Raw genomic sequence first — 287827 nt, 5'->3', positions numbered from 1 at the left:
TGTATACATACATACATACATATGTGTATACATACATACATATGTGTATACATACATACATATGTGTATACATACATACATACGTGTATACATACATACATACATATGTGTATACATACATACATATGTGTATACATACATACATATGTGTATACATACATACATACATACATATGTGTATACATACATACATACATACATATGTGTATACATACATACATACATACATACATACATACATACATACATACATACATATGTGTATACATACATACATACATACATACATACATACATATCCAGCATCTCATTATTTTTCAGAGATAAATTGTACTGATGAATATTAGGGCCAATAATAAGGAAAAAATATGAGAGGAGGAAGGTTTTTGTTATGTTGCATTTTGAGAATAAAGTTGAACTTCTGCAGGCATATGAAGACATAAAGATGTTTTTTTTTTGCATTTTATTTTAACTTTTGACATTTTGACTTATTCCCAAAATGTATGAAGAGGACAAATCTTCCCTCTCTCTTTTTCCCCTTAATGTGGCTCTAATAAAAGTCAAAATTGTGATGAGCTGTTGACCATTTCTAAAATATATTGATGTTGGTTGATGAGGTCTCTTGTATGACCATCTAAAACTGACTGAGTGAGTGCATGAAAAACAGCTTATACACAACTAAAATAACACTGAAATCCTGAACTTATTTTCAGATTCGCACAAACTAGAAAAGATGAAAAAACACACACATTTGCATGATCAGTAAACACAGTCACATGATCAATAAATAACTCAAAAGAACTAACTACAACTGCCATTTCAAGACACCTTCAACTCCATGTCCAATGAAGAAGAAACTGATTTCTTATAGTTTGAAAATCAATATGATCAAACTGATCTACAGTACCACATCATTTGTCATTTCAATATATGCCAGCACATCTTTTGAAATAACTGACTTTGTGTTTATTTTTTTCTATTATAATTTGCTGTTGTATAGGGTTTACTCTGTCAAATCAATTGATTTATATCAAAATTATTTATCAGAGAAAAAATAATAATGCTACAGTAGTCTGTCCTAAAACTGTTTAACTTATTGGGATTGTATGTTTGCGAGTGTTGAAGCACAAACAATACTTCCATGTGTACCTAATATGTACTAAGGCTGTCTAATAAATTGGCTTCCATTATGTTAAAGACTCAGCTCTCCTTCTTAATGCTCTCTATAATCTTTTCTTTTTAGTGGTTTCTCAAAAGTCAATCAAAAGCCAAATGTTCCAGTTGTTCATCATTTTCATCTTTATTTGGCTCTTTCGGGACAACCGAAAAGATTCCTTCAAAATGTTAAAAAAGACCTACAGTTTAAGAAACAATGGTACAAAAGTAAAAATGATACATACATACATACATATGTGTATACATACATATGTGTATACATACATACATACATACATATGTGTATATATACATACATACATACATACATACATACATACATACATATGTGTATACATACATACATACATACATACATATGTGTATACATACATACATACATACCTACATATGTGTATACATACATACATACATACATACATACATACATACATACATACATGTATACATACATACATACATACATACATACATACATACATACATACATATGTGTATACATACATACATACATACATATGTGTATACATATATACATAAATACATACATACATATGTGTATACATATATACATACATACATACATACATATGTGTATACATACATACATACATACATACATACATACATACATACATACATACATGTATACATACATACATACATGCATACATACATACATACATATGTGTATACATACATACATACATACATATGTGTATACATATATACATAAATACATACATACATATGTGTATACATATATACATACATACATACATACATACATGTGTATACATACATACATATGTGTATACATACATACATACATACGTGTATACATACATACATACATACATATGTGTATACATACATACATACATACATATGTGTATACATACATACATACATATGTGTATACATGCATACATACATACATACATACATACATACATACATGTATACATACATACATACATGTATACATACATACATACATACATACATACATACATGTATACATACATACATACATACATACATACATATGTGTATACATACATACATACATAAATATGTGTATACATACATACATACATGTGTATACATACATACATATGTGTATACATACATACATACATATGTGTAAACATACATACATATGTGTATACATACATACATACATACATACTTATGTGTATACATACATACATACAATTGTCCCTGTCCCCAAGTGCCCCACAGTGACAGGCCTAAACGACTACCGACCCATAGCTCTCAACCCGGTCGTCATGAAGTGCTTCGAGAGGCTGGTCATGCCCCACATCAAGAACGCCATCGACGTCACTGTGGACCCCCATCAGTACGCATACCGGAAAAACCGCTCCACTGACGATGCCATCTCATCGGTGGTCCACACAGCCCTAACCCATCTGGAGAGCAAGAACTCCTACGCCCGCCTGCTCTTCTTGGACTTCTCCTCAGCATTCAACACCATCATCCCACAAACCCTGGTGCAGAAGCTCACCTCTCTGGGATTGAGTCCCACACTGGGGAACTGGGTCCTGGACTTCCTGACTGACAGACCCCAGACTGTCAGGATCCACAACACCGTCTCCTCCTCCATCACCCTCAGCACTGGCTCGCCCCAGGGCTGTGTGCTGAGCCCCCTCCTGTTCACTCTGCTGACGTATGACTGCTCGGCGAGACACCCCAGCTGTCATATAGTGAAGTTCGCGGACGACACAGCAGTGGTGGGACGCATCACGAACAACGATGAGTCCAAATACAGAGAGGAGGTGGAACACCTGGTGCAGTGGTGCAGAGAAAACAACCTCTGCATCAACGTCAAGAAGACCAAGGAGATGGTGGTGGACTTCAGGAAGGACAAGCACCCCCCCGCTCCCCTGTACATCGGAGGAGCAGCTGTGGAGGTGGTCTCCAGCTTCAGGTACCTGGGTGTGCATATATCTAACGACCTCACCTGGAGAACCAATACCTCCTGTCTGGTCAGGAAGGCCCACCAGCGTCTCTACTTCCTCAGGAAGCTGAGGAGAGCTGGACTTGGTAACTCAGTCCTGAGGAGCTTCTACCACTGTGCGGTGGAGAGCGTCCTCTGCACCTGCATCACTGTGTGGCATGGCAGCTGCACCGCTGCCGAGAGGAAGAACCTGCAGAGGGTGGTGAAGGCAGCACAGAGGACAGTGGGGAGCAGCCTTCCTACCACCCTGGACCTCTATACATCACGATGCAGGGGGAGGGCCCTTCGCATCATGAAGGACCCCACCCACCCCGCCCACCAACTGTTCCAGCCCCTCCCCTCAGGCAGGCGGCTGAGGAGCATCCAGAGCAGAACCACCAGGCTCAGGAACAGCTTCTTTCCCGAAGCTGTCAGACTGCTGAACTCGAGCCATGCTCTATAGACCCCACCCCCCCCAACTCTCTCCATCCCTCCCCACCACATACCTGCACCACACACACTTTACCGCACTAACTCACTTTACTAAACATGTGCTCTTAAAATACTTGCTCATGCGTGTTTCTCTTAGACCTAGCATTAGCAGTGCTGATCTCAGCCTCTTTATCCTTGTATCTATTAGTCTTACTTGTATATTTGCCTTACCGTATATTGTCTTGTGTATATTCTTCTCTTGCCTTATTTGCGCTCTTTAAATACTTTGTTTTTAATTATTTATGGCTCAATCCTGGACCCGAGTACCAATTTCGTACCATAAACTGTAAAGGTGAGCTGGTATGACAATAAAGTACCTTGAATCCCTTGAATCCCTTGAATCCCATATGTGTATACATACATACATACATACATACATACATACATATGTGTATACATACATACATACATACATACATACATACATACGTGTATACATACATACATACATACATACATACGTGTATACATACGTACATACATACATACATACATATGTGTATACATACATACATACATATGTGTATGCATACATACATACATACATATATACATACCTACATATGTGTATAAATACATACATACATATGTGTATACATACATACATATGTGTATACATACATACAGATGTGTATACATACATACATACGTGTATACATACATACATACATACATATGTGTATACATACATACATATGTGTATACATACATACATATGTGTATAGATACATACATACATACATACATACATATGTGTATACATACATACATACATACATACATATGTGTATACATACATACATATATACATACATACATACATACATACATACGTGTATACATACATACATATATACATACATACATACATACATACATACATACATACATACGTGTATATATACATATGTGTATACATACATACGTGTATACATACATACATACATACATACATACATACATACGTGTATACATACATACATACATACGTGTATACATACATACATGTATACATACATACATACATACATACCTACATATGTGTATACATACATACATACATACATACATGTATACATACATACATATATACATACGTGTATACATACATACATACATACATATGTGTATACATACATACATACATACATATGTGTATACATACGTACATACATACATACATACATACATACATATGTGTATACATACATACATACATACATACATATGTGTATACATACATACATACATGTGTATACATACATACATACATATGTGTATACATACATACATACATATGTGTATACATACATACATATGTGTATACATACATACATACATATGTGTATACATACATACATACATATGTGTATACATACATACATACATACATACATACATATGTGTATACATACATACATACATACATATGTGTATACCTACATACATACATACATATGTGTATACATACATACATACATACATATGTGTATACATACATACATACATACATACATGTATACATACATACATACATACATACATGTATACATACATACATGTATACATACATACATATATGTATACATACATACATACATACATACGTGTATACATACATACATACGTGTATACATACATACATACATACATATGTGTATACATACATATGTGTATACATACATACATATGTGTATACATACATACATACATATGTGTATACATACATACATATGTGTATACATACATACATATGTGTATACATACATACATACATACATACATATGTGTATACACACATACATACATACATACATACATACATAAAAATGTCTCAAAAATCAATCAAAAGCCAAATGTTCCAATTGTTCATCATTTTCATCTTTATTTGGCTCTTTCGGGACAACCGAAAAGATTCCTTCAAAATGTTAAAAAAGACCTACAGTTTAAGAAACAATGGTACAAAAGTAAAAATGATACATACATACATACATATGTGTATACATACATACATACATACATACATATGTGTATACATACATATGTGTATACATACATACATACATACATATGTGTATACATACATACATACATACATATGTGTATACCTACATACATACATACATATGTGTATACATACATACATACATACATATGTGTATACATACATACATACATACATACATACATACATACATGTATACATACATACATGTATACATGCATACATATATGTATACATACATACATACATACATACGTGTATACATACATACATACGTGTATACATACATACATACATACATATGTGTATACATACATATGTGTATACATACATACATATGTGTATACATACATACATACATATGTGTATACATACATACATATGTGTATACATACATACATATGTGTATACATACATACATACATATGTGTATACATACATACATACATATGTGTATACATACATACATACATATGTGTGTATACATACATACATACATATGTGTGTATACATACATACATACATACATACATACATATGTGTATACATACATACATACATACATACATACATACATACATACATACGTGTATACATACATACTTACATACATACATACATACATACATATGTGTATACATACATACATACATACGTGTTTACATACATACATACATATGTGTATACATACATACATACATACATATGTGTATACATACATACATACATACATAAATACATATGTGTATACATACATACATACATATATACATACATACATACGTGTATACATACATACATACATATGTGTATACATACATACATATGTGTATACATACATATGTGTATACATACATACATACGTTTATACATACATACATACATATGTGTATACATACATACATATGTGTATACATACATACATACATACATACATATGTGTATACATACATACATACATACATACATACATACATACATACATACATACATAAATACATACATACATGTATACATACATACATACATATGTGCATACATACATACATACATACATACATATGTATATACATACATACATACATACATGTATACATACATACATACATGTATACATACATACATACATACATATGTGTATACATACATACATACATACATACATATGTGTATACATACATACATACATACATACATATGTGTATACATACATACATACATACATACATATGTGTATACATACATACATACATACATATATACATATGTGTATACATACATACATATGTGTGTATACATACACACATACATACATACATATGTGTATACATACATACATACATACATACATACATACATACGTGTATACATACATACATACATACATACATACATACATACATACATACGTGTATACATACATACATACGTGTATACATACATACGTGTATACATACATACATACATACATATATACATACATACGTGTATACATACATACATACATACATACATACATACGTACATACATACATACATACATATGTGTATACATACATACATACATACATACATATGTGTATACATACATACATACATGTGTGTATACATACATACATATGTGTATACATACATACATATGTGTATACATACATACATACATATGTGTATACATACATACGTGTATACATACATACATACATACATACATACATATGTGTATACATACATACATACATACATACATATGTGTATACATACATACATACATACATATGTGTATACATACATACATACATACATACATACATACGTGTATACATACATACATACGTGTATATATACATACATACGTGTATACATACATATGTGTATACATACATACATACATACATATGTGTATACATACATACATACATATATGTATACATACATACATACATACATACATATGTGTATACATACATATGTGTAAACATACATACGTGTATACATACATACATATGTGTATACATACATACATACATACATACATATGTGTATACATACATACATATGTGTATACATACATACATATGTGTATACATACATACATATGTGTATACATACATACATACATACATACATACATACATACATATGTGTATACACACATACATACATACATACATACATACATAAAAATGTCTCAAAAATCAATCAAAAGCCAAATGTTCCAATTGTTCATCATTTTCATCTTTATTTGGCTCTTTCGGGACAACCGAAAAGATTCCTTCAAAATGTTAAAAAAGACCTACAGTTTAAGAAACAATGGTACAAAAGTAAAAATGATACATACTGTACATACATACATATGTGTATACATACATATGTGTATACATACATACATACATACATATGTGTATACATACATACATACATACATACATATGTGTATACATACATATGTGTATACATACATGTATACATACATATGTGTATACATACATACATACATACATATGTGTATACATACATACATACATACATATGTGTATACATACATACATACATACATATGTGTATACATACATACATACATACATACATACATACATACATATATGTATACATACATACATACATACATACATGTATACATACATACATACATACATGTATACATACATACATACGTGTATACATACATACATACGTGTATACATACATACATACGTGTATACATACATACATACGTGTATACATATGTGTATACATACATACATACATACATATGTGTATACATACATACATACATATGTGTATACATACATACATACATATGTGTATACATACATACATACATACATATGTGTGTATACATACATACATATGTGTGTATACATACATACATACATATGTGTGTATACATACATACATACATATGTGTGTATACATACATACATACATACATACATACATATGTGTATACATACATACATACATACATACATACATACATACATACATACGTGTATACATACATACTTACATACATACATACATATGTGTATACATAGATACATACATACATAAATACATATGTGTATACATACATACATACATATATACATACATACATACGTGTATACATACATACATATGTGTATACATACATACATATGTGTATACATACATATGTGTATACATACATACATACGTGTATACATACATACATACATACATATGTGTATACATACATACATATGTGTATACATACATACATACATACATATGTGTATACATACATACATACATATGTGTATACATACATACATATGTGTATACATACATACATACATACATACATACATGTATACATACATACATAAATACATACATACATGTATACATACATACATACATATGTGTATACATATATACATACATACATATGTATATACATACATACATACATACATGTATACATACATACATACATACATGTATACATACATACATACATATGTGTATACATACATACATACATATGTGTATACATACATACATACATACATGTGTATACATACATACATACATGTGTATACATACATACATACATACATATGTGTATACATACATACATACATACATATGTGTATACATACATACATACATATGTGTATACATACATACATATGTGTATACATACATACATATGTGTATACATACATACATACATACATACATACGTGTATACATACATACATACATACATACATACATACATACATACATACATACATATGTGTATACATACATACATACATACATATGTGTATACATACATACATACATATGTGTATACATACATACATACATATGTGTATACATACATACATACATACATACATACATACATACATACATACATACATATGTGTATACATACATACATATGTGTATACATATGTGTATACATACATACATATGTGTATACACACATACATACATACATACATACATACATACATACATACATACGTGTATACATACATACATACTTACATACATACATACATACATACATACATACATACATACATACATATGGGTATACATACATACATACATACATACATACATACATACATACATACATACATACATACATATATACATATCCAGCATCTCATTATTTTAGAGATAAATTGTACTGATGAATATTAGTGCCAATAATAAGGAAAAAATATGAGAGGAGGAAGGTTTTTGTTATGTTGCATTTTGAGAATAAAGTTGAACTTCTGCAGGCATATGAAGACATAAGGATGGTTTTTTTTTTGCATTTTACTTTAACTTTTGACATTTTGACTTATTCCCAAAATGTATGAAGAGGACAAATCTTCCCTCTCTCTTTTTCCCCTTAATGTGGCTCTAATAAAAGTCAAAATTGTGATGAGCTGTTGACCATTTCTAAAATATATTGATGTTGGTTGATGAGGTCTCTTGTATGACCATCTAAAACTGACTGAGTGAGTGCATGAAAAACAGCTTATACACAACTAAAATAACACTGAAATCCTGAACTTATTTTCAGATTCGCACAAACTAGAAAAGATGAAAAAACACACACATTTGCATGATCAGTAAACACAGTCACATGATCAATAAATAACTCAAAAGAACTAACTACAACTGCCATTTCAAGACACCTTCAACTCCATGTCCAATGAAGAAGAAGAAACTGATTTCTTATAGTTTGAAAATCAATATGATCAAACTGATCTACAGTACCACATCATTTGTCATTTCAATATATGCCAGCACATCTTTTGAAATAATAATATGCCTGCTAAAAGAAAAACACAATAATTGATGTTTGGCCTCCTGAGACTTAAATGTTGCCATAAAAATACACAATTCTATATTAAAAAGCATATTCAGCAACATTGTTTTCACCAAATATGGGAACCAAAGAAAAGTTACAAAAAAAAGAGGGATTTTAGATTTTTTTTTTTTTTTATTCACTTGGTCCTGCACTTACTGCTGGTGTTAAGTTCACGTCGCAGCCTGTGGAGTGAGTTCAGGTCTAGTAGCTGCAGGACTGAGTGAGCAGCTCCTGGTAGTGCAGTCCAGCAGCCAGAGAGCGAGCCATGTGTCCGGAGGTGTGCTTCATGTCCTGAGCTGCTCTGATGGCTCTGTCCAGAGAGCCGTCCACAGAGCGCTGCTTGTCCACCGACAGGGAGCGTCTTGTCCTCCCCCTCACCTCCCTGCGACCTCTGACCCCTGATGATGTGCCAGCGCTGTTGCTAGGAGACATGTAGATGGTTGATGGGTACAACCTGAACAGAGGGTAGAGATGATGACAAAATTTAGCATAACGGTTCAGATGACACTTTGAATAAAAAACAGATTGTAATATTTATTTTTATAGTAACCGTTTAGCTTGCATATTAACAGACATGTGCTAGCCTAGACTTGTACAAAAATAATCCCTCTCAATCACCCACTACCCACCAGCAGTGTGTGGCAGCTGACAAATCTTAGCCATTCTACCTTGTTTGTCAACTGCAGGTGATACTCTGCAAAAAGCAAGTGCTGTACTCAGAATCACTCATGGTCTCGAGGCCGTGACAATCCATTCAATAGTCGAGGCAGTACTTCAGTCTGATTGCTAATCTTAAACACCTTGTATTGACTATGATTTGGCTTGTAATTAAATTAACTACACTAAAATATGGAGGCACTTTTTCCGTCTTATTTTAAGAACTCGTATCAAGTGAAAATAACTTACTGCACTGGTACCCAGGTTTGCTTGTTTCAAGCAGAAGAATGTGCATATCTATAATGTTTTCACTTTAATTTGAATTATAAACACTGTAAAAAATGCCCTATTTGTGAAAGCTGACACAACTGTGATATGGCTCAATGAAATAAAGTGATGCTTGTGATGCTGAAGATCACTGGTTCAAGTCACTGTTCCCCTTAGAATGGTTTTCTCAGCAATGTCAACATGAGTAAATGTGAAAGGATTAATTTGTTTGTCCTTGTTAAGCGACAACATTATTGTGACCAGAATGTGCATGTATTTAAAAAGACCATCAAAGTATAGCAGCATACATTAACAGCTGTTTTGTAGGCTAATTTCATAGAGAGTGAATCAGTGTCTTTGACAAAATAAGCCACAGAGGACACTGTGGAAGTTGAGGGTTTGAGCCTCAGAAACTATGAATGTTGAAGTCCAGCACCCAGAGAAAAGCCTGAAAATCTGTTGCTGACTATGTAGCTCAGTGTGTTAGAAGCAGCTTCAGAAAGTTTAAGGCCACAGGTTCAGTCCTCACTGTATCTTACTGACTTACGAAGGCTGATATTGAAAGAAGAGAGAAAACAAAGCATTTGATTGTCTCCGTTTGAATGACTCTGTCAGTAAAAGGATTGCTGTGAAGTTTTGAAGTCCAGGGTTCAATTCTCAGGCATGAAGGTGCTTTTTGAAGTCTCACACCCAGGAGAAAGAGTTAAGAGCTGTAGGAGATAGAGTCTCAGTGTCTGACCAAACAGCTCCAGCTGTAAAAGGCCTGCTCAGGAGTTTTCAGCTGAGGGTTTCATCCTCATGTGAAGAAAGTGAATTTTGATGGTTGAAATATAAAGAAAAGACTAAAAAGCTTGAAAAGGGAGCTGGAGTGTGTTGGACTGAATGGCTCAATGAGTAAGATAACTGTTCAGGAGTTGTGAGGTCGTGGGTTTGATCCTTAGGGTTGCCTCTTGAAGGGCAAAGGAAATGGTAAAGAACGCTGTAAGAAAGAGCATTTCATTGTCTTTATCTTTAAGTCCAGAGTTTGATCTTCAGGCAAGATTGTGCTTCACAAAGTCCCACACCCAGAGGAAAGAGTCGAGAGCTCTAATAGATTAAGTTCAGGTGTCTGACCAATTAGCTCTGGCAGTTAAAGGCCTGCTCATGAGATTTTGGTTGTGGGTTCAATACTCATGAGACCCAGTAAATTTGTTTGACAGCTAAAGAAGACTAAAAAGCTTGAAAAGTTGAGCGTGTGTGAGTAAGAGACTGGTTCAGTTTTGGGGTCATGGGCTTGTTCCTCAAGCTTTGTGATGAGTTTTGAAATCCAACACCCAGAGGAGGACTCAAAACCCCTAAGAAAGAAAGTTCCAACTGTCTGATCAAGTAGGTCAGGATGATAGAGGGCTGTGTTGCATCTCTGAGGTTGTGGGTTCAATCCTTGTGAGACTCAGTGAATTTTGTGGGCCAACACCCAAACTGAAGACTTAAAAGTGCTCAGAGAGCTTGTTTAAATGCGAAGGGGACTTGGTGGCATGGTGGGTTCTTTCACGACCATAAACGGTTGTAGCCGTGCAGCGCCCGGTTCGACTCCTGTCTGGTGCCAGTTCCTGGAGCATCAAGCCCACTGCAGTGGGAAAGGGAGGGGGCTGTGTCCCCTCCTGATGTTCCAGCACCATAGAAGCAGGGGGTTATGGAAATGCACAAGCAGCTGAAATTTTATTGAAAGCAGTAACAACATCACCGCCGCAGTGAACACACAACAGATCTCTGCAGTCAGTGTATGTTTTGGCCATCAGATTTCCCTTTCAGAAACAGAAAAGTGGTGATTTTCACTTTTGTAATACAAGGCATTCTTTTTCAAGTTCACAAATGGATTAGCTAAGTTTGATTTTAATTCTCTATTGTGTATAACACAAAACTCAATCACAAGACCAAAAATATTCATATTCTGAGACTGGATGTGTCAGTATTGCTGTAGTTCAGGCTAAAAAAGCTTTAGAAGTGGCAAAACAAGGCCTGTCATCTGCAGAAATCTCACTACACTCAAGGGAGCAGTCTAGCCACTGACTCAGAATATGAAAAAAAAAAAACAGGCCTCCTTTTCTAGTGATTTTATGTTTTGTTACACAAAAATGAAAACCATTTTTTAAATTTTGATCATCTGCTTTTGATGGTCATGTCTAGATGGTAACCCCTTCTTTCCCTTAACCACAGTGTTGTCACATTATAAAACGTAAGTCTGTACAATGTGTACAAATCTTGAGTTTCACAAATCTAGGATTACCAACTAGACACTACCTTGTTTGACCATGACAAAGAAAAAATGCCTTGTATTTTAAAATGAAAATCAAAGAAGCAACTTGTTTTTTTGTTTCCTAAAACATGTTTCTGAAAGTAAAATCCAATGACTAAAAGATACACTGACCTTGTTCCATGTGCTCTGGTTGTTATGCTGACTGCCCAAGGACACTGAAAAAGAAGGAAGGGTCATTACATGATAAACAAACGCTCTAATGTGCTGCTTGGTGCCTGACTTTGTTGCCAGTTATATTGAAACATAAGGAGATACATGGAGAGGCACAATAAAACGCAACATATTTACGCTGTATGACATTTGATGAAGATATTTCTCTACCAAATAAAAGAACACACATCAGAGAATAACATACTGACTGATTTTTCCATGTGATGTGCACATGTGTTTATTTGCTACTGGTCTCCAAATATTATGTAAAGATAATCACAGGCATAATTACAGGCCTCATAGTGAGTACAATTAAAATAAATATTGCTAACAAAATCTGTAGTCTTTCTTTTTTGTATTTCTTCCAATTTACCATGATTAACTAATGCTTAAAACAACAGCCATAGTGTATACTTTATATAACATGAGCTATTATTAGCCCCGTCAATCATGGTACAGCAGCCTCCAGATCGATATAATGGGAAGAGCAAAGGAATGAAGACAGATTTTGTTAATGATGTAGTAATTTGCCATGGTGAACATATTAATTTGATTTGCCATTGCCCCTGTAAAGTATAATCTTATACTATAAACTATAATCATTTTTAATAGGAGTGTGGATCTTTCAGATCAGTTTCATAAGTGTGTCATGAAGTGTGTGACTCCAGCACTGTTTTGGTTTTGGTCTTGACTTGGTCTCAACCCCTAAAGTCTTGTCTTTCTCCACCTTGATACACTCTTGTCTTGGTCATAATTTGGTCTTGCTCTTGACTACAACACTTGGTCTTGACTAGACACTCATTCTCTTGTAAAAGTAAGCATCCATTTTTTGTTTTTCCATATCAGATGTTTTTACAAAGAATTAATGTTTGATGTATGCCATGCTAACGTGTTTCCTGAAATTTCTTTTACAGTTTTCTGGATGAGAAATAATTCTGCCTATGACAATTAGAGGGTAGTACATAGTAAGGGTTGCTCAGTGTCCCCCCCACAGAAAAATCTGATTGCTTACACATCATGAGTAAAAGCAACGACATAGCAACATATATGCATCTATAATAATACATAATAATTCATTAATTGAGTTACAATAAAACAATACAATATTTGCCTCCAAAATTATAAAGTATAAAGTAGCAGAAAAAATAAATTCTACCCTGACTATACTATACTAAGTAAGTACAGTACTAGTATATATCGATACACATACTACATGTGCATGGTGAACAGGCAGGTTACTTACAGGAGTGGTGGTTGACACACTGGCATGCACTGCAGCACTGTAGGTGGAGCTGCAGCTGCAAAGTGTCTGCTCCTCGCTGCTCTGTCAGGGGACTCAGCAGGTTGGCGGCTCGAGTGTGAGACTCTGGGACAGTCTGTGAATCACAGAGCAGGTCAGGAGCTCCATTAACACTTGAAATAATTAAACTCATTTCATTTACTGTAGACTGAACTGATTCAAGCTGAACACGTTGACTCTACAGAACCTGGTGCTGCTGACGCTGAACAACAAACACAGATTTTGGGAAATCATGGATGACCTCACCAGCCGCACACAGAACAAAGACAACTGTTCACACCTCTCTACTGCATCAGTGAACATTCAGACCACAGTGTGCCTAAGCAGAGTAACAGCTTTGATCATATGGTCTCTAACCTGGCTCAGTGCTTCTGTATGGTTCAGGGCATCCACAGAGAGGACAGTGACGGCAGCGAGAGGAGTGAGTCGGCTCTCTGTTGCCACCAACTGGCACTGACAGAAAAAAACAAACAGAGTAAAACTGCAACACTGGTTTCAATGTATTAAGACCAAAAGTGAATTGTAGCTGAACGCAAAGGAAGTCAAGCAAGAAAAAAAAAAACACAGAATGAAAGACAAAATACAGATTGTATTACCTTCAGGTCGCCCTCTGTGACGAGACGCACACTGAGGACAAAGAGGAGCTTGACGACTTCTGTTGTCAGGTTCATCTGCTGTTTCAATCACTTGTACAGACACACCAGGACGCTGTCCTGCAAAACACGCACAAACACACTCACTGGCAGGGTGGATGCAATTTGTCCTGGCAGATTTGCATCTACATCGAGCTAAGTGCAGTGTGTGCTAGGATAGGTGATTCTTGAGAAAGATAGTTGATTTTTCAGTCTCGTTCCTCAACAATCAACTATCTCACTGACCTGTGATCGTCCCCTGTTACAGGCTACATCTAAGTCTTATTTTTTTCAGACCACTTAATGTAACTTTTGCTCGGTGACATGAAAAAATACCCTGCCTAACCCAGCTTCAATAAATTTTGCAAGCATTTACACAACAAAAAACACTGTATTACAATAAGATACAATTAATTTAACTATACTTTGTCAAATAACTGCCTTACTACAGTCTCAGTGATTTAGTGCTCAATCACATGTATTTGTGTTCTGAATCAACAAAACACTGGGTTGGTCCTGGGATGGGTGGTCTTACTGGTTTGTGTTCTGGTGTGGACAGTATTTGTGTGGGAACAGCTGCCGTCTGTTGCTGGAGTGACTGTTTGAGTACATCTGGACACCAGAGGTGAAAGCTGGGGTGGAGAGGGCTCTGAAGCTGTCACTGAAAATAAAAACATGACACGTATTAAATGACACGCTACGTTGCACAAATCACATGCTTTGCGGGGGTGAGTGCGCTTGCTTATGTGTCTATGTACAATCTATATAAAAATCAAAGTGTATTCTTTGTATCTTTATCATTATACGCACAACATTTAGTTGATTTTAAGTGCTATTATCTTTGAACCAATTTTTCAGTATGGCAGTGTGCAATACATTACAATTAAGGGCCCACATTCTGTATGTTTGTTAAAGAGATAGTTCAGATTTTTTGAGGTGGTGTTTTACTAGGTACTTATCAATAGTCAGTGTAGTACCTACAGTAAATGGCCGTTGACATGCCCCCATTTTGGAGAAGCAGAGAGGAGTACCACCATGGAAGCTAAGCAATGAACTGCATTGGGCAGGGTCCACTGCAAAACCACTCAATATCAGTTTAAGTGTACACTACATATAAAATATTTTCACAACTTAATCTTCAGCCATCAGACAGCCTTTTCCAAACAAAAAAAAACGATATATAAGAAAAAAAACAAAAACCAGACTCCTAAAAACAGTAATTTTACCTCACAAAAACACGGGAGTTGCTGGTCTACTGCTGCTTCAATTGATTTGTTTGTGTCTCTGTCTGATTTCAATATTTTAAAGGGTGAGTTCTGATTTATTTAAGTCACACAATAACAGTAACTAAAGTAACTGATCGATTGAGGTAGCTGTAGACCAGCAAATCTGTGTGTTCTGTGAGGTAGAATTACTGTGTTTGCCAATGGAGTCTGGTGGGTTTGGAGAGAGTGATATGTGGCTTATATAACAGCGATCTGAAATCAGAAAAGGCTGTCTGACAGCAAGGTAAAGCAGTGAAAATACACACATTTCAACTGATACAATGTTTTTAGGCAACTAAAATACATTTTGCTGTTGACCTTGTCCACAACAGTACATAGCTGAGCTTCCCACACCAGTGCACCTGTTACCTCTCCAAACTGGGGGTGTGGCAACTGCCATCTACTGTAGTGTATACCAATTATGGATTAGTACCTCATACAGCCCCATTTAAAAAAAATGCATACAAATGTGCATGAAAAAAAAAAAAATATTATGCAAGACCTTTCAAGCAAAGGTCTGAGTTAAGTGCATCTTCAGATCAACTTACAGATTTCAGGTTGTGGTTGTTGTCTATGTGCAGAAGGTGATCTCTTCATGGCTGTCCGTCTCATTGTAGAATCCTCAGCCTCATCAACTGTCCTCCTTTCTCTCCTTCGCTCCCTAGACCTAAGCAATGGACAAAGATGAAGTTACATACAAGCTGATGCAAAAAAGTGAATAACTAGTTAGCTTGGTCCTGTAGCGTCACTCTGCTCCGTGTTGCTGTAGGAACACTGGACTGTATGGTTACACCCAGAAGATAAAAACCAACCTGACGTGTGGTGTAGAGGTGTTGGGGTGAGTGTAGCTCTCCTGAGCTGAAGGAGCTGCTCTGACAGAGCTCGGAGGCTTCTTATTTCTCAGACAGATTTCTAGTCTCTCCTTCAGTCTGGTCACCTCGGCCTGCAGCGTCTGGATTGCATCACTACAAAAACATACACAAAAAAAGTCACATGAAACAATCCAGTTGGAGGTCATGTCTGCATTTAGTTCATATGTTTCAGTTTTCACCACACATATCCAAGGTCAAACAGTAGTAAAGTCTGGTAAATATGACCACTAAAGTGACCCACTGTGAAAATATTTAAGTGACCAAATTGCCAGGTGACTTGCCAAGTGTCTGTGCATGAGTCAGTCCAAATGTAAATACACACACTCTTAAAGAGTCATGCTACACCACACCATGCATGAAACAATACCTCCTAATATGCAACCACATTCAATAGCAGCCGACTCTGTAAAAGAATTAAGAAGTTGAAGACAGAAAAAGTAAGAACAGTTCAGCTTGTCATGAGATGTGTGGCTTGATGCTGCAAGGTAAACTTAAAGGAGTTAACAAATGGAATTCAGTTTAAAATATCTGAAAATGTTGTTTTCATCTGTCAGATGAATATACATATTTCCATTCTTGAGTCTTTGCTGGGAGACATAAACCAGGCCTTGTTTGCTCAACTATCAGCACTGCAGCTGCTGCTACACACTCACTTGCGATTGGCCACCTGACTGGAGCTCAGTGCTCTGAAAGGATTGCCATGGTGATGCTGTGCAGTGGGGGAGGAGCTTGTGCTGGAGCTGCGGAGGGAGGAATTGATAGAATCTGTGTACGGGTCAATCTGTCTGTCTTCAGACCCAGTGTGAGCTGCAGGGACAGATGAGGACAGCAGGTTAAATACAGAATGACGGAAATATCTAATTAGTTATTTTAGTTAATAAAAAAGTAACATTTCGTAGATTAAAAAAAGTATGTGTATATTTCAAATGACTTAAAAAAAGATTTAATTTGATGGACAGAATTAAGAGACTCACTGCTGTCACTTTCCAACCCCAGCTCACTGGTCCCACTGTCAGCCCTGCTTCTTTCTGACTGAGTGACCCAGCGCTGTGGAGAGCAGGAGAAGGTGCGTCTCCTCTGGCTCTGTCTGGTTCTCCTTGGCTGGTCGGGGGTTAGCTGGGTGCCTTCGCTGGGCTCCACAGCCGTGGGACTGTGTGACGGTGAAGAGGCAGGAGAAGGTGCTGAAACTGCGCCTGTCTGAAGCTTCCCCTCCTGAGGCACCGTAACACTGTCACACAGTGGAGGAATATTCAAACATACAAAAGCTGATCAGAAATAGTGTGTGTCTGTTTGTAACAGGGGTGGGGGTTGGCACAGAGAGTAAAATTTATGGTGCTGTAAATTAGTGTGGAGCCACAGAAGCAGTGTTGGACTTGCTCACCTCTCTGAGGCCCTCTGGTGGAGAGGACTTGGAGCTGCTGCAGGAGTCAGACGGCTGCTCTCTGAACCAACAAACCCGCTGTCAGTCTCTGGAGAGATGATCCCATCCTGTTCAACACAACACAGAACAAACATTACGCAACATATATCTGTACACATTCTATATGTAGATGCACATAGTTTCTCATACAGACAGCTTTCTCTGTCGTATCAATAACACATGTGTTTTATTGCAAAAATTAGGTTTTATTAATCACCAGTCACCTTTTCTTTAATACACTGGTAGTTTAAGTTATAAAAAATAGAAGCTGTTACACTACTTCCAAGAAGGGATTGCTAAGAATACATCACTGCTTCATCAGATCATGAGATAATACATGTTTACACAACTGTTGCCCCCTTAATTAATCAAAAACAGATATCAGGGGGAACAGGGTTTTGCAATTTTAATGATGATTTTTGCACAAGCTAATACAGAGTCAACAGTATTATGGTGCATTCACATTGGATTCAGGCAGAAGACAGATGGACAACACCTTGTGGACAACACAGGAAAACCAGACAGTCCAACCAGAAAATGAACACACATAACAATATATTGCTATGATGATGTTATATCATTTACAAAGAATGGAATAAAACACAAAAGACAAACAGTTTTAATATTATTTAATTTACTTTGTGTCTTTTATTTTATAGAATTAAATCTAGAAATTTAAGTGGCTATAAACGCCACTTTATTATTTAGTATTAACACACTTGCACACTTAAAATTAATGTTAAGTTCTCTCTAAAACATTGATTCAGGTCGTTCATTCATTTCCAATGCCCATATTTTCTTCTTGTGTGAGGGACCTATGTAAGATTCGTTTGTAAATGTCCTTGAGGAGGACAGCAAAAAGTTCAAATATTTTAACTCTCTTTCTCTTCTACCATTACCAGTATTCCCTGCCAGTCTCACCTAATTTTACCATCCTGCTCTTGTCCACTAAAGTGCTATCTGGTTTGTCGCCTGCCTGAATCTATGTGAATACTGCATTCATTTAAATTTTCTTACACATCAAGCTCAAAACTGGCAAAATTATAATGCAGGAATAGTTGTGTGTTGGACTTTGCACATGAACAAATGTTAGGCTACTGTTAATTATGGATAATTTGTAGCTGATATCAACATAGAACACTGACAGACTGTTATTTCACAAAATGAACTGACCTGAGAAAGCACTCTGCTCCCAGTTTGGAGTTTGGAGTTCCTCCTCTCTGATGTAATTTCTCCCAGACTGCTCAGACTGCTGCTGTGGGACTTTCCCACCTCTAATTTCCTTCTGCTGCTGGGAGGATCAATGGGGAGTGTGGTGAACTGGCTGGAGGCCCTGCGTGAAGGAGCAGTGGACATGCTGGTCCGCTGTTTGGCGCGAACAGGAGGAGATTCATGATGGTCTGATTTCCTGTCAAGAGAGAAGTACAGAGAATTTAGTCCAGAGGAGCAACTGAAATTAGCCTCTGAAAATACCTTTGTAAGTATGTGTTTGTTTTTTGATTTTATTTATTTATGTCAAATGTGTTACTTATGAGAAAGATGGTTGAGGTAGCAGTATTATTTTACTATTCAAGATAAAAGAAATTATATTTAGATGATAAAATCTGCTTCTCTGAAGACTAACCTCTGTGGAAGACTCTTTTGGACTTCCAGGTTTCCAGTTCTTTGACTCTGTCGCTCTTTCTCCTTGTCCACAGATTGCACATTGGTTCTTACAGAAGAAGGAAGGGGAGCTCCTTCCCTCTGACTATAGTCTAAAAGTTTGGGAAGCTCCTTGAAGCTTTGGTAGCTAAACAGAAAAATATTCAGTGTGAAATAATTTGAGTGAGTGAGGAAAACAGTATCTCCTAACAGTAATAAAACTCCCTCCACAAAAAAGATACTGATGGTCAGATGGTCACTCTTCACATTTGTTTTCAAAATGAGCAATTTAAAAATCAAACATCATCACTCACTGGTCTGTTAGTGTAGCAAACTCTTGTTCAACATGTCTGTATTTGTCATTCAGAGGTTCGAGGTAGAGAGAATTAAGAGTTGCTTCATCCTCCGTCTCTTCATCATTCTCCTCACTGGCTGAACTCACTTCCACCGCTGCTACCTCTCCTGGATCAACCAGCAAAGGTACAGGTGGGCTCTGGAAGGAGATGACATTATATCATACCATTTCAAAGCCAGAGTGTAAAATGTCCATTATAATTATTTTCAAGGTGACATCTTCAACAAACAAAAAAGTTTTCAGATACTGAGAACCAAAAGATATTCAGATTACTGCGATGCAAAACAAAGGACAGCATAAACTCCTTTCGTTCAAGGACCTGGAACCAGCATATGTTTGGCATTTTTGCTTGATGGTTGATGAAATGATCAGTTGCACAAATGTTAGTGATTAATTTTCTGTTGATTAACTAATGGTTTCAGCATTCATTTCTTAAGACTGAGCTTGTAAGTAAGAGGTCCATAACACTGGAGTAGAACAAATACACAATGCACCCTCCCTCCTCTATCAATGGTTTAAATTATATTAAGGCATGAAATTATGCAAAATTAAGGGCTCAGCCACTTTGAGTGACAGGTGGCTAGCCTCTTAGTAGCCACTTGGCCTGCATCAGCTCTACTTTTTTGCACATTTTTGTATTTAGTCAGGAATAAGATTGAGTCAGGCGCTGCCAAGATAGGTCAACGTTGCCGCTGAACTGGCCTGGTCAAGACTGGCCTGAAAACAAAGACATGGAGAGCTGTGTTTTTTCTGGATAAAAAGCTCTAAAACATTTACATTTTTTAACTGACTTCAGTGAGTTGTTGTTATATTCAAGGGTTGTGGATAAAATGCACTATAAGGTTTATGTCACTCCACCAACTTCAGGAACTTGTGTCACATTCAAGGGTTTATGATCCACATGGAAAATAAAAGTTTATTTTTTCAAATTTACTGCTCATAGATCATGAACCCTTGAATATAAAAACAAGTCACTGAAACTGGTTGATAAATTGGTAACACTGACATATCACAACAACGGGCTGAAGTAGTCAACGCGGCGTCTATGTCTATATATCTACAGCAGCTATCGCTGTTGCCATCTTGGCAGTGCCTGACTCCACCTCACTCCTGGCTAATCATAAAATTGCCTGCCACCCAAAGCAGGCACACCTTAATTATGCTATTATATCTTTAAGCCTTAATATAATTTAAACAGGTAATTTATATATGAATTAATCTCCCGTACAATTGTCATAAAACTCTTTTTTGTACAAGGCTGTAAACATGTTTATGTCTGCTGTAAAGTTGTTGTTTTAATATGTATATTTCTGTTCAGACAACCTACAGATTTTCACACTACATGCACTGGGACAGAGATTAAATAGATTTTCTGTACAGTTCAAGAGGGATTGCATGAACACAGACAGCTGTTTGATGGTACCTGTGGATGAGCCAGAGTTTCTCCCCTCTCGGAGGAGACAGATGAAGGGGTGGGGTGAGGAGATGGAGAGGGAGGAGCCTCACAGGTGGGTTGCTCCTGTCGCATCTGTTCCACCCGCTCCTTCAGTTCGTCCATGCACAGCCCACACTGAAATATCAGCCCTTCCAGCTCCCTGATACACACAGATAAACATCATACAAACAATAGTACAGAATCTAAAAAAATCTATGGCGTATTTATCTTGGACATCATTCTCACCGTTCAGGGTCAAAGTGGCTGATTTCAGCCCCTCGCTGCAGCAGGAGTTTGTGCTCATCCCTTGCTAACAGGTAGCCCCTTTCTAAAGAATCGAGCCCCTCAGCAAGCTGGGAGATACCCTGAAGAATAGTGTCATATGGATATGAGGTGGTCATTAGAAGTAAATCCTCTCAACAGTTACAGATTTCACCCACCAGTTGTTGTTCTTACCTTCACCTGTTCAAAGGGTTTGACTTTCTTGCCCTTTAGAAGATCCTCAAAAGCCTGCAGCTGTATGAAGAACACCAAAACCTTTATCTCTGATTACTGTCCTACAGGTAAGTCACATCATATTACAAATCTGTGAGGATTTCCATTCCTGTTGATAGTTTTAATTTGCTGCTTTACCTGCTGCAGGAACTTGTCAGCCTGGTTGTAGAGGATCTGGGCCAGCTGCTGTCCCACCTGAGGACCTGGGCTTCTCGTGGAAGGACAAGCAGATGAACTTCCTGTTCATTTGACAGACAGGCACAAAGGACAGAACAGTCACATGAAGCAACATTAGCATCAGCTGAATGATAGATGAAAGACAGGTGATGTGTTTGCATGTGCACATTTATAACAATTTTAAGAGACAATACTTAATCACAGAACGATAAATCAGGAGAGCAGTGTGACTCAGGCAGCTGAAGGAAAGCTAATTCATTGATTTAGATGATATATGATCCATGAAATGATGAATTTGACAGCTAAGTGGTAAATACTGAATAGGATGAATGTACTCTGAGGAGTGTTGCATCCATTTGGATGAGAAGAGGCTGAGTTGGTCTCTGCTCTCTGAGCCTGAGGAAAATCCAGCATCATAACCCTTGAGGCCTCCTGGTTTGGTCCTGACTGCACCAAGTACCCGGGTTTTGGAGGGTCAGAGTACAGGTTCACCTGGTGGAGAGATGAAAAATAATCATCAATAAATATCTGTGACTTCAACCACTGTCCCATTTCAAGACTTTTGGAAATTGGACTGAATTGAACAATTTTGGATCACTAGTGAATTCAGCTGGGTACTTAACTAAGACTTAAATTCACGCCAGCTAAAAGTACAGCACATCTGGTCCAGGTGACAAGAATAGGTCATTTGAATTTTAGTCTACAGAACAACTTTCTCACTCTGCAGAAAAACTAATTTGTAACACTTTATCTGAAAAAGTGTGCGTAAGACTGACATGTCACCATCATAACCATGACTGACTATTGTCATTAAGTGTCATTTGGTCAATTATGTCATTTTTAGTACAAAATTGACATTGTATGAGATGTCTTTGTTATGGCAATTTGACATTAACCAATACATGTCATGAACAACTTGTACCACTGTTGCTGAGGTCTTCCTTTGACCTTGATAATTAGACCTACTATGGGATGTTAATGACAGGTTATGTTGTCTTGGAGTTAACATAACAAAGATATCACATGCATCAATATTGAATTAAAAATTACATAACAAAATACCACTCAGTGACAAGTCATAAACATTCATAAAGACTCCTTCATGATCATGACAGGTGTCATATCATAGTTACGATGGTCTCATGTCAGTTTTATGCACACCCCTTCAAACAGTTTTACTAAATAATCTAATCAGATCATGTGTAAAAAATAGAGATCAGATTCTGTTGGATTTGTTAAACATACAGAGAGCCCACATCCCCATCTAGTGTCCTAAAACAGTATGTTTTCCCTTTCTGTCTGGCTGTTTAGTGTCTATGAAGCAGCAAATTGTGAAGCCACAACATCAAACAGTTCAATTCAGTGCAGGAATGACTGACTGAAGTTGAACTGGACTGTGTGATAATGGAGTTGAACATACACTGAAACACTGGCTGGTCTCCCCTCCTCTTCTTGTCAACACACATACAGAATTAATGAAAACCAGAATGAATGGACGTCCCTCCATGATGAGCCCTCAGAGCAGTAAATCATTATGACCTCAAACTGACCTTAACAGTCCCTTTAAAACACACACACACACACACACTCACACACACACACACACACACACACACATACACACATACACACATACACACACACACACACACACACACACACACACACACACACACACACACATACACACACACACACACACACAGAGGGTGGAACATAGATGAAAGCTGAGCTCTATTTTACCCAGTGAGCCGCTTACTGCTTTGGTTTTTATTGACTACTATTACTTTCAGGTTGTTTCACATTTATTGTACAGATAATCAAGACACTGAAGACATGATTCAGAAAGATAGGAAGAATGAAACTACTATCATAAATCAGACTAGAACATATTATAAAATGGATGAAAGCTGAACCACAAAAACAAACTGAAGGACTGAAGACCAAATCTACTAAGATGTGTATCTGATTATAGAAAATAAAATGTTTGAGTAAAAAGATTTTAATTCAAAAGATAAAGAAAATTGCAGTTTTGTAGCTTGTAAAGAATAAAATAATGTCATTCCTTGATTCAAGTCCAGGAAGATGATACATCTCCTGCTGTATTGAAAAATAATGTGACATTACATTTCAGTGTAAAGCCACTCCTCCCACCCAGCCTGTGTGATGTTCTGTGAGCAGAGGGAGGGGGAGACAGATGGTGCTTCAGTGTTGTGGTGAAGGAGATGGAGGAGAGGCGGAGAGCTCAGTAAGCTGATTTTAATTGGTGCTGATTGTGGAGCACTGCTGCTCCAACAGAAATGGGCCAATAATGCTTTAAAGGAGCTACTTCACAACACTTCTGTCTCCTCCTCCCTCATTCCTTTGTTATCCCACTTTTCTGTGATTTCTAATCATTCGTTCTGACACACTGCTCCTCTGTTTGTGCCGTGCTGACAGTGTCTGGGCTGTTGGATCACAGCAAGCTAATAAATATTTTAATATAGAACTGAAATAAACAAGGTATCATCTGTAGCTATCTTTTATAAACTTCCCATTTAAATATGCCTTGGTAAATTCTTCTTTGCACTTTCTATATATTTATTCTATTGTTGCCCAGTTGATCTTATTTTGGCTTCTACTGCACAACTTGAATTTTTTTATATACAAGTACATCCTTACCATTATCAGTAGTGGAATGTAACTTCCTCTAACAAACCCTTTAAAAAGACATATATCTTGGTGAAGGTATCTTAACACTACACATAGAGGGCACAGAATATTGTTGGGTAATGCCTGTTAAATTATACGGCCATAAAAATACCAAAGCAGAGATGTCCAAAAGTGAAAAAATGGTCTATGGGCCATTTAAAAGCCCTGGAACAAAGAAAACACAACAATAGTCTGTTTGTTCTATCAATGGAAAATGTCTGAACTTAATGTTACAAACCTATAAAAAAAACCAGAAGGATGTTACCGAATGCTGAAATAGTACCACCCACATAAAATAAGCAAACATAAAGGGTCAACTGTCATCTGCTGAAAGAGTTTGGTCACAAGAGGACCTTCTGTAAAATTGACTGCTTTTTTTCATCCACTTCATGTGGCCTGAGGCCTTGATTTATATTAGAGGAGCCTTTGTCTTGGTTCCTCTCTGTACAACCCTGGATTTTATTCTAGCCTTGATTAGACTTTTGTGTGTGTACTGTGCAGGGTGTACAGAGACACCCTGAGTTCCTTTTGTTTTCTAATGTTACTGTACAGACTATAGACGAGCCTCCACTTCTCCACACGGTATCCCTCACTGTTCTTTTTGTGAGTCCTGTGTTTACACAGAAAACAGTAGCTGTGTATGATGTCTCTCACAGAAATATTAGGAATCAAATAGCTGATCAAACTCACATTTCAAACACTTCTGGTTTAGATGACTCATAATATTAAGTTCTTTTTTTTTCTTTATTAAAATAATAGTGCTCTTACTGCTGTTTGTCTTTTTAATGACAGCATCATTGTTATTAGGTCTGGTATTTCTGTTTCACGTTTATATATGCCATATTTGTTTCAAAAATTTACTGAACAACTTAAATGTTTGAGAAAAATAAACTGCCCATCATTTTGAAGCTTCTTCATAATTTCTAGATGTTCTTGTGACTTAAAATTGGGACCAAAGATAACTCTGTATGCCAGTGATATTTACTGTTTTTTAAAAGCACTACTGTGGACCATTAAATAGTGATAAATTACAGCCTGATTTCTAGATTAATTACCTTGGCTTCCAGACGCAGACGATCAATGGTGTTCTCTGCTTCGGCGTACTTAGTCAGCAGTGTGTTATAGTCCTCCTGGAGCAAGAGGAGAAGAAAGGAAAGAAAAGAGAAGAAAAAGAGTTGGGCAAAGTTGGGGAAAGGGGGGGGGGGGGGGGCAAGGGACGAGAGGACAGGAAGAATAGAGGAGTTAGGTATTGTAAGGTCAGATAGATAAGCTGGTCTAAAAATATATTCACACCATGGCACAGTATTTCATTGGTTGGGCCTTTTAGTTCAAATGAAGTAAACTCTTAATGCTACTGGAAACAACTGTATATCAGACAATAGTGTGATTCTAAATTTGTGTCAACAGTTTTGGCAAATAAGCCTGCATTGAGTTAGTCTGGCATTGCCAGCAGGGCTTGGTATCAGTACTCACTACCTTTCAGGTATTGTTCGAAATAACCCAGGATAGCCCTACAACCAAGCAGCAGAGCAATGAAACCTGTTACATAGCGTTGTGAGTGACACATGCTTGTTGCTTGGTCTGTTTTCCAGCAGGAAGAAATGGCAGTCTGGTCACAAAATTACAGCTAAACAGCACACCCAAATGTGTTTCTGAAAACATGCGAAGCAAGAAATAGACAAAGTATTAACAGAATCTTGATTAATATTTGATCAACAGTGCCTAATTGGACAGTGTTATCTAAGTTTTGTGAGCCTGGTGACTTTTCAAATATGGACGAGTGGAAATCTCTCTCAAGAGGAGCAAATGAAACATGAGGTAACAGTTTCATCTGGTTCTGGTTCAGGTTAGCAGCAAAGTAAAGACAACAGTAACTAGTATTTGGATTAGGGATGTAACAACATAAAAAAAACTCAAGGTATAATAATACAACAATAAAAAGTTCACAATACAATATTTATCACAACATTAAAAAACAAAGAAAAATGGCAGCTTTAAAAAAATCCTTTATCAAATATAATAAACCTGATGTGCACAAATTCCTATTTCATTTTAACTTGAACTGTCTCTGCTTAGCCAGCTATGACCTAAGCATATGCAAAAAATATACATGAATTGTTTTTGGCAATTAGTGGTTGAAAAATGTTTGTATAACTGCAAAACAATGCAGCAGTCACTTGGTAGCAGTCCTTCCTCCATCCTGCAAGACAATTTAAACCTTTGAAAACCATTGAGTTTTAAAGGGACAGTTCACCCCAACATCAAAATGACATATTTTTCCCCTGGCTTGTAGTGCTGTTTATCCATCCAGATTTTTTTTTTTTCTGTGTGAATTGCAGACTTTTGGAGATACCGGTTGTAGAAATGTCTGCCTTCTCTCCAATATAACAGGACTAAATGGCATTCAGCTTGTGGTGTCCAAAGCACAAAGAAAGCATATCTGAAAAATTCAAAACCAGTGTCTCTCTCCAGATCATGACCCAATTACTCAAAATAATTCATAGATCTTGTTGTGAGTCTAAGTCTACTGGAACTACTTTCTTTCCATCAGAAAGAAACTGAAATTATTTCCTACACGAAATTACTCACAACAAGGGCTGTGGATTATTTGTATTTTTTTTTTTTTTTTGGCACTTTGAGCACTACAGGACTAGTGCCATCCAGTTCCATTATATTGGAGAGAAGGCAGAGAGCTCTAATATGTCCTAAACTAGGCAACTCACACCAAAACAATATAGATGGATGAAGAGCACTACAGGCCAGAGGAAAAATATGTATTTTTGATTTTGGGGTGAACTGTCCCTTTAAGGGCTTATTCGTCCCCTATTAGACAAGTCCAGTGTTCTTCTACAGCCACAATAAGCTGACTTATTTTGAAAATGCAGTTTACACATGGAAACAACATACATCAACACTAGTACTTTCTGTCTGTCTTCCAGCCTTTAGACCATTTGGAAAAATCGCTAGTGTAGATGCATTCTCAGTCTCTACCTGTAGCTGTTCAAGCAGTGTGGTGGCATGTCGGGGGCATCTGAACTCCTGAGGCACAGTGAAGTCAGGGGCATTGGCTGGTGGACTGTGAGAGTCTGATGGGGCAGGAGATCCATCAGTGATGTTCAGCAGGACTTCTTTCACAATGTCAGCAGGGGATTTAAACACTAAGGGGGGCTCAGGAGACAAGGAATCCCTCTTAAAAGACCGTCTGCTCTTTGGGGGCTTGTAACCATCTTTGGGGATACGGACCCTGGGCTCCACCTTGGAGAAGTCTGGTTTGCTGTAACTCAGAGGCCCTTTTCTGAAAATACAACAGAATTCATGGTTAGGATGCATGAAAAAGCCACAATAAGAGACGTGGTAAAAATAATGTAGATGTGGCTCACCTGGATTCATCCACTTGAGCAGCATTACTGTCAGCTCTGGGTGTCCTTTGCTCCCTGTTAGGACTTGCGGTCTCATGTTTGCATTTTAAGGGGTCCGCTTTGACTTTTTTGAGGGAGCAAGCTGAATACATAGTTTCTTCAGGAGGGCACTGCCTCATCGTCCTTGGTAAGGGAGTGGGCTGTTTATGTTGCTTATCTGACTTATCTGATCCCTTTAAAGCCCCACTACTTACTCTGCTGTAATGATTTGACATAACCTTTTCAGAAAACATGGCTGCTGGCTGAAGAGAAGCCCTGGGCTTTATCTCAGGACGAGGACTGGAATTGAAGCTTATGTGGCTCTTGTGTGATTCTGAAAGACTCTCTATGAAGCTCATCTCTGGAAATGTTTCAGCCTCAATCCCCGGAGCAGCAGCCATTTCCTCATCGGTGAAGTGGAGGAGGTGGGGGAAAGTGGGGGCAGGTGAAGAAGGCTGGGATTTTTGGCAGTGATGATTGGAAACTGCAGCAGGTTCCTTGGCTAACAGGTGAGCACTACAAGATGGTGTAGAGTTCATCTTCTCAGTATCTCCTTTGGAAATATAGCTCTCAGTCATGCCATTCGGAGTTCTAAGCTCTCTTGATGTCTTTCTCTTCCTGTCACTCCTCTTCCCCACTTTCTTTCCATCTTTCTCCTCCTCTGTCATGTCCAAGTATTTGTCCGTCTCAGGGAGGCATCCTATTCCCTGCCTCACCTCCACATCCACTGCTGATGCTGTTAAGCTGCCAATGAAGTCATCATCTGCCAAAGACACAGAGAGATGGGGAAATGGGAAGAAAGAGAACATGGTGCCGGCAAAATCATCTCACACAACAAAGCAGTCACCTCGTCTAGCTTTTAAGGTCAAGGTCAAGGTCAAGTTTATTTATGTAGCACATTTAAAACAACTGAGGTTTGCCAAAGTGCTGTACAATCTAGAAAGCACTTAAGTATTAGAATACAACTATAGAAATAGAAAAGTACAATATTAGAGCACACAGTACACAAAAAATATTAAAGTGTAACAATAGAAAACAAATTGAGGACTATACCAGTGTGTTTACAAGTTATACACACAAATTAAAAGGTCTTTACTAGTATGGCTCTATTGTCCAAGCTTATTTTGCTTATTGTTACCTGACTTGGATGTTTGAGTTTCACTGTGTAGAGTTCGTCCTGAGAAGGATGTCTTTATATTCATCTGCTGAAGAAGTAAAGTTTTGCTGTGCTAGCCCTAAACAAACAGTATGTAACTTCTGCCACTGTGGGGTCTCTTAATCAAAACATTAACAAAAGGTGTTTAACGATGTCATGAATAGCATGGGATCATGGGAATGGTTGTTTTCATTGTTGAACAGAACTAGCAGCAACAGCAATAAATAATTGCGCTCCATCAAAAGTGAGAAATACAAATAATAGTAAGGAACAGAGTGGCTGACTACATAGGTTGCTAACTTCCTTCCTCACTCTGATATATCATCTCATGTTTCCCCCAGAAGTTACAGCAACTAGAGGGGATAAAGGAGATGGGACGCCATTTACAGACAACCAAATGAAATGCACTGTTACCTTGAACAGAACCAAAGATTTCTTCAAGTTTGAACATTGATGGAAACATCTGGGATACTGTTAGTTAACAACTCAACTAAATATGTGTTGTTTTTAGACATTTTAATATGAAATGGTTACACCAATACCCTTAATTTTCTCGTGTACTAGCAGAATTCATGACATTGCAACTAGTCTGGAATCATCATGGTCCAGAGTGCAACATACACGTGTGACTGGGAAACAGCCAGCACATACACTGAGAATTTCAGTGATGCAGAGGATGTCTTGCATCTAGCATTCAACTGAAATGAATATTTTCATATTTATAGATTTTGGCTTTTTCAGTGAGGGAGGACAATGTGATGACATCACTTTGGGCTTAAGGAAATTCTAGTGGTCATTTTTGCACTATTTTTTGGTATTTTATAGTCATGAATAATTCATTCAGAAAATGTTATTAGAACTGATGGCAAGCTGGACCTGTAGAGAAAATATATTTAAACTGTCCTGGTTTGCATTTGGATTTGTACACATACTAGAACATTAAAATTTGCTGAGAAATGGGCTACTTCAGTCAAGATTAAAGAAATTAAATAATAGATAATCAAAGACTTACATGGTGACGGCATTTGTACATCCTGTCCTGGTGATTCATTGTGGGACAGATGTTCAGTCAAGTTGTAATTCCGCTCCTCAGGTGTTGTGTCCCTCTCATGATCACTAATGTCTGCCTCCTCTAGGGTGAGCGGTCCGGGGTGCAAGTTTAGACTACATCCTGGATTTGCATCACCACAAGTTTCCCCAAACTCCACACCCTCCAGTGCTTCAGACAGTCCAATGATGCCATTCTCATCCATCTGGCTGACAAAGTCATCGTCTTTCTCTGCCTGTTCTTCATCCTCATCGTCCCACACATCCTCAGATACGACAGAGCTGGTGGATGAGGTGCGGACTGGGGCAGGGGTCCAGAAAACGATCCCTGCTGTGGTGCTCTTTCTTGCCTCCATTCACCTTTTTAAGTCAATTTTTGCCTACTACAGGCCTCTGCTCTGACCTCAGTTGCTGTCTCAGCCAGGCACAGGGACCGTCTGCATCTTTTCTAGTTGATCTGGCTCTGTAGTGAGGTCCACTTTCAAAGCCATGGCTACAGATGCTTACAGATTGCAGGTCATGTCAGTAAGCTGCTGCTAACAGTCCAGAGGTACAGCTACGGAGGGCTCATCAGTCCTTGAGGAAGAGGCAATCTCTTTATATGCAGTTTCTGAAAAACAAAATAGTATCAGCTGTTTAGTGTCTATAAAAACATCCAACTTTCAGACAGTGGTCAACAAAGGAAATTAATTACACATGAAAAAAAACAAAAAGAAAATACTCATAATGCATTAGGAAATGTATCATCATACAACAGGCTGCCAGATTATTGTATTTATTATTGTATTATTTATATTGTAATACTATGTTGACTGCTCATGGACCAAATGATTTATAGCAATCAAGAAACCTATTGGTAGCCTCAGTCCTACAGAAGAGAGAAAAAATACTGCAGAATTTGCACATTTATGACAATCACAATCTCTGGCACTACTTCTATTTGAAAGTCAGAAATGACAGGAGCCCAGCAGTAAAAACTATGCTGCTCATAAACTAATGGAGTGATTTAAGGGTCAAGGAAGTCATCTGTCTGTCTGTTTGATGACACACAGCTGTTCTTCTCTGCAAACAAACATCTACACTCAATACATGAGTTCTTAACTATGTGTCCCACTGCATTTCTCATAAATATTGTGTGCATCATCCTCCAACAGGAGGAGCTAGTGCTGAATGAAGTCCTAAGGGGACAATAAATAGGATTAAATGCTATTACAAGAAAAGACAATCATTTCAAACAAAAAGTCAATTCCATGCATAGCCATCAAAGCACAAAATATCCACTTACTCATCTTGCAGTCATAAAAACTAAAAATAATTTACAGAAAATCACGTTAGTCCTTTTATTTTTCATGACAGGTTGAAGTCTGGCCTATGAAACACACAAGTGACTTACATTTAGAACCATTTATGTCAGCTGTACCCTTCAAACATTACGCTTCCATTTCATTTATAGAAAAGTATTCGTCAGAGCACAGGTTTGTGCATCTGAGTATTTATAATGTACACAAATTAATATAACGTTTTGTCAAGACAAAACTGCTGAGTGGTTGAGTGGTCATACCCTGATACAATGCTCTAAATTCAACACAAACCACTTTCATTGTTTAAACTTGACACTGTATACTGGGAACTGTTTTACTTGTGCTGTTCAAGGATCTATTATAAATGACAGAATGCTGTGGAAAAGCACAAACAAGCTGCCAGCTAGATGTTTTTTTAAAAAAAAACAAAACAAAAAAACATTGGGTTACTGATTCATTAAAACCTTTTGGTTGTGTTATTTTTTTATTTCTATCACTGCTGTCATATGCAGTTGTCTCTTGGTGGTAGTGCCTGTGTGTCATCATTTGAGTCAGTTTTTGATTTTTCGATTAATTGTTAAGTCAATTGTGTAAAACAAAATCCAAAGATTTGCTTGTTTGCACTACAAACTGATTTTTGGGGGAGGGGTTCTTCAACATCTTCAATAGCTGCCTGGACAAGGCAAGCAATTTCAAGTTGCCAACTTGGGATCTGGGAAATTGTAAAGTGCATTTTTCATTTTGTGAGAATAATTGACCATGAATGCAAATGCATTAGTTCCGGCCTTTAAAAAAATACTTCAGGTAATGTGTGAGCACTTGTAACAAGCTTTAACAAATATAATTCCTCTGAAAAAAGTGCACTACAAATGTCAACTAATGTATTTTAATGTCATCTGTGTATGTCCGTGTGGGTCATTTGTTTCATCATGCACTTGGACATGGGAGTGGAGTTGAGGTTACATTTTGTCTGACATCTTGTGTGAGCAGCAGCAATTTAGGACTCGTTTCCAAGGTGACATGAACTCTGTGTTAGTCTACAGAACAGATAAGCATTCATTTTATTGCCCCCTGCTCAGATTTATTCCCCCCTGCTCAACTCCTGCGCTATCAGGTCTCACCACGCATTTATGTCCCTTGTTATAGTCAAACATATCATACATGTAACAGAGCTCGGATTAGACCTCTAGCACATCAAATTAAGTCCCCCACGTATTTGCCCAGAACTGCACCGCTCACTATGGCAACTCCACAACAGTGTCTGCAATAAAACACCTCTGACAAGTCTTAACATACTGTGTTACACGCAACACTGCCAGTGCCTCACTCAACCCAAAAACAGTGTTACACAATGCCACAATGAGAAACATCATTTAGACTAATTCATAAATTAATATATACGCTCTAAACCAAAACCACATAACAAAAGTCTAATCTCTATATGCACTTTGATTAAGGAGTTTTAGCATGCTTCAGTACTAATGTCTTGTAATGTAACTACTTAGCATCTTATAGTTTTTAAACACAGTATATTTCCCTGAAGTGTGCACACATGATGATGGTGGACATACAGCGTGTTGCAGGGGTCACACATGAACAAGTTATTTAACAAGTTGTCATGTATTTAAACTCTGCATTACACTGTTCACTATCAGCAGCAAGCAGGTAAAAAAGGGCACATGTTTGATGTACCAAGGGAACATTAAGAAGGCTGTACAAAGAAGAGATAGATATCTGGCAAACATTCTGCTTATATCCAGCAAAAACTATAACAAGAAACTGGTAGCTTATAAAGCAGAGCCTCCAGGCACAGAACAATGGTTTGAGATTGTCCGTGATATCTACTCAGTGGAAAAGGTGACTTAACTAAAAATTAAAGGCAATGTCCACAATAAGAACTGGGAAAAGTGGATCATTTATATGACACATGATGTCAACAAATAACTGAACTGTTAAGTTATGAAATAACTGTAAAGAATAATGTATACATGTTTTTTTATATATATATTTTTCCCATGGTGTATTGTTCAGTGATGATAAATTGATGCTCATGCTGTTCTGTCCAGAGCTGAAAACCTAAATAAAAACTAAAGTAACAAATAAGACCACATACCAAGTCACAGACGTAGAGTCATTCTCAGAGAACCTTTCTGTCAACGTCATGCAGGGAAATGGGCATTTGAAGTGAGGAGAAAGTGAAGTACATTCTGTACAGTAGCACTCAGATTCTCATTAGGAAAAGTGGCCACTGTGCCTGTTTGCGTCTTTTATCAATATCCCAGATTACTGCAAGAAGATTATTAGCCTGTTGCTTCTTACAGCATCAGTGTCTCTCATCTGACACACAAACATCACACACACGCCTATCATGAGAGTATGTTTTTTTTGCTCACAAATCGAGACACACTTGTGCATCCACAAACACTTGTTTTGACTGTGTTAGAGACAAACACAGGGCTCAGTGTGGGTCTAACAGACTCACGTCTCGCGCTCTCTACAACTCTTTCATACACAAATGAGCAGCAAGTCTCTCCACGCTGGCCAACATGGCAAACTCAACATGCATTTAAAGTAGACCACAAGGAATGAGAGCACATAGCTCCCTCAGTGGGTAAACAACTTGAGAGGTACGTTTAGGAAAACAATAACTCCAGAATAGAGAGAGTTAGAACTCATAGTAAAACTATGACTTTATTCATTCATTTCTGTCTTCCTTCTCTAACACACAAGAATCTCCAGGGACTCGAGATGAGGACTAAACCCCTGCCAGGAGACAAGAACAACGATATGTGACACTGTTTGATTAAAATTGGAAAGGAAATGATGTGTTCTTCAAGGTCAGGTGACCTTACACCCTGACAAATCAGAGTGCCTTAGACATATCTAGACTGCCAAACAATAGCCATGGACTTCCATTAATTTTCTGCTAAAATTAGAAGAGGCTTGTACTTAAATATCTTGAGTTTATACAAAATTGTACTCTCTTATATTTTAGTATTTAGTACTTAAATATTGGGTTTAGTATTTCACCACATTTAACTGATACCTGTAGTTGCTGGTTACTTTGCAAATTCAGATCTTACACAGAATTTAAGAAATTAAGGTTTAAGAAAAGTATGGTGAAGTGTTCAAGTGCAGTAAGATGTATCTGAGATTCAAACACACACGGAAAAAGAAATGATGGATGCCAATAATAATGATAAATAAATAAATGTGTGTGTGTACATATATACATACCTGTTTGATTACATGTACATTCATAAGTAAAAAGAGAAAAGAAAAAGAAAGAAAGAAGGAAAAAGAAAAAAATTAAAATAATAGAGATAAATAGAGTGAATTTAAAAATACAAGGGTGGGGAAGAGGATATGGATTTGAGAGTTCCCTTATTGCATTAACAAACTCATTACAGGACTCTAGCTTTTTTTTTTAAATTTTGGTCTTTGCAACCTTAATGCAACTGTGATTTGTTCCATCTCATACAGCTGTATATTTTTTAATCCAGATGTTGTACGTTGAAGGTTCAGGAATCAGCCATCTAATTGTGCTACTTTTAATTGCAGCCACCAGGAGGATTTGTAATAGATACATTTTCGCCCTCCCCTCAAAGCCTTCAGGGATTGTTCCGAGGAGAATCACCCTTGGATCTTTGGGGATATTTTGATGGAACACTGCTTTTTCCCTCTCTTAAACAACTAAGCTGTAAGACATCTGTATAGATGTATTTACTTAAGCTGCCAGAAAACATCATGCTCAGACTATGAAACATGAAGGAAGAAATACACAGTCTACATCGGGACTCAGTTATTAATACTGCTGTTTCTTACGTTTCTTAAAATAAATGTCATCCAAGTTACTTGTGACACATCTCTCTCTCTCTCTCTATGGCATGTCACTTAAAGTTTATCAGACCAATACTCATACTGAGCATCACTTTGGCGTCATACCTAGTTTGTACCTACACAAGGTATCCAAACATTTCAGACAAATTACGTGTCTTTTCAAAGCAGACATTTTGACTTGTCATAGCAGGAAAAGCACAGGTGTTACTAATAACACTAACAATGGCTCTGTTCTATTCAAGTCTGCCAGTAAATCATGACAGTAAGCCAGCGTGCACAATACAAGGACCCTGAAACTGAAGCAGCTAAACAGACCTTTTTTCACAGCATATTGATATAAAATAGTAGGGTAAACACAGGTGTTACCAGTGACACTAATTAAGGTTCCATTTAGTGCAGCAGAGCCTTTGTAGTAAGCCAACATGCACAAAGGCAGCACCTTGACTCTGTTTGACCTGAATGGAACAGAGCCTTAATTAGTATAATTGGGAACACCTGTGTTTAGTCTACTATTTCATGTCAAAATGGCTGCTGTGAAAAGGGTCTACTGAATTCAACCATCATTGATTTACAGTTGCGCTTTTCCTACTGTGAAATGTTAAATGTTTTCTGACAATAGGTGTTCACCCAGCCCTACTGCTTATATATCATATTAAATATTATGCTGGTAAAAAAAATGCAGGCAGACAATTGGGTATGTCTGCATTGTGGTAAGTAAAGATTCTCAATACTTCTTACAAAACTATTTCAGTTTTGGGTGTTATTCTGTCTGACAGACAGAGATGTGTCGGGCATAAACACTGTGTCGCCAACAGTCAGCCAATTTAGAGCAAATGCAGAAGAGAAGCAGATAGCGACAAACTTCAAGTGAAATTTAAGCTTTTTCCAAATTCAAAAACTTTCTATAATTACTTTTTCATAAGTTGTGGATTTCTGAGCTTCTCTTGGGTAAGAATAAAGCAAAGAAACAACTCACCTGTTGCTCTGCTCATGCTTCCTCTTAATTCCTGAAGGAACTATGGATTTATCTCAGCTACCAGATGGGGGGAATTAAGCGGCTCTAAAGCCCTTACAGGGGGCTTCACCATTTGTAAACAGACAATGATCATCAGTATACATCCAGGACAGGAGGCTAGCTTAGCTCCTCTCTGCCAGACAGACAGTCAGTAGGACAGCAGCAGGGCTGTAATCACCTGACTGTCAGGCGAGCTAAGGCTGCATCCAGGATGGACAGGTGGGGCGGAGGTGTAGGAACAGATGAGATAGAGAGAGAAAGCACAAGACAAAAGAGAGCGAGAGCAGAGAATTTCTGCCAAGCTCTACTGTCATTCCTCATCCCACCAAAGCTGTCAGGCCCGCCAACAGGGGAACTACATGGATCTTCACAGAGTGACACCAGCTGAATTTTGAGCACACGGAACAGAAGTGTAGCTGGAGCTACAGTGAGCTGTTCAGGATGGCCTAGTGACTAAGATATGACAGCTAATCTGCTTAGGAGGCACAGAAAGCGCTGAGGACACAGTATATGCTGTACAGAGAGTGTACTGGTGAGGAGAGTTACTGAATAAAGCTATTTGAAATTTTTAAATTGTGCTGAAATGATTAGTTGACCGATTAATTTCTCTATAGGAAGAAAATCAACAATGTTAATAATCAATAAGTCATTTATCAAGCAAAAATGCCAAATATTCTCTGGTTCCAGGTTCTCAAAAGTGACAACTTGTTGGACAAAACAAGCAACCTGAGCCATCATATGGGCTTTGGGAAATTGTAATGGGTGTTTTCAATATTTTAGATTATTTTATAGACAAAGCAATTATGTTAGTTGCAGCCCCGATTAAAAAAAATTAAAGATCTAAATATTACAGCACTGATGTTGTCTGCTATTTTTAATTGTTTTCACCTGCATTCTGTTTATTAAAGATACCACATAAATTAAGTTTAATTACAAGAGGCTGCATTTCTTTCTGAGTTTCTTGAACTCAGACATCCAGAGACACACATTAAAAATTTCACTTTATTGAAAATGACCTCGACTCATTTTCTAAAAGGTTCTGAAAATCAATTTCCTTAAAATTTCCAGTTCCATTTCCATTCACACAGTTTATCAAATACAATTTACTTAACAAGTTATGAATCTCTGCTTAATTTTTGTCAAGAAACAGCAGCTATAAGTGCAGCAACAACAGAAATACAAACATAATACAAACTCCAATACCTTTGAAGTAAAGACAGAAATGTGTGTGATAAGTGCAGCAAACTGAAAACTATCAAGTACTGAAAGCTGATGTTGAGTTCTAGTCAGCTACTGTTTATTTATTCTTAGATAAGATACTTCCTGATTCAAATAATAACTTTAGGGCTGTAACTCATGCTTATTTTCATCATTGATTAATCTGCAAATTATCGACTGATTTATTAATTGATATTATTAATTGATTAATCATTTAGTCTATAACAATGTCCAAAAATTGTCAAAAAAATGCTCATTACAATTTACCAGAGAACAAAATTATGTCTTCAAATTGCCTCTTTTGTCCAACCAACAGTCCAAAACCGAAAGACGCTTCATTTACTATCATAAGTGACAAAGAAAAGCATCTGATCCTCAAGTTGAACAAGCTAGACTTACCAAATATGTATGACATTTGTGCTTAAATGTTATAGTTTTAAATAATTTTGATGACTTTAGACTTTGCTTATAGTTAAATTAAGGATAAATAAAATAAATACAACTGCTTTTACTTTTGCTGGCAATTACATATCCATCAAAGGTCAACATCATATTGTGCAAATCTGTGCAGCCAGCTGGAGTGGAGCTGCTGTCTACTTTACAAAAAAAACAAAAAACAAAACAAAAAAAAACTGTTTCCTGCACAGACCATGTGAAAACACATTCGCTTGCCATGAGAGCCATGTGGGCTTTGCACTGAAGCCAACAGCCTCTTCTGATCCACAGTTTCAAGCAAGCAGTGATTAGATTAGTGGAGAAGCTACAGCAACAACACACTTGATGTAGAAAAGTATATGCTGCATTCAAGCACATACCCAGTGCTTTGCAACAGGCAGAAGCTCCAGTCATTTTTCAGACAGACTCGCTCAACAGCATCTAAGAACCAAGTCCAACCAGTCATGTTGGTGGGCTGAGCAACGAGGAGCAAAACGACACTTTTGAGTTTGTCAGGACAACGTACACAGAAAAAACTAAAGCCTACTGTGGAGAGAAAGTAACGTTGTATTAATCATACTGCATTGCAAACTTACCTCATATACATTTATTTGGTCGATTCAGTAGGAAAGGTTTTATGTAGAGATTTCACTGGCAGACTTCACAACAACGGGGGTCGGTTGCCTTGCAAACCGCAAAACTTAACACACAGAAGACCCACCCCTGTGTCACCATGGCACACACACCACAACAAACCACCACCAGCAGACTGCAACAGGTTGCTGAGGTTTCCTTAAAACACTTTAAAGACTACACATTCGTTAAACAACGAAATTTTGCAACTTATTCGTTTGTTATGAGCTGCGGAGTAACGTTAGAAACAACGGTTGGTAACTGTAACATTAAGCTAGCTAACACACAGTGTCAGTCTCAAAAGTTGGTTATCGTTACCATCACTTAGCGAAACTACTTCCAATTTAGACACCGAAAGAAAACGCAAACAGTTCACATTAATACAACTTTCAACTACATTGTGTTGGTACCTTAATTCTGAAGGAGCTGCATGAGCAAATTTCTTCCAAGACAGCTGTGTTTTCTGATATTTATGAAGCTAATTATCAGTCTTGTGAAGTGTGGCACAGATTTGAGCAGGCTGAGTAGGTACTCGAGACAGACTTTGGTAAATTGGGTCCTGAGTTTAGTATTTCAGGCATTTTTTTCAGTCTAAATGACAGCCTACAAATCATGTATTTTTCAAACAATGCCCTTGACCATAACGTTGACCTTCTCTCACCTTAGTGTGAACATAACTATTTAATTTGTGGAGTTTGCGGCGATTGTGTTACCTGACAGGCGAGGCTCAGGACAAAATGTAACCCATAAACATTGAGCCCAAACTCTGAGTGGTGATTGGTTTTATGGTTGCTCAGGGGCGGGACTGTTTCTAGATTGAGTTTTTGGAATACAACAATGGGCAGTTGTAGTTCAAAGAAGTAACCAGAAGAGGGCATCATTTCCTAATTTTTCTATGTCATTGCTATTGATACCGTTCATCCCATTCCTCCCTAATCCCTCCCTAATTAATTAATCCCTTTTAATGTTCATTTTTATTGATGAAAAAAAAGTGTAGGATTTTTGTTTTTTTTTAGAAAAGTAAAAATATTATAATATTAATTAAGAAAGGAGCTTTGAAGACATTGTACAGGGGGTTATAGCCAAGAAAATACAGGACATTTTTAAAGTGTTCAAATAGTTTTTAAAAAATGATTCTGGCTTTTATCACAAGTTCTAAAATCGTTATTGGAAAAAAATAGCTCAGATTACTTACACCCCGTTTGGTGTGGAAGAACTTGCCTGGTCAGACCTCAGAAGAGTGCAGGCTATTATAGCAGCAGAATGCCCATGATTAAAGAATCCTTCAAAAATATGACAATAGTGATGTTTTAATTAACACAGATGATCATGCTCAGTATTTAAGTGGTAAATTAAATGTGCTGCCAAACTTTAAATCATTTGGAGAGAAGTGAACTTAGGTACATATATTTTGCAAAGTCACCCTGAGAAGTACAGCTTACACCTCCTGACAAACTAATTCATATAATATTGCTCTATTATAGTGAGAGTACAAGTGAGAGCAAAGTAATTGGTGTCATCTGAAGGTCAATGACCAGCAGAAATGATTACATTTCCCACCACATTGTACATGGCCAAACAAAATCTTTGTAGTATAAGTCCCATGTAGAAACTTTGTCATGGCTCATTGCAGTAGACTAATTAAAAATAAAGCAACAAATTTACATGTGGGTGCAATATAAGGTGACCACATATCATGTTAACACAGTTTGGGTTGTGCTTGTGCAGATTTAATCAGGATTTTTCATAGCCTCGTAATTATTTTCAAAAAAATGTTATTATATGCACATTTAAAAATACATTTTAACTACATATCAGACAGTAATAAAAGTAAAGCTGGTGGAAACTGAACTGAAACAGTCACACAGAGACAGATGGCTAACACTGATCAGCCCTCTTATCTCAGGACATCCCTGAAATAATTTTAAACTTTACCTTCACTAAAGGAAAACAGTAGATTACTATTTGGCAGTATAATATGGTCACTGGCACTGACCCAAAGCCTTGTCCTCATGTCTCAGAGATCACTGCTGAGGGCAGAATCAGCCTGTCGTAGGCAGTTCTGGTTGGCACAGGCCTGTTCACCGCTTTTGTATAATACAAAGACAGAGCTGGAGACCCTGCTGCACCAGGAAAATACATGTCAGAGCTGTTTTCTCGTTACAAAAGAAAAAAAAAGAAACATACCAAACAAATTCAACACAAAGTCGGTGCTGTAACCTATAATCATCTTGCGTGCAGCCATCAAAAAGACAAGCTCGTGACATGCTGATATTTAATATTTCAGAGCCAGCTCAGTGGACCAGTTGGACCACATGCAGGTTAAAGTGAATTTGAAATTAGGGCTGCAACCAATTCATGTTTTCATTGTGCAGTTTCCCACATCCCAAGTGTTTTGTCCAATCAGATTTCAAAAATAAAAAAAATGTGAAATTTATAATGATTAAAAATAGAGAATACTCACATTTGAGAAGCTGGAACCTAAAGATGTTTGGCAACTTTTCTCCATAAATAGATGAAGTCAATCCAGACTTATTTGTATAGACCAAACTCCTCACTGGTGGACTCAAGGCAGGGAGGGGGACAATCGCACCTCCTGGTGTCCCCATATTTGAAAAAACAACACAAAAGAGCCCTCTTGGATGCTCCCTATGATAGATAAAATATGATATAGTGCCCTCTACAGTGCCCTTCTAGTACACAATATGTGGTAAAGTGCCCTCGTACTGGACAAAATATGACAAAGTGTCCTCTAAAGTGCTCATCCAGTGGACAAAATGTTGTCAAGTGACCTCTACAATAAAACAAATAATCTAAACCAGGAATTAGAACTGTTTCACCTTGAATGCATACCAATTTTGCTGTGCTATTGACTTTTTTTTTTTTATTGTTTTTGCTCCTGCTCCTCAGACAGCCAGCCCTTCAGTTCAACACTGAAAATCATAGACGATAATTTGCCTTAAAAGGCTTTGCATTGCTCAAAACACGGAGTAAACACAACACAAAGATTGTAACAATAAGACAAAACTATACATTATTTTTAAGAGAGGAACAAGATATCTCCGTTGTCAGTTGCCTCTAAACTCCTGAGTCCCATTATGAGACAGGATGGGACAGTGACCTGTCCAGCAGACCCTCCCTCTCGTCCTGTGCATGGTAGAATAGCTTCCTTCAGCTGCAGTACGACACTGAACAAGATAAGCGGTTTAGAAAATACAACAGCTCAGAACAGTATTTTCCACTTACAATATGAAAGCTGCAGTGCTCTTGTTGAACTTGATAGCATCTGCTGTATTCTGGGTAAGTGTGTTTTGTTGCTGCTTCTGTATCTTTGCTTTGGCAAGGGCAGAAAATTGACAGCCAGCAATAATAAATGATTTTGAGCTGAAATGAATCTAGGCTGAGAATTGTGTGGGTCGTCGTGCCATACATGGCAGGAAACTAGTTGATTATGCAGTTTCTGCAGTTTGTGGCCAAAAGTATGTGGACAGTTGAACAACGTTAGTGCTGAACATTTCATTCCAAAACTCTGGGCATTAATCTGTTGCTATAACAGCCTGCACTCTTCTGGAAAAAAAAAACAGGGATTTGGTCCCACTCAGCCACAAGAGTACTGAGGTGCAGCACTGATGTTGGCTGATAAGGTCTGGCTCACAGCTGAAGTTCCAGTTCATGCCAAAGGTATGTGGATGGGGTTAAGGTCTGGGCTTTGTGCAGACCAGTCAAGCTCTTAATTCTGGTGATCCATTTTCTAAGTTTGATCTAAATTGTTTCCTCTGCCGTGTTTATCACATAAAAATAGATGAAAAAAGGTTTTGCCAGAATCTTTCTAAGTTCCTTAAAGGTCCAGTGGTTAAGATTTATGGGGATCTATTGGCAGACTATGACAGAAATGGAAATCAAAGGCATAAAATTGGGTAGGGATGATAGGGACATGTCCTTACCAACATCCAGTCTGCACAATAATTCTGATGAAAAAAAACATATATATATAATCACTAGTCAGATTTGGTATTGTGACAGAGCACCTGTGCTAATTATAGACGCAAAACAATCCCTCTGGTTTACCTGTTTATAGAGAACTGAAGTGCCTCCCCTTCTGGTGGACAACCATGGGACCTTACTTCACAAAAAAATATAAATTATAGTCAATGCCCAGAGACAAATCATTTTCTGACCCCTTTGAATTATGCCACAAATTCAACATATGATGTTTTACAAGTCAAAAAAGTTGATTTTTGTCATAACTGAACTATAAGACTGTGAAGATATGTAATTAGAAAGACTACACACACATACACACACAATAGTTGTGGAAGTGACATCATGATTTTCTCCATCCAAAAGCTAACGTTAGCCACTGAAGTTACATGCCCGTGTGCTTTTGTATCAGAACGTGGTCATGCGAGCAGCGGGTCCTTGTTCTTTCACTTCCCAGGTGATAAAAGGACCAGGAGTCGCTGGATTAAAAAACACCTCAGGTAAGATGACGATGACGACGACGATGACATTTGTGAGACCAGGGATGTAGTTCACTGAGCGGTTTCATACAAAATTACACTACAACAAACCTACCACAAACTGTGATGTTCAATTCAACCATGGGTCTCTTTTTACTGCCAAAATATTTTAATGTATGAATTAAATGACTAGCAACACATTTAGTGAGTTATTCAGATCATCAGTGGGAAAATGAAAACTACACACAAATCAGTTATTTTGTAATTTATTCCCATACTTGCTGTAATCTCGGTTAGCACTCCTCTGGCAGCAGCACAGCATCTGTCTCCCACTGCACCATGATGACTGACAGCTTTTGCTATGTTTGTTGGGACACTCTGTGAAGAAGAATGTCGGGTGGAGAACAATGCTGCAGTAGTAATATTTTTTAAACAAACTTAAGGTTATCCTGGCTAAACTTTTTTCACATGTTCTTAAGTCAAACACAAAAGAGAAAACAATTTTAATTTGACTTAATCACAAGATTTTTTTTCTCACTTGCCTATTAGGGCTTCTGTATTGTCACTGGGGCATTATCAGGTTGAAACAGGAGAGGGACAAACACAAACTGCTGCCATAAAGCTGGAGACACTCTGATTATATCATATATCAGTTGACAGGGGTGTCCACATACCTTTTAAGTGATCAGTAACAGCACCTCTACAATGTCATGTTTCCTGCTTCAAACTAAAAACTTCAAAATAAAATCACACAGCTTGCTAGTTTTTTGTGCAGTTATCTTTATTGAAAAATTAAACACACTTTCTGTATAAATAGCATGTCATTGTACAACACTCCTCGTTAAAATGTGCAGGGAGCAGGCAAAAAGATGGACTGACTGACTGACAGGAAAACAAAAGCAAAAGGAGGCAGCTGAAATTAACGCCAACAAAATCAACAGCTAATGTGCAGCTAATAAAGCAGGAGGCACGCTCAGTGAAAAAAAATAAACATCATCAGCAGAGTCAACAGGTGCCATTGGGTGTTTTATGAGTCTGACCTTTGTGGGGAAGCAGTGGTTAAGGGGTGGTGGTGGGGGTGTTTGCTGGGGATGCAAACCGAAGCACCTTGCTACAGCGCGAGCAACAAGTCAATGTCGGAGCTGTCATGTCTCATGTCAGAGGCAAGGCCGGCACCCCTCTGTCTCGGCGTCTGATTAATGAGGCTGTCAGCTGCTTCCATCGCTTCCCTCCATCATCCCTCCCTCCTGGATGGCCCTTTAATATCAGGTCAAAGAGAAGGCCGAGCTGCTATCGACATGTGACGACGAGACGGGGTCATCATGGAGTTAACTCATGAAAAGTTTCTGTGATGAGGAGGTGTGAACGAGTCGTGAAGGTCTAAATTAATAAATATAGGGTTAATATAGTGATGGCTGTTGCTTTATTCATCAGCGTTCACACTGAGTGTCTCTGAGACATGTTTGCATTTATCTACATTTCACCTGAGCACAGTACAGCCAGCAGCAGGGAGGGTTCAGCGTCTCGCTCAAGGGAACTTTGGCATTAATGGACACAGGGAGGTGATAGAGATTGAAATGTTTACCTCAGCTGAAGTGACTTCAATAAAACGATAAAATCAGTAAAATTCTAACTTGATTAATCTAATATTTTGTTGCAGTGTTGCAAAAACCATGTATCTCCAAAATCCAAACTTTTTCCAGTCTTGTGTAAAATAAATCCTTAGCACGATGAAAACTGGTTGGTAATGTATTCTTCTTCAGTTATTCTACAATGAGAAGATTTGGAAAAGTAATCATAATTCTTCAAAATTTTTATTTAGGCAAAGTTCTTGTGTGGCTGCTTACGTTTATTAGGAATGTCTGGCTTCTGTTGTCAAAGGATATGGTTATTATATATTTTATTGCCATGAAACATCATGAAAAGATAAAATTCAACGGCAAATTCATCCCACTAACAAGAACTGTGTATGTATTCAAAGGCTGATATATCTGATTTGAGTGTTTATTTCCACCCCAGTGAGAATAGTTGCACAGCAGCTATTTGGCTATTTACACCCGACCCCTAGGTTAGAGAGCTACAAAGTCTCTGTAGAGAGGAGGTCGTGGTGGATGAATTGGTTAAAGATTTTTAGACTAAGTTGACTTATTATTTTCCTTAAACAAAACAGAAGAAAAGAAAAGAAAAACGTTTTCAGTCATAGTTTAGTTAGATTTGGTTTAGGTAACAAAACTACTTGGTCAGGTTTAGGAAAAGATCATGGTTGTTGTCTCTTTAAATAGCCACGTTAGTTTTTTTATAACCTGGGTGCAAATAGTATTGTTGGCCACAGAAACATGGGTGCTAACAGCATCTGTCTCACTTTATCATTTCATTCCTCTGTGCCATAGAGCTCTATTATTGTCTGAAAATTACTAAACACATCAGTGAGCCACTCTGCTCTGGATGACATGTTCCTTCATTACCATGAACACACACTCACACGAGTTTATTTTGACTCAATCTCACATACAACATCCTGCTGCCAGAAATACTCACTAGAGAACCAAATGTGTGTTAATCCACACCTGAAAATAGTCCCCAACAAACGCACTGTTTATCCCTGTTTGAGTTAACATTTGCTAAAAACTACAGTGCCCAGCTGTTTTAGGAAATTACTGAGCCATTTGTTTTAAAAAGAAATTATATGCTATACTATATATTTGGAATTCTTTTTTTTTTTAACATTTACATCTTCAGTAGGAACCAATGGGCTCAAGGCTGTTGTCAGAGAAAATTCACATTCAAGTCACTGTCAAGTATTAAGAGACAAGAGAGTCTTTTCATGGGATCTGATGACCATAACAATATATCTGCTTTATCCTTTAAATGAAAAACATTTTATTCCTTAGGTAAGGTAGTAAGTATTGTGGAAACTATGTTATTATATTGGTACAATAACTTGTTTATGGCAAAGCATTTTTGAGTTAGTCCTAAAGGCCTTTTGGTAAAAAAGAGGTTTATGAGCTCCCTCAACTCCTAAAAGAAAATTTTATCCTTCCGTTTACTAGAAAGACTAAACAAATCTAAATCAACGCAAAAGTAAAGATTTACTATGTGGTTACCATTTTCCTCTAAAATGTTGCACCCTGCAATGTTTAACAATGGACATACTTTTTTTTTTGTTCCCCTCCTCCTTTTCTCATCTCCTCTCTAAAGGGAGGTGTCGCGTTTGATGCTCAACTCGGAAAACAAAAGCTCTCATCTGTGCGGCTGCGATTCCTTCCAGATTAGATTGTTTTAACGGAGAGTAATTCCACTGAGAGGACGCACTCCAGCTCGCATCTGTCTGAATGTCTTTCTATCTCCTTCTGTCTTGTTATCTGGCTCTTTCTGCCTCACACACACACACACACAAACACACACACACACACTGACACAGATGCATCCTGAATTTTAAGTCTGTTAGTGGTTGAAGTGAGAGCATTATTTTCCAGATACTGTTTGCATCATGTCCTGAATATGCATAGGTCTACGTTAACATTTTTCCAAACTAGATTAATGGATGCACTCAAAAGCCTCAGTTATCTTAGAGACTGAAACTATTTGTATATATAAATGACAGTTCTCACTGATACAGTGGCTTTACATCAAGCCTGGTGTCTTATCAGTGGATAAAATCACAGACAAACATGTTATATAAATCTGCAACAGGACTGGAGTTACTGTTAAAGCCTTAACTGGTGAAATTCTATTTGATTTACAGGCTGTGCTTTGAAAATCTACAAAACACCAGTCACACAGTGGACTTATCTCATCTCGATTCACTTTTTCAGCTGTATCATGTCACTACTTTTATGTTCACTGTCTTTTAAGTCCTCGTTCTGTGAGGCAGAAGGAAATTTAAACATTTATGAAACTCTGTCTGTTTTTGAAGGCAGCTGCATGGTCCTTTGATATAGATACATTATTTGTCTCCTGACCCTGGACCCAAAATGCATTTGAAATCAACTGTACCTGTTGAAGTCGGAAAAGTTAATAAAAAAGTGCTAATAACCCAGTAACTCAAATGTGCCTAATTTTAGATATTTGAGAGGAATAAACACATCATTTCCATATTCAGAGAATGAGAGTGGAGTGGGCGGATTCAAAAGTTTGGACCCAGGCTAAGGCTTTACAAAAGTCTACTTTAGATAATTGCTAGGGATGCACTGAAACTGTAAAAAATGTGGTGTTCTTGCTGAGCTCCAGAGATTGAATTTCTCTCCTTGCTCTAATAATGATGCACACATGTACCTCAGGACATAACAGGTGCAACAAAGCACGTCTCTGGCCAGGTCAAAGGTGAAGGAGCCTTGACACTTTCAACCAGAGAGGGCAGCAACACACTGCTTTTCAGCCTGGTGTTACATTGATCTTTAAAGCTGCATGGAGTGATATGTTTGATCTGAAAGGGAGAATATGCAGGATTTGTCAGTTGCTGTTTGTGGCCATGTTTGTGCCTCCACCCTGGCATTTTTAAATAGACCACACACGGGTCGAACTCGGGCTCATTAAAGTTGTCTCCTTTCATTGTGCCCATACATGCGCAGAACACTTGTAGGGCACTGTGAAATATTCTTAGAGAGTATATTATAAATATTACACATATCACTGTCGGGCAGAAACTTTGTAGGCCCTAAACTGCTAACTTTCAGGAAATTTAATACTTTTTCTCTTTAAATACTTTTGGGCTTTCATACCTTTAATTTATAGGAAAGCTTAAGTTAGGACAGGAAAGAGGGAATGACAGGCAGCAGGGACTGTAGGCAGGAGTCGAAACAACGGCCACTGCAGAGGACTCGGTTCTGCCAACTGAGCTACCAGGTTCCAGGTTGAGCTACACCGATCAACACTGGTTTAACATTTGTAAAACTCACAGACAGACATAAAGGGTGATAAATTGCACTTATACAAGAAGAAAAATAAAATTGTCATAGTATGAGATATTGAGTTTGTGCCCGACAGCAACATTACATACCATTTTATTCATGTGCATTACACGTGACATTTAACTGTTGTGAAAGTTGACTGTCCATGCAGAGCATCAGGGAGAAGTTGGAGCATCGGGATTTCCTAAAAGTTGATTTGGCTGTATTTTGGAAGTGTTTTGATTTGATTGCCACTACAAACATCGAGCCAACTGGTCATGTGCAGTGCAAAGAAAGGCATTTATTTATTTGCTGCTGGATTATGTTGCTTCACTTGTATCAGAAAGAGCACGCACAACAGAGGGAGTGTGCATCAGAGAGAGGCATATCAGAGAGGAGCGCACGCCAGCTGCGCATTATCATAGGAAAACAATGTTTTTTTTTCTAATGACGCCTTTCTAATGGCGAATCAGTGTGATTACTCCTACAGAGAGAGCTTACAGGAATATTGGTGTCATTCTTGGGCCAGGCTTCTGCTGAAAAATTGCAGATTTTGGGCTTGAGCTCTTTAGCTACAGGAGACAGATATTTTTTGTCCTGCTGGTAAGAAAGATGGAGACCAAGGAGGGTGAATATTGGACTGGTTGACAGAAACATGATTCTAAATTAATCAAACTTAATCAGAAAAAAACGTGAGAACTCTGTACAGGTCAGCCTCTTGAGGAGTCTTTCAGCCTTCATGATTGTGAAGAACATATATTTATATGTACTGTCACGGTTAAGGAAGCTGACGGGCCTCAGGGACCTTCAAACTTGGCATACTTTGAGTAAGAAGGCTTGGGCTGCCTGGTAGATAAGCTTAAAGAACCTTGAACCTTAGAAATGCTATATCTACATAATAAGCATGGATGTGAAATGGTCTCTCCAGTCTTGGGAGTTAGTCATGGACACTGTGTCTACCCTCCCTTATAGTGTGAATATATGTATTATTCAAAGTGTAGACGTGTGAAGAACTTGCTCTCCATACTAAAATCTTCTTTGCTATCAGATTTGTGTCGGTGAAATAAACATATATTGCACAAGTTATTTTTCTTTGTTTATGAAATTGAAGACTGCCCAGGCAGGCCTGGTCTTTAGAGGGATAAATAGACTGAAAAGCCTATTCGCCTGTCAAGAAATGATAGATCCTTTTAAAAAACATATCTTGGGATCATTATTGGGCATTACGTGTGCAAACATACTGGATATGGCTATGACCTTTAAAAAAGCCTACCAGTGCATCCCTAACATTTGTTTTTTATTCATTAAAGCATGACATTTTGAAGATAGACAGCGGGGCTATGACGTAAAAACAAAGCATGAATGTGTTGTTCTCTCCTCTCAGTTGTCACCAGAATGATTCAGGAGTGTTTGATAGCAATTTCTCACAGTGCTGCTCTGTTGGCATTCTTCAAAAAGAACCAGACTACCAGTTCACTTCCTTGTGTGTCTTATACAGCAACTCCCCTGGTGACATTTACATTTGTCTTTATTTGCCGTCTCCTTGTTCTGAGCAGATTTTTATTTTTCTCTTTTCATCCATTAAGCACCGACAGGCACACATCACTCACATTAAGCATGTACTTTATGTAACACACATCCACGCACACAACAATTGGATTAATTACTCCAATTACTTCATATTTCTACCTGCGGTCTAATGTGAGTCTCTGGAGTGACACATGGGGGATGTTTGGTGTACATCCTCTCCATGCCTGCGCTCTTCCTGAGAGGAAGCAAATCATCCTCACAGCAACCATCACCTCTCATTCGTTAGTAGAGTCACACTCTCATTCTCATTCTTCCTTTCACTCTACCTGATTGCTTATCTCCTAATTGCTTTTCTATAAATGGATGAATTATGTGTGTGTGTGTGTGTGTGTGAGTGCTCATACGTTCCATGTGTGAGCATGTGCGGAGAAGTGTTTCTAAAATCTTTGGCAGTGTCGTCCTCTAAATGTCTCATTACTCCCCTCTTGGGCGTAATTGCTGCACTGAGCATGGCTTCAGCAAGACCCCCAGGGTGAATATAATTAAAACTATGAAATTACAAAATAAAATCATCAATTGTTATGCAGCGGGGGGAGTAGCAGGAGAAAAGCTGAGCACTCTGAGGGAAAAATTGAGGGCTTTTATGCCCTTTTGAGAGTACCTCCACACTAAGCTGGCCAAATCTGAAAACGTATCTTTGATTCATCATTTTCAATGCATAAAAACTGAGCTTTTCAAAATTGCTCTCTTGAGTGAATGAATCTGAAGACGTATTAGTGTGTAGTAAGAATCTTTGCTACAGTGAAGGTGTTATTAGAGTTACATTTTTTTAAACAGCTGACATTCACTGTATAGTAAGTAAACACTAATAAGAACTACAGGGTGTCAGACTGCAGGCCTGTTTAACGGCCACATCCAGGCCTTGAGCGCAGATCCCAGATTGGACAACCACCTCCAAAAAACATTAAGTTGTCCCCTCCAATAAATTACGTCTAAATGAATTATGTAACTGAAAAGATATGTTTACAGCGCGTTTTTATTCCAGAGCTGTCAAATATTAACGTATTGTCACAGCGCGACTCTGACTGATACAGATGCACAAGGTTATTTTTTTGTGGCTGTATGTAACACACTGCACAGTCATCATAGTATAAAGAGTGAGAAAGTCTTATATAGAGGAAGTGGGGTGGACGGACGGCTCAGACAAACACAAGAGATTAGGTTCTCATCCCACGTGTTAAGGTACATAACATAACTTGCAGTACATGACCTGCATCATGCGACTTTCGTATTGTGACGTTCTTTACATCACATGCATGACATGACAGACATAATGCAATGTGATGTGACGTGACATATCTTTCATGTGACATTATGTCCATCATGTGATGTTATGTCCGTAAAGCAAGTCGCAGGTTTTCTGGCAGCGTCTTATGCAGTCGCCAAAGGGTACCTTGTGCATCAGTATGAGTGAAAACAAGCGTTGTAAAAGTCAATCGGTCATCGGTGGCAAACATTTCATCACAGTTTAGTTAATGATGTTAATGAGTAAATGACGTATACTGATTGTGCCTGTAGATTGAAGCGAATCAGAAAGAGTCTCAGTGATGGTGTAACTAAAGCCCCAGCACAAAACACCTGGAGTTTGGTTTAACAGTCTGTCTACTCCAAAGACCACTGAAATCAGACGGTATTTTAATGAAAATAATTCACATTAATTTGAGCTGACCTACCTTCTAATAATGAATCTCATAAATAGCTTAAGTAACATAGGAAGTGGCTGAAACCAACCTGTTTTCTACTTCTCCTAGTTTGAAGTAAAAGGTTGCATAATGAGCTTATTATGCAACCCTTTAAGTAATTTTTTTAACGTAATGAGATCTGTGCCCTTGGTCTGGCTCATGTATTTTGAAACTGAAGACCATCTAATAAATCATATTGTAGGTTACCATTTACTTTCCTGTAATGACCTCCCTGTATAGCTGTCGGGTCCGCCTGGATTCAGATTGCCTCTATGCACATTGGGATTTGGAGGAAACGATGCAGGATGTTGTTTTCATACGTAAACAGTATTTTCAAATTTAGCTGACTAAGTGTGGACATATTCTCAAACAATACAGATACACAAGGAGCAGTGGAAAGGAAACAGGAAATGATGCGCATTTGTGTGGTACCCATATGAAGATTTCCATCTTTCACATGTACAGTCCTTTTTGATGTCTGATCAAAAAAATATTAGCATGTAATGTATATTTTTGTTAACCTGACATGATTTTGTCCATACGTAGACAGGCCTCTAGCATCACTGTAAAATTTGTGGCCTGAATTATCATCATCTTTGAAATATATATATATATATTATATGTTGATGATGCAACAGAGGTTACGGGTTTTATAATTCATATAGGAGTATCTTTATGTATACAGTATATATGCATCTGTATCTACATTTGTTCATTTTTACATATATAAATCCAAGCTTGTAAAGTCGAGCATGAATCAGTTTTACATGTGCAGTCGTCTCTCAGATAGAAGCAAAAAATAAAATAAATAAACTGACCATTGGACGTGGGAGTGCTACGAGACGTTCCAGTGGGTTTCAAACGGTTGTAAATCCACGTTTCAACACTGAGAACAAACAAAAGGTAGGCTATAGGTTTCACTACTTTCCATTTTAGTGCATTAGGTCTCACAGTGGGGAGGTAACACGTTGAGGAGAATCCTGAACGAAGTCCACAGCAGAAGACTCGAGGGTGGGACGTATGAGAAAGGAGAAGGGCTCAGAGATCAGTTGGTGGTTTTAAGTCTATCTAAATGAGTTGTGCCATTTAATTCAATAGACGCTTGAATTTCTTCCTCCCACGTTGTCCATGAAGTCCTCTTCTCTTGGTGCTGCCCTCTTCATCGTCCTCTCTCCCCATCCGCTCAGCTATAGCGCCACATTGAACTCGGTCACCAGGAAGTCCACGTAGTCCCTCTCTTTGGTCTTAAAGGCCTCAGCGATGAGGCGTGCGGCGTCTCTGTGCTCGCGGCCCCTCAGGGAAATCCCGTTCACCTCCAGGATCACCTGACCCACCTTCAGCTGGCCGCAGTTGTGAGCTGAACCACCCCTCTGTAAGAGAGAGAGCGAGACAAAGACAGAGAAAATGTGAGTTTTACGATTTCAATTCGGAACAAGAACTGATGAAAATCACAATAAACAGGCATCAGATCAGAACCACTCATACAAACAGATTTGTTAATTAGCTGCACGTACCACTGCTTTACTTGCCACATTCACCAATTTTCTCTAATTAGAAACTTCACTCAGGCACAAACAAGATTCATGGGTGGTTCAACCCTGCACAAGTCATGTACAAACAATCTGCAAAGGGCATCAGAACGCCTTCATCTGAATACATTTGGATAACTTTGGGTTTATGGCTGCTCTCACACCTGTAGTTTGGTTCATTTGGTCTGGAACAAGACAGACCAGACAAGACCTGTCACTGACAAGTAAGTCATTGACTGACAGTTTTGGTGATATCCTGTTTTGTCAGCGTTAGATGGACCACAGACGGAATCAAATTTTGGTGACTGACAGCGGGTCGTGTTGCACTTAACTCCACCTCATGTGTTTATTTATCTTCTTTGGTGTCACAAAGAGCTCAAGAAGAAATAACTTATTAGGCTACAACTCACGAACAGACAGGAGCAGGACAGAAGTGGCAGGTATTTCCCTCTTTTCACTCACTTTTATTGGGAAACAGCCAAAATGCGCGAAGCAGGAGCACAGCTTAACACACCTCTGCTTTTACTGCCTTTCACTTTCTGATGTATCAGGAAAAATCCTGGTTCTGATGTGAAGACACACATGTTACAATGGTTTCCAAAAGATCTTGTGTAAATGTAGGCCATACATCAGGGCTATTCAACTTCAATAGCAAGTGGGCCAAATATGTAAATCTCTGGGGTTTTATGGGCCACACATAATACTTTGTCAATTAATGGCTAAAAGAACTCTTACATTTCCCTTTCTCTGCTTTTGATTTCCCCCGCTGTCATCATCCATTTTGTTCAACCCCAGTGGGGATACATGTTCCCTGCGTTCCAATACCTATACTAAAATACTATTTAGTATACCAGAAAGATTTAGTACGTCCCACTAAGTATGTCAGATACAGTATGCCAAAAAATACCAGGATGTCCTACAGCATCTGGTCTAATTTTGCAGTATACAAACCAGCATGTTTTTCTTGCTATTTTGACCCACAATCCTTTGTGATAGGTGTATGAGCAAGAAGGTCAAAGTTCCAGGTGACATACAAGGAAGTAGTATGTCCCAAGTATATGCATATTACATGCAACAGTATGTCCTTTATATGAGAAGCTGCAGTACATACTATTAGCAAAAAGAAAAAGTATGTGATTTGGAAGGGAAGGTTCCCTGCTTCAGGTGAAACTGAATACATGAAATGCATTTCCTATGCCCACCAGTAGATGGGCCAAGTCGATAAACCACACTACACCACAAACTAAACACCACTACTATAATGACTACGCTTTACTTACAATGACACAATACAACCAGTTCCATAGTTTGTTACTGCCTTTACCACTGAAAACTAGCATGGTACTGTAGTTCACTAGCTTCTGAAAGTGAAGAGTGGTATAAAAAAGCCACAAAGTATTTGTTTCAAAACAATTTTTGACATTTATGTCAGAAAATGCAAAAGAAAGTCATGATATGCCAATACAATAACAATTTAAATTTTATTTAGGAATAAATAGGAGTGATGAGTGGTTCACTGGATATAATCCTCTGAGCCCTCTGGCAGAAAACAAGCCATGATTTGACTTGTAGCACCTCTTCACTTTAGATTCTTTCAATACATTTCATTTATTCATTTCTTTTAATGTTCATCTGATACAGTATACATATAGAGTGGAACAGCAATTATCCAATGTAATGCATCATAAGATTTTTAGCTACTGCTGATTTCCAATACCTGTCCCTAGAAGGCATTTAAAATAACACATATTTAATACATTTACCTGACCTTATAAAACTGCAGAATAACTTGCCAGAATACAAATATATAAATACATTTACATACAAATATACACAGCACACACATTTGTGTATCTCTTCAACCCTTCAACTACATGATTGATTAGCTTTTCAAAATTCTTTCAGTTTCATTTTAAAATGTTGATGTTTTGAGTTCAGCCCATTCCATGTATCAGTTCCCTCTATAGGAAAAGACAGTGTACAATAAGAACAACAAACACACCAGTTTATGACTTGTTGTGTCTGGTAAAGTAAATAAACAGTTTTCAGTCCATTCACTCTGGAACTGGTGATTTTCAAAATCAACTTCATGTCTCTTTAGCTTAGAGAGACATTTTCTCTGTGGCCCACCAACCCAGACTGCAACACAAGGCTTGACTGAGCAAACAGCAGGTGCAGGGTGGGTGTAATCCTACTGCAGCTCATAGGTGCTTTAAAAGACATAACCTATACCATATTGATTCCGATCATACATACATGGTTCAGATGTCTCAAAGTAGTTTTATTTATCAAATCACAAACATGACAGCCTAATTTGCAGGCAGCATCTTGACGGCCACAGAAATATTCCAAAGGGTCATATCTGTCCCAGCAGCTGCTGGGAGAACAGGCCTGCCATACATTGTTTTATACAGAAGATTAGCAGTCTTCATCTGGTTGTTTAGTCTGCACCAGGGTTTGATTTAACTAAACCAAACTGGTTAGGTGTGACAGCAGCCTAAATTTGTTATGCTTTTATGACTGTTGTTTATATAGCAAATTGAGGGCGTTGTAAATATTAATGATCAGATCTCCCCAAATATGTATCTACTCATTCATTAATTTGAAATGAGCAATTTGTTAAATATGACATGGAACACTTGTATGATCAAGGCTAACAGAAAAAATCTACAGTAATGACTGTTATTCATGAATTTCATGCTCAGTATGACATGAAGAACAACACAAAACATATCCTTCCTCATTTTGTGCAGTACCAGGAATATATTAACACAATATCATATGTGAAACTATAAAAGAAAATCAACACTGATTCATTTTACTTGATGAATTTCAGTGCTGTGTCATAAAAAGGAACCAGGACATATGTCTTTTCTAGCTGCTATCACTGTTTCATTGAGGAAATATCGTCCGTTTGTGCAAACAGTTGAAAATCTACTTTACTTTTCAGCAGACAGAATATTTTTCATACCAGCAGAAGTCAGAGTTTAATCAAAAAAGCAGTGAAGTCAACTGGCTTCTGTAGCTCTGAGGCCCTACAAAGAGTTTTTACGAGAGTCTGAGCTCCTTACTTTTGTTCTATTACACCCAAATAAACAAGGTCCTCTCAGTGCCCGGGCTAAAATTTAAACATCCACCCATAAATGTGACAGGTACTTCATTAGCATACAGAAAGAGTCGCCCTGTCACAGAAAAACACATTCACAACCGCACGGGCACATAAATACACACACACACACACACACACCCCTGCAGTGCAGTTTGGCCCTCAGAGCACACAGTAACGGCTCAGCAGTAAATGTATGCAGCCTCACGCTTTCGGAGAGAAGTGTGTGATCAACAAAATGAAATGTTTTCTCCTGACCGCCAACCTTTTGTAGTTACGTCATCACACATTTCAAATGTGATTAGAAAAATGTCTGGTATTGACTCACTGAGACATGCTCAGGATGAAATTCACTCAACACACAAGGACTCAGGTGTTGTGTCTTGAGTAAGTCTCAGCTCTTTGGCAGTGAAATCAGGAGACTATGAAAGAACCAGCAGATCGCTGCCCAACAAGTCCCACAAGTATCCATCAATTTCACTATTCTTGCCCACAGTCTGAACTGCTGAACAGAGCTGGTTAGCTTCTATTTGAAGCGAGCATCTGAGGCCGCTCTGCTCTGGAGAGACCTCACTCAGCAAAGTGGATACTCTCACACTTTATGCCACTATTGCTTCTCTGAGGCAAATATAAGTATAAAAGCATATTTGTTCACCTTATCTGCTTCTCTAAGGTCACATAATGTTATTTAGAGGACAGATAGAAGTGATCAAGTCATGCCTGCTGCTCTTTCCCTCTTTCCAGTCCTTTCTCTCACAGACAAGACTGCTCAGAACAGTTTTAATGCCTTTCATTATATATTCAATTTTGACGTCTCTGCCCTGGATAATTTACAAAAAGTAGTGTGGGTTTTTTTTATTTTGAGAGGCAAAATGTTGTGGTATTACATTATTGCAGCTTGGGCAAAGATCTGGCACTCAAAAATTGAATCACCACATTTTGCTGGTGAGCTGATGAGAATGGCTGCTTGTTGATGGCTCATGAATTTCCTGTGCTGCCAATGAGCCAATCGGTTTTTCATATGCCTTCTTCCAAAACACACAAGCAACAAAAGAGGCCACTATATTTCCAAAACATGAAAAAAGAATGTGGATGGTTTCAGCTATTTCCCAGTCGACTTTCTGATGCGCTTGAACCAAACTTAAAACATACTACAGCTGCCAAGAGCCAAAGAGTAGGCAGATAAAGTTAGCAACTAGCTGATGAAGAAAGTGAAACATTCAGCAGCTACAAGCCTGATATTTGCTCAGTGATGACCAGCCTGTTCTCATTCCCAGGTAATATTGATGTATTGTCATACTCAAAACCTATCTGAGTCAGGTGACGTATACATGTAATGGTTTTGGGTTTTGGTGTAGTTTTCTCCTGTCTTTATGTTTATTTTAATTTTATTCTTGTTGAAAAAGACTTTCCTCGTGTGTTTTGGTTGGGTTTATTTCCTTTCTTTGTCTTTTTCCTGCCTGTATTCTGTATCACTTGTGTTTCATTAGTTAATTAGCGCCTTGTGTATTTAGTCTCTGCGTTTCCCTTACTTCATAGGCAGTTTGTCTTTGTCTGCATGTCGAATGTTCCAGCTTTCCCTTGGGCATATTGCCTCAGTGTTTTTGACTGTTACTTTGTTTTCCTGGACCCTGCCTGTTGGATTTGTTAGCCTGTTTCGGCTGCTTAATGTGGTTTTGAGCCTTGCCTGCCTCACCATACTGTAAGCCCTTTGTTTATAGACTTTTATGTGAATAAAATCATTGAAGTGCTACAGCCCTGCCTCTACTTGTCTGCATTTGCATCCACCTCTTCCTTGGTAGCCTGTATGCAGAGTGATAAAGGAGGAGTGGGAAAGGATGGACGAGGTGGTGTGGATGGATGGGCCAAACAAAGACAGGACTTTCATCCAAGAGCCAGTATCTGGTGTGAAACCACAAGTTAATGTAATTTAGTTTTAAGTTAAATAACATTATGTGTGTCACATCACTTGCCTCACTTATGTAATGTAGCATACTTATTTTAACACAAACCATGATGTTTTCCTAACGTAACCAAGTAGTATTTGGTGCCTAACAAAACTGCAACTGTACTGTCTCATAGAGATGCTAAAGAGCACCTTGTGCATCAGTATGAGATGCTCGGGGTGTGAAAAATATTTTGATATTTTTATTTCTTGGTAGCATGTTAGCAACAGCAAATTTATAAGGAAATTAACATCACATCTAACAGGTTCTACATTTTTGTGATCTTATCACCAAGTAAGCCACAGAGCCATGTTTTCCTTTGGGTCAGTTCCTTGTCCTCTTCCTCCTTCTGACTCTGACAGCTGACCACATTATGTGCAACTCTGATGGCTAAAAACACCAGCAGCACCTTCCACACCGGGACTGCATCGTCACATCTCCTGTTTACTGAGCCCACAACAATTACCCTGAGCGGGTGGAACAATTACCCTGTCGCTCGTCAGGATGGGAAGATGGCAGTGATAGGGGGCTGTCGCTTCAGGAAGGGTGATGGAGACTGATAACGGCCGGCCGGCTGGCAGCTTACTCATCTGTACTTCATCCTCAGCAGGCGTGATTGAGGCGATTTGAGGCCAGAGGTTTCATGACTCCACCGTGCTTACTTCCAGCACTGCAGAGAAGCGATATTATACAGAGAAATGGCTTTGATCGGACGCCATCATGTCAGAACCGATGCCCATCGGAAAGCCAGAAACAAAATTACAGTTTTTTTTTCTTGCTTTTTTCCCCACAAAGTAAATGTATCATTCTGATGCTTGGTCCTGACCGGGGAAAGTACTGAGGTTGTGTGCCTTGCTCAAGGGCCTAATAACATTGAGTTAGCTTTCCCCTGATGACAGAGCAAAGTTTCCACAAGCTCACTTTTGCACCTTGAAAACTGAACGTGCAGACAGTCTCCCTACATTTCTGTAACAAGTGACCTCAAGGCTGCCACGTTATTAATGTCTCTAAATTACTGTGAAGCTACACAGTGTTATTGTTCAGGGATGTAGCAGTGGTGTTGTGTAGCTCATGACTGTCTCACTTGTGATCGATGGAGTTTGCACCTCAGCAAACCAAAGTTAAAGAATCTATCCAATTCAAAAACAGTGGAGCAGTAAACGGAGGCCCAGCAATGATTTTAACCTGCTTAAAATATCTACTTACCTGAATGGTTTGAATTAACTTGAACACTGATAAACTGAGCTTGTGCAATGAATTTTAACTTTATTTCAGGCAGCTGCACTGGATCCCCTCACGTCTTTGTCATGCCACAGTGAGAGAGCACCAATTTCCTCTGCTATTATCCATTGCAATCAGCTGCCTTTATATTTTGATTAGTCTCTCAGCCAAGTGTCTGTGAGGTTGAGAGGGATTGGTCAGGGATCGAATCATTTCAATGGTTTCATTTTTAAGTGTATCTTACTTGCACTGTGTGCTATGGCAGAGACAATCCTGAAATACATAAAAAGCATGGCAATCGGGTGGCCAGGTAGCTCAGTAGGTAGTACGGAGGCTATGAGTCCTCTGCAGTGGCCATGGGTTTGACTCCTGCCTTCTGCCCTTTGCTGCATGTCACCCCCCTCTTCCTGTGCAAAAAGCTTGGGCCTGTTATCTCTTTAACTGATGTATTCTCCTGGAAACATTGCCCGTACCACCTGGTGGGAAAAATCCACTCAAGTGAAAAACAGGTGCTATAATACCAGGAATTCACCGATCACATTTTTATGCTGCTGATATGATTGTCACTCATCTATGAACCATATTGGCTGGAAGAGGGCTGATACCAATTTTATTAAAGCAGCAAGTATAGCAGTATAATAGGTCAGTTAAATATTAAGCCAAACCTGTGATTACCACTAAGTGTCATAGGTGACTGAGCTGCTCCCGTGTGGAACATAATAAGAGCCCAGGAATGAGAAACCTGTTTTCCATACATGTGTGCTGGCTTGGCTTGACTTGATTTGACTCAGCATGTCAGCCCAGCACGGTAGAGATTTGCATCTCTATTACAACAGTGCTACCCACTTGATGGTGTGTCTTTTACCGGAGGATGAGCTTAGCTTGGGTTGAGCAGCTGTACCATGGTGGTTTTCTATAAATTCTTCAAACTAAAAGCCCACCATTATTTTGCTTTTTAAAAGTTTTTCTTATGAAGTAACATTACCACTAAATGCTGTCATCAGCAGTTAAGTAAACACGATCCCTATCAGCTGAAAATGAATGAAACAGTAAAACAAGGCAGATATCTGAAAGTACAAACAGCAACACAGGAGAGAAACTAAACATCAAACCACAGAGATTCAGTTAGAAGCTACAAAGTACTGAGAGCTGAACACAGAGACTTTTAAAACATCTCCTTCTCTCTGCTCTCCTGCACACAAGAGTTGAGTCTTGCAATGCATACTTGTTTTGGTGGAGGTGGGGTCATCCAAGGCTGGACACGGTGGACAAGACGTCACCACAACCCACTGGGAGGCAGGCCGGGTGAGCTTTGACCCTACTCCAGAGATGGTCCATCTTGGGCGTTACTTGGCACAGCTTTGTGGCGTTATAAGTGGTAATGAAATAGTAAATCAGTGTGGCACAGTTTGACTTGGCACAGACAAAAGTGCCAATGGAAAATCTCCAGGAGTGGAGTTGCAAGTCAGCAAGTTTTCCACAACACACTCCTTCAAATGTGCCATGTTAAGAAATTATTTTAATTTGAAACACATACAAGGAGTGTTGAGTTTTTATTAATGGTGGAATCCAGACACTCTAAAGGGACAGTTCACCCCCAAATAAAAAATACATATTTTGTAGTGTAGCCTGTAGTGCTATTTACCCATGTCTTTTGGTGTGAGTTTCAGACTTTTGGGGTTATAAACCCTAGAGATGTCTGTCTTCTCTCCAATATAATGGGACTAAATGGCATTTGAAAAATTCAAAACCAGTGTCTCTTTCCAAAACTCAGTGTGAGTGCCATTTACTCCCATCATATTGGAGAGAAGGCAGACATCTCTATGGCTGATATCTCCAAAACTCTGCAATTCACACTAAAACAATCTAGATGGAAGAATATCACTATGTACCAGGGAGAAAATTAGGTGGGTTTGATTTTGGGGTGAACTGTCCCTTTAAGTGGGCAAACTGATGGGATCAAAACAAGGCTTTGCATTTCAGTTATGTTACTGCCCTGTATTGCGTCCCTACATAATACCACTGATGTTTTTATGTTTTTTTATATTCCATTGTTAAATTTCTATTTCATATTCGTGCTTCTTGCCTGGCAGTACTTGCTTTTTTTATCTTTTAATCATTATTTTCCCATACTAGGTTTATTGTTATGCACCCAAACACCAGGATAAATTCTTTGTATGTGAAAATCTACTTGGCAATAAATCAGATTCAGACGGTTTCTGTTTGGATCTTTATGTTTGTGATTTTCCACTATTTACCTCCCTTTCTGAGGAAAATATAATAATTTAGCAAAGAAGCAGCTCTGATATAAAATTATGCAGGCTGTCTCCTCGCCTCGGGAGACAAAACAGAAACACATACATCAGATAAAAAACTTTAAATGGAAGAGAACCTGATAACCCATCTTCCTGCTTTTGTTTGGGGATTTGTATCATGAGCGAGGATGGGAGCAACTCCAGGAATTAAAACATATTTGTCTGCTTGGTCCCGATGCAACCTTTCCCACAATGTTCTTCTTATTACCTACATAGCCACCAAACACCCAAACACCAGACCTCTACTTCCTCATCTGTACAAATCCTCCTTAGTCCTCCTCTCCTTATTAACACCACTCTCACTTCTTTTGCATCCTTCACTCACACTTGCCATCCTTTCTTCCAGTCCTTGATTTTGAATGTGCTGATTTCCAATCCTTTTATCCCTCCCCTCGCAATCAGCAGCCCTTTTTTTATTTCAATCACCACCTCTGTGGAGTGGGAGGCTGACAGACAGCTTTGAATGGGGTGTGGACTGTAGCCTGTCGCTGCTCACTGTTCTGATCTTTAAATTGTAATGCTCTGCTCCTCTGTGTTTAGGAAATGATTAGTGCTACAGATAGTCCTGAGCTAATACAAGGCTTTGTTGACTTGCAAATTACCATGGCAGACAGACATATGCACACCCAGTCGCAGTAATAGCTTTCTTCAGAGGTGTCTAACCTGTCACATTGAGCTAAGCTGTCAATATTTGAATTTCAGTCCGCGTAGCCAGTAGATCTGAATTTCCAGTATTTTTGGCTGTACCGCAACAAAGAACATCCAGCCCTATAAATGCAAAAGTCTGTTTCTGAGTGACTAAGTGATGAATTTATACCATTAGTGCTCTTTCGAAATGAACAGGCACACACGGTCCTCTATTACATCCTCAGAGGACTTTTACAATGGTTCCACACATTGACTGCTGCTCATTACAAATAAATTGCATGCTAAGAACAGAATATTCTGCTGTCTTGGATACCACTATCTGAAGGCTTCATTATAATTCATTCATTATAATTCAGTCTCTTTCAAATTAAACATTTCAAGATATAAGTGGAAGGTATTGTACTCGCAATTACATTTATAATTTTTTTTACTCAAACGTAGCTTAATCATATCATGCAATGCTTTTCTACACTTTAAAGGCATAATATACAACACTTCCTAAAAATGCAATGTATAGACTCATATAAACATAATCCCTTCCAATCATCATTTATGACTGACTAGAAGTGTGTGGTGGTGGCTGTATCTGCAGAGGCCCTGCCCTCTGCCTGGGTTTCTCATTATTTTTGCTGTGCTCAGGATGCTTTACCAACCGAAAAGGTCGGTATTTCACTTCCTGTGAATGAGACTCTTTCTGGTACACTTGCAGACAGCAACAAATATCGCTGAGACCACTATAGAAAACTGCAGATGATCATTTATCCAAGAATTCACATTAGAGATACTACCACTGATTATCTGTGACTATTTGGCCCCAGTATAGCACACTGACCATGCATGGTCTAGCCATGGTCTATACTAGGTTTTCAACTAGTCTTGTTAAATGCAGTAAGATTTGTTGATTGCTGTTTGTAAACCATTCAAAGTTCCTCCTCAGGACAACACGATAGCAGTGCTGATCGAGAGAGCTGGAGAGTGAATGAAGAGAGGGAGCAGCGATAGCAAGATCAAAGAGAGAATCAGAGGAATAAAACGCTATTTTCTGTTTCACAGTGGTTCTGTACAATTCTGCAGGAGGGATTCTGTGTGAATGCAGCCAAAGTGCACACTCCATCCTGTCTGCAGCCTCTCTGCTCTGGGTGTGCATAACTCAGCCAGGAGAGATATGGAGACAGCGATGAAACCGTTAGTCGCTATGTTTTATAGAGTCCCGACACCCTGCATGCTGTTACTGAGCCACTGCTCAAAGGTTGACACCCAGACACGTCACAAACACAACAAATTAAGACAGTACAGGTGAAGGGTAGGGGCTCTGCAGATACATACATCAACGTACACTAGTGGGTCAGAAGTGATAACTGAGAGGAATTATCTTTTGCATTTTTATCTACCAAAAATGCTATTTGCACCAGGTTGGAATAGCCTGTGGCTATGTACACACAAGTGAATAGCCTAGCACACAGGTACCCACATGTCCATAGCCAGCAATGCTATTTGCATACATGGCAGAGATCTTTTCCCAAAATTAACCAAACAGTAATGTTGTTAAAATGTAACCAAACTGCGACTGAAAATTGAAGAAAGGCAGATGCTGTTTGCACCCAGGGTGGAATAGCCAGCATGGCTCATCTCAAGCCTTCATGTCAAGGACGACAAAATACTCATATTTCACTTATTTATTTCACATTGAGAACAGATTCATAAACAAACACTTATGCATTTTGGCACAAAGCTGTCATTAGAGTGTTGTTGCGCGTTTTGTGGTCTAGCATTTCACTAAGAACCCCATTGTTGAAGTGCAAACTCCTTTTCCACATTCAGCCAATGTGGCTATTTACACTTGAGTGTATATAGCCTATATGGAAGAGACAAGCATCCAGATGTCCATAGCCAACATCGCTATTTGCACCCAGGTTGCAAATAGGCAATGTGGGTATTTACACCTGCATGGCAGAGGCAAACCATTACCTTTTCCTGAAACTACCCAAGTACTTTTGTTGCCTAAATAAAAAATAATGAAACTGTGACTTGAAACTAAACACGATAATTTAAAAAAGTGTGAATATAAGTCAACTAAGTCTAAAAATAGCTATCACTGACTGCTAATTTCACACTAGACTAAACTCCTACTTCAATTGGTCAGGTCTCAAACCACACCATCCTGTGGGAGAGTCCTTTGCTTAAACCATACAACCTACGCCTGTGTAGTCTCTTGTTTATAGCGAATTTGATTCTATTTATTAAGGTAGACTAAAGGGGGGCGGGTGTGAATAGCCAGAGTCCTGTGGGAGAGGACATCATCCTCTCTGCAGAGACTTTGTCGCTCTTCATAGTTAAACTAGGGCACTGGGTGTAAATAGCTGTGGTGTAACTATTTTCATCCAGGTGTAAATAGAGACTACATCACAGGTCAACACATTGTAGAAACCAACCCATTGTCTTTAAATGCAAGTATGCTCTAACTACTTGAGATGTGACACATGTAACTCTGTTTAGCCTCATTAAACTAAACATTAGCATATCTGAATCTTTAGCTTTTATGTAAAAGGTGCTATATAATCTCCCTTAGGTGTTGCTGCTGATTCTGCCTTTATTCCCTTACACCAACATTATATTAACTGCCTGAAAGTATTGCAGAGAATTACCAGTCTCCAGGCAGTCACTAATGTTGTAATCATCTTTTTGAGGGTTTCAACAAGGACAAAATTAGCAGGAATCTCAGTGAGAGTTCAACTGCAGTGTTAAACCATATAAAGCCTTAAAGGACATCAAATCCCACCTGAAAAGTAGGTGCATGATACCATCGCAGAGAATCAAAGAAGGCACCCAGAATATAATAAACACAGTCAGAAATATGAAGAGAATATTGTACTGAGAATATGGAGCTGACTGCATGTCAACAAGCATACAGGGTTAGGTAGAGGTGAGCCTAGTGGGGGGTATTATTTTAAACATTATTTTGTTTTCTTCGTGACTCACCTGTATTGTGACAATTCGTGGCAGTGGCTGGCGAGTGTTGGCTCCACCTTCAATGGCAATACCCAGGGTGCTGGCACTCTTTGCCACCCTCACTAGTGTAGAGGTGGGCTCCAGCAGCCCCGGCTAAAGTGCGCGGGAGAGAGAGGAGCACAAGTTATAATCTAAAAAACATTATCTATGCATATTTATTAGCCTGAATATATTCATAACATTACACAACCTCCCTGTGTCTGCTTTGCATTTGTGCCACTATGAATACTTATATATTTTTTTGCCTTTGTTTATCCAAAGAAGAGCTTTGTTTTTTCTGAGCAAACATGTTCAAGAGTCATCCCAAAGGATTTACACATTCGTAAAGGCCACGACTCCGTATTAACATGTACATATTCAATCCTGGTGACATATTCGCGAATGAGAAATCATGTTTACCAGCTTCACAAGTCAGAGGACAAAAGAAATAACACATTTTAAATCTGTTTTGCTATTTTTCTTACTGTTTTTCACTCTACTTTTATAAAGATATCAATGTTTTTGTTTTCTTTTTCTATTTATTCACCTTCATGTGAGTAAAGTTTCTCAGGGTTTTTGGTCAGCATGCTAATCTGAATGTTCCAGGGGCTTTATGTCCATATTTTAAGACAAATACTAATGTTGGAACAGTGGATGCACACCATATAACTGCAGCAGCCCAACTTCAAATCTGTCTGAGGACATTTATTGTTGCATCCCACAGCTCCCTCTCTCTGTGCCCCATGTTGAAAAAAAAATCAAATAAAGGCAAAATAGTCACTAAAAATAATTTCAAAAGACTATCCTCAGCTTCTTTTTGGCCACTAAGCCACAAAAACAGACAGACACATATACACATGTTGACACCCTGTAGAGTCGCTATAGCCAACCAAACATTAGCATTCATTAGAACGTGTGTTTGCGTCTGTATTCATGCTACTTTTAGCTTTGATTTAATCTCCTTCAAGTCCTGTGAAAAATATCTGGCTCTTCAGCTGTTAGATGTCCCACTTGACCAGCTATTCCCTAACTTTCTATCTGGTGAGAGCTTTGCAAAATAAAAGGCTGCATGCGGTGTTGCCAGAACATCATTATTTGTTTGGCTTTTTCTCTTCTGCTTTCTCTTTCTCCCTCTTCGTGTGTGTGTGGAAGATGTACAATTTAAGTTTGCGTATTTTAAAGGCTTGTTAGACTTAATCAAGTTAGATGAAACCCACTGTTTCGTCATTTGAGCTGTTCATCTATGCGTTCTTTATTTTTAAGGCAGAAGGGCAGAAAGGGAAGCAAAAATGTTGTTGAAACCTCCTGTCTGGGTTCTAGTGCACTTGTCAACACTTGAATTATTGTTTTTTGCTATGTTTATGAATTCATTTGTATTGTATTATTGTTTTAGATAACATTTGATCATCTTCTAAATCTTTTTTGGCAGATTTTGAGTAATTATTGGGCTGGAAAACATCAAACCAATCTGGCAGCACTGGTTGCAAGGCAGACGCCAAGCTGGGCTTCTAGCTGTTGGACTAGTCAGTAATATTAGCTGGCTCGCTAAGTTTCGTGTTGTTATGCTCGCTTGGTGTTTGGCTGTGTTAGTGAAGTTGTTGACTCACTAGTTTTTGATCAAAAGTAATGTCATCATAACAACATAAAGGTTTGGCATGCTGGTTAAGCCTGATGTTAGCTAGAGTTGCTGAGTACGAACAAAAAAGTCATTCCAAGTTTCCTATGGAGCAATCACAGACAGCTGTTTATCTCAGAATATGGACAGAAAACCCTGGGACACATGTTTATGCTTTTCAGAAAAGGCCAATTAAATGAAACCCTGTCATGAGAAAACTTACTCAACTACTAGTTACATAGTGGAACAGCAAGCAAAAGCGGCTGAACTGAGGTTTTTTATAAAACACCCAGGATGTTTAGCTCACCTTCATCTAAGCCTTCTCTAAAACATGATGTTAGGTTTTTATGAGCACATAATTTTCCTCTTTTCAGCACAGTCTTGCTTGACACTCAGGAGCAAAAAGAGAATAAATGCAGCAAGTTGATTCAACCTTCACATTTATGGCCTAATAATTTCAATCTAAAACAGACATTGAACGAAACAGCCCTCTCATCATAAACAATCAGGCTACTCCCATCCTTACTTGTTACTCTTTCCATCAATCAGTAAGAACCACAGACAGATTTGAGAGTTTCATTATGCTACACTGCAGTGACTGATGGAATAAATGATGGAGCATGTGAGTGAATGAATGACATGAGGGAAAAATAAACAAATGAGTGAAACAAAGGAAACAGTCTGTGTGAGCAAACAGAGGGAGGAGAGAAGAGATCACAGTTAGGATTGAGAACAGATTCTGGAGGAGAAATAGCAATAAAGAACATCAATTTATCAACTCGTACGTTTTTCAGCTGACACACACCCATACATGTTCATATTTCTATACTTGTGAGGACCCATGCTGACATAATAATGCATTCTCTACCCCCAGCTCAGTGGTTCTCAAACAGGCATCCTGGGACCTCCAGGGGTCCGTGGCACTCTGCCAGGTGGTCTGTGAAAAGTTTTCAGATGCGTTCTTTTAAATTATCGTGAAAGATTTTTACAAAAGGCTTCACCCAAATGCCTCACCCACAGGTCTCCATGTGTCATGTGGGTCACATGTCTACATGGGCACTCTGTGTTGACATGGTGCAAACATTTTTAATATGTCTAATATCATTTTCATACATATATCTTGTGTAGTTCTTTCACATGAGGAGAAATGTAAAATTCTTAGTCTTCAGATTATTCCAGGGACATACATGTGGGGCTCCCTGGTATATTGTCTATCTTATAAGGGATCCTTGGCTGAGAAAAAAAATTGAGATCCTCTGCTCTAACTAACCTGAACTTACAAGTAAAACCTACTCTAATATAGTGTAATGTAACTCTCCAGCAGTCCATCAAAGAAGTAAGGATCTGACACACTTTAAAAAATATGTAATTTCCACAAATGTCCCCCTTTCCTAAAGTATCTTTTGCTTCCAAAATGTCTGCATTTAATTTTTTTTGTCATCTTCCAATTTCCAAAAAGCTCTCCAATTCCTAAAAATGTTTGCTTGTTTGTGCCACTGATTGTACTGGCTGTGGTGATTCTATCTGAAAATGGCTGGCATTAATGGAAACACAAGAATTTCAGTTTTCTATTAGTATGCTGCATGTTTCCATAGTAGATGTGTGTTTTCATGGATTTAAGTGAAAAAGTAAACATCTTCCAATTTTTTGTACAGTGTGAGTGACTGAATATGTTACTGGATAGGACTGACTGGACCTTACAAATAAAATAAATATATTACAGGTCGTAGGCTTACTTTTGAGTCAAATGTTACTGTTCTGAATTTTGCATTGGTGTTCATTTATTTGTGATCGTACCTGCACCAGTGACTGTATCTGGGAATGACTGGCATGGACTGAAACATCAGAATCACAACAATGGTATGCTGCATGAGCACACACGTTTTCATAGTAGTTTACACAGTAGTTGGGTACTGTGAATCCACCAATACTTAACAAAAACTCAGACAGTACTTTCCAAAAAGGTTGTCAAATTCCAAAAATGGTCTCTAATTCCTCCCAAATTCTTCCAGAGATTATACTTCATTTCCAGAACTTTCAAACAATGCCCAAACCATGTAAAATGTTCTCGCTTTCCAAACCTCCAAAAATCTCACTCTAATTGGTCCTCACAAAATAGAAATACTCTACTACTGACACACACAACTAAATTACTTGAATACATTTCTCATTCCTCTGAACTTAACAATAACTCCACTCATCCACCCATGTTTGTCTCACAGCTGTTCTGAATCACCCCCTCACCGGTTTGGAGGGGTTGTCCCCCCCGCCCCCTTGGGTGTCTCGGGGGTGGCGTGTGCGTGAGGAATGGGGGCTGCTGTCTTTGCTGATGTGTCCTGACTCAGCTATGTCCACCCCGCTGTCCTCGCTGAGGGTCTGGCCGCCGTCTGACAGCTGAGACAGGGCGCCACCTGAGAGTAAACAAGGCACACATGACACGATGAGGGGAATCCTAATGTTACTGCATGAAAGCAGTCTGATTTTATTGATTTTACTTCAACTTTAAGAGCCGTCTTGAGTTTAGCCATAATTGAAACAAATAAAGATTTTCCTTAGTTTTAGATGTGGTGTTAAAAAAACAGATTTTTAGATTTGCTCTGATAAAGATTTGATTTTTAGGATTAAAAGCTTTAAGATTAGTGATGTTTTGCATGCAGTGGCAGTCGTACACGGTGTTCTGGGTAATTGCTCATTTACGCACATTACACCCAAGTAAAAGCATATTTGAAAAGATAATACATGTGATATTTATAAACATCTGCTTCATAACAGAAACTGCAAATATCTTTCTTTTCTTTTTTTTTGGCAAACAGTGATAATTAACAAACATTAGAATCTGTCCAGTATCAGTAAGTGAATGTCAGCATCTAATCTGAATGTTTCACAATCATTTACAAAGTTAATTAAAGGAAGAATTAATTGAAAAATACTACAATTTTTATTCCAAAACTTCTATGTGCATCTATAGTCAATGAACATGTTTAAAATATATGCAGCTCCAATAAAAAGCCATAAAAAGTGAGCATGCCTCTTTCATTGGAGTAGTAGTGGTTGATGATACATGTATTAGGTGTAAAATTACTGAGAAAAAAAAAGAAAAAACATATTTTTTGTGCCGAAAATAAATAAAAAATTTTTGGTAACACGTTATTTGAGTGTGTGCATAAGACTGTAGGGACACTGTCAGAGCCATGTCACGACACTTGTCATCAACATGGAGTCTTTATGAATGTTTATGACTGTTGTATTTAAGTGTCATTCAGTCTATTATGCCATTTTTAATGCAGAGTTGAAATCTACTGTCATAAAAACAGCCACATAACATTTAATGACATCCATATGAGAAGCCCAAATGGTACCACTTTACCTGGGGTTAAAGGAATCATTCATGACACCATTATAAAAGCATTTTATAACTTATGAATGTTTATAACTGTTGTCATTGAGTGACATTTGGTCAATTGTCACTTTTAATGCATAACTGATATTGTTTGAGATGCCATTCTTATGACCTTTTGACATTAACCAAGACAAAAATGTATTTGCTATGACAACTTGACATAATCAAACTTAAAGAAATGGTTTAGATTTATGTTTTATACATTATATTAAACTTCAATATGTGCTGGTTTTCACTTCAGTAAATATCAACTTTGTCAACTTTGCATTAAAACTGAAAATTGACCGAATCACAACTGAGTGTCAATCATGTTCATGACAGGTGTCATGTAATGATTATGACAGTGTCACGATGGTCTTATGCACAACCTGTCAACATTATGTTATGATTTTTTTTGTGACATATTCATTTGAAAACTATTTTACAGGTTGATCAACAACTTAAAATAATAATTAGTTACAGCCTTACACGCGCATGTTATTAATTTGACAAAAATGCAATCCTTGATATGTGTCAGGTCTGTATGTTTTACCTCCAGCGCTCTATGTTCCTCACCTCGTGCTTGGGGCAGCGGTCGCACCTCGTTGACATCAGGCTCTGCGTTGGGCCTGTGAACCTCCACTGTTACAAACTGCTGTTTAGAGCCAGAAGGGGAGGCAGGGGAAGCTTTGGACATGGATGCTGGCTTAAGGGGCAGAGAAGGGGGTGGTGGCGGGGGAGCAGGGAGTGGAGGTGGAGGTGGAGGCGAAGGGGACGGCGCAGCTGGTTTGGCGCCTCTGCTGGGGGACTGGACCCTGGGGAAAGGGCCAATGTTGTGCTGGGTGACCATGGACAACTGAGCAGATGTCATTTGTTCTTTCTTGGAGGGTACCGGGGGATCTCTCTTTCTGACAGCCGCATAATCCCGAGACGGGTCCCTGGGATGGTCTCCTTTGTGGTGCAGTGAGGGTGAAGCAGAGCCCTGTCCTGGCTCTTTGCTGTGGCTGTGAGAGGTTGGGGCTGTGAAGTACAGGCCTGAGTGGGAGGATTCGGACGAGGGGCATTTGTTGAGCTGCTCTCGCCTACTCGGGCGCCTCTGCACCCCGGGTGGGGGCGGAGGCTTGAAGGAGGGGGGAGACTCAGCTGTGGTGGACTGTACATCGTCCTGAAGTGAGAGGATATATTCATCATTGATTAGGGGTGTAACACTGTATTATGGCACAATATAACCCAATATAAACTGTCGCTGCATCAGTTCTGACTTTTGTTTTTTGCATAAATAAAATGCTAGTGGGCGAAATTTTATTACACTGACAACTGTCAGAGCTTTCAACTACTGTGTAAAATTTTTCACTAAAGTCCTCAAAAAATGTGGCACCTCATAAATGTAATTTCGTTTTGTGCTGCAGATGTTTAAAAGTGGATTTGTGGCAAAGTGAGGAGTTTTACTTCTCATTTACATTTACACTACATGAGTACACTGAGGTATTACTAATTCTTTGTTTAGCTGGGTCGCTTCACATCTTTTCTCACATGCCTCTAGTTTTACTGCACCTACAGAGGTTTTGGTTTTATTTTTATTGGCTTTATCTGCTTATAAGTGTTCTGCTGCCACCCCGCCAGTACAGTGGAAGTGAATGTGGTTTGTGTTGTGGCGGTCACAGCATGGAAAAATTACATTTTAATAATTCAGTAGCTACATGTTTTCCAAAACAGTGCCCAAATTACTCTGCAAAATCCAAAGAATACCAGCCTCATGTCTACCTCTGCCTCACGTCGCCAGACTGGCTTCCCATATTATCATTCTGCTTTTGGGGGAAAACACTCCCGCTCGTTTGTATGTTTTAGACAATCACAATCATCTTATTAAGCACAAAGCCCAGGATCCAGGGACACTGCTCTTGCAAAACAACTTGCTTTGGTGGAACATTTGCACACTGCTTCTTGATGCAAGTTAGCCTTGTCTCTATACTTTACCTCCGCCCTGTTCATAACTTATTACCCACTGTAGACACTTGTGGGAGGCATCACTGGACTCAGCTTTCCATTGATGTGACTTGTGTCCTCATACTTTAGCCATGGACGTCAAGTGTGTGAATGTGTGCACAGGTGGATAGATGTGTGAATGTACATAGCAATAGATGGTCACAGCTATTGCAAATTTTGTACTTGTTTAAATGCCATTTATGAATGCTGTGAGTGCCACAATTAAATTATGCTATTAGACGGAGGTAACAAAATATTACATTTATTTACATCTAAAGGTGAATAAATAATTTTGAACCCTGTATCATGTACTGTACTGACAAGTGACTGCAGAGCTAGACTCCTAATTTGTAACATGCAGAGGAAATACATTTAAAAGCAAAGTTCAGACCCACTGCTTGCATCCTTTCTTTATGATTCTCACCATTTTTCATTCACACAAACACATTTAACACCTGTGTAGCTACTCCACCAGTTTTACTGACAATAACAGCCGACTTGGAGACGTTTAATGCATTCAAACCTGGTTGAACACGTCGCTGCTTGTTGGTGTGATTCCGTCGGCATCCTGTTCAAGGTAAGAGTGTTCAAACACAAACTGAATGGTGGAATGAACAACACTGAGACATGAGTGGCTCACCGGTGAAAGAAACATAAAATGAGCAGAAAAGGAAGTTTCCAAAAGAAAAATAAGGTATGATTTGAGTTGCAGGTAGCCTTGGACGATGGGGGACTAAAAGCTTTCTCCATGACCTCCCACCTTTCTCCTGCTGTTCAAGATAAACATGTGAGACCTTTTGATATCTCTTGTTGCGTTTGAAACTGCAATATATATTTCTTTTAAGCCCAAGGAGCAACCATAAGTTCTTCTTTCTTGCAGAGAGGGAAAGGCAGGAGGAGAACTGGACACATTGTGACCAACAAAGAAAAGCTGAAGAAAGGCTTAAGCAGCACTTACTTTCACAAAGCTTTACTTCTCTTTCGTTCTTGTTCTAATTTGGTGCAAACACTTGTTTCACTCCAACTCAGTTTACGATACAAAGCCTGCAGGTCAGCAACATCTCCGTCCCAACATTTTCTCTCCTCTCCTTCCCATTTTTTTCTTTTCTTTCTTTCTTTTTTTTTTTTTTTACCATTTTCTTCCCACCCCTCCTCACTTCTCCCCTGTGTCGCATCCATCTTTATCAGGCTGAAGCAGGGCTCGTGCCTGCCTGCCTGCCAGGCTCACCAGAGAGATGTCGGTCAGCAGCGTGTTCAGACTCTCCGGAGGAACATCCTCATTACTCTCCACCACGCTGTCGTTCTGAGAGATGCAGGAAAGAAATGAGAGGGACACGAGGTGGGTGTAGGGGAAGGTAATGGAAAAGAGGAAAGACAGAAAAATAGAGCAGAGGAAGGAGGAGGAAGAGAGTGATTAAAGTGACAGAGAGAAGGCTTGTGAGCAGATGTTAAACACAGATGTGTGTTTGTCCCAGAACATATGCCGAATTAGATTCGGTGGATGTTCCACGTCCCCTAGAAAAAAAGGAACGACGTCAATAGCTGTTTGTGTTTGCTTGCCAACCTCAGCGTTTAAAAGGAAGGCAAGCAAATAAAGCATGCACACACACAGTCACACACACTCACACACAGCTATCATGTCTTCTTCCACAAGCTAAACACACATGCTGTGAAATCGATAAAGAACCATCAGCTCAGTTCAAAGCAGGATTTGGCAGCTCAATCCCACCGCCATGGTGGAGAGAGGAGGTAATTTGTGGCAGATCTGTGAGTGATTTCGGAGCAGAGGAGCCGAGTTCAGAGAAACGTTGCCCTTCATTTAACTCTGCCACTAAACCAAAACAAAAGCCTCATCAATTCAGCTTAATTACCCCTCGCTGCTGCACGGGGAGCACTTAGAGACAATTTATTTATCACAAGAGTCAATCGACTTTCTACATGCGGAGACGCTGCTCTGCACTGTAAGCACTCAGAGCATGCCAGGTCTGCGCGAACGTATGATGGTGTTCATCCACAGTCAGCATCCAGGGTTTATGTGTGTAACTCAGTCTACCCAGGAATCATTTTAGGTGATTCTGCAGAACACCAGAGCATGTATGACTGCAGCGATCAGTTAAAACAGTATCAGATCATTAATTTCTAGATCTGACAGGTGTGGTACATCATGAAGGACAACCCGCCCTGAGCAGTTTGGTATTGTGGGAAGCAACCAATTCTGCATCTGTGACACCTCACAACAAAAAGATAAGTGTATCACAATTCTGGCCCCCTGCGTCAAACTCAAGACTCATGTGCCAAATTCAGCCTGGCACCTCATTTCCTGTGGCCCACGAGAGCTTGCAATGAATATGATTTGTGCAATAGAATTCCATGCTGTGTTACAGAAGTACGGTGTCCATAAATTGCATGTCCCAGAACGCATCCTAGTTTTGTTATCTACACATAGTGTCTTAATAACATATAGCCATTTCCAGCGGTGGCACTCAAAGTAATTGTAGCAGCCTGGCAAAATGCTGTCATTTCATTTCTAAGCAAATATATATTTTGGATTTGAAAGGTTTCTTGAATAGTACAGTCAACAGACTCAACCATGATCCTTATTTGATTTTATTAATTATTACTACTTTGTGTATTTGATTTTTTTAAATAAGTTGTAGGCTATGATAGTTGTACATTTAAATGTCTGCTTGCCACTATTTTTCCTAGCTGGACGCCTACGACATGCTCCGTGACACGTCAGATGCCATTGTCAATGACTCTGTTATGCCTGTTGACAGACTGCAAGCTATAACTGGCTCTACATGTAGTCTGACACGTCTCTCGGTTACTTCACAGCAGGAATTTAAGGTGCCATGATCGCCTGAATTGGCATGGTGAGCAACGTTAAAGACAAATGTTGTACAATCCAGACCAAACACGCTGAGCTAGGCAGCTCTGATTCATTCTGTATGAGTGCAATTTATTGGCACATCCTCAAGTCTGAAGAAAAGCAGTAGCTCGTAACGTTATGGATGTGCCAATAAATTGCACTTAAGGGAGCTACAGTGTGCAGACCTTTTTTCCATGTTTTCATTGCTGTCTTCCATTGTTCCAGCGCCTGCCTTAAATGGTATTTCATTGTGCAAGAATACTAGGGCTGGGTATTGTTTAAAAAAATATTATCAATACCAGTACCCCCAAAGTGAGTATTTCATTTGATACCTTTTTTAACATGAAGCCTTCAGGAGTCTTGGTGGCATCTCACACACCACAGACTATATGGGTTGTAGCTGCTGTGGTAGTGGCCCCATCACACATTGAAATGATAAATGCTTTTTCCAATTGGTTGTGACAAACCCATTCAAATAGTCATTTCTTTCTACATACATTGTTCCTGGGTACAAAAATGATTGTTTTCAGGTATGGTTTGACTGGGTTATTTCAATAAATAACCAATATCCAGCCCTAATTACCATAAATTGTTTGGCATTTTCTGTGAATTGAGTAGAGAGAAACAAATGACTTGAGGGGAGCATGACAGGATGCAACAGACAAACTGCAACAACAGTGGAAGCAATTGTGATTACTGATCTCCCTACAGATGGTTGTCGATGGTGTTTCATGGCTGCTGTGGCTGTGCAGTGTTTGATCTGAGCCAGGCTGCAGTCAGACCCAAAATAGTGAAGAAAAACACAATGCGCTGCATTGGTGTTAGCATTTGGCTCCAGGTATGGATAAGAAGTAGGGATGCACCCAAATCTGAATATGTTATTATTGTTCTATCTGAAGTTTCTCATTAGCATTTGGAAAAAGTCAGCTCCATGATTACCTTGGCATTGTTAAAGGTTGCATCTACCTTAATCAGACACTGAATTAATGCACCAAGATTATTCCCTTCAACAGAAGGATATTTTTATATTGCTGTAAGTCTTTATAGTAAAGCAAAACAGAATCCTTTTATTTATTAAATATTTTTTTCAGATCTATAATTAATGCTGGATATTTCTTTAGAGTTGTTTTAAACCTAAACTAAAACATATATCAACCACACTGTAAATTGATATCGAAAGATATTACTCCAAATAATGTGATATATAAAAAAAACAACATTGTCATTTAATGTAATCTGAGGTTCTGCAGAATCATCCAACACCAACATTGTGTTTGGCCAGCAAGTGAGTATCCAAGCTGCAACTGTGTGTGTATGTTTATTTCTATAACGTGTGTACGATATGTGTGTGTGCACGTGTGTGTGCACAAGCATTGGTATGCAGTTGACTATGTACCTGTGGCCCAGAAATTCAGTGTTGTTATCCTCCCAAACCCACCCAGCTCTCTAATCTGCTTAACACAGCAGTGGTAGCAGTCACCCATGGGTCCAAAACAGCACAAACAGACAGACGGGAAGAATGCAGACAAATACACACACACACACACACACACACACACACACACACACACACACATGCTCACATGCACAGACAAACGTAAATGTCGCTTCTCTGAGGGGAAAGCAAAAAGGCAGAGAAACCCATCTGAGGCATCTGAATGAGGAGGACTGTTTGGTGGAAAAATCTGCAGACAGTCAACAGCTTATCTCCGCTGTCCGCTTAGACACTGCATGTGTGTTAGATTGTGGACAAGCAATCACTCATCTTTATCCAAAACCAAACACTTGCGTGCTGACAAATTTACCACATACAAAGACGTTTGGTTTTGAATTGTTGGCCCCTGTGTAAAGTGATGTGAACAAAAACTTTTCCAGTAAACAACAGATATTGTTAAACACTTAACCAGAACATATGGGGACGGGGGACGGGTCAGGGTAGTTGTCTCCCAATTTTAAATAAATGTAAAAGTAAATCATATAAAATGTAAAGTGAGAAACTGATATACCTAATTTCAGAGTGTTTCTCTCAAGAATTAAATCCAAGTTAATGTGCTTTTCTGTGGTGAAGAAGAGTTACATGGTTTGAGCAAGTTTCACTCTGAGGAGTGGCTACAGGATGTAGGATGGTATTTTTTTTATTTTTTTTTTGGAAAGGGACAGTTTACCCTAAAATCAAAAATACATATTTTCCCCTTACTTGTAGTGCTACTCATCTGTCTAGATCGGGGCTCTTCCAGCTTTCTTCAGATAATGGACCCTTTAGCTAATAGAGAGCACTCGAGAAACAAGAACAACCACCAAGCTGCAATCTACAACTTGAAAACAACAAATTAACACCTGGGACGTTAATAATACAAATGTAAAACTACCTTTTCTTTTGCAGTGATGTAGTTATTTTAATGCCAGAGTTCGCCTCCTGACACAGAGATGCATCTTGGGTTTAGCGTCACGGTTTTTCTCCTCGAGCAGAATGTATATGTGTACAGCCTGATCTCTCTTCAGCAGTGAGTGCTGTGGAGAGGTCTGGCTATGTGAGACAATTTCTGAGCTGGACGGAAAGACAAAGTCTCTTGCTCATGAAATAACAACAATCCTCCTCTGTACACCTTGGATAATAATACAGCTAACTGGCCAGTATGTTTTAATAATATGCAGCTAACATATAGCTCTTTCCAGAATTGATGACCTGGTTATGCAAGATAATCCACAGACTTTGTTGTGAGCATGTAGGAACTACTTTCTTTCTACTGAACTACAGCCGCCAACCATATCACTGTGCAGATTCAGTATGAATGGATGACAGGTTACAGTTCAGACACCATCAATGTTTACATCCAACAGTGTCACAAGCACCAGCCTCTTAATATATTCCTGTCACTAGATGCCGAGTGCTATCTAGTTCCATTATAGTTATCTAGATGGATAAACAGCACTGTGGGTAAGAGGAAAAATATATATCTTTGATTTTTGGGTTTACTTTACCCTTTATAGAGCAATTCTAGGATTTTAGCATTTGAATGAAATTTTATATTCCCATTCACTAAAAGGTTTCCTGCTACAAGAGGACACAAAGATCACCCGAGTTTATATTAAACAAGCTCCTCTTGTGAAAGTTTTCCATAATAGAATTGAGTAAAGCATGAGGGGGGAAGGAAATGCAATGCAAATGAACCCCTGGTTGAATTATTCTGAGCAAAATATATGGCATACCTGATGTTATTTACAAAGATGGCATGCACATTCATTTTCTGAAAATACATTTTTGTAAAACTTATTTAAAAGTAACCATATTTGCCAAATTGAGCTATTATTTTTGTCTCTTTATGACAGTGATCTCACCCCCATAAAAACAGCCAGAGACTTCTTGTACAGTCACACTGTGAATCATTAGGACTGTGGACAGAGACATCACTTTCTTTAAAAGCAGCACATTTTTCATCCAAATCAAAATGGAGAAAGAAGAAAAACACTGCAAACAAATTCACTGCAAAACCACAAACCAAGGTGAGAGTCGGAGTGTATGTGTATGTGTGTCTGGTACACATCTTCCCACAGGGAACTTTACATCTCCGTGTTTAGAGTGCATCCTGCATGTGTGGGTTTGTGTTGGAAAGCATTCATCACTTTCAGCGGTGAGTCCTACCTCCATCATATCTATCAGCCACAGCAGCCTTTCCTACAGAGGGGAGGGATGGGGGGGGGGGGGGTTGGGGTGAGGTGGAAGTGATGGGGGGGTTATTGAGGTGGAAGAAAAACACAACCTATCAAATATCAGCCGAAAGACTTTTCGATCTCAACAGGAAGGCACTGAAACGTGTCATTGTTCAGTCCGACAAAGTCCACACCAGAGCAGGATCTTTTTCTACAGCAGAATCTGATATAATCCATGGAAATATATCACAATAACCTCCCTGCCTCACACGCACACACACACAGTCAACAGGAAGGAAGAGTGAGCAGACAGTCTAACACAGAAGGAACTAATCATAATTCAAACAGACAGACAGCAGCAAAACTCAGGTGCATCCATCAAAATTATTTGCACCAGACTGGAATCTCAAGTAAAAGCAGTACACGGAATATTTATTTTAAGCAAAGAGAGCAAACTTTTTCACCCAAAACTGTCCAGATGGGACACATTTTATTTTTCCATGTACCCAATAATTCTCAGATATAAAAGAAAACCCAGGTGTACACATTAAATCAAGAACAGCCAGATAATTATCAAACTGCAGTAATAACGCCAGCCTACCCGAGCAGAGCTGAGGGTGGTGTTGGTCATGAAGCTGGCTGAGGACGAGGTCAGCGTGTCAGGGTATGACACCATGGACAGGGAGTCTGTTTGGAGCGCTGTGGCTCCAGCTGTCCCCTGACGTGCCTTTAGAGCCTGAATTTCACGTCGCAGCACCAGCCCGTCGAAATGCTCCAGGTCCTGTGGGGTGACCAGACCTCGCACCTCTGACAGCAGAGAGAACTGAGGACAGGAAGGTACAGAGGGGGAGAAACAACAGGGGAAGCAATGGTTTGATGTTACAGACTAATACCAACTAAAATAATCCTTAAACCAGGATTAAATCACAGTTTACCAGAGTGCACCAGAGTGTTAACCCATATTTTAAACTGAACAGGTTTTTAAAGGGATGGTAAATGATGGTCAACCTGCCCCCAGTTTGGAGAAAAAGGAAGCTAAGCAATGTACTGCACACAACAGGGTCGGCAACAAAAGGTACTTTAGCCACTTAAAAAGGCTAAAAACTTCACACGTGTGCTATATTTAGAATATCTTCACAATTCCGCCTTGCCATTGGACAGCCTTTTCTGAGGGGAAACCACTGTTATGTAAACCAGAAATTTCTCTCTCCAATTGAAGCGCACTTCTTTCGGAAAAACAATAATTTTACCTCACACAGCACAGGAGTCTAATGCTGCCTGGATCAGTTAGTTTATTTGTGTTATTGTGTAACTTCAGTGTTTTCAAAAGTTAATTTGCAATCAATAATACAAACAAACAAACAAACCTATCAAAGCAGCAGTAGAACAGTAAATCCTGTGTTCTGTGAGGTATAATTACTGTTTTTGGCAAAAGAGAGTGGTGGAGTGAAAGACAGTGATATCTGGCTTATATGACAGTGGTTTACAGTGGAGTACAGCACACACTTAAATCAATTTTGATTATCATTTTTAGATGGCTAAAACAGATTTTGCTGCTGACCCTGACCAGCACATTACTTAACCTCTGTGCTGCTACTCTTTGCTTCTCCAAACTGGAGGCGTGTCAACCAACATCTACTTCAGATACTACACTAACTATAGATAAGAATCTAACTTCAAATCATCTAAACTATCCCTTTAAATGCGTCTGTCCACATTTAAATCAACCCTGATCAACATTTATCTGACAGTTGCTAAGATAGTTGAATTTCAATATAAGCAACACAGAAACGGTCTGACAGCTCGACCATGAGCCTGAACCTGTTCTTAACAGAAAGGAAATGTGTGTGTTTATAACTTATAATCAGTTAATCCACAGTGTCAAAATGCTTGGTGTCAACAACAGTTATAAATCATGTGTCCTAATACAAATACAACTGTTAAAAGAAATAGCAGCGATGGTCCCATTCATAACTCTGGAGCTCCTTCATTCTGGGCAAAACTGTATTTTATGGTGATTTAAACAATAAAATTACTTTAAATCATTATACTGAGTTATTTAGTCATTCATGTGGCAGGATTAAAGGTTAACTTTGGTATGTTTCAGCCTGGACCTATTTTTATGTCTAAGTGACTAATGGGGGTGAAGAGAAAATTACAGTTTCTGTAAATGGAGTCTAATGGCAAGAGCTAATCTGCTGTTTCTGGTTACAAACACAATATATACATATATATTTGATCTGGAGGAGGACCAGTTTGCACACACTAATGAAATATACTAATAAATAATATACTGCATTTCTGCCATATTCTGCTCATAAATTTTAGACACTGGACCTTTAATAGAGGTGTGTCTCTGTAGGGATCTTCTCCATAGCTTTGTCAGAATCTGAGCCTGTCAGCAGCAAAACAAGCACTTTTAATGGATATTTCATGGCTTCCAGTTGCTCATAAGGATTACACTGCAGCCTACTTCACAGCTGACGGCTGCAGCAGTCTCGCTCAATACCGGACCGATCTCAAAATTTGTTGACCCCATTAGTTATTTCCACAAAAACATGGGTAAATATGGTCCAGGTTGAAAAATACCAAAGTTACCCTTCATATTTGCACCATAATCGAACTCAAATTTTAGATGACTTCCTCTTGTATTTTTGTACAATTCACAAAAACGAAACCAAAAACAACCCATCCAGTAAGAAAGTTGTACAAAAGCTGTACATACAGTACAAGGCAGCTGGAAAAGCTTTCTGTGGGTGTATGATACAGCCGTGTACTTGAGAAATTGGAAATAAAATCCCTTTGATTTATTGTGTTTTTTACAAGGTGAACTACTGCAGACTGTGAGAAAATCAAAAGACTTTTAAGAGCTGGGGAGGAAGGAAAAACAAAACAGCACTGGGGGTAAAAAGACTTGGGCATAAATCTCAGAAGAGCTCAGACAACTTCAATTCAAAGCTCACAGCGATCACACATGCAGACAGTACAAGAGTACAGAGTTCTGAATAAAAGGAAACTGGTTCTCTTTTGATCTTTTTTTTTTCTCAACCCTCTTCAGCCTTTACCTTTGCGTGCGTGTTGAGCAGCTCGAACAGCGCCACGACTAGCTGCTCCACACCGATGTGTCCGTCCCGGTACTCCTCCACGTAGTAGCCCATGGTCTGCCGCTCCGCCTCCGTCAGCAAGTGGCGGGCCTGCTCCTCCAGCATGGCCCGCGACTGGTTCACCAGGCTAGACAGGGTCACCTGAGAGCCTGCCACACCTTTATAAAACCCAGGCTGGAAAAGAAAAAGACAGGAGATAGAGACTACATTTTAAATATATATTTTTTAAAGAAGCAATATGTAACAACTACGAGTTGTTTCCCCCTTCCCCCTTTCCCCCTCCTGCCCAGGCTTGAGGAAGTTCAGGCAGGCAGCAGGAACACCACAGGAGGGCAAGACAAGTGCAAATAACAAGTGATGACAAATCCTAAAATGTAAGTTGATCAGCTGTTTATAACAGTCAATAGTCTGTCAATGAAAACAAAAGCCCACTACATTCTGCATTAGTTTGAACTCTAACATGAAATGGGCGAACAATAACAGTCATTCAGACCTGGAATGGAAATTTCAGGAGGATGGTCACGGTAATTTTTCTGATTTACTACAGTAGATATATTACTGATTTCTCCTCTAAAATTAATTTATTGTATTTTTATAGAAAATGATTTTATTTTTCAATTCTTGGGTGATGGAGTGAGAGGGAAATGATGATGGGGAAGAAAATCAAAGAGGTGAAGAATAGGTCAGGGAGAATGATGGCACCAGCTGTGATATAGGATTTTATAGAAAATGGAGTGGTGGGGAGAAGATGATAGAGAAGAAGAAGAAGAGGGTAGAAAGGAGGAGGGGAAAATGAGAAAAGAATGACAAGAATAAGATGAAAAAAAAGGAAGAGTTAGGAATGAGGAGGAGGAGGGGTTTTTGGAGGGGGAGGGTGAAGGAGATGTGATGGGGAGGTTGTGAGGAAGGAGGAAAAGATGTGAGGAAGGAGGAGGAGAACACAGGAAGAGTAGGAGGAAGAAGTGATGGATTGGGAGGAAGGAGGGAGAGATAACCACAAAGACCCAGAGGTGACAGGGGAGCAGGAGGCGGGTTAGAGAGGAGACGAGGGCAGGGAAGCGATCAGGCGGACAGAAAAAGAACAAGAACATAAATTACACCTACATACATTGAACTAACCATCAGTCCTCTCATCCCAAAAGTATAAATTATCATCCTACGTCCCTCTTCCTGCTGTCCTACCCTCATCCATTATCATTAAAGCTGTGTGGCGCTCACACCACAGCTTGCAGCGGGGCAGAAACTGTGTCGTTCACACATGTGGGTGGCAGGTTTTTTTTTTTGTTTTTTTTTTCATTTTACAGCTTTCATATCTGTCCCCGGTGTGTCAGCTGGCTCCTCTGCCAATCAGAGGAACAACACTCTGCCACTTCAGAAAACTGATGAGCTGCCAATATCACTTCTCTGCTCCATATCTGCTCCTTTTTTCATCTCCCTCTCTCAGCCCGCTCCTTTTCTTTTCTCAGTTATCTGCTCGCTAGCACGCAGCTTTTCTTTAATTAACTCCTTAATCAAAGACACCACTTCAAAGTCACAGCTTCGGGCTCTGTGTCTGCCTGTGTTGGTATGAGACGGAAACAGGAGGAAGAAACAGGCCTGGCGCTGGCTTCCCCTCCTCCTCCTCCTTAACTCTCATCCTCAACTCTTCGTCCATCTGTATCATCGGCAGTAGCTGTCCCGGTGTCCCGGCCTGAGCAGAGCCAACAACTGTTTTATGCCCAAGGTGAACTGTGGCTCTACCCTGCCTGAATCTTAATCACCTCAATGCTTACCACGGAAATTCCTCTAAAGCATCCGCGTCCCAGTTACTTAGCTCAAGGGCGCCACGGAGGGAACCGATGGGACCACACGAGAGGCATGCAAGCAGTCAGTCTGTCTCTGGCAGTTGCATTAGAGGGCAGATTGGCACTTGAGGGAGCTAATGAAATCGGTCGTCACTCAACTGGAGTGGAACACCTGCAGTCTCCTGCTAATGAGGTCTGCTTGAGAGGGCGGCGCACGAGGACGCAGAGAGGGTGCTTTTACTGTAAAAGCATGATTTTACAGTTAATGGACATCCGGTAAAGCTGGTCCGTTTTGTTGGATCCAATCCATCTCTGAGGTCATTCTCTGGCCGGGGTTTGTTAAACGCCATGATAAGCTGATTGGCACTTTTATCGCCGTGACCAACAACAACAACAACAACCACCACCGCTGACATCCAATCGATAAAGAGGGAATCAGATAAAGCCGGATCAAAAGCCGGCCGAGTTACGACCTGGAAATGTCACGCACTTTATCTCTGCTAAACCTCGACTCCATTTAACAATAGAAAGAGTAGAGAAAAGTTGAAATAAAGTAAGTAAAGGCATTTTTCCAGCAGATATGAGACTATTCTCCTCTGTGTGTTGCTGAATCAAAACTCCATTAGTGTCAACATTAACTCCTGCCTTACAAAAACCACTCTGCTTCTGTCAGGGTCGTGGAGTACAGCAGACTGCACTTCCACTGCACCTTACTTATCTGTAAACAGAGCTCAAAATATCGCTGCAAATGACTTTTATGCAGAGGCTTCCTGAAAAAAAAAAACAAGCAAATGTCTGGCTGAGCTGCTGGGCTGAAGAGGCCCACATGGCCGTCAGAAACCTCTTTGTGCCAACAAGCAAAAAAACAAATGGGATGACTAACGCTGCTGGATTCAAACTGGCTTCTAAAAATGAAGAAGAGTGGCTCTGTTGGGCAAAAAAGATCCGCTCTGTGGTTTTAGAAAAGGGTCTGCGGCAATTCAGAGAAACAAACGGCTGAGTGAGTGTGAAATCTGAAAACAGCCCGAGCAGTAGTTCGTAAACTGTTCTCTACACAAGTTTATCAGAGTTGCTTTTCACATTTACAATGTGGTGACAAATCTAATCACTGTCTGGATCATACTCACATCTTTCTGAGTGAACAAAGTGCTACATTTATCCACCACTCCAGAGTTGAAGGGAGCTGGTTGGGTTGGTTAATGAACAGCACCTCCTCATTATGTTAACACTGAATGGAATCAGAGCAGTATTATACTTTCTGCAAAGAATATTTCTCAGTTGTTTCAACCATGTCATTTTAAATTAATTATAGATTTTTATACTCTGACTACTGAGAATTCTCAGTTCTGAATGGCTAGAAGGTGTAGACTAACTTTTATTAACCAGACAGTATAGAGAGGTGAAGTCACACACTTTCTGAATGGCAAGAATATATATGTATATACTGCATTTGAATTGTGCCACAAATTAGACATACATTGTCTATTTTAAACATAATTTTAAAAGAACATCCTGGTTTGTACAGGTTTGTTGTAGTTTAGTTTAGTTTTATGTGAAATCGCTCATTGAACAACATCTTGCATCTCGTTATCAGGTTGACCTGCTCTTTCCACAGACAGACACAGATTATAAACCCCTGGTAGAGTACTAAGATCACTTCTGTGGTAGTTCCTGCCACATCAGGAGTCTCCAGGACCACATTTTGCCATGATGATACACACACTCACACGAGCCCCTTTCAGCCTGTTCAAAGCGGGATTGTTATGCCATTATTCTGTCTCACCCTTCTGTATTAAAGTTACAGTCATGCAATGGGGAGGCTTATTTGTTCCGCCTCTTATTTGCCATCGGAGGTAGTAATAGAGCTGAATTGAGATCTGTGTAAGAGGGTGAGACGGCAGCAAGCTGTTGTGTAACACGTTGACTGCTGTTTATGATTATGCTTTTTATACTTATTTCACAGACTTGTCAGCTGTATCAACAGAGAGCATATATATTATATATATATATATATATATATATATATATATATATATATATATATATATATATATATATATATATATATATATATACATACATATATACATATGTATATATATATGTGTGTATATATATATATATATATATATGTATACATATGTATATATACACACACACACAAACACAGGCAGGAAAGAAATATCTCCCTAGAGATCATCACACATGACGATGGACCTTTTAACTTAACTTAACTATTACAGAGGTAGCGATGGCTTGTTTATCCAAGAACACACACAAAGCTTTACATGATAAATTCATGAGATTATTAGCTTGTTGAACAAAAACCACTCTGCTGAGCTGTTTTGTTATATAAGATGGTTGCAGTATCATAGCGCCGTTTTTGGTTCAGTGTAAAAAAGCAACCACAGCATAGAGACGCTGTCTGTGTAAAAAGGGCTAGAGACTCACATGGTGAAAACAATACCAGTTAAACGATGTTGCCGTTGATAATCAATGCAGTAGTATTGAACTATGTTAACAAAAGGCTTAGTTAAAGATCTTGGAGCTCGTGTTATTTGCCACCAACAAAAAAGTTAAGCAACCTCTCCTTGACAAACATGCACATCTTATTTCAAATTTTATTTGTTTAATTTGTTTTGTTTGTGATATTTGTGTGAATCTGGACAACCAAATCCACTAACTGCAGGAGAGGGAAGGAGGAGGACTTTTGAAAGTTTCAGAAAGTTTAACCTGTAGGGTTGGGGGACATCTTCAGGGGGAAGGACAGAGGGCTGGAGAGGCCATGCAACCAACACTGGACAAAAAATAAAAAGATGTGGAGAGACCACAAATCAGACAGAGAGCGCGGGAAAGAGAGACAGTCTCCCTGCAGAGAGAGAGCCTGCTTTGTGAGAGAGATGTAATGTTATCTCTGCTGGAGAGGCAGTTTCAATAATATTGTTCAGCAGAATGCAGAGCTGTTCTCTATTCTTGAGATTGAGAGCAATCACTAAAATTTCTCTGTCGCTCCCAATTTAAAACTGGCGCCGTCATGAATTTAAAACTCCAAGCTCAGCCTTGTGAATCACTTCATGTTTAGGTAGTTGTCACCTACCAACACAAATAGCAAATTCTGAGGAACTATACTGATCATGATGTTTAAAACAGAGGAGCCAGTTGAGTCAACTGGTGATAACGTAACCCCATAACATCACAAGCGTCATGTTTTTTTTAATAAGACAAAAAATGACAATAAGAAACATGTCTCCAGTCTTAAAAGCATCTGGCTGAATAAATGTACAATATGTAATTTCTGCTGCTAATCATCATCATGGATCATGGGAGTTGTTATGTTCACTTTTACACAGCCGCCATAGTTGATAAAAATCTATCTGATTTGACTCTGAAATCATGTTCATGGATGAAGTAATCCAGCAACTTTCAGGAGGAAGTTATAGCAACCAGCAACTAGCTAGTAACCAGGTGGAGATGCACCATTAGGTTGAATGAATTATGTATTTTTCCATATTTGAACATTGTTGGGAATATTTGGTACAGAGTAAGTACACAGCTCAACAAAATGTGTACAATATTACTGTCACTAATAATTGATAATAAAACTATTACCTGCAGCCCTACATATGATCTGCATCACTTGACAAAATAATCTTAACTCAGGTTCATTTAGAAGCTTTTTTCCAGAGTTTTCAAACTGTCAGTCAGCAAACAGCTGAGAAAAAGGGAAAGATGACAATGACAATGACCAAAAGTTACTCACTGTGTTTAAACAAATGGAATATGGTGCAGCATGAAAGTCTTTTATCAAAGAAAGAAAGAAAGAAAGAAAGAAAGAAAGAAAGAAAGAAAGCTCAAGAGGACCGTTTACATGCAACATTGAAGACCAACTTGGAACCCAGACAGTGGTTACCATCTCTATAAGATATGGATGAAAGCTCAGTGAAAAGACAGTGATTGAACCTGATGTTAAGATCATTCTTTTAAAAGAAACCTGTTCCATCTCTTTTACCATGATGAAGGGAAGTAAAAATAGATTCTTACTAAAGTAAAGAAGATTTCCTTGATTTGTTACATCCCTGCACTCTGCCTGTGTTTGCAAACAAATGAGGACATTATTTCCTCTTGCAGGGATTTTAAGCCCTTTTCTCTGAACACAAAAACAGGACGAAGAAAATCCCAAAAAAATAAAGAAGAGGAAAGATTGCCATGCCAACGCTGTAAAAATTGATTGCACATGATGGTGGCACAGATTGTGTCTGACCTGTCGGGGCAGAGCCTGGTATTAAAACCTGAGGCCTACAGACAGGACAAGTGTACCTTTGCCATGTTGTAATATTACAGTCTTAGAAACACCCAGTAAACTAGCTTCTCAATTCCATCACCGATTCCCAGCTGTCAGAACCTTAAGGTCTCCTGTATGTAAACTTTAAGAGGGTCTTTGCAACGCCGGGAAGTGACGATAACACACATATTTACTACATCACTGGCACTCTCCACAGGTACCTGTATTCCCGAGGGTGAATATGTTCTGATTTAATCACATTCAATTGCTAATAATCCTCCATCAGATGGAGAAATAAGAGTCACTCATTGACAAAACAAACCATAAAAGAAATGTGTCGAAGCCGTGCAGTCAGATTTTGTCCGCTGCTCAATGATGAGGCTCAAAGCAGCCTTGATCTCATTCAGAACGCATCGCCAATGAGTGGAATCGACCCTGCTTTTATCGCAATTTAGGACTGCTAATCAACTTCATCAAGGGGATAGATGATCGCTTATCACTGCAACAGTTTCTCTCAGCCCTCTTAGATCGGTGTGTCTGTGTGTTACTGCTCAGAGAGCAGCCACATCTGCGAAATTCTTTCATGCATCAGGAATTATTATTAGAAACAGAATCAATATCTGTGACTGGATCAGAATTTAATGTTAGGCAATTACCTGATTACCTACAAGGCTACTGATTTACAATATGCAGGCAGAAAATACATGACCTTATAGTTAGAACATGATATGTTGAAACACAAAGCATCTCTGCTGCTAATGGTTAATGACATTTATTAAACATTTGACTAATGAATACAGATTGAGATCGTTTCTACAAGACATATTTGTTTTTTCTTAGCATTTACATTCAAGTAGTTTAATGCAATTTATATTTAATGTATCAAATGATTTAGTTTGAAATACTCAAAACCTATGTCCTGTTTAATTTGTGAAAATGCAGCTGCAGACTGCAGACTGTCTAATCCACTGTGTGGGAGACAGTCTCAGATGGTTCAAAGCTCAGGGGAGGTGGCTGTGCAAAGCTCTTTAACAAGAGGTGAGGGGGCGATTGGCCAGACGTGCTTGCCAAACCGACCAGTTAGTATTTTCTTTTGTTAAAAAAAATAAATAAATAAATAAATACAAAACAGTTCAGCAAAAGTATAAGCAGGGCTTGAATGGCACAGTGGCTTTCAGGGTCCTATTTTCCAGTCAAGCACATGTGCAAACATGGGATTGCGTGGTCAGTTGCAGGGTTATTATGACAGACATTGTACTATCACTACTGCAGACAGTTAATACTGTCAGTAACATTCTGCAGAGGCTACACAACAGAAATATAAGGCTACTGTTTCAAAATCAAAGAATAGCCTACATTTAATATTCAGAAAAAACAACAACAAACAAAATCACGAAACTGTTTTCTCTTCATGATTGCTCACATCACACATTGTTCAGCAAACTTGTGTTTACTGCAGAGAAATTAAGAGACTTCTTCGCTGTTTGAGGCTTTTAAGGCTTTTATAGAGCTGAGTGTCAGCATCAACATCACCATCTGATCTTTGTGGATGTAAAATTAATGTGAAGAGTTCTTGACTCAAAATTAACTCACTGAGACATTTGTTTTTACATGAGAGGACTTTACATAAGGTATCACAGGCATCTAGAATCAGCTGTTTTGCGGCTTGCATCTTTCTCTCTCACACTCTCTCTCTCTCCCTTCCCTGCCATTTCCCATCTGTTTGTGGATTGTTATAATCAAGGGGAAACAGAATTAGGGCTGAAAGTTATATTTGCTACAGGAAAAGTCGGACAGGAACTGAAGTGACATGCGGCGGTCTGTCTATTGACCTTCTCCACTCTGTGTCAGAACCATGGACAGAGCAGCTGCCCCGGTGGCACAAAGAACAAACAGCATGCAAAACATTGTGTTAATTAATGAAGATAAATGTTCAGAAATTATGATGCATTGTCCTCTTCAGGGGAGCCGATCTCCCCTTAGCTCCCCCATAATTCAAACATCAGTGTAAATATGAAGAAGTATAAACCAAACCTTTGTGTTTTAAAGCCATAATGGACTCATTTCTGTCCCCTGAAGCCAGAGGGCAGCAAAACATCCACTGGTGCTTTACAAACTGTAGTATTACTGACTTTAGATTCAGACAACTCCCTCTGTCTTGTTATAGTCACAAACCTGCTGCTTGGGGATGTTACCAATATGGCGCCCATGTGAACAAACAGCTCTTCAGTGAGGCTTTGTTTATACAGGCTCTATAATTCCTCATCATGCACACTGTCTAAGTATTTATAAAGTACTCGTTCTGCTCCTGAGCTCTCTCCAATCAATGATGTTCTTTCTGCTCTTTGCTTCGATCCATGATGAGCTGTACGCAGACATATTTCAGCTCCTGGCTTCAGACTGTTGCTGCAGTCGTCTTGGACATTATCAATGTTTATCAGTGCAGAAGAGCGCCGACTGGTTGGCAGGCACGATCTGTTGGTTTAGAAATCACACTCATACAAGCATCGCTGCAACAGGACCAGCTCATGGCTGGCAGAGTTGAAATCTGGATATCAATAATCTTGATATTATCACCAGGCTGACAGATACTTTGCTTTTTTCAACTACATCTACTTCCTCACCAGCCTGTCAACAGAAAAGCAGCCCAAACACGAAGCATGTCGTTGTGACTGTGTTGCCAAAAGTATGGCACATTTGTGTTTCCAGTTGGGGAGAGTGAATCATATACTCTGATGGTCACTGTGCAGTCTGCATACATATGAGGATGATAACATAGTCACAAAGTATCCTGATTAATAAAACTGTCTTATTGCTTATCCCACAAAATCTAAGCTTTATAAACCAGCTTGTCAGTCATTTATAAGAGAAAATGGAAAATCTGAACAAACTTAACTGTGCATGAAATAGAGCAGGTTGTTATGGAGGTTGATCCCAGATGGGCCTCCCTGTCTGGATTGATTATCCTAATTGCCAAGTTACCAATAAGCAAAAATGAGTTGAGTGACAGGCTGTCACAAGAGAACCAGCTCTGATTAAGCTGCCTTCTTTCATCCTGATTCACACATTCAGACACACTACGCTCAGTACACGTTTGATATGAAATTCTTCAGCCTTGTTGTAAAGTAAAAACTAATTTTTACTGAGCTGGATTTAAATTTGTGTGGCATAATTTACACCCTGTCCGAGCCTGTTTATCATTCAATTCAGGCCAGTGGAATTCATTCAGCCATTGTTCACAAAATGTCTAATTCTTTTAATTCAGTCTCAGACATGTTTGTCCTTTCAAGCGGTGGGAATCCAATTCCATTTCTGTTGTTTGTTGCCCATGCTTTTCTGTAAAACCTCCAGAAAATACAATGAATCCAGCATGACTGTGTATGCAAGCAGGCAGATTTGATTTAGAGCATCCAAAAGTACCTTGCTACTGCAACACAGGAAGTCTCAATTAAATTTGTCTTTATCTTTGGGAAGCATTAACTTTCAAAGTTGCAGGATTCATCTTGATGATGAAAACAGAACATCTTAAAGAGATAATTCAGGTTATTTTAAGTGAGGTTGCATGAGCTACTAGTCCATATATTAATTTAATTATACTATATTACCTACAGTAGATGGTGTTTGGTACACCTCAGTTTGAAGTTGCAGGACTATGAGAAGTACGCAGCTAAGCGATGTACCGCTGTGGACAGGATCAGCAGCAAAAAACATACTTTGGCCACCTAAAAAAGGCACATGTAAAAAAAATCCATATTAGTTTATGTGTGTGCTATATTAATAATATTTTCATTGCTTTACCTTGCTGTCAGACAGCCTTTTCCAACAGAAAACCACTGTTATACAAGCTAAATATCAGTCTTCTTTTGCTAAATGAGACACCACAGGCAAAAACTTTGTTGTGTGACTTCAGTGTTTTAAAAGCTTAGTTTGGAAGTCAATCAGTAATACAAACTAGCTAACCAATCAAGGTAGAAGTAGACCTGCAACTCCTAAGTTCTGCCAAGTAAAATGACTGATTTCACCAGTGGAGTTTTGTTGAGTGAGATAGGGTGATATTTGGCTCATGAAACATATTCTAAATATAGTGTACATTTAAACTGATACTGATTTTTTTTTTCAGATGGGACTTTTTTAAGTGGCTAAAATGCATCTTGCTGCTGACCCAGTCTATGACAGTACATTCTTTAGGTTTGGTGCTGGAAGTCCTTTCTGCTGCTCAAACTGGGAGCAGGTTGTCTGGAATTTCCTGTAGGTAAAACACTATAAATATGCACCTGAAACAACACTGCTACAAATAATTCAGACTATCCCTTTAAGATTCAGCTCGGTACATTGGCTTTCGGCTTTGAGCACCCGCAGATTTGGAATTTCAGGGGTTTATTTTTGAATATTTTCAGGTTTCAGGGAGAACTTTTCCAGATTTTGTACTGTATGTGCAGTCCTGCTGACAAATCTATTATTTATGTTGTTTCTCTTTTATTGTTTTATGTCATTACATCCATGATCAGTTTACTGACCTCCTGAAATCGTGGTAAACCTTTAAATTTAAGCGATCACAGGCTGACAAAAGCAATATTTACTCTTGTTATTTGCTGTAATACATTTTGTTGTCTCTCAAACAACATTCATTTGCTCTATATTGAGGCCCAAATGGGGTCAGAGCAGAATTAATGATTGAGAATTGCTTTGTGACCTATCCTTAATTAATTAGCTTATCGGTCTGACTTGGCCTTTGGGCTGCAATTACATGATGGTGGGAGAGGGGAGGGGTGGAGGGGTGTTTTGTAAGGACGGAGGATGTGACCGCTGGGATGTGCTGAAACCACAGGCACGAGCCGAGGGAGAGACAATGAGGAGATGCAAAACACAAAACCTCTCAGCTTGTTTTCAGCACAATCACAGGCAGATCATTCTAAGAAAGATTAATATTTATGCTGAGGATGTGTTGCCACAGTGTGAGGTTAGCAGTGGGGGTCGACTCCAACAGAGGCTTTCTGGCTCACATGGAGGAGCAGCAGGGCTCTGAATTATCACCTCCTTTCCTGCTGCCGAGCCCTAAAGCCCTGCTGCTACATATCTTTTCCTCCTAATGTCCTCTCTCTTTTTCTGTTTCCTTGTGCATGCACCTCTATCGCTCCCTCTCTCTCTTTCTCTCTCTCTCTCTCTCTCACACACACACACACACACACACACACACACACACACACACACTGACTCACTATCATACATACACACTTGAATACAAGCACAGAGCAGCAGCCAGTCCACCTACATGTACTCCAGTTGTTTTGCCTTAACCTGAGCATGTACATTTTGACTCTCATAATAAAAATTGTGGTTTTATTTCTGTATTTCCTGCATCTTTATGCCTTCAAATAGTTCTTGGGGTTCTTACAAGTTTGTAAGGGATTTCTATAGCTGCTGTAGCACAGAGCGATGGTTATGAAGGACTTTTTGCTTTTGCATTTAAAGAGAAATCTGTAATATATTTACTGTAATAAATCATAAAATGATCACAATATGTAATCAGAGATCAATGAAACATGTTAAGTTGAAATACTGGCTTCTATGGCATCAACGCTGCAGCTGTGGTGCTCCCCTCTGAAAGTTCTTTTATGGGCTAGAACAACTGTTTTTGTTTGAATGTTTCACATTAAATTGAGTTCAAACTAATGCTGAATGTTCATCAAATGAGTAAGTGTGTGTTTGTGAGTTTTAGGGAATCATTAATAATTTTTTATAAGGTGTAGATGTTTGACAGAAGTGAGACGGGCAGTCATTCAACTCAAAGTCGGGAGTGTGTATTTTCAGAGCAGTGGGATTTTATTTTCGGGTAAACTGGCTTAACTTCACATTAATAGACAACTGACAGTTATTAAAAGTTGATCAACTTATAGTGGAGGACTCCTCCTCTCTTGTTATTGTCAGTTTTCAATGTTGTGCTTGTTTTGTGATCCTGCAGTGTTCCTGCAGCCTGCAGAGCTTTCCCAGCTTTTGGGAGCAGGAAGCTGGGGGAAACAACTCACTTCAACCATAGATCGCATATGAAATAGGTTGAAATCCTATTTACTGTCTCCTACTATACAGTCTGTGGTTCCAACTCACTATTTGTTCTGCTCTAGTCATTTTTGCACATGGAAGTGCTACATATTGCTCATTTAAAACACCTGAAATACAAAACATGGCGAAAGGATCATGGACATATATGTTCATTCCATAAATATTTGCAGGTTTTGCATGGTCAGGGCTCTATTCATCCAGTCAAGTTCTACACCAAACTGAGAGAGCAGGTTTTAATTGCCTTGCCTCCATGCAAACCTTGTTTCGTATTAAAATTAACTTGCTTTACAGTCAACATCTTCTTCTCATTACATCCAAGCAAATAACAAACTGCCAGCAGCTGATTTGATAGTTCTTGCATGTCTGTACACCGTAGAGACTGTGCACAAATGAACGACTGAATGCACTCAGGCTACATCGTACTGCATGCATATAAGGATGACAACATAGGATCAGAATATGCTGATTTAGAAAACTGTGTGTTTAAGAATGAATGAGTAAAGACAACTTTAATAAGTACTTGATATATAATTAAGCCTGACATGTGGTTGACCTGAGGGGACTCAGTGTCCTTCAGATTAGAGTGTTTCATGTTTTGTCTTAGAAGCGCCAGCCTGTCTGGCACACAGATATCTTGAACACTGGATAAAGTCTTAACCGCTGTTGTGACATTGACATGGTTGCTTATGTAACGTAGCGCCCTCCTGTCTAGTGTCCTGATGATACGTTATTCTGCATGACGTCAGACATACTGTATGAAACCAAGTGAACTGTGCCCATGTGTACACGCTATATCAATATCCTCTCTGTTTATAGATATCTGTTGTATTAAGCGCATATATTCAAGTCAGAACAACTGAGGCTGACTGACTTTATTCTTTTGTTCATCAAAGTGAAGTCTGAGGTTTGATCAAAGTGAAATTTTTCTTAATCTCTGCCCTATTTAACCTTAATCTCTGCTCATCCCACAAAATCTAAGATTTATAAATATCAGCTTGTCAATCATTCGTAAAATAGAAAAAGGAAAATCTAATAAATCTACAGAGAAATTTAACTGTGCATGAAACAGAGCAGGTTGTTATGGAGGTCGATCCCAGATGGGCCTTCCTGTCTGGTTTGATTATCTTAATTTGCGAGTTATCAATAAGCAAAAATGAGTTGAGTGACAGGCTGTCACAAGAGAACCAGCTCTGATTAAGCTGCCTTCTTTCATTGTGATTCACACATTCAGGGCTGAGGTCGGGGCTCTGTGCACCCAGTCAAGTTCTACACCAAACTGGTAGAGCCATTTCTTTATGGTCCTGGGTTTGTGCATGAGGGGAACTGTCATGTTGAAACAGGAAAGAGACAAACTCGAACTTTTGGGAAAAGTTGGAAGCACACTATTGTCTAAATATATATTTCTATGATGATTTACCTTCACTGGGACAAAGTGAGCCAAACCATGAAAAAAGGATGAATATTTTTGGCATGATAACATTATATAATGCCAAATACCATTATTAAAACAGTCTGAAGTTAGAAAAAAAAAAGAAACATTCTTAATTGTAGATAAAAGATGAAATAAAAGTTTCAGGTGTTTGAAAACTACCTTGTCTGGGACAGACATTCAGGCCTCATTTGGGCTTGATTAGATTAAATTGTTTTTTCTTTCTTTGGTAATTTGCAACGCTAGTTATTTTCATATCTAAATGTGCTCAAGAATTCATATAAATAAAAATGGTAAATTAAAATGTACAATTTTAATGATGTTTGAATATTACTATGCCAATCACGACACATCATCAGGTAAAGACATACATGTTTTGCCACTGTTAGCTACTATAGCTGATGTTCCATTGTATGCAGTGACACAGAGGGGATTGTTGTTTGAAAAGAAAAAGTGATGTGGGAGACAACCCTGTACCAATAAAAGCTCTAAAGCATGTGGTGAGGAAACATGACCCTGAACACATTAAATTTGGATTCATATTGGCAGGCAGTGACGCTAAGCTGAAAACACAGTGTTGCGAATGTCCTGTAAAAGGAGATGCTAAAATCATTGACGCTCCAGAGGCACAAAGCACCTGGGATGTGTTGGGAAGCCAAAACAATATTTCTTTAGGAAAAGGGACAGGCTCCAGGCGCAGCAGAAAGTTATCACAACATTAACAACTCAGTCAAAAGCCAGCCATATGGCTGTAACTCTTGTAGCTCAGAGCAAAGAAAATGATGCTCATAAAGGAGCTATTTTCTTCTCTCTTTTTGTAATGTAATGTTTTTGTCTCGTTTAATTGGGAAATCGGTCGTCGGAAATTTTCTCCAATCATCACTGGGCCTTATGTTACAAAAGGTTGAGAACCCACGGTCTAGGGTGCAGACAAATATTAAACAGAAAACCTCTTATATGAAATAAGCAATATGGTTTTACATTTGTAAGATAATATTGTATTCATGTTGGAGTAAAAAGCTAATTAGGGACATTTATTTTTAATGTTATTAACTGTATTATCCTTGATCATTTGCCAACATTGTTTATGTGACATTCATGCCAATAAAGCATAAAGCATAAAGCCTATTGAATTGAAAGGTAAAACTCTATAAACTATAAATATAGAAGATGAGTGGAAAGGCTTCGACAATAAAAATACAGCAACCCCACAATAAACACATTTACTCATCCATACATGAAAAGTACATGGAAATGCATGCAAACATCAACACATACACATTATGACTTACACGCACACACACAACGATTCATGTTGCTTTGGGCTGTTTCATCTGGGAGATCAAACAACATGTATTTCATGAAGGTCAGTGTATAGGACAGGGTTGAATTGGATACACAGCATGGTTCAAACAGCATGATACAAGGCCAACAATAGCACACTGTTGACACCGTGTAATAACAGTCACTATCATAATCACCCCAACGACCATGAGGTGTTCAGGTACTGTAGAGGGATTGTAGAGGACAGTGGAGAAGGTAAAATTACAGGTTTAAATATATTGACACTGCTTCACATGGAGGGAAGAGGAGCAGACACCACTGTGCTGGTGTTGACAGCTGCTGACAACTTTTATAAAGTTTTACAACGTTTTTTTAAAACTGTTGTTTTGTTTCAATTAATTACTTATTGCAGGTTTAATCATACCTTAACCAGAGCTACCATGATGAGTCTTAAGGAGTCATTGAGGTCGTACTCAGTGGATTTTTAGCATGATAGCGGCATGGCTCTATGGATGGCAGTGTCAGTTGGTCTGTCAGCTAGTCCATCAGTTAGTCCACCACTTTGGTCCAGGACTGAAATATACTTATTAGATTGACTGAAATGTTTGGCCAGTTTTGACTGTGAACTGTCATTGCAGCAAGTATGGATTAGCACATTGTACAGACATTCATGGTTCCCAGAGGATTTATTAACTTTTCCTCTTGCACAACCTGGACGTTTGTGGTTTTGAGTGAAATGTCTCAACAACTATTAGGTGGACTGCCATTAAATTTTGTGCTTATTTAACTGGTTTATGACCAAATACCTGCAAACCTAAAGGCTTTCCCATCAGAGCCACTGTGAAGGGGGTGTGGAAGACCAGGGGAGAAATATAGAGTGAAACAAAGGTGAATGAATATGATCTGTGTAGTCACTAAAATTCAACTTTTGAATGCTTTTTAATCAGTTCCATCCCATCCCCACTTCCATCATCTCACAGTATGTACACATGAGTTGTGTTTGCAAGACATCTGTGTTTTATTATCTGTACTAACTGCCCTGCTCCGTTACAAAAAAGAAAAACAGACTTGATAATAAGACAAAATTAATCAGGTAACCATTTCTATTGTCACATGTTTCTTTGTAGCAGTACAATGTAAAATAGGAGAGAATCTAACAAATATGAAGCTTGAAGCTGAAGATAATGATTTCCTCAGAGTATGAGAAAAAGCTGGTTCTCTGCTCTCCGCTCAGTCAGGGATTTCTAATTGAACTGTCAGTGTAACCTCTCACACATGATGAGACTTTTATGTGACTGTTTGCTTTTAAACCTGAGTGGATTGCACAGTGTCTTATAAAGATTACTAATCCCCTACATCACTTTATCTGGGAAATCAGGATGTTTTTTGTTGTAAAGTACAAAGTACAACAACTACCAAACCTCTGTAACAAAACACACACAGGCAATGATTAAATATTTAATTTATTAATAAATTTTCTCAATCAGAAAGGCACCCTAGATGCTACGTTTCCCCAGTGGAATGCCACTCTAAAGGGAACATCGTCTTGGACACTGGGGCATCCTAAAGGGGCATTTTATCATGTTTTATCTACCATACATGCCTCCAAGAGAGTTAAGCCAGAAAATGACCAAATATGTAAAATTAGGTCTCAAAATCATGAAAAAATTATGATTTTTGTTTTTGCTCTGAAATGCTGGGGACATGTCCACTCCACTGTCTCAACTGTCAAATACCACTACCCCCTCAAAATGACTTGAAACATAAACGCTCCATCTAAGTGCTTTACAGGACTACAGACATGTTTGATTCACCAGAGCCAGAGGAAGGTGACCCGTCTTTTGAGAATCACCTCATTCCTCTCACTCTGCAAGAGGATGGTATTTTTCGTCAACATTGAGTTGTTGGAAGTGAAACGAGCAGTAACTGCTGGCTCATTTGGGACTGAGAGGATCACTGAAGGTACATTTGTAACCGACAGCTGGGGAGGGTGAGGTGAGTGGGGGCCGTTATTTGTGAGTCAGTTCATCAAGCCTATATAATATTGGGGGACCATGGCTCAGACATGTCACTGAGCCATATTTCAGGTCCCCCAAAAAATTCTGAGCACAGAAATCATGAACAACAGTCTAATTCCACAGTTCTAGTTTGTCTTTTCACGTTTTCAGTAGCTATTTTCTAATATGTGTAATGTGTTTGGAAAAAAAACCCTGACTATATATGCACAGATTTTAAACTGATTTTCGTACCAAAATCAATGCTGTCATTGTATTTGTCTTCAGCAGTGATGTACAGATTGTGAGAGGGTACATGTGAAACCAGTCATACACTAGAGTATAAGTGCAACATCAAAGACTCAAATTGATCTTGGGGCCTTTGTCATGTCACGTTGATTTCACTGTGAACTGTAGAATAAAGCAGAAATGCCAAACAAAAGATCTAAAAAGTATTTCCACAAAAATGGCACGGGTTCCAAGCACGATGCTCCCCAGAAGGAAGTTTTTAAAATGTTGCTGAGAAAATAGTATGCCAGTATTTCTGACCCACTCGTCATCTATCCAGTCCATGGTCCCACCTCAGCAGTTGCAGTGGGGCACCTTTCACAGTTTTTCATCAGAAAGACTTATTTCTCTGCAACACACTGGGTAAGAGACTGGGTAGGAAGGCAAGTGTCCTGTAAATTCTTGGAGAGAATGAAAGCAACCAAGTGGTCATAAATTCTCCGGGCTGACTGGTGGAGGCTGCTGAAGAGCAGAAATGCTTTTTCACACATGACCAGCACACACGGTCTGTAATGCTGCTAGTATTACAGGCATGAAATCCACACATTATATGCTATTGCAGCTGCCATGTTTTGACTGACACCTAAAGCGTGGCAGCTTTGGGTGTGTGGAATTTTATCATTTTATGCAGGGCACAAGAGCCAAATGCCAGGGCTGTATGATTTTAAGTCCATGGAAGCAATGATTTTGACTTGAGAGTTAAGGTGTTTTTTTCTTCTTCATTTTTTTCCCCTAATTTCTTACCGTTGCGTAAGGGGACACTATAAGTCAATCAAATGTCAGCTTACACAATTATATTATACTAAATAGTGTGCAATATATAATGAGTTAAGATCTTAAAAATAATGAAATAATGACTTATTGTCTCAAAATAATGAGAGACTTTCTCATTATTATTCAGTGACTTTTGAGAAAGTTTCTCCTTATTTTGAGATACTAAGTCACTATTTTGAGAGTTTCTCATTATAATCACTTACAGGATCTTCTTTTTTCATCACACTGGGGGTAATAAGTGTCCATCAGCAGAGACAGTGCATGGACAGCGAAGTGGTCTGTCTCTGCTGCGAGTCTTTAACAGTAGCTTTCCAGCAGTTCATACCAGGCTTGACATGTGACCCACAGCCCCTGGTTATGTGTAAAGTATTTCACCTGTTGCCCACTTAGAAACTCAAGAATAGACACTGGTGTCTAAAAACTGTACTGACAGGAAAGAGGCAGTCAAAAAAACAGCGCAACCACCTGGGGAAGCACAGGCCGGGCATCAAGTCCACTGTGGCCAAACTGACGGGCCGTGGTGGTCATGGCTGTCGTGGTCATCCTGAAATTCCTTGCTTTTAAATGACCTATAATTGTGTTTCCCCCCCTGTGGTCATGAAATTAATGAGTCTCCTTTCTCATAAAGATGGAAGCCCAAACTTTTCAGTTTCAGTGGTGACATGGTTATATACAAATTTAATGGAAAAACACAAGTGGAGGTGGACTGATGTACTTGCAGCATAGTTTGAATTCTGTCTGTCTTTATGACAGCAAGTCTGCACTGGGGCTTTTATTTTGAAATTAACCTGATTCTTTTTTTGTCTACTTCCTGCCCGCTTGATTTACTCTGCGCAAACTGATGCAGCATCTGTGAGAAATAGCCTTGGTGTATAGCTGAAGCAGAACAGAGTAGAGAGACACTTCTGGGATGTGCTGAGGTGCTGCTGGGAAAATCACAAGACTTGTGTAGAATGGCAACGACTTGCTCTGGGTGACATGGTGGAGCTGTGACACAACGCAGCCAAGCCTAGAGGAATCTCGTCATTTGAAATTGCTCTTGATCTCTAACTTAACTCTAAAACAGTCTTGCTTAAAGTTGTAGCAGCTACAGAGACCAAAAAGAAGGGAAACAAAAGGAAAATAATGGAAAGAGCTGGAGTTCCAGTAAGTTTTAGGCCTTAACCACAGAGTTTGGAGGCACAAATTTATTTTGTTGTTTAGCTATATGAAGATTTGTTAGTTTGGGGAGTAAACAGACTGTCAGCCTGCATATACTGCTACATCTATTCAATGTCCTGCATCGTTTAGACCCTTACATCTCAAACCTCCTGATCAGTTAGCTGTGCGTCTTATACAATCCATCTTAGTTTCTCCATCTGAAAAGGGCACATTTGACAAAAAGGGCAGGTAATCACAGCCTCTGCTCTGCACACCAGTGTAAGGCAGCAGGTCAAAACAAAGCCTATAAATGCTTTTAAATCCTCTTTGGGCACAAGTGTGGGGGAAATTTGTTCCTCTTCCTTTTAAAATACCTCCCACATCCATTGTCTCTCCCGCGCTCTCTGCTCTTTCTTACATTGTTGCCACCACACAACACTGCCTCGTCCCTCTGTCAGGAGAAGACTGTCCGTCAGAGCTCCCATAATGAAAAGCGAGCTCTCCCACTCACCTTCCTCCCCTCTCTCACCCTCTTTCTTTCTCTACTGTCAGCTGCTGTCTCCTCCAACTTTCCTCTCTTTCCCCTCCTCTTATGTCTCCATTCCAACACACACACTCTCAAAGTCACAGTCAAAGTCAACAGTAAAGATATCAGAAGCACCCTGTATGTTGAGTGAATGGTTTGTCTGTTAGCGTATGACCATTTTAACCCTCATCCATAACTGCATTCTTCAACATTTCAACACTACGACTGCTGCATTTCACTTGCGTTTACTGTTTATTTCCACTTTGCATACAAAAAAAGACGGTTATGGTTAGTTGCTTAGCTGTGTGATGTTGTTTTGTGCTGCTTGAATGACTATTTGTGCTGAAATGGTGTTTGTTGTTGCTGTGTTATTCTCCTGATGATCTGCTGTTTCTTGTTGCTCTGCATGGCTTGTGTTCTGTCTTGAGAATTCTTTTGTTGCTCTGTTTATGGTGTCCTGTTGTCTTTGTTCTGTGAATTTCATCATTTTATGTGTTTCAAAACATCTTTCCAAAGGACTGCAATTGAAAATTATCCAGCTGGCTAACACTTGCACATTAACAGAAATGCTGATTAATGTGTGTTGTGCTTATGAAAAAATATATGAAATGTCAAGAGCAGGAAAACTGACATTTCCTCCATGTCTTTTGTTTCGCTGTCCACTTGTTATAATACTATATGAGAAAAGTTTTTTGTTTTTTTTAATGTAAATTTTACTTCCAATTCGTCAAATGCAACAGTTTGGTCTGAGGCCCATGGCTTCACATTATGACACAGTAGGTACAGCCCTCTAGCATCAGTTTTTGCATGTACAGGGCGCTGCACCCACTACAGTAATAATATATATATGCCATGATCAGGTAGGCTTTCAAAATAAAAGCACAAACATCTTTATTGGGATTGACTCTGGGCCAACATTCCACAAATAAACCTGAATTATGCTCTTGGAATTTACTTTACTCCAAGAAGGCTGCACTTGATGGGGCTCCCAGCTGATTCCCGATGCACCCTGGGTTCCCTGGGGGCTCCTTTCTTCCATGTGTTCTAGGAACGCCTGCCTGTCACTCCTTTGTGGAATGGGATCTCCTCTCCTGTCTGTATCAGTAACTGCTTTTCTCCTGAATGATTTATCTCAGCTGCCGATTCCTCAGCACCAAAAAAGGCTTATCCTTGATGGCCTCACTGAGGCCAACAAATTGGTCGCTTTGACGTGGAAACAATCAGACAAGCTCTCACTGAGCAGCTGGAGTCTCACACTTCTTGATATTATTTACTTTGAGTTGTCCACTGCTTGTGTGATTGGAGTCCAAGAGTCCAGGACTGGTGTGTGGTTGTCAGCAGCTGAAATATTAAAGGAGCGCATCGAGCCATCTTACCTAGTCATGTTCTGACTCGCAGCATTTTGTCCTGGGCTGCTCTGGTGTGGCAGAAGGAACTGAGGATTTTATCTTTCTCCCTTAAAAAAAAGTCAACATTAAATATTGAGACACAAACCCTGGTCTCCTGGTTGAAAGGCCTGTGTTTGAGCCACCCCACCTCTCCACAGACTGACTTTCAAACTGCAGTGCTAGAAGGGTGCCTCTAGAAATGATGTTACAGAGGTACCTATAGTCTCATAGTATAGGGGCACTGACCAAACTGCTGTATTTGACAAGTTGGAAGTGAGAACTGCCTGCTGTAATCGGTTCAAGCGGAAATTGTTGTAATTTTTATTATTTCATCAATGTTTTGATTGATTGGTTAAAATTTAGGATTAGATATTAAAAAGTAAAGGGGAAAAGGTCCCGCTCATTCCCACTGACCCATCGTCACACTTCAGTACCATTTTCCAGGCCAGTGGTCAAAAGACTGACAGACAGATAATCATGCCCCAAGAGAAACGCTCAACACAAAGACACACAGATAGTCCTGTGTTTAGAGTGCACACATACGCACAATGAGAGGAAATGACTTGTTGTGAATCTCACCTTTCCTGCTGCAGAGGCTCCTTTGTCCACCGAGAAGCTGCAGAGAAATAGAAGAAGAGGACAAATTAATCACTGAGGGGATAGTTCAGTCCTCACACACAGACACACACACACACACACACACACACACACACACACACACACACACACACACACACACACAAACTCACTTGAGCGCATACAGTATGTGCACACATCTACATTAACATGGATTATATTCATGAACTGCTTATCGACTCTTCTTTGTTAATAAAATATTTGACCCTGATGGTGCAGCCTGCTGTGTATATCTCAACTATCAGACTACATATTAAAAGAAATTACAATACACTTAATAATGCAACAGGTGTGTTCATTACAAAGTCATGATGAGGACAGAGTAATGTTAGACTTTTAGATGGCACTCATTTACACATGCACAATGTGAAATCCTATGTGCATACAGCAAGTATGCACATAGGAGACCACTATAATGAATTTCTCCAACATTCAGGGGCAAACTTTAATGCAGCACTTCATCACAAATCAAAAATAGATATTTTCCCTTTACCTGTAGTGCTATTTATCAATCTAAATTGTTTTGGTGTAAGTTACCAGGTTTGGATTTGGAGATATCAGCCGTGCAGATGTTTGCCTTTTATGAAATATAGTAGAACTAGTTGGCACTCGGCTTGTAGTGCTCAAAGTACCAAAGAATTTATTTAAACAATTTTCTTTCTACTGAACTACACCCGGTAACCATATCACTGTGCATCTACTCATGGACAAGAGGTTAAAGCTCAGCTGAGAAGGGTTTGTGGGTGTAGTTCTGTAGAAAGAAAGTAGATCCTACTGCTCATAATAAAGTCTGCGGATTATCCTTAGTAAGCAGGTCATGATTTATGCAAAGAAATATTGATGTTGAGTTTTTCAAATGTATTTTTTGTGCTGCAAGCTCCACAAGCAGAGTTCCATCTAGTTCTATTATATTTAAGAGAAGGCAGACATTTCTGAAGGCAGACAGGAATAAACACGTACTTTTGGGCGTGAACTAGAAGTGCACAGAGATTTTTTTTATCTGTATCTATTCAACCAACAAAATGATCTGTCTCTGTATTCAGATAGAGGGGCAGAAGTGGGCGTGGTTTATACCAGAAGTCATCTTAACTCTTGCAAATGTTTTATTTCTAACCCTCATCTTTTTTAAATAATGCAATTGTTGTGCCACAATAATTTAATATTCACATATAACTAATTATGAAACATATTTCCACATCCTTTTACTTCTCATCTATACCTCTCTTTTTATTTGTGACGAACCTAAAAAGGTTTATGAACTGTCTAACCACCACCTCCCTTTTAACTGGAGAAAGTTATCATTCAGCTGACATGAATAATCTTAGTACATTACATCAGTGATTGATTGAGATGGATGCAACATTTTCAACTTTAATGAGGTAATCATGTAGCTGACTTTTTCTGAATAATAACATTATTTAGATAGAATAAATATCAGTTTCTACTGAATTATTTGTACTTTCCTTATTTGGATTTGGGTGCATCCCCAGTGTGAGCTGTCCCTTTAAGAGTGATTTAACAGTTAATGGTGAACAGCTTATTTCACCAGTTTTCTCACTGAAATACCCATCCTCTTGCTTTCAAATGCACACACACACACACACACACACACACACACACACACACACACACACACACACACACACATACATGTATGCTTTTGGGCTAGGAATGGAAAAGAGGATTTGAAATATCTTGACTGACAGCTTTTCATCTTTTTGAATATATTTATCACAGGCTGATAAATGCACAGTACCACAGATTTTTAAATCTTCGTCATGGCTTTCATGTTCTTTAAAGATGTGGCAGAAACTGCCTCACAGAAAAGCTTTTTTGCTGGAAACATGAGGTGGGCATGTCTTCCAGTCAGGCTTTTCAATAAATTTAAAGTACAGACATCAAAATGCATGTCACAAATACACACCAACACTCTCTCTCTCTCTGCAAACATAAAAGCAAGTGTTTTGAAACGTTTGTCATTTTTTTTTTAGCCTCATATTTCTGCATAAGTGAAATGACTTGAGTAGATGTCTTTGCATCCTCAAGTGCCCACAAAGTAATAGGCTTTAAATCCATGAGTAAACGCAACGCCTCAAAGCGCTTCCTTCGGGGCCAGAAATAAAAGAAAAATATATAATTAAACCCGAGTCAGAAACATACTGCGGTCCCACCTGCAATGGCACATTAAATCTAGCATGGAGACCTGTTTTGGGATTCAAATTCAATTAGCCCTGTTGACTTTTGAGACCAAGCAGCCATTTATTCTCTCTTCATTCTGATTTTTCAAATATCTTCTCCCTGGTTGCTCTCTTTGTACTGCCAGATAATTGTAAGTCTTCAAGGAAGAGATAATAAATAAACCACTGTGTGCGGCACTATAATGACACTGATTTATTTAAAATATGTAATGTGGTAATGACACAGGCAGGGAAAAAAACTAATTTTGTATTAAAAATTAGTTCATGATCACCCAATATTTCAAAATATGAAACAAATTAATTTAATAATGGAAATGTATTAATGGCATTCATGTAAATTCAATGTGCCTGCAACATGGTAAAGTTACTGACTAATTAGTATAATATTATGAATATAATATAATATAAAACTCTTATAGGGAAATGTAAAAGTAAAGTAAAAGTAAAGAAGCAGAGAGGGGCACCAGCACAGAAGCTAAGCAGTTAAATGCTATGGACAGAATAAGCAACGAAAGGTAATATAGCCACCTAAATAAAAAATAAATCAATATCAGTTTAAGTGTATTGTGTATTTAGGGTATTGATGGGGTTCTGACGTTAAAGAGGACAAATATTGTTCTCTCCAAACCAACCAAATTCCATTGGCAAAATCAGTAATTTTTCCAAACAAAACAAAGGAGTTGCTGGTCTGCCTCAATGTGTTAGTTAGTTAGTTAGTTAGTTAGTTAGTTAGTTAGTGTTATCATGTGTCTTCACTGAATCTGAACACACAAAGGTCATACAATAATAACAGTAACACATAAACTAACAGATCGAGGCAGTAGTAGTCCAGGAACACTTGTGTTCCCCTAGGTAAAATTACTGACTTTGCTTAAGGAGCTTGGTTGGTTTGGAGAAAGTGATAATTTGGCTTCTATAACAGCGGCTTCCCATCAGAAAAGACTGTCTGATGACAAGATAAACTCAAATGATAATGATTTTGTCAGGTGGACTTTTTTTTTTTTATTGGTTTGAATACCTTTTGTTACAGATTTCATTAACAGAAATTCATTGCTTAATTTCTGTGCTGGAGCTCCTCTGCTTTTCCAAACTGGGGTTTTGGCCAACTGGCATCTACTGTAGGTAATGCATTGACTATCAATAAATAACTCATTCAACAGCTTCAGCTTTTCTACCTGCAGCATGGTACATATTCCAATTTTTAGATGATCACAAATTATAAATTAAAATTCAAAAGTGTGGAAATTATTTAAATGTCTTTATATTTATGTAATTCATACAAAATAATAAACAACAAAATAAATAACTCTTTATGCTCTTGCAGAGGGATACCAGAGAGAAGGAAATGTACACAACAACCATCTGTCTCTACTGCTAAGCTGTGTTGTCAGAACATCTCAGGGGGGGATTCAACCAGGAATTCACTGTCGATGTAAAGCTTAAAAACTCTTTATAACCTCATTTGTTTTGGAGAATCAGCGAGGAATTACAAGTTCTGAATGGTTGGGCTGACGGGATGAGCCTTATTGTGTTGATGAGAAAATTACAGTGGCATTTACATCAGACTTTAATTTGGTTGTTGGGGGATCACATTTATTCCAGGTCATGAGCTGCAGATGAGTTGCTCAGGTGTGGCATTTTGAGAGGCGCTCTGGCATTTTTCCATCAGACCCTGCATATTGCATTTTTTCTGCTTCTGCAAAAAGGAGAGAATGTGAGTTGTGCCAACTGCAAGACGGACGTCTGATCACATTAGGCAGTAAAAGACTGTGGCACCTACTTTAGTCTAAAAAAGAGAGGATGTTTTTTCTTGGTGTTCTCTTTATTATCTCTGGCAAGCCGTTTTCCTGCTGCAACGCTCTAAAGTCTCAAACCTCTTTCTTCTGCCAGCTTTCATCACTACAATGTTGCAATTTTGTTAAATTGGTCACAAGAACAGAGTGAGGGAAAGAACCCTTTGTGATTTCATCAAAGTGTCTGGTGGTTTGGTGGTTAAACAAGTCAAACTGGATTATTGTGGCCCATAGCACTGTAAAAATCAAGTCAAACTCTTTACTGTGTTGATTTGTTAATAATAGATCTTCACTTGTTGGTAACTCCCATAGCAGTTGAATGTTCCTGTGTTACCTACAATGAAGTAGGCTTACTAAATATCATGCATTGAATGAAACTGATCAATGTTGAAAACAAAAGAATGAGTAATTTATAATGTGTAAACAAAATAAATTTACAAATAGAGGTTATATACAGTTAGACATTTAATCAGAGATCTCATGCCTAGTCTAACTAACTAACTAACTAAGTTAGACTAGCTAAATAAGTTAGTAATAAACTTTTTACAAATCAATCACCAATCTTATCTATCTTTCCAAAACAAACAGCATCAGTCCTATACTGTTACTTAGGCCTAAGGTAATAGTAAGGTGCGCTCACACTACATGAGATTTAAAGTCCTAACCAATTTTGAAATCAGGTTGCATCATAAGGAGAAACGTCACAGATGTGCTTCTCTTTAATCTGAAACATGGACACACTACAAGATTTGACATATATCACATGAAAATAAACATAGCACATTGTACACTATGGGATTATTATCTAAATTATCGTGCCCGAGGGAGCGCAACCTGATATGATCTCATGGGGAAACATGATCGCATGTAATCTTATAGGAAACAGATGCAAAGAAAACGTGACATGGTTCAACAACTTATGGTGATGCTTTGAAATCAAAAGCAGAAGACTAAACGGGTTGTCTATTCTTCAGAAAGAACTGGAGGCAATTTAGAAAGTTTACGGTTGTTTGGAAACATCATAAACATGGTCTTGCATGCAAAGTACTTAACACCTTAATATGAAACATGTTTGAAATGATCATGGCAGCCCGATGAGTTTGCAAGGTTGGGAGGTTTAAGGCTGTATCTGTAAAACCCTCACATTACCAAATAATCTGAGCCAAACATTGATACCAACCAAGGTCCCAGACCTGATTTCTCCTCTGATTGTTGGGAATGAATCCGAGATAAACCAGCCCAAAACTCCTGTAGTGTGAGCCCAGATTTGAAGGAAAAGTTCCACATTTCCACAGCTATTTGCTCACTCTGGAAGACAGCTGTAAATCGATACCACTCTAATGTCTGTAGGCTCAATAAAAGCTACAGCCTTGAGATGGATAGTTAAGCTTAGCACAGATATTGAAAAAAGGGAGTCTTGTTGCCACTCTGGACCTCCCAGGAAGTGGACAGAGCCAGGCTGGTTGTTTCCCCTGCTTACAGTCTTTATGCTAAGCTAACCATCCCCTGCTTTAACTTCATATTTAGAGTACAGACAAGTGGCGTGGTGTCAATCTACTCCTCTGTCTCATGGCAGAAAGCAAATAAAAAAATCAAACTATTCATTTAGTTTCATCTGGCTTGATTTGGATAAGGTTCCATGAAGTGTTTTTTCTTGTTATCCCCCATATGACACGAGAGCATTTTGAAAAACAAAATCCATTTTCAATTTCACTCACTGTCACTCTGTTTTTGTTTTTAATTACTTTTGTTTCTTGTGGTGTGTGTGATTGTTTTTGATGTGTTTTTTCTATGGGCAGTTAAGTTCAAAAGTCTATTAAGGCTATTAACAATGAACTTAGAGAGGATTTTCCTGAAAACTACTGTCTAGATTCATAAAAGTAATCATCAGTTATGACCCACTAGAAGTATGTGGTGGTCTGTATCTGCAAAGATGCTTCCCTTTGCCTATATTTTCTTATTTTCTAATTATATTGCTGTGTTTAGAACATTTTTCCAACCCAGAGCATCATAGTTGACATCCTGGGAATGAGACAGTTACCTTTCTGGTGCATTTACTAACAGCAACTGACAAATCCTGCATACTGTACCTTTAAAGAAAAGTAATTTGAATGAAGCAGCACTTTTCACTTCATGTTTTTATTTCTCAACAGTTAATGGTACTTTTTATATCCTTTTACAACTGCCATAAATAAATGGAAATCTAGATTTAGTTATTTCACAGAAAACATAGTACTGACATTAGCAAGTTGGAATAGCAGGACTCTGTTAATGTATTTATGAGTGGCCTTGGACCAGATGTTTTGGGCCCAATCACAACTCACCCTGCCATGCTGCTGTTGGCGGAGCTTTCTGCAATCTGCGAGCTGGCGATCCACTTGGTCTCACCCACCACCGTCCTGGCATGCGGCACACGTCCCACGTCTTTCACTGTCATCATCAGGTGCCGTGAGGATTTCAGGACCCTGACGGCTTCGTCGTGCGGGATGCTCAGGAAGCTGCGGCCGTTCACTTCCAAGATCTGGTCGCCGACCTGCAGGGAGGGGAGGGCACACATGGTGGGGGGGGCTGAGCAAGGAGGTAAGGGCGGACCAGGCAGAGACTGTTGCATGCATAGGTTCACAGGTCAAAGGTCAGACAGAGGTAATATAAAAGATGGAGGTGGTGGAGGTGTGTGAAATGTTTAATGGATTAGAGCAGGATAATTAGGTTGTAGGGTTCTTGTTAAAAGTTGTGACTTTCTCAGGTTGGGCAGAGAACAGAAACAATTACACAAAGATTAAAGTATTCTCTACTCACTGACAAGTTCAGGACCGGAGCTGTTTAATATGTAATTGAAAAGGCTTTCACATGTAATTTCACATTCCATCAAAGGGCCAAGCCTGGAGGCAGCGGCAGAGGGAGAATAATGATGTCCATACTAAACACCACCTTGGACCGTACCTCCTGTCTCCTATAATGAGCTGATGTATAGTAGCTTTAACCTCGAGGTCAACCCTCTGAGTTGTGCCAGGGACCCTCACTGTGCTGAATGAAGCTGAAACACCATTTCAACCTCAAAGTGAACTTTTCATACTTGATCTGTATATCCGCCTCGCTTGGTTTCATACCACTGCAGCCATGACAGGTTGTGCACATATCATTCAGCACATCTACACATATGTCTGCGAACATGGAAAACAAGTACTCCCATATTTTGGGAACAAAATGTGTCCCAAGCATAGACTGTATATTTAATTAGTGGATGGTGCTTTTGGGTCTGAAAAGTGGAGCCAATCCAGAAGAGCCTTAAATCTGCATTCTTCCTAATGACTGGTTGTAAAAAGAAGCCTAATTGTATGTTAATTCATGAGAAAATGAGTCTACTCCTGACTTGATTCATGACCTCTTGAAAGTTTCCTAATGAGTTTATGGTCTCAAACACTATTTTTAAGTCTTCCTCAGTACAGCACAATGCTTATGTAGTAAATTATGGCACCATTTAAAGTAATATAGACAATGCTGCTGGGTATGCTTTAGGGCGGGGCTACCATGTGACTGACAAACTAGGCAGTGCTAATTAAATATGGATCAAGATTATGTTACTACATTGCCTATTTCTAGGCTAGAATGTATTCAGAAACACATTTTAGTGTACTGTTCAGCTACAATACAAGACAGACTGCAACTAGACAGCTGCCATTGTGTTTCCAGTTTGCAACGGAGCCTGTAAAACTGTAAAACTGGGCAATGTTGATCAAATATGGATCTGTATTCTGTTATGACATTGCCTATGTCTTGCTTCAAAGGTTTTCATAAACATATTGTAGTGTACTTTCCTGCTGAACAGATGAGCCAGAACAAAGCCCCCAGGGAGAGTGCCAATTTGACACTGTGGTCAACCCTTGCAATGACACCTGATGCTCTGCAGCCCAAAAGACTTTTCCCCCATAGACTTACATTGTGATAGAAATGGCATACATGAAGCTTAACTGGAAGTTAGCCACTCAATCGAAGGAAGTCTTTACTTGCTTACTGTGTTTGCTCTATAGGCCGCACAATGTAAAAGCAGCAATTAGCAGCTCTCACAGGAATTGGCCCCTGCATCCAGTTCTCTATAATACATCCATGGCTAGAACCAAGACCCTCCCAAAGTATGTCACCCAACAAATCCATACTCTTGTTGGACCTGTGCATGCTCTGGTCGCAAAAACCAAGATGGTGAGCCACATAATGCCAAACTTGAGGCTTCAAATTGGTCATCCACAAACTGGATGTCAAGGCTGGTTCACACTTGGTCTCAACAAAGAGCTGATCAGCCATCCTAGTTAGATTACTAACTTAACCAACCAAATAAACAGTTAGTATACTGCAACAGGAGTGTAATTGAGTCTTTAACTTCAACCTGTTACAATACAAGTGACCAACAGTGTAGTGTAGACACTGTGGTTACAAAAAGTCCTGTGCCCCCCCAAATGCTTTGGATCAAAAGAAAATAATGTGAAGTACTTTGGTCATCTTACTGCCGTACTCTATTAACTTTCTCTGTCACTATAACTGTGTAATAAATTAGACACAGCAGACGGGCTTACCACTCCCCCTTTACGCAACAGCACAGAGTCACTGGTCTTGTAAATGACTTTGTCTGGCATTTAGACTTGATGTAGTGTTTAGCATTTTAAAAAAGTCCCCAAATGTCACTTTCTGTCTCGTTGTTTTATTCCCATTTTACTCTGGTCAGCCAACCAAACCTCACAGCCATTTCAATGTTCTCTCAGCGCAGCAGCCAACGCAAGCTGGAGATTAAAGACATTCAGAATCTCATACGTTTCACTTTCTTGGGTGCTTTCCAACAACCTGAGGTGACCCAACACCATATCTGTCACTGCTAATGCACAGCAGCACCTACACAGCACATCATTTGAGTACTTCCTGCACATAAAGCTCCACCTTTATCAACTGCTACACAATCCATAATAATATAGTTTGATTGCAAATGCAAAGGGACACATAATCAAAACGTTTTTTACAAATGCAATCAATCAGTCAATGCTAACAAGTACCACTGTGGTGAAGAACACACACTGCTGCTACAGCAAGCGCTTTTTATAAGCTCTTATTCATGCTGTCAGGCTGAGCTGAAGCCTTGGGGATGAGAGACAGATTCTTAAGACAGATTACAAGCTGTTTGTTCCAACTGTTTGCATTACAAAAAGGCACAAAAAAGGGTAAATAATCTGCTTCTTGTAGAGTTTTTACAGTGTTTGACAACCCTGGAGCTCAGTTTATTGTGAGCTCAAGTTGGTTTATCTCAGTTCCACTTGGATTTTACGCAGCTTGACAGCAAACAGGGCAATGAAAAATACACAGAAGAAGCAGACACAAACATTCTCTTATTTCTATTACAGTCTCTGCCATTTGAAGTGGAATGACAGTCTGCCTTCAAAGTCATCAAAAACATTATGTTATCATATTTGGTACACATATTTAAAATTTAAAATACCAGTAGAAGACTAGTACCCTTACAGCGATGCAGACATAGTAGTTCATTCGATACCGATTTGAGGTTTTACACAGTGCAGCTGTCCACCCCGAAGTTTTCTTCATGCTTTATTCGGTGCTTCAACAGGTTACAGTCATATTTACAGATTTTCCTGGAATAATCCTTCCACATTTTATGCATTTATTTTTATCAGACACCACGGGTGTGTGAATGATTCCACGCTTTTCAATGTTTTGGTGACAATACCATAGACCTCGTAGTTTTTTTGAGATCTGAGTACAAAGAGAATTGAAAGCAGGTATTGTTTGATTGGAGAAGTATTGATACCACTTGGTATTGGGTTATTTCAACAAGTTTTGAGTACCAATTCCCAGCCCTGTGCTCAACATCAGAAGAATATACCCCTTCTTCATGCAGAAGGTGACAGATTCTGGTCCAGGTTGTTATCATCTCGTGCCTGGACTACTGCAGCTCACTCCTGGCTGGCATGCCTGCAGCTAATCCAGAATGCAACAGCCTGGCGGGTCTACAATATGCTCAAGTTCACACCTCCTCTGCACCAGCTACTGACCACACTGGTCCTTGCCTACAGTGCTGTGAGTGGCTCAGGCCCATCCTATATCCAGGTCATGGTCAAGCAATACACCCCAGCCCATCCATCAACTTGCTACTTCCTCGCTATGACCACGAGTCCTAGCTCAACAAAATCATGACTGTTTGCTGTCCTGGTTTCATAAGCTCCCCACTGACTCAAGACCAGCAGAAACGCTGCTCAGACTGCATTCCTGCCCCATAAAAAACAACTTCTCTACCTCTTATTGCTGTAAATGTAACACTTGGATCAATTCAGCATATCTGGTGTACTTGTGTGATTCTTTTGATTTTTGACTTGCCAAAAGGAAAAGTTGTCAGGAGCACTCCATTAATCTGGCCTTTATGGAAGAGTGGCTACACAGCCATTCCTGAGTAAAGACCACAAGACAGTAGGCCTGAAGGCGGGCAGGCGGGAAGACAGATTGCAGCTAAAAACTGAGAAGTCATTCATGAAAAGCTGCTCTGGAGGGAACATGACCTCACACTGGAGTGATGGTTCACCTTTCAGCATGACAATGACCAGAAGCATGCAGTCAGGACAATGCTGGAGAGGCCACAGAACAAGTCTGTAAATGTCCATAAAATGGCTGAGTAAAAGCTCAGACTCGAAGCTGCCAAACGCACAGGACTGAATGAAAGAATGAGATTTCACTTTTTGATCCATTTTCATTTCATTGCTGCTACCACACAAGATGATAAAAGACATGACATTATAAAATATATCATAATATATTAAAATTAATATTATATATAATAAACATATATGAATAAAATATATGATTTTGTTTCGGGGTCCTGATATTGTTCATGCTGCTTTGGAGTCCAGGCATTTTACCCCAAAACTCACACCAATTGAAACATAAACATAAACATAAATTTGTGTCCTCAATGTGTTCTGAATAAGAAAAAAGAAGTCTTAAGGAGAAAAAGTTCATTTAAATATCATCCTACCAAAAATGCCTTTTTTTAAGAACAGGTATTGTGTGAGAAAAAAGCAGTGAACCTCACACATATTACAACAGAAAATTGGACCAGTGTCTTTTACTCATAAAATACAATGTTCTAAGAGATCCAAGTGGTCCTTCAAATATGTTTTTAACCATACACTAGTACCACTTTCTGCTTCCTAAAATAATGATTTAAACATCACTAGTTCTTGTATACAGGGCAACATAAATTGGCCCTAATCAATATAAATGTTGGCATTGATTAACATAAATTTTAAAAACGTGACTGCTAGATTGGAACCTAACAGTTTTTCTGGAAAGCCTGGAATATTATCAAATGATAAAACTTCAAAAATCCTACAAGAAAACAGCTATCATTTTGGTCAGTTTGACCCACGTATACATCTAACAGTTCAGACTTCCCACATACTGCACTGCAGCTAACTTAATGTTTCATGAAAACCACAGTTTCTGGTTGAATGTGGACAGCACTGAACTCTTGTGTGGATATTAGATGAGAAGACGTGCATAAATTATTTTAGAAATGATGACATCACCAATTTCAGTATTTTTCTCAGGGTGCTCCTCTAGTGGACAAATCATGATTAAGTCCCCTCTAGGCTGCCCTTCCAGTACAGAAAATGTGATAAAATGTCCTCTACGGGGCCCTTCCAGTGAATTAATATCTTATAAAGTGCCAAACTGCAAACAACTGGTGTCCTTCTTATGTTTTTAGCCCCTGTCTCTCAGACAGCTTGAGTCTGCCACAGTACCTGCTCTATATTTTGTTTATGGTAGATAAAAACATGAGTAGAGGAAAAAGGTGGTACCATTACACCGAAGTGTATTTTGAATTCTTTCTTCTTAAGCAAATTAAAACTATGAATAAAACATATGAATGGAAAGACACCTACAGTGGGGACATATTCTGCATTTGTGATGTGGTCTTGTTGACCGTTTTATACCTTTTTTACATGAAAATGGTCTCTGGTCCAAATGATATCTTGGCCTGCACTCCTGTATCAGTCCTTTAGCTTGTTAAAGCACTGCGGTGCATCAGCATCGGTTAATCAAGTCAGATGATTTGCACCTGTTGTATTTGGCAAATGAATGGAACTTTGATTCTGACTCTAATTACACGCTGATTAAGTTTTATGACCCTTTGAGGCTCATTCAAACCCACGCTCTTAATTACAGAGGAACCAATTAGAGAATGCCAATATACTGTATTAATCTTTCTTTAGCATTGTAATGGCTCAGGACAGATCAATCAATATTTAAATATTTGTGGTTTTCTCTTTGATCATTTTAAGGACTAACAAAAAAAAACCCTGTGGACTGTTATTAACACCAACACAAAACACTTCCCACTGTGTATGTTTACATGTGGTTCATGTTGAGTCACTTCACTGTTCTCTTGCCGTCATCAAGTCGCCACTGACGTCTTTCCTTTCCTCTCTCCTTCCTCCCTCATTATTCTTCCTCTCCATGCTCCCCTCCTCTCCCTCATTATACTTCTATTTGAGAGTAGATGGGCCCTGTCCTGAGTCACAAGCACTTCATTTTTTGTGATCAATCTCTGCGTCACACCCAAGGCGCCGTCACAGCGCTGCATTCTGGGCAATTAACCAGCATCCAGTGGCAAAGATGTTTGCAATTAAAAGCTGTAATCAATGCTGCTGTTTTATTTGTCACACATTCTTGTCACAGAGTGAACCCACTCAAGCAGCAGAGTGTAATTCAATCAATCAGAGATACCACATACGCTGAAAACATGCCTGAAACTCCCAATTATAAACTCTACATGTCCAGAATGATTCTGCCAGCAGCGGCATATGAATGAGGATTCACCAGGATCAGGTGGAATGAGGGAGACGTACGCAGAGCAAAGTTGAGTTATGATTTCATAGTGACTCTATAGACTAATCCATGTGAGTAAATATAAGTAAACAAGCTGTCACTACTGTGGTGGTATCTCCCTTGTTATATGTAAAGGATTTTAAAAGCTTTTGCACCGCTTTTTCTAAGAAACATGGTCATGGAAATGTTGCTTAAAGGACAAGTCAGGCGATATTTTGTATTTTTCTCATCATAATGACAAGTATTGTGTGCGTAGTCGAAGCCAGCGAGCTTATTCCCCTGTGACATAAGGCTCCATTGTTCTCTAAAAACTATTGAGTGAGTCACAGTGTTGCACTGGGTGACCTGTTCCTTCATTACCTTCAACACAGACTGTAGTTTATTTTCACTCAATCCCACACACACCGTCTTGTAACTGGAAATACTCACCATAGCACCAGATGTGGATTAAGGGTGCGTTCACACCAGCCTTGTTTAGTCCTGCTGAACCGAACCCTGGAGGGTTTACCCCCGTTTTCGGATGCAAACAAAGTTTGACCAAACCACTGCTCTCTGGTCTGCCTCAAACAGCTGGTCATTCAAACCAATCACAGAAGCGCAGGTATCAGTTCATTGGTGAAAAAACATTTTCTCTTCTCTGTTTTGGCAAACAAGAAGTGTGTTTCCTACAAAGACAAACAAGATGTTCAGTGTTTCCCCCACCACTGATTTCTCTCTCTCCTCCTTGTGTGTACCCTACCAATAAAGTGAAAAGGAAACACAGAAATGAGTTGGCATATTTGCTCTTCCAGTGACCTCATCTCAAAGTCAATGAGTTTTTTGAATATTATTTGCCTGGAATAAGGTCTGTGGACAGAAGCTTAAGAAATGTCCACATTTTGTTCTACGCCATAAAATATATCAGTAAATATATTTAAAGCTTTTTTACAAATCTTAAAAAAATCTTGCTAAAAAGGGGCTAAATAAAACTACTGAGGATGTCACAGACATTAAATGTCATTACACCAAACACTATGTTGAGTCACGTGATCATGGTATAGTTTGTTTATAGCCCAGTATTAGCTTTTTACATTTGGGGATTGCATTTCAAAAAACTTTGAAACTCCAAAATCCAATGAAAAATCCCAAACTTTTAGTGGAGGGAACCAGAGCGATGCTAACTTCTGAATTGGTCTACACAAATATCATCCCTGCAACAATGAACAGAGCAGAGCAGCAATGTTAGTGTTAATTGAGTTGACAGCAACTTGTAATGTTATTGTAATTGCAACAAAAGTTTCCCAGCAAGAGTAATTAATGTAAAACATCTAAAACCATGGACAGACATACGTCGACCACAACCTTGTCAAGCCAAAGCTCGCCAGCTACCCTGCTTCTCTCCTCAAACAAGCATGTCTGTGCAGGAGAGCAGAGAGAAAGTTTTTTAAAGTCCATATGTGTTCAGCTCTCAGTGTTTTTGTCCCCATTTGTACTTTCAGACATTTGCTTTGTTTTACCATTTTAGATGTTCTTTCAGCTGAATAGGATCTGTGTTAAGTTAAATCTTTAAACAAGAAAATATCGGGAGACTTTAATGGTGAAGAATTTATACAAAAATTAACTGCCCACACTGTTACGGCTACTAAACTCAAAACAAGTGTGTCATGAACGTGTCAGTGTATGGGTTTACAGTTTCTGGACCATTTTGGGTTCTGCCTTTGTCAACACAAAAAGGATGAATTGGAAAATTAAAACAATGAATCATTCTCACTTTGGCTCGTTACGTTTGCTAAAAACTACTTTGCTCAGCTCTTTTAGGAAATTAAGGACCCCCCTAAAGAAATAAAACATTATTAGTGTCTCATTTTTAAAGAAGATCTTCTTCAGTAGGAGCAGATGGATGTAGGGCTGAGTGGCACAGACAGGGTGGGGAATTTGGAAAGTGATGCGTGACAGACTAACATATTGGTTTGGGGAATTTCATGGGATTCGTTGACAACAGAACAACAGAATTGTAGACACCAGACACTGTGAAAAAAATCTGACTGAAAGCAAAGACACTAACTCCACTTTTACAAATTATTTTGGATTTCTTCTGATCACATTGTGGATTTAAAAACATATGCATCAAATAAGGTCTGAAAATGAATACACTTTCACATCCATCCTGTCAATGTTAGTCAAACATGAAAAATTTTTAACTAATTTCAGACAAATATTTTCATACATATTCACAAAGGCTACTTTCAGTCATCAGAGGGAACGATTACTGCACAAGATCTGTTCAGTCATTTCTTTCATGAAGTCGGTGAACCTGAAGGCATCATCACTACAGAATGCATTAATCAGATAGCAGATTAGTTTATAGGCTCTGCAACGTGATCTGCAATAATAACCACAATAAACTCGGTAATATGAGTGACAGAGTGTCTAACCAACATGCAGTAGAAAGACTAAGCCAAGACACTACAGAAGCACTTACAATCATTCTCTGTCTCCACAGTGCTGCCTTACAAATAATCCTTAGAAGAAGAAGATTCTCTCCATTTGTAGACAGATTTAAATGCAAATTAAAGTGCATCACTTGGCAAGTGGTAAGTGATGAATTATATCCCTCGTCTTCTTCTGCTCACACTAATTGCTCCCAAAAAATCTATTCTGGCTCCTTCTTCAGCTTGCTGTTCTCTCTGCTTTTGTACCAGATGACTTTGTGATTATCATAAAGTCCAATTCCTACAGCTGATCAAAGCAGACATAAATATGGTCAACAATTTAACCACTGCTCTAAATCAGCACACAAAGTATATTAACCTGTGCATAGCAAGCATACAGTAACAATAATGATTCATAGTACATTACTATTTAACTCTCACAGGCAAATTTGATCTAACCAAATGTTAATTAGACTACAAATAAGCTACTATTGAACATGTTACCTTTGGGATTTCCTTCTCTAAGAAGCCCTGAAGACTTATTGAGGAAAGTACCAGAAGACAAAACAAAATGGCATTCACTTGCATGACATGGTAGCAACTTTCTGCAGTGAAAAACAAACGACATAAAATATCCACACTGAATACTGAAACGTGTTGAGCACCTAACTCAGCCGGCAACATATCATGTAGCACAGCAATCTGTTTGTTTTTGCAACTAATGATCAGTTGGATCAACTGGAAATGAAAGTACAAAATTTTCATATTGATGCTCTCTCTAGCAGCAGAATGCTGACCACAGCTGATCAAGATTTCTATCTACTTCAAAATAAAGGAGAAAAATGAGAGGAGGAAGTTTGGTTTTTTTTGTTTTGTTTTTGCATTTTGATATAAAGTGGAAATGTTTAGAAGAAAGTCAAACTTTCAGTATTAGTTCCAGGCATTTTTTCATTATGAGAATTGAGTAGAAATGTCAAAAATAAAGTTGAAATAGTATTTCAACTTATTATAAAGTGGTATTTCACTTGAAATACCATTTATTATATGTACTTTATTTTTGACATTTCAACTTTTCAGCTATTCTCAGATGCAAAGAAAAACCTTACCCCCTCTGATTTAGTTTTTCTTATGCCTGCCTGGCACTTCAAATCAATATTTTGACCTCATTCTCAAAATGCAAAAGAAAAAAATATCTTTCTCCTCTTTTTCCACATGCCTGGCCCTAAAACTCTTCTGAAAGTGACTCCAGCTGATGGTAAATGAGAAGATATTCAGGCAAACTCCACCACTTAGATGGATAGGCTACATCAAAGCTTTGTTAATACAGAAGCATAAGATAAGATCCATGTGTTTATGCATCTACATAAGTGTTGCTTATAACCCATTGTGTCTTGGATGGTACAAATGTGGACCCTGCTATCTGTTTGAACCATGTTCACAGAGCAGTAATGGAAGGCAGAGGAGGCGAGCGGACTGACTATTATGGTCCCTTTGAATTGTCCAGCTCAAGCCTTTTGATCAGGACTATTGTCAAAGATTCTTGTGACATTATCAGAGCTCAGTGATGAACAGTGTGGGTCAGACAGCTCAGGGCTGAATGGTGGCGGACACACAGAGGGGAGATGGAGGGATAAAGTGGCAGCTCCAGACCACTGATCCCTAAAGCTACACTAAGAACAGTGAAGCTGTTTTATCTGCTCCTTTGGCACTTCTTTCACTTAAATGCTTCCTTTTCTTCAGCTCTCTCTCAGCTTTGTGTGTGTATCCCGTCGGTCAGACTCTATCTGGATCTGCTTGACAGACGGACTGCAGCTCATACCCAGAATATGCATCAAATTAATCGTCAGTGACTACATGTTAACAGATTTTGCCTTCTCACTTTTTTTTTTCTACAATTATCTGTTCTGCCCTGCCATGTGTCAGCACACCTACATCTCCACCTCTGTTAAATGTCTGCCATATTCTGCCTACCTCTCCACCTCCTGCTGTTTGGCCTGCAAGGAACCTGACCCCCATGCCCATCTTTGCATTTGGTGGGTCCACTGTGTGGTGGCTTCATTAAGCTGTGTGAACTGCCCTGATAACAATTTGCCTTGAGAAACCCTACCAGGGGCTACTGCCCAGGGCAACACTGGATCACAAGGACACACAAACCCCTCCACCATGTTCAGAACTGACTTCCCAGAGAGATAAGCTTAGGAGCTCAGAGATTCAGAGGGGCTCCAAGCATGCCCAACTGGGGGGGGAGACCCAGGGTTAGACTCAGAGCTCGCTGATGGGATTACATGGGAAGACCTTGCGGTCCCCCAGGAGGAGCTGATGTCCCTCTCTTCAGCAATCAGCTGGGGAGAGAGACATCTGAAATCCCCTGCTTGACCTTTTGCCACCACAACCCCACCCCAGATAAGTAGAAGAAAATGGATGGATGGATGGACTAGTGAGTAAAGTTATTTTTCTCCTAGACTACAGTATATTTTAAAAAACCCTGATCAAGTTCTATTATATTTATATTGGACAGCTTCCTGAACAGCTGCATCTCAGTGTGGTACAGTAATTGCAAATCAGCAGACCCAAAAGTTCATCAAGGCAGTCCAGCATATCACCAGCTCCAAGCCATAAAAGACATTTACCAGCACTGTCCATGCAGAGGTCTCATCATGAGCAGAGATCTAACCCATCCTAACCTGTTTTCTCTCCTTTCCTGTGGGAGGCGCTACAAGAGCAACTTACATTTGCACAGCTCTATTACATAATTCAGACATGCAAGCTTGTACATATGTTGTTATTCGTGTGTCTTTGTGTATATATTTAACTAGCTGCAGCCCTCCTATTCATTTACATATGTGCTTGAACATTGTGTTATTGACAATGATGTTGAACTGTTGTCTCAAAGTCTCATTTCCTCAAAAAAGAAAAAAAAAGTGGAAAAAACATCATGACAGCATTCATCCTCTTGTCACTGAAAATATATGGGCATATTCTTGCTGCGCTGGAAGTGGCAAGGTTTGTGGGTTTTAGAAAAAGATTATTTGATAAATAAAAATCAGGACTGGGAGCTGTGTTTTCTTTGCAACAATCAATCAATGTCTCATGCTCATATTGTATGGCTCAGCTCCAGTACAGTAGCAAAAAGTTACCATGTAGATGGTAGATGTTTGGTGGTTCCTGCAAAAGTCATTCTTGTAGATTTTTTCTGCTATAAATTGGTGTGCGGCCAACCATGTTTTTAGTTTGAAAAGACAACATTTTTAGCCCCTAAGGCACTCAAGCATTGAGCAGAATTGACATTATATCTGGCATTTGTCATCTGTCTAACTATACCCACATTGATTTTGAGTGATGTAAAAGACCTTTTCTGAATTTTACTCTGCAATTTTTTAAAAATATATCAATGTAAACCTGCTTTCTGGTTGAGCCTATCTTTGTGGAACCAGGGATGAAAACTGCAACCACTGTTAAAGTGAAAAAACACTGTGCTTGCTGATATAGTAGAACCACAGAAGAGCACCGCAGTAGCTATTTGCATGAAGGATCAAATACACAAAAAAGCTCAAAATGAGAAAGAAAAAAGAGCAACAGACAAAATGCTGCTTGCCCAGTAAAGAGTAAGAATGAAGATGTCTGGGTTAAAATACACTGTTTAGATGTCCAGGTTGCATGCCACTGTTATTTCAACAACATTTAAAGGGTCAGTGTCTGGACTCTGGCATCTAGTGATGAGTTTGCAGATTGCAAACACCCTGCATCACCCTTCCCTTCCAAATGTATGGGAGAACATATGGTGGACAGAAAACCACATCTTATACAACTGCAGATGGATTTACATTGAACTCACTTGAAAAGCCAAACACATCAGTTTCAGCCGTGAATGAGTACCATCGGTCTCGATATGAGTGGCAATGACATTTTGTCAATATCTGACAAGATGCAAATGAAACTGGGCAGGAATTGACGTCTGTGGTCAGCATGATCTTAAGAAATTTCCACATGTTGTTCTATGACATTAAATATGTCAATAAATATCCCACTCATGAATTATTAAGCTTTTACGTGTCATCATGCTGTCATTACACCGTCATCACAATTCAATCTCCTGTCTATTGCTGAACAAAATATGTCAGCATCAAAAGTTTTGTTTGCTACAGAGCTGATTTTCTGCACTAATCTAAAATCAACTGGAAAAACTCAGCTGGCTTTTTGTGGATGGAACCAGGGCCATGCTAACTTCCAGGATGTCCTATAAAAATATATCATCCCTGCAGCAGTCTATACACAAATGAAAACATATTAATGAATATTATATTTCATTTCTACCATATTCTGCCAATAATTCCCACAAATCTTACAAACTGGACTTAAATTATTATAGTTTAGAGGGACAGTCCACCCTAAAATCAAAAATACATACTTTTTTTCTCTAGCCTGCAGTGTTATTTATCCATCTAGATTGTTTTAGTGTGAGCTGCAGAGTTTTGGAGATATCAGCAGTAGAGATGTCTGCCTTCTCTCCATGATAATGGGACTAAGTGACACTCAGCTTGTGGTGCTCAAATCACCAAAAACAATACATGTGAAAAATGCTAAATCAGTTTCTCTTTCCAAAAATCATCTGATTACTCCAGACAATCGACAGCAGTTTCATGTAAGAACTACTTTCATACTAGAAGAAAACAAAGTAGTAGATTCTACTGTAGAAAGAAATGTGAAATTGCTAATAACATGGTTTGTGGATTATCTGGAGTAATTGGGCCATGATTTTTGGGAAGAGACACTTGGTTTTGAATTTGAAATTCAAATGTATTTTTTTCGGTGCTTTGAATGGCAAACTCACACACACACAAAAAAACATCTAGATGCATAAATAGCACAGAAAGCCAAGGGAAACATATGGATTTTTAATTTTTGGATGAACTGTAACCTTTAACATGAGGCAGGTCCCTTCATTAAAATGATATTTCACTATAAACAACAGCCATGTGCGACCCAGAAAAATCTAGACATCCATGTTTTTGACCTGATCAGGCCTTGCTGGATGACGTCAAACACAGACAGTGTTTTGGAGGTCATTACAAAGGTGACTAAAAGCTTCTTCATCACAGTTAGCAACGTTCACACAATACTTAGTACATGGTGGCGTGTGTGACCAGCTCTGAATGTGGCTCTGGTGATTATATCTAATCACACCTGTATTAAGAGCTGCTCATCCCAGACACGTTTTTGTGGGCTTTTTTTTTTCTAGAAAAAGTGAGAAACGGTGCGTGGGCCGCCTGTGTCTAATCTCTCCCTCTTATACTCCAGCTCTCCTGATATTTCCTCCATTGCTTGTGTCCCTTGGCAAGAAGGAGAACAGCAAAGAGATTAGATATCGACTCCGTCCAACTGCTTATTCCTTTGTCTTCTTAAACGGGCAAAACTTGTAACAGATTAGAGTTTGTAGATGAACTGCAGTTTCTTCCAAAATGAGAAGGCCACAGATACACAGAGTGTGCCAGCATCCAGACAACACATTTATCTTCAGTTTGAGACCTTCACTAGAAATGATTAAACTTTAATTAGATCCCTTGGCTCCTCTACCTGCTGTTATACGGCTCATTGCAGCTTTTAACAAGTCTTTCTTGATTTCTTTTATTATTTTAGGAGCCGACCGTTCATTATGAATAATTTTCTCTTCCTGGTATCACTTCCTCCTGTTTAATTCCTTTCCTCCTCTTCTACCCTTTGTGTCCTCCCTTATCCTCCCCTCCTCCTCACCTGCTATATCGTCCCCACACTCTTTCCTTCCACCAACCTTTGTTCCCTCTAATTATATTTCTTCTCCTTTGTCCTCTCCAGCTCCTCGACTCCCAAGATCCACTGCAGTCCTCCAACATTAGGGATTCTCCTCAGCCGTCAGTCACTTCAGTAACACTTCCCCCTACGACTCCTGCACACTGATCATACTGCAGTCTGTGTTATATCTGGCAGACTAAGTTCACAGGTCACGGAGGTTCAGTCCATCCTCATACAGTTTAGTGTAGTAATCTCAGCTCATATTGATTGTTTTCTGGTGCACTGATTCATGGCCATGATCTTCAGGCTATGATGCCTTATTAAAAAGGTCACCACATTTTTCAAACTGACAAAACACACTCCAGAGAGCAGATAATCGCAAACAAGTGTAGACCTCTGAAGTCACTGCTTTCAGTAATATCTCATTCTTATGACTTTTATGAATTACTTATCTCTCATGATATGTAGGAATAAATGAACAGAAGCAGCCCCATGTCAGATTTAAACTTTTTAAAGGTTAAGTCTTTGTACTAGGAGCTGTTATATCTGGTAGTCTTGTTCATACAATGAAGATAATACATTAATATTATACTCATCCTTTTAGGGCTAAATACCATTGTTGGGGCTTCAAAGCGTCAATGACAATTGTTCAAAAACAAGCCATCACAGTCTCTTGAAACTTATTTCCTTTAAACTTTGCCAACCTTGTAATTGTAAGTATAATGAGGGATGAGGACAGGAGGGGATACATCAGCCACAGTGCATATGAGGGTCAGGTTTGCGCATTTGTGCAAGCGGAGCAGAAATGCTTCTTAGCAAGGATGCTTTTGATGTTTATGTGGGCTCCTCTCATCTGCATGTGCCTGGTTTTCATGTGCACAGGTTTAGAAACTAATTAAACCCCATGAAGGAGCTCCATTTCTTGCTTTTTATCAGTCTTTTGCCTCTTTTTCCGTGCAGCTGAATACTGATTTTTAAGTCAGTTACCATGGGAACAGTAGAAGCTTTGAAGCGTTCATGTCAGCCTTTGTAATTTAAGATATATTTTGATTATTGTTTGACCAAAAAAAAAAAAAAAAAAAAAAAGGAATCATGCCCAAAGTGCAAAAAACAAATTTTAAATGCTGGGCATGGACGATCTTCAACAAAAGCAATTAAGCAGAATTAGAGTTGAATTTGTTTTGGAACAATAGAGGCAAAGACCCTCCCCTTTAAAGCTGAAGTATGCAGGATTTTTTTTAAACGCGTCATTCAAAGTTGGCCCCTCCTTCTCGGCTATGAATGACAGAAAGGCCTGAACAGATTGAGGGAGCACCATAAACAAAGCAGTGAATGCAGAAATAAAATGTTATTTTCTGATTGTCTCACAGCAGTTACATTCTAAAGCAGAAATTAACACAGAAACACCTCAGTACAGTGCCGGATTTTGTGTGAATACCACCAAAGCAGTCCTCAGTCACTTCTGCTGTGTGTGTGTGTGTGTGTGTGTGTGTGTGTGTGTGTGTGTGTGTGTGTGTGTGTAAAACTCTTTCTGCAGCTCACAGACAGAGAGGAAGAATGTGATGTAACCATTGGTCGCTACGTTTTTCTAGTGCTCTGAAATCAAAATATTCACATTGTATTGACTGTGGGCTACATACATACTGCTACCAAACAGGCAATAATCTGAAGTAATGAAATAAAGCCATGGGATTTAAATTAATGTTAATTCTTTATTTATCTGACCTAGTAACAGGTGTTACGCTGCATTTGGTGACCAGTCTCATTAACAATGCTTGACAGTCTGATGTGTGCCGCCAAAGATTTTCAGATTTCAAACTGGGACGTGGCATTCTTAGGTTTGTGAATGCTGCTCTAGTCCATTTCCATGTGTGTAGACAAAAAGATTTTAAAAATTGTTATTCATGGCCAGGCTTTGACGAAATTTAATACTGTATAATGTATTAATACAAACTCAGGTTAGCTTGAATATTTAAATTTATTGGCTCGCATTTTCTTTAATCTGTCAAACAGGGGACATGCCTGGTTGAATAAATAAAAAATTGTAGACATAAACATCTTAATCATTAATGTTAGAGCAGACTGAGAAGCCTGAGCAAATAAACTGCCTTTAAAGCAGCAGTTCAGTTCAGCTTACAAAGTTCCTCCTCGTATATATTTATCCTTTATCTTAATATGAAATATGACAGCTTTTAAGGTAGAAGATTTTGGAGATCTGTTTCTATATAACTGTTGATTGGTTGTATTGCAGTCTGTTTCAGCTGTGTCTTATATTTTTTCACACAGGGAAATTAAATATCCACACTATATATATCTGATAAATGTCTAAAACCTACACCTCTGCTCCTCTTTCAAAACAACTTGATCTGTGCAGCAGGAAGAACATCTTAATGATGCAACTCTGACAGCAGTGAAGCACGGCGCAGCAAGGCACGTTGAGTGAAATCTGAGTGTATAAGCCTGAGTGACTGATCCTGCCTGAGCATACTAATGACCCGACACATATCCGGACCGCATCAAATAATCCCTCCACCACACGCTGATGTGTTAAACTGCATCATAGTGGCTGCGAAGCTCCCATCAGTGTGAAACGAGTCAGACCATGTGTATCAGACCAGCAGGAACTCTTTCTGCTGCTTGTCATCTAGTTTTAACACAGAATTCACGCTGGCACCAAGATGAATCCGAGTGAAAACAAATCCATTCAAAGAGCCAGAGTCTTCTTTCAAGGCTTTGAAAGCATAACGGACACTAGAAGATGTTTAGATAACGTCTGCTGTTAAAAAGAGCTGCACTTGTGAGCCATGGAAAAGGTTTGATGCAACTTTTTATCTGATCAACAGTCCAAAAGATATTCAATTTACGCTGATATAACAGATAAAATCCTCAAACTTTAGATGCTGGCAAATTTTTTGTTTGATAAATAACTCAAAAGTTTAACAGATTCTCAAATGATTTACTCTGTTATGTATGTTATGTTGTATCAGGTGGATTAAACTTTAACACTGATGATTAATTTTCCTAGATCTGTGCTCATTAGTCTGTGGTCAAGGCACATTGTGAACCACTGCGTATCTCCATGTTAGGTGCTCTAGATTTTTGCCTCGAGTCATTCAAATATTTAATGATGTTTATTTGGTTAGATCTGCTCCCAGTGATCAAATCTGTGGATATATCTTTAAACAGGTGTGCAACAGGGTTACTTGTTGGTGTGTCTCAACACCCTGAGGAAGCTGAGAGACCTGATAAACACTGTTGTATTTTTGGACATGTTAGCAGCACGGCTCGGGGGTGGTTGTTCTGTACTGTCTGTCTGTTGGTCAGCTCACCACTTCAGTCCAGACTGAAATGGCTTAACATCTGTTGGATGGAACGGTATGAAATGTAGCTCCTAGAGGATAAATGATCATCATGACAACAATTGGGTTGATTGCTAATACTTGGTATGTAACCAAATACCTGCAAAACGACAGATAATGACATCCCTGCAAAGCATACAATAAAACACTTAACATTTACAAGGTTGTAAAATGAGATTTTGATGTTGTTCCCTTTAAACTGATTGATTGGAATTGCCTGGAGAGATAAATAAAAACATAAAAAAAAGTAATTTCTATGGTAGTGTGCTGAAGCTACCATCCCGTCTTCTTATCAAAATATAATATAAGTGTTTTAAATAAATATTTCTGGATTAATGATCTATCACCTTGTCAGTATACTTGAACTACTGTTTTTGTTTTTACTGTGATACTGAATTGGGTACTGAGAATCATGGAGTTTCACTGGTACTGGTATCAACTATTACCTTCATGGTATTGTGACTTTTGGTCTCACTATCATGTATTAGCCTATATTCATTTAACATTGTTATTTTTAACCATCCACTCAAGTGTCTGAAATTCAACTTCTTATGCAAGTATCTACTTATGAATAAATTCATTTTTTTCCTCTCATTGAATTTCAAAACAGCCAATAGTGGTAGTTAGTAGTTATAACAGACAAATTACTTTCTGCAGGTCAGCTAACTGATTAACCAACTACTCATTTCAGGTTTACAGAGCTTTTCTGACGTCACAATCTAAACATCATGCTACAATACTCAAGACTATAAAAAGCTCTGAGATTAAATCTGTTTTTACAATCTGTGAACAATCTGTTATTTTTTTAAAGACTTGCAGAGACCTAGTTGCAGACTTTAGTTCATGTATCTCTTTGCATTGTTCATGAAGAACTGTCAGGCTGTTCTCCCAAAAGTTTCCTGAAATGAGCACAAAGCCTTAGAGAAATACGTTTCCTAACCACAAAGGGGTACAGAGAGGAGACGGGCCCGGAGAGTGGTTTGACATTAAAATAGAGCAATGAGTGAGGAGATCTCGGCCTTCAGTTCTGACAAGTCAGGTTCAACTTCAAACTGGTTCAGACAAGATCATGGCTGTGAATGAAGCCTGGGTTTTAGCTGGAATCATTTAGCCAAAACATAACCAAAACCTTACAAGACCCTCAACCACTTTCTTAATGAGAGTTTTGGCAGTTCAGACCTCACCTAATAAGATCGCAGACGAGTATGCTGATCACCTGCTTTGACTTGTAATCCTGTTAAATGTTTCAAGGATCATTTAAAGCTGTGGCAAAGAGAGTCATAACATAATTCCAGTTTTGCTGGGCTGTTTTTCTGTCACTGGATACTGGAACCTGAAGAAAAAAACAAACCTTCCCAAGATTAGAAAGAATAAAAGCAGCCGGCAGAACATTTTCCCGAGAGATAACTGAAAAAGCAACAAAACACCTACAAAAGAACAACCGTGACACAGCACCAGTGTAACAGATCACTGAGGGATTTTAAAGAAGATAATATTTGTGTTAGATGTAGTGTTTTTAGAGTAAACAGAATAAATTACACATGAGATCTGTAAGCTGTTCTCTGGCATAGCCTGAAGCTTCCTGAAACCAAGTGTCTTTTACCTTCAAACTTGTTCCAGGAGGCAAACTTACATCATCTGTTCACTATTGAATCGGTTTTGTTTTATATAGCAGTTTTAACAAAAGGCAAGTGTGTACGTATAAAGGGCCTTCACAATCTGTTAAACAGTGAGCTCAGTGCTGCTGAAAGCTCAACTCGGTCACATTTGCTGCTCCATCTGACAAACAATTGTACCGAGAACATTTCAAGGTTCCTCTCTGTAAAAGCGAGGCACAACACAGCTGAGCGGCAGCAACTTACACTGCAAATGTGGGTCAGTTATAACCAGATCAGTTTAATCTTATTCAGTGAGAAATATGAGCTTTCTGCAAACATCTGTTGAGGTTAATTCAGGCCCTGAAAATCAATTTTCTTAAGCAGCTCCTCATGATGACTGATGATGGAGTTTCACCTGAATGCACCGCTTTCTGTCAAAGGTCTGGTTATTTGGATATGCCTGCCGTTTTCTGTGGTTTTCTGTCTGTGCTATGCTCACTGGTTTCTTGTGAGCAAGGCTCTGTGGGAAAGAGGTGATGTGAGGTATACCCACAAACCAAATTCAACACTATCCAGCCCATTCTCTTCAATCTGTGTACAGAACTTAAGACTTTGAGACCGTGTGCAGACACCAAAGTCAAGTAAAATTTTTACAGCTTTACAATTTGTAAAGTGTGCAACACTCTCAATGTCATCAGAGCTTTGAATCAGGTCAGGCATGTGTGAACATATGTGTAAAATTGGTTTTGGAGTATACGCTGCATGGAATATTAAAGTGTCATTTGCACGCAGATCAAAAGGACCAGAATACAATATCACAATCAGAATCAGACTCAGATGACGAGTTGAAGGTATTATATTATCAGGGAGACGCCACCGTCAATCAAATGTAATCAAACCAAACTTGCACGTCCTGATTAGGCAGATTAGAGTTTCTGAGTGTTGAACACTTATCAATTAATAAGGAGTGTGTTTTTTTTTTCTTTTTGCTTATTTAGTCACACATATTTAATGCAAAAGAAAAACACTTCAGGTAATTCGGGTGCTTTATGACAGTCAACTGACAAGAATGAGAAATAAAATAAGGCAAATATAATCATAACAGCAAAGTGCCCGAATCCAGCTGGTATCAGTTTAATGAAGAAAGTGCTGGATATAAGTTAAAAGTTTAATATTTATTTCACTTGTTTTCACTTTTTCTGTTTTATCCTCAGCTTTTTAAAAAAAATGATTATACATTTGCAGTGTTTCCTATATATATATGGACCTTGGGAAGTACAGGCAAGCTATATTTCCAATATGTCCTTGAATTGCAAAGCACAGGAGTCCTGTATTCAGTGCAATTATAAACTCTGAGATTTGCCTTGATAGAGATGTCTTGCTTTCTTGCAAAGCCATCTGATGTCCATTTTTTATTTTTAGTTTTCCCTGCACCTTAGCTTTGTGTCATGAGTGAGATGACCTTACCAAAATATTTACTTGTTTCAAGAAAAATGTGCATACCAACAAAATTAATTCACTGTATTGAGAATTACTGCATTGCAATGAATATCCAAAAACTACCAAAAATGGCGACAGAGGAGAGGAATGGAGTCGAGTAAGCCATTGTTCCATCTGTGTTATTGGATATTATCGTGTGAGATGTGTGTATATTGCTGTTCAGTTGGCAGTTACTGACAGTCACTTCCACAAAAAATGTGCAGTTTGCATCTACAAAATGCACCTTCAGAACCCACAGAGCTGTTTCCATTTGTCTCTGTGCCATTTGTATGACCGAGCAGTTGCTGTGACTTTGTAGTCCGTGCCAACAGATATGATACAATTACCAGTATTTGGCTCTGTGGGGCGACTGATAATGTGGAGAGAGCTCTGCAGGAGCCACATCACAGAGAAGCAGATGGGCTGTATTCCTGCTCATTTCCTTAACCTGACTCCAAATGAGACAGAACATCTGAGTGTGTGTTCATGTGACTCAGGCCAGGTGTGTGTGTGTGTGTGTGTGTGTGTGTGTGTGTGTGTATTTTTATCAGCATAATAATGAAACTTTATTTTCTATTAAGTTTTCACTGTTAATGTTTGTCATTTGTTTTCTTTATATACAGTGCTATAGGTCAACTGTAGGTGTCCATCCCTCCTCCTTAAGACGTCTCCCTTCGTATTAGAAAGTCAAACTTCCTGCATGGAAATAAACTTCCGCTGAATCCAGGCAGGAATTATGTTTCCTATGTTTGTCAGCATATATTAGCTCCATATATTTACATATTTTAGGAGGCAATGTTTGAAAGACAGCAATGATTGTCTATTTTAGAGAAAGAAGATTGTGAGTGAGACTGACTGATGAGGGCCACATTTGTTTGGATCAGCACTGTGTTATCGCTTTAAACACCTAGTGTGGTGCTACCTAGGGTTGGGCGAGTGCATAAATATACCGAAAATTGGCTGTGTCCATCGCTGGTTGGAGTTTTTGGGCAATTCTTGTCGTTTCACTTTGCTGATTTAATGGTCTGCACGAGTGAGAGACACTGCTCTGCATCACGCTTTCATTCAGCAGCACAGTACACACCCACTGAGCTGGAGGAAAACAGTCTGTCCAGCCACACTATTTTAACATCTTACTCCATGAATTATGGATTTATTTTGACCAAACCAGAGTTGCTGATTGTTATAACAGTGGAGAGACTTTCCTAGAGGGCTTTGGTGACTTTTACTTTGTTTCTGTCTGTGGAGTTTGAATGAAATATGTTTTACAGAGTTAACAAGGCAATTAAAGTTTGTTTTAGTTCTGTAAAAAAGTGAAACATAAATTCTGAAGGTGTCGGGGTGTATTTTTCTGTTTAATATGGAAAATAGGTGTGAGAATATTTCCTTTCTTGGCATGTTGTGGGTTCATTGTGTTTCTTTGTTGAATGCAATGAACATAACATGGTGAAGTTGCAGCTCACACACATCTCTTAGCTGCTGGGGACCTCGAGTAACATTCTCTAAAAGTTCTCTGAAGGTGACAAACATCCAACTTTACAGAACATTGAGGTCTTCCCTAAAATATCACCTTTTGGTTATTTGGTTATAAGTGTTGCAGCTCAAAGTTCCCTGTAAGACTTGCTCCATTCCATTTTGGTTTTATGGTACCACTGAAACATTAAGAGACATGTGGGACATTAAGAAACATCCCTGTATGGTTTGCTGTTAGTCACACGGGGACACTCCAGTTGGAACAGCATCTAAGGTGGTACATAGTACTTGACATGACTTCAGAAGTATGTTCCATTTTCGATCTTCTTTGGCAGGGCTCATCAGTTTCAGTTTCACATCAGCATTATGTTCGCCCTCAAAAGGCTGGTTGAAAATGTAAAAAAGGTAGACACTGAAATATTTCAGGTTCTTTCAGTTTCGGTAGCCTACAAGAAAGGTGTCAAATCAATATTACATTTGCTTCAAAATGTGACAGCATTTGGTTAGGTTGCTATTATTTACATAACTAGTTATGACCACTCCTGTAAATGACTATATGAGGCACTATCTAGAATATACTGACACCTTCAGTGCCCTGATAACAAAATTGGGCCACAATGAGGGCCAGTATGTACAGACACTGTACTTCCATAATACATTTTAGATTTGTATTGTGTAAATTATATTCTTTGCAAGCTCTTGCAGGCCAGATTTGGCCATTGGGCCTTGAGTTTTACATGTGTTCTGTGGTAACATGGCATCACAAAGAGGACTTTTATGACATTAAGTTAACATTTGATTCTTTGCAGTCATATGAAAATGTTCCCTTTATGACTTTTTAGGAGGAGAAAGAAACTGAGAACTGCTGCTGTAAAGGATGTCGTCTTTTAGCATTCCCAGCATGGTCACGATGTGGAGTTCTTTAAAACGGAGGGGGACAGTAATTGGCAGACTTTGAGGGAACATTTAGACTATTTGGGAACGTAGCCTTACTATAGGATGGTCCCTCTAGTTCCCTACACAGTGTTCCCATAACATTTGCAGAACCTTTAGTGACATTACAGGAACCTTTGCAGAACATTCATGGGACCCTAAAATTGGTGTCTTAAACTCAGCCAGGATTTGGACCTCAGATCTCCTCATTGTGAAGTGACAGTGCTAATCACTGTGGTATACAAAGGCTACTAGATAGTGCACCTGGCTTGACTGACAATTTACAATAAAATATAACATTTTTGTTTATATTGATGCATTATGTATCCTGAACATACTTTATTTTCTGATGGGGCAGCCATTCTTTTGTTCTTACTCAGCTTTTTAATCATTTTTATTTGGCAAGTTTAAAACTATGTAGTGAAATTTCATGAATTATATTTCAAAGAAGCCAGGTTGAATATTCTTTTTAAACTGTGCAAAGTGCAGTGAGAGACAAAACAAAAATAGAATAAAAAGCTTTAAACAGCACTAGAAAGAAGAAGTGAGAACAAGCAGGGAGTGGGCAAACTGGCATGGTGTTTATGTGAAGAGCAGCAGTTGTTATTTACTCCTCAACGATCCCTGGCGATTTGGAAAAATGAGGAAGCCCAGGTGCCTGTCAACAGGCCAGACTTTGATCAATGGGCCTCTGGGTAGCAATCACACTTTTCTGTTGTCTGTGTGGTCCACAGTCGGTGCATTCGTATTTGAATCTCATGTTTATTAAAGTGGGAACAACGGACTGCCTTCTCTTTTCTTCCAGCACAGCAGGGTTTCTCTACTGGTGTGGGCACACAGTAATATATCTATAATAAGTAGAAATAAATGGCTTGCTTTGCCTTTAAAGTGCTTTCCAGCTGTGCAGCCAGAAATAGTCTGATATGGAGCCCATTTCCACTTCATGAAGCAGACACATGGAAGCAGAGGTTTTACTGTACGTGCACCTGCAGCCTGGATGTACTGAAGCATGGAACATTCATGGCTGATATGTCCGCTGTAGGATCAGCATGTTTTTATGGTGCCATTATCAGTTTATAAGCTGTGTATTTTTCAAGGACAATAAAAAACATAAGGACATAGGAAGAAACTGCCTGTTGAGTTGGTTTAAAGGAGACCTACTATGCTTTCCCTTATTTTCTGTCACATATGGTCATATTAAACATGGCTAAAGTTTCAAACAATGCGGTAAAGATGTGTAAAACTAATCCCTGTGAAGGAAAAGATCAGACTGCAGATTGCTCTGAATACTTGGTTTCCATCAGATTTCTGCTTCATGGCACAGCACAACTACAATGTACAGAGAGAGTATTTGTGCTGAGCGGATGTGAAGCGGCTCAGACCACGGCTGCAGTTTTCTGGTTTTATATCTTTGCTTGTTGCAGAAATAACCGCTGACTGCTGCAAACAGTAACTTAACTGGATTAACAGTTGTTTGAACCATGATTTTTCCTAAACCTACCCAAATAATTATTGTGTCTAAAGTTAACCAGGTAATTTGGTGGCTAAACTGTTTAAACTGCAATCATTTCAGCAGGCTGTCATCAGTTAACACTCCCCCAGTGCTCTGAGCTCCCAGTCAAAGCAGTCAGCTGATAGGACCACTAGTGGCACATCTCACTAAGCTAACTAGCTAACGGCAGCTACAATTTGCCACAGTTTGTGCTTGTTTTATCAACAAATAAAGATATCTGTCCATTAGGAAATTCTGGAAATCTGAGTTATTATATCAAGTTTCACCAAAATCAGTGAATTAAGCTACAAAGTTTTTGTACAGTAATCGATGAAGCCCGGCCTCATCAGATTCAGTGGCCCATGAAGTTTAGCTGTCATATGCTGTTGAGCACACCAGGAAGAGGAGGAGGAGGCAGTGCTCACAATCACTGCAGGCTGCCCTTTGGAGGCTTCTCAAAGTCGACCAGTCAGCAGAAAGTGGGCTTTCAGTGAGTATGGTTGCAAAAGCTCTGGAGCTAAATGACTTATATAAGATTAATAAGGATGTTTATCAAACTGTGAATCATGCAAACCTATTCTAGTGGAGTCATAGAATAAAAATAAAGAGCTGAAAATGAGTATAATGATTGCACACTACAAAATAAAGCTTACACACATATCTGTGTTTTTAAAGCGTATGCCAATAATCCAGATAACAACTAAAAAGGACTGTGGTTCTTTTTCACATTTACACTGTTAATAATTAAAGTTTGTTCGTTGTCTTAGATGTACTTAAAACATCAAAATAATTAATGGTATAAAAGCCTAAAACGCCCTGGGTAACCTTTAAACTGTGAATATTTGCAGTCTGTTTTACACTGATGCTGCTGTTTGTTCTCCTGGATTTTTAATATTTCAGTCAATGTCTGTTAAATCCTGTTTTGATGTTTCCTTCAACAGCAGCATTACAGAGTTAACCCTCCTGTTATGTTATGGGTCAAATTGACCCGTTTTAAAGTTTGAACATCTAGGAAAAATAGTTAAAAATATTTTTTCAGTATGAAACTTCTTCTGCTTGCCTTAATTAGTGTAATCAACATATAATATGAAAATGGGTCATCTCACATATTTGTGATCACCCCCTGCATGTTTATATCACATAGATACTGTTCGGGTCAATTTGACCCAGCAGTCAAACTGGAGGTAAACGGGTGTCAGAAATGTCAGACTATTTCTTTCTTTGCAACTGTGAGACATATTTCACCCCAATCTCTCACACACACACACACACACACACACACAAACACACACACACACACACACACACACACACACACACACACACACACACACACAGGTGCAGGTGTTATGACTTTTGATGGGAACCATTTATGTTCTCGCGGGAAAACTCCACCCGTATTCAGTGGACACTCAACAGGGAAGGGCAAAACATATAAAAGATTCTCTGCATGGGAGTCCTACCAACACTGATCATGCCAGTGAAATAGAGCAGGATGTGTCTGAAGATAAAGACTATCTTGAGCTAAATTCTGATTCTAATGATTCTGATTCTGAACCAGATGAGGGAATTGCTATTCCTGTTCCTCCAAGCAAGACATTTATGTCAAAAAATGGTGAAATACATTGGTCTTCATCCCCAAATATGCGTCAGGCAAAACTGTCTGCAGAAAACATAATAAAGACAGTGCCAGGGCCCACTAGGATGGCAGTGACTCCTGTGACTGACATCAAGTCAGCTTTTGAGCTGGTCATGCCAGATTCAATACAGAAAATCATTCTGGAAATGACTAATCTAGAAGGGAGGCATGTTTTTGGGGAGAAGTGGAAGGAGCTGGATAAAACACATTTAGATGCGTATTTGGGGCTCCTCATCCTGGCTGGGGTCTATAAATCGAAGGATGAATCAACAGCCAGTCTGTGGGATGCAGAGACAGGGAGGCCGATATTTCGAGCCACAATGTCTCTGGAGACTTTTCACATTTTCTCCATAGTAATCAGATTTGATAATCAAGAGACAAGGGCTGGTAGACGGGAGAGAGACAAGCTGGCAGCTATTAGGACAGTGTGGGACAAGTGGGTAGAGCAACTTCCACTACTCTATAACCCAGGCCCTAATATCACAGTGGATGAAAGGCTGGTGCCATTCAGAGGTCGCTGCCCATTTAGGCATACCCTTCCAAACCAGCTAAATATGGGATAAAAATCTGGGCAGCCTGTGATACAAACACCAGCTATGCACTGAACATGCAAGTTTACACTGAAAAGCCGGTTGGAGGAGCCCCAGAGAAAAATCAGAGCACAAGAGTCGTGCTCGACATGGCACAGGGTCTCAGGGGGCACAACACAACCTGTGACAATTTTTTCACAAACTACAACTTGGGTCAGGAGCTTCTAAAGAGAAAGCTCACAATGGTCGGAACTGTCCGAAAGAACAGGGCTGAACTCCCTGCTGGGCTGCTGGTAATCAAGAACAGGGCCCCTCAATCTTCCATGTTTGCCTTCACAGACACCACAGCCCTAGTGTCTTACTGCCCCACAAAGGGAAAAAATGTTGTGCTCATGAGTGTTGAGCATCATGTTGTGCTGAAATCAGCACAAGAGAGGACCAGAAACCAAGCATGATCCTGGGTTACTGGTCTTCCAAAAGTAATAAAGTGGTGAAACATTAAAAAAAAGTTTGAACATGTATTTTTTTTATGATAAACGAGTGAATTGTCCTAATTGAACCATTACCTGTTAGAGGTAAGGAACACCATTGCATTAAATATTGATAGAATAGTTAGTAATGGAATTAGTAATGAAATATTAACAATGCTTGTTAGGATTTTTTTGGTTTCGGACATCTTTTGGATAATTAAACATGCACCGGGTCAAATTGACCCGGGAACACCATTGCTGTTCCTCACAAATGAACATAACAGGAGGGTTAAGAAAAGTTCCCCTCAAGGGACAATAAAGCTCTTTTCCTCCTCTACTTTGGCAGTGTTACATTAGTTGTCCTTATCAGCAGCTATTTGACATGTTATTTCAAACAAATCCTTTCTAATGTTTTTTCCTCTTCAGTACGATACTAATGAACATTTTTCTTTTTCTTTCCTCTCATACTCATTTACTGTAAAAACAAATAGGGCAATCCCTTTACCAGCTATTTTATTACAGAGAAATGCCATTATGCTCCATGCTTTATCTATATTCTATGATCACAGCAAAGACATAGTGAATCAGTGAAGGTCACTGCTCCAGGTATCTCTCTATTTTAAACTAATTATTAATATCTAGTTAAAGTAACCACCTGCCCTTTGGTGAACTAAGTACAGTAAAACACTCTGGGATGAGTTAGAACTCAACAAAATGTCAAATATTCATGTTCATGCTCATGTTTCACACATAAATTAACAGTACGTACAGATAAGAGATTATACATTGGTTCAACACCTGACAGTCATTTGTACACCACAGCGCTTTGCCGCTGCCTGTGTGTCAACTTTAACCCCCTTTAATCAAAAGGTCAGGTGCAAATGCATAAAACAAGAAGCTGTTGAGGTGACTGTGATAAGATGGTGGCCTTTTGGCCCATACTGCAATAAAAGAAAAAGATATTGGAGCACTGGTTGTGAACTGAAATTTCAATTTCTGACTTTAATACAACCTAAATTTTGTTTATGACTTAATGTCAGTCAGTAAGGGCTCATGTTTTTCAGGTTTTACTGATTCTCTGTCATATAATCTACTGTCTTCACTACTGTATGTACAGTATATTGTTAATAAGGTATGTTTGTGACACTATTCCTGTTTAAGGATCCGTGGAGGACCTCTAGCTAACATTGAGTCACGAGGTCAGAGACTTGACTTCTGACTTGACAACAACAGGTAATGGTCCTGTCTTGATGGGAACTCTAGACTTGCAAAACACACAAGATTTGTTTGCACTATTTCTTCATTGTTTATGTGGTCCAAAGGAATGACGCTGGAGCTTTTGCAGATCTGGGGTTACCGTCTAGACACTGACTAACCACTGATTAAACCATGTGTTTTGGTTTGGTTTTATTCTATCAATCAAACTATACCCAAACACAATTAAACAATCTATATATAACACACATGTCCAAATAAAATAAAAACAAAAATTGCATTATTAAACAATGAAAGATATTTTCATGATAACAATGCATCTAATAATGGATGAATCTGTAGCTCCTCACAGGCTTTACAGAGCTTGATGATAGTTTCAGCTCATTGTTTAGCTGTCTGGCCCACAACTTTACTGTTTTAGTTCATTCTCACTGCTCTTGTGGCGTTTCAGCATCAGCTAGCAGCTGTTTTTGGTGAAAAAGCTCTACCCCCCCCACCTAAACACACTACTTTCCCAGTATCAAGCAGAAGACAGACAAACCCCTTTATATCCCTTTATACCCCTTTTCCATACACATGCGCTGGCTTGGCTTGACTTGGTTTGGCTCGGTATGTCAGCCCAGCACAGCAGGGACTTGGATCTCCATTACAACAGGGCTTTGAACTGGTGACGTGCTTAGCGCTTGTAAAGCGGTGAATAAAAAAAAAGAATTTCCTTGAAAATCGACACAATAAAATTCCACATACACTCCAATATGAAACAGTAAAATCAGTGTCAATGTTGGGTTTTCATCCATCCAATAACCGGGTAAACCCCAGTTTATCGCAAGGCTGACCCACACCCACTCTTCTGTGGACTGTGGGAGGAAGTTGGAGTACCCACAGAGAACCCTCGCAGACACAAGGAGAACATGCCAACTCCACACAGAAAGGTCCTGCCTCACCCACAAAGTCCGGTGACGGACGACGGTGCAAACCACTGCACCACCATGGAGTAAAAGTGGTAATGGAAATGCAAATCATTACTGAATGGTTTAACTTAGCATGGCCAATGGAAAAGCACCATTAGTGACTGTCTAACATTTAGCTGCTAAATGACCAGATACTTCCCTCAAGAGTTGGTGGAGACCAAAAAACAGAGTACTAGACTAAGATTCATCAGATGGACAGAAACACAACTCAAATGTTTCTCCATGGCCGCTGAATCTGTACATTAGAAACTATTTTGTAACAAGTTCACCTTCAACTTTATATTGTTGTGCTCACATCTTGTTTCCAAGGCTCCAAGAAATGTTTTTTTAGAGCTTTAGAGATTAAAGGCCTCAGAGACATTGTTAAATCTGTTAGTAATTTTTCGTGTCGAGATTAAAGGAGCATAAAGTGTTAACTACTTTCCAAACAGCTAAACTTTGTGTACATGTGAGAGGATGGTGAGAAAAGATATTACCTAGTAAAGTGGTATTTAATGTTTCCTGTAGTTGGACATCATGTTACTTTTCAATTTATCGCTGTAAATTCTAGATTGGATTACCGACTACATTTGGTGGGAGCTCAGAAATGCAGCTCTGGTATATTTCCCCACTGAAAAGAGTATGCTGATGCCTGTCCTGTCCTACACACAGAAAAGATCTGCAGAGGTGCCACATCCCAGGTATTCAATACCATTTATGAAGCAATTTTTTTTTAAAGATTACTTTTAGGGCATTTCTGTTTTATAAGACCACTCATGGTGAAAAGAGGTAGAAAAGATGGGCAAGAGGAAATGTAACAAAGCAACAAAAGGATCCAAACCTATTACAGCAGACAGCCCAGAAGCTGCTATTTTAGATTCCATTTTATACTCTTTTATCTTTTTCTATGAACTGGAGGTAGCGTGAATCAAATTTAATTTTCTCCTGACCCTTTCAGTAAGTTAACATACATTTTGTTAAAAAAAAAAGAAAAAAAAAGTGAACAACTCTCTTTAACATCAAAGGCTGCTCTGCATCAAATCAGATATGATTTTTCAGTCTCTGACATCTTTATATTAGCTGAAAGAATCCAAAGTTTGTTTTGAATCACCCAGTAGTATTAGACCATGTTTGCCTTAATTTAATCTTTTAAAAATGCTGCAACATCAAACATTTAAAGAACCAGTGTATACAACTGTTGGATTTAGTGGCATCTAAAGGTTTCAGATTCTCTTCCCTCTCCCCTTCAAAGCATGTAGGAGAACTTACATTGGGCCCAGGCAATATAGCTGAAAAGTCTGTCACAGTGGGAAGTGTCATATTGGTCGATACTGATAATTACTGATCATGGAGGTCATGACTGATGGCATAATGTGTACTACAAAGGGCGGCTGAGGTGATTTAAGTTTGTTGAGTTAAATTAAGTTTGTTGTACCCATCTCAGTTGGGACGGTACTCCTGCACAGTTTGTGTTCTGCAGCCACACTTCCCAATGGTTCTTGCATGAAGACCAATGATTCAAATTTTCACGTGGCTGTGCACAAATGAAAACATACTAATAAATATTATACTCCATTCCTGCCATATTCTGCCAATAGATGGCAAACCAAAAGAGGCCAAAAGAACGATTTAAATACAGATCCAAGCATTTTGTCTTCTGAGTCTGAGGTTAAAATTTAAATGGAGTTTTGTCTTTGTTTTCTTTTTGATTTCTAGTAGATGGCATGAGATTTCAATTTCATTTCAGTATCTTGACTGCTGCGCCAAAACGTAGACAATCAGTGGAATCAGTGGTCACATAAGGACTGAACTGTAACACACTCAGCTCCAAAAACATTGTTAAAACTCATTATGTTGCAATAATGCTGCTTCCCTGTCTAGGTGGCTAAAACAATTTTTATGTAGTCCGGGGTACATATTCTTGGTACACAGAAACACTCGCACACCTGAACCTCTTCGCTGGCCAAGTACTGATTTGTTTTGTGCTCTTTCAGCAGAATTGCTCTATCATCAGAGAGGATGGAAAATCACCTCTGTGCAAATTGAAAATATTTGGCCTTAATCCATCTACGTGTTTGGCACTCTCTCTATTCAGTTAGACATGGCCTGTGTGTATACACAGTTTATATGTGTGTGTTTGGACTGAATAAACATGAAAAAAAGAAAGAGAGACAGTGAATACATTTATTCTATCATGCAGGCTGCAACTACATCTCCTTAATTATGAGCTTATCAAATGCTTGATGAACGTACAACAATGTGAAAAAATACGTTACACAATTTGAAGGGCATCCAGAGTCCTCTCTGGTTACCTTCATGTGTTGACATCACAGAAGGCCTGACCTTTTTCCCTCGGCTTTAATTAAATTAAACCAAATCAGGCAGATGTCAACAGAAGGGCACTGGGCAGGGCTGACCTTTCTGCTCCTTTAAATTGCAGTGAGTGGGCTGAGATGCAATATGAGGGATTTTAGTGACTAGACAAAACACCTCCTGGTAGTCAAGTTCAAATGCATTTACACTCACTTTTGCACGTAAACCTTAATTTAGTAAATTTCTGCATTATTTTGATCAAAGTCTGGTCCTGCTGCAAAGCCACAATGCGTCAAAATTTAACAAAGAGGTTTTTTCATGAGAAGAGGAGATGGCAAGAGAGCAAAGTGATGTGGTAACATTTACACAGCCACTCTTTCATTTTCTCTAAGACTGAAGGGCAAGCATGTGACATCTTAGTGGTGTGATGATTATAAAACCCTGGAAGCGAGATAAGCCATCCATCATAGTCATGCTATCCAGATGAAAAGCAGCGTACAGACGCAGACAGTGGAGGCAGTCTGCTGCAGGGGAAGGAGCTGAGGCGTAAGCATCAGCGTCGTTGAGAGTGTCGATGAAGCATCTTCTCCTGCTGAGCACTGACAATCCGAAATGTCTTTAGCTTGTTCGAGTCTGTGCCCTGAGGATGTTGTTGGAGACACTATTTAGGATGTACAATGGGTGATCACATAACGGGCACTTAAATTCAGAGTCAGCTGCATGGCTCTTTTTGTGATTGGAAAAAAGTTAAGCTAGAATAGGAAAAAAGTGCTTTACTACAGCTGAAGAAATCACATTTCTTCATTCTCTGAGTTCTGGTTCACCAGGATCTAATAACACCAAATACTGTCATGAGTTACTCAATAATCTCTTTATATGATTTATAGACTGAAACACAGTGACACTGCACTATCAACAACAGTCATTTCCAGGTAGACAACTGGCAGTTGAATTGTGTAAAATCAGCAGACATGTTGGTTTCTGTGGTCATTTTCAGCCATAATTGTAAGATGTAAACATATATATTTAAAATACAGTGGGCTGACTCATCTGACGTTCCTGCTCCTCCTCAACCAAAGAAAATCTTGGTTGACTGAAATTCTAGCCACACTTCAACCAATTAATTGCTTGATGGGGAAAAAACACTGAATGTTATCTCTGTATTAATTTAACTACCCACAGTGACGCTACCTGGTAGACTAAATGGGTGCCAATCAAAGTTACACATTATTGCCAGACAAATTATTTCCTGCAGTTTGACCATTCCTTTGTCACATGCAGCTATATCGTTACCTTCAGGGCATGACTGTCAAGTATCTTTACATACAGCCACAAGACACACACAAATGCATTACACATCCATCGGCAACTAGAATCACACCGACTTCTGTTCATAAACAGAGCTCAGATCAAACACAGCTAACGCTGCAGCATAGAAGGCATATTACAATAGCAGTCTAACAACGTCCAAACCTGTGTAGCCATATTAGCAACATGCTTGCCAAATTCAACAAGTTAACCTACCTAGTAAACACCAAAACAACATAAAATATGGCAAAACTTTCAGCTTTCCTGTTTGAAGTGGGGTCACAAACAGCTGGTATTTATCCATCATTGAAACGTTACTGGCAGGCACTTGTTAAGAAAGCAGTCCAGTGGAGTAAAGTCCACACACAGTGTCATCAAAAATAAACTTTAACCTCTCAGCCCTTCTGTCCTCTGAGGCTGGGGGTAATGTAAACATTTGTGCTGCTTTTCTGACATGGTGTCACTTAGTCTGGAGTTGAGCAATTGTTTAGGATAATGTTGAGCTTCTCACTCAGAAATACAAGACATCAGGTCTGCATACGTCCCACCCCCACCAATAATGGATTTAATTCCTTTTTAAGCAATAAAACCAATGACCAATGAGACTAACGACCAACCAACAGACAATTGACCACGAGGTGTCAGCCCCATTTGATAGTGTCATTGATAAATCCCCCAACAGCGGCATCTCACCACCAGTTGGACTAAATAACTAAATATCTCTGAAACCGAGCACAAGAGTGTGACCCCATGTACTGAGGCTATCAGTCCTCTGCAGCAGCCCCCAGTTCCACTCCCACCTGTGGCCCATTTGCTGCATGTCATCCCCTCTATCTACCCCTTTCCTGTCATATCTTCAGCTATCACTATCAAAACTAAAGGCAAAAAAACATAATAATCTTAAAAAATCTTTAGAAAAGTGCTTCAACTGACTCACAAGGTCTGTCTGATGCTCTCAAGGGTGAGATACTTGATGATTGGTCTGAAAACACTGGAACACAAGACAAGAGTTGTGTCTTCTTTTGGTTTATTTCATGTAATCAGCTTTGACTTTGAGTCTGGCTGCAGTTTATGCTGCAAAATAGCGACACAAAGAAGCTTCCTTTGGTTTATGTCCTTTTGTTTGAGAGAGTGAGAGCGCAGTAGTGATTTAATAAGGTAGAGACTGAATGAGGAGAGGGAGCAGTGGTAGGGAGAAAGCTGGGAAGTCAGAACATTATTTTCTGATTGTTTCACAGCAGGTATGTTCACAAATAAACACCCCCCACACACTGCTGCTCTCCAGCTTAACACTGGAAGTGAAAAGCATAGTAAATCATTAAAAACATGCAATTTAGATAAATGAGATGTATACACTTTAAAACAATCGATATGTTGTTGCCATTATATTTGATACAGGTTATTTTTTTTTACTTATCATAAACAAACATGATTGGATCTATTCCAAAGAAGTGTAACATTCAAGGGGTTGTTGTTAAGTCCACAAGCCTTTTATACACACGGTCCCAAAAGGTGCTCATCTTTGTTTCAATGATTAACCTCTAAAGAAAAGAGGGTGATAAATGCAAAGATGACAGGATGAGAGGAAATGTTCAAGACACATAAAAAAGACAAACCACATAGTACGCTGACTGAATTTAAAGACCTGTTCCCGTCATATATCTGTCTGGACATATGTGGTACAGTTTAGTAACAATGAGCTGTTTGCAGTCACAAACCAACCAACCACTCTTGCAAACACACAAAAAAGTCTACCCTTAATTCCCTGGTTCTGTTCTTCTGAAAGATGTTTCTTCAACTCAAAGACACAATAAAAATAAATTATTAATTCAGCTCCAAACCACAAACTAAATACAAGATGACGTCCATCTTTCTCGGTTTTCTTATTTTCTTGCCAATCAAAAATCTGTCAAAGTCAAGACTTGCAAAGAAAAAAAAAAAAGCTTCTTTTCCTGCTGTATTTTTGCAGTAGCTTAGCACCTTTTGGAGTTTAACACAGTGGAACCAACTACCACAGAAAAAGCAACTTTGTTTGCTGGCTTATTCAAAACGGAAACATATATATATCTATAACCGCTCACCTTTGAACGGTCAGGGCTGAAGCCTATCAGGTCGCCAGTTCATCATAGGGCTGACGCAGACAAACAACAACAACAAACAACTCACACTCCTGTTCTCACCTATGGGCAATTTAGAGTCACCAGTGAACCTGCATGTCTTTGGACTGTGAGAGACATGGGGAGAGCAAACTCCTCACCCCCCACCCTCCCACCCCCTCTTGCTGTGAGGCGACAGTGCTAACCACTGCACCACCATGCATTTTAAAATATGCAGTTACATAACTAATGTCTGACATATAGCTATGTAACTGCATATTTTAAATATTTGATTCTGCTGTACAGAGTACAATAGTAAGGATTTTGATTAAGTAAAAGAAATTACTTTACTAATTTATTGTGAAAGTTTTAATCTTTTGCATATGTGCCTGTGCATTGTGTTAATGACATAAAGTTTAATTGAAATTAACTGGAAAAAAGGGAAGTAGGGTGTGATCTTACTGGCTCCTTACTGGCCCCACATGGGGAGTGTGGATAAAAACTGCAATGAATCCTACACAAAGTATCAAGTTCCAGATGCCAGTACATCCAGTTGTTATCACTACATCAGTCAAACTCCACACAAGATCACTTCAACAAATGACAACAAAGCCAAGCTAAGTGAAGGTAATGCAGATGCCAGAAACACCTGTCTGCTGCCACCTACATCATTTGCTGTTTCACAAACAGACATTAGATGTTGCATAACCATTAGATGTCTAAATGTAAAAGGCCGTGCTTTGGAATAAAAATGCTTCACTAGGGTGAAACACAAGTTTAATAGCAGCTGACATTCTCATACACATAGAGGTACATAACTGCAGAGTCTGCAGAATGTGACACAGACACAGACAGTCCTCCCACTCATCAAGTTCTGGTAGGAAAGTTCAGGATGTGTCATTATACTTCGAACACAATTACTCGAGAGAGATTGTATATGCATAGTTTCCACAGATGGCTAGTTTTTCTTTTTAGTAAGGCAACAACTTCTGATGGAATGATTGCTGGTTTTTGCTGTCCAGCACTCAAAAACCCAAATATATTGGGGAAAAAATATGAAAAAATAAAAAAGGCATAAATTAGACATAAATTTGGATTTTTTGCTTAATAAATGTCTTTTTCGGTATGACTACCAATATGTCCAGACATCCATGAGTCTGGTGTGCTGGAGTGCTGTGTCTTATTCTGAAAGTCCTAACCTGCCGTGGCAAAAAGTCCAATAAAGGCCTAATTAGGATGAGGAAGACTTTCCTCTGGGAAAGTAAAGTACATATTCTCTCATTCGTCCCCAGAGACAAAACTCTGTTCACTGTCTGGTAAAAGTGCAGGCTCAACCATGCTCTGGTGCTGCAGCATTAGCCTGACGATGAGGAAGCTGTTTAGCGGTTTTTAACAGGCATGACCAGGCAGAGATCCTTCTGTACACAAGTCATGCAGTTAAGGATGATCAAACACCCCGTTACACACAGTTTGATGTCCTTTTAGGAGAGGATGTTTCTAATCTGAGAGCAGCGCAGCTTTCCTCCCTGCTGAGAGTTGAACCCTGGACTCTGGAGACTGCGGGAGGCTCGTCAGCCAAATGTTAACAGTGTTGCCATTTGCCAGCGCAAATATAGAAACACTGACAACAAGGCATGAATAAATCAACGTTAACATCACTTTAATGCTTTGCACATTTTCTAAAATTGACTTTTGATTTCATAATACAGCTTGGTAAACATTTGTTTCTGCTCTCCAGATTCCACATTAACTGGTTCAGTAATGGGGGAAACTGGCAGCTCAATTTCAAGAATGAAACTTCATTGCATTAGGTGTTTGTCCACCTGAGCATCCTTTCACTTGTACCCAATTGCAAATTATTTACAGGAATAATATAAAATAAAAAAAATACAACAAATGACCACATATGCATCAAAGGAATATCCACTGACCAGGCTAAAGTGGGGATCAATAGTCCAATCGGCATTTCAGTTTATGTGCAAATTATGAGGGAAAAAAAAGTCTTTATTATATGAACTGTACGAAAACCAACTGAGCTACAGAAGCGCCCCACAAAAATTCTTTCTTTCAGGTGATTATACATAAATGAAAACACACTTTTGATTACATTCCATATCTATCATATTCTGCCAACATATTATTGTAAATCTTACATACTGAACCTTTCAATAAAGGTTCAATAAAGGGTTGATTTCTTTCTTTACCCACTCAGTAGTCATCTTGTGATAACGAGATGTGTTAAATAACTTTTGCAATTATAACTATATGAAATTACATAGCTAGTGTTCACTTCATGCGTCCAAAACAAACATGGTGTTGTAAAATCTATTATTGTGGATCAGAGACTATACATTTGTTTCATACTTGGAGGGACATGGCCAGACATTGTCAGGTTTAACAATAGCAGGCATTTTCATTAGACCTATAGTTGTGTTTCATCTTGGATGCTTACATTCACATTCACTGAATATTCATTACAGTGTACTTTCTAAGTTTCGCATATATATTTTAATGGCCTTGCCTTTGGCCCTAACAATGCCAGAAACACCAGTGACTGTGCTGCTGATGTCAATAGGGATGGTTATATAGAATAACTATCTCCTTGGAGATATAATATGCTCTACAGGTATGTTCCTGACCCATTTTAATGGCCATCTCTGCTCAGATTCTAAATACCATGACCTGAGATTTAGTATTTGTGTGTCTCACATATTTTCTGCCTACCTGAATGAGAGTGTGTGACTGCCTGCGAACATAACGCTGTGTTTGTGTCTAAATGTGGGAAGATGTCTATGGCTGAGTGCTCTTTCCCTCACTTTCTCTCTCTCGACCTCCCCCTCACTCAGTCAAGATGGTGCCTAACATTTGGCCCTGCAGGTAAAGCCAGGTGTCTATTGAAGCATCACAATGAAGCGACACATCGGACCAAGCAAGAAAATCTGCTTTTTTTTTTTTAGATCTTTGTCTCTTGCACTGAACCCTGGACTCGAGTGTAAATGTGCTCGCCTGTACTGGAAGCTATACTGCCTTGCATTCTGAGTGCTAAGCTGCCAGGCAGCAAAACAGAGAAAGGAGGGAAAATTGGAGCAAAAAAGAAGCACTCTGAGCTCTGAAAACTCCAGCATGACAGTTTCCAAAACACACTCTTCAAAATGCACATCACAGCACAGCACCAGAAGCAGCGTTATACATATGAAATAAAGAAAAGAACTTGAGGTTGGGGAAAGCAGGAACATGAAAAAGCAAGAAAAGCACATGTCATATCACAGGATATTAAAGCCCTTTCTACCTTCTTGTCTTTTCTTTTTAATAAGGAACCTTTCTAGTCTACATCAAGATGCTATGCTGAGTGTGTGCGCCTGTGTGGGCCCTCTAATAGGTGTCTGTGTAATTGGCTGCTTGACAGGCTGATCACTAACAGGCATGAGATGAAGGGCTCAGGAGACATCCATCCCCTCTCTCCTTCTGTTGCCATGTCACCGTGACAAACACACATCTGTAAGCAAAGCAGCCAAATCTGTGCACTCTAAGGGTGGGTACCTCACTACCTGAACATGAAAAGATCAGTGTGTACACTATTAATATCTGGTATGCTACAACTGTCCTGTTTTTTGAAAGAAGTAACTATGTGTCAGATGTGTTCATGGACACTGAAAGTAGGAATACAGAATCATTTATTGATTTCATCTCTCACAGGGATACTATAAGAGATGTTCAAATGGTAAAACTCTTCAACATTTTAAGCAAGGCGTCGACCAACAATTACTTTTAGCAACAGTTAATCTTCAGATCATTTTAATGATTAATCAATTAATTGTTTGGCCCACAAAATGTCAGAAAATGGTAAGAAATGTTGATCAGTGTTTCCCAAAGCCCAAGGTTACTTACATAGAGGACCAAAGAAACCTGAAAATATTCACATTTGAGAAACCAAAATCAGGCAATTTGGACATTTTTTCTTTAAAAAAAAAAACACTCAAAGCGGCTAATCAATTATCAAAGTAGTTGGTGATTAATTTAATAGTTGACAACTATTCAACTCATAGATAAATCATTGCAGCTCTAATTTCAGTCTAATCTTAGTTATTTCACTACATCTTTTCTTACTTTTCAGGACTGGTGCCCAGTCTAAAATGAATATAGCCACAGTGCAATGTATCCAACAAATACCATATGTTACTTTCTAATTTATTCAAACACCTTCAAGCAGTTATTTTTGAGAGCCCATATGGTGAAGTAAATGAAGACGACCAGATTGACAGAAAAAAGCCTAAAGTAGCCAGAGAATTTTTTTATTTAAAGCAAAGAAAGTAGCTTATTAGAGTAACTCTTCCTGTATTGTGTCACTGTGAGACAATCACTAAAAGAAACTTTTAAAGAAAACCTCACTGGTCAGACATGCCTGTATTCTAGACAGAGCCAAGGGTAGATGTGAAGAGCAAATCTGATCCAACCAAGAATAGAGCCTGTCCCACCGGTTACAGAGATCTAATCACAGACAGGCCCACTGCTGATACGCTCTGATCCCTGATGGCTGTTCTGCTCTGGACCTGTTCCTGTACTCTGACATCATTGTAAGGACAGCAGGTAAAAGAATTCTCTTCCCTCTCTGGAATCAATGCATTTGCAAAATAAAAATGAGTAGTAAGTACAAAAGATCAAAGTTTCTCAAAACAATTTAGGTTTGCATGAGCAAATGTCTAATTGTCTAATCTAACTTGCTAATAATTTGTTCAAAGAAGTACTACGATTTGTTACTGAGCAAAGCCAAAATGATTTGCTGATTAATTGGTTAGATAATTTATGGAAAATAAATGGACAACTATTTTGATAATCTTTTAAGCAATTTTAAAACAAATATTATAAAAATTACAGCCTCTGTTCTGGTTCCTAATGTGAATATTTAGTGGTTTTCATAGACCCCTACTGAATATCTATGGGTTTGGGACTTTTGAAGACATCATCTTAGTTGTATAAAAGTTTAATTGATGCATTTAGAACATAATCAGCAGATTAACTGATAAAGAAAATATTTGTTATTTTAAGCCCTTGTATGGAGTTACTATGTTACTGTAGGCGTTGGGCAAACAGCAAGTACAGTGAGCTAAGCTGCCTCGACATTAAATGAAGCTCCACTGCACTGAAGCTACTCTACACAACAGAGAAATGCAGCAAGCTCAGCTACTGCAACATGCCAAAAGTAGTTTGACTATATCAAAGCTTTTTCACTTTAATTTTACATTGAACCAACTTCATTCCAAGTCAGTGCTATGTCAGTGATCAATAGTGCCTCTGTCGGCTACACGTACACATCCATGTACGGGGGCAAAATCACTTTCTGATCCTCAGCAGTTTTATTTCAGACTGCTGCCGAAAGCGCCACTGCTCTTGAGCATCAGAAATGCTCTGGAAAATGTAGCTTATGTGGATGCTGCTGCGATGCTTGATCAATGAAAGAGCTAAGGTACTTCAAAGCTTTGACTCAGAAATGTTGTTAAATTAGTAATGCAGTTATTTGCAGCGCTGCTACTCCCCAACAATGGTGACTGTGTGGTTACTGAGATTGTACTAGTTGATTGCTAGACCAGTCGTGAGTGGTGGCCAAGAAGTTTGGAGGGCTGCTTTCATGTTCAACGGTGTTCAGAGGATTCTACCAGCTGTTGCTCACTGGTTTCTTGGATGTTTGAGGTAGTTGTGACTGTAAGCGGTTGCTACAGTTTGTAGTTGCCTGTGTGTTTGGGTTGGATTGTGGAAGTACAACTAAACCTTCATAAATAATTCATTATGCATTAATCACTACTACTCCATCATATTTTATTTTTCCATGTCTGTACATTAAATTACACATTTCCTTTTATGGTCAACTTTGATTTTAGCTCTTGTCCAGCACATACAGTGTCTCTGGACCTGAGTGTATATATCTTGGAATGCATAAAGTTTGCAGTCTTACCTTGAAGACACAATAATGTAATACAGCTGTTGAGAAAACAATGATATACAGCTTCTTCTCATGCAATCCATCACTTGCTAGCAAACAAAAGATTGCCTGGGGAAGCAGGGGAAACTACAAATGCTGGTCCTGTGGGTTTTTGTTCTATGCAAACCTCTGCAGGTTGATGTGGTATTAGTATGAAGCTGTTAGCTAAGTTTTTGAAAGTGGCTGACATTCTACATTGGTCTGTTAGTTAGGCAAAATTTACAGGTGGTATGCAACATAAAAACTCACAATTTGACATACAAACATGTGTATTGGTCACCAAAACTGCCTTGGAAAATGGAAGAACAATGGGCTGAATATGGGAGATTTTTGTGCACATCCTTTGCAACCACACCAACAAGGAGCAAAATGTACAAATAACTAAAGTCATATCAATAATGTGACGGATTTTCTATGTTCAATCAATGTGAGACAGTGTATCTGAGACTGTATCTGTGTGTGTACGTGAGACATCGAGTGAAAGACTGAAGAGATACCTTGAGTCCTCCACACTCTGCGGCTGATCCCTGGTCCACTCCGGTGATGTAAATCCCCAACGCATATTCTGCTCCCCCTCGGATCATCAGACCCAGGGACCGGCCATCATCCAAAACCAAGTTGACCTAATAAAGACAGACAGAGAAACAGATACAGAAAGCAGAAGGAGGGGTTAAATTTTTAAAAACTGCGAGCACCAGATGCTTCTTAAATATCAACATTTTAAATGACATTTTGTGGTCTCCATTGTATTGCCTGACAGGCTGCCAGTTTTGCCCGTGGTGTCGGGCTGTTCAAACTGAAATGGAGATGTGAAACACAATGCAGGCAAGAAATGACAGCCCTGCTCTGAGCCGGGATTTGCTGGCAGAAAATAAAGAGCTTCAGGAACTACTTAGATGTGGTGACTAAGAGCCATTAATGAGGAGGCTGAATCTGTTCTGATTGGAGGAATGCGTGTTTAAATTGGTCAATCAGTTTGTTTACAAGGCTCATCCGTGTCACTCTCCCGGAGAAGCAGAGCAGACAATATCTGACACCGTTTGAATTCAAATAATCCATCAACTGGAAATATTGGACGTGTACAAGATATGTCGGCTATAGCAGCCAATTAAACATCCTGCTGCAGGGAGCTAATGATACCTGCGGGATATACACCACTGTGCCAAAATGATTCCACTTTCTGCATTCGTAAAAATGTCTATTTAAAAAGTGTATTTAGTTTGTCATTTCAGACTTTCTGAATATACAATAAAAATGGGTTATTATTGTAATAAATGATGTGGATACAGATAGACCAGGCAACAAATTATGGTTGTTTTATAGAAAAAAAAAAACAGTTTCATACAGCAGCATGAAACTGTCTGAATCATTTAAAAAGTCAGTTATTGAATCTGAAAAGTTAAATCTCTTATTTATGCAAACATTTGAGTTACTGCTGAAATCATCACTGCAACTTCATTACCTGAAGCCTTAATGGAATCCATTTCTCAAAATGCTACAGCCAATAAAGCAACTTTCATTCAAAAGACAGCTGGAGGACTTACAGCTTTGGGTTTAACATTCAGGTGCTGTGCTTCCAAAATTGGTGAGAGAAACTTTTTTAAACAATTTGTGAAAATCTAGAATATGTTTCAGGGGGTGTTGCACCTGAATAAGAACTCAGTGATCAGGAAGAGGCAATTAGCTGCTAATCCATCTATTAGATGTGAACCCACACAGATTAATGACAATGCCCACTCCTACTTTTCTGCACTCTGCACAAATCAGACAGAACCTTTCAAAGTAAAATGTGATGCATTTGGCAGTAGAGTGGACCTGACACATCTCACAGAGAGCGAGTCTGACTAGAGAAACTGCACTTGGCATGTAAAGACCAGGAGTAAGATGCATCAGCCAAGAATGATTATGGGTGATTATTTACAGACAAAATGCTGCTATACCGTTAAGTATAATCTTGTATTAGTATCATTTGTTGACTGGAACAATGTCCTTCTGTCCTCATGTGAAATTAGTGTAAAATCACCAAAGAATCATGTTTTTGTTGCCTTAGATTGAATTGTTTATATGGGGGGCTGTGGCTCAGGTGGTAGAGTGGATTGTCTGCAGATTACAGGGTTGCTGGTTCAATAACCACCTCCTCCTAGCCATATGTCAAAGTGTCCTTGGGGAAAATTACTGTACCCCAGTTTGTCCCCCCACCAGGGATGCAGTGCATTCCCAAACTGCCAGTCCCAAGCCTGGATAAATGGGGAGGATTGCATCAGTACGGACGGACAAAGCCTACGCAAAATCAAGTATCACTGACCCCATGACCTGCTGTGGGAGTGGGTCCTCTTTCATGGAGGCTGCCACATTTCTACAGTCGCACAGAATGGACAAACCAAACACTCCAGATATGGCCTTTTCAAGTTTTATGCAGGTTTCACGACCACTGCAGGTTTTCCTTCAAAGGGGAGGGTGAAACAAGGAGTTTGCGATTTGCGAGCTCAGTGCCAGATTCCACTAAATCCTACACACTAGACCTTCAAAACATTAATACTGCTTTTTAAATATCAACCTGATTACAACTTATTTAAGTAACCCACTTACATTCACAGCACCAGCTAAACTATAAGTACATACATATATATCACTAGCTGCTGTCCCATGCCTTGATCTATGAAAGCCTTTGAAAGAGTTACGTGGGCCTTTTTGCTGTCTGTTCCGCAGGCTAAAGGGTTTGATGAAGGGTTCATTTGTCTGATAAACCTGCTTTATTCTGTCCCACTGGCAGTGATTCTGGCAGATATAATCTGTTGTTCTTCTTTGTTTGCTGCCTTTGGGTCATTTCACCAAGGGTGTCCCTTAACTCTGCAGCTTACTTTCTTACTTTGTTTTGTTTTACCTACTTACTTTTTAACTCTCTTTGGCCCTTTAGCCTTTAACTCAGTTAATTCATTAATATTCTAAATTCAGAGCCAGCTAAATTAAGTTTCCTCAACCATCTGAATCGCTATTTTTTTTAAATTAATTTCAATTTCTATCAGATATTTTCCCTTAAAGCATTTTAAACCTGAAATCTGACCCTCTCTCAACTGCACAGATACACATACTTTAGTGGCAATGAAGCATCAAACAATACTTTTTAATGACATTAAAAACTTTGTGCTTCATCTATCTTTTACTTATGACTACTTGGATGACCTCAACTCAGCATTTTCAAAATGTGTACATTTGGAAAGCAAAGAGACCGCATTAAAATCTACACTGTCCACTGGGAGAGGTTGAGGGGTGCCTCAGCTCTGCCAAACTTTAAATTGTGCATGTTCCTTCATCACAACGAGGCCTTGGATTACTTGGTTTGATCCAACTGTAGCTGTCTGCCAAGATTGAAAAGGGGAGTCAGTTGCACCCTGGCGAATACAAGATGACACGTATGCAAATATCTCAATTAAACAATGTCTGTTTCATTCTTCTTATTTCCCCGCCGGTGTAGGTTTGGCATCGGGCACAGAAATCTCACTCTCATTCAGTGCATATGGCGCTGCACCTCTTCTTTTTTAATAACAACTGTCTGTTTATTGGAGGTAAGCCAGCCACCTTTGCTCAGCAGCATTCATGTCCTCTGTGACATTTATGCAGGACATGGAGAAGAGTTTTAATTACCAAACTCATCCTTCTTTTATTGGCAGCACAAAGCAGCTCTTAAGGCTCATAGTGTTCTCTGGCATCAGCTGCTATCAATTCAATATGCTCTTTCTGTCTAAAAGGAGTCCCAATGGTCCAGTGTCTCTGTTTTGTAAGTGATGGAGTGTTTATAGAGCTATTGTTTGGGATTGACACGTGCATTTAACCACAGTAGGGATACACGAATTATACTGCATGTGAGTATATAATGAGTGAAATAAGCACTGTGTGTAACGCCCTGGACACACTGCCCACCTGAGCAGCATGTGTGTTGTAGATCCAACCATGCAGCAACTCTTCATCTAGATTCAGCATCTCAACTTTTTTCTTTCTTTGTGACACCTGCAGGTCTAATCAAAAATAGGCAGTGAAAATGACTTGTTGATAGTCATATTCACATCATACCAGCAACATAACACATTTCACTACAGTTTCCATGTCTATATCTGTAGAATATGACAGAGACAACTAAATGTAGACAGATATTAGTGCTGGTAGTAGCAGCGCTCACACAATGTTGTTTGTGTGTCCACCACACACATACGAGCCACAGTGGTTCAGCAAGGGTAGCCGTCACACACTAGTAGAGGTGAGCAGCATGGTCTGAGTGTAAAAACAGCTAAACTGAGTCACCCCCCCTTGCTAATGTCATGATAGCCAAGAGCAACATAGTAACCACAGCAACAGTAGGCAACTGAGGTAGCCTTGGACAGTCTCTATTAATAAAAACACCAAAGTTATACATCTAACCGATACTGGACTTTTGGGACTTTTGGGACCTTTTTTGCCAATACTGATGTGAGGGAGTAATAAAATTCTCAAATCAAGATATCAGCCGATATCTTTATGCAGAATATAATATATAGTACACTACCAGTATTTTTAATTATTATAAATAACTGTAAATAAAAATTCAAATACAGCAAAATATGAATATATTAAACCTGAATTAAGAAAAATGATTGAATATACACAGAATACTGTCTGCAATCTGCATTATGCTCTGTTTAAAAAAACTGTTTTCATATAACAAAATATATTCAGATACCACTATAGATCAATATAGATGTGATAAGTCAATATCAGCTCGATAATATCAGTTGCCTAATATAGCATTTGGCCTCTAATTGACATGGCTGGGGCTTTGAATACTTTCCTTACTGACATTTTTTTATATGACACACCTTATAAAACTAAGAAGTGACTGACCCACAAACATTCACGATTAGCAAACTGGGATTCTCCACAAGGTGGAGCCGTCAAGCCTCCTCACCCACAGGACAGGTAAAGTAGTTGCGGCAGTAGCTGTGACCTTCTGGCGCTACGAATCAAAGACACTGTGTTCTATTTTGTTTAATGCAGCACTTAGCTTTTTAGTCACCCCTAAACTACAGAGCTTGAGGCAGTTCCAAAGAAGTGAAGTGGATTGAAAATGCTCAGATAACACATATTTTCTCTAAGAGTCAATACCTGAGCACCTTTTTACCCCCAACAGATCAAATGCTGTCACACATCAGACAAGGCCTGTTCTGATACATCGCTAAAAGCACCTAAATGTCAGAAATGGATACTAAGTTCATCCTCCCTAGAGCAGCAAAGTTAAATCAGCTGAACTATCAACTAGTCACTGGATTAATATTTTCTAAACATTATCTGCATGGCACTAACTACAGCCTATATTAATGGAGCTGGAGCAGTTAAGATTAATGTGCGGCTCATAGCTGCTGAAAAATTGAAAGTTCTAGTGTAATAAATCTTTTAAACAGCTCTGACAGCTCCTTCCCTGCAGGTCACAAGGTGGTGACAGGGTGGAGTTTTGCGGCACTGAAGGTCCAATTACTGTTATTGTTTAAGCTTTTTAATTTCTTTTAAGGTGTCCATCATATTTAGTCCATCCACTCTTCCAGACTGCCATCAAAGTCGCCCTAGTCACAAGCATTGGAAACAGATGATGATGCGATCTGGGGACCATCCAAACTAAAAGTCCTTGCCAGATACAAAAACTGGGCACTGTAAATATCACCGAACCACAATTCTGCAAATGCATGACATAAGTTTTGTCTTGAATATATACAGAGGCTGGTTTTGGTGGGTACTTTATTTCAAAATTTGATGTTTTTAGAAAAGCTGACATGTTTGCCCCGTGTTTGGTGCGTCTGTCCAGTCAGGTGTTTGACGGTTAATGTTCATGTTCAAACTGATTCATTCATGACCATGTCAGACGACAGTGAGTGTGTTAACATGTGCACTGGTATCCTGCTTTTGAACTTTATATCATGCTTTTCACTAGATTTGGGATATAGCACTTACATGGAACAGGAAAAATCTGATTATTCATATATCTGTATATATGATCATAACAGTATCCAGAGGCTAGTATTTCATAAATCTATAATCTAGATCAGAATTATCCAGATTTTGTAATCCTTTTTTGCTACTGCAGAATTTTCAAAAAATTTCAGATAGAATCATTCAGATCCAGGTCCCACAAGTCAGGATTACATCATCTAGATTTGCAGCCTTTGGATAGGATGACATCTGTTAAATAAAGTAACATTGTTTTTATAGATAGAATCAGTAGGATTTGTCCAAAAAAGGGTTTGTCAAAACCTGATCCTGATCCTATAAACTTAGGAAGGTGAATGGAGAGAAATGTAGGACACATGGCACATATTTAACTATTTTTGAAAAGAACTATGAGCACAATTAAATGCCTAAACAGGTGCTGAAAAAACATTTTGCATGCCTGAACTACATACATGTAACCCCTCTGACCTACCACTGGCAGCACTGCAACCAGACGGTCAATGAGAGATGCTCTAGTGAACAATTCATTTAACTTATGGTCTTTTGATCAATGAAAACAGTAGTGTTCTGAAAAAAAGTGTTCATTTAATAAAACTGCTAAATTAGTAATAATGATACATTACATTTATATAGCACTTTGCATAAACCCAAAGTGCTGATAAAAAATCCACAGATTGATATATGTAGGTTATAGCCAGCCTTAGCAAATTCTGCGTTTCTAAATTGTACACTAACATTTTCCTTAAAAATGTGCATACCCAAATAAACCTAATCCCTTTCAATCATCACATATATCCCACTAGAAGTATGTGGTTGTGTCTGTATCTGCAGAGACACTTTACCAACCTAAAATGTCAGTATTTGATGTTCAAGGAATGAGACTCAGCAATCACCTATGTTTCTGGTGTGCTCACAAACAGATTGGACAAATCCTACTGATTCTGCCTGTAATGAAATGTTACTTTGGGCAACAGATGGAGGCCTGTTTCACAGACTGCAAATCTAGATTTTGTAATCCTGATCTTGTGATAGCATCTGAAAATTCTTTGAAAAAGCAGAACTATTTTACAAGTTTAGTTTTAAAGATAAAAAGGGGGGCAGGGATAACAAAATCTGGAAAATTTTGAAATTGAAATTAAATGTTCTGAAATATCGGCCCCATGTTTCTCATCCACTGTATGTGGGTGTGTCTTGAATTCTCCCCATCTCAGCCGCTATGAGATGGTTCAAAAGTTACCTACATACGACAGCATCCTGGCTTCTATCATAGTGGTAACAACAGCAGTCCAGGTAGTATATCCAGGTTTGTGAAACAGGATAATCTTTTAAAACAACTCTTAAAACCAACGCTGAATATTTTTTGGAAACTCTAACATCCCAACCATAACCAGGATACTAATGTGCATGTAAATACACTCAATTAAAGCAAAAGCTGTGGGAGGGATGCCTTTGACTTCCTTTCATTAGTAAAGTGAAACAAAAACTGTGCCTAATTAGACTGAATGTAAACACAGGAGTTAAAATCCTTCTCAAAGTCTTAAGGTTGTTTCACAGCATGATGCCTGTTACAGAAGCAACAGTTTGTTGGTGCCTTTAGAGAAAGTTGGATTTGGGTTTTTAGCATATTTGTCACAGTAGTTATGATTTATGGATGAAACACTTTAAAATTTTGTTGCTTACTTTTGCTCTTCCTAATTTAGCTTGCCTTTTTACATTCTTCATGAATATTTGATCTTATTTTTTTTTTTCTGTCACAGTTTTAAAGGAATTTAAGAAATCATCCATACAAGCAGTAAGTTAGTAGTACAGGCCTGGAATTAAGTAATTTCTAGGGCAATTGATAAATGCAAAAGTGACCAGCTATTGCAATGCAAGTACTTGCATCATTGTGTGCAAACATCAATACACACACACACACACACACACAAAACCATGTAGCTCCATGGCTAAAGTATACAGAAGAGGGCTAAGTCACACCAATGGAAAACAATTACACCTGCCACAAGGCTCCGTGACAAACAGATCATCAGTTATGAAAGGGGGCGTGGCTAAAGTATAGGGGCCGAGGCAAACCATCACCAATACAAAAAGAATTCTGTTTAGTTTAATGATGGCTCCCACAATTGTCTGTTAAGTGGTTATAAAAGGAGCATGGCTAAATTATAGGGGCAGAGGTAACTGGCATTACTGAAATTTAAACTCTGCTGAGACCAACGATAACTCCCACAAGAAACCAAATGACCAACTGATCAAGACTGACCTATAGAGATGCTGGTCACAGCTAAAGAAAAGAAAAATAGACAATGTAAATTGTTCTTCATTATTCCAGCAACCCAGTGTTTTGTTTCCCACGTAAAGCCTCACCTTCTTCTCATCACCCTCCTGCAGTAGCTGCATGTTGCTGCGTCTCTGGCTGTCGGTTCTTCTCAGGGTTGCGCTCCGATGCTCAGGCAGATCAGGAGGAGGGGACACACTCCGACCCTGAGGGTCAACCCACGTATAGACATGGTTGGTGACGTAGCCACCTGGAATCCGCCCGACTGAACGCACAGAGAGACAAAGTTTTTTACTGCCCTTCAGCACCTGTGAGAGAAGAGAAGAGGAGAGTTCAGACCACATTATAAACACGTCACACATTTGTATTTCTCAGAATAAACATGAGTGCAGTTCAAAGCACAAAGATGATCTATAAGTCACACTTGAATCAATTTAATTTGATTTTGTAAGACCGTAGCAAGCAGCTACATGAATACATGCATGGGTACAAACAGTGTGAGGCTGAAGCAGTGAATATTAAAGTGAGACACACCACTGAATGTGGGACAAAATAAAGGATTACAGAGAAGTAACCAATTTTTGCGATGCCTCTCCCCTACTTCAAAAACCCCAAATGACCAAACACCACCACCCACACACACAACAAACACATTTCTAACACATTTCTCCTGAAAATTGCTGTTGGCTGTGCCTCATTGCCTTCTGATAGCTTGCTGTATGTGCAATGCCTCTGCAGATCAATGTATTCCCATATGCCCAGTGGTCTGGAGAAATAAGACCAAGCAGGGTTGAAGTCCTTAATGATCAAACAATCCTTGTGTACCACAAAGACAAGCAGGACCTCTGCTTCCATTTCAGACTAAATATGACCGCAAACAGCCAATTGCAAAACTGATATGACTCCAGGACAGTGTGCTCACTTCAAGATGCTGTAACTTTTCAGTTCATGATATCTGAATGTAACAGAAAGGTCTCCACATGAAAAGGTCAAAAAGATCATCAATGTGTGTTGTAACCTATAGGCATATTATATCATTCATAAATTTCCAACAAGATGAGCATGCCAGATATCTTTTTACTCAGTATTTTCATCCAGTTCCTACTGGGGGATCTTCAATTGATGGCAGGCCAGAAATCTCTCTCAAGAACCCCTCATCACCTTGACACTGACAACAAGGGGCATCATTTACAGGTTCTTGAACCACATCTATTGGCTCAGTGTGGAGATACGTCTGGCCATACAAAACTACTACAATAACCTACCAATGATTCAGTATTAATAATCCACTGTCACTTCTAGCATGTGTTTGAGAAAAAAAAAATCATTTGGAGAACAAAATTCCTGAGGTCAAAAAGGTTGTAATGTGTGACACAGGGACAGTGTGACACAGGGGACAGTACCAATACTAGCTGGGAATTTGGTTGAGAGCTCTTTTTCCACCACTGCAACCAAAAGCCAATTCAATCCAGTACGGTACAATGCCAATTCCAAACATGCTTAAATTCATACCATAAATGGAAACATAGGTCTTTATCTCACATTCTGGCAATTCTTGGCTTTCTGCTGGGTGAAAGCAAATCTAAAATTCTCCCTTTTCTTAATATAATGATGTATCATTGCTTGGCATCCAAAAAAACTCAAACACAAACACCTATTAGCTGGACCAAGAAAGAAATTAAGGTTCTGATAAGGTCAAAATTGATGTTTTGTGTTTTTATCTCATATGTTATATATATTCTTGGGTATTTTTAGTGGTATTTCAGAGTTTGTCTCTTTCTGGAAAATAATTCAAAACTGTTGAAAATGACTCAAACTGCACTCAAGGGTGTACACTAAATTTACGTCCAATGAAACATGACTTAGAGGAGCAGAATACATCCATTCACCGGACTGGACTTCAGTGTGCCTGGGGGCAGAATCTGGATCATATTTTATATTGAAAATATTTTCTGATTTTCCCTCTGATGTCCTCTGGCTGCTCTGTTTACAGAGTCTTCCTGACGGACAGATGGCTTTAGCTTAGTTATTGTTAAAGTAGCTAACCGTAACTGTTAGCTGTTGGCTGCCTTTAGTGGGCAACAGAAGCAGGCTTAGCAGCCTCCCAGTGAGCAGACAGGGAGTACAGTACTGAGGTCATTTAAAGAGTTTCCTGATGGAAGATAGCATTAGCTGCTATCAAACCGCTAACTGCTGTTAGCTCAGTCAGTCATGACTCAGCCCCGGGGTAGTGTTGCAGACTCACCGTTCAGCTATTTTTTTTTATCTCTGCTGTATAATGTCCCCTATGAAATGTTGTTTCACAGACCTAAATTTTAATTTATATTATTAATGCCATTTCATGTCAGTATGTAATCTGTTATGACTTTTATGTTATTTAGTATGACATTTTTATGTGTTCAATCTAAACTTATTGGCTGCACCACATGTTCAGTAATCTTTTCAGTGGTATCTTTGAGTAAGATTGATGAAAAGACTTCTCAAAGTAGTTCGGTGTCCTTTAGGAATCTAAAAGAATGCTGATACCAAACACTACGTCCCTCCATTCTCTTCTTCAGTGAACCACAAATAATGCTAACCCCCACATCCATCTTCCTTCACCTGTCTTCTTCCTACAGTACTTGCAAGGAACAGCTACCACTCTGTTGAAATATCTATTAACATAGCTGCAAGCAACAACTCAAATTACTTGTCAGAGTGCAGAGGAGGCCCATCTCCTCCTGCACAACAATCAAGCTGAATCAATTTCACAATCCTGATTTGTGCTGAGAGATAATAACTTCAATTCTGAGGCAACAAAACCCTGTCAGCACTGGAGATCACTGACTGGACCAAAAAGCCTGTCATCACCTCCCTTCCTCTTCCACCTCCTCTTTATGAGCCGCAACGGTGCAGAGGTGTAGATATAGGTATATAAGATACATTCAGCAAGACATGAATAGGCACACTCTTTTACTGAGAGAGAATGCCAAGATAAAAGTAAAAGAGAGAGAAATGCCTGCATACAAAAAGGCACACAAACAGTGAGAAGTCAAAAGGGAAAATTGCTTGTCGTCCTGATTTTATTATTGTGTCAAAACTTTGACAGTGTTGATGACAAAGGCTATCTTCTTGATTTGAACAACACACATCAGCAGCACATTACGTGTCACATCCCTCCAAGCCATCAGACATCACCAGGAGGTCCTGGGAATCGAAATACAATCAGGATTGCACCGTTCGCAGGCTGAAGATGCTGCATATGTTGCAACAAAAAGAAACTGGGGTGAAAAGTAGGGCTGGGAGACATAACTGATAAAATATCTTATTTCAGGTGATATTATTTCGGAGTTACTGATAATTTTTAACCAGTAGAATTTTATAACGTTGTTGCAGTTTACTGAGAACCATCACTTACAAACACAGCTATGTTCTAAGAACAAATAACAGTAATGTCACAGTAGATATAATTTTTGGCAGCTTATATGACAAAATCACTGAATTTATATGTTGAAAAGTTACAACCCGTTCTCTCCTCCTTGCTAAATCTTCATCACACTTTACCCCAAAAAACACAGCCTCCATCCCCAGCAGAGAGAAGTCCCACTGTTTACTGGTCGTGATTATATAATATGATTTCCAACAAAAAAAAAAAAAAAAACTTCACAGTGTCTTTGTTGTTTTATATGTTGTCACGATCAGTCGTCCCTACAGACTCTTCTTGTGCTTCCTCCCAGAAAACAGTGCCCCATGTCTGACAGTGAGAGCTCTGCAGGCCCTGCTCTTTATTACCAGCAGGAAAAAAAAAAATCACAGATGTCAATTTTACGATGTACATTTCTGGTCCCAGTTACTGATGACAATTTAAAGTATTCAAAACACAAAGGTCAGGACACTGAGAATGATTTTAAAATGAAGGGCTCTCACAGGCGCTATAGTAAAATATAGAATGTGTGCCATGGGGTCTAGGGTTTATGACCTATCTTTAGACCAAGAAAACAGTTGAATTTAATGCCTTTACTTTGAATTTAGCCAGCTATACAGCTACTGGACAGCACCCAGGGACCAACTCCAGTTCTAAGACAGCATCTTGGTCAGGGGTACTGACAGAACTGCCTTTACCTTACCTTCATGCTTTTGATGATGGAGGAGACCGGAGCACCTGGAGGAAACCCATGCAGGCAGACCATGTCCCAAACCAGGATTTGAACCCGAGACCTGTAAGGTGAACGTGCTAACCACCACACCATAAATATAAAGCCATTGAGTCATCTCCTTTTTGCTACTGAATAAGTATTATATTGTAGTATTTTATTGCCCAGTCCCAAGAGAAACTCACAAAACAAAAAGGAAAGTATTAAATATTTGAGTCTGTAGTGGTGTTCCAAGTTCACAGTTTCATGAAGACAATTATTAAAGAACTGGGACACAGCTTATAATTATGATGAGATTAGTTGTTTTAGAGGAGGACAGAAATTTCTATGGGAGGATGACGATATCACTGCAGGAGACGCCTTAAACACTGAATTCAAAAGGCTGTGAATACACTACAGCATTCACAGTCTCAAGCAGGTATTTAACTCTAATTACTGGGGTGGGTTTTAATTTGGTGATTGTTTGGTCCAAGCACATTGGCTTGTCTCTTATAGAGACTTTGCCAACCAGCTACAGAGCATCACAGTGATTTATGGCTCCAAACAGGCTTCATCATGGCGCATGGTGTTGTGAGAAATTAAACTGCATTTGGAGGAAATGGAGGAAGAAGGCAAAATGAGCAATGCTTAGATGCAATGAGGAGAGGGAAAACAGGGAGTTTGACTAACATGACACACAAGGCAAAAAGAAAAATGGAGTGGAATGCAGGTGATGGAGAGCGGGCGGTGGGTTTAACCGCCTGCTCCATCCGGTGAATAAGAAACAGTGGTAATCGACTAAGCAGATGTGGTACAGTAGTCTTAATGCGTCGTCCCCCGAGGGAAGTGCTGATTGTGACGCTGTGCCGATGCAGCTCTGCACTGCTTGCAAGCACAACAAACAACGCTGGGACAATAATGGAATATATAGCAGAGCGTAATGGGAAAAGGCAACGGCAGGTACACTGCTTTCAGACGATGCCACAGAAAAAACAATACGCTCTCATGAGGGTCCAAGCAATCCATTTTATACACAAAAGCTGACTGCACAAAGCCTGGCTGCAGAGGCCATCCAATTTCATCACTTAGAAATGCTCGGTCATATACTGTAGGAGGTTTAAAGGGACGTGGTGTCAGGAAAATTACAGAGTAAGAGATGACTCGAGAGACATTAAACCATAAACCCTAGTTATGTAAAGTGTCTGTATTAATTGGAATGGTAGTGCAAACCCTTTTCAATTGGAGTAAGAATCATTAGATCAGGGGTCTCAAACTTAAATTGGCTTGGGGCGACTGCTGGTATTGTCATCTCACATGGGGACTGCAAGAGTACTGCAAGAAAGCAGTGTTTTCTTAAATTTACTTTTTTGTTCCATTACTAACATATTTTCCACCACACATATGCATAAAAAATGCAATCTACTGTTTAGTTAGCTGTTCATTGGACAAAGTCAGTGCAACTCTTGACATTTTGTAATGGCTTATAAATACCTCTAATGAAAATACTTAGCTAAGTACTGCAGGTTTTTTTTTCTGTGATTTTGTCAAATGCCAGAGAGTACGCGGTGAATTTACATAACTAATCAAAAATGTCACTTGATGACTTGCTAATCCACTCTGCCACTGTGTTTGCTGATAAAGAAGTATTGTTTAACATGCTATTCTATTCTGGACATAGAATATCAGCCAATTTCATCATGCAACCAGAAATACATACATACATACATAGAATAGGGTTTGTTTGTTTTTTGTTTTGTTTTGTTTTTTTGCTTGTTTGTTTTTACTAAAATGCTGTTTTTATTTCAATTGTATTAAACTGAAGGGTACTTTAAATTGGTACGAATAAAAAAGAAATTAACAAATTCTGTGGACCAGATTAGATTTTTTCACATCATGTCACAGGCCAGAGGGAGGCAGTTTGAGACCCTTGCATTAGATGATGAATGTGTTGTGATTACACAATTTTAATATCAAAATGGGTGCTGGAAGGAGATGTTCTGAAAAAATACAGAGCTCGACAGTAACAGCTGCCAGATTGACTTTGGCAACCATTTCGAGAAACTGGCAACCAATACTTGGCCCTTTCTTTACAAAAAATACATAAAATAGGGACAGCAAACAGCAGAATGTGCACCCCAAAGTAAATATCATTTCAATATTTGTTGCGTTAGTTATTTTTAAATATTGCTGTTACAGTTGGAACTAGAACCAGACAATGCTGCACATACACTGGTGTGTTTACTCTTGTGTGCACAGGCATAGAGGCATTGTCTCTAGGCATTTGGAGACAAGTGGCATTAAAAGTTTGACAAACCCATCATCACCACAAATGACTTTAAAAGTCAAAGTAGAGATGATGAACAAGTTGATGTGAGTGTCATCTGAGGAACCCACCAAAACAAGACTTGGGTGCTGAAGGGCTTATGGATCTGTGGTGACAATCAGCACAAAATTTTAAGGTAAAGGTGAAGGCCAATTTTATCGTGATCATATAATCACACAGAGTACAAATTGAAATTGAGAGAACAGATGAACAAGCAACCAGTGACTTGCAAGTTCATGTTTGACTGATCTGTGAAGAACAAAAGACAGCTACTGCCACTGCCTCTTCTGATTATGAATACCAGGAATTGACAGCAGACATGTTAACTGATAACACTTACTATTCAAATTCTGTAAAGTATCAGATAAAACAAAGTACAAAGAATTTGGTCTGGTGATTGTAATAAAGTTTTTAAACATTGTTTTCACATTTAACCTGATGTATAACTGAAAAGTATCTTAAATAAGGTGACTCAGCAACCAAGAGCTGATGCCTGGTTTCCAGCCTGGCAATCGTTTTAAAAGTCAATGCTGAGCACTGAAAGGTGCACGGAAGTGTTTGAAAGTCCGTATATGAATTCAAACGAGTAAATAATAATAGACTATGTATTCCCAGTGTCATCAGATCAGTTGTATGAAGGTAGCTTATCCTTTCTGCCGGTGTAAAGGACCAGGTGGTGTATAAAGACCAGATGGTGCACCTTCACTGGGGATATAAGCCATGAAAATAAAAATACTTGCATATTTATAAAATTAAAGCAAACACTGATTCACTGACGAAGCCTGTAAGAAGCTTATTTATCATATTTATGACCATCTCCAATCCAAGTAAAAAAGATTAAATGAGTAAATGTACAAATGGACAGTAAACTTAATAAATGAGTTACATTTAACTAAGTAGAACCCAGAAACAAGAATAAACCAACTCCTGTAAATTTTGTAAACAAGTTACATAGTTTAGAACAAAAGCACAGGAGTTTCCTTTCAAACAATGAAGATGATTGGACACTAGCATACACATGCATATCTTTCACATTTTTACCACAATAAGCAAACTGGCTATAGCAGGGCAGAGATTTCACAGTCCTGGCTGCTACACCCCCTCAGTTTGGCTTAATGTCCCTGATAATTTTATGCTCTGCTGCCACAATGGCCTTGATGCCCCACCCACACTGCCTCAGCTTATTTTGCCATTTTCACCTCTGCCTTTTTCCTGTCAGTATGGTTTTTAGACACAGTGTATTTTATTGAGATTCTTAATGTACAACATCAAGTGAAATGCTGCACACATAACCAGCGGTGGGTCACTGGTGTGAACTGCTGGAAAAGCAGGCTAAAGAGAAAGAGAAAGTGCTCATGTGGACGATCACGAGAAAGAAAGCGTACAAATACGGACAGAAGCATCAACTTGATATTAACTTTCTTTGATCATGAAGCCGGATGTTACTCTTGAATTTTGTGATTCACACTGCAGGCTAGAGTCACTGTTAACAGTAGCAAACAGCTAGATCTGCATTACATAGGCTTTTCTCCTCTGTGAAATGCTTTCGTTTCATGGCAGTGCTGTTCATACGCCGTCTCTCCCTATGGCAGACCATTTCTGCCAATATGATGGAAAAAAAAGATCCTCTGAGTCTTTATAATGACAAACTTTCTCAAGATAATTGGCAGCTTCCTAAAATTCATTCTTTCTGGACTTACAATTGTTTTTTTGATGGCCTTGCTGCCATGGCATTTGGCCTTTGTGCCCTCAAAAAATTGACTGCACCAAAGGCCAAGTGGCCTTGCTCGTACAACGACGAAATTCCAGGCTTGGGCTACGAATTTACTGAGGAGGAATTTGCTCAAAAGAAAGTAGTCATTATGTGCCCCAAATGGAGTTAACACCCCTTTATGCTAACTTTGTGCTCAGCACATGAGCACAAAGTCTCTGTATTCATGAGGGTTCAGATGAGATTTTAGACAGGTGGATTTATGAGAGTGAAATAAAAGAGGACACCAGGCGTTTATTAAGGTTAAAGTTACTTCATTGTTTCCCATAGGAGAAAATGGTCTTGGATTTATTCTGCGTACGAATCAAGCATAATAAAATCACATCAAATGTGAATATTTCTTCTTTGGAGTTGGCAGATGATTTGGCTCCAGAGCTGAATCCACTCAGCGCTAATTGCTCTTGCTAATTGCACACGCTTAATAAGTGTGTGTCGTGAACACACATAATGCACAGGTGAACACAAGTTCATCAAAGCGTGCAATGTCAGTACACAGTCACACAAACAAACAAGAAACACACCACCCTGCAAGCACAAAGATCAGATGTGTGAGAGAGATGCAGGCACACACAGTACAAGGAACCAAAAAGCAGCAGGGCAAATTGCCTTTCACCCTGTTTATTTGCTGCTGTCACAAAAGATCTGTCAAGCACAGGGGATCTGTTTTACACAAACACACACACACCACAGATATTTGTCAGAAAAAGCTACTGTCATGATTCCACTTCCACAATACTACAACAAGAACAACTTCTTCTGAATTCTATATTCAAAATATGTGTAGTTTGGGTACATCACAAATGGTAGAAAAATAATGATAATAATGCTGTGATGCAGACTTTTAGGTCTTATATCTTATTAAGTAAAGAGGAAGAATATCCAGATTGTCCTAAATCCAGTCACTCACAAAACAAGGCCACAAACAAGGTGACACTGTATGTTCAAACAATCTTAACTTTTACTATAACCTTAAAACTAATTATCTTTCCTAAAATTAATTAAAATTAATTCAAATTAAATGGAATTTATGAATAAATAATAAATAATGAATCTGAAAAACTTGGAAAGTGACCCATTTCTGAATTAATTTATTCTTCGACTGAATGCTTCAAGATGGCAAAACCCAAAGACAGTCACACAATATTCATAAGAGCACAGATTTACCCCAAGCAGCATTCATGGTTGAATGCTGAAGCCAATTGCAGAAGTGCTGGAAGACGCATCCTGTCTAATGCCCTGTTCACACACACAGACTCACAAACAGGGGATGCGACGTTCATGCCATTCATTGTGAATTCAACCTTGAAGATACGCCGGTGTCGCCCAGCACTACTCAAAGACTCAAAAGGCCCCCAGCAGCGCAACAAGAGAAAGGTTCCACTTGATGTGCAGTAAATATCCTCTGACGCATGAGAGCGACAATTTGGAGACAACTCATCCAGCTTGTTTTGATTCCTCTGTGAAATAGAAGCGCAGTTGTTTTCTACTTCTCAACAACCAAAAGAACTAATAGGGAAGAAGCTGATAGTCACGGTCAGCAGCCTCCCAATTTTCTACTTTATAACTTTAACAAGCTACTGGGACTTGAGTAAGAAAAACAATGAGTGGGAAAGCTTGGCTCTGGAAATGAACTTCATATTCTAACATTGTGACAATGTGCAAAAATCACTGCTCAAATTAAATTAAATTTAACTCCGTGCAAGCTGTTTTACAATTTAAACTTTTAATCCATATGTGTGACTGAGGTATAATGGCCATTAACGGCTGCCAAAGAATTTTCTCCATGAATAGTTTACAAGACATTTTAGTTTAGTTTAGTTTATTAAATGTATCTATATCAGGGAACATGTACAAAATACACTAATCTCAAAAGAGAGGAAAGATGCTCTGTATCAGATAACCTCAGGGCAGGTGCTTCTACTACATGTGTGGGTGGCAATATTGAAAATTTCTGCTCCATTAACATGATGTTGTGGCTTGTAAGATTCAATACTCTTTGACATATTAACATGGTTGATTTGCATGTGCCTTGGTGAGCTCACATAAAGACAGAAAAAGATAAAAATAGTAAACCACTCACTCACACAGCTCAAACACCTTAAATTAAGTATAAAACAGACATACCCGTAAACAATCATAAAGTTTAATCCTTACATACAATAATCACAAAAGCATAATGCATTAAACAATAAAACCAGTCACATAGGAATGCAATAAATAAAAACACTAACACCCAGAGGTGGGAGACTCAAGTCACATTACTTAACGTATGTCAGACTTAAGTCACAAATTTGAGGACTTTACACATGTTTGACTAACACTGATAAGACACTACTTTACTTTGACTTCAGAGGACTTTTATACTATTTGCATTTTTCTAGGCAGACCAGCAGAGGCCAGTGCAGGAGGCATCAATCATGGAGGCACTGGTGCAAGTTCGGCCACTTGGGTTAGCACTCATAGGCAAAATAATGTGTAATAAATGTGATGCTTTTGATTTACAGTTCATTGCACTCAGTTTTGGGGCTTGCCTTTTGCCTCCCGTTGCCAAAGTGGAATATTTTGGCTCCAATAACAGTGATGTGGAACAGTAAAGTCACTTTGGCTCCATTTCTATTTTTGTGGAAACAAACCCAGGAGAAAGATCTTGTGATATAATCTCACCATTAATACAAAGTACAAAACAAAAAGGCAAGCAATTTTTTAAAACTTATATTAGTTTAAAAGGGTCAGAAGATTAAAAAGACTCATTACTCTTTGTTGACACTGCTGCATTGTGGGTTGACCGTGTGTTTGTCCAATTACAGCAGCCAGCATTGACGACGGGCCTGCTGTGCTCTAGAGAACAAACGAGCTGAAACAAAACTAGAACGTGTTTGTTTGATGGCTTGTTGGAAATCCAAGTGCGGCTGGGAGGCGAGCGGATCTGTCAGCGGTGTGAATGGATCATAGCCATCGATGCTGTGCAGCGTTGGCACAATTTTCAAAGTCCGATCCATCTATCAGCTGTATGTGTTTGTGCCTTCGGGGGGGGGGGGGGGGGGCGAACCGGCAGCGGGCGTGCCTGTGAGACCAACGATGAAGTGCTTCCCTGAGACTGAGCGAGAGCAAAGAATAAACGCAGGAATCACACACGCTTGTTTTCACATCAGTTGAGTTTGCATGTGTCACTCTGACAGGTAGAGCCACAGTGTGCCAGTTTCACAGCACACAAGTCAGAATATATGACAACAACAATATGTTTTTATTGTCTGGGCTCCAGGAATAAAACAGTTACTGTGAGTTTTATTGTTGCTTTATGTCCTTTACTGACCTCAACAAGCAAAATAAACATTGCAATTGGATGCACAAATCGAAGTGGTGACATTTTAGCCAGGGGTGTATGCATACAATTTGGGTGAACAGTTTGGGAGTTGGAGACCTTTTGTGCTCAGTCCTGCAATTTTCAATCAAAGAAACCAAATTAAAATTATATGGAAAAACAAGCAACCAGAACAAGCAAGAAATAAAGGTGTCTGGAGTGCAGCACGGCAGAACATCAGCAGAGAAAATACCAAATGTCTGCTGATAATTTTGGGTCAGGCAGGGCAAACTGCAAAGGATTAAGTGACAAAGATGACTTTATTAAATTTTATATCAACTATTCCAGTTTATTTGTGTACTCCAGAATTGGAGGATTATGTGCCCTGGTAGCTCACCTGGTAGCTCACCTGTTAGCTCACCTGGTAGCGTGTGCCCCCCTCCCTCCAGTAGTGAGGCCAGTGTTAATTTTGTCAACAAAAATTTTGACAAGTATTCCTTGACATCCTTCTATGTTCATGCCAAAATTGTGACGACAATGAAAATTTAAAGATTATTCAGAAGAAAAATGACGAAGAAATTATGCCCTGATGAGTAAAAATGAGACTAAATAGTTGCCTCTGTTAGGGTTGACAACCTAATTAGATCACAGTAGTCAGCCGTCTCAATGCAGTAATAAATCTCGCAAAGTGCATGCCTCATCTTCACCAGCGGCCTTTCAGGTCGAAAGAAAAGCAAAGAAAGATGAAATATGACCTGTCTCTGGACATGAAGAGTGTGAAATCTATCATTACCAATTAAGATGGAGCACTTTGTGGATTAAAGACGTGTGGAAAAATCACAGCCACTTTGAAAAGACACCTGAAAACATAATGTCCCCCAGTGTCTATCAAGGTAAATGTAAATTATGTAAGTTGATTGAGCGTGTTAAGGACCCCCTCATGACCCCAAATCACATTTTTAACCTTGTTAACATGTCTATGTGGTGTTTTTCATGTGTTACAAAATACATCAGGAGCTAAATAAGCAGTTGACATCTCTCTGAGAGAAAGGGCAGTCTCAAAAGACAGATTCAGCAACTTATTTTGCAAAAAGAACACATATCAGACACAATTTATTACTTCTTCCACATAATTTTATATTGTCTAAAACATGACGGACGGAGATGGACTTTGTTTTGAGAACTAAGTGTAATGTTAGTATAAAGTTCTCTGTAGACTCAGGGCCCATTGCCTTGCTCTTATCATATTGTTAAATTTTCTGGAGCCAAGCTCACAGTAAACATAGATAGAGATAAATTATGATTTCTTATGACTCAAAAACAGACACTGACTCATTAGGAGACCATTTAACATAATTCGTCAATAATTTTAGCTCCATGTAGAGTGAATAAACATGATGTTTTTCAGATAACGCTCTGCTTTAACATTTTTACTGCTGATTTATTAAATCAGCGATCACCTGAGTTCTGACACCAAATTTAGCAGAAGATCCCAGTCAAGACAAATATTTTTATCCTTTGATAAAGGTCAATCTATGGGTGCATTTTTTTTTATTTAACAAAGGCTTCTGATTTGATTGATCATAATCTTCTTCTTGATAAACTTTTTTACTCACATGACACCTATAACAGATGTAGTAGGTGTGTTTTGGGATGATAGGATATGTAACTTATTATTTCTGTTATTTATGTATTTATGTATTTACTTGGTAAATTTTGTTAATGCCCACGTTTTGTGCTTGAGGATCCCCTTGAAAACAATGTGGCACATCCCAAGGGGTTTGTCCTCTTATTAAACGTTTTAAATGAAAAAATTTTACAGAAAAAGTTTGTTTTATCAGGTAATAAATAAAATCAGTGCCTAATAAATAATAATGACTCACTGTTAATGACTTTGGCATTCATTTTTAAATGTGCAAAATGACAATGCTCGCCCCAGAGAGATAATAAGTTGCACAGTCATGGAGGTACTTACCAGCTCAATACTGAACCATTGTTGAAAGCAATTCCAACGTAGTGCGCCAAAATCAATGTGATTGGCTGCTCCAGCGGAACATGTTTGTTGTTGCATGCTTTTGGTTTGAACAGATGACAGGTGTGTTTGCAGACAGTCTGCGAAAAGTGCTGCCTTTAAACTTGTTATTCTGTGAGCCTCAAACCATCAGACGAAGCACAGAAAGTGGAAGAAAAGGCATGTGTGGAGTGAATCTCACGCTCAGTGCGTGAGCGTCGGCAGCTCTGCCTTCACTTAGACTCGCAGACAAGTTTTGATTATCTCTGTTACACTGAAGTGTTTTTGAACAGCTCTCAGAGGCTTATGCTCCTCACCCCGATCAATGTTGTTCCTGCCACTGTCTGTGTTTCTTGAAACTCTACAACAGATGGACTGAGTGAATCACGATAGTCATTATGGACCAAAACTGACCATAACAACCATGAAGTTGAACTTTCATTTCAAGTTAACTGAGAGCAGAAACTCTCTGCTGACTTAGAGGTGTCCCATGTGTTTTTGTGTATACAGTTTTGCCATGTGTGTCAATAAGCACATGCATAGCTGGAAACAGAGAAGCAGGTTTAGGTCCCAAATGAAGTAAACACTTAGAAGGATTAATGAGTAATTGACAAGGCCGCCAACACAGTGACTTAATGGAGCCAAGTCATCAATCACAGGGATTAGCCAGAGGAAAACATCCACAATGCCTTGCCCAAGCCATCTCTGCTAATCCTCCCATTCCCCAATCCATCTCTCACTCTCTGCTTCACTCTTTAATTTGAAGAAATGTCCCAGACCACCTGCGCACACACACACACACACACATACCACTGCAGGACACACACAAAATACAAATGAGACAATGTGACAGACAGTTTTTGCGCAGGAAAAGACTAAAAATGTGGTGATTAACAGATCAGTACATTAACACTGTAACTACCTTGCAGTTCTTGCGTCTGCCTTTCTTTGCAGTATTTTCAGCTCTCAATCTCATCCTTCCATCATAGTTTAGGAAGTCACTCCATAAGATTTGTAACATAACAGCAAAAAGGTCCAGTTTTGCTATTCTGTTTCCATTTATCATTTTAATGTGAACATAAAGAAAGATTTATACCGGCTTTCTTAAAATGTCAGGGCAGACACAAAAAATGTACAGCTGTTATCACTGTGACTATGTTAGAGAGATGCCAACAAAGCTAAATCTGGTGTGGAAGACTGCAAATAGACCTGTCAACAAATTTTTATCATCCAGACAACAGCTGCATTTTTTAAGTCTACAAATACAGAGTGAACACACTGATGAATGCTGTCGGGTAAAAAATGAGTTTGTGAGGCTGGATATTAAGACGAGACCTAAGGGATATGCTGTTGGCACACGAATGTTCCAGGGGAAAAATGATGAGTTGATTAACTGATTAGTTGCTACTAAGATAATAACCAACAATTTTGAGAGTTGATTAATCCTTTAAAATATCAGTCAATCAAGACACAATGCCAAACATTCACTCATTCCAGCTTCTTAAATATAAATCTTTGCTGCTTTTCTTTGGTTTAATGAAAAATGCTTCATGGAGTTCACTTCAGTCCACTTATGCACACACATCATCACACCACACACACCCAGTTCAAATTGCATGTACACACACAAGCTAAGGATCTACACTGAAGATTTAGGCTATAAGTATGATGTAAATGACATCTGGCAAGTCAGGCTGGCGTGTCCAGGCTTAATGTTTGTTTTTTCCAAAATTCCGTGCAAAGTTCTTGTTAACTTCTACTACAGAGGAGCAGTAGAAAGCATCCCGACTTTAAACATCACAAACTGGCATGGGATGTGCACAAACCAGGACAGGAGGACATCAGGAGCATCAGTGATATCAGGAAGACACAGCCTCTTCACCGTGCTGCTGTCTGGAAAGAGATTCAGAACTATCCACTGACATATCACCAGTGGGGACAGGTATCAAATCAATCTACTGTATATAAATGTAATTATGGTTTTAGGGTTGCAAAATGGAAATTACAACTTAATCTCGCTGTATAACCCTGAGTACCATAATGATAAATAAATCTAACTTGCACCCTATGTGTAATACTTAAAACTCTGTAAGTACCTAATACTTAATACTTACTAATACATACAGCCTTTTTTAACCAAATAATCCAAAGATCTACAGTACAGGGCTAAGAAATGTAGTGCATTTTGTTTTGTGTTCCCACCACATATGAAGCTTTGGCTAAAGTTCAATAAAGAAGCTCTCTTGTTCTGCTTTTATCCCTCCATGGGCGAATTTCTGCTATTTCTGCTTCTCATTCTAATCTTCTCTGTTAATTCCACTTTTCCCAAATTCACCATTCTGACCTCAACATATTTAGCCAATTATTCTTCTGCCCAGATTCCTCAGGCCAATCTGCCCCTTGATGCCATTCTTTAAATATCATTGATATGCATTAATTCTGTCTCTGAGACCCAGGGCCTCATTACAGAAGCTTACTAAGTTTAAAATCCTATCTTATCTCAATTTAGGATAACATTTAGGATTTTTTTGGTATTACAGAAAAATGTTTCCAAACTGCATTTAGGAAAACATCCTAACTTATCTTAGGACAGAATTTTACCTGTTAAAGATGCATCCTAACTGAAGAATCCCAAGTTTGGATGGCATACATCCTGTCCTGAATTCAAAATAACTGTCAAAAGCAGAAGCACCACTGTTGATAGGTCTTTATGGAAAAGACAATGACGATGGGGAACAACATGAACACAAAATATTATGACTGAAAGGCGAATCAAATCCTATGATATGTATTAGTGGGGACATATTGACTATCAAGACAATTCATTTTGAGTTTGATCGACATGCTGCATGCGCTCCTTATCATGGGTCAATAATTGTCAAGAAAATTTCCCAAAACACACTAAAACTGAATGCCTATCTTTTCTTGTCCATTCACAAGCTCGTCAGTGACAAGTGAAGTGAGACAGCTGTTGTCACGGATACAAGCTGTCTTGGAGACATCATGACAAGTACCGACTGAAGAATAATGTTTACAGCTCTAGTTAGGATTTCCTTAATAAAGATAAGACACGAGGTCTGAAATAGGACAGGACACAACCATGAGTTTAGGAACTGCTTCTGTAATAGGAAGACAGGATCATGGAAACTTTAGTTAAGACAGGACAAGTAGCTGGCAAATTTTTCTGTAATGAGGCAACAGCTAATGGACTTGTATACTTACAGGAATGTAACCCCATGTCTTTTTCATTGCTCTCAATGTACTTGCACAGGAATAGACACAACAGCTAAGAACAAAAAAGCTAAACAAATGAAGGTAAAGAATAAGTGTAGATGTTCTTCATAATCAACTGCTGTGTGACTCTGATGTTTGTCTTCCTGTTGTACATGACATGTTCAGAGGTGGACAAAGGAAAAGCAAAAGGCAATGCAGCGGTGGGGAACTTTTTTTTTTCTCTGTTAACTGTAACTTTTCCTGGGACCTTGAAACTCCCACATTGGACTGGTACAATGGCAACATTTCAGTCCTTGGAGGCACTCTGGATTCCTGGAGAAGTCGAAATGGGTTTTTATAGTCTATTGATTCTTCTGGAGAAATTCTATGTGTCTGACATACCGCACAGTACAAACAAACTCCAAACAAAAGGAGCCACACTGAGATTTCTGAACCTCCTTGCTGTGAAACAACACTCCTAACTGTTACCTCAAATTGTGACAAGTGCAGACACAGATGGCTAATAAGCCCTAATGACGCAGCGATCAGCGTGGACACTGAGGAGCTTGAAATTGTTCGAAAAGAAAAAGAGTGTCAGGATGGCTGGCGTGGCCATGGATCAATCTACCCCCCGCTCGTTCCTTTACACCAGCTCATTAATCAAACTCGCCTCCTATATCTCCTCTCCTCCCTCGCATTTCTCCTGTATTGAACGCCATATCTCTCAGCGGCTGTTATTTACGACGCCTCCTCCTGGACGCAGATGCCTGACATCTTTCACTGATATTTACTGAGAAAGAGAGAGAGGACAGATAATGAGAGCGGTGAACACCGATTCATTGCTCAATCTCAGCTCCTTAAAGGGACAGTTCACCCCAAAATTCAAAAAACATTTTTCCATTCACCTGTAGAGCTATTTATCCATCTAGATTTTTTTGGTGTGATTTATAGTGTTTTGGAGATATCAGTCATAGAGATCCTCTCTCCAATACAATGGAACTAATGGCACTGAGCTTGTGGTGCTCAAAATGGCAAAAAATGCATTTGAACTACTAAAAAACTAAAAAAGCAATGTATCTTTCTAGAAATCATGACTCAGTTACTCAAAATAATCCACAGAACGTTCTTTCTGTCGTAGAATCTACCAGAATTACCTTCTTCCTAATAGATCCTACGTGAAACTGCTCAAAACAAGGTCTGTGGATTATCTTGCATAACCTGATTCAATAACCTGAACATAGTTTTTGGAAAGAGACATTGCAGCTGAATTGTTCAAATGTATGTTTCCATGCCATTTAGTCTAGGGGTGGGCAGATAGATCCAGAAATACAGATATTTCTGATCCTAACATCTCATTTTTGGCGATCAATTCTGCTGTTAACATGATCGATACCAAGTTCAGTTTCTCTCTTCTCCATTGTGCAAACATTCAGCTGTTTAGTACATGTGCTCTTTGCTCCTGCAGTACTGTTTGTGTCTGTGTGCACCCAAACAACACAAACGTTGTGCACAAGTAGCATGCTGCTGTATACACCCTGACTAGTTTAATTCAACACATAGCACTGAATGAACAGAAGAGGAGCTTCTTTTGGAGACATTTCACAGCTGTGAATGAAAACGTGTGTGGCAGGAAGGCTGTTTGCTAGAAATTTGTTCAGACACATAACAAAACATCATGAGAAAGAGAACTTTGAGTGTAGCAGAAAAGAAGGGAGGAGAGGGAGGGAAACGCTTCAGCATCCAGACCCCAGACGGAGACAGAGCTGGCAGTCTTTTCAGAAGCTCAGGCAGGAATATCTAGATACAAAATTAATATTTTACTCAAACCTGATCTTCAGCATTGGTTAGTGTTACATTTTCAAATCGTAATTGTTCTTCAATGACTCTAACTTTAGAAGACCAGTTAAATTATTCTGACATTTAATAAATTACATTTTTAAATATTTCTTTTAATGGAACTGAAAACAGAAATATATATATACCTCAAAGCTGAAATATGAAAATGGCTGAACAGAACAACCTTTAGTGTAAATTAAATTAAGTCAAATTTGGCCGACTGATGATGCATTCATCTTGTAAATAATGACACCCTGCTTCCCTTACATGAAAGTACATTAACCACTTTTAATAATAAAAAGAATCGGTATCTGTAACAATACAGGCAATTCTGGCCATGGATTATTGGGTATTGGATCAAAGCCAAATTTTGCAGTATCACCCATGCCCAATTTAGTCCCAATATACTGGATAGAAAGCAGACTTCTCTACAGACGATATCTCCAAAACTTTTGAACTCACACTAAGATAATCTAGATGGCTAAATAGCACTATAGGCCAGGGGGGAAATATGTATTTTTGATTTTGGGGTGAACTGTCCCTTTAAGTCAGTCCCATGCTTCTTTGCATTTGAAGACATTTCTCTTTGTTCCATATTGTTAAACCAGGTACAGCTGCATGCATCATCCATGTTTTGTAAAGCATGTGTAATTAGCTGTGATGGGTCTGTCACAGTATTAACAGAGTGAAGAATGAAAGAATCAGTTGGCCCTAAACTCTGAGAGGCAGCAGACGTTGTTTCATTTAACACAACTGAACAATGAGCACAATCAGAGTCCATGTTCAGAATCCCAGCAGAGCCCTGTTATTGTGCATGTGTCATCGCTCTGTGCATCAAACTCACCATTACATTAATAGACCGTCTCTAGTTCTGAACTATACAAAAGCTGATTTTGTGCCTGCAGGTGATTGCCGCTGCTGAAGGCGTCGGTTTTCCGCCGCTCACGCTGAATCAATTAAAGCGCTCCTTCGCTCTCGCAGACGCATTGATGGAACCTCTGTGTTCAAACAAGAGCTCCGCCTGGAGCCATCGGAAAAGTGTCTGAGATATCACATGGGATGGTTTTAAGTAATTATCACTGCTTCGGTAAGAACCTTGTTTAAGGATACGCCAGGACAAACTGAGTTACAGCATTTACAACAGTAAATTCAGATAGAGGTAAAGAAAGGTGCTTAACATAGAGTGAAAATGTAAATTGGCTCATATACACTCCTTTATTAAACATAATGGAGTCAGACTACATTTTAAGGTTTTAGCCTGAAGAGTAAATTGTGTGAGGTCAGATTGTCTAAAAAATAGGATACGAAAAATAACCCATTTGACATTCATACATGAACTGCTGCCAACTCTTGACAATCATCCTTTTCCCCTACAGGTGTCTACTGTGACGCTCAACTTATGTCTGTGCAGGAAGAGAAAGGCTCTTGTTGCCCTTTTCCACCACAATAGCTCTGGTTCTTGAACTGGTTCCATTCAGGATTCTTGGAACCTTGGTGCTTTCTGGTTAAGGGAGGAAAAAATGCTATGTTTTGGTTCCAGCTGAAGACCAACCTCTCAGATTGTAAAGGATTTTATTTTGGTGCAAATGCTCAGAACACTTCAAAATGATGTGCTTGAACTAGAACAGGGACAGTTCCATGTTGGTGAAAAAGGCTTCTTTGTGTTCCACTCACAGTACTTTTGTAGCTTCTAACAGGATCTATGTGGTTGAAGTTTTGCTTTTTTTCCTGTCTTTCTGTTTATACTTTCAAGTATCTGCTTTGTTTTACTGTTTCATACTCACTTCTATGTGTATAGGAGTCATGTTAAGTAACTACTGATGAAAACCATCCAGGTTCCAGCTTTTGCTGATTCATAATAAATCTTTTAAATAACAAAATAATGGAGGACTTCTATTGTTCTATGACTGAAAATGTAGGAAATTAAATGTGTTTATCCAGTGTTTTACAGCCACTCGACTCAAGACAAGTGCATCAACAGATAAAAGACCTTGAAGCGGGTAGCCCTGATGAAATGAAGATGCAAATCCCTGCTGTGCTGCCTGATGCACCAATTCTACCCGAGTCAAGCGAAGCCAGCATGTGTGTGTGGAGAAGGGGCTCATATGGTCATTTATAAAGCACTTTAGTTTATTACTCATAACTGCTGAACCTTGAGACATTCCCTAGAATCCCTGATTCAGGCCAAATATATTATAATAAGCCCAGTAATTTGTGCCTGAACAAATTGCCTGGTATTTTTAGTTTTCTTGCAAAACACGTTTCATAACTGCTTCTCTTTTGATACTGTATGTCAGCCCATTTAATGTAATAGGTTACCAAATTCTTGTAGGTGCCCTTTTAACATAAACTGTCACAGCGATTAAAGGCCAACAATCAAATCCGGATACCTAATGCACATCAACTCTGAGCGACCCTGGAAAATTTGAATTTGAATTGATGAGTCTGACTTGCAGTTCATCCTTGTAAAGCCTCAGTGTTCCTCAACAGGACTGAAGTATGAGGTATTCTCCGAGACTCACGGCTGCCGTTAACTGTATTATAAATGCACCACAGGATTTACATACGGACAAAGCACTTGAACATTTCCATTATTAAAAGACCCCATTTATAATATTGCCTGCGGAGATGTTCTTTGTGCTCTATATTGGTCCATGATATTTAATATGAATTGTTTTACTTGATGGACTGAGAATGTAGATATACACAGGTTTGATGTATGTTTAACCGCTGGGACCAGGACCACACGCAGCAGCTGAAGAAGTAAACGGTACAGTCTTTCAGAACAGAACACATACATTCACAGCCAAACATAAACGCACATTAGGGGTCAAACAGGTGACTTCTGTCAGTGGGCGGCCTTTCTAACCAGCAGCAGGCCACCTCACTGCCCGCAAATGTACCAACAGCTTCTCCATCTGACGGCTTTATTCATCTGGCCTCATTTCCTTATGAGACACTTCTGCAGGCAAGAGGCATGAATTATGGAAAACAGGAACTACAGCACCTAGGCAGTAGCTAGTGCATGTCTGAATAGTGTCTAAGACGGTCTCATTACCCACCACTAAACTGTGAGTGTCTGCAAACTGCGAGTGAGTATTTATGTCTGTGTGTGTTTTTCTGCGTTTGCATGTGAGTGTGTGTTTACCTTTGTTTTCAGGCGAGTTTGTTTGTGTGTGGGAAGATCAAAAGACTGTGGAGGAAGTAAAGTTTCGACTGTGGTACCTGGATAAGAACTTTCTTTATGCCTGAAGAGCTGCCGCACGACTAATGAGTGTACATAGTCACATTATGCAGCGCTATACATGCATGCGCAGGGAAGTGTGTGCCTTTTTCCTATTTCTGTCTTCATGGGAGGCTGATAATCTACCCACTGAAAAAATAACTGCACTCTTTTTTTCTGCTAGAAAATATAGATCCAGGGCTGGGAGTGGAATTACCTTCATGTTAATGACTAATAAGACATGAGCGGGGTGTTATTAGATACCATGTATCTCATTAGTGTCAAGTCAATAAGGTAATAAGCATGCTGGGAACAAGATCACTGTGTCAGGTCCGCCACGCAAAAGAAGAAGAAGATGATCCAGGCTAATGATTGGCTGTTTACCTTACTCATGATAGGTATTAGGGATGATAATGATTAATCGATGATCAATTAATTGGTCGTTAGGAATTTGATCACTTACATAAAATGTAATCAATTTACTATCAAATAAAGATTTGAAATATAGTGGTGATTATTTTAATGAACATGTTCCACATCTTATGTAATATTCAATTATATATGTTGATACATAGGCCTCAACATCTGTATATGTTTCATAGGCTACGTCATGTATGCTGTCTGAGAATATGCAATGTTTTGCTGTGGAAATACAGCTTTAATTGACAGGGGAAAAACACACTTGGCATTGTTTGGTGTACACAAAGTCCTTAGTTTTTTGTGATTATAATTAATAGATTAATTGATGATTAATTAAGAAGACTGATTAAGGAAAGTGACAGCTTTATATCAGCAAAATGGACAAAGGAGGCTGACCATAGCCCACCCTCTCCAGAAAAACACTTGTCTGTATAAGGAGCTTATTATGACCCATATTTACATTTCTTAGCGTCTGTAGTAATTATGACAGGAGCAAAGGAGTAAGTCAGGTGACAGTATAGAGAGCGAGAAACACTACACAAGGGAAGAAATGAGTGATCTTTACGTTTCACATTATGTTACATTGGGTTATGTTACTTTTCCTAAACCTAACCAAACTGCTGCTGATTTAATATCATATGACTTATTTGGAGTCTAATAGAGTTCTTCTGATGTTTCTCCACTTTTCCATCCTATACTAAAATGATTGACAATAAATTTGAATACCAGTGTGCATCATTTGTATCTGCGCATGGGGATCACTTTAAATTTCAGTTGAACTTCAAGCAAAAATGAAAAGTATCATTTTACACAGGTTTGATACCTACAGTCACTTTTATCCAACAGAGCAGAGAGGAAATATGGGGCTGCAGGCTTCTCATCAACATGCCTGTCAAATAGCAAGCTGAGTCCACAGGACGCCCCTGGGGTCTGATATCACTGGGGAGAATGGCATATCCCCCACACACACACAAACACACACTCTCAAGAGGAGAAACAGGCTCACATAAACATAAAAGGTCTGTTTCACTACGTTGGTTTATGTTAGCACACACATAGCATAAACACACACACACACACACACACACACACTATTACACATGCATATTGTATGCAGCATTTGTACTGGGTCACCTTTGATGTGCACAGGCGTGTTGCCATGTGACATTGAAAACAAATAACACAACAGAAAATTACTAAAAGACAATAATGCAACCCAGTGAACGATGAAATAACCAAACAGTACTGTGTATAGAGTGATATTATGTGCATAATTTTAAGCAGCATTTTAAGGATTGGTTTAGTGTGGGTGTGTTTTTATAAAGTGTAATGAACCCAAACCTAAGTGCTTTCACAGGAGCACTCGCTGGCATGTTTGATAATGACACTTTCACAATCTGCATGAAACTGTATAATATACCTCAAGTGTATACTACTACTACTACCAGTACCACTATAACTATTGAAGGACAGTAAAAGAAGAGATTTGTGGCTTCAGGACATCCACAGAGAGGAAGAATGGTAAATTGACCCAGCCAGTCAATACATGTACGTCTGTGGCTTCAGTACAGACAGACAAGACACTTAAGTACAGGTTAGTTAATGATGTTACTGAGTAAATGACTTGTGCCAATTGTGTCTGTCCATTGAAGCAAATCAGAAAAGAGTCTGATAGTGTAACTAAAGCTTTTACTGTGAAAAAAGATGATCCTACCATAAACACCTGCTTTTAGAGTGGAGTTTGGTTTAACTGGTCTGTCTAAACCTGCTAAAACTGGCATGTTTTCCACATTCTCTCTGCGTAGGTAGTAGTCACAAAATGGCTATCAAATGATGCATATAATACATTTACAGTAACATCCCATTGGATAGACAAACAGAAAAAATAAGTATCTTAATGACAATAAAAAGTGACAGATGTCAGAAGTGAATTACCTGAAGATTCAATGAAGTAGTTGTAAGCCTTTATGTCACATAAAGACTTGCACGGACAGATGGACGACCCAAAAACAATGCCTCCAAACAAAAAAAAAAAAAAAAAGCAAATGCTGGGGGACATGAAACCAGGCTGAAGCAGCTCCAACTCCTCTGAAGTTTTTTGATAAAAAGAAGAATTATGAACTTTCATTTATTGATACAGTCTGCAGGTTATCTTACTTATATATCTTACATGTATCTTACATATAAAAACACTGGATTCCTATCACACTGAACAAATACAATTTCATATAGTACACATAAGAGGCACACTATAATATGACAGCATGTGAACCCCTGTAGCTTCAATAGTATTTGATTTACTGCTCCGCTTTACTGTCTGTTTGACTTTCGTTCACACAGCAGAGAGGAGCGAGGAGACAGCAAAGATGTGAGGACATGTACATCCATACGAGGGAGGAAGAGAGGAGACACAATCATTTTTTCTTCTGCTGAAGTCTTACATGTCCTCTGTTACAGATGAAATGATGAGGCACACAGCAGGAAACTGTAACCCTCTGCATTATCCTGCATTAACGCTGCATTATTTACCAAATGTGTGCTGTTAGAGGGAGAATAAGCACGCAGCAGCAGAGCTCTCCTGCATGTATAAGCTGCTGCACCACACCAACAGCATCAATCAGTCATAAATAGATTACACTTTGTTTTTCGATGGGATATTGAGTTAATCTCCTAGAGAAAATCATCCCTGTGTGGTGGCCATTTCCCCAACATGATATGTACTGTAACATATTTGAATCTTAATCAGCCATGCTGTAAATAATCAATATTGACAAATGACAGGAAACCCAGAGCCTCTGCTTAATCCACAGATTCAACACCAGTCTGTCAGTCTTTTTGCCTGTTATTACCCCCTCTGGTCTTCCTTCCTGACACCCACAGTAGAGACCCGCCGACAAAACCCTGATGTGGTTCCAGAACAATCACGTGAGGATCTCAAAATTCAGCATAAATGGAAGCAGGAACAGCCAAACATCACACAAGCACTCGGGTAATAAAGAAGCCTAGTCATCTGACTGCCATCAAAGTCTACTTGATCTGATTTCTGCTGAACATCCTCAACACTGAAACATTTCTAACACAAAAAGATGAAACAAGTGAGATTAAGTGCCTGCTTGAGAATACAACTTCTTTATGGGTTCCCTGTTCCCCACATGCCTGCCAGCATAAAAGCCATTTAGAGCTTTTATTTAACATTAGTTTATGCACATACTGAAGCTTTTTATGGGGCCAGTAGCAGGCAGGGTGAGCAGTCAGAAAATGCTGCAGTCAGCACTAATAAATAACCGTGGCTCGGGACCAAGTAGGAGTTGATGCCACCGAGGTCCATAGAGGACACTTAAGGGTCGCAGCCAATTAAAATATACAGCTGAGTGGGACAGGTGGTCATGAATAATGCTGCGCAAACCAGTGTATTTCTTAGCGTATTTACACAGGTTTTCCACCTGTGTCCACCTGTGATCGTCAAGCTGCTGCATTCAGCTAAAATGAATTGAAATCACACTGAAATCTCTGTAACATTATTGCATTATAGATGTTCTCGCTAAGGTCTGAACAAATGAAAGCAGGAAATTCAGTTAGAAAAGGGCAATTGAATACTCATTCTTGCTTTCCCTATTACACTTCATTAAGAGAAAGTGATATCAAGGGTCATTTAATGAGGTTAAGAGTGTTCTCACAAGGCTCCAGATTAACTTCTTCCATGTGTAGCACTGGTGCTCCCTACTTAAAGTTTTAGGAGCACCAGCACAAAATATAGGCCCACCATTCGAAATGCAATTCAATGCCTTCTATTTTTTTCATCTCAACTGTAGTACTGATAAGTTTTTGGTAAAAAAAAAAAAAAAAAAAAGAAAAGAAAGAAAATACCTGCCTCCATCAGTGCATCTGTCCCTGCATAGTTCATGCTTCATACTGTTGTGCTTTAGAGGTGTTTCATGTTTAAAGTGTGCAGTTTAGTCAGCAAACTTAGTTTTCCCTGCAAGAACATTACATACAAGGGTTGTGATCATGGAGCTTATTACCGTTATCGCTGCAAATTTTATTTTGAAGGCAATTCATTTGAGATCAGAGCTACAAGCATCAGTCAGTGGACGGCTAACGGCTGTTTGCAACATGGAAAAAATGGATAAAGAATCACAGAAGAATACAGTGTTGGCTTTATCATTCTGAATTTCTGAATCAAATGCATATTATTACATCCAAAGTATAGACGGTATCTCAGCCACATAAATTGCATGAGTCATTCCTGTGGGAAAAAGTAAGACTTTGCCTTTTTCAACACCTGCTGATTCCTTGTCTGAATTGACCTCATTAGAAATTTAGGCCTGTAGTGGCACACAAGGGTCTGAGTGATCTTTTCTTTGGAAAAATGGATCGATAGTTCCTGTCATTGTTACCAAAGGGCCAAGCGAGAGCACTTACAGAGTGGACACAGGTAGATGACAACCCACACAGAATTGTCCCTATCCAGTGTTGTTATGATGACAAGAGCCCTACATTAGCTCTCACACACACACACACACACACACACACTTAAAATGACCTATGTTTAAGTTTTTCTGACAAATCAACATCTTGTCATGATATGAGTAATAAAAGAAGAGAGATGTTGCATCAACTGAGGGCTGGATGGTTGCAAGCATAGTGTGTCAGCCTTTGACACCAGAGACTGCATTTCACATCACACATCTCCTACAGACACTCCACACTGATGAAACTGACAAGAATGTGTCGATGTGCTTCAGAGACAATAAGAACAACAAGGTAGTGGTATAATTAAATGGACAGATACTTTTGGTCTGTCATTGCTGTAACTGTCTTTGGAAAAAAAAACAATAAAGACATATATTAGAGTTCTTTAGATTTCTAAAGAGATCTCTGTCTTCCTCAAACTCATTTGTTAATGTGAAGTAATTAGCTTCTCTGCCCTCCCATTTAAGCCCTCAGTAATTTCAAACACTCAACTGAACTGTTCCATTTCCATTTAGACTGTAAGTCTTCTATCTTTGATCCAATCAAGAAACACTCACTGAGTGATGATCCCTGCCAGTGACACAGGCTGCAAAATCTGAGATGTTTCATTATCAGCTCTGCCTCATTTCCTGTTTCATTTCTGTCTGAGTTTTATCAGCTGAAGTTAAAATCAACAGAAATAAACATCTCAAAGCTCTGACAGGGACAAGAGCCTCCTTATAATACTTCAGTACACACTCTTGTTTTTGTTCAGTTTCTAAAATGTGGGAAAACTCTGAAAAGATCAGCTCATCCGTTAGTACTACTCTTACATAAATAGACTTTCACAGAGGACATTTGAATTTGTCATAGGAGGAAGAGCACAGGTGTTACTAAGAAGTGTCCCAGTGAGCCATGTCAGTGTGACAGTGAGCCGACATGCACAACACCAGGACCCTGACACTGAAGCAGCTGGATGGAATACAATCATCATTCATTTTATTAATTCCACGTTTTTTGTGACCGTGACATGTCAAAGTGTCCTCTGTGAAGGAAGCCTGTTACAATGGAAGCATAGTTTTTTTCCTTTACTATTTTTTTCCAGGTGTGTGAAAAAGTTTTAGCCCCAAAATACCTTGATCAGGCAGAATTTCAAAAACATATTTATTGAATACTCAACAAATTTGTCTATGATAAGCAGCTAATCCAAAAGTTGTTGTGCTGTATTAAATCTCAGTCATGCAAGATAACATCATGACCAGGTTAAAGGACCAGTATGTAGGAATAAGTGGCTTGTGTTTTGTAACCAGTTTAATACCAAACACCTCACCATTCCCTTGCAAGCTTGTAGTGAACCATTAAAAGCTATATCTAGAGCTAATGTTTAGTTTTTGAATTCTGGGTTATTGCATGAAAATGGCGGTGTAACATGGCAGAAATGAAATGAGAAGATACCATAATGTTCGGACTATTGACCGCACCTGAATATAGACCGCACCAACTAAATTTAAAAAGAAAAAAAAAAAGTACATATATAGGCCACACTTGTCCACGTTGTAACATGAGATATTTACACAGAAAGATGGTACACAGAAAGATTTTTTTAATTTTTAATTAAATAAATGCTTTTTTCCAAACAGTGCCTGTAACACAGCAGTAACACAGCAGTAAAACGGCTGGTTAAAAAAATGCCAAGCTTACGTGCAGCAGCTCTATTTCGTTCTTCGACAGCCAGATCGATTGCCTTTAACTTAAAAGCTGCATCATATGCATTTCTTCATGTGTTTTCCATGATGACGGTGTGTGCATGATGTGCAAAATGACTGTTCAAAACACAATCAAACTAGCATCCGGCACATTATCTCTTCCACCTGTCTGTCTCGCTCTTGTGCTTCCTGCTAGAGCGCCCCCTAGAGGCAGTTAGCCCGTAAAAATCTATAGATTAGCCGCATCATTGTTTAGGCCGCAAGGTTCAAAGCGTGTGAAAAAAGTAGCGGCTTATAGTCCAGAAATTACGGTACTTATGAATATTATGTTCCATTTCTGCCATCTTCTGCCAATAGATCCCTATAATTCTGACACACTGGGCCTTTAAAACATTTATGACAAAAATAAATCAAAACCAAGATACAGTAAAACTCGTCTACAGCTTCTTTCTGCACAGCTTTGCATATGCAGTACAGTCTCACTGAGCCAAACAAATGCAGTCAGTTCTCTAATGTTGTTAAAACTAAAAATTATTAGAAGTGGTTAATAATGGCAAAGAGCAAAAGTTAACAATCAGTGTAGACTATTTACACCATTAACGTAGAGGCTAATCATTTTGAAGATCACCTGTTGCCCGTTAATGTGAGTGAGTTCAGGCTGATAAGTCAACTCTGTGCTGCTACTCACAAATGACAGTCTACACAGCTCATTATACATCCACACGAGAGGGCAATGTGCTATTTAAGCCTTCAGCGCCCAGCTTACTACTTTGTATTGCAATTCACTGCTCGCAGAGAACTCGCTGCTGCCATTTCATAAGCTCTCCTGCATCCACCTGTAGGCTTTGAGATTCTGCTGTGCTGAGTATTTTTACAGGGATTGACAAGGTCTGAGCTTAGAAACCAAATATAAACTCATATTCTGCATTCACATAACAACCTGTTGGCTGGCTGGAATACGCTGGACAGAGTATTTTTACTTATTTACAAAGATGGCGCTGTAGTATGGTGATACCCTGCAAGATATTCATTTTGGCTATTATTTATTTAATGTTATGTGTCATGAAGAGGGAGCTGGAGCTATGGTAGGACAATTGGACGAGTGTATCTGCTATCATGATTGTGTGTCCATCAGTTGGGTTTTTTGGGGGGTGATTTTTTGGGGGAGATTTTTGTAATTGTATTTAGCTAATTTAATGGTGTTTGTGAGTGAGAACCGTCGAATCACTTCTGCCTCTCATTTAACTGTACTCATTCATTATTCAACTGACAACAGCCTGTAGAGCCAGAATATTTTCACATCTAATGTTGGCCAAGCAAACAAACCACCTAAACAGAATAGGCGGTCATTGTTGGAACAGTAGAGCAATTTTGGTGTTTTGGGTTTATTTTGTATTCTTGTAGAGTTTGTGTTGCATGATGAGTTCTTAAGGCAATTAAGCAGGTCTTGGTTTGGAGAAGGAGGGAACTTTGTTTTATTTTTCTGTTTAATAGTGCAAAAAGGTGTAAGAATATTTCTTTTCCTAAAACTTTGTGACATAGTAAACATGGCAGGAGAAGTCCACATTTGGAGGAGATGCAATGAACGGATGGCTCAAACAAGCACAGGACTTTCAACCAGGAAACCTCAGTTTGAGTCCTGTGTAGATTGAAAAGTAAACCGAGAGTTATTTAAAGTTTTGAGTAACTTTAAAATTTTGTTGCTGCATCACTTCCGTCATGTGACATCCATAACATAGTTTTCAACTCCAACCACAATATTTTCCTAAACCTAAGTAATTTTATTGCCTTAACCAAACCACACTGTGACCATTTCACAACATAAACTATGTGTGGCATGTGAGTTATGTCATTGCATGATTGAAGTCATTTCCATCACATGATATACATAATATAGTTATTTAAACCCAAATCACAATGTGTTCCTAAACCTAACCAAACCGTGACCATTTTATAACATAAACCATGTGTGCAATGTCACATGACCTATATAGTTAAGGTGATTTTTGACACAGTATATCTTCACCACTATTTGCCTGATGGTGCTCAGTTGGAAATTTGCATATCACCTAAATGTAGCTAGAACACAGTGTTTCTGCTGAATTAACTGCTTTGTAGCATGACAATAGAGTTGAAACCTCAAACTTTGCCTCACTAATCCTACACTTATCTCACTTTATTGTAAAGGTCAGTACGATGAAATCTCTTACTACGATGCCACCATCAAACATCAGGATATGTGTGAAGCAGGATGCTCTGAGCTCCACTGTCATGGATCTTTCTAACCCAAGGATGAAACTCACCCCATGGCTCTATCCTGGGTATTCAAAGGCCTGTGAGAAAGCAGCACTGCAGTAACCTCCGCAGGACATCCAGATCCCGTCAAACAGCCCCTCCAGCATCCTGCAGTGCTGCTCTGTCTTACGAGTACACTGCAATACACAGCTGTTTTTCATGCTTTCAGTGCTCAGCTATGCAGAAAATTAACTCCAGCGGCTACAGCACATCCACACAGGCCTATCTTAAAACCACCTCTATCCATTTCCCTCCATCTCTCTTCCTTCCTCTGACTCTCTTGGACACACAATCAAGACGTTTCCTGTTCACCCTCTCCCCCCGTCAAGCATTCATCTGCACCACCACATCAGCAGCAGTCAATCACCTGCACGTCATTTCAATTGCAGGCTCATATCAGACCCTCTGCACCTCTTTGCATGTCAAGTCTTTCACGATGTGTACCGGCTTTAATCCGCTAGATATTCACCAGGTCTGCTGCCTGAACGCTGTGGATCTGTATTATCAGCTGAGGTCGAACTAAAGACAGGAGCCACTAGCACATCAAATCAGATTCATGTTGGACAAATTCCAGTTGTGGCACAGCCCCAGTATCCACTCCACTGCTAAACATCATCTCTCAAACATTTTGCCTCAGAGGTGAGAGCGTTGCCAGGCAGGTCTTCACTGACAGAGTGGGCACACACACACACACACACTAGTTATTTCATTCTGTTGTCAGCTGTCTCTGTCACTGTGAGCTCCTTTCCTCCTCCTCCTCCTCCTCCTCCTCCACCTCCTCTTCCTCTTCCTCCTCCTCCCTCCTCCTCCTCCTCCTCCTCCACACGCACTCGTGGCAGTGGCAGGTCTAAAAAGACGTGGGAGGACAGGGGATGTAGAAACAGATGGGTGCTGGCACCAGCTGAAAACCCGGAGTCTGACACTAATGGGCCTGAAGAGAGACAGAGAGGGACAGCCCCATCTGGGTCTGATACCACACAACCAGCCAGCAGCAAAACATGCTTTTAGAACCAGACAATAAAATGTTCTGTCGCCGAAATACAGTCAGGCTGCTGAAACTGTTCCGCACCTCCAAGCTGTTTTACAGAAAAGTATTGGCCTCACAAGCGTGTGAGTTTATAAATCTGTAGGTTGTTCGGTGAATGTTTCCATTTCTGACATAGGTAGACACACACTTAGTTTCCTTTGTTTGTATTTTTACATCAAAATATCACGACATCCACCTGTCAATCAATCTTCGATTCATCTTTCTGCAGCACAAAGCTCAAGCAAAGATTCACAGACACACCAACTTTTTAACATTCACATCAAATTCCTCCCAACATTATGTCCGGCCTGTCTATCCTGTTTCACTTTGAAATACATCACACTCTATAAATGCTTATTTCATCTGGACTTTAATGTATAATATAGCACACCTGACCATTTCCAATGAGGGTTCTGGTTATTTTTTGTTTTACTAGGCTGCCACTGGTTTTAATTCCTTTGAATACACTGTTAAATCAACTTATAAGGGCTGGGTTTCAGTTGCATTTTACTGACTCTAAATCCAGTGTTAAATGCAATTACTGTATCCAAAACATTTCAAATCTTGGATATAGATTTCAAGCTTTCTCAAGTAACAGAAGTTGTGATATTTAAGAACTCAAAGAATGACATTAAGTGAGATCACATATTTGCTATTTATCTAACTGATTCAATGTTCTTTAACTGGCTCAAAAATGAATCAGCTACAGAATCATCATAATGCAAAACATAGCAAAACATTTATTTGAACAGAAACAGAGCTGTGATGAACACCCTGTTGTTTACACAGGCATGCTGCACTTTACTGCATTTTTTATGCTGCCTTTGTTTACATGCACGTCACTGCTGATTGGGTAACACCTGTGGCACACCCACCAAACGAGAGAAAATGCATCTCAAAGCCTCTTGCACACCATTGCACACCGTTTTAAGGAAACACATCATTCAATCTGGAAAGTGCAGCAAAATGGTGTACGTTTCCTAAATGGACATGCCCCACTTCTGCGCATGAAGGGATCTATGGTCAAGTTAGTAATAATAAAATGTCAGGTAGACTTTCAAAATAAAGGCACAAAAAATAGTTGGGTAGGTTTAGGAAATAAGTTACACAACATCTTAATCAGAAGTCAATGTTTCACACAGGACATGAATGCTGATCTCCTGGGTGAAAGACTTGTGTTTGTTTGACCCATCCATCCACCCCGCTTCCTCCATAAGTGGACTTTCTTGCTCTCGACTACGTCACCTGACTTTGACAGGACATTAAAACATAAGGCTAGAGGGACACTTCCAGAAATGACACAACAGGGGGACCTACAGCATCATAGTTTGAAGCACAGCAGCACTGACCAGCCAGCTGTAGTGACGCATTGGGAGTGAGGAAGGGCTGTTGATGGATTAAGCTTCAACTTGATCATACTGAAGATGGAATTGAATGTTCTAGCTAAATAAGAGTGTGTCCTTGACACTCCAGGTTAGTTAACCAAATAGGACTGTCCTGGATTAAATGTCATAAACAGAAATGTGCTGATCCTGTTTTCACCTTTTCTGTTTATAGTTCCTACCCTTTTGCTTAATATCAAATACCAATTTTTGATTTAAAATCACTAAAAAGTTGCAATATATCATTTATTTGCAACATTTCGGTGCTTGACTTTCATCAGGAAAAACTGATTTCACAAGTTCTACTTCACACGTTTCTAAAGTTGGGCTTTTGTAATTTGTTTAGTGACAGTTTAGTGAGGTCGTTATCAAAACAGATCCAATATATTTAATCAGAACAGTCATATTTTTTGACTAACTGCTCAAATAAAAAATCCATCCAAATGCTTTTTCCTGTTTTATTGTCTGTGGGTAGATGAATGCCGGCGAGCAGAAGCATCTCTTAAAATCTACTGCTGATTACAGACCAAAGCATATTTATGAATATTATCATGATGCCAGATGTCCCCTTCATTTCTCAGTCTGTCCGTTTCCACTCATTCGCCATGAAAATAGACTCATTCACTAAAAATCTGAGTCTTCCAAGACCCGAAGGACCGATTACTGGGACCAGTAACTTGGTACAAAATGTTTTTGATGATGTGTTTTTCAGCAAAACAGCAACATTAACATCAAAATTGCATTTATTATAGACTTGTGCTGATTCTAGTTGAAACATTGACACAGATTGGAACAATAAATTCAAGGAAAAATGTTTGGTTGTTCCAAATACAAACAGGCAAAAACATGCATGCAAAATACATTTTTTATATATTGTATTACTTGTCAACAAATACCGTAACAAGTATGAGGAACAACCTTGCAATTGCTTCATTAGCTCAAAGGATGGAGTGAGGAGACTTAATTATCCGGCACCCAATTAAAAATGCTGTTGAAGCATATTATTGCTCAGATTGCTTTGCCAACAGCTACGCTCCTCACAAGTTGTGTGCATGAGAGAAAGAGGGACAGAGAGAAAGATCCACGGGGATGGGTGGGGGACTGGATAATAAACTAAACCTTGATATGAGATATACTTGAAATGTGATCATATAATAGAGATATCTTGATAACTTTCCTCATTAACACAACAAAGAACCGCAGCTCTCCAGGGTTTACTGTGATTAAACAGGATAATGTGAACACTACAGACTCGGTTTGATCATAATAAGCCTGATTGTGATTCATAATTAAGACACTTTCTGATTTTCATAATATCTATCAACCTCGACCCCACACTGTGGAGGAGAAAACATTAGTTGAGAGTTAGCTGTGCTCATCATTTGTATCTAGACGTAAAAGTAGACGTAAGAACTCTTTTATTCCTCCAGCTATCAGCCTTTATAACATGCAGGGCTCATCTCTTTGCTCACCTGCACTTTGGCACTTTCGTTTCAAATGTGAGTGCTGATCTAAATCTGAATCTAAATCTGAATCTAGACGACATTATACGACATGAATCATGTGATCACAGATGTAGAAGAAATAATTCATTTCCTCCCAAATCTGTGAATCAGTGATGAAGCAGAGCACATGGGGAAAGTGATGAGAGAATCAGGTCAAAATTTGGATTTCCACTATGTCAGGTGGTTTCATCATGGTAAAGATGTCATCAGTCTATCTAAACGGAGGACGATATGCCTACGTTTAAAGCTTTATTTTTAATAGATTCAAGTATAAGGTTTTAGTTACACCTTACGCTTACTTTCACCATTATAAAAGGTGAATATATTTTTATAGAAATTTCAGTTACTATGGGTGAAATGTGTTTAGAAATTCTAGGGCTGTTGCCAGCGGCTCAGCTCAGTTCATGATGTAGTTAAATTGAATCACATCATTACACCACAATTCTGCAAAACAGTTAACATTTTTTGAGCTGCTTGTACTGTGAGCCATTTTAATGCTAGACATTTTAACATGTCACAGTAGAATTACTTGTAAAATTACAAGTATAAACAATAAAATTAATGATGGTTGAATTCCATTCAGCTGCCTCAGTTCCAGCATCCTTGAATAGAACAGAGCCCTCGCTAATTTTATCTGTAACACCTGTGCTTTTCCTGCTATGACAAGTAAAAATGTCTGCTGTGAAAAAGGCCTTTTTCACTCTACTAGAATCAAACAGCTTAGCCATTTAACCACGTCACCTCTATGACATCAGAACTGTAATTAATGAGCCTTTTTCTTATAAGTTTTTCTTCAACTGTGATCATTATAAAGACAAACGCTGAACCCACTTGAGGCCTGGAAGCAGCGCCATCAGGGTCGGGCAGGTGCATGTTAAAGTTTTGCTATTACTTACATAATCCAATGGATTGCAAAAAATGTAATCTGATCTGAATATTTTTGGATTACTTCAAAACAAATATTGAAAATATTACACTTTATACTAAAAAAGGGCATTCTTTTTCCTCTTTAAACACTGAAGAACATTTTCAATGCAAATAAAATGTACTCTTGCATAGGTTTTTTTCCGCATGATACACACACTTTACTTAATAGAACATTGATCATTAGGAATGAGTATTAAAAACTGGTACTTAAGTGGTACCGGTTCCTGACTGGTTGGTATCTAAGTATTGATAAGCTCTGGACAAATGGTGCTGCTATCAGTATTTATATAAATATTTATGTAACATTAATTTGCTCTCAAGGCCACATTCAGACAGAATCAGACGTGGTGATCAGTTGCACGGCTGTGTGATGGTCAGGAGGTTGGAGGGGTTATTTGTGTGAGAGCATGGCCGCTGTGAAACAATCAGAAAATAATGTTTTATTTCCCTGATTCAGCAGTCTCTTTGTCCATCAGCCTGCACCCTGCATGCTCTCTCTCTTCCTTGTTCCTCTCAAGCACATTTTTGCAACGCAAACCAAACAAAGTGTCTTGGTATCGCTATTTTGCAGCGTAAACTGAAGCCAGTCGCAGACGTCAGAGCTGTGTGCACAAAATAAAACAAGTGAGGACACAACTGGGAGAGATCAGGTCATGTTTCTGTTAAAGTTTTTTTCATACGCCACTGTCTTTATTTCAGCATCCCCTTCTGCTAATGTTGCCATGTGAGTGTGCAGTAGAGATAAGAGACACAGAGAGTGAATGTAGTAGGGAAGTGCAGTGTGTCTGTACAATTCAGCCTATTTGTCGACGAATAAATTCTACAACACCTCAAGATCCGAGCCAAGATCCTGTGTTTTGAATGCTGCTGGTGGGGATTAGCTTCGAAGTAGCAACAACTATTTCTCACTTAAGGTGGGCTGATTTTCAAGGTGGACCAGGATATTCTAATTTCAGTGACAAGCTGCTCCTTTGCTAAGGAGATGACCACAGCCTTTAACTCCAGTTAGCAGTTATCCCAGTTAAAAGTCTGTTGACGTTTTTCACATTTTTGTATATGATGTCTTTATTTTTTGCATCTAATTATGGAAAGTGGTATTGATTAGAGTCAATGAATCATCAAAAAGTACTGGCATTGATGAGCAGTATTGCTAAAATCCTAACAATATCCATCCCTATTAATTATCATGAAATTATAGTTGCTTATTTTTTGTAACCCTGATTACTATATTGAAATACAGTCTCTTCAACGTATACTGAAGCACACAGCTCGCATTTATACTTCTCCACTTGTTCTTATACAGGCATTTCATAAGTACATACCATATAGATATAAGTACACTCCCTTTTTATGTCTCTATTAGCTAAGGGGGCCTTATGGAAGTGAGGGTACAAAAGGACCTCTAATGTAAGGATGTGCCATGCACATACAGTGTATTTATGGGTCTTACATTAGATTTGCACAGTATTATGCTAATTATTACAGCTTTATCTTGATATTATGTTAAATATATTTCATAAAATATTCTCAATCATATGTTGAAACAACAAATTGCAACCATTTCAGTTAAATTTAACTTGTCATCATAGACTTGAAAATGATGCCGTGATGTTAAAATACAAATAATGAAATTCCGTTTAGATATATAGTTGCAAAATCTGTTTGACTTGTGCTTTGTGGCCTTTAACAGGAAGGTGTTAAATAAATAGAAGGAAAGAGGTATAATGCTGTCTCGTCTTAAGGTTATTATTTTTCCAGCATGTTCTTACTTCCATGTCATCAAATGGTCTGTGGCCCCGTGCTTCCAACTATGACACTGTGGGTATCCCTCTAGCATCAGTTTTGCACAAGCAGAGCTCCACAGTCAAATTAGCAATAAAAAAATATGCAACATCTGGGTAGACTTTCAAAATAAAGCTACGAGAGCTACTTGGTTGGGTTTTAGGCAACAAAACTACTAGGTCAGGTTTACAAAAAGACCTTGGTTTCAGGTAAAATAAGTACCTCTACGTAAGTTCAGGTATGTAACAATCTACATGCGTTAGGGAACAAAAAGGTTGACCTCAACTTTTGGTTTCCCACTGGACACAATCCCCTCCACTATCTCCTGAGTGAGTCCTGTGTTTGCTTGACCCAAACATTCCTCCCCACCTGCTCCATATGTGGACTTCCTTGCTCTTTGTACTATGATGCTTGACTTTGCCAGCACATCAATACATAACATTAAAGGGAGGATTCCAGAAATGACGCTACAGTTGTACTTACGGCGTCACAGTTTGAAGCACAGGGAAACTGACCAAGCTGCTGTGTTTGACGCATTGGTAGTGAGAATGAGCTAGATTCTTCATACAGTATGAATTTGATGGGTTTTATAATTTACTATACAGTATGCATGACTAACAGTCAATGGCAGGACAAGTCAAACAAAGACTTCTACTATAAATCAGATGAGACTGTAAAGTATAAAGAGGAACAGATTTACTATATTTATGATCTCTGTGAAATCTGCTCTGCAGGATCAATAACTTTAGAAAGAGAAAGCTGTATGTTTTTGAACACCTTAGGAAACGGCTTAGCAGAGCTACAACAAAGACTTTGACTTTATCATCATAACTGTGTGATCGTCAGCGGTGGCCTTTTGAAATCAGGTTAGAGTCTGAGTCCAGAGATGTGACTCAACAGGACATATGTCATCCAGTGTGACTCACTGCAGGATGATCACAGCCAATAAAATAACACACAGCTACCTCTGCTAAACCTAATCTGCTAAATATAAATCACGGCACATCCGACCAGACAGGCTGTCCTGTGAAGACACGCGCTGTGACATTAAAACGTATATTCTCGACTTTGTAGGTGTCACTACAACAAAGAAACAAGCAAATATGTGACAAGTTGTCAAGCCTAAGCAAGCCCACAGGTCGTTTTCAGTGCCCTCCACTGAGAATGATTCACATTTTCTGAAACTTCCACCTACAGTTCATGTTTGGTGCAACAAAAACTACTTCAGATAGGGTCATGGAAAGATCGTGGTTGTGATTAAAACACACCAGCACTGACTGTTGGGGGAGATAGACGTGTGAACAGCTGTGGATATTGCTTCAGGGCTCCCACTCTTTTTTCCAGAACATTTACATTGATGATTTAGCTGGAATGACACAAAAGGATCACACCATACATTAATATGTTCCTCTTTGTGAAAGTCTGGTGCAAATTGCGCACAGTCTATGGTTGTAACTAATCAATGAAATGATCTCTTAAATTCTTAGAAATTATGACAAAATGATCACATTTATACAAACACACCTGCAGATGTACAGCTCTTAATTAAAGATATTTTAATATCACTACTTTTATTAATATCTCCTGCTAATGTTGTTTTTTTCAAACGTCTTAACCTTTAATTCTCTGTTAATATGTTAACCTTATGCTATCATCAACAGTTTAAAACAACTTGAGAAGAATGTTAATCTATAAATCTAAAAAAAAATCACCAGTTATCAGCCAGCAGTGATTAACACTAACATCCTATGAATAATGTAACTTACACTGTTCAGAGTTTCGGTTACTTAGATTGTAATGTCATCCAACCTGAGAGCAGCCTATTTCAAGTACTCTCATTCATAAACTACCATTTGAACATAATTTATGCTGAACATAATTTAGATTGCAGATTGCAATTTTATACTTTTTGGGGTGCCCTGATAAATAGCCTTGCAGTAGGAAAACAGGAGAATATTGAAATAATTTTCCAGGAAAACACAAGATTTTCCAGGACACATGAAAAATCTTGGGAACACCGTGTTCACATTAAGATCCTGCATTACAATCCAACAACCAGCATGTCACATCTTCAGATAAATGAGCATAAAGCTGCATTACAAATTTTGAAACACCTATCACCATTTAACATTTTCAGTGTTCAATCAGGTATTTTCCATTTTAATCCATCCCTGTGATCATATAGTGTTTGGCTACGGTTGTTCCCAGTGTAACCCGGAGTGCCTTCATGGAAACAGTTTTAAACAAAAGCAGAAAAATAATTTCAAAGAAAAACAGATAAGGTTATTAAAACAGCTCAAAAGATGAAATGTCTTTAAATCTATTTGTCCCAACAACAGAATATTCAATGAAAAAACTCAATAACCTATATATACAGAACATAAAGAACACAAAGTCAATTCAAAGCTGCCTTTTATGCTCTGTGGGTGTCCTGAATGTCTGTTTTGGACATTTCAATTAAATTCATGACATCTCTGAAATGCTTATTCCAGCATTAGATCACTGGGGGGAGAAAATGGGCATCTACATGCCTGCAAAGCCTCGTGATGTTGTGGAAAATCGATGTGTGAATATGTCACTTTGATTTCCATTTATGAGAATATTAGACCATGTACTGTGAACATTTGAAATAATTGGCCCAAAGATCTCCTGACAGTGTTTTTAATGAGGGACCTGTACAAGCCTTCTTTTAAAGGGGAATTAGAGCCACACCGCTTCACTTTACAACTAACCAGGCGATGCAGAATCCTGTGTGAGAGTCCAGAACAAATCTTTTTTATTTGAAACGTAGACTAAAATTGGCCACAGATACGCCTGCCTGCCTGCTTCAAGCCGCCTTAATGTTTGATTATTTCATTCTTGGCCTTCTCATTTGCAACTTACAGCATTGTATTTCAGTCTGCAGAGGGACTGGGCCGAGCACAAAGCAAGACAGTGAAATAAGTGTGGGCAGTATGGTTAAATTTGATATCTCTGAATGTGATATATCTATATATCTTGTGACTGAATACATTTTCTGGAAATTCAAGTTCATTTTCACAGCACCCACGTCCATAGAATTAAAAAAAGAAAAACTAACACAAATACTATGGGTGTCATCAATACTTAGTTGCATGACAGACAGTACAGTTATAAATCCAAAGTGTCACTTTTGCACAGCAGCATCAGAATCGCAGCACAGAGAAGCTGGAGTCAAATTTAACTTATCACATGACGAGAGAAAGGACAGTTGACAAACAAGAAGATGGCGAATTCAGAACTGGATACACCAGATTCGATGTCAAAGTGAAATAAGAAAAGTGTCTTTTTAGAAATATTTGAGATTAAAACCCAATGCTAATGAAACAATCAGTGAACTTGTGTGATGAAGACGACAGCATCTGGAGGCAACATCTCAAATCAAAACCCACAGCCAGTGTTGCCAACTTGGCAGCTTTCTAGCTCAATTTAGCAACTTTTTAAACCCTCTTAGCGACACTATTTCTAAAATCAAATAACAACAAATTAATTTATTTATTCATACCTTCAGGGAAAAGTCAAAAAATATATTCAGTCTGTGACTCTCCTGCCGACAGCGCTGGGGTCTCTCTCTCCCTCTCTTCTTGTGTCTTGTCAGTAGACGTGGCGTGCGGAGCAGGCAGCTTCTAAAACTCTTTCTCTCAGAATTAGGATCTTCTTATACCTTGTAAATCTATAAATAGTTCAATTTGATACTCTCTATCTCTTTCTTTAATTTCAAATATATGATGTTCCTGTAGAGAGATTGTGATTATTCAACTAAAGATTTTTCTATCTAGCTTTTGTATGGCTTAGGGTGATCTCTCCCTTACTGCATCTGACATAACCAAGCTTTATGTTCAAGCTCCTTTCATTGATTTTTACCTGTTTTTTTGTTTTGTTTTTATATTCAAAACAGACATAACAACAGAGCTGCGCAATTAATCAAAATATAATCAGAATCACAGAAGCTGTAATTTTTTGATAAGGGATGAATGTGTGACAAACTGAATTATAATGAAGTGCTGCATTACAAATGTCTCATCACCATGATTTTTTTCAGGGACAGTGAAAAAATGATCATTCTCACTAACCATGAATCATATTTCAATCATAATGTCTGTCAATATAATCGTAATACAAATTTTCTGAACCTTGTTAATTCACGTTTATTACTAAGCCACATTTAGATGTTTCTCTTTAAAGACAAAAAGCTCAAAAAGCTCCAACAAAAGATCCAGACCAGAAGAGGCAGGCAGAGCAAACAGAGCAGCCGATGCATTAAAGAAAGCTGGATTTTAAAGTTGCCTCATTCAGGATAACTGTCCTGTCGTGACCATTAAATCAAACTGAGTTATTTTGCAGTGGACAGGGTTATGAGATTTAATGTTATGCCTCACAAAAGACAGTTGGTGGTACCATTAACACTCAGACGTATGCTATAGATTTCAAACTAAAAGCACAAACAGCAGAAAAGCCAACAGCAAACACTCAGGCTGTGTCACTCACTATATCATACACTGTGTAGTTTGTTGTAGTGCTGTCAGGATTCATCGTGAGAATTACTGCACCCTATACAGTGGACTCAACGTATCCCACAATGCATCATGAAAAGTAGTGTACAAACAATGGTCACTAGCCAAGCAATATATACCATCATGCACTGTGCTGAAAGAAAAAATGACAGCAATAACATAATAAACAGCACAGAGAAAATGACCTTACTAGTGTCCAAAAATGTTTTCTTCACTATGTATTACACTCATTATATACTCCAAGATAATTCTTTAGTTAGTGAGTAGGGAGAAGTGGATGCATGAGTGATTTCAGACACAGCCTCACTGTGGTGTAATTCAAGCTCCAAATCAATGAACATCCAGGACCAAAATATCTGTCGGAGCTGATTGGTCAAGTGGTTGTATGATATTTTACAAATGGGGCCATGTTGTGCCCTTCTGCCCCCACCATTGAACCACTGCACCACTGAACCACTGCCCTACGTCAGCAGTCTGCAAACCTACAGGACATGATCATCCACCTCATTCCCCTTATCTGCAGTCTGGATTTTACATCCTATATTGATTTGAAAAGCATTGATTCTTTCTGATTGTGCATTATTTTTATTATTTTTGTGACTGATAATTGTTCCTTTATTATTGATTGATTGTTGCTCATTGATTGATGGCTTGAACATTGCTTATTACTTGAATATGACTTGTCTTCGCTGGTGATTCAGTTCTTGGATGATCGTTGAGAAAATATGTGAAATCTGTTTTGATATTAGAAGGGCTGTCCATGACCAAGATTTTTTATTCAGATGAATCAGATTGAAGTCTTATTATATATAGCCTTATTTTCTGTTCAATGCACTAAATTGTATCAGATTACATGAGTATGTTTACCAGTATGATTTGCAATTTAATAAAAGCAAGCGAGCAAACATCACCTGTCCTCACAGGTACATTTGGGTGAAGGGGATGACAGCATGTCAACTGAGTTCCATTTCCTCTCCACTTCCATCAACTAGTTTTGTGGTTTGTGGTAAGTTTTAGACTTTGTTGTTAAAGTTTACAGCCTGTCATGTTGTTAGCTTGCTCTGTGTACAATGTCGCAGCTGAAAAACAAGAGCTAAAACTCGTTTTACCCTTCTCTCATCAGTAAACCACCTGCACATGTTGTTACACTGATTTTTTTTTTTTTAATAAGTGCTCCAGCAGGCCTCATGCACTGCACTCTGTAATGTAGGAACAACATGAAATGGCTCCAGGCTGTGGATTCAACTGCTTGACCATTTTAATTGGATTTGATTCAAATGGCTGATTGTAAAAAGTCAGTGAACATTTGAGCCAGACCAAGCAAGAGCGCCTGCCAGCAGTGAGTCGCCACCAGCTGCAGCTGAGAAGAAACTCTTCTCCTGTTTTAACAACTATGATTAAGCTGACGTCGTTTGGGAAATTCTCTTTTCATTTGCCTTCTTCCACAGGGAGGTCAGAGTGCGGCAACAACCAGAACAGCTTTTCCTGAAGGACACTTTAGCTGCTTTACCTTTAGACACCCTGTGCTGACACAGAGGCTTGAAATAAGTTCTGCTAATTCTGTGGCTCTCAACCTGCAGGACGGGTCTGGACCCCCCAGAGGGGCTGCAAAACAAATCTGTCTAATCGGTTAGTACAGATAAAACATATTTCTTCAACGTGAAATTACTTTTCTTCTGGCCTTTCTCTAAACTTTCACTGTTGTTTCAGTGAATACATCATCATTACATTATCTTCACATATGGAAATTCTTAGAAAATGTGTGTAATATGAAACATATTATTAGGAAACTAAGTGTTATATATGATAGAAAATCCACTTACAGTATCCTTAGTACATATGTATAATATCAAATTTGTACAGTATGAGTCTTACAAGAAAGATGTCACATAAATGAGAAATACAAAGTAAAAACATAAAAAAACATATAATCACGTATAAAAAAGCATGTCTTTGTGACATGCATGTCACAAGTGAAACGTGATGAGACATATTAAGTCTTTTCAGACATACAATACATATAAAACATAACGAGTTACTTTAACACTAAAGACAGCGGCAAGTTTTTTCTTTTCCAAATGGGTGACTTCATATTTTTTGAGAGAATATTTAGGTTTCTCAAAGGTTGACTAGAAGTGTATGCCAGACTGTGGTGTTAACATGCACAAACACTTAAAAAGGGATATTCTAAAAATCATCATCTGACAAAATCCATCAAAATAAATCAAAGAAAGGAGCCAACAGATTCCCTTTTTCCTCTGCATCATGATGCTGAAACAATGTATATGAATGCTGTGGTTCATTTGTCCCACCACGAAACTGCTGTACGGCTACACTAACGTCATGCTGCGTGAATCAATGACTTCATGTGCTGCTGATTCTGTCCCTCGTGTGTGTGTGTGTGTGTGTGTTCGCACACACTGATAACAGTGTGTATGTTGGTTAACATGTCTGTCTATATGAAAGGCAGACAATCAAAATTACATATCACATTACATAAGAGAGCAGAGGTACAACACAAACACACACACTTGAAAGGGATGTTTAATAACCCACTGGGAATGTCAAGATATTTCCTGCATCTCAGCAGTTTGATGTGAAGATTACATAAAATGTCTCATTTTACATAAAAGCCAATTTACAAAGATAATGAGATGAGCTGCATCACAGTTGGCAGCATATCTACATACACTTTTTGTCTTTACCATCTTTTATGTTTAAAATACCTGCAATTTCAAAAGTGTAGGTGTGTAAGTTTCACATTGTAATAAACTGGAATCATTCTTTTCAAAACAGGCAGATTCATACAAAAACTAACAGATAACATTTTATCAAAGACACATCTAATCTTGATGATTTATGATTTTAAGAGCATCTGCATTGATTTTATTCTCAGCTTTTTATTGAAATAAGAGTCAAAGAGAAGCAGCCTTCCTCCTCAGAGACTCGTCTTTTCATGATCCCCTTGGCTATTGAATCTTGTATAGTAGCATTAGAGAAGACAAAACAGGGTAGACTCCCTCTCCTAGTTGAAAAGACAGTGAAGTGAAAAACATTGTAAGGCTGTGATTTAGTGCTATTCCTCTAAGGAAATGTTCTTTCTGATCTTTCCAGTACATCAACATTGTCTTTTGTGTTCTATTATGTACATGTCCTGTGTGTTGTAAGTAAATTCCTCTGTGTTGTGTAAATTTGGGGTGTGAGCTCTCCTGAGCAGCAGGAAGTAAATCTGTTTTGCAGATCAGCACGCTGCCTTGCAGTTTGGACTGATTCTGAGGTATTTCTGAAGATTGGTGGCAGACTTGATATTTTTATGTAACCAGGTGGAAGCAGGTGTAGAATAATGGAAAAGTTAAGAGGAAACCTGCAGTTTCCAATAAGCAAACAAATCCATGTCTGTTTGACATTCAGCTGTAACTTAAAGGTACTATGTGAAATGTATTTTCTCTCTTTTTGGGGGTGCTTTATGCTTTTATTTTAGATAGGACAACTAAAGTGAAGACAGCAAAGGGGGAGAGAGTTGGGGAATGAAATGCAACAAAGGCACTGGAACCTACAACCACTGCAGAGGACTTACATCCTCGGTACATAAGGCAAACTGAGCTACCAAGACACCAAACAAGTCTTAACAGCCTGTAGACTTAATTCTACATAAACCACTCAGACCCGTTTTTTCTAAGAATATTCAAAGGATATTTATTCATGCCTCTGAATGCCTTGCCTCTCTTCAGCTACCCAATAGTGCCAATGGTGTGCAACATTAGCTAATGTTAGCTTAGAAATGGAATCTGGTAACATCAACAAATGACGTTGTTCACACAAGATTAGAGAAGTCAGTTTCAGTTATTTTCACTTTTGATAGCCTGACATCCATTGATCGGTATGTAACTTGTCAGAAAAATAATGTCAATACAAGGTAGGGTAGGGTGATGTCTACCAAACTGTCATAGACTGTCCACAGTGAAACTCTGCTGATGGACAATGACAGGCCAGTGTCTGACATACATGCCAGGTTTACAAGAGTCTTAGTCTTCACACCCTATGTCCATAATGTAGCTGTGTTCAGCCTCTGATAACTGAAACAAAATTAGCTAGCTAGCTATACTGAGGAAGCTGCATTGCCTTATAGCAACTCAGTGGGGACACTAGCCAAAACCCATAAGTCTTTTAAATCACAATTTTACAATGGTAAAGGGATCAGTGGTCAATGACTGTCAGCCACTGGCAATGGACCAACCCAAACACAAGAAGCACCTATGTATCCCCATGTCTCCACTGCTCTAGTCAGCTATACGGTGGTTGGCACAACACACATCAGACAACATCCAGCAGAGGTTGAACTACTTTGCATCTGCAGTTGTCTGTGTACATGTACATTTTGGGAGTATATTCAGGCCTTGATGGGACGGATGAAATGAGAACCACACTAGAATCAGCACTGATGAAGTGAAGGGTAGGTCAGAGCTAGTTTGTCTACCCTGGCATGCCAGATTTTTAGCTCATCCTTCTTCTGTTTTTCATTGTGTTTAGTAATTACAATAGCTCCCGCTGGCATAACATACTCAGGCACAAGGTAATGAACTAACTCTTTGAATCCCTCGCCCTGCCCCACATATCACCAGAATATCAGCCTCGATCATTCAGCACACCGACTGGGTGATAACCTCGGATCGGTGGGCAGCACATTTTCACCCCCCAGCTGGCAGAGATGTGATCTTTGGCTGCGAGCCATCCTCGGACATGGCAGCTGGGTGCTTGTTCTGCGTTGTGCTTGTGGTGCAGCACATTTCTGTTACTACTGCTAAACTGAAGAGTAGAAGAGAAGTAGTTATGGAAGTATTTATGATGTAAAATGTGTTGAATCATACTTTTTTTTTATAAATGGAACTAAAAATCTGACTAAGCACTCAATGACAATATACATAAATCAAATAACACAATAATAAATAACTACAGAGAAAAGGAAAAATGGCCGGCTGAGTGTGACTCAAAAACAACACAAGCATAACTGTAGTTATAATATGCACTGTGGCTCATTTTTCAACCGCTGTCCAACTTTTAAAAGTTGACAGTTTTCAAAGACTCACTTCAGTGATTACTCAAAAAGTCTGGAAGTTGATGTCACCCCGCAAGGGTGACTTGATTTGTTGTTCTGGACTGTGAAACAATTTGGGATTTTGCCATGCATCCTTTTACTCATAAAATAAAACTTCAATGATCCGCATAAAGAACAGGTCGCAGCCAGATGGCAACTATCACAACGAACCTAGCAGGAAGACGTCACAACACAGAGTCCTGTTCTGTACTCCAAGTGAGTCAAACAAGGAAACAGAACGCAGAAACACACTCAAGTCAAACTTGCAGTATACACGGCCAGGCTGTCAGGATTCATGGTGTCAAGGGTGGATGACAGGCCAGGCTGTCATATGACCAGCAGTAGCTGAATGTGTTGCACTGCAGAGTATACTATATAGGATGTTACAGACGTGTTCATTCTTTGTATCCTTCTGATGGTAAATAATAATGCTTTTCAAAGAATCTCTTTGACTGACAGTGCAAAACCTCAGCAAAAGCAACTAACATTTGACTTGAAGCCAGTGAAGGCACTCATCTAGCATATCTGTAGCAACTTAAACGGCTGTAATTACTGTGAAAGAGAAAAAAAATGGTGTACCGTGGGTGTTAAATCACTGTGCTAAGTGAACCATTTTAGAGTCTCTCTCTCATTTTTAGCTCTGCGTTTGACACATTGATTCTTTCCGTAAAAATGGAGGCATGTTTCCTGACCCCTGAGCTTGGCCCCTCTTCTGCCACGCAAGAAAATGTGGAGTGGGATCAAGAGGGGCACAGCAGAGCTACTCCAGCAGACTGAGAGAAAAATAAGTGTGAGACAATAACAAAAAAAACATCCAAACGGCTTTCCTACAACACACCTGGGATCAGCAGTGTCAGATAATCATAAAGACAAGGAAAACATCTGAAACACTGAATGAGAGACACAAAGAGAATGATTCCTCAGAGAAGCATCCAAGCTTGAGTCCAGTACTTAAACTTTTCCACCGAAAAACAATCAGGGATCTTCACTTCAAATCCAAACAAAAGGCAACATTTACAAGTCCGGGTGAAAAATTCAAAGATGCATCTGTTATTTAATAAACCATAATATCATGCAATTGTCAGTGCTCTTAGCATTATATTGATCAATAAAAAAAACTGAATCTTCCAAAATTTAGTTACAAATGGGCAAATAATCTAAAATAACCAAGTATCCAGTCAAGCTGAAATAACAAATTGATTAACTTATCAACAGAATACAGGAACTCATGCATAAATCATTTGTACAAACAGATTAGATCTTAAATAATTTAAGAACTTTTGTGGCACACATGCTACATACAGAGCCACAGAGCACTCGTAAGCGAGTATGCAAAAAAAAGCAAGTCATGTTTTGTGCTGTGAGATATTATTAATGATGAAGAAAAAGTAATTTACTTCACTTTCATTCGTTTAGTAATTTTAAATGTTTACACCTATATTCTCCAAAACCTGTGTGCTGTTCTGGAGTCTCAGCTCACTGCTATCGGTTTCCTGTCCCTTCAGAGAGAGTTTGGTGATCAGTCTGAAATATCTCAGTCCACTGTTCAACCAATATTAAGGCTAGATTACACCCAGAAGGATAAAAATCTATTCATTAAACAGAATCTTGCATTGCCAGCCAGTGGGCCACCCACCTCCAGGGTAATGGGGCTGCTCCTGCTGCCCACCCCCAACAGAGACACCTCTCCAATGACGCTCCAATGCAATCATCCATGTCTGTTTAAAAAGTTTCTCTCTTTCCTTTTTTTTCCCTTCAGTGGCATTTCCTTGCCAATTCTTTTCAGAGTTTAACTTTCTCTGTCAACTATCAGTGGCTTGTTCCTTTGTGATTTGCACACAGCACTTAACTCTGCTGCTCTTATATGGATTTACTGGGGCGTTTCCATGTGCTAATTGCAAACTTCTCAACACACGCACGGAATAGAATCTTTTTCAATCTTTATTGTCCACCGGGGTGGAAATTTGTCTTTGGCTCACCAAACACAGGACAAAGAGGTTAGTTAAAAAAACAAAAGAAAAAACAAGCACATAGATAAGATTAAGATTAAATAATAAACATTAATCATTAAACATTAAGAGCAGCTCATGTCATGTCTGTGGTCCCATCAGTCACTTTGCAGGGTTAAGAATATTAATAGCACTAGAAACAAAGGACTTATCATCCACAAACTGGCTGGAGAGAGGATGGGAGCTATCTAACAGGATGCTCCTCGCTTTCTTCCTCTTCAAGGACTTCTGGGATTTGCCTATTACCTCCAATCCTAGACAGTTTATTCTTCAGTCTACAATTTAGGTGACTGTACCAAGCAGGAGGATGAAAGGTTAAAACACTTTCCACAATAGTTTTGTAAACAAGCTCCAAAATCTTCTGACTGACACAGAGGACACAGAATTCTCTGAAAAGATAAAGTCGCTGTGAGCATCTCTTAGAGATATACTCTGTGTTTTCAAAGAAGATCAGCTGGGAGTCGAGAACAGTTTCAACATGGTGACCATCAAGTGAAATTGGTTCTGTCTTCAGATCTTGTTTTGTGCAAATAATTAGTTATTTTGTTTTGGCCACATTCATGTCTAGACAACTTATGTGACACCACATTTGAAGGGTCTGAGTGTGAGCCAAGGCTGCTTCACCTAAAGGATCTGATTTCTGAAGAACAACAACTAAGGCCTTGTTGTTTGCATACTTGAACAACTTAAAATGAGAGTTACTGACCATAAATTCATTTGTAAAGAGCAAAAATATCACTGGAGAAAGAACACTGTGGGCAGTAAGAAAATTCAAGAAAGATCAGTGAGCCTTTTCAGAAGGATTCTTCATTGAATTAAAAGCTAAGCTACAAATAAAACTCTAGTGTATCCTTTGTGTCTGTCTGTCCCTTTCTGTCCACAGTGGTCGTCAGATGACTAGCTAAAACCAGCTCCATAGTTTTACACAGTATGGAGGTTGATGCAATAGGCCCAAAATCATTTGTCATGTTTGCACCTGGCTTTTAGACACAGGCCTGATTATTGAGTTTCCACAATTTTGGTACTGTGTGTCTGTCTATTAGGGACTGAAATCGGTCTTTCAAAAACTCCCATCAGTTGGTGGTTTGGTGGTTTTATTTAGCTTCAGCTTAAAAAGACTTGCAGCAACATTATCCTCACCGATAACTATAGATGTCTCTGCAGGTCTCATCACATTCAGTTCTGTATCAAATCTACAGTAAAAAATTGTTCAAATCATTAATAAATGTTGGACTGTTACTTACAGGAAAATCACCCTTTTTACTGGATCTTTTTATCTTCCTTTCATTAAGGCAGCTTTTCAACTGCTCGGATAGTCAGGGCTTACTATTTGGGAAAATATTCAGTTATAGTTTCAGACACAGTATCCTCACAGAATTTAATATATGACGTGATAGTGTGAGTTCATCAGCAGGATTGGAAGAAAATGTCCCAATTAGTCTCCTCAAAGCAGTCCCTCAGTTGCCATTTACATCTGTCAGACACCTGTATTTACTTAGTGACAGGTTTCAATCTCTTCACCACAGCCTTATACTTAGGCAAGAGATTAATTACACTGCATCCAATTTAACATAAAACATGATTAATCAACATACTCGGATGGGTAAGAACAGACTTGGCTGTCAGCGCACGTTTCATGAAACCCACAAAGGATTTTGGTATAAGAGTATAAGAGTGTAAGTATAAGAGAAAGCTTCTGAAATGTGTCAATTTGTACAGTTTGGACAAAATAGGCAATTTAGTTAATCTGTGTGTGCTATACTGACTAGGGCAATTTGAATTTGTTACTTGGGCTGTGGAAATGTATTTATTCAAGGGAAAATTCAGCACTTTTTATATAGATGTTCAATCAGTGTTGATGGCAAATGTATTCAATTCCTCTGTGCGTGCTATATTGACTAGGGATGTAATCTATGCTGATAACGGCATCAAAATAAAATAGTCAACATCTCTGCTGATATGATAGATTGGTAAGATGGAGTTTTACTTATGCGCACTCATCGCGAGTATGTCTGCAGTAAATCAAATAAATGACATTGTCCACGTATAAAAACAATCACCGGTGTCCACCCTACCATCAGCATATGTAACAAACCTTGCATCTGATCTGATTAATGCGGGCCATTGATCTCGGCTGCCCTCCCTTTCATTGTGTTTGGTAACAGTGATTATTTAAAGCTAATTAGGCTTTGACCACACTCCACTGACTGACACTACTGCATAGCCCAAATTACACCTTGTTGATCTCCTGCACAAAATTAAACCGCTTCAGACAGAGTAATTTATGGACCGTGAGAGTGCAGCGTGCATGTGGGTTTATGTATGCAGATGTGCCCTTTTCCTGTCGTGCGCCTCTGTGTGCATGTGAGGTTTGTCTGTATTGATGAGTGGCCCCTGCTGCCGTGAGCTGAGGATGATTTTATGGCCCACATTGCCGCAGCCTAATCCATTTCTCACAGTGCTGGTGGATCCTAATGGCTCGACACAGGGCGGTTGGTGCGATGGGGATGTTCTGCCCCGGCACAAATATCGACTTCATCGACAAACAGTGGCCTGAGAGCCTGGCCTACTTCTCCAGGGTGCATTTAGAGTGACGCTACAAAGCTCAGAGGGCAAGCCGATAGAAAACTAACAAAGCATGTGACTGACTCTGCTAAACAGGCAGGTCTGTGAAGTATCAATCTCCATACATTTGCATCTACACATGGATTTGCATGCAAGGATGTGTGCGCAGACAGCAGAGGCTGCATTAAGCAAATATTTTCTGTCACTGTTTTTGTCACAACAACAGATCAAATATGAAGGCCATTACTTTGACAGATTAAAACACTGAGAGCGATCTACCGTAAGGAGTGGTTGTGTCGGTTAGACTGAAGGGAGGCATCACCTTAAGTCATATGAAACATAAATAGAGAAATCTTTTCCAAATTTAGTCATAAACTCACTACAAGGACATCATGTTTAAGGTAAAAAAAAACTTAAAAAAAAAATCCATGAAGGGTGGGAGCAGCCAAACAAACTATATTTACAAGTTATGAGAACTTCCTAATCCAAGTCCGAGTCCAAACCTGCCCGGACACAGTGAGAGGAGAGGGAGAGCGCTGCTGGCAGAAGAGCTGTCGACTGCATTACTCTGAGCTGCATGCATGGGAATGAGCTACAATATAATAAATTTAAATACATTTCTCGCCTTTTCCCTGAGGGTCTGAATAAATTGTTAAATTTGTCACTAGTCACTTTTTAGAAATAATGGCACAGTTTTTTTTAAAAAAGTTGCTGAATTTATTGAGAAAGTTGCCAAGTTGGCAACAGTGACCCAAACATTATAATGTGGTTCTTAAAAAAGGGACTGATCCTGTGGAGGATGAAAAATAAGCAAGTGACTAAAACTATGTTGTTTTATAATGTTGAGAATGTGAAAATTAAATGCTATTAAAGAGGTTATGTCTCATTATAATAAAAAAAAAAAATTAAAATTAAAATGACGGATAACCATAGATTATGACAGAATTTTTATGAACCTGTCCATCAGAATGATCGACAATGAGAAAGTCGAATGCAACCTGTGCAATATGCACAGGCATATTTTCTTTCTTTGTAATTAACATAACAATTTACTCAATGTTTTATTAAAGTCTCTTTGTTTTTGTTCCCAACTTCACAGAAAAAAAGAACATTTTTTAAATAAGATGAGTTAGGGGGTCAGTGTTAGAGTTAAACTGACTTTCACCTGCTGTCATGTAGAGTCCGGCCAACATGTCTGTCTACTGGCCTACGATAGTTATATCACTCTATATCAGTATCAGCTTAAAATTAAAAGAAGAGTTTTTCTGAATATATTTCAACCATGTCTCATTGTACAACAAAAAAGTAAAGTGAACAAAGGAAAGAGGAAAAAAACCACATGCACCAGACTGTGCACTGTGTAGTCTAGCTGCAGCACATTTTCCCCTAATTAAAATGTAGTGCTTTTTTGATTGAGCTGCTCTAAGTAACCCCACTTCCTGTCTGCTGCCGTATGTTGCCCCTCCATCCATGACAGGGTTTTATTCACAGACACGTCACTGTTACTGTCAGGAGAAAACAGAACACTCTGATTGATGAAACACAATTTTTAGACAATATCATGTACCATATCTGTCAGGCAGAGACAATGAAGTGGCACAGCTCAGGACTGTGTGTGTGTACGTACAGTATGTGTGTGTGTGTGGCCATGAATAAAGTGCGACCCTGATGAAAGTCAATAAGGGAAGTGCAGCAGTACAAAGAGGACAGATGCAACATAATTGCAGCTGCTCCAGCTGTCAAATTGCTGTGTTCAACTGTGAAGGCTGTCAAGACATAGTACACATCTCTACTACTGCTCAAGACACACTATGCCGTAAGCCAACACAGTGTTGGCACACACAAATTAAGTTTATATGCAAGGCATTAGCACTTCTAGCACAATGTTTTAAACGGAAAAACACAAGGTTGGCCAGAAACTTTATAATTAGCTTTAAAGTTATTATAACCGACCAAAAAGGATGTCATTTTGAAACGAGATAATGATAATGATAATGATCAATGGGAAGTTAAGACAGCAGGTGAGGACGATTGAGTAAAACACGTCTCATTTCATACAAGAGCCCAACCAATGTATTGGTCTGCTGATATTACTGTCAGCACATATGTTGATATGAAAACTTTTTGTGACAGAAAAAGGCAGACGCTTCATACCCAAAGGTCAAAGGTCAACTTCACTTTGACATCATAATGTTCAGCTCGCCATCAGTCCACTGTACTCCTCTGTAAAAACAGTCTCTAAGTGAAGACAGCATGTTTCTCACTGGAATCATGTCTAGTGAGAACTTCCATTTTGCCAAAAAAGACATTTAATACCTTTTATTAAATCCATTCAAAGTCTTCACTATATACAGTATATGAGTCTGGACAGACATGGACATAAAGTGCAACACAAAACTGTGAGGCACCAATTCTATTCTGACTGCTCTGTTTAGTATGACCACTGACAGCTGACCTCTCACTCTTCTTTAAAGACTAAAAGACTATTTTTGTTTTTTGCCACTGGTTGGATCTAGCATTTGTGGTGGCATATGTGCAGTAGCCATCTGCTCCCTGTCGGGGATCTGCACTCTGCACTCTTCTAATTGTATACCATTATTTATAATTATCAAAAGAAATGTCAGAGTTTACTGTTTCCATGCCTCTATGTCATTTTGGATAATAGAGTTATTCAGCCTCTATTACAAACTTACAACCACATCCATCCATCCAATTTCTGTAACCGCTTATTCCATAAGGGTCGTGGGTTGCTGGAGCCTATCCCAGCTTACATTAGGCGAGAGGCGAGGTACACCCTGGACAAGTCACTAGTTCATCGCAGGGCTGACACAGAGACAACCACGCACACTCACATTCACACCTACGGGCAATTTAGTGTCACCAGTTAACTTAGTATAAATGTCTTTGGACTGTGGGAGGAAGCCGGAGAACCTGGAGAGAACCCATGCAGACAGGGGGAGAACATGCAAACTCCACACAGAAAGGCCCTGCCCCAGCAAGCCGGGGGATCAAACTCAGGACCTTCTTGCTGTGAGGCGCCCCTTTCAACCACATACTATATCAATATCAGAATTTATCTGCTCCATAATATCAGAATCTGCCCCAAAAATCCAGTATCCGTCAGACCCTATGTCATACCAATAGTCACTGTCCCAATCTCTACTATTTACAAAACTATTGCCAGACAGAACATTCACAGCAGACATTCTGCAAAATCCCCGATTATGTTCAATATAATTTAGAATTAGCAGAATTGAATGCCAAAGCTTTAAACATTTAAACATGTGCATGGCAGCTTTGATATGGTTAAGGATGAGAAAAGATTGTGGGTTAAAATAAATAAATAAATAAATGCTGGACATGATCAAATTTTGAGACTACAGTTCTGGACTGATTATTTCATAATAATGATCATGACCTTTCCCTAAACTTAATAAAGTAGTTAATGTCAAAGTCTAATTATGATTTTTTTTTTCTTTTGGCCCTCTTAGAGCCAGCAGAAACAAGGTGTAAAAACAACACTGACATCTTTGTTGATATAATGAACTTGGTAGCAAACAGTTGATGAATCCAGTCAGGCGGCTAATCCAACATCCACCCTCCTGGTTTGGCCTCTACCCAACTCCTGAAGGAAATATCTGGCTCTTTAGCTGCCAGTTGCTCCACTATGTTCAAGTCATTAACTTTGTCTGTCTGCTCTTTGGTGTTGGGCAGGTAGCTTACAGTGGATTATTAGAGTTTTTTCATCCAAAAACATCAGTCTGCTGAGTCTGGAAATGAGCCTAATGAGACAGCAAAGCAGTAAAGCTGCAGGCCAGAAAGCAGAAACAACGACATGACAGTTACTATAAAGCTCTGTAAAGCTGGAACTGCAAAGCCAGGTGTAATTTTTTTTGTTGATTTGTCACTACAAGCAACATCTTTCATATACAGTTATGTAATCTATTGTTAACATAAAAATATTGATTATAGCCATTTTCGTGCCATAGACTGTAGCAGATACACCGATCAGGCATTACATTATGACCACTGACAGGTGAAGTGAATAACACTGATTATCTCTTCATCATGGCACCTGTTAGTGGGTGGGATATATAAGGCAGCAAGTAAACATTTTGTGCTCAAAGTTGATGTGTTAGAAGCAGGAAAAAATGGGCAAGTATAAGGATTTGAGCGAGTTTGACGAGGGTCAAAATGTGATGGCTAGACGACTGCAGCTCTTGTGGGGTGTTCCTGGTCTGCAGTGGTCAGTATCTATCAAAAGTGGTCCAAGGAAGGAACAGTGGTGAACCGGCGACAGGGTCATAGGCGGCCAAGGCTCACTGATGCACATGGGGAGCGAAGGCTGGTCCGTGCAGTCTGATCCAACAGACTGTTGCTCAAATTGCTGAATAAGTTAATGCTGGTTCTGATAGAAAGGTGTCAGAATACACAGTGCATCGCAGTTTGTTGTGTATGGAGCTGCATAGCCGCAGACCAGTCAGGGTGTCCATGCTGACCCCTGTGCACCACCAAAAGCACCAACAATGTGCATGTGAGCATCAGAACTGGACCACGGAGCAATGGAAGAAGGAGGCCTGGTCTGATGAATCATGTTTTCTTTTACATCACATGGATGGCTGGGTGCGTGTGTGTCCCTTCCTGGGGAACACATAGCACCAGGATGCACCATGGGAAGAAGGAGTCAGGCATCTGTGGGATGTCTTGGACAAACAAGTCTGATCCATGGAGGCCCCATCTCGCAACTTACAGGACTTACAGGATCTGCTGCTAACATCTTGGTGCCAGATACTACAGCACACCTTCAGTGGTCTAGAGGAGTCCATTCCTCGACAGGTCAGGGCTGTTTTGGCAGCAAAAGGGGGACCAACAAAATATTAGGCAGGTGGTGATAATGTTATGCCTGATCAGTGTATTGTAACAAGAATGAACTAAAAACATTAGCAGCGGATGGTTTTTGCAGTACCATAATCTTTTCCTTGAAATTGAATTGCTAATGTGAAATAGTCGCATATGCATAATTTGTAGGAGATATGGCTAAAAGCCCCGTAGAATTGTACCTTTACTCCTTTAATGTGATGTATGTCCTGAACAAAAAGGATTGCACAGTGAGGAATCATTACAAACCGCAAATCGACAAGAAAAAGGCTGTCCATGTTGATGGAAGGGACAGATTGGCAGGATTTCTTAACAAAACGTGATGGTTTTATGTCTTGTGCGGGATTACATGAGCATTAAAGATTCACCATTTTACCAGAAGTGGCAGTTTTCTATTGCAGGAGATCTTCAGCATGTGCATGAGCAATGTATGTGTTTGTAGGCAAAGGGGTTTAAAACGCATCGTCTTAATCCCTCTCTCCATATGCGTACATACCGCAGTAGAACAAAACTACCAGCCTTAAGAAAGAGAACTATAAAATATAAAGTTCTCAATGTCAGAATTATAACTTTCACAAGAGAAAAGAAGTCATTGTAAGAGGAAATCTCACATTTCCATCCGCTGATATCATCCACAACATTTAAAACTGTTCCAGACAAAGCAAAGCTCCTTCCAGCCAGTTTTTCAAGAGTTAAGCTGATTAGCTGCCGGCTGTTACTAGTGTGTCTGTGTGCGTGTGCATGTGTGGGTCAGTGGATCTTACGGTTGATTAGTATTCCCTCCCACAGTTCTGACCAGCCCTTACTATCAGCATTAAAGTTTCCACCTCAAACTATGCAGTCAAAATTCAGTGCACTTTCATATAATAAGATATAATTACAGATTACAAATCACAGAGAGAAAAGAGATGAAGGAACTGTCTAATGCCCTTTAAAAGTAAGGCTTTATCAGAATCCAGCAGCTGGAGGAGCTGCAACCTACTGTAATATAAAGTGTAGAAGAAGAAGAAGACAAAAATAATGAGATGTGAGGTAGGTGTGTGACTGACAGAAAAGGTAGAAATAAAGAAATAACGAAGCAGCCAGTTCCCTGGTTTGTTCCTAATCCTGTTTAATTAACTTAAAATCCTCCAACATTTCATCATCAGTTGTGTGGGCTGTCATTTCCAAAATCACTCCCTGCCTCTGCTTCTGTCCAACAAATACCAACATGTACATCTCTTCACCTCTGACACTTTACATGCATATTCTGTGTCTCTCTCAGAGACAGCTGGCTAGGAGAGGACCAGCAGTGTGTGTGTGTGTGTGTGTGTGTGTGTGTGTGTGTGTGTGTGTGTGTGTGTGTGTGTGTGTGTGTGTGTGTCAGACAGAAACAAAAGCTAGAGACAGTCAGGTCCCGATCTCCCCACAGGTCCTTCATTCTGTGCCACCACTTAACTTTGAGTGGCTCTTAAACCACAAGCACTAAAAAGTGCGTGCGCACGCACACAGACACACACACACGCACACGCACACACACAGAGTGAAATCACACGAGGTGGACTTTACTCAGCTGGACTGTATATAGAGCCCAGGGGCAACATTTTCAGTCTACTTCCAGTTTCAGAAATTAACTCTTTCATACTGAAAGTCAGTGAGACTTAGGGGAACATTTTCTGAACGTTTGTCTCTGCTCTGACAACAACAACTATTCAAGAATTAAATGCACTGCTGTGACATCCAGTCCATCAGTGACTGATAACAACAAGTGTGTAGTCTGTTCTGTCTCATACGATATGTAGCTCAAACAGTGCAGAATAAAATAAAATATTTTCTCAGCAGATATACATTCTGGCTTGTATTAGTTGGGAAAGCGCAGATGAACTGAGAACATATAAAATGACTGTATTCCTTTTAGGAGAATTAGTTCTGGGGTCCTGATATTGTGAATGCTGGCTCACTGGCGTGGCTTACTGGAACACAAAATGAAAATGAGTCATGGTTATGACAAAATATCTGACTTTAAAAAGGGTTTATAGCTACATCCAACCAGATCCTCAACCAACCAATTGCTCAAGAAGTGAAAACAAAGAGAAGGAAAATGAAAGGATCTATTAGCTACAGAAATCAAGTCTGAAAACCCAAAAATTAGTTAACATTTTTGCTTTTCTGGGTCCCTTGCCTCAAAGTCAAAGTTTTTTTTAAAAAAGGCTTAAGAGGCTTAAGAGATTTTAAAGTTTATTCTACAGTATATAAATATAAAATCTATCAATAGCAGATAAATACCACACGTATGAATTTTGAAGCTGTTGTGGTTAAATGAGACTACAGAGGTTGTCAGGGACATTAAATGTCATCACGGCAAATGGTAGTCACTTCGAAGAGGTGATGCTGAAGTCGTGGTGTTGTTCGCTTATTGCCTAGCATCAGCTTTTTACTTCTGGTGATTGCATTTATGCTTTTACAGTGTTACAAGTGGTGTTCATTTTTAATAATTATCTTACTTAACAAAATGAATCAAACTTTTGTTTGCTACATACAGAGCTTAATTTCTGCTCAAATCCAAAGTAGAAATACCATTGTTTTTTTGTTGAGGTAACCAAGGCATTTAACCAAGTTAAATAACAGGTTAACCTCAAAAGAAAGTGCCTTTTTATGTTAAGTCACTTGTGTCTTTGTATATATAATTGCCAAATGAAATGTATCAACGAGAATCTAAAACTGTAGGTTCTTGAGTTACATAAAGAAACTGAAAAATTCTATTGAGGCAAAGTTTTTGTACAGCTGAAAGTGTTAATACAAAGATAAACATAGATGTTTTGATGTTTGGTTTATTTTGTCAGATTAAAAAAGTACAGTGGACATTCAGGCTAAAAACATGGTGTAAATAACTTTGCATTCTGACTCTTAACGCTGTTTTCTTGTGAAAAGCAGACTGAAAAACCAAACCTGACCTTCAATCGGTATGATAATGACTGAATTTTCATTTTGGGTGAACTATCTCTTTAACAATAATACTCAAAACACTAAAGAGATGGCTCAGTATTGCATATTACAAGTCACTTCGTCAGTAGTCATTTACAGTTGGTTAAGGTTCTCAGGTCACCTCCTCAGCAGCACTCATGCTTTTACCGTGAAATTCTTCACTTTCTTTCATGACATGAGATACACCCACAGCTTCACATGTGGAGAAGTGAGTGAAAGCTAAACGCTGATGCTGTATATGATAGCAGGGAAACAGACTGTCATCGTGAGTCAGTGTTGGGAGTGGGTGACGATGGCGCCGAGTGCCAACAAGGAGCTTTTATGATATAATAAACCTGACGACTGCATCACTTTGCATTCATTATATGCCTCAGGTACATACCAGCTTCTGTGTAGTACTGCAGATCTGTACAGAGTTTATAATATAACAGCAATGTCTGCATTCAAAATGTCATAACACTCGCTCTGAAGTAAAAGCTTCTATATCATATATAAACGCCTCTTTCAGATTGTATCTTTGATTTAACAATGCCTGGTTTTGTTTTGTTTTTTGTGACATTCTGCATATTTGTGCTTCAACCTCAGCTCTCCCTGAGTCAGAGCGTGAGAGGCTGATGTAAGAGTCTAAATTGGCTCTCAAGGGTCTACTTCCTGTACTCCAGCCTCTCTTTACCTTTTTCCTGTAAGCAGTGATTTGGTGACTCGCAGGTCAAAAGATGTCTAGACATGTAAGTTAAAAGTGAGCTAAATCGTTTGAGTTTTTAGACATCTAGTTTAACTGTTGTTTCAGCTGCATTTAAATGACTATAATTACCTCCACCAACAAGGTTATGTTTTCAGTAGTTTGAAAAACTACAGGCCCATTTTACATGAAACTTCATGGAAGGGTGAAGCAAGGGCCAAGGAAAAAGTCTTCCTTTTTTAGAGAGGATCTGAATCACATTGCAGGTGTACAAATTCAAATTATTTTTCATTTTCATTAACACTGTTATATAGGTAAGATGAACATAAACTGAATTTGTCACGTTGTAATTAAAGTGAATAGTGTGCTGCGACTAACCGTACAATACAATAAAAGCAGCCATCTCAAACATCACTATAGAAACAAATGGAGCAGGAACTGTTTTTTTCAAGTTGAAATAACAAAATAAGCCTATTTAAATATATCCAGACATATAAAGGCTAGCAGCTGTGCTTGAAGATTCTCATATCATAGAAGACCTGACTATAGGGCTGACAGCTTTTGGTCAGTTGGACGACATGGTCCAAATTCTCATTGGTCAGGCAAGAGCTGGTATTACTTTCATTAGAAAAAAACACTATGTGCATTAGCTTTGTTGTTGCATTAGCTTTTTTGTTATACAATAGCCAGTTCTGCTCTGTGATCCTTGCTGATACATGCTTTATGTGTTGCTGCTGTATGGAAATTTACTTGACATGCTCTGAATGTAAAGATACAGCTATGTGTGAAAAAGAATTGGTCAATCTGCAGGCATTAATTTGCTTGGTGTTTCGTAACTTTAATTAGCACCTATTTAGGCTACCAGGTAGAATGCACTTAGTGCAATCAGTAGCTGATTTAGTTTTGTTTCCCCCATCAAACATCAATTGACTGAAGAGAAGGTAGAATTTCGGTCGACCATGTTTGTCTGTTTGACTGCAGCCCTGCTGAACTATTGGCCTTTACGGAGGTCTGCACTCTCTGACTGCCCTTCTAGTCTAGTAGATTATATGTAACCTAGATGCCAAAGATTTCAACTTAATTTAGTCCAGTTTAACTTAGATGTCTAGAAATAGTTTTGATCTGCAAATGACCAAAAATGGTGCGTACCTCTTCATCATTTTCCCTTTCATCTTTTCAACCAGTGTCTATCAGCACTTTTTGATTCTCCTCTTTGATTCTCTTTTTTTAGATTGATCTCCCTTCCCAGATATATTAGTCTTAAAGTTATCTCCTCCTTTCATTTTTGGTTTATTACTCCTCTTGCCAGAAATGTTGAACTTTTTAGTCTCAGTGAGATCAGATTTAATATCCTGCCGCACAGCCCACATACACAAGAGAAGGACCACAATTAAAAATAAATAAATAAATAACACAACAATAATAGCCAAAACAAGTTCGAAAAAATTATACAATACAGATAATAAACTTCCCAAAATGTAAAACATCTAGTCTGACATGTTTTGCAGTTCATTCCATTTGAAACTGTTCAGAGAAATATAATCCAGTCCTGTCAAGAAGTGTGAAGTGTGCACTGCACTGTAGCCTACATATGGGATATTCACAGTTGAGAAATTTTTGGATCATCATTCATGTACTGTGGTTGCAAGATGTGCGCGAGAGAAGAGATTTTGTAGTTTGCAAATGTTGGCAGTAAAGTTGTGCACATTAAAAACTAGATGTTTCTCTCTTCATAAATAAGGTTATGTAACTTTTTGTAATACAGAGAGCAATGATGCATATGAAATTGTCAGTGTAAAAAGCTGTCAACTGTTTCTATCTTTCTCTCATTCTTTCATTAAATCGATCCTGTCTTTTCTACTATACACTCTCAGTCCATTCCTCTTCTTTTAAAGTCCTTATCTGACAAGCACCTGTTCCCTCATGTCGGCCTCATAACATGAGGTGTGTGTGTGTGTGTTATGTGTGTGAGAGAGATAGAGAGATTTTAATCAGGGTCAGACAACAGGTATAAGTCAAGGAAAGCCACCCGGTGCTGTCACAGGGAACCCGACTAAATGCTTCCTCATCCATCCCATCTCTCTCTCCCAAAGGCGTACTTTACAAATGCCCTGCGGCAGGTGTTTCAGACCTGTGTGTGCGTGTGTGTGTTGCCTGCCTACAGCATCACATGGACACGCACAAACACAGAAGTTCACAGCCGCCTCCTGCCCTCAGTTACCCAGCTGTCTCTGCTCTCCCTTGGGTCCACTGTGACGGAAGCATTGAGGCAAAAAGAAAACCACACCCACAACAACAGTGCAAAAGGTTAGCAGCATCTCTCCAAGGTACACAACACAAGACCTCTGAGCCAGAGCCGGCAGAATAGCAGTGCAAATACCATGTCGTATCCTACAACAACCCCCTTCTCTCTCTCTCTGCATATCTGTTTTCATTTCATTCATGGGTACAAAGAAGTAGTCCTAAATTGATGCCAGGTCCTGATTGGTAAGAGTTAAAATACTGAGCTGCATCGTGCTCTTTCATGCACTGTTATGATGGATCCTCAGGAGTGTGCGCTCACATTAACAAAATGAATGAAAATTGACACTGAGGTTACAGTGGCATATTTCATTCATGACTTTATGTGTCAATTTGAATAAATGTAGGTGTTAACATTGGGGCGTATATTGGTTTGCAACAAATCAGCCTCTTTTTGGGCATTAGGTTTATTGGTTATTGGTCTATAGGCTGACGTACTGCTTACACTGCAGGTATATAGTGCAGCACAAACAGGCAATGATGCATCATTTGACATTCATGAAGTGATGCTCCCTTAGCATACACAGGAATTGCTGTACAGAAAGAAGAAGTAGTCAGAGTTTCACAAGCACACATGTGAAACTCTGGGGAGCACATGAGATAAAATGACTAATGCTTTTCTGGAGAGTTGACACACATCGACACCGAGCTTACACAGAAAATAATTTATGCCAGTGTATGAATGCACATCATTCAGCAGCAGTGTGTGTGCCCACCTGATAGGACAACATCACGTATGCTTTGTTTTGGATTTTTTAAACAAAGCAGCTGCAGTGCTTCTGTCAGGCTCGAGTGCATTGGCAGCCGGCTCGAATCTCCAAAGTGAAGTGACTGTGTCGACCTCAAGTCATTATGGGATAAAACAACCCTGCGCTTATTAACTTTACAAAGCATCACTGCCAGCATCTGTTTAAACACCAGTGATTTATGTTCCTAAACCTGGAGATTAGAAACTTGTTGTACCAACAAGGGTATTTTCTTCAATAAAAACTATTTGTGTTTTTGATACATAATGTGGGAGAAAAAGCTATATTCTTTATTACAGGGACTGTTAATCTCAATTACCATAATTTGTTATGTGTCACAGTTTATCACTACTGATACTGCTATTGTTATATGGCAATGCAGTGTGATTGTATTAAAGAAACAACAAAACTTTTTATAGACCTTCAGGCAACCACATATTGGTATGAAAAAGGCCTAGTAGGGTAAACACACTGAGATGATTTGTCATACCTTTTCCCTTTTATCGAAAAATCGCAGGGTACTGCACTTGGCTACATTGTGATGTTGATAATATTGCGCAGTAATTGTGCAGTACTATGACTCAGGCAAAAATCATGTTCATGGATGAGATAATGTAAAAATTTTATTCACGCTACCTTTAGTCACGTTTGCACGTTTGACTTCCTTCCTCATTCTTTGACATGTCAGATGTATCCTGCGTTTTTATCAGCTAACCAGCAAATTAGCAGGAAATGTGCCGTTATCCTCAATAAATTATGGATTTCTCTGCAACTGGAGTAAGTGAAGTACACAGTTCAACAAAATATAACATAACATATGTCCAGAGTTTTTAGACATTTTAATGCAGAAATGTTACACATTACAGCTTTAAGGTCCTGTTCCATTTAGTATAGCAAGGCCAACATGCACAAGAGCGTCACTTTGACTCGGTTTGACCTGAATGAAAAAAAATCTTCGTATTATTGATAACACCTGTGTTTACCCCTCTATTTCATGTCAAAAAGGCTGCCATGAAATTTTTTTTATAATTTGTATTTCTTAAAGTAGAAATCATTTTTCCTTCAGAAAAGTCAATCTTGTGTTTCCAGATTATGGACACAAATCAAAGAGTATTTATAAGCAGTCGTATTGATACTATTATTGATAAAATGCTAATACTCATCCCATGTTTAACACCCAGCTATTCATGCAAGTAAGTGGATGGCAATAGAGCACAAACTGTTTTTTTGTCAACATAAATGCGATCAGACAGCTTTCATCTCACTGTGTGTGTGTAAGCAAAAATCCATGTGGACACCGACATGAGTGTGTGTATGACCACAGTTCATACAGGGCCAGGGCAGAAAGGGTGTAATGGGCAGCGAATAGTGTAATTGCTCCGCTGGGGGAGCCAATGATCGGAGGTCCACTGAGCTATTATCAGAGCCTCCACGAGAGCAATTGCTCCTGTGAAACCTCCTCTCCTGCTCATACGGCAAACAAGAGCTGACAGAAGGCCCCGGCCTCTCAAAGTGTGATGGGCTCTCCAGACAAGCAGGCACTAATGGCAGACAGTGGAGGTCAAAGCAGAATATCAAGCGTTGATGTATTAAAACCACAGGCAGAGAAGACATCCAGCTGCTTTCATAATGCTCCGACTGAACGCGTGAGACGTAAATGAGAAAACATCCCGCAGAGACACGAACAGAATGACCAGTTATGAAGATTTTTGGGGACTGTGTGCAGAAGTGTGGTGTTTCACAGCACTGTGTATTGCCTATGGTGAGAGTGTGTGTGTATATTCATGTGTGTGCTTGCCTGGGTGAGGTGTAATAACTTGGGGAGCTGATAGCCTTGGGCTCGGAGAGTGAAGGTAATAAAGCATGAGTACTCAGCCGCTTCTGACAGAGGCACCATGGAGACTGTTACATCTCCCCAACTCCTGACCTGTACTGAACCTGAACTTGACTCTCCCTCACACACACACACACTCACACAAACCTATAGTCCAAAATCCACACAAACACACAGCTCCAGGACAACAGGTACACTACAACTTGCTGACTAAGCTGACACACACACACACACACACACACGCACACACACGCACACGCACATGCACATGCACACGCACACCCAGTTGGGGTTAATGGGGTGATGAGCTAAGGGCAAGGCCTGCACTACAACCCAGGCTCCTTGCCATCTTAGCCTGGCACACACACACACACACACACGCACTCACGCACGCACGCACACACACCTTGGTTTTGTATATAAAAGGACAAAAGGCAGAGACATTTTCTGCTTCCTCCAAAATAGAAGCAATGCGAGCCAAGGATTTTGGAAAAAAAGGCAGACAGGAAGAAACTGTGATATTTATACATTTGCTAAACCTGCTGGGAACAATAACAGCTTATCCGTTTCCTAAAAGATAAATTAGAGCCGCAAGCTGCTTTGCTGTTTTTGTTCTTAAGCTGTTTTTGCAAAAGAATACAGAGATTTACAGAAGGATTTTGCAACACTGATTTTCATCTGTTTTTTACCGCCTTCACATCCAGAAGTTGTTTCCAGCTGCCTGCTTTAGTTGACAGTAAAAGAAGTCTTCTTCTGGTAGTAAAATGTGAAGAGAAAATTGATATGATGTGCCAAAGGACTGCAGTTGAAAATTAGCCAGCTGGCTAATATGAGCACATTTAGAAAAATGTTGATTAGTGTGTATTGTCCTTCTAAAATAAACAAATAAATGGAAAGTAAAAAAATACAACAACAATACAAAAAATAAAAGTTAACTGCGCTGCAAATGATAACTTTTCATCAGCGACTTTCTTTGCCAGTTTTTCACAAATTTTTAAAAGTCAAAAATAAATAAACACTGATTGTGTTCTAAGATTACTGTAATAAAACTGAGCCCCAATCATTTCTAACTCAGTAGATATGCTGTTAGACACACTAATCTTTTTAAACTGTTCATTCTGCTTCTTGGCATATTACACAGCAGGAACGAGGGCATCTGTTGTGTTTGCTTTTTTCATTTGATAAAATAAGCAGCGCAGCAGAGTTCAGTTCTCATGGAGTAAAACAAGGAAATAATGATTAATGACAATTAGACAGAAGGCTACATTCTCCAACTAAGCTCAGAGGATCAAGCTTCTCTTCTTGCAGTCGCCACATTGATTGGCTGTTGATGGATTTTAAAAACAGCTGCCTGCACAAATAACAGCAAACATGATGTTGGAGCAGTATAACACTGAAACATCAGCAGTCTTATCATGTCTGAGTAAAATATCAGCTGATCAGCAGAGGCTTTAACCTCTTAACTTCTTCTGGACTTACCAGTGGGTCCTAAAAACCCTCCATCTCTGCCAGCACTTAAAATTTTATTTATTTATTTTATTTATTTATATTTTGCCAAATATATCAGACATGCTAAAGATGATGAACAAGGTATGTTCATGTTTCCACTTGATACAACAGTGTTTACATTAAAAATATTTAGTCTTGGCATTGATCATTATATACAGAGAGATTTTATTGACAGAATTCCTGATAATGTTATGTCTTATTGAACTGCTCACAATATATTTTTTTCATGATAAAAAAAAAAAGTAATAATGGCAATTTTTCAACTGACTGACAGTGACTTCAGTAGAGGGAAGTGGATATCATATGTCAATTTAATGCATTCACTTAGACTTATGTCAACTCACAAAAAGCAACTAAATTATGATTTAACAATTTTTTGACTGGGCTCTGCAAGACATTTACAACACACACATGCCATATGACTTTCAAAATAAAAGTGTGTCTTAAAGATGATGATATAGATCTAGATATTTTCACTTTGCATCAATAATACTGAATTGTTAAACACTGAATTGATATATCGATCCAGATCAGTGTATCATTACACCCCAGCAAAAGATTGTGCAGTGCAAGAGGACTGTAGTAGCAAAAGGTGGCAGTACAAAAAATTAATTTCATCATCTCAAGCAGGAGCACCTGGGTGGGTACGAGGAGAGCCAAAAGTTCAGAGAAGAGTGGCCATCAGCTATTGACAGTCCTAAACCAAAAATATTTTTCTGTATTTTGTCATATCAGCAAGAATATTGTTATTGCAGAATATCCTGAAAAATTATGATATTATTGCCGAACCCTACTGATAATCATTACTAACTGTAAGTTGCTTAATCAACTAATAAAATATTATGTGAATTACAGGTCCAGTGTGTAAGATTTATAGGGAGTTATTGGCAGAATGTGGCAGAAATGGAATATAATATCAACTTGTATGTCTTTTTTAGTGTTTCATCACCTATAAAAGGAAGTATGCGTTTTTTTTTTGTTACCTTAAAACAAGCTGTCCAATATGTTGCACTACCATGTTTCTACAGTAGCCCAGAACAGACAAATCAGACACTGGCTTTTAATACAGATTTTGGCATTTCAAGTTTTGCATATGATAGCAAGTAAGACATCAGTTTGCACTCTGTGAAATTGTGATCAGCATTTTTCAGTTTTTTGCCACTTTATAGACTAAATGGTCAGCAGATTGATCAATAATGAAAATAATGGTTAGTTGCAGTCTACAGTTTAATGAAAGCCTTGAAAGGTTTATTGACCTCTCAGTGTTGTATGCTCAGCAACACACACTGTTGTCTCTCCTCCCTTTTCTATCGTTCACTTAATTCTCTCCTCTTCAGAGATCACATGGATCACATCAGCGGAGCAAAGGACACACAGAGGACTGCACAGGACACTGGTGATAATTGTGTATTGAATTCTGACAAAACACACCAGCTGCGGACAGATGAAGTGGTCCAGCTCAATCTGCTGCTGTCTCTTTTCTCTCTTCCCCTTTCCTCCTCTCCTTCTCATCTCTCTGGTTTCACTGCTTCAACTGGTTGGGACAAACCGCTAATACAAATGCAACTCAGAAACAGAAACAATCCAGAGACAAAATAATCATCCCCCCTCAACACAGAGTCAATTATCCGTGCAAGGCTGGCTTTAAGTCTTTAAACATCCCACCTTGCGAGTAATCATAATCTGTGCCCGTGACCACAGCAGCTTACTTTGACCCGGGGAATATCAGAGCAGAATTAATGTTCTTTATATTCCCGCAGCCACCAGGAACCAATCGAAACACAGCTTTGATGTCTGATAGTCTGATAGAGGACATGTTAGAGATATTAGATGGGGCTTCACCCCAGATGGTGTTACAGCATAAGGGGAATTATGTGATGCCACCCGCATTGTCCTTCAGTCTTCAATCTTCCTAAGACCTGCAGTCATCCTCTTCTCTCGAGGTAATTGCCTCTGTATAGCACTGCGGGCAGAGATCAGCCTCCACTATCAAGGCTTAAAAGGGAGGAAAAGATGTAGATTTTGAATGAAAAACTACCTGAAATACAAGTTTAGTAATGTTATGTAACTTTTACCTGACTTTAATTTACTTAAAATCCAATTGCATAAGGGTGGGTTACAGCAGTATGTCGATGCTGCATTTAAATTGATGGAAATAAACAGCCTGTTCTCAAAAATACAGCACCGTGGTCAGTGCCCTGATGCTTTAAACAATGATGCGATGAGTACCCCTCTCACATTATTTTTGGAGGTGCCTTTTATTATGTTTTAAGGTGCTGTTGAAGTCAGGTGATGTATAAACAGTGAGACAGTTGATGTTTGGAGGAGGTTGGGTGGATGTGTAATAATGTGCTTCGATATTCCAGCTTTCCAACTTTAAGCCCTGTTCAGGGAGTGAACTGGTATTTTCCATTTGCCGACGATGAAAGGAGAGGTGTATGGATTTCTAGTATTTTCATGGATTTGTTTGGTACTCAGTGGTTATGTTGGATCAGTCTTAACATTGTTGTGAGCTTGTTTTCAGTACTATGAAAAGGAGTAGTATTCTACGTGCCTTTATTTTCATGAAAACATGTTGAGTATTTTTGTCAGTGAGCGCCCCGTTGCGCTGCAGTACATGCAAAGGAGATGCTCCCTTTCAGTCTGTTTTTGGAGCTGAGAGACAAGTATGTTGTTCCCATGTTTAATGCATGGCATTGTGATAATATCCTGAGAGAGTTATGTAAGACAGTTGTAATGCATAAAGCACAAGAATGTATTGTAAAGCATCTTAAGTCAAAAGGTAGCGTTGCATTATTTTCAACTGTGTTCCTTTGAAGTGCCACTGTTCACTTCGAGTCGCGCCTGTATCATTCAGTAAAAGAGATCCGAACAGAGCTGTGGTGTTGTGCTACAGATGGATGGGTCAAACAAACACAGGACACAGGAGACTGAGGTTCACTGCCCCTTTGAAACCAAAAGTCAATGTTGATTTCTACATAATTTACTTGACATATGTAAATTAAGTAACATGTAAGTATGTAAACATGTATGTTTCATTGCAAACATGATCTTATATAACAAAATTACTTATTTGAATGAAAACCACCAACTCTTAATCCCAAATGAGTGGTTTTTGTACTACATTGAAAGTCACTTGGACATATTTGTTACTGCTAACTTTCCTGTGGAGCCCTGCCAGTGGGCTGCACAGGTAAATGAACAGGCACACAAGTATTTTTTGTGACTCATGTAGCATTTTTATTTGTTTTTGTTTTTTTAATTCATCTGAGAGAACAAAGCCATAACTAGGCCTACTGGACAATCTCCCCTTGCTCTACCGAGCGCTACCCCTCCCTCACCTGTTTGCTCTGCTGTCATGGTGTACTGACAATCACACATGCTCTGCAGAAATGCACACACAGAGAGTCTCCTGTTAGGTCTAATTATACCGTTGCTCTGTCAAAGCCTGTAAGTGCCCCTGGTTGGTGGCGATGTCATTTGGTACCACAGTGTTTTTTTTGATTGGCTCCGTCACAAACAACAAGTTTCCTCCGCATGCAGCTCACCCACTGTTGTGAAAACATAATCAAGGGTGAAAAAATCCCAAATGTGAGTTGTATTTTTTGGGCGACTTTATAAAACATACTGTTGAAAAAGAAAGTCAACAGATCAGACACAAATTGAAGAGGCAGGGCAGGACAACCCCCAGTGTGCGCACTAAGGAGTCATTCGGACTGAATCAGGCACTGTGGTGAAAATGCAGGTCTTCTCATTCATTTTGAGTTGGGGTAATGCATTCGGGCTGCTGCAGTGCGGGCCGCAGGGGCGTACCGAAAACAGCACAGCAATGTGCAGCGCAGAAAGTTGAAACAGAGTCAGCTTGGGGGAAAACAACCTGGTGTCACGCTGCAGTGGCCAAACATGAGCCAGCGATCAGACTCGACAGACAGCATGAACTGCCTCTGAAAACAGGCACAATACAGGCAGAGTTCGTGATGATACTCTACAGGTGTGTCTTCATTTTGGTTATTACTTGTGCACGGCAGTGTCTAGTTCTGGTTGCAGTTTATGATACAAAATAGCAACTCCAAGGAGCTTTGTTTTTGGCTTTGTGTCAGTGTGTTTGAATGAGAGAGAGTCTCACTCCCAAGAGTGGGAGGAGACGGCGTGGAGCTTTGGCCGATCAACATAAAGAATGAATGGGAAGAGAGTGTGATGCGAGAAAGCCAGTGAATCAGAGAAATGAAACGTGTGATTGTTTCACAGCGGTTATGTTCTCAGCACAGATAAACATCCTCCACCCCTCACACTATCACACTACCCTGCAGCTAAATGCTGCAGTACCTGATTTGGTCTGAACAAGGTCTGAACATAACATTAACAGGCAGGTGGGAAACGCTGTCTGCACATGGAAAACTGACTCTGAGGGATATGTAGAGTAGAGTAGAGAGCCCAGCATCACCAACCATGCTGCCAAATGTCATGAGTTGGGAAAGAAAAGAAGGCAAGCTGGTTTATTCCAAAATTCTGTTTACTTGTTTTATATTGTCTTCTCTGTAACAAAATACCAAATTTTCCACCTCAAGCAAGCACGGAAAATGTTGAAACAAGCAAAAAAAACAAGTGAACGGAAAGATACTCACCCACATCATATAAATGCATTTAATTTCAAATATGCACCGGCCTTTAAAAAATGTCTGTATGGTCTGTGTACTAGAGTTGTATTATTTTACGGAGCCTTGTAGTTGTCCAATTATGCATTTCCATGACATCTCTCACAATACACATAACATAAACATTTGACACTAATTTCCTCATAAAACAAGGCATCCTCACTGCTACACCATCTGAGAGCACTTTAGCTTCTGGCGACAGAACAGATATTTACTGCATTCAGCATATTTTTCTGTCATCAAGTGCAGGATTTATGGCTTTAAGATGAGATAGAGACACATCACACTCAGAGAAAATGAGATTCTGTTCACATGAAAGATAACTTTAACACTTTTGGAGACATTTGAGATGGTTTGTGCCACAAACAGTCGCAAAGTATTCACGCATTCACACACACATTTGGCTGTAACAGTTCCAGCTGTACTGATATCAACAATGCAGCCACAGCGAGAGCTAAAACATCTTTACAAGCCATCAAGCCTCACACTAATGGATCTCCACCGGAGTACATTACATCAGCCCTTAACACATCACAAGACTGTACACTTTGTCTGCGGTGTGTGCGCTCCACACAGCTGTCACAAACTGCATGCTTTATATCTGTGTGAGTGTCAGACTATATTTGTGCACTTTCTTTGATACACGTCTGTGTGCACGACACCAAAACATCTAGCATCCCTCTGTTTGTATTCTGTGGGTTCAGGTGCAGGTTTACATGTTCGGATCACCGGCAGCGACTGACAGAGAGAGACAGAGAGAAAGAAGGAAAGTGACCAGACAGAGCTGAAGCCGGAGAGGGAAAGTGAGAGCAATTTGTTAAAATGGCTGCAGAGAATAGGTGAAAATGGTGAAAGAAAGTATGGTGAGCATACAAAAGGCCCTGCTTCCTCTCTTTCTGTTCCTTCCTTTGATCGTTTTCTACAACTCCAGTGTTAATGGATTTTGCCCTCTGAGGGAAACTGAGATTTTAAGGTTTGACAATGTAATTTTCTAGAAAGAAACACTTCAGTATCTGAGCAAGTGTCAAATGTCTGACGTACATGATATCCCCACTGCAAAATCCCATTTGTTTTATCTTTCCTTTTAATAATATGATCAGTGGTTAATTAAACCAAACAGTTGGGTTATATTACAACATCAGAAATATTTCTACTACTATGACAAAGAAAGCCTGTTCTCATTCCCAGGTTGTAAAATAACAATGTTTTGTCACACTCCTCAGCAACTCAGAAACGCATGAGCTAGACGCAGTAGTAGTATAGTCCCATCCCCCAATGATCACAGTGTAAGAAGCGCTTCTTTCCCTACTAAAGTAACACCAACTACTCTCTGACCAATGAGGATTTAGTCTGATAAGAGCATAATGACCAACCAATTAATCAACTAACCACAAAGTGTCAGTCCTAGTGACAAAGAAGTCAGTATTTAACAGCCTTGGATGAGAACATGATATAGCAAAGTCAAAACAAGTGTAAACAAAACACTGCAACAGTCACACGTGAACCAACATGGATTTAAAGTGCTTATTACTGATTTACTTTAGTTTTAGCTCGACATATGCTGCTCAGAATGAGTATTTAACTGTGTGGTTCTTAATGAAATGCTCGAGCATATGGATCAGTCATGGTCCATTTCTCTCACAAAATTATTAAATGCAGGCGTTTGACTCTTATCAAAGAGCCAGATATCGTCTAATACAGCTGCTCATATTACTAATGCTTCATGTCCGTCTAAGCTTTTAACTGCTCCAACTGTCAGTCAATTAACAATGTGTAAAAATGATTTGCAGGGCTGTTACTTCTGGAGTTGTGGACCTCCAAATAAGTCCTTCCACTTCTCAACACTGTTAGATTCCTGGAGGTCCAAGGTCATTTTCAAGTGTGAAGCCATCTGTATAACCTCTGCACTGAGTGACACAAAACAGTTCAAGTCCCGATAGTGAAAACTGCACCAGTAAAACAAACATTCATTGATAGTACTCGCAACACGGTGCCAACGCTATCTCTTCTTAAATTATTCAAACTCAGGAACCCTCGTCAGGCTCGGCTGCCAATCACGTACCTCCAGCAGATAACACTACATGTTGAATGTCCATTATGTGCATCATTTGCGCTTGGAATCAACACCTTATCAAATAATTACATGCATCACTTACAATGTGCAACCCACCGCGAAAGTGCTCAAGCTGACTCTTAACATTTTCTTAACACCTCCTCCCACATTCTCCACTCCTTTTTTCTATTATTCTCCAGGTTTAATGCATCTCTTTCAATGTGTTGAAAGACTGGCAAACAGCAGATGGTATGGAGGAAGGAGGTGACCGTGTGTGTATATTTTGGTGTGTGTGTGTGTGTGTCAGCAGGAGACAGGTAAGGCAGCTCCACAGTATCAGATAACCAGCATGGCTCCTCTCCGGTTGTCCCTAACATAAAAGAGACATCTGGGCCAGCTAACGGATCGCCTTCGTCGGCCCTCACGGCATGTGCTGTGAAGGACATAATGTAATCTGGCAGACACACAAAAGAGGATTTAGTTTTCCGTTGGTGGTCGCTATCTCAATATGTTGGTGATTAAAACTATGCAATTATGAAGATCTTCACTACACCGGTGTGATTCACACAAGCCTGTCGCTCTCGCACATCAGAGGACTCCACAACCTCCCAGGAAGTCCTTTTCTCGCGAGCAGATTATTTAAATCGTCCCCTCTTGTGCTTACGTAACTCTATTAAATCCCTCTTCTTCCACCTCCTCCTCCAGTACAGCAACCATTGAATGGCTGCTTGCATCAGGCAGTGAAGGAGAATTTGCCCGAATGTGTGTAATTCTGACTGTGCACGTCTCTACTACTGTAGCAGGACTTACAAACCGCAGAGGAGACCACAGAGCTTCAATCACAGGGAGGAAAAAAGTTTCCAGCAGTTCCTACAATAACCCTGTCAAGACAATACATAACTGTGCTATAAAAATGTTGGATGGGAAGTTGATTACATCACACCACTGCCACATTTTGATAACCTTGTTTAATTTGCAAACAATAAACCTCCCTATAAATGCTTACATGATCAAGATCACTGCTGGACTCGTTTTAAAAATCAAGAAGGATTTGAGCAGTGATTAGGGATGTTTGGATTGTTTTCGACAACATGTTGTAGCAGAGTCTTGCTCCCTGGCTCTTCTTACATCAGAACAATAATCACACTATAACAGATTACAACATTAACCTTAAATAAGAACTATATAATAATGTACTAAATCAGAAAATTACCATGATATGTAAAAGATTAAAGACATTCTGGCCTCTCCAACAACAAACCTCCAACCAGCATGTTCTCCTTTGAAATTTACATTCCACAGCGGAACCTCTGTAATTTTTTGTTTTGTTTTGTTTTGGTCCATTTCACATTTATTAGAGTTAAAATTAAAGCTGAATGTTCAGAGAATAAGTTAGTGTCGTAAGAGATCAATAATAATCTTTTAAAAGGAGCAGATGTTTATAACGGTTAAATTGAGCAATATTTTAATGGGGCAGGGGTTGGAGTAAGGCAGGAAGTCACCGACATCCAACTCCAGAGTGTGTATTTTCAGAGCAGTGGACTTTTGCAGGCTGAGCTTTACATTGACAGACAGTTGACAGTTACAAACGGCTGATCAACTTAAAGTGTAGGACTTGTCCTTTGTCATTGTCTGTGTATGCTGTATGATGTCGTGCTGATCTTGTTCATGTGTAGATGATGTCCATGCAGACTACAGGCAACCTGTCTGAACCCGGGTTTCAAGTTTGATGGGACATAGGTGCCTATACAGGCAGTGCAAGTGGCAGTGAGCATAGAGTCCATAAGATGCCACTGATACCACTCTTACTCGTTATTTGAACTACAGTATTCATTTTTGAACACTGACAAATTGCTCCTTTAAGAGACAGTTCACCCCAAAATCAAAAACATATTTTTCCTCTTACCTGTAGTAATGTTTATCCAGATATTGAGTTTTGGAGATGTCTGCTGTGAGGATGTCTGCCTTCTCTCAAATATAGTGAAACTAGATGGCACTCAGCATGTTGTGCTCAAAATGTGCTAAAAACATTTGAAAAACTCAACAGCAATGTCTCTTTTCAGAAATTATGAGAAATCCACAGACCTTGTTGTGAGCAGTTTCATCTGTAAAACTGCTGTGGATCATCTTGAGTAATCAGGCCATGATTTCTGGAAAGAAACATTGGTTTTGAGTTTTTCAAATATATTTTTAGCACTTTCAGCACGACAAGCCAAGTGCTATCTGGTTCCAATATATTTGAAAGAAGGCAGACATCTCTATGGCTCTGTCTCTTAATCACACTGCAAAGGCCAAATACATGGGTGACGTTACTTCCCGTTTTATCATTTTGTCATTAATTTGATAATGAGATGGGATTCGTCAGAATCCATGTGAATCAGCTCAGGCGGTGACAATGAGTGATCATGACATGTTAAAAAAAGGCAGAGGAGACAGCTCAATCACTCACAGTCAGGTGCCAGAAAATACATTAAAAAATAATAATAATAGGACTGAGACCAAATATTTAGTGTCCATAGATTTTTTTAGTCTCCATCTTTGTACTTGTTTTTATATACACTTTGGTCTTGGTCTCTGAAGTAAGGTGGTAACAACTTTTGTAGATAGCTTTTTATTTTAATAGATAATTAACTGTATTACTGATTATTTTCAATGCATTTTATCTTATCTATTATGATAAATATATTATTCACAGTGTAGGTACAGTACAGTCCAGCACACATGCAGAGCAGCTGCCACACTCTGAACCTTTATGTCACACATAAAAGATATGATTAAGAGATTTTGATCATCATCCGCAAAGAAGAGGAAGAAGAAGACGGAAAAGAGGATAGTTTGGCTGACAGAGCTGAGAGTGTCAGAGCAGCGAGTGGAAAAGACCCTCGCTGTTGTGTTTTGCTCTGCTCTTTGTTTCCATCACTCTTCTTCTCTGAGGGCATTTTCAGACAAGAGTTGGTTTGTAAAGGTTTAAAGCCTACTGTGATGTTATCCTGCATTGCTCTGTCTACAATTATAAACCTAAAAAAGTGCAGTACAAGTGCAGTTTGACTGACAAAAGGCTCAATTTGGGATGAAGTGTGAGAAACTTAACCACACTGATATGACAGACAACAAAACAACTGTGCAAATAGTAACTTGTGATCATGTTTTACTGATATGTGACGTCATGTTCACTCAGCTTCACACCAGCCATCCATTTATTTGTAAGAATAAAACAGAAGGGTAGGACTTTAATTTTCATTGTCACATCCCAATAAGCAGTTTGAATATCATAATTAAATTGGACTGTTTATTTATTTATTTCAGCTTTATTAGACAATATGACAGTGAAGAGGGAATCAAGAAATGTGGGGAGAGATGGAGGTAAGACATGCAACAAAGGTCCCCGATATTTAAGGCATATATAAATAACATCCCAATATGTTTAAGCTATTCTGTGATACACAGTACATATCTCCATACACATTTTCTCTAAAATAATCTATTGTTAGCACTAAGTGAGACAATATTACAATATTTTTGACCAAATACCTCAAAATCAATTTTGTATGTATTAATATATAGTATAATACACAAAATAGTAAAACTATGAGATTTTTGATAAATAATCACCTTTAATATGGATGTAATGACTACGTGACTAAAGGAAAATAATAGAACAACTAGAATAGTCTTTTAAGTTCAGAAAATTACACCACTTTACTATAATTCAGCCTTTAAAACCAGGAAAAGACGACACTTATGCCATATCGCAGTATAATGATATCCAAAATCTAATATATCATATCACAATATCAATATATTATCCATATATTGCCCAGCTCCTGTCTGTGGCTGAAACTGAACCAGCAATATTGTGCTTATGTGGCGTGTGCTGCTACCATGGCGCTCCGAAATTTAACTACTTTAAAATCTGCCTGATCATTTGAAAAGAAAACAGTTTTCTGTCACTCCAGAAAGGTTCCTGCATCTCTCAAACAACAAGTCTCTCACCTTCTGAGCAAGATTATAATCACCACCAAGCTTGTGGTGTGTGTGTGTGTGTGTGTGTGTGTGTGTGTGTGTGTGTGTGTGTGTGTGTGTGTGTGTGTTATATACACATTTCTCCCTGCGCCCGGCTTATAATTATACCTGTCAAGGAGCACCAGACAAAACCAAAGTAACAATGAACATTCTAAATCCTCATTGATATTCAACGCAGACCTCCTGTATCTCATGACTCCCACAGTGGTGGAGACGGAGCCTCAGAGAAAAATATCCAACAGGCTCGATTCAACCATAAATCCCATCTGAGGTCAGGCCAGCTATACACTGGTGGTAATTCCTCTGATCAAAGTTATCAGCCTACACTGTAAAAAAGCTCAGAGTCTGCAGGGCATTGCTGAGACGCCTCCGTCAATCATCACCCACTGACAAAATTACACTTAAAAGAATGCTTTGCTGAACTGATTTCCTCACTCTCAACAATGGCAAGTTTCAATTTAAATTCAGTGGTTTATCTTAGAGTTTATGTAGTTGAAACCTGCTGGAATAGCATGGGCGATGTTACAATTGACCAGTACACAGTATAACGGATATTACAAATTGGCATGACCCGAGCCAACCTCAAGTAACTGTGTCCAATCTGGGCAATTTTTGATGAGTCTGTAATGGTTATATACACTATCAGACCAAGATTAAAACCACTGACGGCTAAAATGGGATACAGTGAGCAGCGATTTAAAGTGACCAAAAAAGATTATGACTAAAATTAGAGTCTGAAATTGTGATTAAACTATGACATACTATTGCCTAAAATTATGATGAAAAATTAAAACTTCCACTGACCAAATCTTGACTAAAAAAAAAAAAAAAAAAAATGTGAAAAAAGACGTTTAAGTAAGAAGAAGCTAATATTAAAACTAAATTAAAATTTCAAAATTAACACTAGCATAAGGATCCAAACGACTTTGAAAAGAGCCTAATTGGTAACTGTAAATGGCAGGCCCAGGCCCATTGATATTAGAAGCAAAGGCTAGCCCATCTGGTCTGATCCTGCAGGGGAGCTACTGTAGCACATATTACTTAAAAAGTTCATGCTGGCCATGATAGAAAGGTATCAGAACAATCAGCAGCGTGCTGCGTATGAGGCTACACAGCTCAAGATCTATCTGTACCCATGCTCACCCCTGTCCATTGCCAAAAGTGCCTACAATGGGCACATGAGTGCCATAACTGGACTATGGAACAGTGGAAGAATGTGACTGTGTTGCCAACGTGTTGACTTCCAAATTTCCCAGATCTCAATCTGAACAAACATGTGCTGAAACAAGTCTGATTCACGGAGGTCCCACTTCATAACTTACAGGACTTATCTGCTGCTACCATCTTGTTGCCAGATACCACAGCACACCTTCAGAGGTCTGTGAAGTGCATGTCTGGATGGATCAGAGATGTTTTGGCAGTACAAGGGGCGCCTACACAATATTACAATAATGTTTAAGGTTTTAATGTTGTGGCTGATCAGTGTATAGTCCAAACCATTTCTGATCTCTGTTTATTTGCTCTGGAACTGGGGCAAGCTATAAAACAACTGCCACCACAGATTTAATGTGCTTCACTAATTTTAATCTAGGAATACTAGATACATGTTAGTGTGTAGTGAGCAACTGTATTATGCAGAAATTAAATTAATGCAAATATAACAAAAATAACTATCAGATCGAATAGATATTACAAGGTAAAAACAAAAAATGGACATCTTGATTTACAGAATATTAGACATGGAATTAACGTGTGTTAGGTCTGAACATTTTTTTTTTTCCCCAGAAATTGCCAAGACCTTTTCAAATACAAAACAGATGCATTAAATAATAATCGTCATGAGTGTGTTTTCATTAGTGTATGATCGCCTGAAAATAAGGGGCCTGTCATGATTTTCACAGCCACCAGCGTTAGGAAGGGCAGGGTGCAGTGTTCACGCTAGATGCCACAAAATCCTAAACACTGGTCCTTCAGAATGAACACCTGCATAATACAGTGCAAACCTACTATAATGCAAGAGCAATAAAAACATTTGTCAGGCTAACTATATAAAAAAAAAAAAACACTTCATCCAAACATGGCAGCAGTTTGTGGTGGTGTTACTGTATAGTAAATCATGATATTGTATTGAATCACTATTTATGTAGGCACACCTATAACTAAAATGAATGCAGTGTAATACAGCAGCCCTATGCCAGTGACAGTTAACCAAGCCACATTAACGGCACAACAGTCACTGTACGGCCATAAAATGACCATAAAGTTGAATCAGCTCCTCTCAACAACAAAAAGTGAACCTTCATGAAGGCAGATTTTACTACAGGGCTGTTGTTGTAGACTGCATTAGTTTTAGATAAGAGTCCTAATAAACTGACACTTGATTGTACATCCACAGGCATTTCAGTTTACTTAATGCAACAAAATATAACCAAGTATTTTCACAAGGTGGGAAAATGGTGTGACTCACCTCAGGTTTAAATAATAAAATCTGATGTCATTAAAACTCAGAGCACCCTGGGGACTAATAGAAGAAGTCATTTCCCACCTGTAGACAGAAGTGACCAGAAATGGAGGGATTCAGCTCATTGACCGGATATTAATGGCTGCTTCCGGTGATTTAGAGCTGTGGGGACCAGGTGATGGATTGGGGACACCTTCTCTGTGAACTGAAGCATTTGGCGGCTCCATTGTAAAGCAATTAGGCCGCTACAATAGAGTCACTTTGGCTGCAGATCTGTGGAAGGGACCCCAGGTGGGCCAACCAGAGGAGAATAAAAACGCTGCCTTAAGATGGACATAACGATGAGATATTTGACACCAAAGGAGGGTAAAGAGGAGATATAATCCTGATTTAGTGCCAGGAACAGCTCACAGGTGCTTGAACTGTCTGTGTGTATTTGTGTGTGCACATGTGTGGGCTTGAACTGATATAAAGGGTCATGTATACATATAATAAAGTGAGTGAAAGGTATAACCTATCATCCTCTGTCTGGACGAGTGAAGGTGAGGGGGTGGATGTGTATGAAAAACAAAAGGTACTTTAGAGGGATAAAGGAGGCAGATAGAGAACAGCTAGATAAGACATCAACAAGTGTAAAAAAATACTTTTTAAATATGCTGAAAAATGACATCATCTGCTCCTTTGACTACATGTCGCCCAAATTACAATAAAAACTCCTCTCAGTGTGTTTCCATCATCTCCCACTCGGTCTTCACATCAACCTTCAAACGCAAGTAAACACTTCAATATTCATCAGTACAGCATGCCACAACACAAAGACGATCAGAATTGGCCCCCGCCCACTTAATTAAAGCTATTTATAAATATTTCATATCATAATTACAGAGAGGAATAGAACTAAGGCGCAACAATCTTTGAGGTATTGCATCTGCAGGAAGTGTTGGACAATATGGTTAATATCAATGATGATATAAATGACAACATTTTTTTCAATATCAATATCTATCATAATACGGCCAATGTAAGCAAAAATCACACACATCATACTTTTTTCTTAACTGTAGTGCTATGTATCCATCTAGAGAGTTTTGGTGTGAGTTGCCAAGTTTTGGAGATATCAGTCATAGAGATGTTGGTCTTCTCTCCAGTATAGACTGATGAAATTAGATGGTTTATGGTGCTCAAAGCACCAAAAATATACATTTGAAAGACTCAAAAGCGATATCTCTTTCTAGAAATCATGACATGGTTACTCAAAATAATCCTTGTTGTGAAGTACACCCATCAGAGGGTAGCATTCATCTACACATGGATGAGAGGCTTATGCTTTTGACAGCGCACAATGCAAATATTGATAGTGTCCTCCTCACCACAAGGATTATCTTTAACTAACCAAGTCATGATTTCTGGGAAGAGACATTGCTTTGAAGTTTTCAACATGTATTTTTTTTTTAGTGCTTAGAGGACCACAAGCCGAGGGCCATCCAATATCTCCAGAACTCGGCAACTAACACCAAAATTATTTAGATGGATAATTAGGACTACAGGTAGGAGGTAAATTATGTATTTTTGATTTTGGGGTGAACTGTACCTTCAACTTTGTTCCACTGTTAAGCATAATTATTATTATTCATTGTTCCATCCATCCATGACTTCTGCTTCCTTTCCCTCATTTCTCCCTCTGCCAGCTCCTCACACTGCTGCCAAATCATCTAACAGCACTCGATCTCCTCTACCCTCCCTCCTGATTAAAGCTTCAGAGACATGCATTCCTCTAATTTATGTAGCTGCCCACTGGTTACCTGAGCTGAACAAAACACTCCACTTCTTTGCTGTGAGGAAAAAATGGCATAACAAAGCAGAGAAGAAATGCTTTATGTCCAGGTTTTGGTTAAAAAAGTGATCTGTGGATCAGACAGTCAAAAACTGTACAGTGTGCAAACATTTTTTGGGCTTAATTATGTAGGAAAGTCTCCAACAGAGCTGTGTAAATACTTTTGAGATGCTCCAACATGCATGAAGTCAATTTTAGAGATTTCCTCTTCTTTAAAACCTTTAGACCAACACGAAAAAAAAAGGCAGGTTTTCAGTGTTTCAAACCACAGAACTGGATCTGAGTGGTAGATGGAAATTTTCCTCTGTCCTTGAGGTGGAGAATTCAAGCTGCCAAAAATGTAAGAAGAATAAACGCTGACCCTCCAAACTTCAGCCATGGCTCACTTCATATTCATGCAGCCACACACAGTCATAACTGGAGGCCGGCCAGTACAAGCCGGTGTCCAAATAAGTGTTGGCCAGTGGAGTATAAAGGTGCTGAGTGTCTTGCTCAAGGGCACCACAAGGGTGGTTTTTGAAGTAGCACCAGTTCACTTTGTTTAATCAGAGTTTTCCAGCTGGTCCAACAATTCCATCTGCTCCCTTCCATTATACGCCGCTGTTGCCCAAACAGAATAATCAACATTTTAGCAATCCCATTTTCTAATTCACTATATTATAAAGATTCAGTGCCTGAATACTGTACACAAGAGAGATCTGTAACAGACATTAACAAGGAGGAAATTTAGTGGTATTTTTAATAATTAGGGAAGCACAAACACAATTATTTTCATTATTGATTAATGTGCTGTGGGTGTGGTTTTCAAATCTGGGCTGGAAAGGTGAAATTTATTTAAATTTATTATTTTTATATTGGGGACTTATTTGATGGAGACCAACTTATGTAATTTGAAGAATTTAGGAAAAAATACACACACCAAATGGGGATTTTTGGAATGGAATTGGCAGAAAGGAAAGGAAAACATCATGTTTTTTTAACCTTTTAAGGGGATCCCAACCACCCAGTTTTGAAGGACTATGAGAAGCTGGGAGAGGGATACAGAGGAAGAGATAACTGGTGAAAAATGAGGGGAAATTGTTGGATAATGATTTAATGTATCGAGAGAAATACAGACATGTCTGATTAATTGTAAAATTATGCTCATTATTTTCACAATTAATCAGTAAATCATTTAGTATATAAAATGTCAAAAAAAAAGAAAAATGCTCATCACAATTTCCCAGAACCAAACTGATGTCTTCAGATTGCTACTGTCCAATCAATGGTCCAAAACCCAAACATTCTTCATTTACTGTTATAAATGACAAAAACAAACAATAGATCGTCACATTTAAGAAGCTGAAACCAGCAAATATTTGACATATTTTGCTTGAAAAATGCCTAAAACAACTGAAAGAAATTCTAACCAAACTATTAGCAAAAAGTGTTCTGTGGATCGATCACTTGACTAAGTGTTGCAGTTCTATTAATAATTCAAAACAATATGTTTTTGCAGGACTTTTCTAAACAAAATGTAAAAATAACAAAGCTGTCACTAACTTTAGCCACATAAACAAGAATGGAGCCTCAGCTGTGCACTGCAAGTCCAACACTGACTGAAAGGCATAAAATGTCATATGTCAGCATTTGTCCATGAGAATTTGTTGACTGTCATTCAAAGCAAACAGGGAGGAATTTGCAGTGACAACAAAACTAATCACACATTCCAACTGTCAACGCGAATACTGTAGTAACAGCCTTTATACCAGTTTAGATGGTGGTCCTGTTTCAAGATCGTTTATATTCTCAAAATAAATAATATGGGAACCAATTACCAGATAAAACTGCTGTCTTGAGATGCCACTAAAATGTGATTATGTACCACAATTTCACTAAATGAACTGCCATTAAATTACTTATGACAAATGAATGAAATATCACAGTCCTTAAATTATGCTGCTAATTCCTTTGACTAGTTCACACTGAAAACTTAGTATATATGAATATATTGCATTGTTGAATTTTTTTAAATTAAATTTTCAGGCAAAAAATGACTAAGCCTTGTGATTTTAGCATTTGCAACACTCAAAATCAATCCCCATTTATAATACTAGTGTTTTAAAGCCAAATATAAATAAATAAACCCTGTGTAGCTGAAGCAACAAGTGCTTAAATTATCTTTTTTAAAAAGGTTCCTTACATAACCCCATCAATCTTTTCATCATGAACACAGAATGTTCCTGCAGCTTATACAATATACTTCAATGAAATGTATTCGCTACAAGACAGAGGTGATGTTTTCTAATAGCGACTGCATTCTCTCAGCCATTTACAGTCAAAGGAGCACCTTTCATACAAATCAAAGCAAAGCAAGCGCGCAATGATTTGTATACACATAAATTATTTCGATGAGTGCACACATTCACTAATAAACGAGCTGCTTGTGATATAAAATGCCATCTGAAACCCCAGAGAAGTGTTTATGTAAACCAATGGGCTTTCTGAGAGTGTAATAAATGGAACCATTGCAGAAAGGGGCCAAAAAACAAGTTTATCCACACAAGTATTCTTTTCTACCCAGCAAGGTTTGTTATGCAAAACTAAGCAAAAACTTCACTTCAACAAATATTCACTGGCACGCAGGAAACTGTCCAGAAGACGGTAAATCCTCTGCCACCGTTTGCCACGTGTTAAAGGTTAAGTGTTTGGCTTAAGGGCATGTTAGCAGACGTTGCTGAGAGCTGAGAATAAGGAGACAAGAGAAATAGTTCACCTTTGCTGTGATTTCACCAGCATGACTTTTGTGCTGTTTACCGTGGAGCTGTCTAACCTTCAAGGTGCCTTTAGGCAACAATCAGCCCTGTGTTTACTGAGAGATGCACTCCCAACATATCTGGTGACTTGCTAGACAAATCTGCCACTCAGTGTTATTAGATACATAGCAACACAAGTGCATAAACACAAGCCCAGAGGCCAGGCCTAAAGGCATCGTACCTAATTTATTCCAGCCTCCTCACCGCAGTGCTTAATCAGCTATAGCAGCCAGTGTCTTCTTTACACACCAAGACACTCAGATCCACGGGACAAGACTACCACACACGGCAAGCGGTCTGAGTTTAACCAGGAGAGGTTGGACAGATTATTAATAGAATTTCTAAATAACTTTTTGATTTATGCTCAAATTATCATTAAACTGAATTCTGGCCCAAATATAAGATGACCTTGATTATAAGACAACCTCCCCCCCAACCTTTTCCCACAGCTGCTTTTGCAAAAAGACTTTCTGAAGATATGAAACAGTTTCAAACTAGTCCTTCTGGGGAAGTTTCCCCAAGATACAGACTCCTCATCCTTGAATCCTTTTTTTCTCCTGTAAAAGTGAGACACGAAATCTTTCCATTAAGTCTGAATATAAAACACACATTTATTATGTAGCTTTCCTGTCACATACAGTATTCACACTTTCTCCTGTCAGGCTCTGGAATGATTTTCTCAGACTCTTTGCATTTTTCAGCTTTTTCCTCATCATGACACTCTGTGAGCTGAGTAATTCTTGCCAGCTTGACAAATGATTCAGTCACCAGCCGGTCTCTGCAGTGAAGCTGTAGCCACATTATACAAGCCATCAGAGGCCACCATAGGCTAATCCAATGGCCAAAATATCTCTCTGTTTTTACACAGCTGGTCGATATTTTTTACTCCATATGCACAGCTGTGCAGCCCTCCAACAGGTAAAAACTATTTCTATAAAATGTTGGAAAATAGTTTAAGACAAGTTTCTCAAAGTCCAGAGTTTCACTTTCAAATATCTTGCCCCAAAGATATTCAGTTTAAAATTATAATAAATGGAAAATAGTGGGAAATCTATATTTGAGAGGCTAAAAACAGAATTTTCTGACATTTCTTCATGACAAAATACTTTATCTATCAAGTGATTTTTTCTATCACTATCTATCAAGTGATCTTTTTTTTTTACCAGGCAAATGAGTTGCTAGATTTACTAGCCCAACATGAAATTTTACTTGCTCCAGGCAAGTGGACAGTCCTTTGTTTTGAGTGCTGCCTTGTGGATGTTTTTTTACATTTAAATTGTTTTACATTCATGTCCCATGTATTTGGCCATAACACTGACTCAAATATAATACAATCCCTACTTTTTCAGGCAGAATTTCCCCCCAAAAGATTTGCCTCACATTAATCTGGTAATATATCTTTGTTATTTCAGAGACCCTTTGTTTAAACATCTTGGTTACCCCAGTCAGTGGGTTCACTGTACAATCAATGAAAATTCTGGTCTGAAACAGGGTTGAAGGAACACAATGTTAAACACTAAATGGTGTCCTCATCCTAGAGCTTTTCCTCACCAGAGAAAAACAAGGAAAACCTCAGGCAACCTCTGGTACAGTGAATAATAACTCTCTCTGAAGCAAAAACGGAAGATGCAAGAAGTTGTTTTAGCACCACAAAAGCTCTTAGAGAGAGTTCAGAGTGGACTGAACAGCAGTTATCAGGAGTAGTTCCTCCTCTGTGGTCCTCCTGTCAAAGTCAAAGAAACTCCTTAACTGATGTTCAGTTGGTTTACAGTTGAGACTGATCAGACTGTGTGTTTTGTAATGCTCCAACTAGGTCTGCCCCCTAGTAGAAGTCAGTCCAATCCTTAATTGACTAGTCATTACAGGTTTATTATATTACTTTAACTTTTTAAATATGTATTTTGGGGGCACAAAGCAAGCCACCTCTTGAATGCAAAAAAAAAAATGTTATGATTCTGAATGTACTGTAACAACCAGCAAAGACACTAAACATTTTCAAACAATCTTCCAACAAAAACAAATGCTTGCATACTTATTAACGCAATGGACGCTTTCAGATTAACTCACTAAATTACAAACTGGCTCCTCAGCCACTTCACACCTCCTGTGCTTGCCTGAACCTGCTCTGTCTTCATTGTCTTGGAGTCAAGAGTCCTGGTCAGAGCCAGTGTAACATGAAATCACTTCTGTACTTTATTCCTGATCATCAAATTGACCTATGTGGGCTTGGAGGCCAAGTCTCAGTCTAATAGAACAGCTAATTGAGCTAACCGGCTATTGGCAGCTACAGCACAGTTAGCAGCAGTGCACCAGTGACTACAGTGTTACAGAAGAAAAGGTCCATGTTGAAACAATCCACTGGGTATAACAGCAAGGAACAGCTGCTGATTGGAAGCTGGAGTGATTTATTTTCCACGACTAACAAAATGAAGACCCCATTGATTAAGACTCTTCTCACCAACTAATGGCTTAGTTGACTATTAAGGGGTAGCCCTTGCTCCAACACCAAAATTCAAAAGGAATTACATCAAATTAAGGAAGCAAAGATGAGGTCCTCCAAGTTCAAATAATGTGCATAATGTGGTGAAGTGTTAATTATACAATAACATGCAAAGCACGTGCAGCCAACTTAAGAGAGATATTACTGGTGAAATTAATTTCGGGATTTGAGCTAAGTAACTATAAACTCAACAGCAAGTACTCCATTGTAGGCCTGTATGTTGACAACACTGAGCAAGACGAACCTCTGCCATGACCCCAGAATCAGCTCCAAGCTATGAATCAATTAATACCGTCCTCAACGAGATTTCTATCTGCCTCCCACCATCTAATCAACACACCGGCCATTAGCAGTCTGCAGTGCTGCTCCAGGCCACTCAGCTCCCATTTCTCTGACTTGTGGCCAAGTCTTTGCATGTCAATGTGGCTGGCAGCGGCCCAGGTGTCAACCCAGTGAATTTAGACCGGCCAAGTCTTTATCTTTTTTTTCTTATGCCCTCTCCCTCTGGTCCCTCTCAGCTCTTTGCAGAGCAATCATAGCACCCACTACCCCAAAGACACCACACTACAGTTTTTCTTGGAATTATTTCAGACAGGATTCAAAGGAAATTAAGATGACAGGAAAGTATGCCAACAAACAAGGTCATCTACAGACATCTTGTCTTGTGACTTCTTCTCCTTCTCTCTAGAGTCTGCCTTTGTTTCTCACTCTCACACCCTTCTCAAATTTGAGTCCAATCTCAATAAAAAGTCAGGGAGACAGGCTGTCTATGGCTGATGACAAGACAAGACTGCTTGTCTTAGTGTTGTTGTGGCTCTGGCTCCAAAACAACACGATTTATGTCCCTAATCCTATCCCGTCACATCTACTGGCCGTCCAGCACGCCACAGAGAAGATGATAAAGAAAGGTCTAAATGCTGACTGGGTAGCTAACCTTGGCAGTGACTCTAGGGACTGGGGCCAAAGCAGGCTCTTAGGAAGAGGAGAGAGTCAGACACAGAAAGAAATACAGCTGTAAGCCCTTGACGTGTCCCCTGGGCCTAACAACAATCTACTGCTTTCACAGGCTGTCCCTGAACTCATCAGGCAACACAGGTTCGCTAAAGTGGAGAGGATTAAGCCTAAGTAGAGGCATACAGCGCGGAGAAAACTGTGAATGAGTAATGTGATGGAAACAAAATAAGTTGCAAAGACTTATTTTAAGCCAACCTTGTTATTTATGAGGGAATTAGTGATTTGTTATTTGTGTGTGAAACACTCTGACTGGGCAAATGAGCAATACTGTAACTGACAGACTAAAATGATCAGAGTATGGTCTTTTAAAGCTGCATTAATCCTTCCTTTGACTAATGAAACTCCAAAAATAGCTGCTTTTATAGTTGGCTTGTTTGTTAAAAAACTGCCTGTATCAAAATTAGCATTCATTGAGAGTTTGTCATGTTTCTGATGAATCGAAGCTTATTCTTTTTTTCTGGTTTGTCTCCACCAACTCTTGAGAAACACATTTGGCCCTTAAGCTGCTAGATGTTCCATTTTCTTCCCACCGTAGTCACTAACTTTGACAGTTTAATGTTTGGTGCTGGGCAGGTACAGGAGAGTGGGATTATCAGAGCTTGTTCGCTGAAAACAGCTGCCTGCAGCTGCTGAAAACAGGGCAGATGAGAGCAGTGAGACTGAACCAATCACAGCTACATGTGACAGCAGAGTTGAATGAAACTCTCTTTGGCTTCATCAGTGAGACCATTTTTATGTTACACACAGTCTTTTGATTAGATGTCAGTGTAAAAATACTGATTAGTGGAGCGTTGAATTTGGATACTATGTGGGAGCAGAGTTCAGTGTGAGGTGAGGAGACTGGATCAGATGTGATTGCTGTCACAGCTGGATTCATCAAGAGCGTCCTCTGGACAGCAGCTTATTCAAAGGTGACATTTCATCTGTCAAATGTGCCACAAGCTAAAATACGCTGAGCTGTTTTCAGACTTGGCTGGTTGCCTATAATATGGCTGTAAATTTAAAGAATAGAAAACGCTGTCAAGTGTTAAGATGGTTTTAGTAAGAAACTGTGAAGAATAAAATTACTGAAGAATGAAAAACATTCAAAATGAACATATTTCTTCATTTAGCTGTTTAAAAAGTATCTGTTTATTCTCAGTGCTGTAGTTAGCTGTCTCAGGACTGGATAATAGTGACTCAATTATTGATTAAATTCAGTATTTAGGCTGTTCAAACAAGGAGTAAGTGCTTTACAATCAATTAACAGCTCAATAGTTTGTCTAAAATTCCCTAAAGGGATAGCTGGTTAGTTGATGTTTTGAAGTGGGGTGGTACAAGGTACTTCTCAATGGTCAGCACATCACCTACAGTCAGACAGCCTTTTCCAACAGAGAACTAGGGCTGGGCAATATGACTTAAAAAATATCTTATCTTAAAAGATATCTTTAGGCTTTTCTGCAATATACAATATATATCTCAATATATACATTTTCTCAAAAAAAAAAAAAAAACTAAAATGAGCACAACTTTAAACATCTACAGCAGTAAAATGCAACACACACATTAATGCAGCAGTAAAATTAATCAAAAGACACCAGTTAAAATTGTAAAGCACTAACAGGGATCATTTTTCTGCACACTTTTGTTAAATTTTGCTATAATGCTTGAATACTTTCACCTTAGCAAAGCTTAGAATGCAGAATTTATACTTGTAGTGAGTATTTTCAACACAGGATATTAGTACTTTTAGCAGTAGTACTAGGTTGACCTTTTATTTTGAAGGTAAATAGGTTTTGTTGCTGACCCTGTCAACAACAGTACATTGCTTAGCTTCCTACACCTCCTCCTCCTCCTGCTGCTGCTGAGGGCACGGCGACCACCATCTACTGTAGTCATACATCGACTATGCAAAAGTACCTCATACAACCCCACTTCAAATAATCTTAACCACCACTTTCAGTGAAAAGGGGTTGTATAACAGTGGAAGTTGAACCTTTCCTTAAATTCAGCAAACCTTTTCACACTATAGACAGCCTCACACATCCTGCTTGTCCCAGCATATGACTGAAGGTAGATAAGATGCTCAATTTTGTCAATTATTGAAACCTAAGCAGCAAGTAGAGATATTTTAGATGTCATCTGGTATCTTCACTGGAATATAAAACATGACTGTCCGAGTTTTTGCGTTGTTTGGCTGCACAATATGACTCTGTAATGATGAACTCACTAGTAGGTCTGCCAGAGTTTAAAAGGTTAAAATGATTACAGTTCTAAAAGCCTGTAATAACATTTAGACTAAACCGAGAAGGCATAAAAATAACTGAACTCAAGCATTAATGACCTCCAGGGGGATTTTATCTGAGACAAGGCTTCTCTCGTGTTGGCTGGGTGCCTGCCCTGTCAGTCTAATAACAGCCAAGCAGCAGTAGTAGCAGTACAACTAGTAGTAGCCACAGCATAGTACCATACCGTAGTCATTATAAAATGACTTTGTAGTAGAATGAGTAGCAGAACAATCACAAAATATTCCGGACAATGACACTTGTGAATAAAGATAATAAAGGAATAATATAACCAGAGATGTAGACAATACAGTCACACAACTACTCACACAAGAAATGACCTGCACTCTCTGAAAAGGAACCTCTACAGCAAAACTCTCCAACTGTTAATTTACAGTAACAGTAATCAATAGGGTTCGTGCCACAGAGGAGAGGCATCTTTAAATGTGGGGAGAATTGATTGGAAAAACATGGATGGTTAATGCTGTCATTAGTATTCTGTGCGACACAGTTTGAGATCATGTTCGATATGAGCTGCAGAAACGTTCTGCTGCAGTCTTTTCAAAAAATTTAGTCTGACGAGAAGATTTAGGGGAACTACTAACACAAAATTAGACCAATGACCTCATTAATTAGACATGCATCGTCACCGGTCACGTCAACAGAAATTGATGTATTAACACAATGGGGAGAATTTGGCATTACACAGAAAGCAGTTAAAGAGACAGTTCACCCCAAAATCAAAATTACATTTTCCTTTTACCTGTGGTGTCATTTATCAATCCAGATTGTTTGGTGTGAGCTGCTGAATTTTGGAGATATCAGCCATAGAAATGTCTGCCGTCTCTCAAATTAAATTAAATTAAAACTCGATGGCACTCGGCTTGTGGTGTTCAAAGCACCAAAAAAGTTTCAAAAAATTCAACAGCAGTGTTTCTTTTGTATCCAGAAATCATGACCTAGTAACTCAAGATAATAGCATTACACAGTCAAGCTCCTGTATATGACACTGAACTACTCTATCCTTACTTATTAACGTGCCCTTTTAGGTCAAATAATTTAAATTTGCGGTTCGACCCACTCATTCATCTTAAGACCTGTGGTGACCGAGCTTTAAAGGCCATGGTACCTAAAACATGGAATGCTTTGGACTCTTTTGACAGGGGAATAAAGACATACACATTTAGACAAGCATCAGAGTAACCTGTCTGCACCAGGTCTGCAATTTATGTTTATATTGTGAACATTGTCTTTTTCATTATGTATTGTGTATTAGTCTTTGCACTTTTTAGATTTCTCGTTTGTATGTTGTTGCAAAGCACTTTGTCCCTCATTTCTGTGAGAAGCATGATAAAAATAAATTTCTTTTTCTTCTTAGAGCTATTTTCTTTCTACCAAACTTAACCTGCCAACCGTGTAAATACCCTAGCCAGCTCACTGGTGCTAACGTTACATCTCACCCAAGGAGGACAGCATTCATGTTTACATCCTGCACTGTCACAAGCACAAGCCTTTTGTCCACGATGCATGCCTTTCTGTACAGTGATGCGGTTGGCGGATGGTAGGGAGAAAATAGTTTCTACATGAAACTGCTCAAAACATGGGCAGCGGTTTATCTTGTGTCACCAGATCATGATTTCTGGAGAGATGAATAACTGCTGTTTTGTTGAGTGTTCAAAATCACACCAAAACAATCTATAGATGGACAAATACCACTACAGGTAAGAGGACAAATATGTATGTTCGATTTTGGGGTGAGCTACTGCTTCAACCAAAGTTTCTTACTCCACAACATCAGAATTCAATGCAAAAACAACAATAAATTTAGGAAAATGCATTCATCTAAAAAAAATGGAACCAACTTGGCCAACCAGAGAATCTGTGCAGTAGGATAGGAGAAAAATATATCCATATCTATCTATGTATGTACCCTTGACACTGTAAAATATATTCAAAACACCAGTAAATAAAGGCAAAATCAGGGGTAATGTGTTCTCATCTCTTGGCATTAGTTAAAAGCCTTAAGGTAGGGGCTTGCCTTATGGCTGAGCCGTGCATAAAGTGAATTAAAAAAGTCCACATGAAGAGATAAATGCATGGACACCTTTTTCTAGACCAGTGAAGGTTAGACAGGACTTAATTTGAGCTATAATCCATGCTTGTCACTGTAAGGGGGAATACACTGGTGACCTTTCAAACTACAGATATACAATCACTGTTCCATAAAACAGCTTATATATATTGAATACTTTTTGTGGCTATTTTTCTTCTAGGCAGTAATGTTGCCTTTTTTTGTACTCATCTATCAATGTAAGTGCAAGCCAGGGCTGCCCGAGCACATGGAAATCAAAGCAGTGTACTTTCTTTCTGTTTCTTTAACAGAGAGACTTCTCCAAAAGGGCAGCATAAGAGCACTGTTAGAAGAATAAATACAATACTGACATCAAAAGTAATATTCTGCAAAAGACTGCATGTATAACATCCAGTTAAGATGCTTTAATAGGTATGAGTTTCTATTCTAAATCAATATATAAGGAGCAAAATGAGTCATGAGTCATTTTCCAGATGCTTTAAAACGGACTTGAACCTTGTTAAAGAACTATGAACCCCTGTGTTATGAGTATATGGCGTGGGCAAATAGGTGTGAATGAGTGCAATCTCAAAATCGATCAGAAAAGCGTGGAGTGAAGTGAAGTAGAGAGGAAAAAAGGAGGCAAAGGCAGTTAGAAGGACAGGAAGACAACACTGGGATGATTTTTCAGCACCATGGACAGCTCATAGGCCTCATAAAACAAAGGACCTCACAAGGTTTCCTCTTAATCAATCATCACTGTGCACAAATCAGACATGCTTTTTTATCACCTTTGCTAATACTCAGTGGCATTAACAATTGTGCACAAGGCTAAAGTTAGCGCAGTCTTTATTCCAAAACCTTCAGCTCCTTCCACACTAACACACACTCCTCCCCTCTATGGTTACCAGCTGCTTTAAAGGTGTCTTGTTACAGGCATGCTTCCTAGAAGTAGTATTCAGTAGTGTTCAGTTTACATGATGCTGCTGCTGCAACATGTTGGTTGCTGATACAATAGCAAAAGCTGCTTCCAACCAACTAAAGTCATTCCCTTCAACAAATCGGGGCTTGACAGCTTCAAGAGGTCACTTTTAGACAATTCATATGAGGCAGGAGCTTATTATACACAGGAGATATGAGTTTAGAGGACAAGGCCAGTGCAAGTAGTTCCCATGACTGTGACATTAGTGCCAGTCCACTGAACTGCTGAGGGCTGCTAATTTATACTCTGTATTGAGAGGATGAATTCTGGGAAAGCTGTGCGTGTGCAGGTTTGGAGAAGTAAGAAGAACAGATAAGCTTACCTTCACTGCTTCAGCATGAGTGACTTTGTCGAAGACTTTGTCGTTGACTTTCATGATCTGGTCACCGATCCGGAGACCCTCCTTCTCCGCCAGGCTCCCGGGCTCCACCAGGGACACGTAGATGCCGACCCCGTGCTCCGAGCCGCCGCGGATGCTGAAGCCCAGGCCCTCGTTGCTCTTGTGTCGCTTCATGGTGACCTGGCGCAGCTCGCCCGGCGGCTCGTGGATGAAGTTCCTCCCGAGCAGCGGCACCAGGGGAGCTGTCCCATCGCTGCTGGTGCTGAAGCTGTCCGGAGAGCCCCGCAGCGCCACCTGAAACTCGGGCGGGTTGTTGGGGGAGAAATGACCCGGGGGAGTCGGGCTGGCGCTGGGGAAGTCACCCGGCGGGGGTTCGGCGCTGCCGTTGCTCGCAACTAAATCCGATTTTAAGTAGAGGCCCTCCGAGGTGTACTGCTCAAAGAGCAGCTGGTCGGAGCGGGGGATGACCAGCCGCAGCATGGGCAGAAGTTGCCTCTTGCTGGGCGCGTTGAGGATGACGTTGAGGGTCTGGACCAGGTCGTACACGTTGCGTTTGGAGTGATACACGTTGAGGCAGTGGATGAACTGCTCCCTCTCGAAGTCATTGAGCAGGAGGTTGAGCGCGTTGTGTAGCTTCCTCACGTTAGCCGACAACGTCCGCGCGCTGGAGGCCACCGAGTTGGCCGAGGAGCTGAGCGACATGCGCTCCAGGTCGGTGCTGCTCATCCTGGCGGGGTGACCGGGACACGGCGCCACACTGGTGCGGGTTAGAGAGCAGGCATGGCGGGCTGGTGGCGCGGGATTAGACAGGTGCTTGGCATCACGACCGCTGGAAGAGGTTCACTCCGGTTATATCCATGCTGTCTGGCTCTGACAGATGATCCACTTATTACTCGCAATTGGCTGGATAGAGCGATGAAAGGAGCTGCTTCAACAGGCAATTAAGCTCAACTAATTCAATTTCACAGCTGACACAAATTAATTAGCACTTACCATAATTTTAATATCAGTAATTGGATTCTGCAAACTTCACGTGTGAAACGGTGCGTCAGCACTGGACATGCAACAGCCTGGCAGAGAGCTCGTCCCGCTCCGTCACAGAGCTTAGTAATGAACCACGTAAGGATCTCAGCCTGCGTGTCATTAGCTGCGGTCTTATTTTCCAGCAGGTCAGGTGGCTGCCGAGCGGCCGCTTCTCTAGTGTCCGCCTCGCCGCAAACAGCTCCACAAGGCGGAAAAAAACACAACACCACAACTTAAAAACACTACTGCTTGGTCCACTGTTGCGCACACAACTCAGACAGAAATATTTCCGTAACGAAGCTGAAGAAAATAAAGTTATCTTTGTGCTCCTGCTCAGCGTCCCGGCGAGTAGTATCCCGATGCGTTTGTCGGTTTTAGTTCCAAACAAAAACAAGTTCACAAAATATTTATCCAGCAGTCCTGCAGGGACCGAGCGACGAGTACCACCGTCTGTTTGTTCGTCTTCTTCTTCGTCCGGGTTCGGTGTTGAGGTAACCCGCTGCTCGGTGTCTCCGCTTCAGACGTTACTACAGCGACAAAGTGAGACTGAACTGGCGTCTCTCTCCCTCCGACCGTCCTCTGTCAGGAAATGACGCAGCCGCCTCGTGCAGCCAATGCTTTTCTTTATAAGCAGCAGCACGCGCTCGTTTCCCCGTGGCCGTGACACTTTCGTAACCGATAACTTACAAAACAGGAGTTTAATTAGACAGGGCTGTGAATTTTGTGAGTTTGTATTCGGTTCTTTTATGTTCTAAATGTGTTAAAACCCACATACTGTATGCGTTCTTGGCTATAAGAGCAAAATCTTTACAGTTTCAAATGTTTTATGTTTTTATTTCTTGTACTATTTCAACAGGTAATAGACACATCAACTATTTTGTAATGTATTAGCAGGGTAAACCCAGGTGTTACCAGTAACACTGATTAATGTTCTGTTCTATTAAGGACAAACACTGTCATGGACCGGTGCTGCTATTGTGCAAGTTGGCTCACTGAAAAGGCTCTGCTACACTAAATGGAATGGGACCTTAACTAACTTTAACATAAGATCAGATCAGATCAGATCAGATCAAATAAGATAAGATAAGATAAGATATACTTTATTGTCTCAACTTGGATGCATACGTACATAAATTATTTGCTGTTAAAAGGTTTAAAAAGGCATAGTGCATACATACAGTACAAACACAGAACACTAATCCAGGGGGTTTTCATATGTACTTTAATCACTAACATTACAGTATCTCACAATTTCTTACATTATTTGTTTAATTGTTTTAATTAAAAAATTTTAATTTTTAATTTTTAATTTAAAATAAAATAAAAGATAAATAGTCCTTCAAATCACAACATAATAGAATGGCACTATAAAGGTATAATATAAAGTTTCAATACTTAATTTTTTAAGTCCTCAAAAAGTAATTGTACCTCCATTATTTAAGTAAATTATGCTTCTAAAAAATAAAAATAGGCTACATAGAAAAGAAAAAATGCACATTTAAAAAGTTGGTTCAAACTAAGGTCTCATCTTTCACTGGACAGATAACCAATCATATTTGAGGATAATGGGGTGGCACTTAGGGTGGCCAATCAGAATTCAGGGGTGGCTGGTGCCCTTAGTTGTACAACATGCCTGTTTCCATCACAGTGGACATAATATGTGCAGTAAGTACAGCAGCCTAATTAGTGTCATTGGAAACACCTGTGTTTAAATGATACCCTTCCATTTCATATTAAAATGACTGCTGTGGAAAGGGTGTATTCAGCCACTAGCTTGTCCCTCTAGAAGTTTGTCCCATAAAGAACCTTGTGTTTAATCGTTTTCCATTACTGTAATGTACAATGTGAGCATATTCATCAAAACTGTTTTGTTCTGTCTTAGAAAGTCTTCTCCAAAAGTGGCTGATAGAGTGCCCACTGTGGAAAAAAAAAACAAAGGAGAAAATGCACACAAATTCGCTGCCAAATGACCTGTTTCACAACAGATATTTTGACTTGTCATAGCAGGATAAGCCCAGGTGTTACTGATAACATTAACAATGGCTCTGTTGTGTTTAAGTGTCCCAGTAAATCATGAACACAATACCAGGATCCTGAAACTGGAGCAGCCAAACTGAATCATTTATCTTATTATTTACACTTGTGATTTTTTTCCTACTGTGACATGTCAAACATGTTATTCCCCTAAAAGACAACTGGTCAACAGTTCTTACTTCACAATTTAGGATATAAATAAGCAGAACATTTATTAAATTCATCGGCCTATTTCATTTGGGGGAAAAAATGGAATGTTTGAAAATAAACAAACTTTGTGTTTATGGAAAGAAAAAGTAAAGAAAAAATTAAGTTGCTTTAACCCAGTGGTTACCAAAATGGGGGGTGGCCCCCGTGGAGAACAGCAAAGCCACTGCAGGGGGGGCACATAAGACCAGGAAAGAAATAAAGAGGGAAACAAAGCTGAATGAATATGATCTATGTAGGGAAAATAAACAAACAAGAATTTGCTGATTCTATCCTGCAAACCTTTATTTCACTAAAATTCAACTTTGAATCCTTTTTTATCAGTTCCATCCCTAACTACTCCTAATGACTGATTTCAATGTGATTTGGGGGAGGGTGTGAACTTTTTTCAGCTTCTGAAAAGATGGGGCATGCCAGAAAAAGTTTGGGAACCACTGCTTTAACCCATGACATTTCCACCTAGTGGCCATCAGGCCTTGTGTAACTGTGTACTTTCAGGCATGCTTAATTTTCCAACTAGAAGCTTACAATCACTTACTATGCAAATTTACTTGCAGGGGTATATCAAAAAGACACAAAGAAGGGCCTAAACAATCAGTAACACTGCGGCAGTAGCATGTCAGTGTATGGTAAGCACCATAACTACTACACCTACTGCAGGAAACTTGAGTGGGAAAAGTTGTATCTCAACAGGTGGCACATTGGCACAGCTCAGGGGAGGTTTGTGACTGTATACCGGTTCTGCTTTTTGTACCAAAAAAGTGAAATTATGCACACATCACAACCTACACATCATCAAATGAAATCATTTTTAAAGCTCATTTATTTGTGTTAAATGGGAGGGCTGGTAAATGTGTTACAAAAACATTTAGAGGGTCATCTCTTCAAAATGTACCATGATTAAAAACAATAACCATCTTCAATCAGATGTAATTATTTCTCATAAGTCTGACTATCAGATTAGATCAGAGATTGTGCTGGTGACTCACTGGGACAGGCTAATTACAGGCTGACCACACAAGTGGCCCACTGAGTGCTAAGATGTTACAAAATGACATTATTATAATAATTGTGTACAAGAACATTCAGTCTTCTTTTTACAGGCACTAAAAACTTTTAATTATATTTGTGGGCCTCACAGTCATCTGAGCAGTGTACTTCAGCAAGGAGAAAACTTGTTTACATGGATTAAAAAGACATTAAGCTTCAGTGAGGTCAGATAGTTTCAACTTTTTGGCTGCTCTGCAACTCAACTTTACATAAGTCCTGAGAGGCAAGAATTATAATTCTGGTGATCCATTTTCTAAGTCTGATCTATTCTTCTTTTCTCTCCTGTGTTTATTACTTATGTAACATTACATTGTAAAACTTTGACTTCAATCTTTGAGTTTAAGAAACTCAAAAAAAAATGTATTTCAAAAAATGATCACAGTGAGTTGTGAACCCATTTGTCATTATTAAGGCTCCTGAAAATTACATGGTTTTAACTAAAAATATTTAGATATGAACCATTATTATAGTTTACTCAATTTTGGCTCAATACATTTTTTTGATTTCTCAAACTCAAAGATTCAAGTTTATCTAAAGATGAGAAGTAAAATAGTGTATTATTATAGACTCTGTTGGAGCAAGTTGCATTCAAATTTTGAGTTTTCTAAACTTTTTTGTTTTCACAGTGTACTGTCAGGTCAATGGAGAAATTAAAACTCGCCTGGAAGAAAACATGAATACTTATAGTTCTATTTAGAACACGCAGCCTCTTGTGGCCAAAATGAGTATCACAAGCGCAAACACTTCAAAAATAGTTCAAGTAAAATAAATGAATTAATTAAAAAAATCACAGTAACTAACTTAGTTCTTTAGAAAAAATATCATTTTTCCACCTCATAAAACATATTTTTTCCACCTGTTTCACAGATGAAAAAAGTGTCAGGAACCTATAACTTTTATAACTTTTATAACTTTTAAATGACAGATTGCAACAATAAGTATGTAGGTCCTTGAAAACCTGCAGCAGAGGCCCTTCAGAGGCCCTTCAGAGCCAGTGTTTGGTCTGTCTGTTCAGTGTGTATTCCATAGAGGAGGACCCACACACTGTAAATATACAGCTCATTTATAAAATATAAACCACTCATTCTAAGATAAGAAAAACAAATAGATTCTTATTTTGAGGTGCTTATATAATAATGAAAACATATTTTTGAATATTATATTACAGTTCTGCCATATTCTGCCAATACATACCTGTAAATACTGCACACCGGACCTTTAAGTCATAAACACAGGGGAGTTAACAGTTTAGATCAGACATGAAAAAAATGGATCTCCCTTGCTTCTCAGGGTCTCTGTACAACTTCTAAGGTAATGGTCCATTTACTTTCTTAAATCTGAAATCATACATTATAAAAGTGCAGTATTACAACGCTATATCACATCAGTGTAGTACATCTACTCCTGATTGTTTTTTTTATATATAACTCTGACCATTTCCTTCATTCCTTGGACAGACATCAGTCTTTGCCTGCTGGAATCCCTGACCCATGAGTCCTCGGGCTGTAGCCAAAAGGAGCTGAACTCAGTTGCCCGAGTGATCAATCACAAGGGCAAAATGGTGACGATATCAACTGCAAATGTAGTCCAGTGCTCCAAGGCCACCGTGTTGATGAATGGCACTGTGCAGTTTTGTCAGAATTTCCGTGGTGCTCCTTCCTTGGAATCGGCTGCTGCTGAGGGCCAAATATTCCTTCTGCTTTATTAACCAATAACTGAAGCATTGAGAAAGGCTGACCTGGGCAAACTTAGGACAATCTGCTCTCAGAAAATGAACCATTGTGCTATTTTAATTTGAAATTGTGACCAAGTGTGCGCTGGGTGATAGAATTACTACAGCAAAGTAATTAGTGACGTTCAAATGGGCTGATTGACTCGGAAAATGAAAATTGTCTTTGAATATGAATCAATAATATAGAGAATGCACTGAATATCAGAGGAGCAAATTAGGTTAGAGCGGAGCTGACTGAAATCACAGATGAAGTCAGCACTCTGCCTTCTGAAAAGTGACACAGCAGAACTGTCAGCAAAGCAGCCACGAAGGCAACACAGATAAAAGCAAGAGCATCTGATAGTGCATGCATGGCTTCAGAGGACGAAGTTTATCAGTTAATGACTTTCTTTGCTGGGTCTTTATTTTCAGTCTTCTTCTTCTTCTAAATAAGCATTCCAGTTTCAGTTCATAAGAAAAAAGCTTGATATTAAAGATCTGGGCTGCAACTACTGATTATTCTCACCATTCATTAAACTGTTCATTATTTTTCAGATTAATGCATGGATAATCTTGGCTGTAAAATATCATAAAAATGGGAAAAATGCAGATCACATGATAACTGAGTCTAAATATGACACTTCAATTTGCTTAAGAAGCACCAGTGAAGTGTCCATAGCACTGGAAGCTACCATGCAAAACAGCACAGTGGTACTTGGAGAACTCAGTCATTTGTGAGGTGGGACAAGGTGTAAAAAGTTTGAGAAACACTGGCTTAATCAGTGATCACTGTGGGACTAAAGGCCTGAATATACTCCTCAGAGCTGCAGACACCACGGACACATAGTAATTATATTTATAATACAGTCAGGAGTCCGTTTGGGGGAAGCGTTCCACAATGGGCAAACAGTATTCTGTGACTCCATGCAGTCACAACAAACTGCAAGTAAGGCCTGAGTGTACTCCCAAACGGACACATACACGGACAGCTGTGGACACCACAGGCTTGTGATACTTCTGCTTATACTCGTTTCTGAAGTCTGCTTGGAGGACACGTTCCTCTCATGTGCAGACTTATTCTGCAGGTATGTGAACGCCAGCACTTGGGTGACCGAATGAGAATGGCTGAAATTCAGGACAAGTTGTAGGAGGGTGGCCTGTCTTTTTTTGTTTGTTGTTGTTTTAAACATCTTTTCATTAAGCTGTAGGACCTGTGGCACCTGCTCTCCCCGTCATCTGTTTTAAACTGGTCGAAGGACATCAATAATCCATTATTTATGATAGCCTAATCAGTACAATAACACGCAAGTGAAAACACATTAATAATACTCATGTTTCACAAAAACAATCAGGAGGAGGAAATACCTACATAACTACAATTGCCTTCATAACTGATTTGTCAGAATATTTTCATCACTTTCATCATATCTATCGCTATTATGGTTAATGTTTGGGACAAAAAGGACAGGACTCAGGATTCACGTAGAAAACAACATGAAAGCAAAATCCCAAATGATGATGAGCTGTTTTTCAACTGACTTTAATACTTTAAAGCCGTTAAAGAATGCAATAAGCTCCCAGTCAATCTGAAAACCTGCACAGATTTCCATATTTTCTCCACAGAAGTCAAAAAATATATTTTAAGTTGCAGTCATGACAGCATTAATTTGACATGTTGACAACCTGTTTTGTAACTTAATATGAATGTCACATTATAATATTTGTATTCTGCTCTGCGTTTTTTCTTATTAAATGTGTGTGTGTGTGTGTGTGTGTGTGTGTGTGTGTGTGTGTGTGTGTGTGTGTGTGTGTGTGTGTGTGTGTGTGTGTGTGTTTCTGTGTAAATAATAGGTTTTTCTCTTTGTGTTTTTTGTTTCCTTTCACCTGCCCAGGACTATAGATGGAAATGAGCTAGTAAGTTAAATCTGGCACAAAGTATATTTTCTCTTTTTTGAGACAAATGTATTGTGTTCACAGTCCCTGATATAAATGCATTTAATAAATTAAACTAAACTAGATAGTTCCACTAACAACAACAATAACCACAGTGCCTCCTGCATTGTGATTGTGTATGAAGTGGTACTTTATTAGCACTGAATAACCCAGGATTGCCATAGCGTGTGTTCAGGAGAGCCCAAATATCAAATCAAAACAAATATAATGAAAAGTGCATTATCACAAAAATCATCTCGGTGATCTTTGTGATCATGGCGTAGCAACCTGTGTGTGTTCAGGTTAATCTGTACAAAAGTGGAAGGAAATTAGTTTTGAGACTTGGTCTTGTCTAATACCACAAACCAGAACAAATCATAACAAGCTCTCCATCCATGACAGCGATTGTCTGTGGAGGACCAGCAGGGTCAGCCAGGCTTTAAATTACCTGCATGGCTGAAAAGCGTTTTTGGCCAATAATCCTGTCTGGCTGAAATGACATGCTGTGGCCCACAATAACTAAAATGTTTTGAATTACAATGGTTAGACTGACAAAATATAAAAGGTGAATATGAAGCTGGTTTTCACAGTGCAATTACAATGACACCGAACACTTGGAGAGCAGTAATTTTAGGGTTTATAACAAAAATCACACGTTTGTCTGTGTTGAGTCTCATTTTGTTCTAATGGCCCATTTTAAAACTGTTGGTGATATCTGTGGTCTATGGATGGTGAGATTAAAATCGGCCTGTGACAATTTCCAATGACCATAATTGCATTACACACAGTATTTTAGAGGATAAATTCATCCCCTAAAATATTTTATCAATCCCCTGTAGTGGCATGCAGTCATACAGAAAATCTTTGTTTTCGTTTTTTTTTATATTTCTGCCTCCAAACCAATACAATAAATTGGAGTTTAGGGTCAACAAAATGCGACATACCTGGTTTAATTGTACACGGACAACTAGAGCTGTATCCGAATTCTGTCAGAGGAATCAGATTTAGCTTTTCAATACAAATAATTGACTATTTCTTCCTTTTTTCATATCAAGCAACGCTTTATTGAACTGAGATTTTTCAGTGGGATTTTCATGGTGACACTGACAAGCCAACTTAAAGTCTGTGCAAAAGGAATTCAGGTGTTTTCTTCTAAACACATTATCCATGTTATAGAATAGGTGGTCAAAACGAGAAAAGGCTGAGTACTGAATTCTGAGTTGGACCATTAATTGTTAATCGTTGTTCAGGACTTTTTGGGCAGGCTTGACGCATGGCTCAGTGGTGTGCCAGATCCATGGTCCCCCCTAACAATATATAAGCCCCACAAACCGACACACGAACGACACCACCTTCCCATCTCAGCGACTCTCTTAGCACAAATAATCCCAGCAGTTCACTCCAGCTCACTTCAGTTCTAACAACAAAATAATATCCTGTCACCGTCCTCTGGCTCTGGTGTCTCAAACATGTCTGGACATGTCCTATTACGCTGCCAGATAGTGTCCACGTTTCAGGTTGTTTTCAGCATTTGGGAGGAGAGAAAACACTACATCAAGCTACAGAATATGGACTGTGGACTCCTTGGTGTCTAGCTGTACATTTACGTGTTTGTTTGGGAGTATATTCAGGTCTGCAGCCCTCCAAGCTAATGTGTGCTGCCTACACTAATGACAGAGATGTGCAATGACATTTTTTAGATATCAAACAAAAGCCAGACACTATATCATCTTAAATTGCTGTTAGCTGTAAATACTTCTGAGCAGAAGTGACAAGAGAACTTTATTACCTGGCGAGGCCTTCCTCCCTCTGGGCAGCTGCAGTGCCTCCATCTCAGAATGGTGGTGTTCGCAGTTGCGTGTACCCGTCACAGACATCTTCACCAAGCCGATGGGATGACTTGAGGTAATGGAATGATTTTACCCTGGAGAGCATCGTGAAAGCAAGGAGTGCTCACTCTGAGTCAAGGCTACTTGACCTGAACAATCTCAGTCGACTTAGAGGCCCCGACTGATGATCTGAATCAATTTCCAGTGGGCAGCCCTACTGAAAACACCTAGTAAGTCATATTAAGTTGCTCTATATAATTGTATGATGGTCCTGCCGATGATCTTCTCTATAAATAGCCATCTGTACATGGAAAGTACAAAAATAAATTGAAGAAAAGCATTTCAGACATCTTTATCATTGAGATACAGAGATAACTGAGAGATGGTGTTCAGTTCTGCTATCAGTGAATTAAAAACGTTGATACAGCAAACATTTGGACAGTAGTTTTTTTTTTTTTTTCCTATCCGTGTGACTGAGCAGGTCGTGTATATGTGTGTGCACTTGTGTGTGATTGTGTTTGAAGTTGATCGATGACGGTAATTAGAGGAGTTCACCAGTGGGAAACACCGAGAAGCCAAACAGTATAACAATGGACAGAGACACTCACTGCACAACAAGCAGAGCAGCAGAGAAGAAGAAGATACGGAAAGTTCTGTGTGAGAACTAAAGTGTGGGGGAAAAAAAGAGAGGCAATGAACACGATGACTTCTTCAAGAACACCCGCAGAGCTAATGATTTTGACTATTATCGTGGTTTTCAATTTGAACTGCAGAGGCTCTTCGCTGAACACCCAGCGCCACAATCCCAGGGACGGACAAAGACGGATTCTCCTCATGGTGGCAGAACAATTGATGTGTTAATGAAGAGATGACCGCTGTGAGGACAGCTACTGCATTACGATAACAGCTCTGTGTGTGACTATGTGTGTATAATAGAAATGTTGCTGTACTGTAAGCCTGTGGCTACTCCTCTTAGCTGATCGTTACGACCAGGGCACTTTGCCCCAGGAGAAGATTTTCCAAAATAAAGAAGGCTACCTACTCACAATTCAATTACCACATTTCATGGTTAAGTGTAAACAGTTTGAAGACTTAACGAAGCTTAAATACTTCACTTAATAGGCTTAACTGCGTATGACTAAAAGCTTAACAGAGTCATCAGTTTTCATCAAGTGGAAGATAAATGCGCTCTATACAGGTGGGCATTCAAGAGAAAAGTCAGTTGTGTTTAAAGCTCCACTAATCAATGTGTATAGTCAAATTACTATATGTCAGATGTGGAAATGAAATGTGGATTATTACACATGTAACATAGTACCATAAATACAAATACATACAAATATATACATTGCAAAATCTATCCACCCTTTGAATTTATCTTTATTTGCTAGTTCTAAGGGACCACTCTAACTCTTGCCAAAAGATTGATTAATATGATTGAAATGGTCAATAAATGGTTGCCAAATTCTGTAAAACATCCCATCTTGTTTTTCAGAGAGAATTACATTTTCTATTGCTCCAAGTATTTCATTACATCCCTCATAAGGTTAGAATGTGTTGCTGCAGTCTCTTGTTTCCAGTTAAGTAAGATCAATCTTGATGCCAGTAGGCAGACAGATTATGTTCATCATTTAGGGATCTGAGATCAAAACAAAGCTAAAACAAGAGTGAGTATTGGTTTAGTACATTAAAACCAGCTGTTACGGTCATGGTTGTGTATTAGAGTTTTTCCAGTGGGCCACTCATGGGCTCAAGGAGGGGCAAAGGTGGCAATTGCCCTGCCTGTTGCCTCCATATTTGAAAACGAATTGAAAAGTGCCCTCTTGGATGCCCCTGTGTTAGATCAAACATGGAAAATGCCCTCTAGCGTGAACCAATGGTCAAGCCAATGTGATAAAGTGCCCTCTAAATTGCCCTTCCAATTGATATAATGTGATAAAGTGCCCTCTAGAGTGGCCCACTGCCTTGACAGAAATGATAAAAATGCGCTCAAGAGTTGCCCTACCAGTGGACAACACGTGGTAAAGTGCATCATGACTTTGTAGTGCTGGTGCCCTTCTTATTTATTTATTTATTTTTGCTCCACCACTGCAGTGCTCCTCTATCCGCTTGTCTCTGTCTCCTGGGACCATCAGCTGCCTGTCAGTCTTCCTGCTCGTCTCCATGCTCGCCTGGCTAAAACCTACAAGCCTCCAAGCTAACCCCTGCCAACCACACTTCACCTCATTCCCCACTCGCGCCCAGTCGCGCTCCTCCACCATCCTCCCTGCTGCTGCTGCTGCCAGATCCCATTCCCTGCCATGTAGGCCCCCAGACCAGTAAGCTCATATTAAGTAAACCTCTTTCCTCCCAACAGCCTTTTGTGTCTGTGTCCTGTATTTGGTCCATGTTTGCCTTGAAAGTGAATACCAGCAATTTAAATGGCATGTCTATTTCATCAAAATTTTCTTAGCTGATAAGACTGTAGTTTTTCCGATTTCTCTTTTTTAGTGTGCAATGAAGAACTCCAGATTTACAGTTTTCTTGTAAGCAAGGAAAAGTTAGGTTTACATTCAGTGTTACTCACCAAAACTCATTGTGTGTATCCTTGAGGTATGAATGTGTTGAATGCATTTACTTCCTCAAAACATTTGCAAGGACAAACTTATTTAAAAGTTTGAATCCTGCATTGTTCCCATCCATATTTGATTGCTGACAGTCTTCTTCACTGCGTGTGTTGCAGCAACTACAGCTACCTGTAGACTGGAGGAATAGTGTGAAAACATTAGCTGGACTGCTTGTTGCATCACCTGCAAGGCAAAACACACTTGACCCGCTTGTAAAGCAAACTGCTCCGTATCACGACTAGAGGCAGGTGCTTCTTTTACATGGCCTCAGTCAAATATAGTGAGACTCAGCTTGAAGGAAATGTATCCTCACATCACACTCAGCACAGTACACAGTTTGATTAATCTCACCTGTACATGTGAGAGGATCTGAGGTCAGCAGAAAAGTTAGTAAGAGAAGACAGTGTGCAGGGAAGTGGAATTGAGAGTCTGAAAACATTAACACTCTCAGACTGGAGTCGCACCTTAATGAGTCATGCAACATTAAGCTTTTCCAGTGATTTACTTTAAAATACAACTCTGACTGTTCACCTGGAAGGAAAGGGTTATATAAGACTCTGCTGCTCCAGTGTGACCCTGTTTAACTGATAAGCATAATTCCAGTCACATATGTGCAACTTTGCACAAAAAGATGAATAGTTTGAGGTTTTCAAATTGTACATAATATTGAAATGATGCCTTTACTGTAAGTACAAAAGCTATTGAACATATAATTCAATTCAAGTGTGGAGGCCTGTTTAAAGCTGAAGAGCCTCTAAACACAGATAAATAGGTTGTGGGTATCAGCCTAGGTCTGGCCATGTGAGACTATTTCACCATCAGTCTCCATTAGGGAAAAAATGATTCATCGCCAGTAATAAATGATAGCAGATCAAATTAAGAGCACAGGCATCCTCAAAGAATCACATTTTATTTTTATGAGTCATGAGTTTGAGATGCTAAATCTGTGGAAGTCTGTTTTTTTTTTAAAAAAGGCACAAACATAAAGTTAATACTGTAGTGGCCCAGCAAGTCACAAGGGTCTACAGCCATGCTAACAGCTCTGTGAGGCTACACTTAGGCATGGTGGAGCTTTGAGCTAAATGTGAAGATCAGATTGCTAACTCCCTCATAGTGACAATGCTAACATGTTGATATTTAGCGGGTAAAATGTTTACGGGGTTCACCATCTTAATTTAACGTGTTAGCATGCTAACATGCCCAGTGTTTTCAGTCCATCTCCAGTTTCTTCATCTTAGGGCTCATTTGCTAAACACTGACATGCAAATAATATGGAAATTTTGTCTGTATTTCTGCACATTTTCGGAGAGCTTACAGACAGATGAAACCCAGTAGTACCACTGGAAGTTGTTGGAGTGAAATGAAGCTAATAGTTGAAGCGAGGCACAAACATGTAGGGCAGTGTTTCCCAACCCTGGTCCTCAAGGCACACTGCCCTGCATGTTTTAGATGTTTCCCTGCTCCAACACACCTGATTCAAATGATCAGGTTGTTGTCAGGCTTCTGCAGAGCCTTGATGACGAGCTGATGTAGGGCATGACAAAGTATTGAAAATGACATACAGTATGTCATCAGTTACCTCGAGAGAAGAATTCTCCATGTGTTGCAATGTATCTAATAATAAAGAAATGTCCGCTTTTGCCTCTTTCTCAAGACGTACATAATTACAACCTTCTCTAGCATCACCAGTTTTTCTTGGAGATAACTTTTGACTCTTAGCAGCCTTGAGTGGATGTATTGTTTAACATCCATGACAATGTAAAGGACATATGGAAGGATGTGGATGGTTACATCACTTGAAATAAGCACATCTATTTTCATAAAGGGCATGAATGAGTCTTTACCAGTGTTCCAGCCAAAATATATGGGGCACAGACAGTCTGCAGGTCCATTATAATCAACTGAAGCAGCCACACTGACCATGGAGGCCACACACACGTGGGCATTGTGCTACACATTATTTTTTATTTTATTTATTCTGCTTGTTTTCTCTATGCGCGGCTATGCAGCCCTCCAACAACTACATAAAACTGTGCATCTGTTCAAAAATATTAGAATAAATCTTGTTGTACCAGAGGCAACATGATGTGGCAGAGTAACCTTGTTATGTTTTTAAATTGTAAATCAATCAAATCAATGTGTATCCATGATCCTGTAGTTGGAGAGATCTATTTGATTTATTCAGTACCAGTTAATATACACAACGTCTCCTAATCCTCACCAACTGCATTATCACTCTGCAATACTCAGTATGCACACAGTGAAGCTGATCATCCATCAGCTATCCTATATAAATCTCCTCAGAAGAGGCAGGCAGCAGGAAACCTCACGCTACAGAACAGAGCAGGTAAACAGAACAGTTGACAGAACCTTTCCCGTGTTGCTCACCACGGTGCAGACACGCAGCAATGTCAACATCAAATCTTTTGAACAAAAGATTCAACCCATTGGCCCAATCGAGGTCCCTATGTTGAAGTGACTTGCTTACCAGTCAGTTTTAGTTGTGATCTGATGTTCTGAGGGGAGAGAGGGCTAGAGCCAGGCTTGGATGCCCTTCCAGTAGAAAAAACATGACAAAGTGCCCTCAGGGGTGCCCTTTCAGTAGGCAAAACATGATAAAGGGCCTCTAGGGTGCCCTTCTAGTGGGCAAAACATGACAAAGTGCCCTCTAGGGCAGTGTTTCCCAGACATTTTTATGGGGATACACTTTTTAAAAATGACAAACCATTGTGACCCAACTAATAATAGGCCCCATCAATAAATCTTGGGAAGAGTTCATTTGTGCATAAATGAACATTGCTGACCATTTTTGCTGACATTTCTTCATCATCTGATTATTTTGACACACGTCATTGAAAACACTCACCCTCAGATTGCATACAAAAAGGTTTTCAAGAAAGCATTGATGTTGTAGAGGTATCAGAAATAATGTTACTGGGATAAAACAGGTGGGCTGGTGCCCTTTGTATTTTTTGTCTCCCCTGCCTTTCAGACAGCCCGAGTCCTCTACTGCCTGGATATCATGACGATGGCATTCAGGTGCTGGTGTGTATGTAGTCTTACATATTATATAAATGCACAAAAGCAGCATTTGTACCAGGGCTGCTGTATTGATTGCACTGGACTGTGCAAGAGCTTCTTTCATTATGCCTGCCTCATTTAGCTCTAGGAAAAAAGCTTGACATCAATATAACAGTCCCAAAAAAAGAAAACACGTGTTGGTCATTCCATATATGCTGCAATCTGTTTTGTCCCCCTTTTCATTATAATTTTATCACTCTTATGTGGCAGAACATGTCTTTTACATTTCACTTAACATTTTGAAGGGCCCTGAGTCAAGTAAGATCACTGAATTACAAAAATTATTCATTTTTTCATTGTACTGCATGCCATTTATAAAAGAGGAAAGTACAAGCTTGCCGTCTTATAAATAAGCTGATGTGAGTATCTCCTTGACAGATATTGAAACAAAAATCCATTTAAAACTTAAGTGTAGGCAGTTTGATAAAGTAAGAGAAAGGTTGTGTGCTCCTGACCTGAATATAAAAGAGTAAACTGATTTTGCATGCATCTTAAGTCTTAAATGTGGTTTAAATTTCTAGAAACAGATGCAGAAGATAAAAAGGGCAGCACTTGTGAATTTGCTTTCTAGTCTAACCAATTTTTGACATGAGGAGCTCCCCTGTCGAGAAGCTTTCATGATGTTTAAAGAAAGAGCCTCAGCAGGCTGTGAGCAGAGCCAGAGGCCATGAGCATGCGCTAAGAAACGGGTTCTTTATTCATCCTTCTCTTAAAAAGGTGAGTCGAAGTATGAAAATGATCTGTAACCCTACTACAAAGGCAGTCTTTTAGACTTTGAAGAGAAATAAAGAGAACATGCACATCGATCTGCTATTGAGCAACTATTTCTAATCCTTTTTACTTGTCAATCCACTCCTGATCCATCTCACTTCTCAACACCACATTGATCCACATCTAAAAATAGCTCCACCGTGTTTGTTTGTGATCGATTATTTGATCTGACGTGGGATCACAGTTAGTTGAGCTGCTGCATTAATGGCAGCCCGTGGATGGTTGGATGACACTGTTCCAGAGGCACACAAACACACACACACACACACACAGCGGCAGTGTACAGGGCTATCATTTAGCTTCCTGCAACTGACTAGTCAGATAATCTGCAGGGATAAGCCAGACATCAATCATGAATTGCTGCGGTGTGGAGCGTGTTGTAAAATCTGCACACTCAGATCGCGGCCGCTCTCCCTGCATGTTGTGGAGGAGCAGATAGAGCCAATCTGCCTGATCTGGCTTTGTAAACACACACCGGAGCTCTGCGGCACCACACATGACCAGAAATACCCGCAGTCTGCATTTCAAAGCCAGCGGCGTGGGTTCATTTTTGATGGAAAATCACATTGCAACTATCTTGACAGATATTGTAATGGTGATATGAGTCATGAGTCAGTGGGAAAGGCAATTTTCAAATCTGATTTTCACACAAAAAAAATTAAAAAAGAAAAAGTTCATGGTGTGATTTTGCTGTGGTCTGTACCAAATGAGCGTGTTCCCTTATGTCTAGAGAACGTGATTTGTAGACTGGGAATCTCTGTAGCAGCACAATACTTCATTTATAATGTTGTGACATGTTACCTTTATCAAAAAATTGCATCCACTGCAGTTTGGATTGTACTTGGCCATATCATGATGTTGATAGTATTTGGATTAAAGGACTGGTGTGAAGGATTTAGTGGCATTTAATGGCAAGACTGCAGATTGCAACCACATGAATATCACCCACAAAGCTCAGTAACAGTTTTCTCTAAATCAAATCTGGAGCTGCCCGGAACCATTAATATAAATCTCGCAACCCGCCCCACCCCTGTGATTAAGGACAGGGACACGCAATCACTTCCTTGTCACTCACTTGTGTTCTTAATTGACGCAGCATCTGTTGTCCTGCAGCTGTCCATGTGTTCCCTCAGTGATGATGTGCCTAGCTTGTGGTTATCAAAGGTAATACTTTTTAAAAGTAGCAAAGCCATTGACAATGTTATTCTCTCAGTCTAGGGTCACTTCATCTTCCCAGTGTCTTCAACAATGTATTGCCCATAATTTCGTTTACACCACCGGCTATTTTTGCCTTCATGTGATCCATTTTAGCCAGCAGCTAGCCCACGTAAGATCAAACGGTGGCATCCCAATTTTTGACAGGATGTGGGTTCAAAGGTTGTGTTGTAGGCTTTCACAATAAAATCCTGGCAGCTGACTACTCTTGATATTACTATATTAGAGGATTTAAATGTCAAAAATACTGCAAAATCATTTTCTTTTCTGATTCCTCCAGGAAAAAAATGTTATTGTATTGTATGTGTAATATATATTTTTTAACTGTTGTACATCATTTTTTCTGGGTTATCTGGCAGGTACCCAACCTGGTGCAGTACTCTACCACTTGTCTCACCCTCTCCTTCCAAGAGTGTAAGAGAGCCTATAATGGCTTCAAAACTCAAGATAAATGCTGAAGACCCTCTCTAGAGCCAGTGTTTGGTTTGTCTGTTCCGGGCTTCTGTAGAAACAAAGTGTGATCCACCTGTGAGGTCAGCGGTGTTTGGTTTTGGCTCATCTGTTCGGCAGGGAATTATGGCAGCCTGCCCGGTCACAATCCTTTTCGTATTAGAACTAAATAGTACACTAAAATAGGTTTCTAACATTTTAGGTGAGAAATGTAGTAAGAGAATCTTGATCTGTATCCATACTGTCGAGTATGACAGTTTGATCTGGGTTTCATGAGCCCTGTGTGTTGCACTGGTTGGACTCACTGAGAATGGACTGTTAATCACATGATAGCCAGGCCTTAAACCATACCCTGCTTTATCATCTATTTTACTCTAAATAGGACCATAACCTAGAAAATGAACATTATGCTGTATTGAAGGAGACTTGAATCTAGCAGTTTCAACCACGAACACACTCAAGACCATAAATTCACAAAACGTCCCCTGCTAGCCATTAGTAAGAAGGTTGGATTAAGTGGCTTGTGCATTGGCTTCATTTTTCAGACCAGAAAGCACCGTCCGTATTTAATGTACTAACCATGGTAGAAACATGGCGGTGCAACATAAAAGATGACCTGTTCCCTCTGTAGATATAAACAGGTCATTCTAAGGTTACAAAAACACGAGTCTTATTTTCAGGTGTTTATAACAAAAACATACTTATGAATATTGTATTTCATTTCTGCCATACTCTGCCAATAAATCGTACAAACTGGTCCTTTAATTATTCAGCAGAGACCATAGAGAAAAGGTGGATGTTTGTGGTTAGAGTAATTGAGTGAGTGGAGTGCAGAGAAAGGCCCCGGCCATGTTTACCCTAGGGGAAACTGCTAGCCTCGCTCCATCAAAGATTCATTTATGCACATCATGTACACAACTAGAAAATAAGAGATTGTGGTTTAATGAGCAGTTTGTTTACGTCTCAGAAGTCCTGTCTTCATAATGATGTTTCAGAGAAGCATTTTCTTAAAGAAAACTTGGTGACTCTTGGATGTGTTGCTGCCTGGCTTGCTAATCTAAGAGGATGTAAATTATACAGTTTTGAAACTAATGGAAGGCATGTTTTTCCTCCTTTGGTGGTTTCTTTCTGCTTCTAGTATATGCATTGAGCTATAGGCTTCACGCGCCCTGGACCAATCTCTCTACAGATGATGAAATTTATACTTTTTTGACAACATGTTAGCATATTTCCCAAAGGCATCCCTTCAATAAATGTCTGTGCCTTGAAGCAGTTGATGTGATATAAACAAGCTGTCACATAAATGCTTTGAGATGAAATATTTTTGTAATGCTTAGCTGAATGTAAAGTGTGTGGGGAATAAATGTGAATGTGACCTTTTCTATATGTGACAGAAAGCATTGCATGAAGCCAGTATTACAAGGGAGCTGTGAGGAAGGTGACAGTCATGTCTACATTTCTAAAGCCAGCTCAACTACCATTTTCAACAGTCTATACAGTGATCCAGCAGGAACGTCCCTAAGATAGTAACCAACAAAGCCAAGTCAGTCAATAACACTCATGGCAGTTCATGTTCCACCACTAAATAGGCCTACATAAACATAAACAACATGGAAGCATCTGAATGCACTTTTTAAACATCTTAATGCACTTGCTACACAATAATGTCAAGCATCAGAAAAAGAAGTTCAACTACTACATGGAAGTCATTCACACTGGTAGATCTAAATGGTAGGAGTATAAAATTGCAAAGTAAATGCTCAGCCTAATATTTATGGATATTACGCCAACACCCACCAGCAGCCACTAGCATAAACAACATCAACTGAGAATAATCTTGTTAGCACAAGGAGTTAACTTACTATAATAACATAAAGCAGTGATTCTGAAAGGTTAAAACAAAAAAGAATAGGGATGCAAACTCCCTCCCCTTCTGGTGGACCACCACAGGCCCATACTTTGGAAAAATATGAATGGTATACATTGGTGACAAACAAATACTCTCTCGATCCCACTACAATTGTGTCACAAATCACACATTTGCCAACTTAAAAGATAATTTTCAGAGACAAAGTCACCATCGTTCAAAACTGTAATATGTAATCAGAGAGACTCAGAAGCGGCATAAGTGATGTTATGACTCTCCACAAGCTAAACTCAACCACTGAAGCTACAATGTCTGTGTATTTTGTGTCGGGATGAAGTCACATGAGCAGCAACAAACAAATAAAAAAAAGAATGGAGGGAAACATTTTCCTAAATAAATGGTTGGGCATCTACAGACGAAGAGCAACAATGGAGATCTTGTAGCTGGAGACGGAAGGCAGGTGTGTTTACTGGGGATCAGATGAGACAGGTAGGTCAGAGGCAGCAGGGAATCAGTCCGGAGATGAACGCTGGAAAGTCGTGCATGAGTGACAAGGAACAATCTGGCAGAGAGTGACTGGGCAGGGTATTGGCGATGAGCTGCAGCTGTTCACACAGGTGAGTGGACTGGGCTGATGAGGTGGGAGTGGCTGGCAGGTAGAGTGAAGCAGAGGCAGGGTGAGTGGAAAAATACTGAGAGAGAAGACGACCAGGGGAACTGAGCGTGTGGAGATGTGACAGAGACCAGAGATGTAGTTCACTGAGTGGTTTCACACTAAACTACAACAAACCTACAGCAGTCTGCCACTTTTGTGACTTGTGAAAATATTTTTTTTTTAAATTGGCACACACCAGCTGTGTAATATTGTATTCAGTTAAAATGGGAACAAAAGATTGTCACTTGCTATTGATAGAACACTTAACTCCACAAACCTTCCTAAAGCAACACAACATCTAATCAGACTGTTGGCAAGCGAGCTCGACTCTTAAGTGCCACACTAGCAGCTGTTGCTTGTGTAGTATTGCTAATATATATGGCAGAGTTTGTGAAAGAAGAACAATCCTCAGTGAACATAATTTAGAACCTGTACATTACAAATAACCCCAGCAAAATGTGTATTTTTAGACACAATATAAATACATGAACATTTATATGAATCATGTTTATGTGCCCTGAGACAGTAATAACTTTTGTTTTGTCACAAAAATATAAAAATTGACAATATACTGAAAAGAAATGTCAGAAAAACAAAATGATTTAGATTGACTGATTATATCTTGTTTAAGACTGAAAATATACTGGAGCCAAAGTGTCTTTACTACATTGAAGTGGAATAAAGATCAGGAATAACTGACAAACATATTTCAGAATAAAAGAATTTCCAGGATGAATGCAGTGAATGCAACCTCAGCTGATTATGAAGCAACAGCCAATTTCTGCAAATTATATCAGCGAGAGAAGCTTATCAAGGGAACAGATGAAAAAGCAGGTTTTCAATCAACACCAGCTAGTCAACCTTTGTACGCATGGCGTCTGTACTGACAGTATCCTGATGTGGTTTAGCTTTTCTAAAGTGCCCTCAGGTAGCTCCTGAGGCGCTGTGGATGTGAAAGAGATTTTACTGTAGCAAACATAGATGCTTTTGGCAAACAGTGACAGAAGCTGCTCTCATCTCTCCTTCGTTCCCCCTGCCTTTTTTTTTTAATTTCTCATCTGAGAGACTACAGGGTTGCGGCTGACATTTTGCTGATAGATAACAGCTCACAGCGCAGCCTGGTGCCAAGGTCTCCGGCTGCTCAGATGAATTCAGCTCTCAGTGATCAGAGGAGCCACACTGCTCTGTGAGTCTGCACCACCCATGGATCATCCTGCACTGAAGTAGTGGAGAGGAGAGACCTGAAGAGAGGAAGATGGAGAGGAGAGATAATAAACTTTGCCTTTTCAGGCAGCCTACAGAGAAAAGAAACCAAACAAAGTGTAGCAGCTGCATTTAAAATTAAAATACACTGTAGGCTCTCTGAGGCACCATCTTCAAAGAGTAACTCAAAGGTGCTCTAAGAGTTTTCTTGTACTTAGATTCAGTGTTTCTCATCAAAATGCTTCATTTTTATCCTTGATGTCTAACAAACATGTGAGAAGTGGTCTGTCCACTGACCATGGTCACTGACACAGATCAGTGGTTATTACCTCTAGTTGCTCAGTGGTCTGTTGCATGGTCGTTGTGGTTTATCCGTTGTCTTTGTGGTCTGTCCGTGGTTCTTGTTGTTTGGGCCAGATGCTCAGTGGTCCATCTGTGGTCCTTATGGTTCATCCACTGTCCCTGTGGCTCATCTGTGGGCCATGGGGACAAGTGGTAAGCAGCTGGTCCAGACCAGTTGCCAAATGCATGGACACAACAATGGACCACTGAGCAACTGGTCCAGACCACAGAGCAACCAGTGGCAGTAACCAGTGATCCATGTTAGCAACCATGGTCAATAGAGACGTGACGGACCACAACTGGCTACAACCCACTGAAACATGATGAACATATTTCCTTCCTCATGAAACATTTGCGAAGTGTGCTTCATACTCTAAATGAAGTAGTGCTTATATCCATGTTTGCTAGCTTGCGGTCATCTTCTTCATTGACGTTGCAGCTGTGTTGATACATGTGCTAGTCCATTGCTAGCACCAACTGTCAGTCACTGGAAAAAGTGTGAAAGTGGCAGCTGGAATGTGTTTAGTGCATAATGTCTGTGACACAAGCAAGCTTGTAGTACTCAACAACACTCAAAAACTGAAAAGGGTACTTCTAACACCAAGCTGAAAAGTGTTTCACTGCACTCTCTGGTTGAAAGGAGCCTTTGTGGGATTCATGTAAATGCCACCCCAAAAGATATTTTGGGAAATGTCATTTCAAACTGTGCCGTGATGTACCACGGTAACACCAAGGAGGCTACTCAAAGACAAAATAGTCTGGCAAACATTTTGGTTAACTATTGGTAAACTACATTGTTCGGGACATGTATTCAGTGGATTATGTACCCATCTGCTGAGACTTAAATTAATTATTTTTGATGGAAAATTAGGATTTACAACAGTCGTGTCGTGCCTTAAGAAAACTGTCCTGTGTTTGGCGTCTTCTGTGGTGCAACAGTGAGGGAAAAGGTTACAATGCAGCAAGGGAACACACACTCAGAAAATAAAATAAAAGATTCAGACTTGAGACTTCAATACTTCTACAGATGGTGAAAAATGTGCATAGAGTGCAAAAGTGCAAATGTGTCAGTCTATGTTATACTCTTAAAGGGCAAAATGAAGCATGCAAGATGAGTCACCCCATTTAAAGGTTACTCTACAGGTGTAACTAGTCAATGATGTGAGGCTGGATTAAACACATGAAGCCAATTACCAGCAAGTAAAGTCATTCACACATCAGACCAATTCCACAGCACTGACACATTCACTCACACACACACACACACACACACACACACATATGAATATTAGCTTCTACACTGGGAGTGAGATCTGCTGATACACACAATACAAAGACAATAAGATAGAGTCACAGAAATCTGGTGTCTAATACTAGTGATGGAAAGTTATTAGATGCATTTACTCAGGTCTTGTACTTAAGTACAATTTCGATGTACTTATGATGGACTTTCCATGAGACATTGTAATTTTTTTTTCTCCATTGCTTTCTAACAGCTTTATTTAATAGATACTTTTCAGATTAAAATGACTGCACAGATTTGAAATGGCTGGACTACCAAAAAATAATAAATATTATAGGTGACTAACCCATCACATATCCTGCATGCAGAATACGAGCTCTTGCCCTCTCGCAGACGATACAGAGCTCCCCACTGTAAACACAACTGTTTTAAAAACTCATTTGTTTCTGCCTCCATTAAACTTTTAAATAACGCTGTTTGAAGCTGCAGGGATTGTGCACTAGTTTCATACCACAGGGGTATGTTTAATATGTGTTATGTGTTACACTTTAACTTAAGTAAAGTTTTACTTTTTAACAGTGTGCAATTACTCCTGTTACTCGGAAACATCTTGGGTTTAGTAACATAAAAAGATTTGTCTATATTTATATGAGAGTAAAATTTGCTCCACATTTCCACCTTGACGATAAGGGAATCATTGTGTCAATGCTGCAGAATACCAAATCTGAAATAGAAAGAGTGAGAAGTGTCCCATTCCCAGTTTGCAAGTGAATTTGTATGTATAAATATTAGTATGTGTATGAGAATGTGTCAGTGCTGTGGAGTTAATTTGTTCTGATGAGTTTGTAATGACTTGACCAGCTGGCAATTGGCTTCATGTGCATTAAATGGAGCAGTGAATCTCTGATGAGGTGCGCCTGTAGAGGAACCTTTAAATGGAGCGACTCATCATGCATGCTTTTATTTACACCGAGGAAAGTCCAACATGGACTGAAACGTTTGCACTCTTGCACATTTTTCCCTGTACAGCCCTGTAATTAAGTTAACAGAAGTATTTAAAACCCAGACTCTAGTCTGAATAGTTTTTCTTGTTCGGTGTCTGAGTCCTCCCTTGCTGCATTGATAGACATTGGGAAGTAGATCATTTTCACGGAACATGATGTTGAACAAACTACTAACTGTTTGAATATAAAAGCAGCCTGGAGCTGCTCTCAGCTCCTGTGTTTCGCACAGACAAAACCAACTCCCTGGTGATCTCAAATGCGCCCGACCTTCACCACTTTCAAATATGAATTAAAAACAGCAGTTCTCCTGTGCCTTTGATTGATTGTTTCTTTTACAGCACTTTTATTACCTTTGTTACATTTGGGGCGACTTACAAGTTATTACTTCACTGTAACTTTTTTTTTTTGCACTATTACATTGACATCTAATTTAATTTCTTGTACTTTAATCTAATCTTATTTTTATAGATTTTATCATGTTTTTTATTCCTTATTGTTTTGAATGTACGGCTTTTGTTTGCCTAATTAAGGCACTTTGCATTGTCTCTGTGATTTAAATGTGCCTTATTAATAAAGCTGCTTTGCCACGTTGAAATCTCACTTCGTGTTTGTCTCTCTGCAACAATTAGACAAACCAGTTGTGTTGAAATGTGGTGGGGACATAAGTGCTCAGAGGAAAAAAAACATTTTTAAACTGCCTTCAACATATGTGATTTTAGGCAGTGTAATGGGTGAAGCAGCATGAGGTCAAATATAATTACAGTGGGCCAGAAAAAAATTGCATAATGGTGCATCAAAAGGACACAGCCTTGGCTACTACGCTGTCGGAAAGAGGAAAATACTCAGCGTAAAACGCCAAACAACACTGACAACAAAGCTAACAGTCATCCATCACATCCACAGCTGCAACACCGTGTCAATGAATCAAACAATGCCAATATCACAGTGCAGTCAGTCAGCACAGTGAAAACAATATCCAATATCACTGTGAGTGACAATGTTAACAGCATCAGCTCAAGATAATAACCCTGTCTCTTACAGCTATTAAGTTTTAGGATTTTTTTTTATGCAAGCAATTTATGCTTTCAAAAAGTGATGGGGACAAAACTGGCCATTCCAAAAGTGGTGGATCATGTCTCCCGTGTCTCAACACCTGTGAGACAAACCACAAAGCAGAGCAATGTATTAGTACAACAAAATTACAGACAATAGGATTCCTGCTCTTATAGAACCATGATAATAAGAATAGCAATCCTGAATCCTCAGAGTATGTGTATAATCAGAAAATATAATGTGAATGTATTTCAATCATCATTTTGGAAGGCATGATGTTAGTGTGACATTTGTACACCGTGTGATTTAAAGGATGTTTTACTTCATTAGATAGGATGCAGTTGAGACAGGAATAAAGCGAGGAGGAGGAGTGAGGGGATATGACATGCAGCAGTGGTCCCATGGGATCTTAAAACCTATAGGAGAAGAGGACGCACCCCATCCCCCAAGTTAATGACAGCTTAGCTTAATGACCTAGGTAATGGCAATCAAAGTCACAGAATGGAAATGGCCATGTCAGAGAATTGTCTTGATCATCACAAATAGGACAGTATAAGTGAGCTTTTTCCACATTTTTCAAATAAAAATCACTAAAAACACACCAAGGGCCCTATGATCTACCTAGAAAGGTACATTTTTTTCCCTTCAAAGCCAACATTTATTCAGACACATCCTCTACATGCAGGGGGACATACACACACTGTAGACGATGTTCAAAAAGTCAAATTGTTAACGTCACAATCACCATGACAGTTTCAGTACATTGAGGGGAAAATGAAGCATTCATAAGACTTTTTCGACCCAATTTGTTGGCAAAGAGCTTACTGACAGCTGGTGAGTTCTGGGTGAAAATCTCTCTGAATTCCCCCTCGGGCAACAATTAGTTTATGAAAACTTGTTCTTCATACTCCTGCGGGAGAGAGATCCAGTTTCGAGCCTCAGGCTAGCTCTCAGAGCCAAACCCCAGTCTACTACAGATCACACAGGACCCCTCAAGTCATACATACAACACAAATCTGAGAAACACCCAAATCTAATTATACACACAAGATTTAAAGAATGTTGGATTACATTTGAGTCTAAACCATCTGGCTGTAGCAGTGAATCCCACACTGGCAACAGCTACAAACTCTAATGGGATCAATGCAAAATGATTCTTTGTGGGTGTGTGGCTGCACAGAATCAGGGGTTATATTAAAGGGATAGTTCAGATTTTTTGAAGTGGGATTCTATAAAGTACTTAGATGGTGGCTGGCAGCAGCTGGGAGAGGCAGCAGGTGTACCAGCTAAGCGATGTACTGCTGTGGAGCAGGTCAGCAGCAAAACATATTGTAGCCACCTAAAAAAAAATCAATATTAGTATTAGTGTACACTATATTTAGAATATTTTCACTGCCTATTTTCACCCTTTTCCATCTTTTTTTTTAAAACAAGAAACTGCTGTTATATCGCTCTCTCCAAACCAACCAGACTCCTTTGGAAAAAACTGATTTTATCACACAGGGTTGCTAGTCTACCGCTGCCTCGACTGGTTAATTTGTTTTGTTTTGTTGTTGTGTAACTTTGGTAAATACTAATTAACCCTTTAAAACACAGACGTCACACAATAATACAAACAAACTAACAGATCAAGGCAGCGACAGACCAGCAGTTGGTGCTCTGAGGTAAAATCACTGATTTTGCAAAAGGACTTTGGTGGCTGTGGAGAAAAAAATACAAGATTTCCACTGACTTACAATGGAGTGTTTAAAAAAGGATGATGATGATGATGAAAAGGATTTGATGCAGTAGACCCAGAGATATCAGCTTTTTTATTCCTTACACTCTTCTTCCTTGTCAAAACCTGATACCTAGATAAAACGTGAAAAGTTGACAGTTTCAGATATGAGGTCACATATATGAGGCTGAAGGGGGAAAAAAAAACAAGACCAGAAGCTTTTTGATGATAAAGTGTCATGTCTCTACTACAGTTTTATTATACTCACTGATTTAAAGATATGAAACATCAAGCACTAATTTGTTAGGAGGCTGGAAAACCCTATTTTTTCAAGGTACAGTGGAATTCAGGGGCTCACACCACACAGCCTTGACTGCTATTGTGTCTTCAGGTATTATTATGTGGATTTCTGCGTCAGTTTTCATTTTGATTTGAGTGGCAGCAGCAGTGACTTCATCACAGCCCCGACAGAGTGAAACACATATAGTGGATCTTTTCTATATGAGTCTTTATTTATTTATTGGCTGTCAACACCACATTAAAAGGGGTGCAAATGGACATTTCCTGTAGAGAATCTGACAACTCTCTATTCTTTTTTAAAGAGTGGTAACTCATCAAATGTGTGTGTGGTCAAGCAAGCAACCTGCAAATCCTTTCATCATGTAGTCAGAAGTAGGCACTGTAAAGAGCAATGACACATGTCAGAGGTTTGTCATATTACGTGTCAGTCATGGTAGTCCATAGATTTGGACGTCTTTTCACACATAATGTGTGTCAGTCAAACAGACAAAAGAGCCACTTGGTGCAAGCGGTTGAAACATCATGAAGGAGATTCTGCTGGTGCAATAAAACAGACTCTATTACACCAGCAGCATATGCATGAGTCCTTCTAATGTTCATCACCTTCCTTTTGTACCTGCTACAAAGACTCCACATGAGCACACACTCCGACTTCACTGTTTGAAGATGAAAAACATTTCCTGGTACAGAACTGCTTTGTGCATTCATAAGCAACTGTAAGTCACTGCATTCATTAGACTCATTAGTAAGCGTTTCTGGTGTAGACAGTGATGGATGGTTTCTGCTGCCCCCTGCTGATGGACTGCTGACAATATCTGGTATTTAACATTCAGCATTTAAAGGTAGCTGGAGCTAATATTTTACTGTGATCGTTGAACAAAAGCATGAGCATCAGTCTGCTGCTAGAACAACCTCCAGAAGATTTCCTACAAGCTTCTGGAACATGGCTGCAGGGGTTTGTTCCCATTAGATCACAATAAGACCTGACTCACAGTTGGATTTCCAGTGTATCTCAAAGATGCTGATGGGGAAAATCATTTCTTCATGAAGCTGTTTTTGTGCACCTGGGTGGTGTCATGTTGAAACAGGAAAGGGTCAAACAAACTGTTGATGTAAATTTGGAAGATTTTTTTTTTTATTATTGTCTAAACTATGATTGTAAGGTGACTGTTCACCTCGATTCAAAAATACATATTTTCCCTCTTACCTGTACTGCTATTTCTCCATCTAGATTGTTTTGGTGAATTTCTGAGATAATACTGCTTGCCTGTATAATGGAAAATAGATGACACTCGGCTTGTGGTGCTCAAAGCATCAAACAATGCATTTGAAACACTCAACAGTAATGTTTCCAGAAATCATGACCCAGGTACTCACGATAATCCACAGACTTTGTTGTGAGGAAGTGTGCATCTACTCATGGACGAGAGGCTCATGTTTGTGATAGCATGGGATGTAAACATCAATGGCGACCTGATAGCCAAGTGGTTAGGGCGCATACTACATGGGTGCAAATGCTCTGACTAGCGAGCCCCCGATAAAAGTCATCTCCCTACTGTCTTTACTCAACTTTCCTGTCTTCTCAGCAGCTATAAATATCAAATTAAGGCATAAAATGTCCCCAAAAAATCATTAATGGCATCCTTGGCTAAGCTGCAATGTTACCACCACTGTGCTAGCAAGAATGGGTGCAGTTTGATTGAAAGAAAGTAGTTCCTACATGAAACTGTTCACAACAAGGTCTGTGGACCATCTTGAGTAACCAGGTCATGATTTCTGGAAAGAGACACTGGCGTGGAATTTCAGATGTTTTTTTTTTTGTGCACTTTGAGCACCACAAGACTGCCATCTAGTTCCATTATATAGGAGAGAAAGCAGACATCTCTATGGCCAAAAGCACTACAGGTAAGAGCAACAATATGCCTCATCATGCTTCAAAGAGGTACGCTGGATCGAACAGTGTCTGAAAGCCCCGTCCAACCATTATTCTAACTTTCCAAAACAGACAACTGGTCAGGTGTGAGGTGGTGTGAAAGTAGGCATGGTCTGAAATTCTTTCATAAGCTCTTCTTTCATTTTACACACAACTACTTCTGTCCCTTTACCTTAGTACAGATGAGTGCAACACCATGACTGTGTTCAAAGAGATAAAGCATGCATCATTACAAACATTTGTACAGTTCACTGTCAAGACTACAAAGACATACATAGAGTTATTTGAGAGACATAGATATGACTTCTAAATTATTTTGGGACTTTTTTATGCTTTTATTTAACAGGACAGCTGAAGTGAGACAGGAAACGGGAAGTGAGAGTTGAGGTTAAACATGAGTAAAGGGCTGCAGGCTACAATCGGACCCATGACCACTGGGTTCAGCCTCTGTACATGAGGCACACGCTCTACCAACTGAGGTACTAGATGCCCCAACACGGCTTTGTTTAAAGCATGCTTTTGATCTTCTTCATGCTCTTCTAAAAACAAAGAAAAAACAAGTCAGAACAAGATCAGAACCTTCATTGAAAAGCTTTATTTAAAAATTTAGTTGGCAGGAAGAAAGTTTAGATTGGGTGAACATTGCAATAAGCCACAACTTCAGTTACAAAGTGCTCAATCAGTCATCTGTACAGTGAACGTGGGTTTGATAAATGACAGATAAAAGACAAACTCCTGCAAACAAAGCACCATGAAAAGTACAAACAGAAATGAAAAACTGGTAAAAGTGTGTCATCTCTGAAAACTCAACTCATTAGTTTGCATAAAAAGCTGAAACTGAATAACTGAATTAAAACCTTGCATGTCAGCATGTCTTCAAAACATGCAGATAGATTATTGACTCGCTGTGTCAAGATGTGGTTTTTTTAACCGAGCATGGCTCAATTAAATCGATTGAACCAGCAAAAACAACAATATTGATCCATGTATTTGGTCCCTGACACAGGGTCACAGCCACTGACGCAGGAACACCTACAGGCAACAAACTGAACAACAACGCTCATCTTCTATAACCCACATCCATGTAAAATCGCAGAATTGTCATTTATTTATGGCTTAGATTCAATAATATAATCATACTAATGATCATCATCATCATCATCATCATCATCACAAGTGGAAGATTCGGTCATACAGCTAATATAAGAGAGAGCTGAGTAGGACAAAATGCTTTGTACCGAAACAAATACTGTACATTAAAACCCTACACCCTCCATTTGTTTCAAAAAACCTTAAAATTCTAGACAAGATATAGCAAATACAACCTCAAGAATCAATTGTTCTACTTTTATAATTTTATATCTTAAAAAAGGAATTAGACTGCCCAATTTCAATTTTTACAAAAATCAAATAACTCCTTGGTGTGGAAGAATCAGCCGTGAAAAAGAATTAGAGAGTGAAATGGCGAAGCAGAGTTAATTTAAAATATCTTCTGCAGGAGCTCACCGCGGAGCTAAATGAGTCATTTCTGGTCTTTTTATCTTTTCTGTTACCATCAGTCTCTAACACAAAATAGTGATCATGAATATCTGACATGAAGGCGGATTTCTGCCAAAGATAAGAGAGGCAATTATACAGAGAGAGCAGAGCAATTATCAGTGTGAAGAACCTGCCATTCACTGCATTTTCATGTCTACAGCAGTCAAAATTATTGAAGGTAGTGGAGTCTTATCTGATGATTTTTGAGTTCTGACTCGACAGACTGTGACTGACCAGGGATACTGAACACAGCACAACTCTCAGGCTTATGAGTTTAAAACAAAAAGATAAAGAAAATAAATAATAATCTTATATAATAAAAATTGGCTTTTGAAGAGAATATACCTGTGCCTGCAGTGGTATGAGGCACTAATATCACTGTCAATATCACATTTTTTCACAATAAATCCCATTTAAGTATTGCCTGATATACTATGTCTGATTCCTCTGTGCCACAGAGCTCCTTTGCTGTCCTTAAACGCCGTCCTGCTGCTGGAAATACTCACTAGAGCACAAAACGTGTATTCATCCACTACTGCAAATAGTCCCTAACACAGCTATTTCCTCCTGTTTGAGTGGTGTCAGTTAAAGACTATAGCGACCAGCTATTTTAGAAAAATCCTGAGCCCTTTAAAAAAACTAAATTAGGTATTTGCAAGCCATTTCAGAAGATTTTCATCTTCAGTAGGAACCAGTGGCCTCTAACAGGCTGGGAAAGTCTTGGTATTGAGAGACAGACTAACACATGTTGCTTTTGGTCTTCTCATTGTTTTTTTGGTTTTTTTTAAATAAGGAAAATATAGAATAACACCAGTCTTAATCTTTATTTAAAGAGTTAATAGTTCCTGACAGATTTTGTTATGTACAATAAAATTCTAAATATTACACTTATCAAACCAAATTCAAATTGGTTATATTGAGCTGCTCACAATATAACATGAAAGCATCATACATGAAAAGTAGGTGGAGCTGTTTTCCCTGTTAAGTCACACAAACCACCTACACTGGACGATGGGACCTAAATGACAGTTGTAGCGCCGTCACTCTTCATTTACAACTCAGATCTGGCTTGACCACTCAATGTTAATAGAATAACATACTAAATGCATGTCTCTCACCTTCTTAAGACTGCACTGTAATAAATCACTTTTAATCATCATTCCTTATGCACCAGGAATTAAAATTGGTTAATAAACCATGAAATACTGTGAAGGAACCAATTTCAAGTTGTAGTACAGATGCTCTTCTCACATCAAGAAAGCTTTTTTTCCCCAATGTGCTTTTTAATTAGGATATTTAATTTGTTCCCCTTGCAGTGTGGAGCAAACGAAATTGCAAAAGCCTCAGAAAATTACTTAATTATTAGACATCAGTCACCATTAATGCTAAATTGCCATTTATGCCAGCTGCTTACAGGATTCTACCCCTGAAAAATGCTTTCCATAAAGCTTGTGAGTAAATGTAGAAATTAAACAGGAGCCAAAAACAGCTCGTCTTACTTTATCCAGCCTAACAGCATGGCTTTATGTCAGTTTGCCAGTCCTGTGTTTGTGTACACATTATAGCTTGCACTACATTTGGAAAGAAGTTATGTTTGTGGCTGTGTTAAGATATTTTCAGTTATTTTCTCCTTTTGCTTTCTTGTCTCTTCCAAAATTAAAGCCTACAAATGACAGTGCTTGTTAAAATTTAGTTGTATGTTTGTTATAGAGCTGCAAACATTCAATTCATTGATTAGTTGTTAACATTATTAACACTATTTTGATAATCAATTAATCACTTTGAGCCATTTTTTAAGAAAAATTAAAATTATTCAGTTTCTCAAATGTGAATATTTTCCAGTTTATTTGGTTCTCAGTGACAGTAAAATGAATATCTTTTGGTTGCGGACAAAACAAGATATTTTAGGGCATCGCAGCAAGCTTTAGAAACGGTGATCAACATGTTTCACCATTTTCTGACATGTTATAGACCAAATAACTAATCGATTAATCAAGAAAATGGTCGTCAAATTATTTGATAATGAAAATAACTGTTAGTTGAGCTTAAGCTTTAATCGCTGGTTCTGTGAACATAATATTCAATCAAGAGTTCTTTGTGTTCTTAGTGTGTTTGCTAATTTTATCTGGCTGACTAATCTAACTTAAAATAATATTGTCCCTTACAAAACCAATTACTACATTAACATTACAGAGCTTCAATTCCTTAAGCTTTTTGTCATGAGTTTATTTGTTTGTACACAGCATCTGTACACTTTCCAAAGTACAGTCAATCATCATCTGTAAACTCAGGACCCTGAGCAGATTTGGCAAGCCGCGCACATCTGGTACTAAACTACAAACTGCCGATGGAAATATCTCAACTAGTATCAGATGGATTGCCATGAAATTTTGCACAATCGTCTCTGGATACTAATGACTTTGGTGATCCTCTGACTTTTCACCACGAGGTTCACATTTTAATGGATTGACATGTAAGAGAGCCATAAAAAAGAGAAAAAGTCAGCGTAGAAAGAGGAGTAGAAACAAAATTTGTCTTGTCAAAGTGTTTTTTGACATGATGGTAGAGAACATTAAGACCAGAAAGGGCTCAAATATCATCATCAGACAATACAGGTTGGAATCAGTAGACAAGTTAGAAACAATTTACACAAAATATTTACACCCATATTTTTTGTCACCCACCCATCCAAAGTAAAAACACAAGGCATAAATGTAACTTCCACTCAGAGCACTTCACAAATAAACACCACTGATACAGCAGCAATAAAAAAAAA

At 39.0% G+C, this 287827-nt stretch overlaps 2 protein-coding genes across 4 annotated transcripts; both read right to left on the bottom strand.

Annotated features, from left to right (window-relative positions):
- Positions 1–10631: 10631 nt before the first annotated feature.
- akna (AT-hook transcription factor) lies at positions 10632–32361 on the bottom strand. Its single transcript, XM_084745887.1, has 22 exons — positions 31720–32361; positions 29534–30314; positions 29145–29448; positions 27209–27283; positions 23798–23954; positions 23424–23524; positions 23247–23306; positions 23037–23155; positions 22779–22950; positions 21315–21493; positions 20984–21148; positions 20533–20767; positions 19321–19427; positions 18914–19167; positions 18593–18746; positions 17880–18032; positions 17616–17734; positions 16338–16463; positions 15767–15883; positions 15528–15623; positions 15114–15246; positions 10632–10954 (listed from the first exon to the last, which is right to left on the bottom strand). The coding sequence occupies exons 1-22, from the start codon at positions 32108–32110 to the stop codon at positions 10702–10704; spliced, it is 4251 nt and encodes a 1416-aa protein (XP_084602013.1). The 5' UTR covers positions 32111–32361; the 3' UTR covers positions 10632–10701.
- A 21116-nt stretch (positions 32362–53477) lies between these two features.
- On the bottom strand, positions 53478–255800 carry whrna (whirlin a). Of its 3 annotated transcripts, XM_084746019.1 has the most exons (13): positions 255280–255800; positions 254269–255189; positions 160983–161201; positions 153143–153268; positions 111075–111283; positions 104703–104739; positions 83136–83348; positions 80672–80893; positions 74779–74853; positions 72141–72729; positions 70430–70596; positions 66562–66684; positions 53478–54187 (listed from the first exon to the last, which is right to left on the bottom strand). In XM_084746019.1, the coding sequence occupies exons 2-13, from the start codon at positions 255010–255012 to the stop codon at positions 54005–54007; spliced, it is 2907 nt and encodes a 968-aa protein (XP_084602145.1). In that variant the 5' UTR covers positions 255013–255189; positions 255280–255800; the 3' UTR covers positions 53478–54004. The 3 variants fall into 3 exon arrangements, with proteins under 3 accessions (XP_084602145.1, XP_084602144.1, XP_084602147.1); XM_084746018.1 differs by having other exon boundaries at positions 254269–255800; XM_084746021.1 differs by lacking the exon at positions 53478–54187 and adding an exon at positions 59934–60068 and having other exon boundaries at positions 254269–255800.
- Positions 255801–287827: the final 32027 nt, after the last annotated feature.

This window comes from Lutjanus erythropterus, chromosome 20 (genome assembly GCF_056507025.1).
Source record: "Lutjanus erythropterus isolate fLutEry1 chromosome 20, fLutEry1.hap2, whole genome shotgun sequence".
NCBI classification, from domain to species: domain Eukaryota; kingdom Metazoa; phylum Chordata; class Actinopteri; order Lutjaniformes; family Lutjanidae; genus Lutjanus; species Lutjanus erythropterus.
The sequence above is the reverse complement of the archived record's forward strand: the minus strand, read 5'-3'. Positions and strand labels throughout refer to the sequence as shown.

What these genes read in the sequence shown, in the direction of transcription:
- whrna (XM_084746018.1), bottom strand. Translation starts at nt 255,012, where the DNA reads ATGAGCAGCACCGACCTGGAGCGCATGTCGCTCAGCTCCTCGGCCAAC. An exon ending in TGCTCAACACGCACGCAAAG is followed by an intron (nt 80,894 to 83,135) that starts GTAAAGGCTGAA and finishes TCCTGTCCTCAG; the next exon opens with TTCTCTCTGCTGTCAGAGGT. An exon ending in CACGAATTGTCACAATACAG is followed by an intron (nt 54,188 to 66,561) that starts GTGAGTCACGAA and finishes TCTCTCTTACAG; the next exon opens with AGGGGTGGTTCAGCTCACAA.
- akna (XM_084745887.1), bottom strand. Translation starts at nt 32,110, where the DNA reads ATGGAGGCAAGAAAGAGCACCACAGCAGGGATCGTTTTCTGGACCCCT. An exon ending in AACCCTTTGAACAGGTGAAG is followed by an intron (nt 23,156 to 23,246) that starts GTAAGAACAACA and finishes ACTATTCTTCAG; the next exon opens with GGTATCTCCCAGCTTGCTGA. An exon ending in AGTCAGGTGGCCAATCGCAA is followed by an intron (nt 18,033 to 18,592) that starts GTGAGTGTGTAG and finishes ATGTTTTTGTAG; the next exon opens with TGATGCAATCCAGACGCTGC.